Source organism: Tenrec ecaudatus, chromosome 16, assembly GCF_050624435.1.
Source record: "Tenrec ecaudatus isolate mTenEca1 chromosome 16, mTenEca1.hap1, whole genome shotgun sequence".
Taxonomy (NCBI): domain Eukaryota; kingdom Metazoa; phylum Chordata; class Mammalia; order Afrosoricida; family Tenrecidae; genus Tenrec; species Tenrec ecaudatus.
In genome coordinates this window covers 11,917,487-12,125,199 of record NC_134545.1, presented here as the reverse complement: position 1 = coordinate 12,125,199, position 207,713 = coordinate 11,917,487, and the positions used below count along the sequence as shown (strand labels likewise).

Genomic DNA, 207,713 nt, shown 5'->3' with positions numbered 1-207,713 from the left:
GAAGACAGGATTTTGGCTGGGAGAAGTCAAGCCAGTAGACCACATATGGCTTAATTCCCTTGATAGGAGATGGCCACACGAAGCAACTCTTTAGAGCGAGGCAGTAGATTGGTGGTTACCTGCAGTCAGGGGTATGGGGGGGATTGAAGAGTAACTCCAGTTCCTTGTGTGGAGATAACAAGGTTCTACAGTTGAGTGTCAGGAGCCCTGGTAGGGTATTGGTTAAGTACTTGGCTCTTAACCGGATGGTTGGCGATAGGAGCCCACTAGTTACTCTGATGGAGAAAAGACTGTATGATCCACTTCCCATAAAGATGGGTTTATCAGCTGATAACCCTACTCGGTGTAGTTTAACCAAGAAACCCAAACAGAACCCAAACTCATTGCCAATGAGTCAACAGTGACTCCTAATGACCCTATAGCACAGAGCAGCACTGTCCCTTCGAGGTTCCAAGACTCTAAATCTTCATAGAAACAGAAAGCCCATCTTTCTCTAGTGGAGCGCCCCGGGAAGTTTGAATTGCCGGCCACGCAATACGGGCTCCTTCCCCATAAAGATGACAGTTTATGAAACCTTACGGGGCAGGTCTATCGTGTCCCTCTGTGTCCCCCAAGACACCCAGCAAAACTGATCGTAATGGTTTGTCTCTCTAGAGAACCCTGTCCAATACACACCAAATCTATGAATATTACTAAAATCCACTGGCTTGGCTACTTTAAAAGGGTGACGTCTCTGGGGCGTTACATCAGAAGAAGGCAGAAGGGAAGGAGGTCAGGACATGGCCAGTGGGGGGAGAGCAGAAGCAGCCCAGGAAAGGACAAAGACGGAGCGAGCGGGATGACTATGGTAAGTCCGGGCTGGAGGAGCCAGTGGAGACTGAAGGCGAGATGAGAGGGGAGAGGGAGGTTCTCAGGCAGGTGGACACCTCCCGCACAGTTTCCTAACACCGGCTGCCGCAGGATCACTGCAGCATGTCATGCCACCCAAGGGATGGAGAAGGAAGAGCGATGGGTCACTAACAGGAATGGTGGGCTACTTCTCCCGTCTGCCCCTCCAGCGCCACCCTGGCTGTATCCCAAGTGTTGGCCTGACCAAGAGGCTCCTTGGTCTCTGGCTTCCCTCGGCCATCCCTCCTGCCAGAAAGCTTGCTGGTACACCTCCAGTTCTCTCGCCAAGACCCAGCCTTTTCCCTGCAAGCCAGGAGTCCTCAACCTTCCTCATGCCGCGGCCCTTGAATACAGGTCCTCATGTAGGGGTGACCCCCAACCATAACATTATTTTCATTGCTACTTCATCATTGTCATTTTGCTACCGTTATAAATCCTCATGGAAATATCTGCTATGAAGGATGTAGTTTCATGGTTACAAATTGAACATCATGAAAGCAAAGTGATGAATCGCAAAACAATATGTCATTCTATATTGCGAACTATTTATTTTGAATGGCAAATAAATGAAATTGTGTCTTGAAGCACGGTGTAGCATGGGTAACAGTCTTCATGCCGGGTACTCGTAGGTGGGCGTATTTGCATGTGGGCGGACCCGCCTGGAGACGGATAGAGGAGCCGTGTCTCGTGTCCTGAGATCATTAGAAATAGGTGTTTTGGGATGGTCGTAGGTGACAGGGTCGTTCCACCCCCCAGATTGAGCACTGCTGCTTCAAGCAAAGGGCAGTAACTGCTGCCCTCCACAGCCAGCCCTGCCTGTTCCTTAAATCCTGGCCAACGCCCCAAACCAAACTCACTGCCAGTGAGTCAGTGCTGACTCATAGCGACCCCTGTCAGTTTCCGAGACTGCAACTCGACAGGAGTAGAAAGCCCAGTTTTTCTCTCACGGAGCTGCTGGTGGTTTTGAACTGCCGACCACGTGGATTGCAGTCCAGCGTGTAACCACTACACCACCAGGGCTCTTGGCCAATACCAGGGAGCTTCAAAAAGTTCCTGAAAAAATGGAATTAACGGATAATGGAATTGCCCCGTGAACTTTTTTAAGCTTCTGGCTGTGTGAACACAGGGAGGCGGGGGGGGGGGGGTGTCATAAGCACATGAACCACACAAACTGACAGACACAAGGATCTGAACCAGAGATTGCGAGCCATTTGCTTTTAATGTGCTACAGCCAGCCTATCGCCACCTCCCTGGCCTTCCCTGATAGGAGGGCCCAGGCGTAGTGGGGAGATGTGCATTACGATGGCACCTGTGGGTTGATACGTGGAAAGACCCCATGTGTGCAGAGTAGAACTGCACCCTATAGGGTCCTTAGAAGCTGGTCACCAGGAGGCCCGGGCATTTCTGCCTGGGATGGGGTATCCTAGCTCGCCGAGCAGTCCAGCCCTTAGCCAGGGGCTGTCCAAGGACTGGGCCTCGTTACGCAGCGGCCCCATATTTCCACGGCCCGCTGACAGTGATGAGTCCTCTCAGTTGATAGACCTACCTGGTGTGGTTTATGAAACCAGCTCGGGTGACTGTTGGACTTAACCTTAAATTGGTTTCTGATCGTCCTGGTCTATGGACGGAAAGCCTTTGGGAGCTCGAAGCCTTCACCTCGGCTCGTGGGGCAGCCTCGAGCTCAGGTGCTAAAAAGAGGGATGGCAGAGAGAGGAAGCACATTTAGGGTGCACCTAACAGGCTAGGGAATGGGGCTGTGGTGGCCTGGTGGTAGAATTCCCACCTTTTATGTGGGAGATCCAGGTTCGAGTCCCAGCCAGTGCCCTTCGAAGGCAGCCACCGCCCGTCTGTCTTTGGAGGCTTTGGTATTGCCAAGATGCTGAACAGATTCCAGGAGAGCTTCCAGACTAAGACGGGCTAGGAAGCCTAGCAATATACTTCCAAAAGTCAGTCCCTAAAAGCCCGGTAGATCTCAAAGGTCCAATCCACCACTGGTCTTGAGGGGGGTGCGGGACTGGGTTGTATTTTGCATGGTTTTATGTGGGGCCACCATCTCACAAGTCAGGGGCCAGCTAATGACAACAATGTTCTGTTGGGTGTGTGGACTCTGCTATTGTTTCCAGTACGCGAGCCAGCACCACTTCTGCCTGCGGTGTGGCTCCATCTTCAGGGGGAAGGCATGGCACAGCAGAGCCCGAGGCTGCCAGTGAGCAGGCGCACTTGCAGCTTGCGGGGGTGGGGGGGGGGGTTTGTGTTCACCAGTCAGGCAGGACTTGAACCAGGCTTTGAAGACACTCGCATCTATGTACCATATATACTTGTTTATCACTAAGTTTTTCAGCACATTTTTTATGCAGCTTTTGTGGTAAAATTGGGTGCCTCGACTAATATTCGGGTCAGCTTTTACTCGAGTATGTACGGTACTTATTATTTGAAAGAAGGGCCATTTCTGCAGGGAAAGGTCCTGCACAGGGCTTGGAGGCTGTGATGAGTCTGGCTCCCACAGGACAGGGGAGGAAAGGAGGGAAAGCATCCAGAAGTTGTAGGAATTGAGCTTGAATCTCCTAGGTGGACTGGATGCATACAGCGATGGGAAAACACCAGTGGCCTCAGGAGAGGTGAGAGACACAGCAGGTTCACAGCTGTCATTGAAGGCATTCTGCAAAACCAGGCCGAACAGAGTGACCCGCTTTCATTTCTCCTGCCTCCGAAGCACTGAGTCTCCAGGGAGTTTTTCTAAGGGAGCTTCCCAGGGTGGCAACTCCCTGCTCCCACTTGGTGTCTGGCCTAAGGGTCTATCTCAGTGGTTCTCAACCTGGGGGTCGTGACCCCTTTGGGGATCAAATGACCCTTTCATAGGGGTCGCCTGAATCATAACAGTAGCAAAATGACAGTGATGGAGTAGCAACGAAGACAATTTTCATCACCACCCCATGAGGAACTGTATGAAAGGGCCATGGCATTAGGAAGGTTGAGAACCACTAGCAGATAGCTGCCTCCACACAGCAGGACAGAAGTGAGCTCCTTGTGCCACCACGCACACAAGGGAGACCTAAGACAATGATCTGAAAGAGGGCACCCTGAGCTAGCGATCCGTGGGTGCTGATTGCTGGGGATTCTGACTCGAGGGGACCCTGCCTGTACAGAGTAGAACGGCTGCACCGAGTTCTGAAGGCTGTGGCCTTTCCAAAGCAGACTGCCAGGCCTGCCTTCTGAGCCACTTGTAGATGAGTTTGAATGGCTGCCCCTTTAGCTAGCAGCCCAACACGTAACCAGGTCAGCCGATGGGGAGCTGCCGCTGGAGCCCTGGGGTGCAGAAGTGGGCAAAACTATGTCCCAAGGGGTTCCCTCCTACTGGACAGGTAGTAGCAGCCGTTTGGAAGCGACCTGTGTCCACCAATTGGGGGTGGATGAACAGGGGACACGTAGAGTAGAAAGGTCACTAACAAGTTGCTGCCCTCTCTTTCACACTGCCACTGAGTTGATTTTGACCCATAGCAACCCTCTAAGACAGGGTAGAACTGCCCCTGTGGGTTTCCAAGACTGTAACTCTTTTTTTTAAATTTTGGCTTGCATTTCCTGTATATACTTATGTATAAGCTGAGTTTTTCAGCACAGCTTTTTTGTCATGTTGGGTTTGCTTTATTTGGGGGAGGGATATATTTTTTAATCATTTTATTGGGGGCTCGTACAATTCTTACCACAATCCATACATCGATCCATCGTGTCAAGCACATTTGTACATTTGTTGCCCCCAATCCGGCACCGTATCAGAACACGGTAGATCCGGTTTTATTCTCTCCCAGTGAATGATTTATACATGCTGGTTGGGATCCACCAAATGGAGTCCACAGCCCTCCGGTTGCTGTTGAGTTTCTTCTGACTCATGGCCACCACATCAGACGCCACGGGATTTTCAATAGCTGTGACCTTTGGGGAGCACCTCACCTCTGGGGAGCACCCTGCGCTTTCCTGCAGGGCATTTCTGCGTGAGTTTGAACCAGGGACCTTTCCGTCAGCAACCCAGTGTGTCAACTCAGAAAGAAAGAGCGGTGTCTCTCTGGGCTGAGGCAGGGTGACCACGACAACTTCAAAAGAGCACACCAACCACCCTAGAGCAGGCTCCCACTGTCTCCCTTAGCTGGGACATCGGTCTGCATCCAAATGAGATTGTTGCTGGTTGCCGTTCAGTTCGCCCTGACTCATAGCAACCTCAGGGCTGACAGAAACCAAACATCCCCCATCTGCGCCATCCTCACACAGCTTGAGCCTGCTGTTGGAGCCACCTCTCATGGGTGGTTTTCAGCTCCTCTCATGGGTGGTTTTCAGCTCCTCTCATGGGTGGTTTTCAGCTCCTCTCATGGGTGGTTTTCCTCTGCTTCTTCAGGCTCAGGTGTGACGGGTCATCCTTGATGCCAAATCCAAACCAAGACCACAGGTCGCCATCCTCGCAGCTAAGGAGTGTGCCTGCTGGCTGTACGCGTGCACATAAAAAGGAGCGACAGAGACGCAGGCGAATAGTGTAAAGGGGCGGAGTACAGACTCCAGGCCCAACGCCTGAGTTGGGAATCCCGATGCTGACATTGAAAACAGCCGTGTCGGCTCAGGCCAGTCATTCACCGTCTCTGGGCCGCCATGTCTGTCGGTGGGACAAAGAAGGCACTTTGCTTTACAGACTTCTGGGTTCGTTCCTTCTTCTTTTTCTTCTGCAAGGAGCAGGGATTGAGTCGGGCAACTGCAGACTGTTTTAAAACCCAGCAAGCCCACCACCAACTAACTGAGCCACTGTCCTGCCTCCGGGACGTGGTCCCTCAAATGTGGCACCTCCAGAACTTTCTCTGACACGGATGCACAGCGAAAGCTCCACACTTTCAAATAATGTCCCCGGTTCCCCTTCTTGCCCGTAGTGTGGAAGGGAGAGGCGGGCAGAGTGTATATGTGTGTAGGGTGGGGGGTGAGTGCTTGGGGGTCTGCCTGCCTGAGCTGCAGATCGTGCCCCTATGGTATTCCATCAAGCGGAACCCCCACTCCTCTTTCCTTGTATCTGAGAAGCGTTAGGACCCTTCAGTTCCCTCTAGAGGGGTCCCGCTTTGTCTTACTGTTTTCAATGAAAAGATATACAAACGCACATCCAGCTGTTCAGGGGAGATTTGGTGACACTGATCCCTGTTGCTTCCCGGGTTATTGCTCTGTCGCTCATTTAGACGCTCTGCCCCCTCTCGACTTCTCGGGCACACTTGTCTCACTGACCCCACACCGATGTCATTCTTTAGAAGAGCACCATGCTCCAAGCATTCTTTTTCCTCATAGAGCGGAGCTGTAGGTTGATTTAAAAATTACTTCAAGGTTTAAAAATGATCTCAGGGCTGTAGATTCAGTGACCTCCAGTCTCAAAGGTCCAGGAAGTCTGGATTCCCGAAGAATTTGAGGCCAACTTTTAATTAACTAAGATTTTTTAATGGCTCCTGTCATTTGCACAAGAGTTGTTACATACATGAGAGAGGAAGAAATAAAAAAGAATTCCCCCCTGAATTCCACCCCTAAATCTCCCTCCCTCCCAAATCCTAAAACCAACCCTACTGGCATTGAGTGGAACTGGATTTGAACCACCGATCTGTGGTGACATCCCAACGCTTACCTGATAGCACCCCACCAAGGCAGCCAGTGCGGACAGCTGGTTGTGTTTTGTGTGCATTTACATACACACCATGCCTTTATTTGCTTTTCTGCCTACCACAGTGTCCCCGGAGATCGGCACAAACCAGGTGTTCAATGCAGTGCCCCCCTTGACCACCAGAACAAGTGAATAATGCTGACTGCCGCCCAACTCTAACATCTGTGGGGTCGGTTTTCATCATGGGGTCTGGATGGTACCAGTTGTCCCAGTGCCTGAGGACCACAGAGGGAAGCTTTCCATAGAGAATCCTCCAAGAAGGAAGAAGGTTGTGTTGGGTCATGTTATCCCTTACATGTCCACACATACAGCCTGGACTGGCCAGTCAGGAAGCTGGACATTAAGAAGGCGGTGATGTGGAAAACAAGGGTGTGGATATGCAAGGATGAGGGGGTCAGCAGGCACAGGATGAACTCATGCACTTCAAATAGGATACGTTGGCGGGGGGGGGGGTGTCTAAGTACAGATCTAGGGATGTCTGGTGGGATGGTCCCTTAAATCAGGGGTCACAAATGAAAAGGCAGCGATTCTAGTCTCATACCCAGTGGGCCCTGAAGCTAGCTGGGGGGTCTGTGTCCCCTCAAATGAGGCTTCCAACACTGTCTCCAGCCCCTCGCTGCCACGTGGGAATACAGACTCAGGGCCATCTGATCATTCTTTTTTCTTTTTTTTTTTCCAGGGAAAACTGGAAATACATACAGGCTTCAACTAGCAATACATGCAGGTGGCTACATGAAAATGCCTGCTTGTTAAGTGCTCAGGGGAAAAACATGTAGGCCAAATAAAACTCAAATGTAGGCCACATTCGACCTAGACTCTACCCTTGTTCAATCCTGCCTTCAGGACTTCGACCTTCTTAGACTATAGGTCAGCTACGATTTGAACCCAACCAGTATGTAGAGATCAGCTGCTCACTGGAAGGCTGGTGGTTCATGCCCATGGGACGCCTGGCAATCTGCTCCTGTAAAGACTGCAGCCTCGGGCGGTTACACCCTGTCCCATGGGGTCACTCTGGGTCAAAACTGACTCATCAGCACCCAACAACAAGACAGGGTGTGTAGGCAAACTCTGGGCGTCAGTTTCCCCATGTAGATGGGGGCGTTTGGTTGGATGGTCACCAAAGTCCTATGGAGCCCTGACGATGATTCTAGAATAATGACTTCTAGGGTCACAGATCCTTGGAGAACTGGATAAACCTATGGGCTCCCACTAAGGTAGGGAAGTACGAAATCAACTGATTATATGTCCAAGTTCTGGGCATTCACAAACTCCCTGAGGCTTACCACTGTCAATCACTCATTCATTCACTCTTGGGTAATTAGTGAATGTCTGTTCCGGGGCACCGATGGATGAGACAGTTCACACACTGGCAGTCCTTCAACTCACAAGGGCTGCTGGGTGCGAGTCAAGGAAGGAGACAGCTGAGTCTTCTGTAGAGCAATACAGGCAGTCTGGCCACAGGTAGCAAACAGCAAGGCAGGTCACCAAGAGTCAGCCAGATGACAGGGTCTGACAGTCCCTGCTCAAGCGATGTATGCACCAGCAGTGTGGCAAAGCAGGTCTTGGAGGAACCTCAAGCTCTAGTGACACCGTCCACAGGTTGGGTGTCCCACAGGTAGTGTACCTCACAAGTTGAGGGAGAGAACTAGCACACTGGTCAGATCATCAGAGAGCAAGAGACAAAAAGGTGAGGTTCGCCAAGTCATTTATATCTTTGCCCTTCAATTAAACTGCAGCCTTCACATGTGTTTATTGGCCAGGTTGGCACAATAAGCTTACCTCTCACAGTGGAGGGGAGGTCTGATTAGCAACTACTCTACGGAAAAGGTTCTGTGAAGTGCCCAGGCCCCCCAGGCATATCCTGGATATGGGTCCATGCATTGCATTTTACACCAAATGAGGACAATGCACACGGCCCCTGGGCGGGGCCCATGGTTTGCCCTTGACAACTGACCTCGAGGATGGTGGTTCGTAACCAACCCCTGGTGCTGCGGAAGAAAGACCTGGTGCTCTGCCTCTCTAAAGATGACAGCCAAGAAAGCCTTAAGAAGCAGTTCTACTCTGTGACGTGTGAGGTGGTCCTGAGTCAGAATAATTGACTCGATGGCAAAGGGTTTATTGTTATTTTTTAAAGACAGCGTAGGTTGTAGTTGTTAGGTGCCATCAAATCAGTTCTGACCCGACACGCAACGTAATAGCACACTGTCCAGTCCTGCACCGTCCTCACAATTGTCCCTATGTTGGAGCCCATTGCTGTGGCTACTGTGGCCATATCCATCTTGCCAGAGTGACCCCAGGACAGGGTAGAACTGCCCCATGTGGATTTTGGAGACTATTTCTGAGAGTAGAGACCTCTGAAGGTCTCTTTAAAGCCTCTTTCTCCAAGTTCCTCAGCCCTGGTTTTTATTAAGCAATAGAAGCAAAACCCCCCAATCCAAACTCACTGCCACCCAATCAATTCCGATTCACAGGGACCCTGTGAGTCAGAGAACTGCCCTTGAGGGTTTGCAAGACTAACTCTTTATGAGCAAAGGCAACCTCATCTTTCTTTGGAGGAGCGGCTGGTGGTTTCGAACTGCTGACCTTTCCGTTAACAGCCCAACTTGTAACCCACACCACCACCAGGGCTCCTAAGCACTGCATGCAAGATCTCAGAATGTCCAGGTGACATGGTTCCCACCCTTGGGTGATTGGGGACAGCCATGTGAACAGGGAAGCACTCCAAACCATGGTGACACCTTGAAGACCCAAATCTTTCCCCTGAACTTGGAACGGGCACACAAGGAGCCATCCATAACCCCACATACTCCAACACCCTAAAGAAGGTTCCCCAAGAAGACGAGAGATCTCGCTGAGAGCAGTAACAGCCACCTCCCACAGTGAACACAGTGCCAAGTCAACAGCCACGTGAACGAACGATACAGGCCAATGACATGAATGGGAAAAGGGAGCAAATGGGAGTGGGGGTCTAGAAAGCCCTTATGGGTCCTCATTAGAAAATCTTAGATGGCGTTCTCATTAGACAATCTTTATGGGTTGAAATGATGAGCACCCTCAGCTGCTGGTGGAATGGCTGGAGGGTGGAGTTCCCTCAGAGGTGCCTCGGAAAAAAGGCCTGGGATTGACTTCTGTAAAACCAGCCATCGAAAACCGTACAGTGCCCAGTTCTCCCCTGACACACGAGGGATTTTCACGAGGCAGAACTGATTGGACAGCAACTGGGTTTTTGGTCACCGATGACCTTTCCAGCAAAAGAACACTGGCACAGGCTTTGATATCAAAGTCCCAGCTCTGGGAGTTTTTAATAAGAAAACCAGTGAGATGTGCCCAACGTTCTCCCCAAGGAGGTGGCTCGCTGTGTTGGAAGCAATCAAAATATCCCGGAATAGAACATTGGGAAGATAATGATGGAAGACTCCTATAATTAATACTGAGCAACCACTACGAAGAGAAAATGTCGTTTTAGGATCCGGAGGAATGTCCGAGATACAGTGACGAGGGCCCGTTACAAATAACAGACACAGTCGGAGGGGTGCCTTTTGTTAAAGTGCCTAAAAATGCACTCTTAAAAACAAAAAAGAAATAAAGACACATAGCAAAATGTGAACAATGGTTGCTATCAGGGGCTCATGAGGGAGGAGAATGCTATGAAAATGATGATGGTGGGATATGTGCAAATGGGCTGGACACACTGGAGGAATGTATGGATTGTGATCAGAGATGTAAGAGTCCCCAATAAAAGTAGTTAAATAAATAAATAAGTAATTTTAAAAATAAAATTAAATGAATGTGACCAATGGTCCAAACTGACTACCATCGAGTCAATTCTTACTCATCGTGACTCTATAGAAACAGTGGATTTCCAATCTTTACAGGAGCAGAAAGCCTCATCTTTCTCCCGAGGAGCAGCTGGTAGATTTGAACAGCTGATCTTAGAGGTAGAAGCCCAACTCATTGCCCGCTATGGCCATTCCACCCTGCTTGTGCCTCATATTGTCTGACCCTGGAAGCTAAGCAGCCAGGCAGGTTAGTACTTGGAGGGGGGACCAGCAGAGAATATTGGGTATCTTAGACTAGCAATGACTACAAACAGAAAAACATACTTTCTTTTCTTCACCATTTCCAAAGACATGATCATGAACTTGTAATGGTTTTTTTGGTAATTGGAAAAAATTTTAAAGGAACATTATCCAGCATATGTTCCCTTGCCCAACTGTGCAGTCCACAGACAGAGGTCCAATGAGGGTAACCTCTAGGGGGCAGCCTACTTTGGATAGGCTGGTTTAGGGTTAAATTGTGTCTCCCCAAAAGATGTGTTGAAGTCCTAACCCAGTGGTTCTCAACCTTCCTAACGCCGCAACCCTTAAATACAGTTCCTCATGTGGTGGTGACCCCCCCAACCATAAAATTACTTCATTGCTACTTCGTCACTGTCATTTTGCTACTGTGATGAATCGGGCTACCTGGGGTCACGACCCACAGGTTGAGAACCTAACCACTGCAGCACTGGTGAATGTCACCTTATTTGGGAACACAGGGTCTTCCTTTGCAGGTGTTATGAGGGACGTCAGACTGCGGTAAGTGGGTCCTCACTTCAGACAGGGTCAGGGAGACGCACACGAGAGGAAGAACAGTCAAGTGACAGAGGCAGCTGGGAGCACCACGGGCCCACTAGAAGGGACAAGGAAGAATCTCCTTGTAAAACACAAAGAGCTGATCCCCTGAACTTGGCATTCTCGCTGCCAGAACTCTGAGAAAGGACATGTTTGTTCTTTAAAGTCACTCACTCCTGGTGTTGTGTTCTGCTAATGAATGATGCCAACAGTTAATGAACTTGACTACTGACCCTGAAAGGTTGGAAGTTCAGTCCACCCAGAGTCCCCTCAGAAGAAAGGCGTGGCAATCAAGTTCTGAAAAATCAGCCCTTGATAATCCTATGGGGTGGCGCTGTTAGGCTCCCCGATGCCCCTGGGCTTGCCAAAGTGCCATAAGTAGGAACATAAGCCAGGTAAAGGAGCCCTCTCTGGCAAAGGACGCGTCTCACAGATACGGCCCAAGTGGAGGCAGAGTCCCCCACCCCACAGCAGGAGCAGCGTTCACAGCAGGGAGCAGAGGGGAAACCAGGCCAAGGTGAATGGTGAGTGGTCTCAGGCAATAGAAACACAACCAGTCTCTGTAAGGAGTCCTAGCACTCAGTGACACAGGGATCACTAGGCTCTCCCAAACCTTGGCTCCAAGCTGAACTGGTTTGCTTCCACCCAGAGGTTGGGGGAGGGGGTGGGGGGCAGGGGCATAATGCCATTTTTGCATGCCTGCACCCTAGTGCCTAGCTTGGAGTTGGTGCTCAGTTCCTGTTTGCAACTGCGTGACTGGTGAAGGGTTACATGTGGTCCATTCAATTGCCCTTCTTGTAAAGTGTTGGAGCCCTGGTGGCATAGTGGTTACACACTGGGTGGCCGAACCTCAAGGTCAGCGGTTCAAAACCACCAGCGGGAGAAAGACAAGGCCTTCTACTCTCTTAAAGAGTTATTGTCTCAGAAACTCATAGGGGCAATTCGACCCTGCTCTATCGGGTGGCTATGAATTGGCATGGACTCTGGCAGGATTTGTTTTTTTGAAGCATGACTTGTGAAAACCTCTCTGAGCTTAATTTCCTCACCCTCTTCAAAGCCTCCAATGGCTTCCCATTGGCTGGTCTTTGGTCTAAAAGTCCAGCTCCCACCCGGGTCCAATCCAGCCCCTGCCTACCTCTCTCTGGCTTCTCCTCCCCCGAGTTCATCTGACCTTACCTGCAAGCTTTTCTGTTCCTTACACCTCCCATGTCAGGTTTGACTTCGAGGCTGCTGGACCTGCTACTCTCTCACCCACACCTCTTTCCTGTGAGGCCGTCACACAGCAGGTCCCTCTCTTCATCCAAGTCACAACTCCAGAGGTTCCTCCTCAACATGGTCTTCCCTGGTCCCCAAGGTCCCTGGGCACCTTCTATTGCACTGCCGTGGTCACCGTTAGCTGCCATGGAGACAGCGACCCCATGAGCCACGGGAATGGACCAATGCGCCCTCATTGGCTGATTTTTGGAAGCAGATCACCGGGTCTTTCTTCCTAATCCATCTTGGTCCGGAAGCTCAGCTGAAACCGGCTCAGCACCATAGCAACAACACACAAGCTTCCATGGACTTTAAATGCATTGTCTTTGGAGAAGTTCCGCCCTTTCTGAACTGATCTTGGCGTCAGACTGCCTAGCCCACCCATGACCACAACCACATCTCATCTGCTGGACCCCTGGTCTTTCACGTCACCCAGAATATAGGTTCTATTTCCCACCCTCCCACCCCCACTCCCCAGCAAGGAGAGTCTGGTTTGAATTTGGGTGGGCTTATGAGTCCTTTCTAACCAACATGACCCAAACGCTGGGTCAGGAAAGGCCAAGCTGCGTCCTCCTTGTTCCCTGAGATACTGACTCGAGCTCAGGGTCTCCAAGTCTAGACCCCAGCTCCTCTGAGGTGAAAGGAAACTCAGGACACGTGACATGGCCCAGTGTGGGGCCTCCGATGACTGTCTCTCTGCGATCCCACATATACCCATGGAGATGGTTCCAGATGATTCTCAATTCTGGAGCAAAGATAAGTCACCCCTGCCACACCCTGTCCAAATGGCTGCTTTCAGCTACTGAATTCTGGGGTAATTGGTTACAGAGCAATAGAAACCAGAACCAGCTTTAGTTTCTGATCCGTGGTCAGACGCCTTACCCATTGCACCACTGGCCCACACCTCCATTCATCTTTAGTTTCTTGTTGTCTATTTCCTCTCACGAACCTGTAGCTCTTCGAGAGAAGGGGCTTCTATGTTTGGGGCTTTCTACTCCCGTAGAGAGTTAGTCTCGGAAACCCACAGGGGTGGTTCTTAGCTGTCCTATAGAGTCACTATGAGTCAGAATTGACTCAATGGCAGTGAAGGTATCCCAGTGCCCTGCACACAGGGGGCCCTGAATCGTTGAATGAATTAAATAACCTGCATGCAAGAAACACTACTACTTATCCTCGGCTAGTTTTTACTGCTTTACTGACCTATTTAATACGAACCTGCTCTATGACCAGGAAGCCCGGGGGCGCAGCGCATTACGAGTGGGGCTACTTACCGCAAAGCCCACGGTTCCAACCCTCCAGCTGCTCCACAGGAGAAAGACGAGGCTGTCTGCTCCCATGCAGATCCACCGCCTCAGAAACTCACAGGGCTGGTTCTGTTGTGTTCTGCAGGGGCCCCGTGAGTCAGCGCTGACTTCGTAGCAGTGAGTTTGGCTCTGGTTTGAGTTTACAGTGTGACAAGCAGGTCCCAAAGGCTAGTGACGTTCTACCATTCACACAGTGATGGCAAGGAGGAACAAGAAGTCCCCGTCCTACACACCTCTCACTTGCAACACAGGGAAAAGCCAAGGTGCCCCTGCCATGGCCCCCAGCCCCTGCTGGATGGGATTTCATCACCCCGGAGTATGAAGGGCGGCTCGGACAGCCACAGTGCAGTCCCCTGTGCGCTGGTCTCTCACTTCACCAGCAGCTGGCTCTTGACAAAAGCTACATGGCCCGAAGCCTGCAGGATCCTGCGCATCTGGCCTCTGCCTGCGGGTCCCTCGAGACAGCTGTCCTCTTCAGCTCTCTCCTGGCTCCCAGCAGAAGGCCGGGCTTTCAAGTTCAAACTGTAACCAGGCTGGGGTGCTGAGGGCAGGGAGGTGGGGGTCCGCCTGGAGGATGGACTTGTATGTTTAGCCACTCGATCCCCAAAGTACCTGCCAAGAAGCAGTTAGCTGTGTGCCTGGTAGGCCAGGCTGTCATTAATTCATTAAAGGAGCCTCCCACCATCCCATTAGTGTCCATGCAGCTGACCAACATCATCGTCTCTTGGACCTGCGGAGAGCCCTCCTTTCTCCTCTCCCACGCAGTCCCAAGGCAGGAGTCTGCCTACCCAGGCTGCCCGCCTCTCCTAGCCAGATTCCTAGGCTCCCTGCTCTCTTCTCCCTACCCCTTTGGGAGCCACCCTGCTCCCTCCCACGCCTCCCCCAGCAGGCACTCCCCATAAAGCATCTTTTGTTCCCTCTCTCTGGTACCTCTGAGCAGTGACACCCATCCTCCTCCAGGCCTCCTCAGCCCCAGAAGAGCCTTCCCCAGGGGATCTCACCACCCTCTGCCTGCTGCCGGTACATCTTCTCTGCCCCTGCAGATCTCAGATGCACAGACTGCCATGCCACTTCTGACTTGACATAATATGGATTGGATCAATTGTAGAATATGCCTCCAAAACCCAAACACACTGCCACCCAGTTGATTCTGACTCACGGCCACCCTAGAGGACAGGGTAGAACCGCCCTTGTGCGTTCTGCTGGAACAGAAATCCTCACCTTTCTCCTGCAGAGTGGCTGGTGGTCTTCAAGTGCTGACCTTACACGTAACAGCCCATGGTGTGACCCAGTACTGTGGCACCAGGGTCAGGCCTTTCTTCCACAACACTGCCGGGGGAGTTCCAGCAGCCAAGCTTTCGGCAAGTCATCGCGCACAAACCATTTGTGAAACCCTGAGGCCTCTGTATAAAATGTGGTTTTACTCACCCAGCGGCAGTGTGGAAGAAAGGCCTGGCAACCGCTTCAGTAAAAACTGCAGCCAATCTGAAACTGGCTGTGGTGACCGTGGTACAACTCTTCTCGGCGGGACCAGATGGTTGAATTGTATGCTATGTGAATCATATACCACTAAAACCATTTAGAAAGCAAGACCATAGCCAAGAGAAGTGATCTTCTGCCCTTTCCTCAGCAGTCCTGGACAAAGTTGTTGTTCGGTGCCATTGAGGCGATCCTAGTTGCTAGCTCCGCTATAGAATCTATTCGAATTGCCCCTAGGGGTTTCCTAGGCTGAAATCTTGATGGGACCAGATGCCCAGTTCTTTTCTCCTGCAGAGCCCCAAAGTCTGACTTTTCAGGAGTTCAGCGCTTAACCTTCACGCTGCCAGGGCTTCCTACAGGGGTAGCAGCTCCATTGGACATAAAGAGGACAGGCTCAGAGAGGGCCAGCAGGTGGCTAGGCCGGGCCTTCTACCAGCAGTACCATAGGACCCCTAAAGTTGGGCTCTTAGTGATTGTGCTGTCCCCCTCTAGCACTGACTCCAAAGGAGGGCCACTGTGTCTACTTCTGATGCACCAGCCACGGTTCACCAGGCTTTCTGTACCACCCTACAGATTGAGTACCATGCCTGTCCCCATTTTACAAATGGGGAAACTGAGTCTCAGGCTTCCAGTTTTACATGTCTCCTGAGAGACGATTCAAAAACAAGTCTATGGAGGGTATCCAAGCTGCATATAGGTAAACCTACTCTAAAACCTGGAAGAAGAATTCATAAGGGTGGTCCCTGCCCTCTGCGGCTGGCCCTGGCCTTCCTGAAACACTTAGGGTGTTGACCAGCATTGCCCCTTGCGCCAGTGGGGCAGAGGGGAAGGTGGAGGGCACCCTACAGCCACCACAGAACCCAGCATGGGGGGGGGAGTCCTTTCTACATGGATCCTCCTGCACTTCTTCCTAATTTTCTGGAAGCTAGGGAGCAAAGGATGTTCTCAAAATTAGACCAAAAGCTCAGGAAGGCAGTGGGGGGTGGTCCAGGGTAGGAGGGCAAGTGGGGGTGGAGGGCAAGGGAAGGGGTTGTCATGAAGTTTCACTGATGCTCCAAGCACATGAGGAACAACACTGGAGGGCAGCCTTGGGATCAGCTCCGTCCCCCAAGAGCAGAAGAACCCTGAAAGGTGTGGCACTTAGCCTGGGCACCACTTGCAGGGGGCGCCACTGAGCATTTTCTGTTCACCTCTGCAGTTTCCATCTCCAGCTGTGCGAGCGAGCTCAGCACATTAAAGCCAATACTTGGGCCTTTGAGAGCCACCTGGAGTTCCTTCCTCTCCCCAACTGCCCATCTGGGCGCAGCAGGGTTCCTGGGCTCACCGGCTTCTCTGCGCTAAGGGACTGGAGTTGGGAGGCCAGAGAAATTTCTTCCTTGCTCTCTCGCTGGGGTCTGTGTGTGACTATTGATTTAAACGTGGTTCTCTCCAGGGAGCACAGAATTGCAAAAAGCAGCTCCCAGAAGGCCAGCTCCCTTGTTCTCTCTGCATTTTGGGGGGTGGGGGTGGGGGCTTGGTCTCACCGGCTGGTATGACCATCCCCCACTCCTCTGATTCCGAATATGCTCTGTTATGCTCCTTCAGTGGGGAGGACTACCTACCCGGTGGACCCTGCAGGGCATGAGCCCATGGGATGTCTTCTGGCGCAAGTGGCGCGTGCTCCTCAGTAGGGTGGTTTGGACCATGGGACTGGGGAGGTCTGGGGCTGCCCTGCCAAGCATGAAAGAGGGGAAACGGAACATAGCGGCTTGGAGTCCATAACAAACCCCTTTTCATCCACGGAAGCAAAGAAGCTGCGGTTGCCATGGTCATGTCGCGGTCACCAGGTGTTCAATGGATGGAGCATGACTTTATGCGTATGAACCGATAGGAAGGTAAAAGATGCGCGCGTCGGCTGACGGTTACACAGGGGCGTGATTTCAGTGCCTGTCCCTGGCGCTGTTTCCCAGTGCTTCTCGACTTCCCTTCTACGACACTACACGGCCTCTCACCCCGACCACGTCCTCCCCGCTGGACGCCACTTCCAGGCCCTGAGCGTCCCTTCCCAGGGCCCGCGGCACCCCTGCCCTGAACAAACGCCCTTGCTTTCACAGGCACACAGCACCCCCTAGGTGGGACGCCAGCTACCCCGCACCGCGTCCTCTACCCAGCACCGAGTCGTCTCGCGAAAAGGAGCATTTTCCCAAACTCGCCGGGATACCAAGACTTCCCCACTGCCTGGAAGCTAGTTCTCCCGGCAGGTTCTCTCTGCACTCCTGAGCCCTCCTTCCCCGCCTCTGACCTCCTTTCTGCTTCTCCCCCAAATTCCCTGCTGAGGCTCTTCACTCTACTCCCCCTTTCCCTCTCCTCGTCCGCGATCCGTCCAAACGGTGGCCCCAGGTTGCTCCAGACCGGGTCCCTCTTCCGGGTGAGGAAAGTGCGGAGCGGAGCCTGCGAACCTGGCGGGGAGCATCCGGAAGCGCGCACCCCTCGCCGCCAGCGCCGGGTTGCTCCGGCCCACGCGGCATCTGTCGCCCGCGCTCCCGGCTCACACCCCGCGCGCCCCCGCAGCTCCCCGGGCGCTGCCACCCCCCACGCTCCGGCTGCCGCCTCTCCCCGAGGGCACAGACGCTCGGGCCTCGCCTGCGGGCGCTTCGCCAGCTTCCCAAGGTGTCAGTGCACCGCGGGCGCGGCCGCTACCCGAGCGCGAGGCCCCGTGCGCCGTGCACCCTGTTCTAGTGGCTCCAGCGGTCACCCCGTCGATCTGCACCTTCTGGGCCCAGACCCACCTCCCGCCTGGGGCTCTCCACCCTCATTCGCGGGGCGCTCCCCTCTGCTTCAAAACCTGGAAGGGCGCTCCTAACCCACGTTTGTTCCCCACAAGTGCCCGGGGCAATGCCTGGCGCACGGCTGGCGCTCAGTAATTGATGTCCAAAGAAATCGCACACAGTAGGTGCTCAGTGGGGCCGTCCCACTGTCTAAAACACAGTGGACGCCCAAATACACGCCCCTCACTGCAGGCACTTTCTAATGCCTAGCCACCTTCTCGAAGCTTCCCCTCCCAAAGCCGGGGCCCAGCACCCAGAAGGAGTTCAATAAATGCTCTGATTGTAGGCTTCTCTCTCGGGTTCCCTTAGGGGCCCTGACCCCAACCCCCGTACACTGCAGCGCCAACCTCTCCGGGACTGGAGTACAGAACGCGCGTCCCGCCAGAAAGGAGACACCTCGCTGCAGGAGAGGTGTCAAGAAGTTTGCCGGGTGGCGGGAAACTGCCCTGGGGAGGAAGACGGAGGCGACCTGCCACCGCGAGCTCAAAGAGACAGCGCGCGGCGCCGAGGGGCGGGGGGATCTTCGCGCCGAGGAGACCAAGCCACCCGGGAGGCGATAGACAGCTTGGAAATGGCCATGGAATTGCCTTGAACTGCGGGAGATGGTGCCAAATTTGCCACGCCTTCAAAGTACCTTCCAGCCTGCCCACTTTTGCCTCCTCGAGGGGCTGGGGAAAAGGGGCATACGTCCCCCCGACCGCACCCCTGTCCGTGCCACCGCTCCAGAGAGGAGGTGCTCAAAAGTGTGAGACCCTTGGAAGGAGAGAAGGGGACCGTGAGCCCAGCGAGAGACGAGTGCAGTGGAAGGCAGAGAAGAAAGCTAAACTTGCCGCGCGCGTCCCCGCGTCCCCAACCCCCTCTCCCCCCCCACCCCCCCGCCGTCGCCGCGCCCGCCCGAGTACCTGTTGCTCGCTCCGGCTGGGTCTCGGCTCCGGCCCCACCAAGAAGCCCCGCGTTTCTACAAGTTCCGCCTGCCGAGCAGCCAGGCCGCCAGCGCCGCCACCTGCGCGGCCGCGCACAGCCAGGGCCAGTAGGTGCGGAGCGCGCGGGGCGCTGGCGCCCTCCGGCTCCGCGCGCGCCGCCGCCACATGGTGCGCTGGTGCAGCTCGTCGCCGAGCGCCTTGAGCCGGGCGGCCGTGAGCTGCGCGGCGGACGAGCGCAGAGCCAGGCGGCCCGCGCTGCAGGCGCACACGGCCGGGGGCCCGCGGCCGCGGTGCAAGGGGCACGGGCACATGACCGCTGGCCTCGCCGCCGCCCGCCTCGGGCTCGCGCTCGCCTCCGCTGCCTCCGGCCTCCGCGCCCGCCGCCGCCGCCGCGCTCCAGCCGCCGGGGGCCTCCCCTGGACACCAAGTTTCTCCTTGTGTTGTGCGTTTGTTGTGCTGACGGCGCTATTATTAATTAAAGTGTCACATGGTGGAGGGGGGCGGGGAGGGCGCGGGGAGGGGGTTACATCATCCGGCCCCCGGGGGTGGGGGGGGCTGCAGGCAGAAGAAACCGAGAGGTAACTTTTAACCCTCGCCGCTCCGGCAACGAGGGGGCGCGTGGCTGGGGAGAGGAGGAGCGCGGGACGCGAGAAGGCGCCCTGCCGCGGAGGTCCCGGGCTTTGGGGGTCACGCGAGGCCCCGGCGGCGGCGAGGAGAGGCTTTCGGCTTCCCCGTTTCCCTGAATTCAGCTCCGGTTCCGATTGGGCAAAGGAAGGAAGCTTGCTTGCCGTTTGGGATGAAGCGGATATCGAATTCTGCTGCTTTATTAAAAAATATTCCAGAGCTGGTTATTTGGCTTTCAGGAAATGGGTTGATTCAAAATCTTTTCGGGGAGGGTCGGATTCAACCCAAACTTGCCTCATCTCCGAGCTGTGCCTGTAGTGTTGGGGTGTGCGACCCCCAGGCACGAGTCCCCTGCCCACCTCTGGCCCCAGGCCTGAACCCAGCAAAGGGGCATTGGAAATCCTGAAGGTGGGGGGGTCTCTGAGGATGGTTTGGGGAGGCCAGTCCTTAACCCGCCCCCTTCCCCCTCTTCTCCCGCCCTCCCCTTCCACAGGGCAGGGCTTGGACAGAAAGACTCCAGAAGTTCACAGCGACCTTACTTCTTTTGGTTCTTTTACGAATATTATCGATCCCAACAGGGCTACAGTTTCTGGCAGGGCCCCCCCCCCCCCCCTCTACTGTGCACTGGAGACCCTGAGTGGCCAGCAGTTGGGGGGGAAGGGTACTTTAGCTACCACCCCTACCCCCACTCCAGTACTTCTTCCTTGGAGAAATTCCGCAGTTTCCCACTCTTAAAGGTACCATTGATCCATGCCCCCCTCCCCCCACTCCCACCCCACCCCCGCCAGGATTCTATAAGGGAGAATGAAGCCTGCTAACCATCAATGGACTGGAGCATCTCTGTCCCCTTACAGACAGGTTTGTTGAGCCAGAATTGAAGGGCAACATTAAAGTCTCCAAAGATAAATTATTGCAGACTGCCACCCTGCTCCTTGTCTCCAGATTCCCAGAGGGTAGAATCTGCTTGAAGGCCTAGACCTATGAATTGTTGTTTTTAGGATGACTTGGAGGCTCAAAAGATAGAGGGAATCCAGAGGTGTCTCAGATCCACCTGGAGTTCTGGGCCCTTGTTATCTGCTGGTTTCCTGGGAAAAGCCTGTGAACTTAGCATTGCTCTGAGTTGATCATGAGGAGCTGCCTCGCCTTGGCTTCTGCACACAGCACGTGAAAAGATGGAGACACAGATTATCAGCTCTGCTCTGTGGTCTCAGGGGGCCTTCGCCCTCACTGTGGGACTGCCCAGCACTCACTGCCTGCCTGCTGTGTCTGTCACTGGGCCCAGGGCCTAATCCATGTGATCTCCTGCTGATCTCCCAACAATTCTATGGGAAAGATGCTGTTGCCCTCCTACTACATAGATGAGCACACTGAGTCCCACGGAGGAAAGCTCTTGCCCATAGTTAATAAAGTGCATCTAAACCTGCATCTAAACTCTGTTGGCTGCTGACACTCCGCTCCTAAATGTGGTTTTATACTGCCCCCTGGAATCTGGAAGTCATAGTACCTCCCTCCTAGGACTGGTACAGAGATAAAAAGTGGGAAACCCATGCCAAGCACCTGGCAGGCAGTGGGCCTGGATAACCTTCTGTTCTCTTTGCTTCTGGCCCGAGCCGCTTCCCCCATCCTCCTGGGGCTCACCTCCTTAATCCCTTCTAGTCTTTGCAAAGGGGCCCAGGGGCCACTGGCCAAGTGCAGCGTTCCAAGAATGAAGATACAGTGTCTATTTAAATAGCCCTTTGGATTGAAATCGAACAATCCCCTCCCCACCCCACCCCCTTTCTAATCTGCACGCTTTTAACGGCTCACTTCATGGACATTAATTTTAATGGGACGATTATTACCCTGTTTGGAAGCCTGCCCCTCGAAATGCTGGGCTCGCAAGGTGGCGCTGGGTCGGGTCCCAGTTGCTTGCATGTTTTCTGCAGCCTAGAGTGTAGCCTTGGCCATGGGGGACACGCGGACGTGGCTCCATGGATGTGGGAGAGAGAAGTGGGTGATGAGAATCAGGGTGCTGGGGAGGTGGGGCCGCTCTCTCCACGCTGTTCTGCATCTGAGAGTCCCTAATTTGCTCAGACTGGAGTTCTGCCCTCTCCCTCCAGTCACTAACTGGGGAACTTGGCCTTGGGCCTTGGCTTTTGGGGAGTCTGTTTCTTTAAGTGCTAAGTGAGCATGCTAAGGGACCTACCTACAGGTGTTTGGGAGACAAAAAGAAGATGATGCTGGTGAAACTCTTAGGACAGAGCCTGGCATTCACTACCGCTAATATTTTGAAGTCCTAAATGGTGTGGAAAAGGCCGGTGACCTACATCTGCGGATATGTGCTTCCAGCCCTGTGAATTCCTATGGCGTGGTGAGTCAGCAGTTTGAAACGCCGCAGGAGACAGGCGAGGCGTTCTGCTCCCATGAAGATGTGCAGCGTCAGAAACCCACAGACAGCTCCGCTTGGTCCTCTAGGCTTGCTGGGAGTCAGGATCGACTTGGTGGCCATACAAGATGTGTGAATTCTCAGACGTGAAGCAACACCCAGGAGCCCCTGGACAGGGCAAACAGTTAAGGCACTGAAAGCTTGGAAGTCCAAGGACACCCAGAGATGCCTCGGGACAAAGGCCTCCTTCAGAAAAATAAACTCAGCCCACTGCCATTGAGTCAGAACAATGGTGGCGTGATGGTTAAGCATTGGGCCGCCATCCAAAAGGTCAGCAGTTCGAAACCACCAGCCGCTCAGCCGGAAGCAGTTATGGTCTTGGGAATCCACAAGAGGCGGTTCGACCCTGGCCCTATAGGGTTGTTATGAGTCAGACAAATAAGCCATTGAAAACCCTATGGAGTGCAGGTCTACTCTGACATACACGGGCCCGACCTGACTCGGCAAAGGCTCACCCGCCACCTTCTTCTCTTTTCTAAGAGCAATGTCCCAGAAAAAGTCAGTTCTCGAGGAGCGTCACGTGAGCCCTGATGGTGGAGGGGTGAAATGCTTGGCTGCTCACGGACAGGTCAGTGGTTCGCTGGAACCCGCCCCACAGGAGAAAGATGTGGCAGTCAGCTTCAATCAAGATTTACAGTCAAGGGAACCAACCCTCTGTGGGACTTCGACTCTGGAAGCGCCATGAGGAAAGGGTTAATGCTTCCGTGTGTGTGTGTGTGTGTGTGTGTGTGTGTGTGTGTGTGTGTGTGTGTGTGTGTGAATTCTTTATTTCTGTGTTTTAGTTAATAAATACTGCTGCTGCTGCTGTGGTTGGACGCCACCCAGTCAGCTCCAGTGGGCTGAGATTCCCTAGAACAGCAGAACCAGACATTGCCTGTTCCTGGGCCATCCTCTTCATCATTTCCAGCTTGCAGCCCGTTGTTTACAGCACTTAGGTCAATCCATCTTGTTGTGGGTGGTCTTCTTTTCCATGGACCTTCGACATTAGGAGCCTGCTGTCCTTCTCCCGAGACTGATGCTTCCTGATTACGTGAGCCAGAATCTCACCCCCTGCCCTTCTCAGGAGCATTCTGGCTGTACAGATTCGTAATCTTCACTAGTCTTTGCCAACACCCTAAGTCAAAGGCATCGAATCCTGGTCTCCTGCATCCCTTGTCTGGCTTTTGCATGCGTATGAGGTCAGGCCTGTCTGAATCCTCAGGTGGCATCTTGCTCTTTAACCCTTTCACAGGAGCAAGCTGCTGCAGATCTGCCCAGTGCAACATGCTGTTCTCGTGACTGCTGCTTCCGTGACCGTTGATTGTGGATCCAAGTACAAGAATCCTTCACAACTTCAACCTCTGGTTTCTCTGGCGATGTTCATTGACTGACTTACTGGGCCAATTGTGAGGATTTTTGTGTTCTTTATGCCGAGGTAGAAACCTTACTGAAAGTTGTTGTCTTTGACCTTCATCGGTAAGTGCTCCGGGTCCTCTTTGCTTTCAGCCAGCAAGGTTGTGTCGTCTGAATGAACCTTCCTCCAACCCCGACGCTTCGTCCTTCTTCCTGTGGTCCAGTTTCATTCAGCATACAGACTGAGGACGACATATGTTGAAAAGATACGACCCAGGTGCACATCTTTTCCAATGGTTAAGCCATACGGTGTCCCCTTGTTCTGTTAGTCCTGACGCCTCTTGGAAGAAATGCTTGTATACTGCCAACTCTGTACTAGGCACTGTGCCCAGTGCCTAGTCATATTAACTCCATTGATGTTCTAACATCTAGACCTATGAGACAGGTACTTCATGAGTCCTGAGTACGGCTGAGTAAATTGAGACAGAGCATGTGATAACTTATCTGAGCCCAAACTTTTTAGCACAGCGTCACCTGGGAGGACTTGGGTGAAGGAGGGAAGCCATGAAACACAATGACACCATCCTTAGGGAGAAGGCAGAAGCAGATACGTCACTAGAATGTGGCTGCCTTTACCAGGGGGCATGGGCCTGGACACTTTATTGAGAAGAGGTGCCTTCTGGGACTGCTCAACTGTTCCCCCCACTTCCTACCATTGGGAACCTTGAAAGGTGTAGGACTTGTAGGTGATTATTTTGGGAGATAGAAGATAGATAGATAGATAGATAGATAGATAGATAGATGATAGACAGATAGCAGTTCATGGAAATCTGATGGGTGCCTTCATGCAGGGAAATGTCTCCTACTAGCTGTAAAGGAGTACAGTCATGCATGCACAGAGTGAGACATAAGACATACGCTCTGGTATTTGTTGGAAAAAAATGAGTGGCTCCGCAGCATAATTGAGTTCACAAAATTTGTGTTCTGCATCCTAGGGTCTTAAAAGCTTGTGAGCAGCCATCTAAGACACACATGTTGGTCTCTACTTGTCAGGAGAAAAAGAGAAAGAGGGAAAGCAAAGTGTCCAAGAAGAAACTCCTGCACAGGGCTAATAGGCTACAAGAGACCAGAAGACCTAGATGGTGCCCAGCTACCACTACCAACTTCTGACAGGGGGGCCACATAAATGGACCTGGATAGAATGGAGAAAAATATAAAACATAGCTTAAATTTTAAGCTTAGGCTTGCTAGATTAGTTTAGACTAGAGGACTAAAACTATCCTAAGACTATCCCCCTGAAATATTATTTAAGCCTTTAACCAAAACTGAGACCAAAATGTCAACCATGACTCTAAAGCAAAGACCGGAAGATAAGTGGGCTGGGAACCTAGAGCACTGGAAACAGAACCACGTGAACACAATTAAGGACAATGTTGACACCATATGAACGATGTAACTAATGTGTCAGAACAATGTGTAGAAAAGTTGTCAAATGATAACCTAATTTGCTCTGTAAAGGTTCATTGAAAACAATAAGATTAACAAAAGAAAAGCATGAACATATGGTACATATCTGGATTTCTCTTTCTCTTTCCAATAGACACTGCTGTTGGAAGAAGTGTTAGAACATTGAAAAAATATTTCTTGCCCGAAATCATTCTCTTGCACCGAACAGAAATCCCTACCCAAGTGTCTAGGCCCTTAGACTCCAGGGTAAGGAGTTGGAGGGCAGGTGGACAGTTCTTTAATGAAAAACCATCATTTCCTAGGCTAGTGTTTGAGACCAAATGAGCCCCATCCTGTGGCGTTTTGATTTGTGGGGCTTGGCGGAGGGGTAAATAAATGAACAGCTGTTGCATCCTCCAAAACAGCTGTGTCTTCTGAGGCCACCTATTGATACCAGGGCCAGGCTTGGTGACAGGAGTCTGTGTGGTGAAGGACAGAGTGCTTGAATGGAAGTCCGTTATCGTGCAGTGGCCGACACGAGGGAGTCCTGTTGGCGCAGTGGTTAAACACTTAGCTGCTCATCTTGGGAGGTCAGCGGGCGGAAACTACCAGTTGCTCAGCGATGGAGATGTGGCGGGCCCTTTCCATGAAGATCCCAGACTTAGCCACCCTATGAGACAGCTCTACCCTGTGCTAGAGGGTCGCTGTATATTGGAATTAACCACAGAGGGTTCGGTTTAGTGTTTGGTGGTGTGACAGTCCATGCCAGAACCACCTGACGCTGAAACCCCCATGGAAGAAATGGGTTCCTATTTTTCCACCTCGTTGAGCCTCTATTTTCCCCATCTGTGAAACGGGAATGATAATAAGAGGACCCACCTCACTGAGGTGTTATTAGGATTTAAAGAGCTAAGGTGTGCCCAGTGGTTGCCCAAGTGCTCAGCGCTCAGTGAATGCTAGTTGCAGCCCTTGTTGACATCACAGGGTTATTAAGCATCCACCTAGAAACAAAACAGAGGCTCGGGCCCAAGCCCACGGGGGGGGGGGGGGGGAACAAGGAGCTCCGATTGCAGTAGCGTCCAGTATTCAATTACACTCCCCTTATTCCCAGGAAGCTCGACTCCAGGCAATACCCCTGGATATCATCTCTCATATTTCCCCCATTTAACTTCTAGGATGCCTAAAAAGATGGGTAGCCCCTTCCCCAGGGAGCTCCTAATTATTTATGTGATACCTCTCCTTTAAGGACCTTTTTATTGGGAGTGAAGAGCAGATAAGTGTTCACAGCAGGGGAGAAAAATTAACCAGCCCCTAAGTATCGTCTCATCAATACTTTAAGTGTAAAGGGTATACCTCACTCAAATGAAGCATAATGCTGTTATCACCAGAGCCCCAAGAGAGAGAGGGTGTCTAAGCTTCCACCCTTGCTGGGAAAATCCTGACACATTGTCCTTTCCTCAGGCAATGATCACTTCATTGAAGGCAACGGAGCTTGGTTTAGATTAGCAAATCATGGGAGACTTGACGATACTGTGGGGAGTGCCTGCGAGGATGAGTGTGGGAAGGCAGTTTGGCAGACCTGCAGATGCTCGAAATGCACCTGGGCTGGGTCCATTTCCAGCTGTTTGCCCTGGGTCGGTGGGTTCTCAACTGAGGGCACGTTTGCTCCCCTTGGAGACACTTGGCAATGTCTGGAAATCGTGTTGCTTTTCCAAATTGTGTTGTCCTGTCACCACGTGAAGGAGTCTTGGTGGCCCATCAGGCTGTGCACTGGACTGTTTGTTGTGAATGGTCAGCGGTTTGAACCCACCCATTGCTCCATGGGAGAAAGAGGAGACTGCTCCCATGAAGATATTCAAGTCTCAGAAACCAACAAGTGCAATGCTACTCTGCCTTAAGGGGTGGGTATGAATCGGAATCAACTTGATGGCATTGAGGTTCCCGCCCAACCCCCCTCACTGGCAGGTGATGAACACTGGTGGCTCATCGATTAACACACAAGGCTTCCAACCAAGAGGTGGTGAACTGAGCCCACCAGCCACTTTGCGGAAAAGAGGTGTGACAGTCTTGTTTCTGGAAAGATGTACATCCTTGGAAATCCTATCGGGGAGTTTTACTCTGTCCTGCAGGGTCACTAGGTGTCAGGATCAACTCCACGGAAGTTAGAGAGTTAACTCACAAGGAATGTTGTGGTTTGCTTGATAACGAATCCATGGGGTTGACAAACGAAGGCCCCAGGGCCAATTCAGTCGACTGACTGTTTTCGTAACCTTTTGTGGGAAACAGTTATGCTCACTCACTTACATAGTTTTTGTGATTGCTTTTGTGCCGCAACATTGTATCTCGATAAAAGTTATTGTCACTGAAAATGCATGGCCGACATGGCCTGAAATAGTTACTCTTTGGACTTCCACAGCAAAAGTATGCTACACTTCTGGTCTAGAGCGGAGGCAGGCTCACCGTTGGGTTTATGATGGAGATATTAAAATAAGGATAAGGACCCATTTGTCTCCTCTTCACCAGACTCTCTGCTATCCAGTTGATTCCGACTCACATAACCCAAGCCATGGTGTGTTCAACTGCATCAAAAGCATGTGGAAGTTAGACACTGAATAAGGAACATTGAAGAAGAATCCATGCAATTGAACTATGGTGTCGGTAAAGAATAGTGTAAGTACCATGGACTGACTGCCAGAAGAACAAACAAATCCACCTTGGAAGAAATGCAACCAGAATGCCCCTTGTTAGCAAAGATCGTGTGTGTGTGTGTGTGTGTGTGTGTGTGCATTACATAATTGCATGTCAACTTGAAGACAGATGAAAGTACAGGGGTGGAGTTTAACCTGTCAATCAGGTCACAGCCTATTGGTGCCTCCTTATGGGTGGGATCTTCTCATAGGGAAGGTTCTGTTAGCACCTCCCCTCACCCCACCTTCATCTTCCCACTATGGAGTCACTCAGAGAGCTGCCAGAGCCTCCGCCATTGGATCCACATAACTGTACCCACCAACCGGTGATCTTCCTGCATTCTGCCTCTTTGCATGTGGCTGTGTGAGTCTGAAGAGGGACTTAAGGACTAGTATCAGACTTACGGGCTTGATCTGGACTGGGCTGGGATGTTTTCCTGATATACAATTACTTCTTCCCTGGAGTAGAAAGTCCCATCTTTTTCCAAAAGAGCAGTTGGTGGTTTCGAACTACTGACCTTGTAGTTAGCAGCCCATCTTATAACCACGATGCCACCAAGGCTTCTCCAGTGACTTCTTGATATGAAGCTCTTTCTTACACATATATGAGTGTCACTGGATTTGTTTCTCTAGTCAACCCTACCTAACACAGTGCGGTTCCATGTCACGTACTTTGGACACGCGTTCAGGAGGGATGAGTCCTTGGAGAAAGACATCATGATTGGTAAAGGGTCTCCGAGAAAGAGGAGACCCTAAACAGAATGGATGGAATAGATAGATAGATAGATAGATAGATAGATAGATAGATAGATAGATAGATAGATAGACAGATAGAAACAAAAAACTAGAAAAAAACCCAGAATGGATGGACATAGTTGCTGCAACAATGGGTTCAAACATGACAACCATCGTGAGGTTGGCACAGGACGGGGCAGTGTTTTCTTACGTTGTACATGGTGTCACTCTGAGTTGCAGCCAGCTGGACGGCACCAGACAAAGCCATTTAATTGTACCAACAAAAGCATTTTTCACCAGCCCATTTTACATGGAGCCATATACCTAGAGGGCTAGAACTCTGCAGCTGTAATTTCTGAACCTTCCAGTCGGCTTGGTCAGAGCTGTCCTTACTACCCAATTGCGGTGACACTTCAAATTACATGGTTTCATCCGCATGGGCTACCAGCATGAGCTGCTGCTTTAGTTGCTGACTCTGTCACATTTTCCGGTGTTTTAACTACGATATTGAAGTAATTAGCATTTTGAGCCTATATCAATAACTTATTTGAGAGTAACGTAGTAATTAAAGGAAAAGACGAAAAATCAAAACAGGCTACCACTCGGTTCCTAATAATGCTGCAGCTCAGAATGTCCTAATTCAATGTAGAAATCTTTTATTTTTAATCATTTTATTGGGGACTTGTACAACTCTTATCACAATCCGTCCATCCATCCATTGTGTCAAGCACATTGGTACACTTGTTGCCATCATCATCCTCAAAACATTTGCTTTCTCAATGTAGAAATCTTTTGCTTGCAGAACAATATTGATGGTAGTATTCATAGAATCTAAGAAGTAGCCATTTAAGAAATCTATGATTGTATTCATCTTATATTGTTCTATAATTAAACTTGCCTGTATCACTAAGGATTGGTGCAGTCTGGAGGAGGAGGTCCATGAGTTACCCCACTGGGTGGCACCATCCTTATCAGTGCCACTGGCACTAATCTCTTGGTTGTGAAAAATATTTATTCCCATAGACGTTGCTTGATCCCATTGTCCCGATGTGGGTCCCATGCTCCCCTTTAGACTAATAACTTGACCCAAGGAAATGTGATGGAATTCTCGCCACACTTCCACATTCCCAGAATTACCATTTCACATTTTCACTTACATTTGAAGGGTCTATACCTAGTCATGTGGCCACATTTCAGTCCAAGGGGTGTTGTTATTGTTGTTAGATGCCATCGAGTTGGCTCCAACCCACGACGACCCTATGCACAACAGAATGAAACACTGCACGGTCTTGAGCCGTCTTCACAATTATTCTTATGTCTAAACCCATTGACGCAGCCACTGTGTCAATCCATCTTGTCCAGGACTTTGTCTTTCTCGATGCCCTTCTACTGTACCAAACGGTATGTCCTTCTTCAGGACTAGTCTCTCCTGACAGTATGTCCGAAGGTGATGTCTTACCATCTGTGGTAGTTACATAATCTGTTGTCAATTTGAGACTTACAAGTGAAGGGGTGAAGTTTAGCCTATCAATCAGGTAGCAGCTTGATGACCTCATTTGGAGGTGCTGAGGAGATAAATAGTTTGCTGGAGGCGGGACACACGTGGGCTCCCTGCGAGACGTTACAGACTACAAGCCACATGGAGCAACGCTGATGGCAGCCAGAGCCCTGGGAGCAGGAGGAGCCACATGGAGACCCCTGCTAGTGCTGAGATGCTTCTACCACCACTGGATCCACAAGACCTTCCACCCACTGGCCTGTGATCTTCCTGCATTTGGCATCATTGCATGTGTTTCATGAGTCTGAAGAGGACTTTATAGATTGGTATAGGACATATGGGTTATTATTGGACTTTTGGACGTGATCTGGACTGGGCTGGGATGTTTTCTGAATAGTCAACTGCTGTCATGTATATATATATATATATATATATATATATATATATATATATATATATATATATATATCTTATACATATCTGAGTCTCTATGAATTTGTTTCTCTAGTCCACCCAGGCTAACACACCATCCTTGCCTCTAAGGAGCACTCTGACCTTACTTCCTCCAACACAGACCAGCTTGTCCTTTCGGCAGTCCATGGTGCTGTCATACTCTTTTTTCCAGCACCACAGTTCAAATGCATTGAATTTCCTTCGGTCTTCCTGGTTCAGTGTCCAATTTTGACAGGCACATGAAGTGATTGCAAAGACCATGGCTTGGGTCAGGCACACCTCAGTCCTCGAAGCAACATCCTGCTCTTCAATATTCTAAAGAGGTCTTGTCCAGTAGATTTACCTGATGCGATACGCCTTCTGATCTCTTGACTGCTGCTCCCATGAGCATGGATGGTGGGTCCAACCAAGAAAACATCCTTGATAACGTCAACCTTTTCGCCATTGATCATGACGTCCTTTGGTCCATTTGTGAGGGTTTTGGGTCTTCTTTACATTGAGTTGTATGCAATCCATACTGAAGACTGCAATCTTTGATCTTCCTCGGTAAGCGGGAGCAATATGAGAACTTTGTTACTAAAAGAAAGTGGAGGTAATGGTTAAAAGAGCTTGGTTGCTAACCAAAAGACTGGCAGTTTGAACCCACCAGCCACCTGCTGGTGAGAAATACATGACAGTCTGCTTCTGGAGAGGGCCCGGCCTTGGAAGCTCTCCGGGGCAGTTTGGCAGGAGGTTGGGTTTGGTTTGGTCACTGAAATGTGAGTGAAGAGTGGATGTTAGCAGTTAATTAAAAGTCTCTGTCACATACTGATTGCCTAGACCAGGGGCCGGCAAACTTTTAAATGGTAGCGCCAACCATGTCCCTCACTGTGATATACAAATTATTCAATTCAATTATATTAAATCAAAAATGGGTTTTAAAAAAACAAATGAAATCACCCTTATCTGAATAATATCCTTTACAATTTTTTTTCAATTTTATCTCAGAGCCACACGTGCCTACTGAAAGAGCCACATATGGCTTGAGAGCCAAGCCTCAGTTTGCTGACTTCTGTCCTAGACCAAAGGTTGACTAGTCATGCCCCAGAGACCAAAGTTGGCCTTTTTGTCTGTTTTTTTTTTCATTCAGTTACATTTTTGCTGTGCTATTATAGATTTACATGTAGTTGTAAGACATAATAGGGAGAGAACTCTTTTCATACTTTGCCCATGATGTTACCATTGGGGTTTGATAGTATAATCGCATAACCAGATATTGACACACTGCCAGTTTTACCGAGACTTCTCCATTTTTACTTGAGTAGGTGTGTCAAGTTCTAATGTTATCATCTATCGAGACTCACACAGCCACCACATTTTAACATAACACATCCACCAGCCTCTGTCTCAACCACCTATCTGGCCTCCATTATGAAAATTTGTCCTTCAAAAGGATATGTAAGTAGAATCATTCAATGCTTAATTTTTTTGATTGGCTTTTTCTCCACCTTTGGGGCATTGTTCTTTGCAGATTCATCCAAGTTGTTATGTGTATCAATAGTCCATTCCTTTTTGTTGCTGGCTGATATGCTATGGTATAAACATACCATTATAAACATTTACCACAATGTGTTTCCAGTTAGGGGTCATTACAAATAAAACTGCTCTGAATAGGCATATACAGAGCTTTTTGTGTTTGTGAACATAAGTTTTCATTTCTGTAGGACACATGGCCTGGAGTGTAATCGTCGGGCCATATGTGAGTTGCATATTTAGGTTTTAAGGAAACTGCTGTACTATTTTCCAGAATAAAACCATACCCACTGTGAATGGGTGGCGGTGGGCGGCATGGAGTGGAGACCCAGTGCCCATCTGTAGACAATTGGACATCCCTTCACAGAGGGGTCACAGGGAAGAAATGAGCCAGTCAGAGTGCAGTGTAGCACCGCTGAAACACACAACTTTCCTCTAATTCTTTGCTGCTTCCTTCACCCCACTATCATGACCTCAGTTCTACTTTACAAATCGGATTAGACCAGAGCATGCACACTGCTACAGATAAGAGCCCCAAACACAGGAAATACAAGATAGATAAACCCCTCAGTGCCAACAAGGAGAGTACCAGGAGGATTAGGGGAGGGTGGGGGAGAAAGGGGGAATCAATCACAAGGATCAATCTAGAACCCCCTCCCAGGGGGACGAATAACGGAATAGTGGGTGAGGGAAGACGGAGGATGATGTAAGATATGGAAATAATAATCTCTAACTTACCAAGGGTTCATGAGAGAGGGAGGGCAGGGGAGGGAGGGGAATGAAATGAGGAGCTGATATCAGGGGCTCAAGTGGGAAGAGAATGCTTTGGAAATGATGATGGCGGTATATGTACAAATGTGCCTGACACATTGGATGAATGTATGGATGGTGATAAGAGATCTTAGAGCCCCCAATAAAATTGTTTGAAAAAAAACATGGAAGGAATACACAGAGTAACTGTACCCCAAAGAACTGATGGTATTGAAGGAAGAAACCCAGGCTACGCTGAAAGTCTTAGCTAAAAAACAAACTGTTGGCAGTTACATAATCTTCTGTCAACTTGAAGAAGGGGGTGGAGTCTTTCCTGTCAATCAGGTCATAGCCAATGAGGCTTCTCTGTGGGCATGGCCTTCTGAGGATTCTGGGAACTCCTGTCTTCCTCCCTGGAGGCCATGCAAACTCGCTGCTTCACATTGCTCTTGACAAGCCACATGGAGACACATTGCTGGAGCCAGAGGCCTGGAGCAGGAAGAGCCACGTGGAGACCCATGCCAGTACTGAAATGCTTCCACCACCACTGGAACTACAAGACTTTCTACCCACCAGCCTGTGATCGTCCTGCATTTGGCATCATTGCATGGCTGCGTGAGTCTAAAGAGGAATTTGTGGACTCTTATTGGACACATGGGCAAATATTAGACTTATGGACTTGATCTGGACTGGGCTGGGATGTTTCTTAATATACAATTGTTCTTTGATATAAAGTCTTCTCTTACACATATATGAGTGTCAATGAATTTGTTTCTCTAGTCTACTCAGACTGACACACAACCCTTAAGGAACTGATGGAATACCAATTGAAATATTTTAACAAATTGATGCAGGGCTGGAAACACTGACTAGGGTATGTTAAGAAATTTAGAAAATAGCTATGAAGCCAACTGACTGGAAGAAAACCCCATGTCTGCCCATTCCAAAGAAAGGTGACCCAACAGAATGCAGAAATTATCCAATAATATCATTAATATCACATGAACATAGAGTTTTGTTGAGGATAATTTAAAAATAGATGCAGCCGTACATTAACAGGTGGATGCCAGAAATGAAGCCTGAGTCAGAAGAGAACAAGGAGCTAGGGCTGTCACTGCCGAGACAGCTGTATCTTGGCTGAAAGCTGAGAGGCCCAAAGAAGATGCTTACTTGTTCAAAGGCATTTAACAATGTGGGTCCTAATCAACAATGGATAATATTGGGAGGAATGGGAATTCTAGATCACTCAATTGTGCTCATGTGTCACCTGAACACATACCAAGAAGATACTTTATGGTTTAAAATCAGGAAAGGGTGTGTGTCAGGGTTGTCTCTGCTGCCCATGCTCATTCAATCTGCATGCTGAACAAATAATCCAAGAAGCCGCACTACCTGAAGAGGAACACAGCATCAAGATTGAAGGAAGACTCGTCGACAATCTGTGCTATGCAGATGGTTCAGCTTCACTCCCTAAAAGCCACGCAGACATGAAGCACTCGTGGAAGAAGATCAGAGACTACAGCCTTCAGTATGAATCGCAACTCAATGTAAAGTAAACAAGCGCCTCACAACTGGATCAATAGGTAACCTCATTAAATGGAGAAAAGATAGATGTTGTCGATATTTCATTTTACTTGGATCCACCGTCAGTGCTTCTGAGTGCAGCAGTCATGGAACCAAATGGCATAGTGCGTTGGGAAATTTTGCTACACAAGATCAACTTAAGTGTTAAAGAGCAAAGATTTCATGTTGGGGACGAAGGTGCCCCTGATCCAAGCTATGGTATTTTCCAGTTGCTTCGTATTCATGTCAAAGCTGGACAATGATTAAAGTAGATGGAAGAAGAGTCTATGCATCTCAATTTCCATGCTGGCAAAGACTATTGAAAAGTATCCTGGACTGCCAGAAGAACGAACACATCAGTGTTGGAGGAAGTGCAGCCAACACTCTCCTTGGAAGTGAGGATGGTGAGATTTTTCTCACATACTTTGATCAAGAGAGACCAGTCCCTGGACAGCTGTAGACAATTGGACATCCTCTTACAGAAGGAACACAAGGAAGGGATGAGCCAGCCAGGGTGCAGGATAGCATGTACAAAACACACAACATTCCTAGAGTTCTTTAATGCTTCCCCTCCCTGCCCCCACTATCATGACCCCAGTTCTACCTTACAAATCTGGCTAGACCAGAGCATGTACGCTGGTACAGATAAGAGCTCTCGACACATAATGAGAGTAGCAATCCCATCAGGGTAGGAGAAAGTGGGCAGAGAATGGGGAGAAAGGGAGAGCTGCAATGATGGTCATACAACCTGTACCTCCCCCCCCCAAAAAAGTCAAAAGGTCAGGATACAAAACAGCGTGCTTTTGCTTATGCGTGCGCTTCATTTTGTTTCTAAGTATGTATTTTTGAAAAATAACTGTAGACCCAAATATTAACCGAAGAGGTCTCTTAAGAGGGCAGAATTATGGATGGTTGTGACAGGGTTTCCCCCACCCCACCCCCTTTATCTGATGATTCTCATGTTCTACAATGAATGTTGTCTTAGCTTTGGTTCCCCCAGAAAGCAGAGGCTGGGACATGGGCTTGTGGGTTGGTCATCAATGTGGAGAAATTATCGTCGGAACAGGAAGTGGAGTGCCCAAAAAGATAAAACAAGAGAGGGGGCAATGCCAATTCAGAGTATCCTTGAGTGAGGCCTGCTGTGGGCAACACCGCCTGAACCTGGCGGGGACCTTCAGTGGGATGAAGAACATAATGCAAATTGTCTTCCCCTGAGGTAAGACTCAGAAAGGGGGAGGAGGGAACATGAATTCACCAGCATCACCTGTCACCTGTTTGCCCTCCTCTTAAAGAAGGGTTTTGCTTATTAAAACCCAGAGAGAGGGGTGTTGTTGTTATATATTTTAACTTTTTCTTGTGTATTGGGAGGTTTACAGAGCAGATCCGTTTTCCATTCAACAATTCACATACATTTTGTTTCGTCTCATGGCTTGTAAGCCCCACAATATCGGCTCACTTATCCAATTTCCTGCCTGTGTTTCCTGTTCCTAATCCTTCTGAACATTGTCCTTGGGTCAATGCTGCCCTTTTGATCTCAAAGGACTGGCTATGCCCATACAGCTAAGGTAAGCACATCTCACCAGTGTTATTGTATCTCTTACAGACCTACCTTTTGTCTGGCTGACCATTGAGCCCGGGGCCAAGTTTGTTTCCACACCTGAAGGATATCTAAGGCTCATGATGGTGGGAGTTCCTCCAGTCTCTATCAGACCAGCAAGTCTGATTTGTTTGTGAATGAGTTTTATTCCCTATTTCCCTCCCACTCCATCTAGGACCTTCTAATAGGATCCCTTTCAGAGTAGTGGTAGCCGGGCACCATCTATTTCTTTTGATCTCAGGATTGTGGAGACTGATAGTTGTGTGGTCTATTAGTCCATTGGACTTACTTAAAACGGAGGATTCTTTTCTGCTACCCAACTTGTACTTCCAGATTGGGGTAAAGAACCAAGGTAGCTTGGGCGCTGTTGCTCTATCACTGGGATTTCAAATACCAGCAGGTTCGCCTCTGGGAGCCAGGTTTCAACAGAGCTTCCAGACTAAGATGAAGAAGAAAGGGTTGGATAGCTGTTTCCAAAAATTAGCTGATGAAAATCCTATGATCACAACTGAACAGTGTCCCATATCGTGCTGGACGAGGAACCCCCTAGGTTAGGACCTCAAAATACACAGTAGTCACAACCATGGACTCAGACAGACCAATGCCTGGGAAGATGCTGCAGGACTGGGTAGCCTATCATTCTTCTGTACAGAAAGCTGCCCCGAGTCAGAGGTCACTCAACCACAACTCACAACAACGTGTGTGATATTTGCGATACACTGACATCGGTTCTTTGCTTGTCTGAAATTCAACTATAACCAGACATCCTGCAGCTTCATTGGCTAAATCTGGCAAGCCTAAGCCCCCGGCGGCGGCAGCAGCAAGCCTGGACCACTGCTGCTAACCCTTTTCTAGTCTCCCTGCCTCCAGGCTTAACTCCCTGCAATTAGTCACACAACAGCTAGGGACGTCCTTTGAAACCTGGAATCAAATCAGGACACCCCTGTATTTAAAACACTCGGAGGTGCCTCGCTATTCTTTGGATAACAGGTCTTTAAATAGCTTTCTTGAGATGACAGGTTAATGGCTTACATGCACTGAGCTGCCAATCGCAAGGCCAACAGTTTGAAACTTCCAACAACTCTGGGGGAGAAAAAGGAGGCATTCTCAGCCCATAAAGATTTCAAGTCTTGAAAGGCCAAAGAGGCAGTTCTGCTCTGCCCTATAGGGTCACTGTGAGTCAACACTGACTCGATGGGAGTGCGTTTGGAGTTCGGTTTTCAGTCATCTTTACTGGGTGGGTTCAAGTCCCCAGCCTTTCCAGTGGCGACCAAGGCCCCGCCCCTCAGCTCTAGGCAACTGCGGTCCTATCTTCCGTTTATAAAATCTGTTCTAAATATTCCACTAACGCCTAGTGTGTGGTGCCTGTCTGCTTTCACTTAGCCTCAGGTGACCAAGGTTCATCCAGCTTGTGGTGGGGCGCACCGTTCCGTTTTATTGCCAACAAATATTCCACTGCCTGAACATTGGCATTTTATATATTACTCATGCCTGGAGGGCCAGTTGGGTCGTTTCTGATTCAGGGCTGTAATAAATAATGCTGCTATAGACATTCACGTACAGGTTTCAGTATGGATTCATGTTCCTAGTTCCCCCGGGAGATCAGTCAGTCTCCCTAGGAGTGGAATGGCTGGATCACATCTTTGCTCTAGGGAGTCTGGCTACGCCCTCATCCTCATCGCTAAGCAAAAGGTTGGCAGTTTGAACTCCACACCAGAAAAGACCTAGAGACCCGCCCCTGTGGAAGTCCCCAGTAGATAAAGCCTTCAGAAATAGTAATGAGAGTAAGGATTCTCTGAGGATTTGGGATGAGAGGGGGAGAGAGGAGGAGCTGACAGGCATGATGACTGTATAACCCCACTTGGGGGGAACGAATAACGAGTGTGTAGGTGAATGGATACATTGGATGGGGTAAGCTATGGAATACATACATATATATGTATATATGTGTGTATATGTATATATATGTGTATCTATATAATAATACCGGTTCCTGGGGGGGTTGGGTGGGATGGGCTAAAGAGAAGCTGATCTGAAGGAGTTCAAGAAGAAAACATTTTGAAAAAGATGGTGGCAACAATTATACAATTATGCTTGATCGAATGGAAAATGGATTGTTATAACATTTGTCAGAGCCCTGAATAAAATGATTTAATTAGAATAATAAAAAATTGATAGGCCAAAATTTTTTTTTTAATTTACAGGCCCCCCAACATTTTTTTTAAATGTACAGGCCAAGAAGCCATGTGGGGCAGCTGTAGTTAGTCCTCATGGGGTGGCTACGGGTCAGAACTGACCCTGTGGCACACAATAGCACAGTGACTCTCAGGTGCCCTTCTTGAAGAGCAGACTCTACATGGCCTTTGGGTCCTGGTGCCTCTAGCCCTTGCCAGCTTCTTCGCTGGCCACCTCCCCACTCAACCAGTCTGCAGTGTGAGGAAGCCATGCCCCTCTCACATCAGAGGCCTGAGGTCAAACCTCTCTCTTTGAAACACCCTACCTGTGCAGGTCTCAGGGTAGCTGCCCCTTAAACCCTGCAGTCCTCAGCTCAAATGTCACCCCACCCCACCCTACCCCACCCCAAGAAACCCACTAGAAAAGCTGCTGATATTGCCCTGGGGGCACGGGAACAACCCAAGGGGCTCTGCAGAAGCAGATACCTACACTTTATCCTGGATTAGGGGCTAAAGGAGAAAACGTTTTCATTGCCAGGGGGTGCTGGGTAAGTTTTTTTTTCCTGAAAAGAGGGTGGTAAGCCAAATAAGTTTGCATCCCTATGCCCTAGAGCAGCGGTTCTCAACATGTGGGGCGTGACCCCTTTGGGAGTTGAATGAACCTTTCACGGGGTTACCCGATTCATAATAGTAGCAAAATTAGTTATGAAGTAGCAACGAAAATAATGTTATGGATGGAGCGTCACCACCACATGAGGAACTGTATTAAAGGGTCACGGCATTAGGACCAATGCCCTAGGCTATAGACTCCCCAATGGTGGGGACCCTGTCTGTCTTTTCACCCCTATAGTTTCAGACCCTATCACAGAGCCCGGCTCTTAGAATGTGCCAACTGATTGGTTGGTTGAATGGACGAATGAATGGATAAACACATGTATCACTGAGTGAGGGAGCTCACAGAGGTCAGGTGTTTGTACCTACAAAACCAGGCTGAGGTTTGTATCCACAAATCCAGACTCTTTCCCAGGTGCCTCTGGGTGGCCTCGAACTGCCAACCTCTCCATTAGCTGCTGAATATGTTCCGGGGATGCCTCCCACACATGGTCGGTGTTCTATATGTGTTTGTGCTGCTGACGAGGCTGAAAGTAAGAAAGGTATCCACAACTACACACACACATGCAGAGTGAAGGGGAGAGACAAATTCACTCCTTCCTTGTGTTGCTGGGAGGTGCATAAATCAGAACACAAGCACCCGTTCAAGAGATAGACACTTTCGTCTGGCCTGCTCTTTGTAAAAGGACAACGAGCAAGGAGTCGTCTGCTCCACTGTAGTTGAGCAATCCCTCTGAACTATTTGGGAAGATAGTTACAGGTGGCATGCAAACGGAAAGCCAAACAGGGAGTCAAACATCAGTGCTCATAAGTTGGGACTTAGATGGACACTGGATAGGGGCCAAGTGCACGAAGCCACTCAGTGCTTCCTCAAAGCCCTTTGCAGATGGACTTCGCTGGGGCCATGCTGATGATATAGCCAGAAGCGTCTGTCGCACACCTAAGGGCCTGTCAGTGCTGGGAACCTCAGTGTCCCTTTGCACAAGAGGTCTCCAAAGTGAAGGCCCTCTGTAAAGAAGATGTGGGGGGCGACCTTCTCTAAGTCCACAAGGAGGAAGCTCTGATTCCCATGAAGCGGAGGGCAGGCACACCTTCACCTTCCGTCCTGCTTCCCAACTCTGACACCAACTGTCCCTCCCAAGGGACTCTCTGCTGGCTTAGGAAATGTTGCAGTTGCCACGCAAAACTTTCAGACCATACTCATGATTATAAGATTGATGAGGGAAGTTAACTCATCACAATTCAGGATCAGAAATGATCAGTATACCTATAAATGTTCCAACGCAGTGGTGGGATTCAGCTGTTCACACCAGTTCGACAGAACCGACATGTCCATTCTTGTTGAGTTTGGCGACACATGCATTCTTGTTGAGATTGGCCAACCAGGAGTTACAGTGTCACTTGCAATCAGAGTTCTCTGGAAGGTGATGATGCGCGGATAAAATTGGAGAATATTGCTGCTCCACGTCTCATTGTGAAAATGACAAATTTCCATCCCATCTTCTTTTTGTAAAGTTCATCCGTGTAACAGCGTGTTCTAAGCTCCCATAGAAAAAACATTAGACATAAGTATGCTTGTAATATTTATTCATTTCATAAAACTCTTTATACTTTGGATGAAGTGCTACATTTGTATTCCCTTGTGTTTGTTACTCCAGTACACAAATAAATAATGCAAAGAGAAAAAGTGCCAACCAACCAGAGGGTGACATGCTGTCATTCATTTCAGCCTTGTGTTATGTCCCAATTTTCCACGAGGTGCTGTGAGTGGATTATGCAGTTCCTGACAGTGTTCAAAGAGATAAAAATTTTTGTCTGAACAATTGCTGTACAAGCAGCGGACGTGGAAAGGGGTTTTTCAAAGATGAACCTCTTGAGAGACGTCCCCTGCTTCTAATCTCTCCGACACAATGACTATTGTCCAGTTGGCCTACCAAAAGGAATGATACCCTACTCTTACAGTGAGAAGACGGTGAAGGATAAACCACACAGCGATGAGGCTCAGATGAAAGTGAAGACTACTCCAAGTGAGGATGTCCATCAAGAAGTAATATGGAGATATCTTAACAATTGTACTGTTTTTTTAATCGGCGATTATTTAATACGTTTTCATTGATATTTTAAAATCCTTTCTTGTAACACAACCAAGTTTTGTGTGCGTACCTCTTTTTAAAAATTTTATTGATTTCTAAAAATTATTTTATTGGGGGCTCATACAACTCTTATCACAATCCTTACATCCATCCATTGTATGGCAAGCACATTGTGCACTTGTTGCCCTCATCATTCTCAAAACATTTGCTCAATTTTTCCCCTCCCTCCCTCATGAACCCTTGATAATTTATAAATTATTATTTTATCACATCTTACACTGTCCGATGTCTCCCTTCACCCACTTTCCTGTTGTCCATCCCCCAGGGAGGGGATTATATGTAGATCCTTATAATCGGTTCCCCCTTTCTACCCCACCTTCCCTCCACCCTCCATTATCGCCACTCTCACCACTGGTCCTGAAGGGATCATCTGTCCTGGATTCCCTGTGTTTCCGGTTCCTATCTGTACCAGTGTACTTCCTCTGGTCTACTGCCACCTCTTTTTTTGTTGTTGTTCTTCCTAAGTTTTAACTGTATGAAATAATCAACTACCTTTCAGTAGATTGCTTTTTAATACTTAAAAGGGTCACTTGGGGAAAACGGCTGTTAAATTTGAATCCCACACTGCTCCAAGGGCATGGCCCTCTGTCCCAACCCTCAGCCCAAAGAGCCTCAGCTCCAGCTCTGTGGGTCAGCCAACTAAGGTTCCTTGATTCGTTGCCTGGAAGTAACCATCACCCCAGAAGTGAGCCTCCAGCGGGGAGACGCGCGGCTTTCTCGTTCCCTGGGCTGGAGAACCTGCTGCCGCCACGTCTCCCCATCTCCGTTTCCCAGCTGTCTCTCGCATTGAGGAGGTCCAGCAGGCCACCATCGTGGGGCCCAGAGAACACACTCTGCTATGGGTGCTCCTTTTTAAAAATTTTAAGGAATCATTTTTTAAACAAGCGCACAATTTTATTTATTTACGTTTCTATAAGTGTAAATCCTGGAGGGGCACAGCATCACACGGGTTCTGTGTCCAATGTCCTCAGCAGGCAGGCTACGCCAGAATTTGGCCCGAATGATGCCACAGTTTCCATGGGCACCAGGTACCTTTCCCCAGCTCACTCTGGTTTTGTTGGATTTGCTGCCAGGAGTCACTGTGTTGTTCTTGGCTTTGTTCACAGAAGCGCATCTCCTGCCTAAATAAAATGGTTTCATCTCAGGCATAAGCACCTTCAAGTTTAAGAAGAGCCATGTGCGTCCTCTGGTTCTGGAGACCCCGCTTCTAGCCACCAAAGATGCCCTTGGACCGCAGCCTTCCAGACACATTTGCTGTTTTGAAGTCCTGTTCTCAGCAGGCCTCCACAGGCTCCAATATGGCAGGAAAGCTAATAAATCATTTTACTGGGGGCTCTGACAGCTCTTATAACAATCCATATATCCATTGTATCAAGCACATTTGTAGATCTGTTGCCATCATTTTCAAAACCTTTTCTTTCTACTGAGCCCTTGGTATCAGCTCCTCTTTCCCCCCCACCTCCCTCCCACCGTCGTGAACCCTTGATAATTTAGAAATTTTATTTTCATATCTTACACCAGCTGCTGTCTCACTTTGTTATTTTGGGACATCTTTCCTCCTGATTCAATGGTCTTGTCCAGGGCCATGTTGACTGGCTGCCCAGCATTTCATTTATTTAACATGAATAGAGAAGCCACTTTGTCCCCGGTGCTCTTCCAGGTGAAGATAGTGTGTCCTGGGCTCAAGAGGCTCTTCTTAAAATGAATGTCCCCCGAGAACCTCGGCCTGCGACCTCAATTGGAAGCCGAGTCTTACAAAGAGAATTGGCTGCGATGAGGCCACACAGGCTTAGGGTAGCCCTGAAATGCAATATGCACATCTGGTGTCCTTATGAAAAGAGGCAAGAGCACACAGAGACACAGGAGAGACACCAGGAAGGACGCCACGGGATGGCGGTGGCCGAGAGTGGAGTGGTGCTTCAACAGGCCAACAGGGATGGCTGGAAACCACCTGAAATTAGGAAGAGGCTCGGAATGGATTCTTAGAGCTCCTAGAATCGAGGAACCAGCCCTCTCAACACCTTGGCTTTGTGTTTCGAGCCTCTGAGCTGGTGGGAGAATACATGGCTGCTGTTTTGTAAGGCACCCAGCTGATGGCAATTTATCGGTAGCAGCTCCAGGAAACAAGGCGATGCCGGAGCGCAGAAAACAGACAAAGCCTCTGCTCTCACGCTGCTGACATTCTAGTTAGGATCTTGCTTACAATGTAATGGGACATAATTTATTTAACCAATGCCTTGTCGTCAGCTATTTAGATGCCTTTGAGTGTTCAGTACCATAAACAGTGCTTCGGGACACATCCCTGTAATTATGCTTTGAGCTCATCCCCAATCCCGGCCCCCTTTAGGATTAATTCTTGGAAGCGGAATTGCTGGAAGACAGGGGGTGTGAGGAAGTGAGGGTGCCGGCGTTTCAACCTAGATCTGTCTGTCTGACTGGAGGGAGCTCAGCCTGTTACCCACCCAGCAGTTAGTCGTGCCGCACTGAAGAAATCATGCTAACGAGGGCCAGCCGAGCGCGTCCTAGATGGCTTAGGCGTGTAGGCTGTATGATGAAGTAATTACCAGCCCCGGGTTTGGAGTCTAAACGAATGGCCTTCGAATTCCAGGTCTGTACATTATGATGAGGTGAATTTGGGCAAGTTGCTTAAGGTTTTAGAGCTCGGTTTTTTGTTCTTGTTTTTTCTCCTGTGAAGTGGTCGTGCTAGTCAGCTGGAGGAGTAAAACTTCCTGAGTGTTGCGATAGTTAGGTTTTAGGTGAACTTGGCTGGGCCGGGAGTCTTCAGGCCTGGTCATCCCCCAGAAAGGGATCTAACGCTGTGTAATCACTTCCACAGTGGGATCTGCTGTGAGCAGCCCCAGCAGTTGTAAGATTAAGGTGGGAATGCCACGATCTTACTGATTTACGGATTGCAACCCTGCAACAAGCAACGGAAAGGAATTTTCTAGTGGAGGGGGGGTGTGGGAGGAGATGGGTGTGGCCTGCTACCAATATAAGGAGATGTCAGGGAAGTTTGCTTTGGTTGGGAGCCTCAGTCTCATACATAGGTTACGGACCTCGGGGGTTCTTTGGACTTGAGGCAACAGGCTGGCGTGCTGTCCGCTAAACCTGTGGCCTGCTAGCTGACCGGCCACCCTTGAACTCACCGCTACAGCCATGACCCTGTCCTGTACCTGACAATCTTGGGCTCATCACCACTCCCCTCCCACCCCCCGCAACTCCCCAAACCCAGCTATACAACGCAGGGAGAGCCGCCAGCCTAACATCTGACCCACAGACTTGGACCTGCCTGGACTTGGACTTACCCGCTTCTGCAGCTGAGTGAACCGTTTTCTTGACCAAAATAGCGCTCTGTAAGCTTCACCGGTTTTGCTTCTCTGGGAACCCAGCTTAAGACAAGTGGTACCTGGGTACCAGGCTCTGAGCTAAGAGCGGACAGTCTAGTTTTGGGTGGAGGGGGTGAGGGTGGGGGATACAGGGCCATGGAGTCGTCACAGTGGCATTGTTTGCTTTGTAGGGGTTTGAACGACTGAGTTTTCAGAGGTAGATTGTCAGGCCTGTCTCCTGAGGTGCCTGTGGGTGCAGTGGAACCACCGGGTGTTCTGCTAGCGGGCAGGTGCCTGCCTTAACTATTTGCATCATTAGCGGGCGCTGAGGGAAACATTCGGAAAAGGTCACACAGAAAACGGCCACTTGCATGTGTGCTATCCGAAAAAGTATCACATGTTGTGAGAATATAGTGGGCAGAGACCTGCTCTGGGGTTGAGGGTGGGGAAGCTAAGTGAGGTGTGAGCTCAAACAGGAAAAGTGTGGAGGTGTTGATCAGGTCAGGTGGGGAAAGATGTCCTTGCGGTGGGTTTCCAAGCAGCTTGAACACGGAGTGCGATTGTGTGACACTTTCCTACCTACCAGCCTTTGGCCTTGATGCTTCTTCTGGAAATCGCTCTTCTGAGGAGATATTCCAAGCACCCGGTCTCCCCTCATTTTTGCTCTTGGCTCAAATGCCATCTCCTGAGAGGGTTCTTCCAGGATAGTCTTTCTCCAGGGAACCGCCCCCACCTGCCCAATTGCCTGTTTTGAAGGAATGTAGCCGATTTTGTTGCCCGGTGCCCGGGGGCATGTCTGTGCAATCGATCATTTTCCTTGTGCCTGGCAGCCATTCTCACCCGCCCCTTGCTGAGCTGTTCCTCAGCCCTGGCACAAACTCACTGCCCTGTGATTACTGTCTCATCTTTGGAGTTGCTCTGGTCAGTTTGAACAGCTCTAACCCAAGCCACCCCCCCCTGCCATCAAGTGGATTCTGACTCAGAGTAAACCTGTAGCAAAGGATTCCCATGAAGGCAAATCTTGAAGGGAGTAGACAGCTTTGTCTTTCTCCTGCCCTGCGGGTGGTCTCCTCCGAGGTGACCTGCACATCTAACCTGTTTGCTTCTGAGCAAGGTAGTGGCGTGGTAGGTCCACCAACCTAGCAATTAGCACTGCAAAGTTTAACCCCTTGGGCCACCAGGACTCATTGGATATCCCATATTACTCACTCACTGTCACAGAGTCATTGCTACAGGGCAGGGGTTTCTGAGTCGGTAAATCGTTGTGGGAGGAGAAAGCTGTCTCTTTCTCTTGTGGAGCAGCTGGTGGGTTTGAACTGCTGACCTGCATGTTAACAGCCCAATGAGCAATCCACCAAAGCACTGGGGATCCTTGTTACCTCAGACAGCTCTTAAAGGAGCATAACGCTTAAGGCAGACATTCTTTCCCAATGAAACACATTACTGAGGGGATAATTTTGCTTTAAGGTTTAAAGAGGCTCTCAGGGGAATAATTTCAGGGGTTTATCTAACCACCTTTGGCTCCAGAAAGCCCAGAGTCCCAAAAGGAATTTGAAATTATTTTCTGCATATATTAACTGACAGCTCATTGCCATGGAGTCAACTGTAACTTATGGCAACACTATAGGGCAGTGGTTCGCAACCTTCCTAATGCCGTGACCCTTTCATACAGTTCCTCATGTGGTAACCCCCCAACCATAACATTATTTGTTACTTCACTGTCATTTTGTGACTGTGATGAATCAGGTGACCCCTGTGAAAGGGTTGTTCTACCCCCAAAGGGGTCAAGACCACTGGTTGAGAACCGCTGCTCCAGGGCATCATAGAACTGCCCATGTGAGTTTCTGAGACAGTAACTCTTTCTGAGATTAGAAAGTGGAGCACTTGGTGGTTTTGAACCATTGACCTTACAGTTACAACCCCATGCATAATCACTACACTACCATGAGCCCTGGTGAAGTAGTGGTTACAAGTTGGGATACAATCTGCAAAGTCAGCAGTTTGAAACCACCAGTCTCTCTGAGGGAGAAAGATGAGGCTTTCTACTCCCAGAAAGTTAGTCTCAGAAACCCACAAAGGGCAATTAGTTCTACCCTGTCCTATAGGGTCGCCAGGAGTCAGCATGGACTCGATGGTATGAGTTTGGCCTTTGGTCCACATATGTAGTTATCAGTAGGCACTCTAGAGTCTCCTCTGACTCCTATAGAACAGTCTGGCATCCTTGTTGCAGCTGATAAAGGCCTGTGCCTTGGAACAGCGGAGCCAGTTCATTAACCCCAAGTTAGAGAAAGAAAGAAGAATTATATAAGGGGACACTACGGGAGAATCTAGCAGCAACACAGGCTGTCCTGATGGAATCCCATTTAACAATCCATAGTTTATATACTTTTTATGTTAGAGTTCACACCCTGGGGAAGTCAAATTCAGTTTTTTTTTTTTTCACATTAACTCGGGTTTCAGAATAATCACAGAAAATAATAGTTGACCCACGAGCAAGCAGACAGAACAATAAGGTTATTTTAGTCTCAGTATGGCTCCATTAGCAAGGTAACAGGAATTGTTCTTCTGACCATTCATAGGAAAAAAAAAAGAGTTTGGGAGTTACCTGGCCCATAGGGTAGTAGTTAGGTTACTGGGCTGCTAACAGGTAGGCCAGCAGTTTGAAACCACCAGCGTCTCAGTGAACTAAAGATGAGGCTTTCTATTAAGACGAGGAGTTGGGGTAACTATGAATTGAAAAAGCCTTAATTAATGGCAGTGAGTTTTGTTTTTGCTTTTGGTGAGCCCAGGTGACATGCACATCCAACAGGAGCCCAGGTGACATGCACACCCAACCTGTTTGCTTCCGAGCAATGTAGTGAGTTAAAAAAAAAAATTGCAGAGGGAAGAACAAAAAAAATTGCAGAGACTTGAAGTGAGAAACCAGTCGCCCATGGGCGTGAGTTGAGGTAGCTACGAACAGGGAAAATTGTTAGACTTGCTTTTGTGTTGGTTTGTTTTTTTCCATAATTCCGACGACGGTTTCAAGCATTCATATTCAATTGCTTTTAATAGCTCCCGCACTTGGATGGAAACTCTTAGAGGGGAAGGCTGGTTTTCTTTCTTTCTTTGCAGATTTAAGAGCTAATTTCCCAGTACCTGGCGTACCGTAGTCGCTCGATGCGTGTTTGTTGAATAAAGAAGTGGGGCTGGGTGCAATGTCGACATCTGGCAATGGCCTTTCTCACACACCGGAAAACGGAAAAAGCTGGGACCCGAGGTTTCATCCCAGAAAGCTCCGATCCTGGACGCGCCAGCCTGGCGGTCACGTGGGCCCCGGGCAGCGCGGCTGCCCCCCGCCCCCCGGAACCAAGAGTCGTGGCAGCGGTTTCCGGCCACGGCGGACACTTCCAGCGGAAGGACGGCCCCGTGGCACTCGGCGAGGCTGAGGGAGACACGGAGACACGGCAAGGCGCAGACACGGAGAGCAGCGAGCGGAGCCTTGGCGATGGACTGCCACGGCCTGGAGGAGTTCCGTCGGCGCTGGCAGGAGGAGCTGGTGCAGGCCCAGGCGCTGAGGAGGCGGCGGCGGCCGGACGCTGACCGGAGGCAGAGGCGCGCGGAGCTGGCCCAAGGGCGTGGCGAGCCGGCCTCTAACTACCTGGCGCTGGCCCAGGGCCTCCTGGAGGGCGCGGCGAGGCCCCCTGCGGCGCGCGGGCCCCAGGGAGAAGGGCAGGATGCAGCCGGTCGTTCTCGCTCTCCGCCGGCCCGCGAGGAACTCGTGACCAGGGACCAGCTGTTGGACCAGTTCCTCCGTGACCTGGTGAGTGGCTCTGGCCTCTGGTAGAGCCCCGGGCCCCGAGAGAAGCCCCACACTGGGTTTGGAACGTAACTGAATTGGGGACAAAAGAGGAGGACTGCGCATGCGCGCTCGCACACGCACGCGCATGCACTCACACACGCGCATGCACTCACACACGCACGCGCATGCACTCGCATGCGCGCGCACGTACACTTGTGCACACCTAAGATAGATAACGCTGGGAATGGTGGTTCTCAACGAGACCAACTTTGTCCACTAGGTTCAATGGTTTCTTGTGATGTGTTTGCGCGTTGGGCTGCGATCTGTAAGGGCTGTAGTTTGAAACCGGTAGCCCTCCGTGGGAGAGGGATGAGGCCTTTTACTCTTATAAAGTCTCGGAAATCCGCTGGGCCAGGGGTCGACATGAGTGGGCATGCACTCGATGGCAGAGCTTAGCTTAGTTTTTATTTTGAGAGACATTTTTAGGAGCCCCGGTAGCGACGTGGTTACTCGTTGGGTTGCGATCTGCAAGGTCAGCTATTTGAAACCCCCAGCGCGCTCCGTGTGCGAAGGAAGACAGCACTTTCTACGCGCCTACAAAGAAAGTTAGTCTCGGAAACTCACAGGGCAGTTCTACCCTGCCCGTATAGAGTCACTGTGAGTTGTCATCGATCCCATGGTAGTGAGACCTTTTTTTGGTGGTTACAGCGGTTGGTGGTAGGTGCAGGGATGACTCTGTAGCTTCTAATGCATAGGATAGCTCCTCAGGACAATCCCCCCCCCCCAAAAAAAAAATAAATTAGCCTGCTCCCAAATGAGAAAGGAGCCCCGGTTGCGAAATGTCTACACATTGCGTTTCAATGCACAGGTCACCAGTTTGAAACCACCAACGCTCTTTAGCTTTGCGGGAGAAAGACGGGGCTTTTTACTCATGTATTAGAGTTACAGTTTCTGAATCTCACGGGGCAAATCCACCCTGTCCTATACAGTCTCTATGAGTGGGCATCGACTCGTTGTGAGTACCCCAAAATGAGGTGAAGGAACCTTGCACTTGAAGGAGACGCAAATTGTTAACAATGGTTGCCACTGTGGGAGAGACAACGACCCAGAATAAAAGGACTTTTGACTTTTCTCTGTATATTGTTTGTACTAAAGTTTTTCAAACTGATATATATTTTTAAAAATTAAAACAAAATTCCTGGCAACTATTACTAGGATGAAGGGTGTTTTAGTGGAGAATGGATCCCTTGGACAATTTGGAAGGGAAGGTAGAAATGAGCCCTTCCCCATCAAGGTATTGGAAAGTTGGGAGGATCCAGAGGGCACAAAAGATCTGCACCGTACTGCTCCAGGTTAGGAGTTGAACAAGACAGCACCTATTAGTGACCTAGCTCTGGGGTCAGCAAACTGGCTCGTAAGCCATATGCTGTTCCTGCGGTACATACATGTGGCTCTGAAATACAATTGGAAAACTGATGGTTATTCAGATAATGATGATTTCATTTGTTTTTATAAATATATTAATGTCTCTTGAGTCATTTTTAAATTGCTGTGAGGGACAGGATTGGCTCTTCCATCACAAAAGCTTGCCCAGCCTTGGTCAAACTCCATCAGACTCTAAGGAGACCTCCGCCGCTTTCCCACTCCCTGCTGTGGAGTCAATTCTGACTCATAGTGGCCCTATAGGGCAGAAGAGAACTGTGCCTGTGGGGTTCCCAGACTGGAATTCTTTAAAAATTTTTTTAAAATCATTTTATTGGGGGCTCATACAGCTCATACAACAATCCATACATCAATCCATGGTGTCAAGCACATTTTGTACATTTGTTGACATCATTTTCAAAACATTTTCTATTTGAGCCCATGGTATCAGCTCATTTTTTACCCCCTCAGTCCCCTATGCTCCCTCATGAACCTTTGATAATTTATAAACTATTTTTTTATGTCTTACACTGACTGATGTCTCCCTTCACCCACTTTTCTGTCATCCATCCCCCAGGAAGGGAGTTATATTTAGATCATTGTGATCTGTTTCCCTGTGTTTTCCAACTTTTGCCTGTACCTCTGTACATGATCTGGTCTAGCTTTATTTGTAAGGTAGAATTGGGGTCATGATAGTGGGGGAGAGGAAGCATTAAAGAACTGGAGGAAAGTTGCGTGTTTCATCAGTGCTATACTGAATCCTGACTGGCTCGTCTCTTCCTTGTGACCCTTCTGTAAGGGGATGTCGAATTGTCTACAGATGGGCTTTGGGCCTCCACGCTATACTTCCCCTCATTCACATTGATATGATTTTTTGTTCTCGGTCTTTGATGCCTGATACCTGTTCCCATGGACACCTCATGATCACACAGGCTTCTTCCATGTAGACTTTGTTGCTTCTCAGCTAAATGGCTGCTTGTTTGTCTTCAAGCTTTTAAGGCCCCAAACACTGTATCTTTTGATAACTACGCACCATCAGCTTTCTTCACCACAGTTGCTATGCGACTGTAACTGTTTAAAGGAGCACAAAGCCTCATTTGGGGGTAATTCTGTAACTGGCGAGTTGTTTCAAGAAATTGTAGCTTCTCACTTAGTGTAATACCCCCAACCCAAGCCATTGCCATCTAGTCTATTCTAGCTCCTAGCCACCCAATATAGGGTATCTGAGGCTCAATCTTTACTGGAGCAGACAGCATCATCTTCCAAGGAGCAGATGCTGTGTTTGAACCAACGACCCTACAATTAGCAGCCCAACACCTAACTCACAGCACCACCAGGGCTCTTGTGAAAATACAGGTTCTCTGCTCCTCCCAGGCCCTGCCTAATGAATCTTCAGGAGAAGGACCCAGAAATCTGATTGGGATGACCAGGCAAGTTTGAGACATTGTCTTCTGCAGGACAGCTTCCTTGGCTTTGGGGCCCTAACACATCTCGATAGACACTGGCACCAAAGTTAGCAGAACACTAAGGCAAATAGTCTAAGAATGAGAGCGACTTGCCTCCTGGAAGATGGAGCAGACACGTAGGAATCTAGGGTTCATATGGAGCACAAAGGACTGCTCTTGCTCTCCTTTGCCTCCTCCACAATTTTTGTATTGGGTGCTACTTACTGGGTTCTACATAGTGTAAGACTGTTGTCTACTGATGTGTCCAAAATATGTGAAACCAAGTCCCGCCATCCTTGCCACTAAGGAGCATTCTGGCTGTACTTCTTACAACAGATTCATTCATTTGTGGTACTTTCTCAGGATTCTTCACCAGTATTATAATACAAATGCACTGATTCATCTTGAGTCTTCTTATTCAGTGTCCAACTCTCACATGCATATGAGGGGATGAAAAGACCATGACTTGGATCAGGTGCACCTCAGTCTTGAAAGGAGCACCCTTGCTTTTCTAAAGAGGGTCTTGTGCAGCAAATTTCCCTAATGCAACATGTCTTTTGATCTCTTTAACTGCTGCTTCCATGAGCATTGATTGTGGATCCAAGCAAGACAATATCGTTGACAACCTAACCCGTTTCTCCGTTTATCATGTTACCTATAGGTTCAATTGTGAGGATTTAATGTACTTGAGTTATAACCCATACTGAAGGCTACAATCCTTGATCTTCATCAGCAGGTGCTTCAAGTCCCCCTCACTTTCACCAAGCAAGATGTGTCATCTGCATGTGTAAGATCGTTAATAAGCCTTCCTCCAAACCTGATGCTGCAGTTTTCATATAACTCAGCGTCTCTGATTATTTGCTCAGCATACAGATTAGGTAGGGTGAGAGGATGCAACCCTGTCACACATCTTTCCTGATCTTAAACCATGCAGTATTCCCTTGTGTTTGCACCATTGCCTCTTGATCCATATACAATTCCACAACAGCACAGTGAGGTGGTCTGGAATTCCCATTCTTCTCAGGATTATCCGTAGTTTGTTATGAGCCACACAGTCGAATACTTTGGCATAGTCAGAAAAACACAAATACAACATCTTGTAGGCTCTGCTTTCAGTCAAGATCCATCCGACATCAGCAATGCTATATCTTCTTCCATGCCGTCTTCTGACTCCAGCCTGAATCTCTGGCAGCTCCCTGTCAGTGTATTGCTGCAGTCTTTGTTGGATGATCTTCAGCAAAATTTTACTCACATGTGATATCAGTGATATTATTCTATAATTGGAGCATTCCATTGGGTCACCTTTCTTTGGAACGGGTGCAACTATGAATCTCTTCCAGTCAGTTGGCCAAGTAGCTGTCTTCCAAATTTCCTGGCACTGACAAGTGAGTGCTTCCAGTGCTTCACCAGCTTGTTGAAACATTTCAACGGACATTCCATCAATCCCTAGAGCCTTGTTTGAAGCCAATGATTTCATTGCAGCTTGAACTTGCTCATATGCTATCTCGTGAAGTGTCGACTTGTTATTTTTGGTACAGTGATTCTGTGTATTCTTTCCATCTCTGGATGCTTCTTGCATCATTCATTCTTTTACTCATAGAATCTTTCAATATTGAAACTCAAGGCTTAGATTTTTTCTGCATTTCTTTTATCATTGTGCAGGTTAAACAAATCCACCTATGGCCTGCTTCTGGCTTGGGCCATCAGTTTGTGATCTTGGCCTTTGCTATTCCTAAGACGCCTGATTGAACCATGGAGGCCTCCTGCAGGAAATTCATTACCCTTTGAGCCTCCCCAGAAACTCTTACAGAGGCAGATGTGGTTGAAGTCTAAGTCCTGTTCCACTTCACAGCACCTGGTCTCCTACACAGGACTAGTGTGGTTGGTGCTGTTTCTTTTTCTTCAGTATCTTCCATGGAGTGAAAGCGAGTAAGTTGGCAGTTGAGAGTTAATTTGCACTTTTATGGTCATGTGATCAGTTCTACTTTGGTCCTAGGGATGGACAAGGACAGTTGAAATGACTCCCTGGGAGCTTTCGCTTCTGCTTTGAAACAATAACAATAGCACGATGAAAGCATCTCTTTTTAGAAGATAAGTTGAGAATGCCTAAATTGGAATTTACTTTGATACTCTTCTTGGTATATATTTTAATCTAGTGGGAGATATTACCTAACACTGGACAGAATTTTAGAGGCAAGGTATTTTCTCTTTAAGTCCAATATTTTGGTTTTCAAGTCTGATAAAAGCTTTATTATTGCTGGCCAGTATTTATCACTTAGTGATGTCAATATTTAGCCTGTTGGGACCTATTTCTGTGTTGCCAACAAAACAACTGATTCCATGCCTTCATTGTCTTTGTTTTAAAATTAGAAACAAATAAGGAGACTCTATGTGAGCACCCCTGGTCTGGTTATCATGAAAGGAGAAGGCAAACTGACCCAAATGTAAACTCATGGCTTACCTGGAATGATCTCCCTTCCTCTTTCTTTGCCCTATTTTAAGGCACAGCTTGTATTCTGTCTCCTATGTTACCTGTCCCTGATTACTACCCCCCCCCAGCCCTCAGCTTCCTTCTTTTCACTTTCCCCTATGGTATGAATTGAATTGTGTCCTCCCCCAAATATGTGTCAACTTGGCTAAGCTGTGATTCTCAGTGTCTAATTACCTCCTCTTTTGTGATCTAATGCAATTATCCTACGTGTTATAACTCCCGACAGCAATGATAATGAGGTAGGATTAGAGATGGTTATGTTAATGAGACAGATTAACATAGTCTACAGATTATGATTAGATTGGTTCTTGAATCATTCTCTTTGCGATATAAAAGAGATTAAACCAGTGAGCAGAACACAGCGGGACCTGCAGTCACCCAGAGAGAAGAACTGGAAGCAGATCATGTTTTTTGGACACTGCAGACCATATGTAAGGGACCTTCTAGATTTGGGGAAGATTGATGCTAAGATCCAGAGATCTCCAAGGAACACTGGGCCCAAAGAAGTTGAAAAGTGGCGAGGACCTTTCCCCAGTGCCGACAGAGAAAGTTTGAGTTTAGCTCTGGCTCCTTCAATGTAGACTTCTAGTATCTTAAACTGTGAGAGAATGACTTTGTCCGAGGTGTCCACTGGTGATAATTTGGTTAGAGCAGCACAAGATACCTAGAACAGAAGTTGGTTTCAAGAAGGAAGTGTTGCTCTGACAGATGTGAACTAGGGGTTTTGGAATGGCGTAATGAGTATAGGTTGGAAGAGCTTTTTAGGTGCCTCATAGTAAAAGCCTAGATGGCCTTAAGGAGACTGCTGGTGGAATTATGAATGTCAAAGGCCATTGTTGTGAGAACTCAATAGGAAGTGAAAGTGATGCCCCACAGAGTGGCCCAGATAATGAATAGCCTCCGCAGAGAAATAACGGCAGCAGAACCAGGAGATGGGTGCAAGACAGTGCAGGAACCAACCCATGGAGCGAGAGAGCTGAGCACTTTTGGCAGGAGCCTTCTTGACATAGTAGCGTGCCTCTGGGCACTAGTTGGTGGTTACAACTGGGCTAGAGAGCTGGGAGCTTTTAGGCCGAGAGTTACTGGCAGAGGGGGGTGCCCCCAGGGACTTTTAGCTGAGGTAAAGAGTTTTGTAACGCTTGCCCAAGAGGCCTGAGGTCAGAGAGGCCAAGTAACCAAGAAGCAGAAGAGGCAAGCATGGCAAGCAGTATTGCCTCAGTTTCAAAGGGTAAGGCCAAGACCTTTGGGTTCTCAAAAGGTGAAATCACAGCCTACCTGGATCCTAGACTTCAAAGAGTCAGATCTTCTGCTCCGTCCTAGAGTTTGGGACTGCTCTTCACAAGTGCCAAGGTCATGGGCCAGATCCACTCCACAAAGCTAAAGGAGTAAGGCCAACATGCATGCCCAAGGGGCAGAAGAACAGGGATTAAGGGGGGTCGGGTCACTATGCATTTGGACTTGTAGAAGGGGATCACCTGAGATCATGGCAGCTTTGCTGTTCCAGCAGGCCTGGAAGGTAGAGCTGAATGCCATGACTGAGGGGCCTTCACTCCGAATCCAGAGAGCTTGCCAGCACCCACAGCCACTGTTCAAATGGTCTCGGGTATTTTGAAACCTTGAAAGCTCATGTTAATTGTTCTGCAGAGTTTTGGACTTGCTTGATGCCTCCTGTGGTAATTACATAGTTTTGTGTCAACTCGAAGGAGTGCAGGGGTGGAGTTTAGCCTGTTAAACAGATTGCAGCTTGATTGGAGGGCAACTGGGTAAATGGCTCTCTGGAGGCCAGCCGCCCTCTCTGCTTTCACCTTCCTGTTGACGAGCCACTTAGAGCCACGCTGAGACCTTCAAGAGCCCTGGAGATGCTCTCATCGCCACTGGATCCACAAGACTTTGTACCCACTGGCCTGTGATCTTCCTGCATTTTGCATCATTGCATGTGCTGCATGAGTCTGAAGAGGAATTTATGGACTAATATTGGACTTATGGGCTAATATCGGACTTATGGACTTATACTTTGTGCCTTCTACCATTGTACTTTGGAGACAGATAACTTTCATTTTAGATTTCACAGGTTTTACTGATAAAAGAGAAATTTTGCTTCAGGAGATTTTGGACTTGGAGTTGATTTAAGATTTTGGGGATGAGTTGGAGTGAATGTTGTACATGTGATAAAAACATGAATTCTTTTTTTTGCAGTGGCAAATAGTATATAATGGTATAGACTGAATTATGACTCCCCCCCATGTGTCAACTTGTTTATACCATTCTCAGTATTATGTAATAATTCTCCATTTTGTGATATGTTTGAATTATCTTAGTTGTTGGAAATCCTAACCTCTATGATGTTCATAGGTAAGATTAGAGGCAGTTATGTCCATGGGAAGGGTACCTGATGGTAGTACAGTAGTTGAGCATTCAGCTGCTAAGTGAAATCTCACTGGCTTGAACCCACTAGCGTCTCTGGCAGAACGATGTGACAGTCTGTTCCTTAAACATTTACAACCTGGGAAACTCTGGGGCACTTCTATTCTGCCCTATAGGATTGCTGTGAGCTCTGGTATTAATGACAATGGAGGCAAAAAATGTTAATTGGCAGAGCCCAATCTACAGAATTAGGTTGTTTTTTCAAGTCCATCTCTTGTGAGAAAAGATTAAACAAGTGACCTGGAAGTGGATTGTGTCTTTGGCTTTGGGATCCCTATGCTGAGAACCTCCTAGACCCGGGGGAATATTGATGCCAAGACACATGGAGATCACCAAGGAACATCAGGTCTTCAGATGTTGAAAGAAGACAAGGACCTTTCCGTAGACTTGATAGAGAAAACCTTTCCCTTAACCTAGTGCCCTCAATTTAGACGTCTAGCCTTCTCAACTGTAGTTGAGGCTTGGGCAAGCATAGTCATGCTCTGTAATCTCCCTCTCTGGGCAAAGATTTTAAAAAGAGGACAAGGAAAAAGCCTTAACCCTTTATTAGGCTTCAACATTATGAAGGGTGCATATGTACAGCCGTGAGTCAGAATTGACTCAATGGCGTTGAATTTGGTTTTATACAAAGCCAACAGCCAGCAAGCATTTCCTTCAATAGAGAAAAACTGAAACCATTCCCTCTGTGAATGGTAACAAGACATGGTGGCCCTTTATTACTAGTCTTAATTAATGTATTCCTGGAAGTCTTAGCTAGAGCTATTAGACATCAAAAAGAAATCTAAGGCATCCAGATTGGTAAGGAATCTATGCTTTCAAATTACAGTGCTGGTACATCATATGTTGAAAGTACTGTAGACTGCCAAAAGAAAGAAAAAGCACCTGTCTCGGAAGAAGTACAGCCAGAATGCTCTTTAGAGGCAAGGATAGCAAGACTTTTTCTCACGTGTTCTGGACGTGTTATCAGGAGAAACCAGTCCCAGGAGAAGTGGCATCATGCTTGGTAAAACAAAGGGGCTCTGAAAGAGAGGAGGGCCCTCAATGAGATGACTGGACAGCAGCTTCAATAATGGTCTCAAGATAGGAACAACGGTGAGAAGGGCGCAGGACCGGGCAATGGTGTTCAGATGGAACAGAGGCCCGGACCTGCTAAAATAGGATCCTTATGTACATCAAAAGACTTCACCAAAAAAGACACAAATAGCATTGGATTATTAAATTTATGATATGTAAAGTATATGCCAATACAACCATTTTTTAAAAGTGAAGAGAACCCCACAGATTGGGGAATAATTTGGGGGGGGGTGAATTTTTTGGCACTGATATAATGGATAAAGGGCCAATTTAGAAAAATCTGTAGAAAACTGCAACACCTCAATAAGGAAAACAAATAATCCTGTTTTAAAATGGACAGAAGACATGAACGGGCAATTCACTAAGATGACATTCTGGCAGCAGTCAACTGAAATGTGATGACTACAAATTAAAACAAGATACTGCCTTACATCGCATTGATAGCAGGTTAACAAGGGGTGGAGAGCATGTGGAATATTGGAACACCCTTAGAGTAGGGGTAGGAATTAAGAATTGTTTATGGAAAACTGTATGGCTCGTCCTTCAATGAGAAAAGAAATGCCATTCGGCCATTTGGGGCATCTCTCTAATCGGTATATACCCCAAAGGAATGAACAAAAATGCAAACAGACTCAAGCGCATCTATGCTCATCGCAGTGATATCTAGTAATAGCAAAAATCAAGCGTTCAAAAAGGCCAACTTTGAAGGAATGTATAAATAAATTGTGGTATACATGTACAATGGAATAGTATGCATATTTAAAAAACATGTCAAAAACCTCATGAAACACAAATTTGGAAGACATGGTCAGCAAAATTAACTCATATAGACAAAACGATAGCACACCACTATTAGAAAAGAAAAAAAAGCCAAGAAAAATGGTTTTCACACCAAAAGCAGACTTTTGAAGCCTATGGGGAGAACAGGGGAAAGGAGGAGAGGGACAAGGTGGGTAAATGGGAGGAAGAAAAAATTTTCTAAATACCGAAGGAGAATACGTTTGCTAAAGCCATCTACTTGTCATATTTCAGTTATAGCAGCACTAGATACCCACAACTAAAGTTGTCAATGTCATTAATCAATTCCTGTTACTCACAAATTCGCAGGGCTCTGCATAAGATGCATTTTGAAATGGCTTCTCTGTATACTATGACATCATTGTAACTAGGATCCACTGTTCATGGATGGGTTTGTTGTTGTTGCTAGGTGCCACTGAGTCGACTCCGACCCATAGCGACTCTATACACAACAGAAAGAAACACTGGCCAGTTCTGCGCCATCCTGACAACTGATCCTGTGCCTGAGCCAATGATGTAGCCCCTGGGGCCATCCATCTCTCTGAGGGCCTTCCTCTTTCTGATGCCCTTCCACTCTACCAAACATGATGGCCTTCTCCAGGTTCAAAGTATGTAAGTCAAAGTCCTACCATCCTTGCCTCTAAGGAGTACTGTGGCCTTACTTCTTCTAACAGATTGGTTTAGCAATGGTCCTTCTAGCAGTCCATGGTACTTTCAATAGTCTTCTCCAGCACCACATTTCAAATGCATCGATTCTTCTGTGGTCTTCTTTATTCAGTGTCCAGTTTTCACATGCATATCATGATGCAGTGGAGAAGTAGTCCTCAAAGTAGCATTCTTGCTCTTCAATCCCCTAAAGAAGTTTGTGAAGCAGATTTACCTCTGGATTTATCTCTTGACTGCTGCTTCTATGAGCATTGATTGTGGGTCCAAGCAAGAAGAAATCCTGGACAACTTCAACCTTTTCTCTGTATGTCATGATGTTACCCATTGGTCCAGTTGTACAGATGTTGGGCTTCTTTACATTGAGTTGTAATCCATACAGAAGGCTACAATGCTTGTTTACGTCAGCAAGTGCTTCAATTCCTCCTCATTTTCAGCAAGCAAGGTTGTGTCATTGCATATCGGAGTCTGTAGGGTTAAGAAATATTGAGCATCTTTTCACTTGGTGAGGCATGAGGCTTAGGTTAAATGTTGAGACACATTGGCTATTTTGCGGGCTGCTTGGGAGCATAACCACTCTTTCGAGCATCGTCTTCTTGGACAATGATTTCCAAGCTCTGACTAGCTGACTGACTCGTGAACTCTGTCGGACACACCTTGAGGGGCTGTCTGTTTTACCTGTTGCTGAGTCCTTGATTTGTTTCATTGTAAGTGAGGGTGACCTCGCTCTGGGAAAGAGTTCAAGCACTTTTGAGTGGACAGATGGTTTGCAAATAGGACCTTGCCCTTACACATGGTATGTGGTCCTGAATTTACATAATCTTAACACAAAACACCTTTTAAAAAATGTATTGCTCCTCTCTATAACAGGGGTTTTCTTTTTTTTTAAATCGTTTTATCAGGGCCTAATGCAACTCCTATCACAATCCATACATACATCAATGGTGTAAAGCACATTTGTACATTCATTGCCCTCATCATTCTCAAAACATTTGCTCTCCACCTAAGCCCCTGGCATCAGTTCATTTTTCTCCTCCCTCTCTGCTCCCGCCTCCCTCATGAAACCTTGATAATTTTTAAATTATTTTGTCGTATCTTGCCCTGTCCAACGTCTCTTCACCTACTTTTCTGTTATCTGTCCCCGAGGGAGGAGGTCACATGTATATCCTTGTATCTGGTTCCCCCTTTCCAACCCACCCCACCTCTGCCCTCCCAGTATCGCCACTCACACTACTGGTCCTGAAGGCATCATCAGCCCTGGATTCCATGTGTTTCCAGTTCCTATCTGTACCAGTGTAAGGTACAGATTTGTAAGGTAGAATTGGAACTAGAAGCATTTAAGAACCAGAGGAAAGTTGTATGTTTCATTATTGCTACATCGCACCCCACCCTGACTCGTCTCCTCTCCAAGATCCTTCTGTAAGGTGATGTCCACTGGCCTACAAATGGGCTTTGGGTCTCCACTACGCACTCCCCACCTCATTCTCTATGATAAGATTTTTTTCTGATGATGCCTGATACCTGATCCCTTCGACACCTCATGATTGCACAGGCTGGTGTGCTTCTTCCATGTGGGCTTTGTTGCTTCTGAGCTAGGTGGTCGCTTGTTTGCCTTTAAGACCCCAGATGCTATATCTTTGGATAGCCGGGCACCATCAACTTTCTTCACCATATTTGCTTATTCACTGACTTTGTCTTCAGTGGTTGTGTCGGGAAGGTGAGCGTCATAGAAGGCCAATTTAATACAAGAAAGTATTCTTGCATTGAGGGAATACTTGAGTGGAGGCCCAATGTCCATCTGCTACCTTAATACTAAACCTATAAATATATGTGCATAGATCTATTTCCCCATCCTCATATAGAAATATATTTGCCTATGTACGTGCCTTTATTTAGACCTCTATAAATGTCCTTTGCCTCCTAGTTCTTTCTTCTATTTCCTTTAACTTTCCTCTTGTCCCACTATCATGCTTAGTCTTCATTTGGGTTTCAGTAATTCCTCTTGGTTACATTACCCTTGATCACGTCCTACCAGGCCTCCTACACCCTCCTCACCACTGATTTGGATCACTTGTTGTTCCCTTGTCCCTGGGTTTGTTACCACCACTACCTTTCCCCCTACCTCCTCCTCTTCCATGTCCCCCTGGAACTGTTGATCCCATTGTTTTCTCCTCCAAATTGTTCATCCAGCCTATTTTATTTAGACAGACCTGTGGAGATAATAACATGTACAAAAACAAGACAGAGCAAAACCAAGCAATAATATACAACAAACCACAACAAGAAAGAAAAACGTGTAGTTAGTTCAAGGATTGTTTGTAGGCCTTTGGAGTGTTTTCCAGTCCAGTCTGTTGGGCACCACACCCCAAAGTCCACCTTCAGCATTCCCTGGGGACCTCACCACTCCATTCCCTTTCTGTTCTGTTGCACCCCATTAGTGTTTTTCCTCGGTGTGGCGGAATCAGATCGGGTGCAATTCCTACTCTCTTTGGTGTTGTCCCGGCCATGTGCTCTGTGGACTGGCTGCTCTAATCAGGAACATCGTCCTTAAGGCCTGGTGGACCAGGATGTGCTCCACTTTCTACTCCTCCCCCTTCATCTGCTCCCATGTGGTCCGATCAGATATGATCCTCTCCTGGAGCTGCAGATTCAGTGCTGTCCTTTGAATTAAATTATTCTGGGGTGAGGGGCAGGTGTCCACATAGTAGTTGGGATTGGGGCCGGCCCCTCAGATCTCTCCACTGGTTCCAGCATGTTGCATTCGCATCTAGGAGCACTGGGTTGAAGTCTGGTCCCTCTTTCTATAGCAGGGGTTTTCAACCTGTGGGTTGCGACCCCTTTTGGGGTCGAATGACCCTTTCACGGGTCATCTAAGACCATTGGAAAACAGATTTCTGATAGTCTTAGAAACCGAGACACCACTCTTCCATCTGTTTCCAGGTGGACCCACCCACATGCAGATAATGCCCACGTATGAGTACCCCGCATGAAGACTGTTAGCCATGCCACACCACGCTTCAAGACAATTTTTCATTTATTTGCCATTAGAAATAAATATTTCACAATATATAATTGCATATTGTTTTGTGATGAATCACTTTGCTTTCATGATGTTCAATGTGTAGCAATGAAAATACATCCTGCCTATCAGACATTTACATGATGATTCATAACAGTAGCAACATGACAGTGATGAAGTAGCAATGAAAACAATGTTGGGGGGGGCGGTCACCACCACATGAGGAACTGTGTGACAGGGCTGTGGCACGAGGAAGGTTGAGAACCACTGCTCTATAACAGCATCACACATGCTCTGTTAAAAACAAAAAGACTTGCAGATGAGTACGAAGAGGAACGGTCGTCTCGTTGCCCAGAGACTACCCGTGTTCGCATTTTTGGTGGACTTCTAGTATTTGTTCTTTCTGAGTGTGTATAAAGGTATAGATACCCCGGTGGACTAGTAGTTAGTGCTTAGCTGCTAACTGAAAGATTGGGGCGGGGGGCTTGACCTCACCAGCCATTCTGCAAGAGAAAGATGTGGCAGTCGGCTTCTGCTGAGTTCTACAGCCTCACACTGTAGGGCAGTTGCTCTGTGCTGTCTGGTTGCCATGAGTTGCAGTCAACTCAGTGGCATTGAGTTTGGGGATTCTACAGATACACATACCGTTTATACTTGAGTATAAGCTGACCCGAATATCAGCAGAGGCACCTAATTTTACCACAAAACTGCATTAAAATTTGTGGAAAAACTCAGCTTTTATACGTGTGTATATATGGTACATATTTGAAGATAAGTTGGGGATTGTAAATCGGTGCCCATTTATTTTGAGATATTTCCAACTCTTTTCCTCATCAACTTTGTTATCTTCTCAAAGAAGACCTGGGTGAGACTGGAACCCGCCCATTCCTTCTGAGGGAGAGTGTGGGTCTGCCCAGCTTTTGCAGTCTGGAGAGTGACGTTCTTTTTAGACGGCCTTCTCCTTCTGTCATGGAGTTAGTTAGCAGCAATGTTGTTGCAAGTCTTCTGTTTGAACCTGTCTCTGCAACATCACCTAGAAGATCCTTTCTGGATTCTGTGTGCCCTGGGGGTGAACATGGGAACGAGCATTGAGTCACTTTCCTCACTTCTTACTGCTTTGGCTCAGAGTAATTACCTCTTCTTCTATTAAACAAGAGAGGACAGATTAAATTTCCATCCGTAAGGCACAAAACCAATCCATTTGCAGAATTAGTCTTACATTAGCACATAGGAGTACAAATTGGCCTCCCTGGGGATGGATCTGTTTGCAGTTTCTCTCAGCATTTTTGGAGTAAGTCCAGTGGACTTTGGGAAAATCTAGAATTCACTGACTTTGAATTAACAAAGTAACATGACCTCTGTGTGTGTGTGTGTGTGGGGGGGGGTTTCTTGGTAAAAAGGGTGTGGGTTGGCTTTCTTTAATCCCGCCTAGGATCTAGAGTGGTGGTTCTCAGGACCCCCGAGGAAGAAACCCTTGAGCCCCCCTGGAGATTCCTGGGCTGTAGGCCTGCGTGTTTTCGAAGGTCCACAGGTGGCTCTGGCGGGCCGTCCAGGAAGGCAAGCATGGCGTATGGTAGAGAAGCAAGGTCTGCTTAGGTGGTGCTGGTTTTTGTTTTTAATCGTTGGTGTTTTCGAAAGGGTTTCCACAGTGGCTTAGCTTCCCGTTCAACAATTTATACAGATTGCTCAGTGACACAAGCCCCATTCTTCACAATCCTTCTCTTCCGGTGGTACCGTTTTCATTGATGTAGTTTTCCTGCCCCTACATTTTCCTCTTTAAAGTCATTGTGGACCATTTGGCCAGGTTGTATATACTCTGAATTTTATAGTCTTCTGTGGCATAATTTGGCAGCGCTCACATGGCTGGGGCTCATTAATATGAAATAATTCCCTTCAAACATTAGGGTCACATGATATTTTTCTAGTGTGATCCAGCATGTATATGTTAATGTGTCCAGTATCTTGAATGCGCCCACCCCCCCACCCTCGCCTTGCTTTATTTTCCTTCTTGACATATCTTTGTCTCTGAAATGTCGGCGTGCCCACTGCCCACGTTATCTAATACTCTGTCACAGAACTACTGCCGGGGAGGGTTTTAAGTAGACACGTGGTGACCCCATCTCTACCACACGTGACACCCTGTCAGATCCTATGCCTCATTGACAGTGATGTTTGAGCCCAGCGTTGCAATCCATCTTGACAAGAGTCTCCCTTCTTTCACCCACCCTCAGCTCTACCAAGTATGCCCTTCAGGGACTACATGTTCAAAGTAGGTGAGGTGAAGTCTCACCTTCTCACTTCTAAGGAACATTCTGGCCCTACTTCTTCCTGCACAGATTGGGTAGTACGTCTGTGTTCCTGGTTCTTACCCATCCCCATACTTAAAATCTCCAGAGCTGCTTTTTCATTGTCCAGCTCTTGCATGCACATGCGGCGACTGAAAGTCCTGTGGCGTGGGTCAGGAGCATGTTCCTCCTCAAAGTGACATCTTTGCTTTCTGGCACTTAAAGGACTCTGAGGGACTCATCTTCCAGCAGCCTATCAGACAGTGTACCACTGCTGTGGGTAAGGCTTTTAGTGGCCAATCTCTCAGAAGTGGACCATCTCTCGCTAGACTGAAACCTGTGCCTTCGGCATTGCTCTGGTGGTGTTTGAAACGCTGGTGGTATAACTTCTAGCATCAACAGCAGTAAGCCATCCCCTGCAGTGTGACAGCAGGACAGAGGAGTGGTGGCCCTACCTGAATGTTCTCTCATTAGCATACAAAGACCATTCCCCAATGGGATTTTTTATTACAGATTAGGATTTACAATATGTATTTTTTTGGGATACATCCATTTTCATGGCTTTAAATTAGTGTAGGTAGAGAGTTGGATTAATCTGGCCCATGACATTTTGTGTTAACTATGTGTTTAGAGAAGGAGCCCTGGTGGCCTAATGGGTTAGGTGTTGGGCTGCCAACCTCAAGGTCAGCAGTTCAAAGCTACCAGCCGCTCCTTGGGAAAATAGATGAGGATTTTTTCCTCCCATAAAGATTTACAACCTCGTAAACCCAAAGAGATCCTTCTACTCTGTCTTATAGGGTTGCTATGAGTTAGAATCAGCTTGATGGCAGTGGGTAGAGGGTGTACTTACAATAGTCTAGGTTAAAGTGCTAAAGACATTGCGCTGCTGCTATTACGCTTTCCAGCGATCCAGGCTGGAGCCTCTGTCCGGGATATGATTTTATATCCTTACCACATATTACATACCTACCCAGGAGATGTATTTTCGGCCATAGACTCAAGCTTATCATTCCCAATCTTTTGTAGTATTTTGTAACATTTGGTTTCTCACGTGGTATGTTTCTAATACTAATGAAGTTTGTGAATAATTTAATTCACTTTAGGCCTACTACTTTAGTGTTTGCAGTTTGTGTGTGTTTTCCGATACTACGTTCCTTGTGCTTTTTTGCCTTACAGTATGTCTCCCTGGGTATGTGAGCATGGAGTGTACTCACTTACTTAGGGGGTTATTTCTGGAGCTGTATGTGAGAACTCTTGGGAATGTGCTAAACCTGGGAGTGTCATGGGCCACGCCTGGTGTTCTGGAGAAGGTTGGATTCTCCATGGAATAGGATCTGTGATATGGAGATCGGCATGCTGGTGGAGATGGCCTTTCTGAGAGGTCCCAAGTTGAGGCAAAGGGCCAGGCCTTTGTGCCCACACATTACTATTCATTCGATGCAATCTTGAATAAAGCAGCCCTTGGCCAAGTGTAGTGCCTCGGGACTTAGTGATGTGCATCGGCTGGCAGCATTCTGGGCATCTGGGCCAATGAATGTCTTGAGACTGCTGAGTGACCGACCTCAGACCTCACTACAGAAATCATTATAACTAGAAACAATACCAAAGTATTCCAAGTAGGCAGCCTGAAGCTTCAGTATCCGACCTCCTGCTCTTGTGTGGCTCCATAGTTCTTAGCATGTAATCTCCTCTAGAGCATGCATTCCCAAACATTTAGCCTATTGCCCCTTTTTCAGAAAAAAAAATTACTCAGTATTTCCCTGGCAATGAAAAACATTCTTACTGCAGCCCATAATCCAGGATAAAGTATAGGTCCCAGCACATTCCCATTGCCATCTGCTTAGAATATAACTAGGGGAGAAAAACCTTCCCGTGTATGATTCCATTTTATTCCCCCAACTTCCCCATGAAATAGGAATGTTACTGTTTGCTATACCACCGCGGAAGCTGAGGCCCAGGTGCACCATGCTGGGGTCTCACAGCAGGTGGTCTGGCCATCCCAAGATTCTGAGGGTGACTGCTTTAAGCCTCCATGCTGGGCTGCAGCCCGGCAGTGTTGGTACTGGCCCAGGAGGATGGGAGCGGGCCGGGGGGTGGGGATGGCACCATCATCCAGGATGAGGCTGGAGAATGGGCAAACTGTAAGTGCTACCAGGAGAGAGCATGTCTGCACCAGAGGGACCCAAACCAAAGATGATGTATCGCCACAGTGCCAACCCCGCAACTGGCGTTTCAGATGGCAGTGCTGGACAGTGAAACACACAGAGGACTTCCCTCTGATTGGAGCCGGCTTCTCTGAGCTTTTGCCCTGGTTGCATGAGGTTCAGGAATCCCTCTCCCAGCCCCGCCCGTTTTCTCCCCCTCACCAGTACTTGTCAGTAGGCATCCTCACTCAACCCTAGTCACAACCATAGAAACGAGAAGGCACGAGGAAGTTCACTGACCAGCGTTTGCCCATCTAGAGCGCGGAGGAGGCGCAGTTGTTGCTGAGCAGTAAGGCCCATTAGTTGTGGGAGGGGACCTAGCATGACATTAGACCAGTGACTTTTCCTTATATGGGGGGGGGCAGATCCCTTTGCTGTTGGATTAAACTTGCGGATTCTTTTTCTTTCTGTCTTTCAATGGCTGGCGTTTCTCTGCTGGTGTCACATTCTGTTGTATGTGGTTCCCAGAGAGCAGCCGTGATCTTCCTGGTGGTGGTGTTGGGTGCTGTCGAAGCAGTTCGGGGAAACGTCACATCTCCTCTTCCTCTGTCATGATGTTGGCCGTTGGCCCAGTTGCGAGGATTTTTGTTTTCTTGACGTTGAGTTGTTATCCTGACTGAAGGCCGCGCGTCCTTTAGTCTTTGAGCTTCACGTTCTCTTCACTTCCGGGAAGCAAGGTGTGTCATCTGTGGAACAGATTGTGAGTGAGTCCCCCTCAAACCGTGCTGCTGTGTTCGTCTTCATGTAGTCTTTGTAGCTTCTCCAGTGGTTTGGTCACCATATAGACTGTCTCATGAAAGCACATGGCTCTGACACCCACCTTCCTGATTTTAGGCTAAGCAGTAGCCCTTTGTTCAAATACTGCTTCTTGGTCTATGTCCAGGTTCTGGAATTCCCATTCTTCACAGTGTCATTCATAATTTGTTTTGCTCCATGAAGTCGAATGCCTTTACGTAGCTGATAAAACACCAGTAAACATCTTACCGGTTTTCTCGGCTTTCAGCCAAGATCCATCTGACTTTGCAATGGTGTCCTTCATTTCACATCCTCTCCGAATCCAGCTTGAATTTCTGGTAGTTCCCAGTTGACGTTCTGCGATACATGACTTTCGAATTACGTATCTACTCGAGTATAAGTCAACCAAATACCAGCCACGGCACCTAATTTTACCACAAAAACTGCATTAAAATGTGCTGAATAACTAGGCTTATACACAAGGATAGAGGGAATCTTCAAAGTTTCCCTGGCATGTGGCATGAATGATGGTGCTCGCGAATCTCTTCGTCCCGGGTGAGCACCTTTCTTGGGAATGGGCACAAACGTGGATCTCTACAGTCAACCGGCAGGTCATTCTCTTCCAGATTTCCTGGCATCTACAAGTGAGCACATCTGGCGTGGCATCTGTCTGTTGAGACATCTCAGTGAGCATTCCATCAACTTTTGGAAGCTTGTGTTTTGCCACCACTTCTCCATCAGTTTGCCCTACTGCGGTGGCTGCCATGTTGCCATGAAGCTGGAAGTGTGTCACCAGTGTTGGAAAGACCACCAGAGTCCTCCCTGGAAGACTGGTTTCAGTAGAGTGTCTAGCCGAAGGCAGACTGGAAAGGAGGAGCTGGTGGTGGACTTCGTGAAAGGTTGGCCAGCAGTGAGTCTGAGCAGCAATCTAGAGCCACAAGATACGTGCTCAGGTTGGAAGGCCCTCAAGCAATACCTCTTTACTCCTTTTGACCTTGATCCTTAGCCTTGCACTGTTTTTGCAGTTATATTTCACATTTCCTTTTTAGGCTCGCGGCTATCGGTTAGCTCTGGTTCCAGAAACCGCTTCACCCTGGTTTTCTGTAGGGTCTAAATCAGTCCGCACACCTTAAAAATCTGAGGTCCGTTTTGTTTTGGGAAGGCAGCCTTGCACCACAATAATGGCTGTGTTTGAAGAGGGGAGTTAGCAGTTTGCTTGTTACCAAGAATTCACGGATGTCAGCCAAAGCTGACAGAAAATGAATTTTACTCAGCAACTTCAGCTTGGACAAAGAGCACAGCTTTCTCGAGCTTCACAGAAGCACACCCCAAAGTGAGCTCTGGCAGGTGGTTTTGCGATCAGGCGGAGGGGCGCAGTGAGACGCTTGGCTTTTTCTGTCTCACACTCATATTTCTTGGTGCTCCCAGGCTCGCCATGACAGCCTTATCTCTCCAATGAGTCCTGTTACCTCATCTCTAATTGCTTATCCAAAGGCCAGCGAGCTCTAATTTCTCTGCATTAATAAATGACACCGAAGAAGAAAAGCTTTGTTTGCACTGGCTGTGCTCAGGTTCACCAGCACAGCCCCCGAGCGCATGAGGAAACCTGCGCTTGCCCGTGTTCCCCTCCCATCACCAGCCGAGTTTGGTTTATTTACCTTTTACTCAAGTTCACCACCCCGTTCTCCCTTTTCCTGAGGAAAATACGTCAGTGACCTGGGGCAGTGTTGCTCCATCCATGGGTGCTCACCCACCTCCAAGTTGTAGGGAGGAGCAGTTTGCGAAGGAGGGGTGGCGTCTCTGATCTCAAGGTTCACCCTCTTGGCCATCATCTGTTGCTCATCTTCCAAACCAAAAGGTTCGCCACTGACCTTTTCACTGATTCCTGTGGGTCCCAGATTGTGGGGCACACTTGGGAAGCCTCTTGCTCCAAGCCAAGGGTCGGTGGTTCAAAACCACCGGCCATTCCTGGAGAGAAAACTCTGGACTGCCTGCTTCCATAAAGATTATAGCCTTGGGATCCTTGTGAGGCATTTCTACTCTGTCCTATAGGGCCACTATGCATTGGGATCCAGTCTGTAGCAGTAGATTATCCCAGATTGGCATACAGCTCCCTCCCCCCCACCCCAATTTTTCCTTTGTTTAATAGAAGATGATCTTCTTTATTTCATATGTGAGAAGGGCAGATGGATGAGGGTCAGTGAATTGAAAGTGGCGACTAGATTCTGGCTTAGCTGTGTGGCTCTGTTCCATGAATCAGTGAGAACGGGTGGCTTCTGCTGGGGAGCGAGAGGCGTTCGATGAAGACCTCTGGTAATGTAACGGGTTCTTAATACGAGTTTCTGTCATACATCAGACTTGTAAGTGTGTGTCCTTTCTCTTTGTCTCCTCAGAATGAAATGGATGATGTCCCCTTTTTTGATGTCCAACTGCCTTATGAATTGGCAGTCAATATATTTCAATACCTGAGCAGGAGCGATCTCGGCAGATGTGCACAGGTAAGCTGTCATTAACCAGTGTTCTTGGTTTGCCGCAAGTGCCGCAAGTGTGTGATTAAAGAATAAGAAGTGTTCAGGGTGCAGACATTTACATAACAGAGTGGTAGACGGTAAAGCACTAATGGACCGGATGACACCTTCACTTAGAGCTGTGGTTCTCAACCTTCCCAATCCCGAGACCCTTTCATACAGTTCCTCACGTTGTGGTGAGCCCCCAACCATAAAATGATTTTCGTTGGCACTTCATCACTATCATTTTGCTACGGTTATGAATTGGGGTAACCCCTGTGAAAGGGTCATTCGACCCCTACAGGGGTCGCAACCCACAGGTTGAAAACCACTGACTTAGAGGAATGCACTGTGAACTTGAAGGTATAACCTGTCACCTCTTGGTGTTCATCCTCTTGTGATTGACCCCTTGGTTGGAGTTCTAGCTGACCTGTGGCCGTGTGCCCACATCTGACCATTGTCTCCATGGGAGCTCCGTAAAGGCTGCCCATGTGGTGGTAGCTGAGGGTCAGCACCGTGAAGTCATGCTTCAGGCAGTTGGTGCCACTTATCTCAGAACACCCACAATGCCACTCGGTGAGGTGCGAGGCATGTTAGCACTGACACCTCGCACTGCCACCCATCTGGGGCCTGCTTGGGGGCGGGGCGTCTAGGTCTGGCTTTCTGGGACACAGACATCATGGAGGTTCTTGGTCAAAGAGGTCTGGGCGTAGGGCCATGCTAGGGAGAACGAGGTGGCAGCTGCTTCTGCAGAGTCATGGTCTTAGAGACCCACGGGGCAGTTCTAGCCTGTGTACGCAAGGAGAAGCCGGGGTTTCAGCACATTTTTCATGCAGTTTTTATGGTAAAATTAGGTGCCTCATTTGATATTCAGGTTGGCTTCCCGAGTATATACAGTATATTCCCTGGTGGTGCTGTGGTTAAACGCTGAGCCACTAGCCTAAAGGTCAGTGGTTTGACCTGTAGCCTGCTCCTCAGAAGACTGATGTATGGCAATCTACTTGCACAAGGATTGCAGCCGTAGAAACCCAGGAGCTATTACGCTTGCCCCCCTCTGGAGTCACTGGGAGTCAGAATTGACTCAGTGGTAATGAGTTACCATTGAGTTACCATTTTTTTCTTAGTTTAGGGTGGGGCCTATTAAATTAGCTCCTAGGTGATGTTGATATGGTTTATCCATTAAAAAAACAAACAAAAAAACCCAACAACCCCAAAACCCAAAAAACTCCCCTTGTATTTGGGGCCACACAGTTTTACAGTGGGTTTCCCAAGCGTTAGGATTTGCTTATCGTGTGGCATTTGATGACCAATGGTGTTTCCTGGAAGACACCGAAGTGTGTGTTTGCCATGCGTGCTGAGAGTTTGGTTGTCTCGTGCTCACCCTGCCTTGTTGTTTGGGTTTGAGAACGAAGTTTCCCTGCAGGAGAAAAGGCCAAGTGGTCTGAGAGCCCGGGGCCACAGCACCATGCAGAGCAAGAAGTCCACCCTCTGCAGGCAGGTGGAACTCCAGCCAGATGTGGAGCTTCGGGCTTGCTGCCTCTGTGGCTGTTCACTGAGTCATGGCATGCAGGCCCACTGAGGGGGTTTCTGGTGGTGCACTGTTTCTGTATGAAGCATTTTGATTGAAGTAATTTTTCACACAGATTTGAAAAGGTTTCGGTATTCTTGGTTGCCATAATATTACTTAAGCAGGGTTGTTCGCCAATATTTTTCTAACCCAGTGTGTCTTTTGGAATTGATGGAAATGATTTAAATGCAAAGTCACTATAAATAAAATTTTGCTCAAGCGTCAGCCTTACTCAGAGCCTATATCGATTGCATTGAGCCGGAGCACCTGAATTGTCTTTTTTCTTTCCCCTTGGAAATTTGATTTGTTATGTTCTAACTTTACACATTGGCCATGCTCCCAAGAGTTGAAAACAAGGGTGTAGCTAAATGAATCCAGCGCCTGGATTTCAGCCTGATGTTGTTAGCTGCAGTCTTGGAACGGAGTCTGATAGCTAGCTGCTTTACACAGTCAGCAGTGGACGATAAGATCGTCCTTCTTGTTAGGGAGCTGCTGTTTGAAGGAGCCGTTTCTTTTGACAGCCCTTCTTGCTCCCTTGCTTTGTCCAGGGCCATGTGCTTTTCACATCTGCTGTGAGACTTCTCATCCAAGAAGTTTATCAGTGAAAGATAGGATCTGGTGGGAGATGAGATCCCCTTTTGGCACAATGGGGCTGCATTTCAGGGGGATTGGTTATGCTGTGCAGATTATTCTGCAGGTGTGAACTGTGTAATTTGCAACACAGTAGTCCAATTGTCCCCCAGAAGTCTTCCCTCTTTGACTAGTTGGGCTCGTTGCTGTTGTCCGCCCCCCTCCTGTTGGGAGCACTTGGGGAAGAAGAGAAAAATAGAAGTCTTGCCCAATGTGCAGTGGCCAGGCGTCTTAAAGGGCTCTCCCAAGGATGGCAAGTAGTTTGTGGAATTAGTTTTCCGTTTTCAAAGGTAACACCCCAAGCTACAAAGCAATGGAAGTCGGTCATGTTTTTATTTCTTGTGGTGTTTTTATTTTTGAAAGGGGGACAAAATCAGAATTCTGTTGAATGCTTTCTGATTTTATTTTGGAGGTCTCTTGTTCTGTTCCCCTCCCTCTCCCCTGCCATTGCTCTTCTTCCTCTTCCATCTCTCTCTTCCTGTCTTTCATCTCAGTGCCTTGGGAGTTTAGTGAAGGCAGGTCAGTGATGTGGAATCGGCACCATGAATTCTACGCGTGCCCTTGGAGAAAACCTGTTTGCTAGGACTCTTATGCCAAATGAGTGACTACCTTGTAAGGAACCCTGCTTGGGGAGGCCTTTTGAGATTTCCTTGGGCCACAAACTACGTTGGAGAACAAACTTCGCTCTGACTTTGTGTCCTGTTCACACTCCTCATTTTCCACTTTCCAAAGCTTTCTGCGGCTCCACTTGCCCGCACACTCCCAGCACTGACCTCTGGCAGGGTTCTGGAGCTGGGCACACAGGGATTTTGGGCTTCCTGGAGACAGTAGCTCTTGTGCCCTAGTGAAGTTACCAGTAAAACAATTCATAGAACAGCTTTCTCTCTCTCTCTTTTTTTTTTTTTGCTGCATACAATTTTATATTCAGCTTTTATTGGTGCCCACAGGATTTCTGGCATTTTACAGGATAATATTTTTAAATGGGTAACAATTATGAAATCCACAGGTCCTTTGTTTTAACGAGAAAAATAAGTCTGCTGTTGTAGACAACGTGAGTAATTGTGAGGGGTGATGAATTTGAGGTGAATTTATTAGCATTTGTTTAAAAAGAACAGTTTTTGTTTTTGAAATAACTCTAAAATCTCATAGGAAGTTGTAAGCAAAGAATAAAAGCGTAGAGAAGGCTGTTAGTATTCTTCTCCCAGGTTGCTTGGGCACTTGCTGAATGAGGACAGGGCAGTGCCATAGCCGCGAGCTCTGGGGTAGCTCTCTCCTCCGGGAGCTTACAGCAGGACCCCCCCCCCCATTTATACCCACTTGTCAAGGTCGATGTAGTTTGCCCGTGTGACAACCACCCAGACCAGATAGAGGGCATCCTTCCTGAGGATCTTTCTTTCTGCACAGCAACCTTTCCCTTCTCCCCACCCTCCAGCCCCTGGTTCTGCATCTCCAGTTCATCGTCTTCCTTTAGTGTCCTCGCTGTGTGTATTTCCTCCCTCCTGTGCCAGTCTCTGCTGTTTGTAGGGCAGTAGGAGTTGGAACTGACTCAACACCTAATATGAACAACAATTTAATTTTTTTAAATGTGCACAAGACAAAGGCTTACAGGACAGATCACTAGTTGTACCTTCAACAATCCACACACATTTTGTTTCAGCCTGCTTGCCCGTTGTCGTTGACTCAATGCCCCGCTGCTTATCGCTCTTCCTCTCTGGGTTGGTTTCTCCTTCCTTCCTAACCCTTTGAACACTGGTTTTGGGTAAGTGCTGCTCTTGTGATCTGAGATGGTTGCTTATTCTACCGTGGGATGAGTTCCATTCCCGATCTGAAGGGCAGCGACCTCGGGGCCTTAGTTTCAAGGCTTCCACCAAGAAGCGTACAGGGATAGGAGATCTGAGATGGTGGCCATGCGGGGGAGCAAGCCGAGGTAGCAGGGCGATGGGGAGGATGGGGTGCGATATAAATGGCCAGGGGGACTCCAAAGAGAAGGCAAATTTGAGCAAGGACTTTTCAGGGACCTCAGGGAGATGCAAGCTGTACAGGTGTTGGGCTCTCTACTTGAGCGCAGCAAGGGAGAGGCCTGAGGCGGAGCTTGAGGAACAGCCAGAAGGTGACAGGGGCCAGGGCGGGCCATTAGCACAGGAGCCCTTGAGCAGGAGCTGAAGCATGAGCGAGAAAGACAGATGGTCAAACTGAGAAGCACATTGAGTCCACTTAAGGTAGTGGTTCTAATCCTTCCTCATGCTGCCACCCGTTAATCCAGTTGGTTCCTCATGTGGTGGTGACCCCCAACCATACAATTATTTTCACTGCTACTTAATCATTGTAATTATGCTGCTGTTATGAATCGGGCGACCCCTGTGAAATGGTCATTCGGCCCCCAAAGGGGTCCCGACCCACAGGTTGAGAACAGCTGACTTAAAGGATTTGGACTTGATTCTGAAGGCAGTGAAAGGAAAGCCAGTAGAGAGGCTCCAATGGGACCACAGTAAGATCGGACTTCAGTTTTTCAAAGATAATACTACCTGCCCTGTGGAGGATAGGCCACAGGGGGCGAGGAGAGCTGCACAAAGACCAGTTAGAACAGCGGTGCTCAACCTGCAGGTCGCGACCCCTTTGGGGACTGAGCGACCCTTTCACCGGGGTCACCCATTCATCACAGTAGCAAAACGACAGTGATGAAGTAGCAATGAAAATAATTGTATGGTTGGGGGTCACCACCACATGAGGAACTGTTTTAAAAGGGCCTCGGCATGAGGACGGTTGAGAACCACTGAGTTAGAAGGCTACTGAAATAATGCAGGATATGCTAACTTAGACCAGGTGTGTTCTTGTAGAAGTGGGCAGATCAGAGTTGCTGATGGTTTGGATGTAGAGAGAAAATGTGTCAACAAGAATTCCAAGAGGGTTGGCCTGCAACTGAAAAAAGCATGGGTGTACTGACAGAATGAACAAGTTTGGGGGAAAGGTCAGAATTCTGAACTAAGGACAAGTAGACCCCAGGCTGTGAGGTTGGAGATTATGAAAGGAAAGCTGGGACCACGGAAGATAGAAATTTGGGACCCATCAGCAACCTATCATTGGTCTTTAAAGACAGGAACTGGACACGGTCATCGAGGCGTGTAGAGAGAGAGAAGGTCCAGCGGTGAGCCCTTGCACATGACAGTGATTGAAGACCAGGAGATGAGGGGGAACTGGCAAAGGAGACTGAAGAGGAGAGACGTGTGAGGTCAGAAGAACGATTTTCAAGGAGGAAACGTAACCAAAGGTGTTGGCCGCTGTTCATGAAACAATATGGGGAATGACCATTGGATTTAGCAGCGGGGAAAGTCATTGGTGACCTTGACTAGAATGCGTAGTCGCATGGTGGGGGCAGTTGCTGATCGAAACGGTCTTGAGAGTGCATTGGAGGAGAGGGACTTGAGATAATGAGTCCATCTGGACAGCGTTTTTGAGGAGTTTTGCAATAAAAGGTGGATGGATGGTGTGTACTTCCCAAGTAGACTTGATATGTGAGCCTGTGACTGAGGCAGTGGCACCTTCCCCCGCTCTTTGCTGGGCCTCCCTGGGAACCCTATTCCAGGCAGCGCTAATAACGCTAATTTTTGAGCCAAGGCCCTTTTTTTAATGCTGCAACTCACAGTGGTGCCATAAAGCAAAATGCTGGAGACACTTTTATGAGCAAATTCTTGCAGCTGAGGCTCACTCAGTGGGGCTTTTACTGGGCAGGGCCATTCCAATTCTGGTGTATTAAAGAGAGACCATTAGGCGCTTTGGAAAAATCCGAACTAGTGAACTTGCGAGATTTAATCTAACCCCAGAAATCAAAATGTTAGATTTCCTTTTGGTGGAACCCTTTAAAATGGGCTTGTAAAATTTCAACTGGATCTTTTTCTTGATTTTTTTCCCCTCTAGAATTAAAAGACATTTTAAAAATCTGTCATTTGTGTTCTCCTTTAAGAGAAAAATAAAGCACACCCTCCCTTTAGAGTGTACTAAGGAAATCAGTGCATGTCTTTCTTCAGTGCCTAATTGTAGGTGCAATCCTGATCCCTTTTTGGAAATAATTCTCACCTCCAGCATTTATTAATCCCTGAAAGAGATTCCTTGTTTGTAATCCAGGATTTGAACGTCATCCTGAGTATTATTTTCTACCGTGTGAGTGCTTATGACCAGGCTCTCGGGGTGAGGGTGATGCACCCAAACAACAACTCGCTGTTCTCGCCGTTTCATTCCGTCGACCCTGGGGCCCACAGTTCAGCGTGTGTTACTTACAACTACTTGAAGCTGATAGGAAACTCGGCTTTCAGCTTCAAAAAGTTCTTTAAGAGCTGATAGGTTTGAGACTTCCTGAAAGCCCCACTGCAAAGTATCCCCATTTTGACGTGGCTGAAAATTTGTACAGATGGATATTTCTCACGAAAACTCCTCCAGAATGTTCCCCTGTAGTTGAGGACCGACAAGTTTGTAGTCCCTGGATTTGGATTCTCCTAAAATGTTGGCAGGTCAAGGTCTTCCCTTTAAACAGAAGGCAGCCCCGTAACTCCTTTTTTGGACCACCGAGTGGTAAAGCTCACCCCACTTTTGGGCCAGTCTTGGGATCCAACCTGATTATGAGGGCAGGGACCAAAACCTCTCCTCTGAAGTTTGCCCAGTCAGGCACAGCCAGGGAGATGTCTGTACGGGGTGAGTATTCGTCAGTTTGGCAGATTCAAGTAGAAGTTAGTGCCCGTCTTGTGTCTCGAGTTGATGAACCAGGAGCTCCTGTCAGTGTTCTCTGAAGCCTTCTGCATAGCACTAGTTTTGAGGTACATGGCACAAGAAGAGTTTAGGGACCAAAGAAGTGGGGAGATGGAGCTGTTTACAACTTTTAACAGGTTGGCTACATGACAGCCTAATAAAAGCTTTTCGAAGTCCTGCAGTGAAGAATCGTCCTAGTTTTGTTTAAAGCTATGTGACAGTGGGAATTCTTTAAGTGATTTATTAACCTCCTGAGGAGCTGTTGTACTGAACATGCTTTGAGAATTCTATGCCATGAAATCCTGGCTGCGTTTATATCCCTATGTTACTCTGAGTCCTCTGTCCAATAGTTATATTCCATAAGCATAAACCACTCATGGGAAGGCCCAGGTACCCCCCAAATTAGAGAAAATGGCTCTGTTATTTAGCACTCCGTGGTGGAGACCACGGGGGTCTCCTTGCTGAACCCTGCATTCCAGTGTTCTCTTAGGGGCAGTAGCATGCTCGGCCCTGGACCAGTTTTCATGATGGCCTCCTCCATCGCAGCTGATGTTGGTCTGTCCCTATCTTGCTTCACGATTGCCCAGACCTCAGACTCTCTCTGGCACAGACAGATGGACAGACACCACCTGGGTGTCATGGGTAGGCTCAGCTGTGGCTCAAGCATGCCAAAAATCAAACCATGGACAAATGTGTTCTGTCTGCTACAAGCTGGCACTTGGACACTATTGAGTCATGATTCCATTCTTAGCTGTCTGACCACTTGTGATCAGATTGAGGCTCTGTTTCCTGGACACCGTATGGCTAAGATTGGAGAACACAGCTGGATGGCAGTGTGGCTAAGCGGATTTGTAACTGATGCTGTGGCCAGGCCCAAAGTGGGCTGCTTATTGGATCTCGTCAGCTCGGGGAGGGCTCCCGTGGTTTGCCGCAGAACTCGGTCCCCAGCCCCATCTTGGCTAACTTAAAAAAAATTTTTTAATAAGGTGTGAATACCCACAGACTGTATTTTGATGAGATTTACAGATGACTTATAGATGGGAGAAGTAGCTAATTCAGTAGATGACGGGATTGAGATCTGGTTAATCTGAGGTGGTTAAAATGCTGGGTGAGGGGACCTGTGAGGTGGGATTTAAAAGGATGCCAGAGACTAAACGCTGAGTCAATCCCAACTCATAGTGATCCTATAGGACAGAGTAGAACTGCCTCTTAGAATCTCCCAGGCTGCAGTCTCCATGGCAGCAGACACCACAACTTTCTTCCTCAGGGGCTTGGGTTCAAACCACCAATCTTTCATTTAGTAGTCAACTGCTTCACTGCCAAGGCTACCATGAGCCATGGTTAGTCAGACGTGGGTGTGTAAACAGTTAGAAAGTTAAGTTAAAGCCTTGGATTTAAAAGTAATATGGTTTAAGTAAGAAGTCTTTGTTGCATTTTCTTTAAGTGCAGCTAATGTTTACAAGTCCCTGAAGAACGATCAACATCGAATTCAGATTATTCTTGGGGCGGGGGAGATGTAGTCACTGAACAATTCATGGGAGTTTTAAATTTTAGTAGTGTTTTATTTCTTAAGCAGAGTGGTCAGTCCCTGCAATATTCGTTCGAGCCTTTTATTTGCTTTAAATATTTAACAAATTAAACAGACTCCAGAAGTTGTGGTGGAGCATTCGTTCATAAACACGATGCAGCGGCTCAGCAAGGGAAGCCATCAATTCGTATCCGGTAATCTTTGTCTGTGGCACTCGACAGCCCAGGTTTGGGGTACTGTTCAATCCTGAGTGCCACACATGAATAGGGAGAGACTGTTGGTGCATCAGTATTAGGGTGCATTTTTGAGAGGTAACAGGTATGGAAACTATATGAAAAGCAGTCGAGGAAATGGGTCATACTTAACTGATGAAGAAGAAATAACCAAGGGGGTGGGGAATGTGATGTCGGCTATTGAAAGACTAGGTTTTTGGTTTTTTCTTCTAAAGGACAAAGTTAGGGCCATGGTGCAATCCGCTTCCTACACAACAGAAGGAAGGACTTTCTCGTCGGCTGCCTCTGGTGGCTCAGACGACTGGGTTTTCAGCTCTTCATGGACAGCATTCCAGGAGAGGCAAGTCTCCCCCTCTTGGTATGAGCCTTCTTACCAGTGGAAGTGATGCAACTAGTTGATCTCCAACACAACCGTTCTGACTCATGGTGACCTGCTGAGCAGGAGAGTAGCAATGTGCTCCTTAGAGTGTTTAGGGGGGTTGCTTTGAAGACACTTGGGAATGGACTCGAATCCCCAACCTTTGATTCACACCCAAGTTGTTAGCTAATTGTCTCGTTCAGAGGTTCTTGTTGATCTCCATACCCCAGTTAATTCCTCAGTTTCTAAAACTCTGAGATGTGAGCGAGTATGACACGATCAGCCAGGCAGTACTTTGCTTCTACAGAGTGTCTGCCCGCAGAGAAGGTGGCAGAGGTGTGACGGTCACACCTAGCGCGCACATGCGCACGTGTATAGCAGAGGCTTCCTTAAGGGATCCATCCAGAGATCAAGTGTGCCGTCCTGTGTGTCCTTGCCAGGGTTTACGTAGGCTAATTCTAGGATGACTTCGTTATTGGAACGATTGTTTTTCATGTAGTTTGCTTGAGTTGGGAAGTCAGAAATTTTGAAACAGACCAGCTGAGTTCTTGGATCTCAAGTTTTACTGTGACAGATTGGAGCCTCTTTCTGTCGCCATGGGGTAAATAGAAGCCCACTTTGGATTTATAAATGTTTCATATAAAAGCCTACTGGATGGCTTTTTCAATGTAATATTTGGAACAGTATAGTTTCATAATGAGGACTTTGTGGATCCTAGACACCATGAGTTGGAAATGACTCTCCGGCAGCAAGTTTGGGCTATTTGGGGGGTAGAGTGCTGCTAGTAGTGAGCTGGATTTGTGTGCCGTGTGCAGAAATGCTTGCTTTTGTAGGACACATTCCTGCAGGCTGTTTGATGTGCATGGCCATCTTGTTGCTGAGGTGTGACTGCACGTTCTACAGACGAGGACGCTCGGGCTGCAAGGTCAGAGAACCTCGTGTCATGCAGGATGATTTAGGGTCTGGCTCCCCTCCTGTCTCACAGAGGAGGAAGACATGCACAGTCACTCTCTCTCTCATAGCACAGCCAGTTAATGAAAAACCTGTGAGTGAGAATCTTGGTTTCCTTTCCATAAGCGTAACCAGATTTCCATTACATCTCACTGCTTCTGACAGTGCAGCTGATCGTGCTGATATGTTCCCGAAAATGTTATCAAATGTATTCGAGTGTTCTATCACTTCACAGCTCCTTTGGAAAATCATGATCCTTAGTTCGTTTGTAAAGTGTAACTCTGTCTGAACGTAAATAACTCCCTACTTTTTTTTTTTTTTAAGCAAAAGGGAAGAAATTTATTGAAGCCAATACGGGAAACCCTAGTGGGGCCCAGCATACCTTACTGTGTAGGCATGCCCAGCAAAGGGTTATACCATTCACTGTACCCCCATGTCCCAGAGGGACTTCCCTGAGCCGAAACGAAGCCCAAAGCCCCAAGACTGGCTGGGGGTGGAACTCCCTCCTTTTAAAACTTTAAGTTAATGTGGTTATGTATGAGGACTTCATGTAGGCTTTTGTTTCTTCTTATTATTTTGTATGTTAAACCAACATTGCCTTCCTGGGCTAGATCCTACTTCGTGTGGTCTTTTTTTTTTAATGGGTTTATTTACTGAGGATTTAAAATCTATATTCGTAAGAGATCTTGATGTGTATCTTTCTTAGGTTTTCCTCGCCTGGTTTGGAGATCAGGATGATAGCAGAATTATCTGCAATGTGTCGTCTCTTGCACTTTTGAGGAGAGTTTGAAAAGCATTGGTGTGAATTCTCGTTTCAGTATTTGCTACCATTCACTAGTGAAATCACCTGGGCCAGAGATTTCCGTGGGGAGGGATTTTTGAATGACTGATTCATTTCCCTTCTCATGCTAGAGATCTCCGATGTTCTATTTTTTTATTTTTTTGGAGAGTTTTGCTAGTTTGTCTTTCTAGGAATTTGTTCTTTCCACCTAGCTCACCTAATGTGCTTACATGCAGTGATTTGTAGTATAATATGAAAATGACTAACTCAGAGTCAGATTGCCTCCCTTCTTTATGGCTTATTGTTGCTGTTTGTCTATAGATTTGCTGCTCGTGTATAGACTTCTCTGTAAAGTATGTCATTTTTTGCCCTGCCATGCCATGCCATTGGAGTCTCTGCTGATTTAACTTAGTCATCCTTAAATACCTCTCCTTTCCCAAGGAGCTGTCTGGGTGTTGGGCAAACATTCAGGGATTCGGCAGTTTGCCGTAGCCTCCACCCACTGCATGTGCAGTCTTGCTGTCAGAGTTACGCGATCAAGGCCCTCTGAGTCTTCCTGGGCCTTCACACAGCCCCCTTGCTGCAGCACACTCTTCTGACATATTCTCAGGACTACGTCCGATTTCCAAAGCCCCCTGTGGACATTCCATCTTCGTTTTGTTTCTATGGGGGGCAGCCTCGTATTAACCTCAACGAATAATGCCACCACAGACCGTTCCTGGGTGCAGCAGTCGCCCTGACTGCTTTCGACACACTCTGGTTCAGGTCACAGCAAGACAAGCGCTGAGAATGGAGCTTTCCAGTGAGTTACCACACTGGTCAGACAGCGACAGTTCTTGGAGGATGTGACTCTTCCAAACCTGTTTTGGCAGCTGGCTCTCACAGCTCCTGGTTAGGAGGCTTTGGGTTGTCCAGTGAGAGGAGGGGCAGGATTCGAGGAGGTCAAATGCCAGGGCTTAGTTGTAAGGTTGCTTGGAATGTTGCAGCATTGTTGTTAATTTTGCAGTTATGATAAAGGTGATTTTGACTACCTTTTGCTAGTATTCAACATTATTTAGTGGAGGAACACTGTTTGGAAGTCCGTTGTCTGCTTTCTTGGGTATGAACGCTCTTGGTTTGTCTTGGTACATCCCAGTCATTTGATACTTGACTGACGCGCAATGCGACCAAAGAATGTGTTTGGCAGCTCCAGGATGGTGATGTCGAAGTGTATTAAGGGCATACTGACCGAAGCTGGTCCTTGAGTATCAGCAGACCTGACTTAGTTTTACGAACCTCCAGAAGGAGGCAGGAGTTGATATGGCTCTGGTGACAAAGATGATGCCAGGGCCCTGAACCTCCAAGGCTCTCCCAGCAAGGGCTCCCTAAGAGTGAATCCACAAGTAGAAGTGAGCTAGCAGAGAGCAAGAGCATAGCCATGTTTGCCCTTGTCAAGGCCCGCGCCCCTCTGCACAGTACTTCATAAGACAAGGCCAAGGCCTGCTTGTACGAGTCTCCCACGTCTAGGCCTGCTTGTACGAGTCTCCCACGTCTATGCTTGTGTGCGCAGTCTGACTTGGTCTCGTGCTCCCTCTTGCCTGTGTATTTGGTGTCTTGAAGTGGCCCTAAGAGAGTGCTACAGAGCGCACATTGCTGTCAACAGCTGGCCGCTGCTCTCCTTTGTATCTGCAGGGAAGTTGCAGCATTCGAAAGGGGAGCGAACCTTGCTCACTTGCTCCTGCAGAACTCGGCTGCGCTGCAGGTCATGTCGCTCTACTCCGCCTGCCAGCACGGTCCATCTTTGGCAGCCCAGCCAAGTTTGTACATTAGTCTCGGACGAAATCCATCTTCCTCTAAGTTAGCTCTGGAGAACAAAAACAACTAATAGCTAAAATGACCCATTTCCTCCGGATACTGTTGGGGATTTGAAATTCAGTCCAGCCATAACATTAATTTCTCCATATCAGATCTTACAATTCTAGTTAATAGCCTGAGCTTTCTGTTAAATCTATATATTTTCATCCCTTCGTTTGCGATCTGTTTTTACATAGTGTGAGAGTTTGAGTTTTGATGTAACTAGGCATTTCATGGTATGGACAATTATTGTGAATTGTGGTTGTTAGATGCTGTCGAGTGGGTTCTGATTCAGCATGACCCTGTGAACAACGGAAGGGAGCATTGCCCGGCCCTGCGCCACCTTTACCGTCATGTTTGGGCCTGCTGTTTCGGCCATTGTGGCAGCAAGTCTTCCTGTGGATCCTCCACTTTTCCAGGCATGATGTCCTTCCCCAGAGACTGGTTGGTCCCTCCTGATACTATGTCCAGAGTTCATAAGATGGAGTCTTGCTGCGTCCCCTTCTAAAGAGCATTCTGGCTTCATTTCTTCCAAGACAGATTTTATTCATTGTTCTGGAAGTCGGCGATGTATTAACATTTGTCGCCAAGGCCACAATGCAAAGGCATCGGTGCTCTTTCCGTTCGCCTCTTCCGCTGGTCAGCTTTTGCGTGCATATGAGGTGATTGAAAGACCGTTCTTTGGACCAGTGCACTTTGTCTTCCAAATGACCCCTTGGCTTTTTACCACTTTCGAGGTGCAATACACGGTTTGATATCATGACTGCGGCTTCCATTGATGTTGCTTGAGAATCCAAGTAAAATAAAATCCTTGACAACAGCAATCTTTTTTCTTGTTGCCTTTGGTGATATTGGTTACTGGCCCAGTGGTGAGGATTTTTGTTTCCTTCATGTTGAGGTGTAATCCCTACTGAAAGCTGTCGTCTTTGCTCTGCATCAGATTCGTGCCTCAAGTCCTCTTCGTCTCAGTAAGAAAGACCTCTCTTGGCATCTTGCAGGTTGCTCATGAGTCTTCTTCTGGCCATGATGCGTTCTTCTTCATGTAGTCCAGCTTCGTGGATTATTTTCCAAAACCCAACAATCTGCGATTTTGTAAGACAGAAATGTATGTGCCCCTCAGTAAAAAGTAAAGGGATTCAGTTCTAAACATGTGTTAAACATGGATTTTTTGCTGCATGTGTTAGATAATCATTTAATCAAGTAATCTAAGATGCAATATTAGATGGTAGTACAACAGTTTTGAAATCTTATGAAACTGGAAACATTTGCTTGTATTTTTTTCCACCTCGGAGTGTTTTGTTAATGAGACATTTTATACTGCCATAAACCCAGGGCAATAATAAAGGTGTTGATTGATTTTTGGATGACGAGGCCCTTCTCTAATTGCAGAATTTGACATTTGTGTCACTCGTGCTGTTTTAGGTGAGCAAGACGTGGAAGGTGATTTCAGAAGATGAAGTGCTGTGGTACAGGCTGTGCCAGCAGGAAGGGCACCTTCTCCAGAGCAGCATTGCTGATTATTCCTGCTGGAAGCTCGTCTTCCAAGAGTGCCGAGCCAAGGAGCACATGCTCAAGACCAACTGGAAGGTAAGCGGTGGCCAATACCCTTACCTGTAGAAGAGTGGCCAGCAAGGGCATGGCAGCCTAGGCTGGGGATTAAACTCGGTCCCTTGAGTTACAGCTGGGAGGGAATTGCCAGAAGGATCATGGGGGAGTGGGGTGCACATCCCAGGTACCTGGGGTTTGCTGCCCGTTTTGTTCTCAGAGTATGAGCCTCATTTTCAAACACCGGAGTCCTCTTGTTCTCCAGGGGAGGGAGGGTGAGATTGGGTAGCCAGCACCTTGTCCCACGGATAGTGGGGATCTTTGAGGCTCCCTTTTTCACTATACAGCCTCCGTTCTTTCCCTTTTCCCAACCCTCTGGATGAACCAAGACCCCCAGTCACCACCTGAATACAAGAGAGGCGCTGAAAAATGTTAGTTCCAGTAAATGTAGGCGCGTGATTATGAAATGTCTCTAAGTACTGTCGCCTCTTTCCCTCACATAACCCATTGGCTTGCTTCCACTGCATTTATCACTCTGAAATCTCTACAGAAATATTAGATCACAGCTCAGAATCTGCACAGTGAAGTGTTTCCATAGGAAATAGCTGTCAAGAGCAGTGTTACATAAAAGCTGTTTGAGGCAGGACAAGACACCAGAGCGATGGCGGTGTTTCTTTTCCACCTGGAGATTGACTTGTCCAGAAGGGGTAGAAGGATACTCTTTCCTCCCCTGTAGAGGTCAATCCTAATAGACTTTGAGGTTAATAAGCTTTTGCTCATTGATGATGGTGACATATTGCCTGTGTGCATGCCTGTCCCCAGTCATCTCATAACCTCATTAGTGACAGATCTTCTCGGCAACAGTATTTCTCTAATTCGGGGCGTCTTGACCATGGCACCACTGACATTCTAGGCCAGATCCTTCTTTGTTGTTGGTGGTGGTGGGCTGGACAGGTGCTGTCCTATGCATTGCAGGAGGTTGAGCAGCATCACTGGCCTCCACTGTCAGGTACCAACAGCGTCCATCTCTCTCTCTCTCTCTCTCTCTAACTCAAATCATCTTCACACGTGGCCACATGTCCCCTAGGGGGACAAAATTGGCCACTCTCCTCAGGCCAGTTAACCCTAACCACTCCTTCCTCTAAGGACAATTAACGCAAGGCATTAGTTCATCTTTGGGGGACTCACTTGGCCTGATGAGGTCGGTGTGCTGAACACAAGTGAAAGGAAGGGCCGGAGATCTGAACACAGAAGCAGTCCAGACAGCAGGTGACCCAGCCATGGATAGAGGAGTGGGCCGGGGTAGGGGTTTAAGAAAGCTCTGGAGAGTGGGCCTTCACCCGGAGCGTTTCAGTTCAGAACAAAGTGGTAGTTTTCACCGGATTTGTGAGTGTGGCTGCTACACGTAGTCCTTGTCCCCTAGCTCAGATTCAGAGGTGTCAGACCTGGAGGGAAGAAGTAGCAGGTAAGGTTTTTTTCTTCCTCTTTGGGAATGTAAACATGGAGGGAGGGAGAGAGCGGCAGGTACAATTAGATCATTTGGGCGGGGGACGGCAGAAGTGGAGGTGTTTCAGGACCCCCCACATAGCACTCGACACTTAGTAACACTTCACAGGCGGCGTACCGTTTAGTGGAACGTCTGTCTTGGTTTTCCTCTGACAAGCACGGAGCCATATGCTTGGTAGGTGCTCAGAACATGGCAGTTATCCGAGTGAGCTGGAAAACAAAAACAAAAACTGCAAGCTGAATATAAGGGGGACTTCTGTTTGGAGTACCTTAGGCCACTTTCCCCCACCGTTAAGTCAATGCTAACTCAGTGTTGGCTAGACGAGCGCCTAGGGCTCTGCCCACTGATCACAATGCCCTGGTGGCACTCAGCGTCGGCTTGCAGATGCACTGGCCATGTTGTTTGGTGTGTGATCTCCTAGGTCAGGTCTGGGTGACCGTCGAAAGAATCCCAGGATTATTTTGTAAGCTCCACATAGGGGAGGGCCTATCAATGCTTGACTTTCCCTAGACCGGTCACATCCAGCCTCGGCCCAGTCTGCATAAACTCCCCTTCGCCCTGGACCCCAGGATTTCTCTAGGACTAGAGTACTGCCATGGGCAGTACCGGAGCTTGTGGGTAGCGGGCAGGGCAGTCAGGACGGACACCAGCGAGCATGCAGACTTTCAGTTCAGACGCTTGCTCTTGTTCCAGCGCCTCTTCTCTCCTGAGAGCTGATTCCTGACCATGAGCCCTCCTCCCTGGGTCACTGCTAGCAGGGCTGTGCCGCTCGGCTATGTTGGCCTTTATCTCTCAGCCTTAGGCTTGGCCCTCGGGTTAAGTAAGGTCATTATGCAGATAATCTCACCATCTTGGACTGTGCCTGGGACACAGCTGTTTAATAAATGGGGATTTTCCATGGGATGGATGTCACCAGCCTTCCCCTAATGTAAATGATACAATAACCGTAGTGAGAGCAGCCGCCATTTACCGAGCACTTACTATATGCTGAGGAACAGGGCTTGGCACACCCATGCGCTGTGTCTCAGCCTTGTGCCAGTCCTGCCAAGTGAAATTACGGGCTACGCGATCTTCTTGAAAACCTATATTCGTGTTTGCATTTTGTCTTGATCTGCCTGCCTCTTTCCCACCTTCCTTGTGTAAAAAAAGCTTTACATTTGTCAAGAGTCTCCTTATTTTTCCATAAACTTGTTACCACCCAGTTGATTGTGATTCATAGTGACTCTGTAGACTATAACTGCCCTGTAGAGTTTGGAATGTGTACAAAAGCAGACTGCCATGTCTTTCTCCTGTAGAGCGACCAGGGGATTGGAACCATGGACATTTTGGTTGGCAACCTAGCACACACACACATGCACACACACACATACATACATATAAAGGAGATTTAAAAACTTCTTGGAAACATGGAATTAAAAGATAGTGGAAGCATTCTGTGGGCATTTTGAAGTTTGTTTATTTTTTAATCCGTGATAAGCGATTATTGTACAATAATTCAGAACCCACAGAAGGGTACATAATGCAGAATGTCTTTCTCTCTGCCCATCACTTAGTTTCCTCCCTTAGGAGGAGCCAGAAATACCAGGTTTTAGGGTTTCCTGTCAGTGCGATCTCCAAGGGACTATGAAAGTCTACAGTCAAACCATTTCCTCCACCTCCTTTTTCTCCAGTCTGGAATTTCATCTCTCTGTCTGTCGACGTGTGTGTGTGTGTGTGTGTGTGTGTGTGTCTGTCTGTCTGTCTGTCTGTCTGTGTCTATCTATCTTGGAGGAGCTGTTTACAGGTGTCACTCAGTAATTTCTCTTCTCCCACCTGAATGTCTCCTAAACTGTAGACACAGGGAGCACTGACTTAATAGGATTTCCTTCCAACAATTTTGTCATAAGTCTGTTGTGGCATAAATACCCTAGATACTAGTTTTCGTTATGATTGCTTTCTGTTTATCAATAGCTTTATAAATCCAGTCACTTGTCTTTGAGGTTGGAAGCAGCTAGTGAACATCTGAGGCTAACTGTCCGCAGATTATATGTGACACTGTGTTGGTACAAAACAGTACCCAGTGGACTGAGAGGTTTGTTGCCACATGAACACCTGGTAAGTCAGGGGCTAGCTGTCCTCCCACTAGTGGAGGATCCTTACCAGTCAGTGTGCACACCTTTCATTAATTGTCCTGGAATCTCCTTTAGGACGGGGCAGCAGTTCACTCACCCACTGCCTTTCGTGGGTGTGGTTACGGGAAATTGCTCACTTAACCCATGCTTGTTATCTTCGTCCCGTCGAACGCCACCGTGACTTGGAAGGTGGCGCACGCTGTGGAAATCTCGGTGGACTGTAGGTGAGAGCGAAACGGGGTGTCTTGGGCTACCCCAGGAAGAGGATAAATCACCCCTCCCCCCTTGTCCTTCTACAGAAGCGCAAAGGAGCAGTGAGTGAGCTGGAGCACGTTCCGGATGCTGTTCTGTGTGATGTTCATTCTCACGATGGAGTGGTCATTGCTGGGTAAGCAAAATAAATAATTTTTTCCCTAACCACTGTCCAGCGTGATGTCTTCCATTTCTCATGTCCCACCGTCTAGGCACCTGTGACCTTCCCTTCCCTGGAGGGTCGGTGCTTTCCTCGGCCCCAGCCGCCTGTGCATAAGATGGAAAATCTCTGTGAGCCACCTCTTGGGAGTGGAGACCCGAGGGCTCGGAAGATAGTGGTGAGAAGCTAGTGGCTGGGCAGTGCTCTTAGTCATTTGTCTCCATAATGTCTCCCCTAGCTTTTAAATCCCTCTCGGGGTGTGTAATGTTAGGTCTCCAGGAAGGTAACCAGTTAGCATTTATGCAGACATAAAGAAGTCAAGCAAGAATAATCAGGGTTGATGTAAAGTGGACTGCTCTTATTTTCTTCTGAAACCTTGACTCTGAGGAAGGCCTGCGGCCACACACAGTCTTCCTTTCCCACCACATAGTACGTATTGGCTGTTTAAGTTGTCCTGAAAGCAGCTTTTTATGTGTCTCCGTGGGCCAGAAATTTAATTTTAGCTTCTGCATATCCCTTTGGCTTCTGTTCCAAAACCCATTTTCATGAATTCTTCATATTTTGCTACAGTTACATGTTTGTCCGTCTTTAGAGTCTAGTAAGATGAGGCATTTTCCTTTGGGATTAGAAGGTTGTGTTGACAACGACGGTCTCACTTTGTATAATTACTACCTCAAGGTAGAGGCCAGAGCCTAGAAAGAGTCTGCGAGAGTTTGAGAGGGGGCCACCTAAGAAAAGGTTTTACTTCTGTTGTCGTCGGGTGCCGTCCACTCCATCAGACTCACAGTGACCCTGTGTAGGACATAAGGGACACCATCATAGGTGTGTTGGCGCCCGTTGTTGCAGCCACTGTGTCCATCCATCTTGTCTAAGGGCTTCCTTTTTTTCGATGCCCCTCTGCTTTACCAAGCATGCTGTCTTTCGGCAGGGGGCTGGTCTTTCCTGACCACATGGCCATAGTGCTTGGCATGAAGTCTCACTGTCCCCCCCCCATCCCTCCGCCAAGCAGCATTCTGGCTTTACTTCTTCCAAGGCAACCTTACTTGTTGTTCTGGTCGCCCATGGTGCTAATGTCACCCCGAATGACTTTCGGTAAAGGAAGCGACAGAAAGTTTTGTCGTCTGCATGTTGCAGGTGGTAGATAAGTCTGCCACCAGTCCTGAGGCTGCATCCTTCTTCATGTCGTCCAGTCTCAGATTGTTTGCTCAGCACACAGATGGAGTGAGTGTGTTGAAAAGATACACACTACCAGTAGAAAACAAAATCACCCCCAGACTCAGAACAACATGGCAACTGAGTCTTTTTCTTTTTAAAAAAATACTTTTATTGGGGGCTCTTAACATCTCATCACAATCCATGCATTCCTCCAATGTTTCCAGCCCATTTGCACATATGCTGCCATCATCATTTTCAAAGCATTCTCTTCCCACTTGAGCCCCTAATATCCACTCCCCATTTCTTCCCCCCATCTCCCCTCCCTCACGAACCCTTGATAAGTTACGGATTATTTTTTCCATAGCTTACCCCGTCCTCTGTTGCCCCCCACCCTCTTTTCCATTATCCATCGCCCTGGGAAGGGGGCTCTAGGTTGATCCTTATGGGGGCGTTTTCTTTAGAGCAAACATTTGAACAGAGCCTCCACATTGTCAGATCATTGTAATGTTTGGTTGTGTGCACTGCCTGACTCTGAACAAGTGTTTAGGGGCTAGTGCCCTTCTTGGGAGTGCTGAAAGGCTATTCTTTTTAGAAAACATTTTAGGAGAGAAATCTGTCTTTCTGTTTCTCTAGCAGTCAGTGAATGAGTCTTGATGGAGCCATGGTTAAATGCTTGGCTACGAACAGAAAGGTGGTGGTTAAACTCACCCAGAGCCTTGTCAGGAGAAAGACTTGATGGTCTGCTCTATAAAGGTAGCAGCCTTCAGGGAGGGAGGGGAAAAATGAAGAGCTGATACCAAGGGCTCAAGTAGAAAGCAAATGTTTTGGGAATGATGATGGCAACAAATGTGCTTGACACAATGGATGGATGTATGAATTGTTATAAGAGTTGTATGAGCTCCCAATAAAATGATTTTTTAAAAGGTAGCAGTCTAGACAACTTCAAGGGGCCAGGCCCCTACTCTTGTTACTTGTGCATCTGAATGGAGCCAGTAGTACCAAGAAGAACAGTTGTCAGCGTTACCTTTGGCTGATGGACGTCTTTGATAAACTGTGGACCTACCAGTTCGTGACTCCTGCCTTTTCCTGCCATGCACTCTTAGGCATTAACCCAGGGATGACTCCTACGGCACTTGCGTGCGTCTGGTTTCCAGGGGTCTCCACGTAGTGTGTCAGAAGGCACTCGAGGACAGGGTGTTGAGACTGGGCTCAAAGAGCAAGAAAAGGAGTGAGAAACTGAGAATCTCTCAGCCAGATGAGGTGACCGGGAGAGAGAGGCCCCGCATCCCCGTGGCAGACCTCCTTTCCCCGCCTCTCGGATCCTGGGAGGTCGGCTCAGCATTACTGAGGATGCCAGCGTCAGGCAGCGCCATGGCAGAGTTTGTGGATCGATGAGATGAAACTTGATCCGTGGGTCAGAGAGGCTCCGAGTCTCCGCTTTCGCAGCGAACCTTACGTTTATGGTCTAGCATCAGCTACTTCAATCTCGCCTGTGTGTCGAGCATCTTGTGTTTATCATTAAAATTTTATCTGGCGGTTACGATGCTTGTTTTCTGGGTCAGCTCTTGAATCCCTTTTCATTTGAGACAGTGGTGTTTGTGGTTACCTCATTCCCAATCAATGTTGTAGTCACCAGGCTTTCTACAGTTATGTATCTCCAAGGAGTTTCGTAAAGAGACCCCGCACCATTTCTTTCTCTCATAGTTTGCCTTGAGTTTCTTGTATTTGGCCTCTTCTCTCCCCCGTTTTTTCTTCCTTTTGCATACTTCTGTGCAAGGAATTTGTGGTATGGATCTAGAGGGAAGGGGCCTATTAAATGTATTTCAAATAATTGATGGAGAGGAGAGACTATTCAGACATCTGCCTTTCTCCCACCATTTCTCCCCTCCTTGTCAATGTTCCTGGTGTGGGCTTGTTGCACCCAGGCGGTTTTTTGGTCTTTTAATGATAAAGTGTAAGTTGTCAAAAAGTATTGATACTAAGTAAGTTCTAGTTCATGATGTGCATAGGCTTACTGCAGCCAAAGCATGTTGAAACACAGACAGTCCAGGTGATACCCTGGGCTTAGTCTCGTTGGGACCTTCAAAACAGCTCCACTTAAAGCCATCCATGGCTTCCGAGAGGATCTGTCAGGCCAGTTCAGTCCCGGGCAGAGAAGTCGGCTCCTCAGGTTATGACGACTGCTCTCTGAGGAGCCCGAAGATCCTCATCTGGATAGCGTTCCTCAAAAGGCATGCGGTGATCATGGGAGCTGCTGACGGGGAGTTTTTAAGAAGTTCCACACGGGCCAGCGAAGAGGTGCTGAGAAATGTTCCCATGACCAATGTGCCTGCTGCTTTGAGCGCAGCAAGGCCGTCCTACAAGGATGGTGTTGGGAAACCTTACCCCATCCACCCTACAGCCCTTTGAAACTTCTTTTTGCTTCTGAAAACTTCCCCAAACTCAACGGACATTGACAAGAAGTACTCCCTGCGAACCTCAAGCAGCATTTCTCAACCCTTTGGGGGGTGGGGGAGTCAAACAACCCTTTCACGGGGGTCGCCCAACCCATCACAGTAGCAAAATGACAGTGATGAAGTAGCAACGAACATAATGTTATGGTTGAGGTGGGGGGGGGTCCCCACCACATGAGGCCCTGTATGAAAGGGTCGCAGCCTTTAGAAGGTTGAGCGCCACCACCCTCAAGGATGGGAACGCTGCCATTTTGACGGTCTGTAAATGGAAGCACTCAGAGTTCTGCAGATCTTGGAGGGTATGTCAGACAGCACTTCATTTTGAGACTTTTGTCGAATCAAGGTTCCTATGATTTTTGTCGCAGCACTTTGTGACTTGCCCTCTCGGAACATGTGACGATCATTCTCCAGTGAGCAATTCACTGTACAATTAGAGTGTTCACAGTGTCTTCCAACTGTGATCACTGTCTAGTTCCAACACACTTTCTCACCCCACGAGGAAACCCCATAACTAGTACCCAGTAGCAGTCACGCCCAGCTCTCCACTCCGTCCCCCCTGGCCACCACGCTCTTCTTGCTAGTCTGTTTTCTGGCTCTCTGAGCTGCCATCCAGCCTGATTTGTAGTACAGTAAGCTTCACAATTAATTCAATCCTGGTTTTCCCTCATCTTTCCCCGCCCGAACGCGATTAACCTGAAATTACTCCTGCACTGTTAAAACTCAGGCCTCAAAAACCCGTGGTGCGAATAGGAGCGCACTCTTATGTACGTGATGCTTGTGTGGGAAACGCGTGATTATCAATGCCGCTGCTTTCTCCCTCCGAGTCATCAGGGTGCTCATCGTTGGCTTACTGCCTGGTGGATCATTTTCAGTGACCATTTCCTGACATGTGGAGCCCCTTAGACATTCGTTCCCACTTTCCCTGCGTCTCCAGTATTCTCCTCGGCGGGCCTTAGGGTTTCCTGCACTGTTCTTTCATCATCTGTGACCGCATATATCTCGTTTCTAAACTGTAGTCATAAACAGTTCAGCTTATCATTTTACAGTGTACAGTTCACTGATCAAAACAAAGTATTCACAGCGTTGTGCGTTCATCACCATTGTGTAATTCCATAATTTTTATAATGTTTTTTTTCACCCCCAAATGAAACGTGTGCCTGTCCTATGGCGCTCTATCATTCCCCCAGTACGCGCCCCCACCCACCCGCACTGACTCATCCCAACCCTCCGTAGCCACTACGCTCCTGTCTCTCTGAATTGGACTTTGCTGGATCTCGCACATAAATAGGTTATGCAGGGGGTGGTTGTTGGTGACAGGCTTTTCATTTAGTGTTTCTGGGGGTCATTTGCATTGTATTGGACACCATTGTATCATTCCTTTTTTAAAACGTATTTCATTGGGGGCTCTCTCAGCTCCTAAACGCTCCATAGAAGTTGAGCGCAGTGAGTGTCGGAGCCACATGGGGCTGATCAGGAGGATCACAGATGTGCAGCTGCCATCCTGGCCAACATGCCGGGCACGTTGCTCTTCTTGCTTGCCCTTCTCTATCACTGTGCGGCCGTCAACAGTCCCAAGAAGCAGGAATGAGAGTGGTGCTTTCTCAGTCCCAGGGATCCAGGACGTAGTCTGGAGCAAGATGGAGGGTGTGAGGGCCTGCCCTCACTCTTCCCTCCATCCCTTATGCCTGTCACAACATACACAGCAACCATACCTAGGTTTTCCAAACAACTTTTATTTCCTCAGTCTTCCTTAACCCTGTGGAACAAGAGCCTGCCACTGAACAGGGCTGCTGGCGTTTTTACTACCCTCCCCAATATAAAAATATAGGTATATTAAAAAAATCCAAAAATCAGTGGTATCAAGCATGTTTGTACATATGTTGACATTAGCATTTCCAAAACATTTTCTACTTGAGCCCGTGGCCTCAGCTCCCTTTCTTTCCCCTCCCTCCCACCCTCATGTATCCTTGATCAATTATATACTGTTACTGTTATTTCATGTCTTACACTGTCGATTGTTTCCTTTTACCCACATTTCTGTTACGTGTCCCCTTGGCAGGGGGTGGGGCTGCTATATATCCAATCTTGTGATGGGTTCCCCCTTTCTCACACTTCCCCCCCTTGACCCTCCCCCATCCTCATTATATCTACTCCCATTACTGTTCCCGAGGGGTTTATCTTTCCTGAATTCCCTGTGTCAAGAGCTCTTATCTGTACCAATGTGTCTTCTCTGGACTAGTCAGATTTGTAAGGTAGAACTGGGTCTTGGTCGTGGGGGTGGGCTGGGGAGGGGCAGGTATTCAGGAGCTAGTGGATGTCCCATTCCTTTTTATGACTGAGAACTACTCCGCTGTGTGGATGCACCACATAGCGTTCCATATTCATTGGCTGATGTCCTTTGGGTTCTCTTGGACCACATCGTATGTACTGTGACCTCCTCTTTGCTTGATTCGTGTTCTGCCTATTACAATTTGACCTCCTCTTTAAGGCCGGTTTCGAGCCATTATCTCCTCCCTGAGAACCTTCCTGGAGTACTCCCGACTGATCCTTTCCCTCCCCCACCATCCCAGAACCAACCTTCCTCACCGCTCCTGGACAAGTGTCCTCATGGGTTTACCTAAAGAATTTCATTTTGCATTTCAGCACTCTAAAGGGGTTTTGTGCAGCCAATTTTTAAGTGAATACCATTTGATCTCTGAACTGTTGCTCCCATGAGCTTTGATTGTGGATCCAAGCAAAATGGAATTCCCTGACAATCCAGATTTTTCTCCATTTATCATGTTGCCTATTGGTCTAGTGAGGATTTTGTTTTTCATTACATTGAGTTGTAATCTATATTGAAGGCTGCAATCCTTGATCTTCATCAGCAAGTGCTTCAAGCCCTCCTTACTTTGAGCAAACAAGGTTGTATCGTCTGCATATTGTAGGTTGTTCATAAACTTTCCTCCGATCCTGATGCCACACTCTTCTTCATCTAACCCAGCTTCTCACACTGTTTGGTTGCCCACATATATCAGCAGCCCCAGAAACCCTATAAAGAGTTGGGATGAGTTGGGATTCATTCAAGTGGCAGCTTGTGAAGGCACCATCTCATGAAATGCCCTACATAGTGCTTGCATGTTGTTTAAATGGGTGTGAGCATCAACTTTAATATCAGGGCCCACCTGTATTCAACATAGTACTCATTTGGTCAGAAACTGAAGTTCAGAGACAGGGACCTCAACCCACTCTCCCTACGGGCAGAGATGAGGGCCTCATGGACTTGGTGCTTTACCCGATGCCCACCTGGCAGCATCCGGTCTCATCTGTGAAGCTTCCGGAGGCCTCGAGCAAGGAAGTGCTTAGGCCTACACTTAAGAAAGCGATGGCGCCCATGGTCGTCTCCTGCTCCTGTAGGACTCGTGGCTTCTCTTACCAGCTCCTGACAGTCGTGCCTTCCCCACAGGGCTCAAACCGCTTTCAGACGGACTGGGACTTGCACTCTTCACTTCAGTGATGAGAAAGCATTGGTCAGTTTTAGTTATAATGCACCTCCAAGCAGCAAATTCTTGGATCGAGTGTTTCTTGTGCAAGGCTTTTTGTTGCCATCACGGTCTGTTTCTCAAGCGAGTCACTTTGTTAATAACAGGAAGCATACAGGCCACCTGGCCTGGTGCGTTGGTGATGGACATAAGCTTCATGGAAATGTATAATGATAGCATTATCACTTTCCTCTCGCAAGCACACATTTCTCTCTCCTCGCTCTCTCAACACCCGCCCTCCCTCCCTCCCTCTCTGTCTCTCTTTCCAGAAATGATAAGAGTTGATGCATTTGAATCTGAATTATGCTTAAGGATACTCAACGTACCACAGACTGGCAATGGAACAAACAAGCTTTTCTCGAAGTACAGCCAGACTGCTCCTTGGGAAGGGAGGCTTCATCCCACTCACTTTGGACCTGTTATCTGGAGAGAGAGCAGTCCTTGGGAGAGGAGATCACTCTTGGTAGTAGAGGGTCAGTGGAAAGCCGGAGGAGCCTCCAGTTGGATTGGCGCAGTGGCTGCCACACTGGCTCCCACATAACCCCTGGGAGAATGGCTGAGCGTGGCGCGCGCGGTGCTTCACTCTGCTGCCCTTGGGGTGATGAGCTGAATGCAGTTGATGGCACCTAACAGGACTCCTTGCTGAGCCTCACATGGGGTCAGTTTATTCCACCAGCTGATGTGTGGAATAAAGACAAAACTTTCTAGCCCTTCATTGAGTTCCTCTTGGAGATGCACAGGGGCGGTTCTGCCCTATCTTTTAGGCTTGCCAGGATTTGGAATGGACTCGATGGCAAGGAGTTTTGAGTATCCCGTGACACGCTGTGACCCTTGAGATGGTAAAACCTCAAAGTCAGAAGTTTGAAACCACCAGCTGCTCTGTAGGAAAAAGAGGCTTTGTACTCCCTTAAAGAGTTACAATCTCAGAATTCTGATAATGAGGAATTTCTTCATCAGCTTTTTTTGTTTTTTTGACAATGCCCTAAAAATAAGTTAGTCTTGAAAACTCACAGGGCCGCGCAGTCCTACCATGTCCTAGACAGCGGTTCTCAGCCTTCCTCACGCCGCGACCCTTTCATACAGCTCCTCATGTGGTGGGGACCCTAACCATCAAATTTTTTTGGTTGCTACTTCATTGCTGTAATTTTGCTACTGTGATGAATCGGGTGACCCCTCTGAAAGGGCCGTTCAACCCCCATGAGGGGTTGTGATGCTCGATGACAGTGAATTTTTGAGTTTGATCTCATGACACAGGGCTGTGGACACCCCCATTAGACATGTGAAGGCGAAGAGGCTCAGTTAGGCATGACACTGGCTGGGGTTTACTGGGTGCTCGGCGTCTCCAGGGTGCCTGCACAACCCCACTCTGCTGCTTCTTGAACATCCCAGTGCAGTGCTGTGACGGTGCACCTCACTTTTTACTATGCAGGCTTTGCTCGACATTCGGGGTTTCTTCTGGGCCATGACTCCCGTTTGTTCTAAAAACCAAAGTTTTAGTAAGGCCTTTGCAAATGTTTAGAAAGAGAAGAGAAGAGCACACAAAGCATAGCATCCCAGCTTGGTTATGGTCCTGGGTGCCTATGGCTAATTATTTTCTCTTTATATTTATATAATAGTATCATTATAGCCTTGCAGCATTTTTGCCTCCGTGTCCCCACCCTGCCCCCTACCCAGGCCACAGCTGATGAGGGTTTTTCTTCCTCATGTTGTAACATACTTTTTAATGCCATCTTTGATTGGCTGTAGAAACTCTGAGAATAATTCTAATTTTATTATTCTCCTAGTCTTGGACATTCGAATGATTTCTTGTGTTATTCGGATAAGGATATTGTTTGCAAAGAAACTTGTAGAGTTTCCTCCTTTTAGTCATACAAGTTTTCTTTAAGAATTAGAAAATTACAAAATTGTAATGATCGTGTAGAAGCATGTAGAATAAAGTGTTAATGTTCCCCAGTTCACAAGCCTGATTATTTCCTTAGGCTAGAATCCCATAACAGAATGACTGGGTTTTAAGGGAGCGACTTCTTGTGTTTTCCAGGTTGAAAGTTATTTCAAAATGCTGTTCGTAACCCTCCACTTTCCAAAATGAACCTCCTTTATCTCAGCTCCCCACGTGCTATTAGGATCACCCCTGGAGTCCACGTTCCTGCGCACATCTTTCATGTTTACCTGCAGTGTCTCTCCCCAGGCAGGAAACCATGAGGGAGGTCCACGCCCTGGCCCCAGCAGCTGACTTCCCTCCCTGCCTGTCCACTAACTCACGGCCTTCCTCAAGGTCACCAATGAATGAAAGGGCACTTTCTTGGCAGCCTCTTGGCAGCATTTGCCCTGTTGATGACCCCCTTTTAGTGGCCAGGACCTTTATAGTGAGGGACGTGCAGAACCTAACGTCAGACCCCGCACCCAGGAAGCGTTGTGGAAAGTGGTTCTGGAATGAAACTGCCCCCTCCCCCGTGGCCCCACATATGCTGCTGGGCTTCTCTCAGCTCCCCACGCACCTTCATGGGCCCACCTCTTGTCCTTCGGTGGTCTCCTTTGGGCCCTTACCCCCAGACGTTTTCTGGGCCTGTTAGGTAAGTGGAAGCTCCTTCACTGGTGACCCCAACTTGAAACAACCTCGACTTAGTTCTCCCAGCTAAAACATCCCATTTCTCCACCTTGAGAAGTCTGTATACACAAGCCCCCACCATCTCTACAGAATAGGCCACCTGCATTTCCCTCCAGATTCAGCCTCTGCCCTGCCCTGGTGGGTGGGATAGTAAGTGTCCTCTTTTTGTTTTAGAAGAGATGGTATCAAAAGAGGTTGTTGCTCATAGTGATGTTGTTGTTTCATGTGGGTTTTGTTTGTTTTGCTTTCTTGATGTCGGTGGCAGCTCCCAGGATTGGTCTGATAGTGACACATATTAAAAAGATCTGGAGGGAAGAGGCTGAGAAGGAGCCTCCTGTTGGCTTTCTCTGGAAGTTGAGTGTATTGAAAACAAATGGCATCGTGCGTTCAGGAAGGTCCCCTGATACAACCTGAGCTGTAGGTGGAGGTGCCCATCGCCAGCCATCAGTTCACTTGCTGTGCTGCCGCCTAGCGAAGGAGAGCGCTCAGGTAAGACCTGTGGGCTAAAATCTTGCCCTGGGGCGCTGAGGAGACCCGCTTGGCCAGCTCAGCCGATCATTAAGCTATTAGCTTACCAAAAGCTTTGATCAGATGCCCAGGAGTATGGTGGTGGCGTGCAGTAAACTCCCTCCTCACTGTCCCTTAAGCTTCCTACTTCAGTTTGCGTGAGAGAGCACACTCTTCCAGCCACTCCCCAGGACCGCTTCCCTGCCTTGCGTTAAAAACACTACTAGGCAGCCTCTTTGGGCCAAAGTATTTTCCACGACTCCTAGATGTTTTCCTGCTCCTTTCCGCCTCTGTGATCTGACTGTTGAGTGTAGAGGTGTCTGTTGCCTTTACTGGAAGGAGCGATGCTTGTGCGCCTTTGTGTCTCCCGTGACAAAACGCGGTTGGAGGAAGGAAAGCGAGCTCATTCTTCGCTGTGAAATATCAGTGCTCTTTTCTTCCGAACAATCACCCAGTCGTCCCTTTGTGTCTCCTGTGCGCCCATCCATCTTCATTCCCTTGGAGGCAGGCGGCGAGCCCTGGTCCAGATGGAACAGAGTTGCTCACACATCTCTTGTCGGCGTCCCCGTGCAATCAAGTGTGCTGTGCCGTGAGGGTCATTCAGACAACCTGGACTCCAGAGTGGAGAGCAGTCCCAATCTTCTGTGGACATGACGCAAACATCCGAGCTTTTAGATTCTGTACTGACAGTGGGATGTCTGCATCTCTCAGTGGTCCAGCTTTGTCGGGGAAAGTGTAGTTCAGTTCAGTGACTTCTTGAGATCCCTCCGTGCAATGTCAATCATTGCTCAGTGATTGACATTGCAGCTTGGTACTGACCGTGGACGGGGCCGCAGTTGTAACTGTGGTCAGTCAGAAATTGTACAGGTCGGTTCTGGCTCTTAGCACACTTTCTCGTTGGGGACTGGGGTCTTCGTGTGTCACGCCTTGGCAACGGCAGGCGCTCTGTCAGTCGACATCAGTGAGAAGGCTGTGTTAGATAAATGTCACTCGGGTGTGCAGTTGCTATGGATGGGTTTGCTTTTCCCCTTTAAAAAACAAGCAGGCTAGCTTTTTCTCTTGACAGTTTTCCTTTCAACCTTGTTTTGTATGGATTTTGTGCTGCTGCTTATTATGACATTGGACTGGTTCCCAATAGGAATTCGATCATTACCCGTTAGGGACCGGTTTTTAAAAATACTTCTAAATGTATTTATTTTTTTCTGCCGTGAGGTATACATGCTCTTCTGGTAAGTAAGTCTGAGGTAAGCTATTGATAAGGGGACCGAGGAGCACATTACATTTATTACATCCTTAACGAAGGAGCTCAAGAATGTCCTTAATAAATACTGGTGAACTCATGACTGCAATTACCCATCTCCAGCTCTCCCAGGAATAATGGGAACGGGCCACAGCTACGATAACTCTGCACAATCATCATTGACTCTGGCCCTATTGATTGTGATTAACCAAGATGTATGGAAAACAGTTTTAAGTGTTCAGTGCATGTCTCTCGTAAGGTCCATTAAGACTTTCATTATTTTTCAGTTGATGCGTCTTAAGATCCACTTTGATGTTTGCTGTGTGCTGCCCACAGAAAGACGCTGCGCTGTGGGATTGATTCATTTTGTTAATTGCATAATACAACATAGCCATGTTTCATAGAAAACAGTAAATACTCTTGCTTTCATTGATTGACAACAATCTTTGGGACTACTACACAGAATATGGCTCCGGTGAATAGTTCCTAAATGCTCTCCGTTGAAGGGCAGGGGCGTTTCTTGAAATGTGGGCGCTGCATCTACAAGGGCTCGTGCCCGATTGCTCGTGAGCCTTTAGAGCACTGTCGTCTTCCAGGCTGAGGTTGGTGACGTCGGTGAGTCAGTGAGTAGGCACTAAGCACTGATGAATATCACAGACTCAGGTGTTTCCGATGTTTTCATCAGGTTGGTGTGTGTGTTACAGATGTTAGGGTAAGAGGAGAGCAGGGTACCACAGTACCCTCAGGGCAACTGCTAGCACAGATCTGGAGTCGGCCAAGGTTTTAGAGGAGGTGACTTCTCACCTGAGTCTTGAAGGGACAACTAGAAGTTGGCCAGGTAGAACTTGGAGTGGGGCAGAGATGCAAAAGACGTGACACAGGTGCCGCCACTTCATGCTCCCAATGCTTCGGGCGCATTAAGAACCCAGGATAGCAAAAATAAACAACAAAAAACCCTTTTCACTTTCACTTTGGATAGCTTTTACTTTGCTGGTGAGATGGTGGCCTCTAGTTTCCAAGTCCTCCTTGATGCTGGGTTCTAGGTGGCCACTACCACTTGGTTGGATTTGACTCAAATGAAACTATTTGCCATTCTTGGTGTGAAGCCTCCCAATGAGGCTCTTTTCGGCTGCCGTGGGATTCTGGTCAGAGTAGATTCACAACGCAAGGTCAGTCATCAGGTATGGCTGCCGAAGTGTGACCTTGTAGAAGCTGAGCCGTGACCAGGCACTCTGCCTGTCTGTCCACGTCACTGTGAGGCACGGATTATGTCTGCCCGGCCCACAGTGCCATTACCAAGGCATTGAGTTTCATGCGTCTAGCTGGGAGGTGGGTGTGCCGTCAATGGGCTGGGATCGGGCTGTGCTGGAAGGCTGGATCACAGTACTGGCATCTAAGAGGTCCTGTATAGAGCCCATCGGTAGGGATGGCCCTGAAAAGGGGTACTTGTTGGAAGACACCTCGAAGGAGGCAGAGTGGCTGATGGGCTGTGCAGCAGTTTGAGGAGAAACCTAGGGGCCAGTTTTGACCCCAGTGTGCGACAACAAGGTTTCCTGTGACTGAATAAGACATTCACCCCTACTTAGTGCTAGGACCCTGAAAATAACACTACCCCCACCCTTGATATGAATGGCCTTGAAAAAAAATTTTTGGAGCCAATTAAGTTCTGGCACCTGGACACAGAACGGCAGCCCTCCTGGAGAGTCACTTAAGAAAGGTGGTTAAAGGTTGTCTTAAGCTGCTCAACATTTCTTCCTCTTTTTTCTTCTAGGCAGTGGTTCTCCACCTTCCTAATGCCTCGACTCTTTCATACAGTTCCTCATGTTGTGCTGACCCCCCCCCCAACCATGAAATTATTTTCATTGCTACTTCATCACTGTCATTTTGCTGCTGTTAAGAATCGGGCGACTCCTGTGAAAGGGTCGTTCAACCCCCAAAAGGTTTGCACACCCCAGATTGAGAATCTAGTCTCTCAGTGCAAGTAAGTAGTCTGCTTATGAGAAACGGAGTAGTTAGCAAAAGCTCTCCTGTGGTGAATCATTTTAAATTGGCGATTGCTCTGGGCTGCCGGCTTCAGAGAGGCTCGATTCCCATCCTTTCAGCAGAAGATGAGCTGTGGTCTCTGACCTGTTTATGTAAAGGTAAACGCAACCTTGCCAGGCGTGAAAACAGACTAGGAAGACTAGGGCGTCATGGTCCATGCCCTGGGCAGGGGCACATCGCTCCTCACGTGTAGAAGGTATCTTTCTCCTTCCGGTTCGCTTTCGTGTGTTTACAGAAGCTAATATGTTAGTTGCAGTTGTACTTTGCACAGACACCAATTAGAGAGCCATCAACATTGGGATCCAGAGGCTTACTGACAATGCAACTGTCAGAGTGGCGTCTTAATTGGTGGAGTGTAATTGTCATTAGGCAGCGATAAAGACATCTGGAGCTCTGGAGAAAAATCAGCCTTTTTTTTCCTACCTCCCTTCGTTATTTGCCCTGGCTTCTTCTGGCCAAGGTTGTTAAGCGTTTTTAGATCACATTTAGGGTTTGGTCCAGGTCCCTCTGCCCCAACCAGTGTTTCAGCCTCGTGCGAATGTCTGTTTCATTAGCACTGGTTCATTAGTGTGCCTGCCGCCTGACGCCGCTGCCCTGGGGGTTTTCATTCGGGTGAGACTTGCGAGCCTGCTGCTGAGTCATCCCATGGTGCACACAGGAGCCGCGGAGTGGCTGTGCAGTAAGACATCTGCTATTGTCCCCCTCATTGGCTGTGAAGAATGGAGTCACTTAAGTGGGCATTTATGGAAAAACTCAAGGCTTGCTGAGATTGCTTACCCCATGTTTGGAAGAAATATACGAGGGGCCTTCCAAAAGTCCATGAAAAATGCAATCGAAAGGCATGGAATCTTCCCATGAACCTTTTGGAAGCCTCCTCGTCCTTGAAACTGCCTTCAAGTCGATGCTGACTCATAGCGACCCTGTTACAGGATAGGGTGGCACTGCCCCTATGAGCTTGAGACTAACCCCTTCAGCGATGTGTTGGTTTTCAACCACTGTTCCAGCAGTTTGCAGGCCAGTGCGTCACCACTATGCCACCAGGGCTCCTCCATATATTTTGGGTTTCTGTTTTGTTTGTTTTTTTTTTCTGCTCCTTCGTATTTTAAGCAGTTTATATAAACAAACACAAGACATCTCTTGCATGTCAGTGCTTTGTCCATGGTGTTTAGTCGGTCATTTTGATCTTCAGCAGGAGAGGACAGGCAGTGGGCATAAAGGAGATGCTTCTCCAACCAGTGAGGTGGGTGCTGTGGATACCTCCTCCAGGCACTGGTTATTTACTGAGAATCGGCTGTGTGCAGCACTTGGGGGAGGCGGGGGGGTGGCAGTTCGGTGCTGACATAGGGCTCTTCTCCAGGACTTTACAGCCCTGCTGAGAAGAAAAAGACCTGTGAAGTGTAGCAATCAAATAGCGATAAACGGGATTGCTTCCTTTCTTCAGGTAAAGGGCACCTGGTGAGTCAGAGAAGCCTGTGTGGAAGAGGCAGGGCCTGTTCTAGACCTGGTGGAGTGGGCAGGATTGGGCAGCGTTGCCTCAAGCTTGCCAGCACATGGAAAGCCCTGCTGCTCGGCCCTACTCTCTGAGAGTCAGGTTGCATTGGTGTGGGGGTGCTAGGGCATCAACCATTTTAGCAGCCTACTCGCCGATTCTAACCTTCATCCAGCACTGAACCCTGCTGGGCTGGGTTGTGAAGAAGGAAGGTGGCCAATGTTTGCAGCTGGGGAATGGCAGTCTTGTCCGGAGTCTCCCTCTTAGAGTGCTAAGGAAGAGTGGGCCATGAGGGGGGCAAGGGGTGGAGGGCTGGAAGCTAGCTGTGGAGGAGGGTTTCTAGTGCTCGACCCAGGTATGAAGCGTCCTCAGTTAAGTGCTAGGGGGCAAAAATGTACAACCCCCTTTCTAGGTGCCAGGCAATGCTCTAAGTCATCTGGTGCACCATGTCGAGCAAGACCTAGCACCTGACCTCAGGAGCATCTGGCTTCGTAGGGGAGACCGGCAAAGAGTAACTCTCATGTAATTGTCAGGAGGGAAAAGTGCAGGCTGCCAGCTAGGTGGATCATGGAGAGACCTGGTTCCATTTGGACAGTGAGTCCAGAAGAATGGCTCATGTGACCGTGCATTATCAGGGCTTGGTCCGTTGAAGGTGGTGAGACTCAGAAGCAGGGACATACATGTGAGGGACTGACTAGTGGCTTCACACTACGGTGGTATTCTCTAGAAGGAAAACAGTGTGGGTGGTAGGCAAGTGGGGTGTTGAGCCCTACCCCGGTTTCTACACTAGTGCCCTAGGACTGAGACCGCTAGAGACAAAGATAAGGGATTCAGAAACGTTTTCAGCCCTGCTTTTGAATGGAGCATGCGTTTAATCTTACTGTATGGAGTTGCAAGGTGAGTGAGAGCGTGTCTTCTCATTGAGACCCTTTTAGATTTAACAGAAAAGAGATCAACATTTTGTATCTTACAGTGGAATTCTGTGTGGTTTGGCAGTGTTAGCACTTTTCCCAAGTTTCCTTATTGTTGCTTTGCTTCAGAACGCTGGTAAGGGAGCTGGGGGACCAGAGCACCCCGACTTAGGTTCTCTTTTCCATAAGCTGCTACTCCCTAAGGAAGTGCCAAAGGGAACAGTGGGAACATTACTGGGGTGTCTCAAAGGACTGGTGGATTCCGACTCGTAGTCACCCTGTCGAACAGAGTAGAACTCCCACATAAGGTGCCTTGTAGTCTAATGTACAGTTAATTTAAAACTGACCAAGACCAACAGCATGTAAATACACTCCCCCGGTTTGTGCACATCTTACTCTCAGGGTGTCTTGGTTCTCAGATCTCCCAAGTTCCTTCCTCTTCCTTCCTTCTTGTTACCATCTCTGTATTTCGGCAAGACATTACCTCCCACCCTCGTCTTTGCTTTCTGAAGTGGCTAGTTCCTTTTGCGCCAAATTTCCCCGCAAATATTTGACCACGTGCCATTGCGAAATTGAAACGTGATTTTCTTCCAGTCTTTGGGCCGCCGTCCTTGGTGCAGCCCGGATGATACAGGTTGACTCTGGTGGTTGTGGGCTGTGTCCCAGGGAAGAAGGGGGATCTGGACCAGTGCCCGGAGCCAGCTCGTGCCTTGGCTCTGGTGATATCAATATCGGCCCTTGCTTGGGTTTCCTCCGCCAGTCTCCGGGACACTCATGTCATGAGCGTTTTTATGTGCTGGGGGATGAGTGGCCAGAGCTCCATCTCCCGGGTTTTAGAAAGCGTCTGGCTTCTCACGTCCTCCTGGCGCCATGCTGCAGGCAGTGAGTGCGCTGATTCTCCAACCAGAGGAGTTGTGCGGCAGTTCCCTTCAAATGAAGCTGCGCACGTCTTTCTAGAAAGAACTGCTATATTATGTAAATGTAGCCTCCATGAGTTGGCTATTTCGTAGTTTATTAAAATAGCTTGTGTGAGAAATTGGCCTTCTAGAGTCACTTCATAAATGCCTCGTGTCCTGGATTTCAGCGATGAGATAAATCTTGGAGGCCATCTTGTTTGGTCACAGTAGGACGCTGAGGCCTGCGTGGCTAGGCCCTCCAGAGACCCAGGGAGCCACTTGGAATGGTCAGCCTGTCTGTGCGGCATCGCTAGCCCTCCGTCCTGAGGCGGTTCAGCATCGACTGGAACCCTCTGTAGCCGTCAAGGACCTTTGCTTAAAAGACTGCTGTGGCAGGCCGCGCACCGCCTCGGCATCTGCCCCGTCCATTATCCTGGGCCCGGCTTTGATGGAGAGACTCGTTTGTTGGCGCGGCAGTGATCACAGGGGAGAGGGAGTGCTCCTGTCTTCTAAGTGGGCAAAACCGGGGCGCGTCATGCATGCCGGCAAGAGCTTTTCATGCGAAGGCAGCATTGTCTGGCTGCTAGAGGCAAGATTTAATTGTTTCAGCAAATCAATTAGTCTTTAGGGACTTTAATCAGTCAAATCTGATGCATGGATGAGGTATTCGAAAGCTTGTGCCTGTTAGACCATTAGTTCTTAGTATGTGCAGTGTCTGTCTCTGTGGGTGTGGGCATGTGTGTCGCTTTTTCTCCCTCTGGTCTGTGGGTATCTGTGTGCAAATCCAGCTGCTTATATACTTTTTTGTCGGTGATTGTTTTAGTAGCAGGGCGTACGGTTGTACAAGTGCAAAAGGAGGGAAAACAAGCCGATGGTGCCGCGCCGTGCCTTATCACAGCGTTCTCATTTGCTGTTGCCACCAGCGTGCCGTGAGAACACGAAGCCTGCTCATGGCCTCTGCTCCCTGGCCGACTTGCTGTCCTGGTGGAGTTCCTCGCGGATGCCACCGTGCCCACATCTTGCGTCTCTTGTCCCAGCACACCGCTCGTCCCCCGCACAGCCCTGCTCTGCAAGCCCCCTTTGGAACCAAGTGTGCCCTTCTTTTCCAGATACACATCAGGCGACGTGAGGGTGTGGGACACCCGCACCTGGGACTACACCGCCCCCTTCCTGGAATCGGAGTATGAGGAGGAGGAGCCTGGAATGCAGCCATATGTCTCCTTTGTGAAGATAAACAGCGCGCTGGCGGTAGCGGCTTATGAGGATGGTAAGTAACCGCAACCCTCCTCCCAATTAAGAAAAAAAAAAGCATTACAAAAATTAAGCAGCTGTGGCTGACTCTTCCCCACACCCACCAATAATCCTTCCCTATATACACGTGGACACACACACACGCACACATACTCCTGCCTTTATGTGAAGAAGTTGGCCAATAACCCTGAGTGCATTAGTAGGCATTGGAACACAGCACCCATTAAAACCGGTGTTTAATTCCGACTGGAACTGTCGGGCTGGGTGTTAGTGCCAGACATGAGCCTGGCCAAGCCATCTTAAGCAAATAACTTGTTTGGTGTAAAATATTAAATATACTTGGCCTACTTTCCCATTAGCCCCTACCAAGTCCAAAGTGAAAGGGGGAGACATAGAGTCTCTTGACAAATAGGGAAATAGAAAAAAGCCACGCTCCCCCCTCCCCCCAAGCTTTGCACCAGCATACACTACAAGGTCATTTCTAGCAGAGCTGTGATGTACTCTCTCAGGGACTGGAAGAGTTCACTCTGAGTGAGAGCGCTTGTGCATTGAGACAACCAGAGTCATGATGCAACAATGTATGGCCACTAGACATCCTGATGTCCTATCCTTTCGCTCTCACGCCCCTGACCTTGATGCACCCGTGGCTCTCTAGGAGCTCTGCTTACAAACCTAGCCCGAAAATCGGACCACACACCATTTCTGAATGAGCACGTGGCTGCTGTGGCACCTTTGCCATCATCGGAGGCGGTGCAGAGGGACACGGCTAGATATTAAAGCAGCTAGTGGAGGGACGCTATTATATCCATATGTCATTTGAAATGAAAAATCGGATTGGCATCGTCCATCTTTCCGTGTTAGTATAGCATCACAGGCACTATTCTGGTTTGGTAACAGTGGACGGCATTGATGGATTGCATCCGTTTCAGTCTGAGTTGACTACTGAGAGGTTTGTGTTTCTTGAGACCCTGTGCACGCACAGGGGAGCAGCATGAGCAGATTTGCTGGCCTCCAAATTACCGAGTTTCTGCCTTTTTATAAACGGGTAAGCCAAGAGTGCAGCGCCTTTAAGACTAGCATCGTACAGTCTGAGGATCATCTAGGAGCTGCCTTTGCCACACACACCCCTTCTCCTACAGATGGAAAGCGGAGGTCCAGAGAGGCCAAAGGATTGGCTTGCAGTCACGTCACACTAGTAAGGTGGTGAATCCAGGATGGCGATCGTGGCCCCCAGGGCCGCGCTGTGTGTGTATGGCCCGCTCTGCACAGAGACGCGTGTAGCAGTGGGTGCCTGACTGATTTGTGCCCTGACTCTTATCTCAGAAATACATCTTGCGGGTCCTATGACTGATTAGAATTGTCCATGTCACCCTTCACCTTACTATTGGGCCCCAAACTGGGAATCTGTGTTCTTTGCTGAATCCTTGGCAATTAATCTTCTCCCCTCCCCCATTTAAAATGCAGGCGTAGCTTTGCTTTATTGCACTCTGCAGATAAAGTGTTTTTCACAAATTGAAGCTTCAGGGTGACCCTGCACAAGGCCAGTGTGGCGACAACCTCGTGTGTTCCCTTCATGAGTCTGTGTCACGTTTTGTTCTTAACAGTATTTCAAACTCTTTCATAATGCGATTGCCTCACAACGGGCCACAATCTAGTGTCGGCACCACTACCTTTAAATGCACTGGGAAACCAAAACCTTCACGTGGTGACGTTACCGCGTGGTCTGCAATGGAACCTGTGATATTTTTGAAGAGTGCTTGTATTTAACGAGAAAAAAAATTATAGTTAAAATTCAAATAGCAAAAATTTATAAAGTATCCCTCCCTGTTCCCGAACCTTCTAAAATTGTATACTGGGGGGCCAACTCTAGATATCTCTCTGTACCTTGCTTTTTAAAAAATTACTTTTAATCTAGTGCCCTATTGTGGGAATCATAAAAGTAAGCCTCCTGTCGTTAACGGCTGTGTCGCACCATTCTGCACAGTGAGAGTGTAATTTATTAGGCTCTTCTTGATGAATGTTTGGGCTATTTATTATGAAAACCAGTGTCTCAGTATCCTTGTGGGCTTGTGCAAGTGTCTCCCTTGAGAAAATGATGAGTGTTTACTGGGTACAAGCCTATAGATGCCTTCAGTTCTGACCAGGGTTGCCCACTTGCCCTCCAAAAAGATTTCACCAGTTTGTCCTGTCTTCTAAAGTGTAGGAGAAGACTGTTTCCTCTTAATCTCCCAGTAGGTAAGACTATTTTGATGTCATTTTTGTGTCGCTCTGGTGAACCTGAAGTACCACGAACATCGAGCAGGTCCGTGAGTTTGGTTATTGTTGTTGGTCTGTGCCCTTGATCAGGTCTGACTCCTAGTGACCTTCTGCACAACAGAACCACGCGCTCCCTGGCTGCTCCTCCCACCCTCTGTTCTCATGTGAGCCCATTGCTGCGGCCAGCATGCCAGTCCGTTTTGTCGAAGGTCTTCCTCTGTTTTATTGCCCCGCTACTTTACCAAGTAGGCAGTTCTTCTCCAGGGACTGGTCTCTCCTTGGCAACATACCCAATGTACGTGAGGCAGTCTCCCTTTCCTTTCCTCTAAGGAATATGGGGTCAGGCGTAACTTAGTCCTTTAGGAAACAGCCTTGCTTTTTAACACTTTAAAAAGGTCTGTGCAGCATTCCCCGATGCAACGAATCACTTGATCTCTTGACTGCTGCTTCCATAGCGCATTGATTGTGAATCCAAGCAAGATGAAATCCTTGGCAATTTGTCTTTTCATTGTCATCATGATATGACCTACTGGCTCAGTTGTGAGGATTTGGGGTTTCTTTGCATTGAGTTGCAATCCATCCTGAAGACTGCAATCCTTGATCTTCTTCTGCAAGCGCTTCTAGTCATGTTTGCTTTCAGCAAGCGAGATGTGCCATCTGCATACACCTTCCTCCAGTCCTGAGGTCACGGCCTTCTGAGAAGCCAGCCTACAGATTGAATAAGAATGGTCAGAGAACACAACCCCGCACCCCTTTCCTAACTCTGAGCCGTGAAGTGTGCCTTTTGTGTTTCTACAACTGCCTCTTGATCCGTTACAGATTCTGCGTGAGCACAGGGTAGTGTTCTGGGATTCCCATTCTTCCCCAGGCTATCCCTAGTCTGTTATGATCCACGCTGTCCAGTGCCTCGGCCAGTCAATAACACACAAGTAGATGTCTTTCTGGTGATCGCCTAGATCCAGCTGCATCTGCAATGATAGCCTTTGATTCACATCCTCTTCTGATCAGGCCTGGATCTCTGGTAATTCCCTGTCAACTGTTGTTAGATGATCTTCAGCAGAATTTCACTTGCTTGTCATTTTAACGATCTGGCTCAATAATCTAATGCTATTCTATCCTTTGGAATGAGTAGCTTCCGGTCAGTTGGCCAGGTCACCGTCTTCTACAGCTCTTGGCGCAGACCAGTGAGTCCTTCCAGTAATTCATCAGCTTGCTCTGAAACATTTCCGTTGGTATCCCATCAATTCCTGCAGCCTTGTTCCTGGCTCATACTTACAGTTTCTCTTGAACCCCTCTCAGTCAGTACCATTGGTTCATGTGCCACTTGTTGAAATGGTGGGATGGTGACGAGCTGTCCTTGGTGCAGTGATTGTGCAGTTTCCATCTTCTTTTGATGCTTCCTGCATCATTCAATGTTTTATTCATAGAATCTTTCAGTATTGCAACTCGCCTTGAATTTTTTGAGTTTTTATGATATGCTGAGTGTGTTCTTCCTTTTTGGTTTCTAGCTCTAGGTCTTTGCAGTTTAGTATAATATTTTACTCTGTCTTCTTGAACTTCCCTTTGACATTTTCTGCTGGGTTATTAGTTGTTTGCATTTTGTTCTCTGTAAATTGGTTGGTTTCGGTCTTGCCTCATTTGTCTTTTGGAGTGTTGATCTTTCCTGGTTGAAAGAAAGGGCGAATATGTATATATATTTCAAAAATTTTAGTTTGTAGTTTATCCTTCAATGAACTTTGTGATTTATTTTTCTAAATAGTAGTTTCTTGTAAATATGTGATTTTATTTTACAATCAAGAAAATATGAATGGTGAACATTGAGGTTTCTTATTTCCATCCATTTCTGTCTATTCCATTCTCCTTCCACAAGTGAATGTATTTTGCTTGCATGTATTTTTTATTGTCTTGCATACCCTCTCAGTGTTTTTTGCATTGCACATGCAAGCACTCATGAACATGCTATCTCTTCCCTTCTTCCCCACACAAAATAGCATCCAGTTTTATACGGTACTTTTTCGACTTCAGACCCTCAAGGCAGCTCGTTTCAGTCTAGAGGGAACATCTTCCGGCTTCACGCCTGCATAATAAATAGATCACTGAGTGCAAATACTGTCATTTATTTACACAGTCTCTTATTGACACACAGTTGGGTGGCCTCTAACCTCTTGTGGGTACAAATAGTGTTGTAGTGAGAATCTTGCACACTGGGCGTTGTGTGTGTGTGCCACAAGAACGGTGGCTTATGAAAGGGGCCAGGGGTCACAGTAAATAGAATGAGGTGCTCACCTGCAGAATGAGATGGCTCCACGTGCTAGTCTTAGCGACAGAGGATGGCTGTGGCTCCTCTGCCCCTGCCAGCAAAATGCATTTAAAATGGTTGGATAACTGTCTGAGGCACAGACAAGGAGGACTGTTTAATTTGCATTTCCCTCTGTGTGATAGTGATTTTTTTGTATCCGCTCCCTTGTGAAGACATCCTAGTGTGGTTCTTGGTTGCTAATGGGAAGGTCAGCAACTCAGACCCCTCCAGCGGCTCCGCAGGAGAAAAGACCCAGTGGTCTGCGTGTGGGAAGACTGTGATCTAGAGACAGAACCACCAGAAGGAGAACATTCACGCCCGCCCTGTCAACAATGTGAGCAATGCCACTGAATCATTGGTGGAGAACATGTAAAAGTGGGAACTGCTGTGTCATCCTGCATGGAGACGCAGTCAGATACTGTGTGAAAGAAGATGAAGGTGTAGGGCCCCTGTAGCCCTCTGCTGTCCCCTGTAAGGTCTCTGCGAGTGGAAACGGGTGCAGTAGCACCCAGCCACCACCTGCTTCTCGTAGTGTTTCCATCTTTTTAGTGTTAGGGCTTTTATTACGTATTCCTGTATTTACAGCTAGAGCATCCTGGAGTGTTCATCCTCCATGGGATGGGGTATGGATCCAAGTACACCTTAACCCCAAACCTCTTCCTAGAAAGGCTAATTCTGCCTCACTGATTCGAGGTACAGCGAGCTGTTCACTAGAACATTTGTCTTTTGTATTTAGCTCTGTTCTGTTCCAGTAGGTATGTTTTATAGTTTATACCTTCATGTTTGTCCATCTTGCCCTTTTGGATTTCACATGATAATCAGGAGAGTTCCTTCTAGTGCACAACAGTGTTTTCCCAGAGTGGGCAATACCACCCTTTGGGGGCACTGGAACAGTCTAGGAAAACTGCAAAAACAGGTGCTTATACTCTATCCTAGACATGGGATATAGGATAAAAGTTTGGAATTGCCTTGAGACACCGACTCATTTTATTTTTTCTGAAAAGAAGGACAGCAGGCCAATTCAGTTTGGGAACCTACGTATATGCTATGTCATCTATAATACTTCAATTTTTATGTTACATTCTCTATACGATGCAATCTATGTACAGTATTACTATACAATATAATACTATATAGTACTTCCATGTTTACATTATATTTTCTACATAACACTACACAATTTATGTCCAGTACTATTCAATGTTTACATTCAATTCCTCATTCTGCATTCCAAATATCATGTTTCTCTCACATCCCATTGTCTACATTTTCTTTTATTTCTCAAGTTCATTTTCGTTTGCAGGATTATTTTCTCCTCAGAAGCTCCGTGTTTTCTGGTTCTTCCTTACCCTGAGCTTGTCTCACTCGTCAGATCAGGACGGTCACTGGGTCTGGGATAAAAAGTAGCTTCCGTCTCTTCCCCAGACCTCAGGTGCCATTGTCTTGGGTAGCAGATGACACTGTGATGTCTGTACCAGCATATTCATGAAGAGCGGCTCTGGGAAGGCAGACCGAAAGGGCAGCGCTGATACCAGCTGCACCTTTGCCTCCTGCTCCTTTCCAGCAGCTACAGGCCCTTCTTGGGCAGAACGTAGCAGAAGGGAGATTTGCCTTGTGGGGTCTAGAGCACAAGACTATGATAATAAAATGAGTTAATGAACTTGAGCTCTTTGGTTTTGCCAGAGGGAAGCTCTGCAGGTGCCGCCGGAACACCCCCCTGGCTGATCGGGTCTGCACACATACCCGCCATAGCGGGGGTCCGATTCCGAGGGAGGGGGGCGCCGCTCTGGGGGAAAGCAAGACGCATCAGACATTCTTTTTAGCCTCTTTGCCCTGCAGGGACACTGGACACGCACCTGGGGTGTTGAGATTTGGCAAGGTGAGCCACAGTTGTGATTTTTTGAATTCCAACCCACTGGCCTCATATTTCTTCTGCCTTGTTTCCGATTGTCAGCACTGGCCCTCCTCCAGTTTGATTTTACCACTAATTGTGTTGCACGTTACCGTACCGAAATGAATCAAATCAAAATGCTTTTCCTGGAGCATTAGATAAAGCAGGCGAAGGTTCTGAGTAATGAGCAGATGCTGCTAATGCAGGGACAGTGCAGACCTTGCCAGGACTCCATCTGCTCCATGCTTGCTTGCCTGCCTTTGGCCTCGAGCCACGGCATTAGGAATGGCAGTGTGCACGAAGCCTGCTCCCTGGCCACGGAGTTTGTCTTGAAAACTCACTCTTTGGTGAAAAATGAGATTACACACTTCTTGGACGCAAAGAAGTTCTTGTCCCGAAAGTAGAGAGAAGCAGTGAAGACCTCGTGCCTGTTAGCCTGTGGAAACCTGCATGGGACCACGGAGCAAGGCCACACCGCGATACACGTGTGCAGCACTCCTGGCGCAGTTGTCTGAACACACACATGCTCCATTGTCAGGGCAGAGCCTGCCCTGGGCCGAAGTGACTCTGATTTCTCATTTACTGACATATTAACAATGGGCGGGAGTCGGTCTCTCCAAGCTTCATTTTCGTAGTAAACAGCAGGGGCCAGCTTTGGTTAGCTGGTTCTGTAGACTAAGTACTTCTAAAGCTTTCAGCATCCTATTGTGTGTAATAAGCAACGAGTCCTTCAGTTGTTATGCTTGTTTGCTGATGATGGCATGTAACATTTGAATGTACTATGCAAACATATGACCCCCTTTTGATCAACATTGAAGTGTTAGAAGTAGATTATTAACATGCTAAAGCACTGTTTGGGAGATGGCGAGGATGATTGTGGATGTGTTTTGTGAAAATGTCTTTTTTACAAGGCATTTTGTTTCTGTTCATCTTCCTCTTAAACAAAAGTTCTTCCCTGATAATTTTGCCTAGCCTGCTAGATCTAGGAGCCTTCTTATTCAGACAGTCAGCCAAAAAACAAAAACCCCAAACAATCATCTGACCGGGGGTGGGGAGGAAAGACAATACTCGAGTGCTGGTTTGAGAGTTTGAAATTTCCAGAAACATTGAAAAAATAAATTCAAGATACGGTCCCTTTTAAAAAAGGATACATTTAGAAAGCTAAACCATTTTCAGTAGGATTTGTACATATAAGAGCGATTCAGAGGGGTTTATTTGCGTAGTTCTCCAGGCATTGAACTTTTAAGCCAGTAGACCCCCTGACATGACCTTAGGTATTAGATTCTGCTTTGTGGACAAGTCAAGGAGCCTTACTGGCCCAGTGGGCTAAACATTGGACTGCTAGCTGCAAGGTCAGCGGTTAGAAACCACCAGCCACTCCACAGGAGAAAGACGAGGCTTTTTCCTCCCATAAAGACTGTGACAGCCTTGGAAACCTGTCAGGGCAGCTCTGTTCTCTGTGGGGTCGCTGTGAGTTGGAATTGACTCAAAGGCAGTGAGTGAATCATGGACAAGCCATGGAGACTGTATTTATGTGATGGAAGAAGTTGTTAAATAAAAATCCTTTCCAGGGTTGTTTTTTACTCATCAATGAAGAAAGTTGGAGTTGTATCTCCACTTGCAGATAGACACTCTGGCCTGGTTATGAGTGTAATAGAAGAGCCAGGCCATGTTTCTCAAATGGGGCTCCACAGATGTCCTCTTGAGTGAGAGTTGTGCAGTTTTAAGAACATTTTAAAAAATAAAACTTTACACTCATCAGCATGATTAGGTTTCAAAGATCATGGCATTATGTGAAAATTGGCACTATGCAAAAATGGAAACATTTTATTTCAGGTCATTTGCCCAATTTTTAAATTAAAAAAATAATGAAATAATAGCTAAGATTTACTTTTGTTTCACATACTTTGGACATGTTATCAGTAGAGAGATCCCCACCCCACCCCCAAACAAACCCCAACTCACTGCCAATAAGTTGATTTTGACCCGTTAGGACCCTGTAAGACAGAGTAGTAGAAATTTGTAGTAAAGTCTCCTCTTTCTCCTGAGGAGCAGCTGGGTTTTAGAAATGCGACCTTGTGGTTCGCAGCCCCTCTTGTACCCACTCCACACCAGGGCGCCTTTCAGGAGAGACCAGCCTCTGAAAACAGACCTCAGGCTTATTGGAGGGTTCCAGTGAAAGAAAGAAAATGCTGACTACCCCCCCCCCAAAGAAATGACAAGGATATGTATTGCACAAGCTGTCCAGAAAATGTACTTTTAAATGTTTTGTAGGGAAATGTTCTCAGGTTTCTTCATTTTGTTTGTTATGTCAGGTAAATTGTAGAAATTGTATAAGTACTAGAACTCTATAAAATGTTATTAAACTATATAGCCTTGGTGTCATGGTATTGATTACCATAGTGATTCTAAGTGTCCCTTTAATATCATTTTTGAACTTAATTGAAGTATTAGACCATCATCTATTACTCATAAATGTATCCCGCATTTTTTGTCTAAAATGGGATTATCCAGAATTCGAATATCTTAATGATATTTTGTTAAATGATGTTGGATTAGAATACTTTAAAAATTGATCTTTGGCCTCCTAAAATGTATAATACAAAACATTTAAAAGCAAAAAGAAAGAAGATGACCCTCGGTGAGATAGATTGACGCAGGATTCAAACAAAACAGTTGTAGAGATGACACAGGGCCGAGCAGTTTCTCTGCCGGACCCTGGGTCGCTGTGAGTCAGAACTGACTCACAGCACTGACGACAACAGCAATGGTCTCCCGATGGGCTCCTCCCTCAGCTGAGGCCAGTTCCACATCATACCTCTGCAGAAAAGGGGCTGGGGATAGCCAGCCTGCAACCAGGACCTGGTGGAGCCGTCCGGAAGCCTGCTCTGTCCTCCGTGTTGGTAGGTTGCCAAGGCTGGGGACTTCCTGGGAGGACCCTGGAAGCCTGGCTGAGCACCCAACCCACCGAGGGTGGAGGCCTCAGGCCCCTTGTTGCACTCACTTTGGAATGTCATCAAACTCCACACTTTTCCCCCAAAACAGCTTCTCTCGTGCCTCTTTCTCTTCTCCATTCCCACCCTACAACACCTTTGAGCTGCAGGGCCTCGGGCTGCGCAGGAGCTGGGAACCCACTGCAGGCATCTTGGTGCTGCATGGCTGCCCGGAGGGAATGAAGTGTGCAGGGCAACCTCCTGGAAGCTAGGGGACGCTTTCAGGAGACTCTCTGCTGACTTTGCCCCCATGGTGGTTAGTTTCTTTAACCATTGTTGTCAATGCGAAATGTTGGAGAACAAGAAAGTAAGTGAAGAGTAGGCGCATATTTTGATGGTCATCTTTTTTTTTTTTTTAAGTAGAATCTGGATCTTTTGCCTTTGTGTGGGAACCATGTTGCAGGATTTTGGTCCGTGAATTTTCCCTGTGAGTTTACAAGTTGTTGGTGCCCAGTGATAGACCTACGTGCCTGCGCTTAGCTTTTGATGCGTGATTGTCGTGCTGAGGGCCCACAGAGGAATTTGTCTGCAAGCTCCCAGATTCAAGAAACACCAGAGAGAAAGATGCTCATGCTCTTCAGCATAGCTTAGCAGATGATCCGTTTCTGGTGTAGCCAGACATTTTGGAACTTGCTAGTATAAATAGTTTGACACACTATCATTCAGGGAAAAAAATTGGCACATCAAATTTGTGATACAAGATTTGGTGTTAAGAACTTGGTTTCCAGGGGTAGCTTTATCAAGAATCAGTTTTTAATAATACATAATATGCTTCACAAATTCAAAGTGGTGGTTTTGGCTTCTCACGGTTAAGGTGAAAATTATAAGGAATGGTAAGCAGCACCTATTGCAGCTCTGGGGAGATTGTTTAGACTAGAGAAATGAATTGTGTCCTAAGTTGTGAAATGTACCTAATGAAACAGCATGAATTTGCCCTTTGGGAGGAAGATTAATTGGTATATGCTCTTGTTGGTGCTAAGTGCCGCCCAGTCGTGGCTGACTCACAGTGACCCTGGCATGACATAGGGCTGTGGGTAAGGAAACACTGCCCGGTGCTGTGCCATGCTCACGAGTGTCATGCTTGAGCCGCTTGGTGCAGCCACGTGTCTGACTCCATCTTGTCCAGAGTCGTCTTCTTTTTCACTGCCCTTCTGTTTTACCAAAGATAATGTCCTTTTTCAGGGACTAGTTGCTCCTGATGATGCGGCAAAAGTACATACGGTAAAGTCTTAACATCCATGCTCCCTACTAAGGAGCATTCTGGCTGTACGTCTTCCATGACAGATTTGTTTGTTCTCTTGGCAGTTCTTTTGGAAAGATTGAGACTTTCAATCTTCTTGGCCAGCACCATAATTCAACTGTGTCGATTCTTCTTCCTTGTTCCTTATTCAGTGTCCAACTTTCCCATGCATACGAGGCGATTGAAAATACTATGGCTTGGGTCAGGTACACCTCAGTCCTCGGTGTGACATATCCCTGCTCTTCAACACTCTAAGAAGGCCTTGTGCAGCAGATTGGCCCAGTGCCATGCTTGTGTGATCTCTCGATTGCTGCTCCCTTGAGCATTGATTGTGAATCCAAGAAAGAGACAGTCCTTGACAACTTCCATCTTTTCTCCATTGAACATGATCTGACCCACTGGTACGATTGTGATGATTTGGGTCTTCTTTGCAGTGAGTTGTAATCCATACTGAAGGCTGCCATCCTTGATCTTCATCAGCAAACGCTGAGCCCTCCTTGATTTCAGCTAGCGAGGTTTGTCATATGCACATTGGGAAAGGCGCTTTTCTCCAGTCTGATGCTGTGTTCTTCTTCGTGCAGTCTAACTTCTCTGAAGATTTGCTCAACTTACCGATTGAATAAATGTGATAAAAGGATGCGTCCGTAGAGCACGCTGTTCTTGATACTGAACCACGCATTGTACCCTGTTTCTGTTGAAACGACTGCTTCCGCATGAGCACAATGAAGTGTTCTAGAATTCCCATTCTTAGTGCTTTCCATAATTGGTTTTGATCCACAGTCAAATGTATATGTTCAATAAAGCACAAGTGAACATTTTCCTGGTACTCGCCGCTTTGAAGACATTTGAAGATATTTGAGGTCAGGAATGATATCCCTCGTTCCACAGCCTCTTCTGAATCCAGCTTGAATTTCTGTCAGCTCTCTGTCAATGTGTTGCCTGTAACCATTATTGGATGGTTTTTAGCAAAATTTTACTTGCTAAAAACCATCCAATAAATCATTTGAGCATCTAATCTCTTCGAGTAAGTTGGCCAGACAGCTGTCTTTCCGATTTCTTGGCATAGATGAGTTGAGTGCTCCCTGTACTTCACAGCTTGTGGAAGCATTTCCATTGGTAGTCCGTCAGTTCCTGTAGTATTGTTTCTTTGCTAATGCCTTCATTGCATTTTGAACTCTCCCATCAGTACCATCGGCTCTTGATGCTCTATTTCCATCATCTTGTAGTCATGCTTTCTGCATCATTCAGTATTTGTCCTTAGAGCCTTTCATTATAGCAACTTGAGTCTTGAAATTTGTCTTTGGTTCTTTCAGCTTGATGCATGCCGAGCATGGCTTTTTGGTGTTGGTATGATAAGGTCTTTTCACAGTTGCAGAGAGTTTTCCTTCTCTGACAGGTTTCCTCTGTAGAAGGAATGATAGAATTGGAGAATCACTATTTGACAAGCATTATGATAATTGATTCAAGCAAAACCCCAATGAACTCATGGTAAAGTTAGTGGGTGACGGTGAGATTAGATTTTACTTAGTCTCAAAGAATCTCCCCTCACACACATACAGAAGCCAACACACACACACACACACCGCTTAATAATTACAAGGGTAGAAAAATAAACTTGCAGATGTCGTGTTAATTAAGATGATGGAGTAACACCATCAGTAACTGTCTCCGTTCACATCTTGCGTCACACAGTAGGTTCAGGAGAACAGCTTCACTGTGCTGATCATCGAGGAAAAGGTGGAAGCAGGAAGCCTTCAAAGGAATGGATGCAATTGAATTACAATTCTGGGGAAGAATATTTGGGGGACCGTGGACTGCCTGAAAAACAATTCTGTCTTGCAAGAAGTACAGCCTTAGAAGCAAGGATGATGCGGCTTCACTTCACGTACTGTGAACCTATTATTGGGAGAGGCCAGTCCCCGGAAAAGGACCTCATGCGTGGTAGAGGTTCAGCCAAAAAGAAGACCCTTGATAAGATGGAATGACCCAGTGGCTTATCCACACTTGTGAGGACGATGCGGGACCGGCCAGTGCTTCATTATGTTGTGTGTAGGGTGGTTGGGAGGCAGTGCCACCCTTGTGGCACCTGTTGCTGTTAGGTGCCAGCGAGTGAGTTCCGATGCCTAGTGAGCCTTATGCACAACACAGTGAAGCACCACGTGGCCCTGCACCATCCTGCTCACAGGTGGTTCCTGTGCGTGAGCCCACAGTTGCAGCCACTGTGTCAACCCATCGTATTTAGGACTTTCCTTTTTTCTGTTCCCTCTCCACTTTATCAAGGACAATGTCCTTCTCCGGGGACTGGTTTCTCCTGACAGCGTGTCCAAATTATGTAAGACGAAGTCTCACTATCTTTGCCTCCAAGGAGCAGTCTGGCCATATTTCTTCCAACACAGATCTGTTTGTTCACATTCAAATGCATTGATTCTTCTCCAGTCTTCCTGATTCACTGTCCAACTTTCACATGCATAGGAAGCGATGGAAAATACCATGGCTTGAGTCAGGCGCACCTTAGTCCTCAAAGCAACATCCTTGCTTTCCAGTCCTCTACAGAGGTCTTGTGCAGCAGAGTTAGCTCATGGCACCGCCTAACAACAACAATGACTTACTGATGTGCTCGTCCCCGGGACGAGTCTGGCTGTAGAGTCTTACTCTGTGGGCTCAGTGGCACCTAGCCACTGCCACCACAGTCGATCCACGAAACCATAAAACCCAGGAAAACAACACACTTCTGACAAAGTTGCCATGGAAAGTCAGTGGGGGCAACGGTAGTCTTTTCACCCTCTAGAACTAGTGGACAGGTGTCCCCTTTCCCTCCCCCAAGTTAATTCTTCTCTTCATTCCTTATGTAAGTTATCGCAACATGGATTCTAGAGTTAAGCGTAAAACCTAAGTCAGTGGTTCTCAGCCTTCCTAATGCCACGACCCTTTCATAGAGTTCCTCATGTTGTCGTGACCTCCAACCATAACATTATTTTCATTGCTACTTCATCACTGTCATTTTGCTACTGTGATGAATCTGGCAACTTCTGTGAAAGGGTTGTTTGACCCCCAAAGGGGTCCAGACCCACAGGTTGAGAACCGCTGCTGTAGGTGAAACCAAACAGTACTTCTGTGAGCTTGAGCTGGGCAAAAGAAAAGATTGGTAAGTTGGATTTCATCCCAGTTAGAAGCCTCTGCTGGAAGCACACCAGCCTGTGTGACCATGAGGTCTTGACAGGATCAGGCACTAGGCTTCAGAAGATCCAAAGCAAATAATTATATCATGCGAATGAGGGGGGCTGGAGTGGAGACCCAAAGCTCATCTGTAGACAATTGTCATCTCCTCACAGAAAGGTCATAAGGAAGGGACGAACCAGCCAGGGTGCAGCACCAATGAAACACAACATTCCTCTAGTTCTTTAGTGCTTTCTCCTCACCACTATCATGACCCCAATTCTACCTTATAAATCCAGCTAGACCAGAGCATGTGTACTGGCACAGGTAAGAGCTCTCAACACATGGAATCCAGGACAGCTAAACCCTTCAGGAACAACAATGGGAGTAGTGATAACGTGAGGGTGGTAGGGAAGGTGTGGGGGAGAAAGGGGCAAGGACTGCAATGATCGACGTATAAACTGCCCCATCCAGGGTGGCGAACAACAGAAACATGGGTGAAAGGAGACAGTGGACAGTGTAAGATATGAAAATCATAATTTGTAATGTATCAAGTTAATGAGGGTGGGAGGGAGGGGAAAATGAGCTGATACCAAGGGCTCAAGTAGAAAGAAAATGTTTTGACAAGGATGACAGCAGCATATGTACAAATATGCTTGACACAATGCATGTATGGACTGTTGTAAGAGCTGTAAGAGCCCCCAATAAAATGACGTAAAAATAGACAAAAATAAAGTAGTTGTGATGGGGGGGGAGGGGAGAAACATCTCTGCTCATCAAAACACACTGAAGAAAACGAAAAGGCATCCCATAAAGGAGTAGAAAATCTTTGTAAAACATGTACTTGATGCAACAAGTGTATCTAGAATGAAGAACTCTTATAACTCAGACATCAAATACCAGCCGCTCTGAAGAAGACAGAGGAAGCTTTCTGCTCCTGTAAAGAGTTCGTCTCAGAAACCCCTAGGGTCAATTCTCCTCTGCCCTACAGGATTGCTGTGAGTTGGAATAGACCCATTGAGTTTGCATTTTTGGTTTGCTTTTGAGTCCTGGTGGCACTGTTGGGTAAGCGCTAGACTGCTAACCAAGAGGTTATAGGTTCAAACCCACCAGGTGCTCCACAGGAGAAAGATGAGGCTGTTTGCTCCCATAAAGATTTGCAGCCTCCGACTCTGCAGGGTTGCTATGGATTGGAGTAGACGTGAAGACGGTGGGTTGGTGGGTAGCAAATAGCAGCTTTATGAAGAGTGTTCATTCCTTCCATGTGTAGTCGGGACAGCGAGGCTGGTGACGCGCTCTTTCAGCGCTCACACCTCTCGACTCGTTCACTTGCGCTCTCACATCCAGCCCAGCTGCCCTTCTCTGAAGTGTTATCTTTGACCCCAGCAGTGTACGGCCCTGGCAGGTGTGGCCCGTGCCCTGGCAACACAGTGCGGCCCAAGATCTTCCCTCAAGTGCAGTGGACACCAGAAGTATATTGAGGGGGCCCTTAGTGAGTTCAAGGGGGTGCCAGATGAGGTGCCATAAATACGATGTGAATGGGGACTGACCGAGGCAGTCGGACAAGAAGGAGGTGAGCCTCTCTGCTGAGGTGGCACTGCTCCCAATGTCTTTGATCTTGAAGCTGAAGAGGGGGAAGCACAAATTTCAGCTGTGAATGAAGTACTTAGGACAAGATTTTTCTCTATTTGATATGTGCTGTATTTTATTATGCTTTCGTCTGGTGTAGACGAAAAGTGAGAGTTCCATGCTTCTGCATCCCTTACAGAGGGACAGCCCTAGAGAAAGCACTGCTTATTCACCGAACTCTGGTGGCCCATAGGGAGCACTCATGGTGCTGTGGGCTAGACATGGGGCTTCTAACTACGAAGCCATCCGTTCAAACCCATGAATTGTTTCACTGCAGAAAGATGAGGCCATTTGTACCTGTACAGATTTATAGTCTAGGAAACCCGGAGGAGCAGGCCCCCCTTCCTAGACGGTTGCTGTGCGTTGTAATCTACCTCAGTGGGTAGTCAGTTTTCGTTTGGTGGTGCTGTGAGTTAGGCTAATTTGCAAGGTTGGGAGTTCAAATCCATCAGCCCCTCTGCTGGAGAAAGGTGAGGCTTGGTGGCTCCTGTCAAGGTTTACAGTTTGGAAACCCTATCCAAGGTCCCTCTGAGTCAGAATTGACTCCTGACAGTGGTTCTTTTGTTTCCCAGGTATCACATCCTGTACCAGGTACTTAACTAAGTACATCAGCCGATTTCATCCTCACAAGTCAGTGAGGTAAACATTATCACCCTGGTTTAGAAGTTGAGGAAACAGGCTCAGAGAAGCACTTTTCAGAGACCAACCTTAGAGCTCCACTTACTGAAGCTAGATACAAATGAGGCCAGTTTATTTTTTCTGGTTTCCATGGTTTCTACCACATAAAAGGCATTCAATTTCAAACCCACAGCTTCTTATATATTCGCTGATTGATTTTCTCAGAGCAAAACCTTTGCTGACATCAGACTGACCAGCCTTGGTGGCACTGCGGGTTTGGTGGTCAGCTGCGAATGGAAAGGTTGGAAGGCAAGCCCTACCAGCTGCGCTCTTCAGGACAAGGAGGCCGTCTGCTCCTCTGAAGACTCACAAAGCCTAGGGAACTAGGTTGGCTCACTATGAGTTGGAGGCCTCATGGCATAGTGGTTACAAGTTGGGCTTTGATCCGAAAGGTCCACAGTTTGAAACCACCAGCCCCGCCACAGGCGAAAGACAGGCTTTCTACTCCATGAAGTTACAGTCTCAGAAACCGACAGGGGCAGTTCTACACTGTTCTTTAGGGTCCCGACGAGAGTCGGCCCCGACTTGATGGCAGTGAGAAAGATGACTTGGAATCAGCTTGATTGATGGCTGTGGGTATGGGTTGGTTTGGCTTACGGTGTGGTTACCTTTCATTTATGTAGGAGCCATTTGAACCGTTCCAGATGCTTGTTCCTGTGAGGTGATGATTGCAGTTACGAGGGTAAGTCAAAAAGTACTGCTATAAGACCCATTAGGACTTTTTTATTGAAGAAAAACTACCCTTCATCTTGACATTACCTCTGTGTAAGTCTGTGTACCTGGGAAGGCCGTGGAGTATTCGTTGTTCTCTCCCGCACAGCCCTTCCTGCCCTCAGAGAATGAGCAGGTGCGTTGTCATGACGGGGAAATGCCCCGGCTCAACGTTCCTGGCTTTTTCCTCTCCCTGACATGTTTTCAGTTTTCTTAAAACGGGTTCATTATAAGCCCCTGAGCTCTTCCTGTGTCCTTCAGGAAAACTTATCCAGAAGATTACCCCTTTGGAATCTCGGAAAACTTGTCCCCATAAAACATGGTCCCAATAGCCTTCTGAACTGCCCCCTCTGCCTTGAATGTGGCCGGCCTTCAGAATCCCTGCTTTGACTGGACCTTCTAAAGCGGCACTCAAACAAGACTAAGAACAAGGGCCTGCCTAGGAGAATGTGTCTGTAGCCAGCGCCTGATGGCAGAAACATGCGTACACCGGTTTGTTTGCAATAAACCTGTGCATGCATGAACTGGGACCCTAATAGCAATGCTTTTCAACCGACTCTTGGGTTTTTAAGACTATGTGTTGTGTGCCAGGTAATGTTAAACAAGGAATCAATCGGTTCTGTATGCGCTTAAAAGTCCATTTCTGGAAGTCCATTTCAGTGCCACTGTCTCCTGCTAAACCCTGTAACCCCATGGAGGTGATGTGGACAGAGGTTTGCTGGTTGAAGTCACCCGGCGAGGAAACCAGGCCTAAAAGGACAGCGACCAAGGTGGGCTTGTGGTTGGTCCAAGCCTGATCTTTGAGAAACGGGGCACGGGACCTGTGGTTGGTAACCCTAAGTCAAGCTTTTTTTTACTTTCCAGTGCATATAAAGTTGTGGTTATGGTATAGTCTACTAAGTGTACAATGACATTGTGATAAGTTTGCAATAGTCTAAGAATGACCATAATGTGACAACGTGAGCACATGCTGCTGGGGGGAAAATGGTGCCAAATCGCACGGGTGCCACAGACCTTCAGTGTGTAACAGCCCCAGGACCAGCCAAGTGCAATAAAGCGAGGTGCGCACCTGCCTCGTTTTTCACATGATGTGGCAGATTGTAGAGGAGGCTGGCTCGAATGAGTAGCGGCGTGCGCAACGATGACTCTCTTACATGGGGCACCTTCTTGGCATTCCCCTTTAGAGGAGAACTGGTCTAGCTGCTTCATCTCCTTGTCTCTGTCAATCAGTCTTTCCTCTGGCTTTGCAGACACGCAGGTCTAGTTAGTCCCATTGTCTTAGCCTTCCAGTGTCGTGATAGCCTCCTTTTCGATTAGCTGTCTCTTTTCTTTTTTGATTCTTCCTGTTTCTGACATGCCCTTTTCTTTCTGCTTGGAACTCGAGAGCTGCTAAATAGATTCAACTTTGCATCTGTCCTCTCTCGGGTTCATTTCTGCTTTGGTGATCTCATTTCTGGTCCCTGCTTTGCTATCACTCTATTGGTTCACCACAACGTTCAGATTCTCTTACTTGTCAATCTAAGTGGCGGTGCCCATTCATACCCCCCCCCCCCCCGGAGACAACAGATGGAGTTCCACCCTTGGGCTGTGCTCATCTGGGAAGGTGGAGGTGTGACATGCAGGGGGAGATGAAGCATCCAGGTGAAGACGAATGTGCGGTCACCTTTCTTTCCTTTTCCAGACCTGCTGGCGGAGTCCAGACGGGTTTCTCCCGGTTTGCATTCGTTGTCATCTCCCACTGGCCACCTCTTCCCAGAAAGCAGGACTTCATTTGTCCTTCCTCAGGCTTTATCTGCCCCCTTCCACCCCTGCCCCCCCCCTTCAGTGGCGTGCGCATTCACGGAGTGAGAGGCACAGCCTAAGTGCGCTACGGAATGGTCGCCTCGCGTCAGTTTGGTCAGAGTGCTTTCCCCCTGGTCGCAGACTTTCCTTTGACTCCTGCCTGATCTCCGGTGGGCACGTGTTTTTGTACATGGTGCAAGTGGAGGCTGCCAGCTGTCTTTATAAATAACCTGCTTTGATTCAGTGCCTCTGAATGCAGTTAATTGATCTTGTCTATTTGACTCTTATGACACTGAGACTAAGTCTCAGGTGTGTATTGTGCGAACTCAGAGGCTCAGGGCTCCTGGCGAAAGTAAGTTCAACTCAAGGAAGCGCTGAAGACCACAGGTAAGGCCAAGTGCCGTTGCCCAAGTGCGCAGCCTCTGACTTCTACACTGTGAACCTGCTCTGAATTTTATGGTGCCTGCAAAACATCCGAGGGGAGGGAGGACACCAATGGCGCTTTTTTCCAAAACCAGTTCAGCAGTTATTTACCTTTCAAGCAATTAACATAATTACCATTATGCTAAAAAGTCATTTTGGGAAGTTCTGCCCTGAGCCCTTATGACTCCACTGGGACAGTTTTAGTTGGGACTTATCTTTTTGATGGAAGCCTAATTGCAATTTTGGCTTTGTGCACACAAACAGAAGCAGCTAATTGTTTAGGCAAATAGCAGATTAATTTAAATATGCATCTCTAATAAAACAAAAATGGTATCCATTATGGTCCTTGTTCCCATGACGAGGAATATAAATATTCTGTGCAAGTACCATTAGGCGGAGGTCTTAAGGATTGTCGACATTATATCACAGTGGTAGCACTTTCCAGATATCGAGTAATCTTTACAAAAGCGAACATAAATCAGTTTAAACTCATTTAGATCCCATTTCCACTATGCGCAGTTTCATTACCACACTCTGGCTGGCCTCCTGTGGGAGGTGGGAGGGGCAAGCTGCAAACTGGCATGGGTGCCCATCCACAGCTGCTTAGCAGGCTTCATGTCTCCTCAGAACACTGGCCGTCGTTACTCATGTCATCGCTAACGGCTGCTCCCAGGCCAGGGCGAACCCGGACTTCTTCAGGCCTGCTGCTGCTTGTCAAGGGGTGGGGCCTGAGCCCAGTGAACAGGTGGCACTGCCAAACTCGAGGCCTGTCTGTGTCACCGGGCCGGGAGCCTTCATGCACTGTGTCATCAGGCATCCGGCTGCTTCTCACAACTGAAGCCCAACCCCACCTCAGAATTCCGAGTCTTGGGTCAGCCTCCGGAGGCGCTGTCCGAGAGAAAGACGGCTTTTCTTTTTTGTTTTCCTGGGGTTGTGGGGGGTGGCGTCAGAGACCAAGACACTCCGTAGATCCTCCCTTGACAGTTGTCTGTCATTTTGCCTTGACCTACCAGACACAATGAAGGTAGAAGACACCTTTTGGAACGACTGCCTCGTTTGTGGGTGGTACCAGTAGGTAAGCACTCTGCTAGACCAACTCAATGGTTGGCAGTTACATTTTACCTAGAAGTGCCTCAGAAGAAAGGCCTGGACCTGGCATGCACTTGGTTTTTGTCAGTCGACTCATTTTGCCTAGTTCACGGCTCTTCCTCTGATACCCCCCCCCCCACACACACACACATGTCCTTTCGAGGCAGGCATGCTTGCAGTATTTGAGTTGGACTTTTTGGCCACAGCGGATTGGACATGGGGACGCCTGGTTCTGGGGCAGCTAGTGCACTGATTGGGCGGACTCTGTTGTCACAGCTGTTGTTTTCTCCATGTTGTGGGGGGAGAAAGAAGCTGGTTTGTTGGTAGAGGAAGAGTGACCTACATGGAACAGAGCTGCAGCGGGAAGCCACGGCATGGCGTGTGCCGGTAGATACACACTGTGTGGCTCCTGCAGGTCTTCCTTTGCGTTCTGATGGCTTGTAACTGCAAGCTCTGCTTCCTCCCCTCCGGCGCCACGGAAATAGCCTGGTTGCCTTCCAGCCAGCTTCCCTTTTGTACCAACGCCAGTGTGAGTGGGTCTCTGTTTCTTACACCCAAATGTTCCCGTGCTAAAACATACGCCAAGTGTTCAGCAAACCCTTTGTTGGTGTTCAGCCACGCTCAGTGCTCTGAGCTCACTGCTGGAGGGAATAGAGACTGAGCATGACACGTCCATCCAGTGTCAGCAGCCAAATCCATTTCACTCCTGGGTCCACAACATGATAAAGCCCAGCCTTTCAAGTGACTTTGTATCAGATTTGACACAGTTTATCCCTTCCTGGAGTGGTGAATTGATTGGACTGGGATAGGCCCTGACTACAATTTCCTTAATGGCACGCAGGTGAGTTTAAAATGTCTGGATGTGTCAGCTGCTGTTGGTGAAGGTTCTTAAAAGAATATTTCAACAAAACCGAAAGTTCCGCTTATCTATAGTCCCGTGGTATACTTTACATTTATCAGTTTTGTTTTGTGTCTCCCCCCTCCCCCCACCTACTCTAAGTGTTGTGAGACTATAGATCCTACCCTTTCCTTCTTTACACCCTTAAAGGAGACCCATGGACCTGCCATTGGAATGCCAGCTCTGAGCCCTCAGGGACTTGTCTTCTGCAGAGCTCAGTGCAGTGCCTGGATGACACCAGAGGCTCAGTGGGTGCTTGCTGGGTGTACTACTGCACCGATGCCTTTTTGACTTGAGTATTGGCTAGTGTGGGCTATAACACTCAGCTGTGGTGTAATTGGACACTGATAATCCACATTTTGCCTGCTCAAGCTTACAAAGGTGGTAGCCCTGATGGAACTACTTTAATAAATAAGTCGACTGTGTATGAAATGAGGTCTCACTCAGACACAATCCCTGGTGTCCATTTCTGCCCAGGTGTTTTGGGGTGAGACATTACCATATTACATCATTTGCAGAGTGAACTTGCAAAGCTGGAGGCTGTGATGATAATGTTAAAGTCATATTAGAAGAGTACCAGAAGTGATAATTACGTGAGCAAATATAAATGACATCTTTTCTCTATTATATACTTCTCTTTAAAAATCAATTGCCTTATGCAAAATTAGCAATGGAGTTTATATAGCATGTGGGAATAGAGTATGACCAGAATATACCACAAAGGCTGGGAGGGCGGAATGGAGGAGTTTTTCTTATACTGTAGCAAAGTGGCATGGTACCACTTGAAAGTAGACTGATGAGAATTTACCAAAACTCTAAAGCAGCCAACAAAAATAACTAATTAATAAGCCAACAAAGGAATTAGGATGGACTAAACACATATTCAATTCAAATACTCAATCTCAATGAAGGCAGAAAAGGAGGGAGGGAAATGGAACCAAAACAGATGGGCACAAATAACGAAATGAAGGTTCAGCCCAGCCTTACAGCTCCTTATACTGAATGCAAATAGTCTAAACATCCTAGTTAAAGATGGCCAGAAGAAACCCACTTGAAGTGTAAAACTACAAGATTAAGTAAAAGACCGATAACATGAATACAGCTGATACATTGATATCAGACAAAACAGAGCAGATAATATAGGAGCATTTCATAACAACAGAGCATCAATTCAGCAAGAAGACACGACAGTCCTAAATGTTTACGGACCTCAGTGAAATCAGAGGGCTGTACGAGTGATCACACACTGTGCAGTCACTGTGCCACGGATCGAGTGATGACACCAGAGAAAGCCCTGGCCATTGCACGGATAGCCCTGAAATGCTGACTTCAAAAATGACCCTTCCTAGGATAGCTCTGGGAAAGGCACTCCTGTGGTGAAGAATGTTTTATTGCATCTGATTCTGGTGATAAAAATTATGCCAACAAAACCCATACTTGATTAATAATGAAGAATGTGTTTATAGATAAACTCCATGTGTGCTCTGAGTGAGCTGTGGTTCCATCTCTTCCCCACTTGGCAGAGCACCCAGGTGAGGTGGATGGAGCAAGCCAGTTCCTCACCGAGCTGGTCATCGCTTCCCACACTCACAGAGGCAGCCGTTCTTGCTGCATGGTGATTTTCCCTTGTGAGTTGAGTGGAGGTTCACAGAGCAAAGTCAGTTTTCCATTCAACAATTCTTTCGCACTATGCTGCATGTCACTGGTTGCAATCCCCACAATGTCGCATCGCGTATCTCACTTCCTCCCCATGGTTCCTGTTCCCATCTCTCCTCTCTGCCTAAGCCTTCTGAACCTTGTCCGTGCGTCAGGGCTGCCCTTTGGTTCTCTTGTGATGATGGCTCTAAGGAGTGCACACCTCTCTAGCGTTGCTGCTCCCTTAGTGCCTGGTTGCAAAGTGAGCCGGGGGGCAGGGGGCGAGTCCATTTCCACACCTGAAAGGTGACTTGAGGGCCATCGTCTCCATGGTCTACCAGTCACTTTTTGACCACGATGCCTGATCTTCTTTATGATTGCACCGTGCATTCTCTTGCTGCGTTCAAACTCAGCTTCATCACTTACTACATGACTTTGGATCCGTTGCTTCCCCACTCCAGGCTTATGTTAAATGAGCATGGAGGCCAAGATTCAAAGACAGTGTGAACGCGGGAAAGCTCTAAGCTAGCAGTTCTCAACCTGTGGGTCGTGACCTCTTTGGGGGTCAAACGACCCTTTCACAGGAGGCGCCTGATTCCTAACAATAGCAAAATGACAGTGATGAAGTAGCAACGGAAATCTTATGGTTGGTGGGGGGGGTCACCACCACATGAGGAACTGTATGAAAGGGCCACGGCATTAGGAAGGTTGAGAACCACTGCTCTAGGCAAATGGTGATTTCAAAAAAATGTTTTTATTTCTCCTTTGCTGTTTATTGTGTTTTCCTTGGGCCATGCAGGACTATGATGAAGAGGACCGTGTTAAGACATCTTGGACCAGGAGCCTCCTGTCTTCTACTTACTGTGTAGACCCCTTGGCATCTTCTGTAGCAGCTGCTGCTTCTGAGTCAGAATGAAAAGAATTTGCTGAGATACTTGCCTTGGGGATGTGCTAGGTGTCCTTTGGAGATCTGCTTATCCCCTGAGCTTATTCGCATTCTAGGGAGAGTACTTAGCTCTGAAAGAAGGTTCAACATGGGGGAATCTCTGCTTTTGTTTAGAATTAGATACTTAGCTTACTGACAGCTGGAAAGTCTTGCAAAGCCACCCAAATACTTCCTTTCTTCTAATTCCTTAGAAGTTACTTGGTGCTGGATGATACTTGCTAGTAAGATCCCAACGTCAAAGCACAGGAAAGATGGGAAGATGGATTCCAAGAAGAAAAGTGAACAGTTTTACCTGTTCTGCGTGTATGGCCGGATCAGTGCCAGGCCGGCTTCAAGCAGCAAGTGACCTTGAATCTCCCCCACCCGTGCGGAATTGACTAGAGCAGGCTGACACAACTAGCAGCAAGTGGTCTTGAATCTCCCACACACACCTGCAGAGCTGACTATGTAACCTGTCAGCAGCTTTGCACGTTTTTTTCTTTCTTTACTTTTTTTGCCCTTGAATATATACTACCTGATTTCTTCTTTCTTTTACTCATGGCCCATTTGGCTCTGTGCCCGCTTTGTTCTCAGCCCGCCACTCTGCACCCAGCACGAACACACCCGGAACCAGGAAGACACCTTACATTCCAGAAACCAGGGCATACCTGTATCTCCCAATCCCTGACTACTTTACCTCATATGGACTCAAAACAGCCTAGTCACATGTTCTCTGGCCATATAAGCACCACCCCTGTAGCCTGGGGAGCGACTCCCCTGGCCCAGACACTGTGGACCATGGGACTTTGCCCAGGCTGGGTTTTTCTCCCCATAAAACCTGTTTGCTCTAATTTGGTCTCTGGCGCCTCTCGACTTCCTTACACTGGGTAATTGCTGTTTGAGGTACCATCAAGTTGGTACCGGCCCACAGTGACCCTATGTACAGCAAGAGACACTGCCTGCTCCTGCACCATCTCCACAATTGCTCCTGAGCCAAAGCCCATGGGACAGTGTCTCCTTGAGGGCCTCAGTGACAAATGATCCCAGGGACATTGAATAGTTGGGGAAAAGATTCCATTATCTTGCAATTATATTTTTTCCAATAACTTTTTGAAGCCCCCTGGTATGTATGTGTGTATGTACATATATAAATATATTCTCATTTTTATAGGTCTTGCATATGTAGTTCTTTTTTTCAATATATCTTTTTTTTTTGGGGGGGGGGAATTCCAGAATAAACAAAGGAAAAATACAGTTTCTTTCCTACCCTGCCACTCCTCCTCACTTCACCTCTTTCTTTAGAAGACTAGTCTAGGATACCAGTATCTCATGGATTCTTCCAGGATATTTTGTGTATGTCTGAATATTTAAGAATACAAGAGTATATAATGTACTATACCACTGTTCAGTACCGTTTTAATCCAACATTGTGTTCTGTTGATCATTTCTTCCAGGTTACTTTATGTATAGGGCTGACTTTTCTTTTTAAAAATTGCTCATTTTGTTCCATATTCTATACTGTGGAAGTACCAATAGCCAAGTCCACCTGGGTGGGCATTTAGTGAACTTCCAGTCCTTTCAGATGCTTGATAAGACTTCAGCGAGCATCTTTATATGTACTTCTGTGTGTACATATGTCAAGAGATGGTTGGATTAAAAGATGTTTACATTTTAGTTTGATAAATATTAGATTTCCTCTAAAGTACGTGAATTAGTGTGTGCTTCCACCAACAAAGTAAGAGCTTATTATTTCCACTTCGGACACCAATTACGGTAATAATTTCTTTGAGAAGAATTAATTCCGGACCAGTGCTAATGAGGTGGAGATGAAAGATATCCCAAATGTCAACCTTGTCCAAGATGTTATACCACTCCCTTTCCCCAAATTGTAAGGACCACTCTCCCCTTAGAAAAGCGTCTCTCAGGTCCTTGTGGTCTGCAGTTAAGGGCCACATCTCAGAACTCACAGCTTTCAGGAAGAGGCTCATGTGTTGTACAGGCAGTTAAACCCCAAATTCCAAATCTAGCCATCCACCTGGAAAGGGCTCCTCACCCACAAGGCTGGGGAAGGTGGTGACACCAGGACAGGTGTTAGACCAAAAACTCAATTCCTGAGAATCAGGGCCACAGGCAAGCCAAATGTGGGGTCCAGAGCCAAAAGCCAAAATTGTCAGAAAGCCTTTTGAAAATGATGCTGGCAACCTATGTTCAAATGTGCTTGACACCATGGATGGATAAGAGCACCCGATAACATGATTTTTTTTTAAGTCAGAAAGTCAAAGGCAGGTCTTTTTTGCTTCTTCCAATGCTTCTGTGAGAATCAGAGGTCACAAAAAGGAGACTTTCATGGAGGGGTGGGTTTTGTGTTTCAGCAGACAATACACCCGAGGAAAGAAGGCAGATGACTTGGGTCCCACCCTGGAGGAAGGTGGAGACTCAGAGCACATCCCCTGAATCTGGTTCATTAGCATAACAGAACTCCCTCCAAAAGGAGCTGATAGCCAGAGGCAAGACTCTACTATGTCACAAAAGGGACTATGGCTACAGTAGGACCTTATTAATTAATTGACTCTATCTCACTTACCAAAAAACTTTTTTTAAATAATAAGGAAGGAGAGCCTAGTTCTCCATATCCTCAGTAACAGAATGTTTTGTGAACCGTTCTATCATTGTCAATCTGATGGAAAATGATACCATATTGCAGTTTTTGTTTGTATATCTCTAATGTTGAATGAATTTTTACCATTTTTTAAAAAACATTGCAAAGTCAGTTGTATTTCTTTGTGGTGAAGAGTATGCCATGGACATATACGTAATATAGAGTACAAGTATGCATGTTTGTTTTCACTGGCTTGTCATTTCCCTCGTGCTTATTTGCATGGTGGTGGTGATTGCATGAACGGCACGCAGCAAGTGAACTTACGGTCATCACTGTCACCCGCCCTTCTCCACAGGAATCCTTAATATTTGGGACCTAAGGACTGGAAAGTTTCCTATTCATCGTTTTGAGCACGACGCGAGAATACAGGCACTGGCCCTCAGCCGGGAAGACGCGACTGTTGCCACCGCTTCTGCCTTCGATGTCACAATGCTGTATCCGAATGACGAAGGCTACTGGCACATTGCTGCAGAATTTGAAGTTCAGAAATTGGTGAGCTCCTACTCGCGTCACTTTCCATCGCCTTCTGAGAATCGCTGTTTGCTGTAAACACACAGGAAGGACGTTGGTAGTTCCTATTCACGCCCTTAAATCCATACCCTTTACAACCAAGTAAACTCCCAGGGCTGCCCAGTGGATTCCACCTCACAGCGACCCCATGGGGCAGGGTCGAGCTGCCACACAGGACTCCCAAGGCTGTCAGCCTGGGGGAAGCAGACTCGCTCCTCTGCCTCCCACAGAGCCAATGGTGCTTTCGGACCACGGGCCTTTCTGTTAGCAGTTGAGCGCTAAACCACTGTGCCGCCAAGCACCCTCAGATCCATCGCACCACAGCCCTGGGATACAGGCAGTGTTGTGTTCCCGGTTAACCAGCACAGACATGGGCTTAAAGCAGTGAACGAATTTGCCCAGCTCAAGTTCAGATATGTCAGCCCGGTCTAGCGGGGAGGGAAGGCTTCTATCCTACACTTCCTGCCTCCCAAGATTTTCTCACCTGGAGCGAAGAGTAACTCTTGAGTAAAAATGATTGAAGTGAGTGCTGATTGGGTAGCTGTGTTCCAGAATCTCTGGTGGGAAGCCGAGCCAGCCTCAGGACTCCTTTAACCCAGAGCACCTTCCGCTCCTGAGTGTAGAGGCAGGGCCTGCTCATCTGCACACAGACCTGGTATCCACGTTTGTGGGGAGGAAGATGTTTGCTAGTAGGAAGGAAAGCAGTCTGTGAGGCTCACATCCGTGTGTGCTGAACGAGATTTTAGTGGAAATAGACTTGATTGGGGGACTACTAGGAGAGAGAGCCGGAGTGAACACCGACATAACGAACTGCCGGCCCATCTTGGAACTTGTCTTATTCGCCCCCTTTTCTCCTGGTGGAAATCTGTAAGACTGCAGCAACTTAGAGTCCGGGCACCTGCTTCCCCACCACCCGCAACTCGCCCCTCTGTGGCTGGCGCTCTGCTGCTGGGGTGTGGTGCTCCTCAGCACGGCCTGCTGTCATCTCCTCTCAGGGTTCTATTAGAGAAACGTGAACGCACAGCGCTTTCTGTGTGTTCTCGACACCGCCACACACCTCTAGTGCTTATTGTTGGTGTCAGGTGAAAGGACACAGTGGACCGGCACCGACTCTGTGAAGTCGGACAGTCACTTAAGATGTGAATCTCTCTAGAGAGTGCCGAGCCTGCTTTGGCAATAGGTCGCATCCTGGCACAGCCGAGCATGGTTTTGAAGTCAGTTGCAGCTCCCAGCAAATGGACCACCGCTTTCAAGCTGAGCCTCTTGGTCTGTCAGTTGTCCCACATGGAGATGAAGTCAAATGGCTGGGCTGAGGATGTCGGTGGCAGGAACATAAGGAGGGGCTTAGAGAATCGGAGACAGGGAAAGCAAGCAATAACTGCAGGTGCCTGTTAGCAGCGAGCATTTTCATGTAGGATTTCCCACCTTGGGTGAGGGGTTGCCACAGAACGAGCTGGGTGTCCCTGCAGAGGGCCCCCTCGGCCCAGCCCCTAAAGCTGGACCCTTTTTGTCTCCCCCAGACACACTCCCTGAATAGCGGTGGCAGTACTCCCGGCCTTGTCACACTAACCAGGAGCATCCGTCCTTTGTGCTGGGTCCGCAGTGCGGGACGTGGGCTGCCTGCTGCTCACACTGCTGGGCTGAGGATTAGCAGAGGTGCCCAGATGTTTCCTTGCTCTGAGCGACTCTGGACAGCCTTCACGATCCAGGCTTTTGAACTCGTTTGGCAACTTGGCAGCGGAAAGCTGTCCTTTCACACTGTGGATTTTCATAATTACAGAGTGTGGCTCACCTTGAGCCCTGGACTCTCCTAATTTACTCCGGGAGGATGGGCACAACCCTGGGAGGTGGGTCCTTGAAGGGCACTGCGCAGCCCCGGCAAATGAGAGCAAATGGGGGCCGTGGCCAGCTGCGCGGTCTGGTAGGATCAACATGCCGTGGCTGTGGCTATGCCCGAGTGGCCTCTCTGGAGTCTACCTCTGACGGCATTGAGGGAGCTGAGAACACTGATCTTTTCAACTCCAGGAAACCAGGTTTGAGACCTATACAGATGTTAAGATGAAGTTTTTGTGCATGTTGTGACCACAAATTTTCTTTTTAAATTTCTTTGTTAACAAAACAAAACACACACCCTCCCTCCCTGCCTCATAATTTCTTGAATAGTGACACTCTCATAGTTGAGAGGTTACAGTGAGGAGTTCCCGCTCCACCACCTCTCAGGAGCTGTTTCCCTCTCTGAAAGCAGCCGTCATAGCAGATTCGTGTGTGTACCAGCCAAGTTCAGTACAGCAGGCACTTCTGCCCTCACCTTTATAGAGACCCCAGCATGCCGAATCCTGGCCCTCACCCTGCCTCTGTGTCCCCACCGTCCACCCCCAGTTTATCTGGGAGTTTGTTTCATTTGCTTCTGGTTATAAAGGGGAAAAAAAGGAGCCGACACCAAGGGCTCAAGCAGAAAGAAAATATTTTGGAAATAATGATGGCAACATACATACAAATGTGCTTGATACAATTGATGTATGGATTGTTATAAGAGCTGTGAGAGCCCCCAATAAGATGATTTATTAAGATTTTTTAAAAGGTTTTCACCATATGTTCTGCTGTAACTGTGCCGTGTTCCATTGTTTAGTTATATCAGGCGGTCCTCATTGAGTCCCTTGGAGGTGGACATTTAGACTTCCTATTGAAAAAAGATATCCACACATATATACGTATGACAGTGCTGCAGTGGTTGGCCTGATGTGCCCTTGTTTTGACTTTCTAAGTCAATTTCTAGAGTTGGACCTTCTGGACCAAGTGTGCATTTGACAGGTTTCCCTCCATAGAAGTGGGACCAATTTCGTTTCCAGCAACAAGAAGTCATCTTACCTAGTCTAGCAGGTGAAGGTGGTCTCTGAGTGGATTTTCACTAGGAATTTGTCTTACTTGGAGTGGATTGTCTGTCTCTTCTGATGGGCATCTTTTCGTTTATGCCACACCTGTTGGTGTCTCATGTGCTGTGTCCTGTCCCCTTGTACATCTTGTGATCTTGGATTCTTGGTCTCCTCATAGATGTGTGGAAGCAATTGTATGTGTTTGGCCAAATCAAGATCAATTTTGGGTGAGCCTCTAAGAACTGAACAACTCTCCTCCTTTGACAGGTTGACTACCTTGAAATAGTTCCAGATACCGAGAGGTACCCTGTGGCAATCGCCACCGCTGGAGATCTGGTCTACCTGCTGAAAGCTGACGACTCTGCCAGAACCTTGCATTACGTCTATGGCCAGCCCGTCACGTGTCTTGATGTCTCGGCCAACCAGGTTGCTTTCGGCGTGAAGAGTTTGGGATGGGTGTACGAAGGAAACAAGGTATTGAAAAGAGCAAGCTGTACACCTTGAAAGGATTTTGTTGTTGTTTTTTAAAGGCTTAAAAAGATGAAGCTTTCTGATATTTTCTGGATGTGCTAAGGGTGATATATCAGAATGGGCAAAAAACAACAAAACTCCAGCATTTTGAAAGGATTATAAAATGATAGATGTTTTCATTCTTCTTCCTTCCTCTCGTCCCCCACTGCCCAGAGAAACTGCTGGTATCCATTGTATATCCTTCTCTCATGGCCACCGAGGCAGTTTTGACTCACAGTGAGTGCAGAGTGCACCTTAGAGGTGCCCTTGGTGGGTTTCTGAGAATGTAACTTCACGGGAACGGAGCGCCTCCTTTTTCAACCATGGTGCAAGCGTATGGTTTCAAACTGCTGACCTGGGGGTTAGCAGCCCAATGTGTAACCATTCTGCCACCAGGGCTCACTTAGAGTCTAGAAAAACTAAATGCATATGGGATCATAGTTGATAGACTATTTTATATCTAACACTTTCACTTAATGGTAGACTTTGGGGGCATTCCATATCGGCATGGATCAAATTCCCACTACAGGGCTCCAGGTATGCTTGTCACCCATGGTGTTTATTAATTTTCAGTTGGTCCCCTTGCTGTGGGCTTAGAGGTTTCTTGCACTGTTTAGGCTATTGTAGACAATGCCGCAGAGAATACGGCAACTTGCAAAAGTCCGCTAGCATAATAAATCAGTACAATTATATTGCTTCAACAGAGGGGACATACATTTAAGATGTTGATGGACACTGCCCAGATGTTCCTGGAAAAGTTGCATTAAAATGTATATTCTTCCCGACAGCGCATACCTAAAAGGGCCTGCTGACACTGTGAGCAGGGAGGCACAATTTACATTGAAGTCTCCTCTCCCGGGGAGCCAGGCCCCTTCTGCACACAGCAGTGTAGCATACCAGCGAGGACCCGGACTCTGGCCGCACTGCACACGCGCTCCAACACCAGCCCTACCGCCTGCTAGCCATGAGACTTTAACCTCATTAGTAAAATAAGGCCCCTGACAGTACCTGCGTTCCAGAATTGAAGGATCAGACAGAAGAACCACATGAAGGACTTTAAGCATGGCGCCCGACACAGGAGCGGTCACTGCCTTTGCTCACTCCTGCCATTTCCACTCTGGGCCTTGCTTGGATTCTGCCTACTTCTCCGTGTAAAGCCTCCTGTAGGTAGGTGCCACTGGGCATCTGGCGAGGTCTTCAAGAACTGAAGCTTCCTGGATCCCAGTGATACACTAGTCCTCCGTGAAGCATATCAAGGCTCGAGAAATGCAGGTAGCTGCTTATAATTTCACTGTGAGAAAGGCCCTCCCGTGTGCTCCAGTCAGGCTGTGTGCTTGGATCGGATCCAGCGTGTGTGAGCTGGAAAACCTCTGATGAGAGGACGCCTGTGTTTTGTCTTCTGAGGAAGGTAGGGGGGAGGGGACAAGAATCCATTTCTTCAGGCAGTTTCCGTTCTCAGACTTTGAAAGAACTTTCTTAGATCCCCGGTGAGCTCATTTGATGAGAGAAGAAAGGCTGCGTTCTAATTTTTCATCCATTATGTTTTCAAATTTTGATGGTCTCATTTATTTCCAGAGTTCTCCAGGCAGTGAGGTGATGGTTATATCGAACACTCGCCTGGCTTAACTCTGTCATATGCCTGGCAGGTCCCATCGCTCTGGATCTGAAGGGATTTGTTGCTGCAGTGATACAATCTTAGCAGATAGATGAGGGGCTTTGAATAGTCCTTGGAAAACTGGAATTAAGAGTGAATGGAACCTTTCCACGAACTTTTTGAAGCTCTCTTGTTTTTAAGAAAGTAGTTAAAATGCCAGTTCTGTCTAGTATTAGGGTGGGAGGATTTTTTACACATCGATATGTAGCTTGGAGCTTCTCTGGATGTCTCTCAGAATTTCCAGCCCAATTAAAATTAATTATAGGAACCAGCTGATTAATACATGAGTTTCATGAAAATTTATTCTTAAAAATGGAGATACCTTCAAATGACTGTTGGCAGTTTTCATTGGTGTTTTAAGATGAGGAATAGAAGTGAATTTGCGACAAGAAGTGTCTCCACAGCCCACAGAAGCTGTGACAGTAGCCAGCAGTCACCTGGATGTCTCTGAAGGTGGGCACCGACCCTCCACACACTCGGGCGGGAGGTGGCTCCTTGTCGGTGATAACCGGCAATAGCTTTCCATTGAGATGCCCCTCCAGCATGGGTGCCCGCCCGCCCAGCGTGAGGACAGGTCAGCCGCCTTCTGTGGCCCTCCTTGGTTTTGGCTTCCCATCTGATGCTATTCCGTGGGTGGCTTTGAACTTCCTCAGAAAATCCTACTTTTTTTTATCTTTAAAGAAGTGCCACTGCTGGGTATCATTTTTGTGAATTACCATATATACTCGAGTATAAGCCGACCTGAATATCAGCCCAGGCACCTCATTTTACCACAAACACTGCAAAAGGGGGAACCGGTTACAAGAATCTACGTATAGCCTTCTCCCTGGGGGATGGTCAGCAGAGAAGAGGGCAAGGGGAGACGTCAGACAGTGTAACATATGACAAAGTAATAATACATTAATTATGAAGGGTTCATCAGGTAGGGGGAGTGGGATAGGAGGGGGGAAATGAGCAGCCGATATTAAGGGCTCAAGTAGAAGGTAAATGTTTTGAGACTGATGATGGCAACAAATGTGCATATGTGCTTGACACAATGGATATATGTATGGATTGTAATAAGAATTGTACGAGCCCCCAATAACATGATTTTTTTAATGTGCTGAACAACTCGGCTTATACACGAGTCTATACGGTAAACCCTAGCCTGGGTGGCTTGGGAGATTGTGCCTGCTGTGTTATAACGAGTTGTTGTAATTCCCAAACAGCCTCTCCTGCAGGCCACGGCGTCACTGTGCTGGTGAATGCCAGGTGTTGGCTGTGCTTGTGCTTCGCCTGGCAGAGCATGCCCAGCACATTTCATTAGGTTGGTGTGAGACCATTAGCAGTGGAGTTTGCCTGGAGCAATATCCGCACTGGGGCTTGTGCCTCTGCCTCTGGCTCCTATCTCTAGGATTCAGATGAAGCCTTGATGAGAACAGTGTTTGGTTTCTCTTCTTTTGTACCTGATACAGAACTGGGGTTTGTCAGTAGTCCATTATTGATCAACTGTGATAAAAGCAGACAGTGAAGTCCAAAATGTTGGCATCTAATTCTAGTAAGAACCATAGCAATGTTACGGAGTTGTGAGTTTTGTTCAGTTAGAGATCGTCTCGGCACCACACCCTGTTTGTGCTAGCATTTGGCACCATGGCAGGGTGAGCCTTGAATAATGACAATTCAAACGCATCCATCCCTTTGCCTCTCTGGCCGGCCGGCCGGCCCTCCAAGTATCCATCACCAATGGCTCTGAAGCCCCAGTTGTGTTTCTGGCATTGGCGTCTGCTAACAGCATTAGCACAGGGTTCTACCAGTTGGGTACTTGTTAGATGACCTCGCTTTGTTTTATAATCCTGGTTTCCAAAGAGAATGAAACGAAGTCATTTAAGGGAAGCCGATCTACTTAATCTTATAAAAAGGCTGTGCCCACAGCTGGGGGTGTCTCCCATCTCCAGCTCAGGTGGGAAGGATCCAGAAGGAGCTGTACTCCTGGAGCATGTTAGCCTGTGAGGCACAGGGGTGCCCAGATTCAGATTTCAGAGGCCATGCTTTGGTTTGCTAGCACTTTCTTTGATCAACGTGATTTGTAAGGAAACCAAACTCTGCGACTGAGTCAATTTTGACTCCTGTGGTGGTGAGGTGCTGGCTAGTCTTCCCAGACTCAGAGGCCCCAGCTCCACACCATCCTCACAGTTGTCATGTTCGAGTTACGGCTGCAGCCACCATGTCAATCCAGCTCATCAAGAGCTGTGGTCATTTTTGCTGATGCACTACTTTATCAGACATGATGTGCTTCTCCAGGGCTGTATCTCTCCTGATAACACGTCCAACGTACGTGGGACAAAGTCTTAAACCATCTTCGTTTCTAAGGAACGTTCTGGCTGTACTTCCTCCAATACCAATTTGTTTGTTCTTCTGTGGCATTTTCGATATATATATGTTTTACCAACATCGTAGTTGAATATGTCAGTTCTTCTGTGGTGTTCTTTATTCATTGCTCAGCTTTCCCACGCATATAAGACAATTAAAAATTACCATGGCTGGTGTCGGGCGTACCTTTGCCCTCAGAGTGATGCCTTTATTCTCTAACAGCTTGGAGAGCTCTTGGACAGCAGATTTGCCCAGCACCAGTTCTCAACTGCTACCTCCCGAGTGTTCACTGCAGATCCCACTAGACGACTTCTGCCTGCTCGCGCACTCTCTCTCGCTCTCTCTCTCTCTCATGGTGCGACCTATTGGTCCCATTGAGAGGATTTAGGTTTTCTTTACATTGAGTTGTCATCTATACTGAAAGGCTGCAGTCTCATTTGTCCTCAAGAACTCCTGGTTTCCAGGGACCAGGGCTGTGTGATTGATCTGCGTCTGATCAATTGTTAGTGGCGATCTTGGTGTCTCTTTCTTGTTCCCAAACCCCAGCTTTTCAGATTATTTGTGCAGCATTAAAACTGAATTAGCATGGCACAAGAAAACACCACTGACACCCACCAGGCTGGATTCTACCCCACAGCATGTTGCCTTCTTCTGTAGGAATCGCTGCCTCTCTGTCCACATAGAGATTCCACGTGAACACAGTGGAATGTTCTGGAATTCCCATTCTTCAAAATGTTATCCCTGGTGGGTCATGATCCACATAGTGGAAGGCCTACATATGGTTTCTAGGATGATAACATTTTTACCAGAGCAGACGGTTTCTCCTTTCACTTTCAGACTGGCGGGAAGTGGGTTTGAACTGCCAACCTGGCGGTGAGCAGCCCAATGCTTATGCCTCCTTGCCATCAGGACTCAATAGTTATGGGAAAAACCCATCGCCATTGAGTTGATTATAGCATCCTCTGTAGGGTTTCCAAGGCTATAAATCTTTACAGGAACAGGCGGCTTCATCTAATGACCTACAAAGAGCTTCTTGGTTTTGAGAGTTTGTTTTGTTCTTGTTTTATTTCAAGTGCCCGATACCCACCTGGCTGGATATTCGTAATTCGGTTAGTCCCTTCTTGGTGGACATTACATCACTCGCCTTCTCACACTGTTGCCCTAGGGGAGCGTTGGTCGACTTCCTGGTCCGGCTGGCAGTGGTTAGCCCACGCCCCAGGCCTCTTCTCTCTCCCACGGTTTACAGAGAGGTTACAACAAAACAGGGCACGTGAGCTCTGCAGAGATCTGGGTGGTCCTGCTGCTCCTGTGAGTGACTCCGCAGGGCCCTGCTTTGCTGCAGATAGATGTGACCAGGTCACCAGGCCCCAGGAAGGAGGTGGCCACGCGGATCTCACTGCGGGGGGGGGGGGGGGAGCTGCAGCGTGCATGGACTGGCACCCCCTTTGGCTTATTGGATACTCATTTGTGAGAGAAGATGTTTTTCTAATCCAGCAACAGGCCTGTTCAGAGGAGGAGGGTTGGGCCCCTGCCCTCCACTCAGTGCCCTTGTTTCTGTCTTGAAGTCACGAGGTGGCTTAAGCTGTTTTTCTGTCCCCTGCGGATTTCCTTGTGCTGACCCATCCACAGAGGATGCTGGGTAGCTGAGCTGGGTTGAGGTCCCACTGCTCTGCAGTTTCCCTCTAATGAGAGCTCCTAGGGGGCATGCTCACTTAGTACTGGCAGGAAAGAGGTCTGTACTTTTCATCCATCCCTCCGACTTGCCAGGCCAAGGGTAGTGATGAGCGGGGCTGCTCAGGGTCTTTTAAGTGAAAATAGATCCTTAAGTGTTGAGGTCCAGAATTCAGTGGCCTCAGTGACCATCAAGGGAGCCATTGCGCAGAGGCGTGTAATTTGAAAAGAAGCAAGTGTCGGCGCAGTGCACCTGGCTGACTCCTCACCAGGCTGCAGCGCAGAAACAAGCGGAGGAGACTGGATGTGGCCCTCGGGGCCCAAACGCCCCTCTGCCACTCATGTCTCTGTCTCTGCTGGGCCCTGAGCCTGTCAAGAAGGTGGCCATAGAGGAAAACGTATTTATGGGCCTGTGTCGTCTTTATCAATTCTCTTCTTGCTGTAATGTGGTTTTGTTCTCGGAGGTGGGGGCGGGAGTGGAAGGTAGAATGGCCTTGTTTAAAAGCATAATGTTGACGATGAGCCTGCTGCCTCCTTTATAGGGAAGGGTGGGATCCACTTAGGACTCGCAGCATCCCTCCGTGTGTGTGGACATATTTCCTAGTTCATTTCTGAAGCACTTGGCATTTGATGGCAGATTGTATTAAGCAGCGCATCGGCGTGCATCCTAATCAGGGAGAAGGGAGTGAAGTAATCCAGAAGGCTGGCATGTGTTTGACAAGGACGCTTGCTTGGCGGGCGCTGCTGCCTCAGCTTACATCACGCTGGAAAATAATTGCTAACGTCTCTTCTGGTAATCATTCCCCATCCACGGACGTGAAGAGACTCAGGATTGGCTGCTCACGCTCGTCATGGGGAGAAATGCCCGTCTGGGGGAGCCTTTGGAATCCAAATCGCAGGGCGCCTGGACTCGGGCCACAGTTCCCCATACCTACCCTGGAATTGTCTTTTAAAAAAACAACAAAAAACACCTGAATTTTTTATAGTACAAAAGGAAAAAAACCCAACTCACTGCCATCGAGTCAGTTTTGACTCATAGCAACCCTGTAGCACAGAGCAGACCTGCCCAGGGGGTGGGGGGGCGTTCTGAGACTGTCTCTCTCTTCACAGGAGTAGAAAGCCTCCCCTTGTTCCTGCAGGGCAGTTAATGGTTTTGAACTGCTGACCTTGTGGTTCCCAGTCCAGTGCATAGCCCACTATGCCACCAGCACTTCCATTTTACAGTCCAGAACTGAGTGATTCGAAAATGGAAAGTTGACCGAGTCCATGGCTAATTTTCACTTTCCCTTTAACACTCAAGCCTGTTTCCATGTTCGCCTTCTCTTGAGATGAGGTTTAGGCAAAGAGCTGGTGGAGGCCAGCCCCTCGGTTATTGCACCCTGTCGACACCAGAAGGACACATTTATGTTCCTGAGATTGCTGTCACTGTCAGCAATACGTACGCTGCGCTCCCTTTCTGGTGAGCACTGGAAACAGATGAATCAAACTAAACGGGCCATCTGCCTCAGGGTCTGTACTCTAGTGGCCCTTCTCAGCGACTTAGCAGTAGACAAGCAGTGTTCTCCCCATTGACAGGGACACAAGGTCATGGGAGACGTTTCCAGTGACTTTGGTGAATTCCGGAGAGGATGTGGTATGATAATGATACTGATACATGGATGAAGATTGAACACACACTCCAGTATGTCTCATGTGCTTTAGTGTGAGCATGGGATCAGTAATTAACATAGGCGTGAACCTGTTGTTAATAACAGTCATAAGTGGCATTCTCATGCACTCTGGGTAAACCCCGGGGCCCTTCCAGAGCCCTGGAGGGTAGCTTCTCCGGGAAGCCGATGGAGAAACTGTCACACTTGGTTACGGCGGTGCTGGGTGGACCCATCAACAGTCGTTCTTCAGACGCCTCTTTCTATAGAAGTTGTCAGTGCTTTAGGGTCTCTCTGGTGGTCCTTGGAGGGGGTGGTGATGTCATAAAATCAGCAGGGATGGTGCTACCTCAAATAGGGTAATGTGCTTTGCACAGTCAGTCTCTATTAGACTCCCCCACTGGGAGAGAGGGTGGGTGGTCCAGGGGCAGTGGGCTGGATGGGAGCTGCTGGGGTGAGGGGCCAGGGGAGCAGCCAGGGGCTCCCGCCCTGAGCTGTCGGACAGCTGCACTAAAGCCACCTGCAGCGCTGACAGCGTGGGGGATAGACGAGCGCCATCTCCTAAAACAGTGGTGTGAAAGGTGGCGTTGAGACCAGCAAGACCAGTCCCCGTTTGGTGCAGACCTCCTGCAGTTGGTAATGGAGATGCCAAGTCACTTTGGGGTGAAGGCTGGTGCCACAACTACTTCCATTTCTTTTGTCTTTACAAAACTTAGAAAACTTGCATCGATTTTTAAAAATAACTACTGTATATACTCGAGTATAAGCCAACCTGAATATCAGCCGAGGCACCTAATTTCACCAGAAAGATGGCATTAAAAATATGCTTTAAAAAATGGTGTATACTTGAGTATCTACACGGCATATTTGTAGTGTTTTCAAATTAAAAGTCACCAGTAGTCAGGAGACCCCAGAGCAAACTCACACGGCCATTATGTTGAAGCTGATGATCGTTCCTGCCTGTTAGACTTTCAAATGAAGCTCAGATTTTATTGGGGCTGAATGTTTATTCTGACAGCTTCCCTATTCCTTAGAGAGAGGGTGAGCTTGGGGTGGCTGTGGCTGAGACTGGTGCTGCTCCGGCAGCCTCCACTTGAGTGAGGGTTCGAAGTTGGTTGCAATGAGGGAAGATCGAGGAGGGGGGGAGCGGAGAGGCCTATTGGAAATGTCTGCCTTGGCTCCGGAAGTGAAACCGCTGCATGAGAGCAAGACCTTTCTTTAGATGCAGTGTGTTCAGGGGAGGGTAGTCGATAGAGTTAGGATGTCAGAATAGTTGTACTTCAAACATTTTCCTCTTCCCCAATGCACATGGCAGATTAAACCAGATTTACAAGATGCTACAAATGAGAGAAATTTTGCTCTTTGTGTTTCATTATATGCATACGACTTACTCATTTCCTCAATACTTCAATCTCTAGTAAGACACCATGTTAGAGTGGGTTTATCCTAATTAACATCAGCTACTGAGGTGCAGACGAGTCCTAACCAAGTCCGTGTCTCTTTCCCTCCCTGTGTGGTTCTGTTACAGGGTCAGCCTGGTCTTATAGGTGGGCAAAGGCAAAGCAAACTCCAGCGCAGCCCACATTTGAGCGGTCACAGTCCCAGGGAGTAGGCTCCGGAGGAGGACGTGTGAGGCCCAGGGTGTCTCCAGTGAGGCCCCAGCCTGGTGGGCAGTATTCCACACTGAAGCCGCTCCCCTCGCCTGCTTGAGGACAGGCCATTTGTAATGGGAGGTGGAGCCACCCTGGAGGACTCAAATGCAATGGGATGCTCCCGGATCTACAGACCTCTCCAAGTTCAGACCAGGCTCCCCTGGGTGCCCTCTGTAGAGTCTGATGCTTCCTTGCACGCTAACTTTCACAAGATGCTGACTGTGCCGTGAAACATTTCCTCCTCGAGTTTGGCCTTATGGGCCAGGAAGGCCCCCCAGGACCCCTTCCTCTACCTGCCCCGCCCTGTCCCACGCCTTCTGGTCATATCTGTGCTCTTGCACCGCCTGTTGGCACCTGTCTTTCAGGTCCATTTCTGGTTGGGGCAGCCCGGTGGCTGCAGGTCTCGCACTGTGGGTAAGGTCTTCAGCTGGCCGTCAAGACTCTGACTGGGTGGGGGTGGGAGTGTCATGCACCCACCTCAGTTCTGAGCTCTCCAGTCCCAGGCCTTCTAAACAAATTCCTTGTTCCAGCCTGGCTGGGGTGGGGCTGACTCCTCCTGTCGGTCTGTCTGTCCATCCAGTAATTCCATTCATTACACGAGGCCTTCCCAGCAGTCTGTGTCTTACCAAGTCCCCTGCTCAAAGAGCAGGCTTTGGGTCCCGCATGCTGATATCGCTCCTCCCAGCACCATGGCACTGGTGTGACAGTTCTTGTTTCTGCCGCTGCTTAGCAGCCATCAGGAGGCAAGAAGGGAGGGGGTAGAGCTGAGAAGTAAAGCTTCTGGGCCTGTCCGTAGAGATGCAGGCTCAAAGAGTGGTGTGGGGCCTGGGAGGGTGCATGTCTTGGGTTCTTGAGCCCACTCTCTGAGAACTAGGGAGTAGACGTGTAAGGAGCCTGGGCTTTGAGCACCCCCACCTTGCTCCAAAACTCGGTAACTGTGTGAGTGCTTTGACCTGTTCCCAAGGTCTTGGTTTCCTTGCATGTAAAGTAAGTAAAACCAAGCTAGCCACCCTATTGAATTGTGGCGGGCCAATGGAACATCTCATCTTGGCACTGTTTTGCACATGAGGCACATGAGACCACAGCCACGGAGTAGATGCTTGCTTGTGCTTACGCCATGGGTTCTAGGGTAGAGCTGCCCCATCGTGGTTTCTAGGCTACAGTTTTAAGAAAGCAGGTTCCCAGGTGCCACTGGGTGGGTTTACCTGGCCGTCTTTAGGTTACTAGTCTAGCACAGACGGTTCGTGCCACCCAGGGAGAGTCCACGGTTGCTCATCATTTTTTAAAAATCATTTTATTGGGGGCTCTGACAGCTCTTATCACAATCCATACGTCCATTGCATCAAGCACATTGGTACATTCGTTGCCGTCCGATTTTCAATACCCTTTCTTTCTACTTGAGCGTTTGGCATCAGCTCTTCTTCCTCTTTTTGGGGCACTGGGGAAAAGGCTTGGTGATACAGTAGCAGACAGTATTAGCCCAGGGCTACAACTAGCTGGGTCCTGCCTGCTGCTTCCCCGGTGGATTCTGTTCACTCTGCATGTTGGGGCTGGGACAGCTGTGTGGGCAGCCGTGTTCTAGCCAGTGTGGCTCTGCAGGGAGGGCTGTGTACTATGGTGGGGTGAATGTGACTCTTCTGAGACAGCTGTGTACTTTATTGTGTGCTTACCGCAGGCTTTGCCTGTACAGTGATGTATCCACAGTTGGGTTACCCGTGGTATAGCTGGGGACCGGACCGTGTGAATAGACGTGCTGCGCTCTAGAGACTTGAGGGTGCTGAGCAGTGCAGGACTGTTTGCCCAAAGCAGGGGGCCTGGCCCTTCTTTGCAGTGCCCAGTCTTCTCCTGCAGCTCTTTCCCACAGACTTGGTGTTGGCAACATTCTGCCTGTCTGCTGCTTTCTACGCCTTTGTCAAGTCCAACTTGAGGCCAAAGTCTAAGCGGCAGGCTTGTCAAAAGAAAGTTCAGAATCAAGCTAGGGTAGTTCTCTAAACTTGACTCACACAGCGAGTGAGCTAAGGCTGATAGAGAGTGTCACGTATGAGCAGCTTTTCATCTAAAAAAAACAACCTACATAAGTTGCCCAGAGTTTGAAACAATTTGCGTATCGTTTGGAGCCTGAGTTTTCCTCCTTGTGAGATAGGCTTAATGATAGCCTTCTTCCTCAGGCTCCCTGGGGAACTCAAATGGTTTAGCTTTGGGCTTCCAATCGACAGACTAGTGGTTCTGTCCCAACCCAGAGGCGCCTGGGAATAAAGGCTTGGCGATCTGCTTCCAGAAAGGGGTCTGCTGCTTGGAAGACTGGGACCGTTCTACTCTGACAGAGCTGGGGTTGCTTGCTTTAGCTACATGTTAGTAGAATTGACTCCATGACAACTGATAAACAGTGGTCATAGTGTTCTTTGGCATGGGGCATTGGCAAGTCACATGTCACCAATATTTGTGAAGTGCTTATCGAGGGCTTGTGTTCTTTAGTATGATGAAGCGGCTCAGAGCTTCCTCTTGGTGTGTCTGTGACCAGTGACCAGCAACCAGCTCTGTGTGGCTGTCTCTTGTCCTTGTTGAAGCAGCAGATCCCCGAGGCAGTCGAGAGCTGTGGTCTGCTTACTCCGTACCCCGCTGCCTCTGCCATTGCTTGGTTGTTGGGGGTGGTTTTGCTTGGGTGTGGGCCCTGTGCACTCCTGATCTCTGGGTCCTTTCAGGCTTGGGTCACAATAGGTGTTGGTTTGGCTTTGCGCTGGCCCTTTGTAAACATCTGCCGACATCACAAAGCCCCACGGTTGGCAGGGCCTGCAGTGATTGGCAACGCCTTCCCGGGAAGAGTCCAGTGCTGGAACAGTGGGGGTTGCAGGTGCACTGGCACGTGGTGGCGGGCAGCGGGCACGGCACAGTCCTTGCCCACCCAGTGCCTGGCGATGCTCAACAGCACCGTCCCTGAAATATGTTGGCCTCGTGGACGTGTCACTCCAATTAAAACTTAAACATGAAAGCAGCCCAGGTTTCTCCCTTTGTGCTAAATCTGAGTGTGGGTTGTGCCAGAAGCATGTCATGGAAACGGTTAGGGGGTGCCAGCCTGCAGGGCCCTCTGATTGTGCCCGGGGTCCCTTCTCCATGCTCCGCGTCTTCCTGCTCACTCCTGCTAAGTGCACCTGAGTGGCAAGTTTCTGTTTGCCAACAGCAAGTCACCTCTGGGAGGGTGGTGAAAGTCATTCTCCACATGTTCACAGATACGGCCGCCTGACCTAGCCGTGTGCTATGACTTATCTCTGGCAGGGACTTACAAAATAGTCTCTCTGGCTGATTGTCAAAAATTACATCATATCGGAGTAAACTGCTTTTAAATCAGACATCCATTATTCATGTATATTAACTGCTTTTTTTATTTTTTTTTATTGGCTGTTTTGTGTATGATTTACTCTTTTCTCACTGGCTCTCCCTCCCTCTCCAATTGTCTGTCTTTCTCATCATTTTGTTTTGTTTTGTTTTTCAAAATCTTAGCTCATCTGTGAATTTATAGAGGCTGCCCGCCTAGCTTTGGGAAGACGGATCTGCAGAGGCTGCATTTTCTGTAGTTGGACGGCAGTTTTTGTAGGTCATCTGTATGGCAGGTCACAAGAGCAGCTCGGGCTGTTTACACGAGCAAATGCCACCCCGAAGATTTAGACGCCGTCTCCTCGCATGCCTCTTACTAAAAACGCAAACCAGAAAAGCTGAGCATTACCATCTTGCACTTCAGGGTCTGTGCTGAATCAAACTGTACCTGGCGGTGGCAAAAATCACAAAGCACTTGCTGCTGTAGAAAGCAAATCGAATGTCTGTATGCATGAACTGTACCATTACTGTAAGACCCATGTACTACCATTCCCCAGTAGGCAGTGCGGTCCACCCGCAGGCAGAGGTGGGTAGCAGTGATTCATTAAATGCACTGAGCCCCTCCTCTGTGCCAAACATTGTGTAGGCATCCAGGGACGCACCCTTCACTCCAGGGGTCTCGTTGCTCCACGGCGGCCTGATGCTGGCTTTTGTTGTCGTTGTGGTTGGCACTTGTGTACTTTTACGTACGCTCACCACTGCTTTGCTCGGCCTTCCAGAAGAGAGCACCTTTCTGGAATGATTCTCCTTGTCCCCCAGGCCCGTTGTTCACACGCTCCTTTTGTTGGGGTCCTGTTGGCCAAAGTGCTCTCGGGGGGCTTTTCTGAAAACACCTTCATTTCATCCTCAGTCTTTGAAAGGCAGCTTCGCTTCCAGGCTGACAGTTATTTACCCTCCGGCTTTTGAAGAATTTTCCCTTTTTTTAAAAAAAATGAACTTTTTTATTCTACAATAGTTTAAGATTCGCGGGCCTTTGAAGATATTAATGATTTGGACTTCCATTGATGTTACCGAGAAGTTGGCGGTCAGTCTGTCTTCCTTAGAGCTCAGTTTCTCCTTCTGCCCCTTGTTGGTCTTCTCTGTGATCTCCTGGTGTTTGATTAAAAAGCTCCGATGTCACCACGGGCTAAGCGTTAGGCCAATAACCACACGGGCCGGGATTTAAACCCACCAGCCGATCTGCAGGAGAGCCAGGAGGTAGTTTGCTCGCCCAAAGGCGGCGGTCTTGGAAATCCCAAGGAACAGCCGGAATCAGCTCGAGTGTAGGTTTGGTTTTGTCTGAATTCCTGAGCGCTCGCTATGTTATGTCTAGGTGTGGGTTGATTTTTCAATATCCTGTGTGAGATTTCTTAGGCTTCTTTCGATTGTAGAACGATCTCACCCATTTTCTCCTGGAAAGTGCCCTTTTCCTCATTCTCGCTATTCCTTCTGTTTGGGTTTTCTGCGTTAGAACAACATCCAAGGATGGTTCGGAAACCTTGCGGGAAAATGGGATTGTGGACAGTGGAATTTTCCCACAAGCGTCGTAAAGCCCCATGCTGCCCGCCTTCATTTCTGGTGCAGGCCGAATACCATCTTCAGAGCTACGTTCTGGTTGACACACGCTGCCTTTGGGTCTGTCTAATTCTTTACGTAGCTCGTCACTTGCCTTGTTTTCTGGGCATGTTGGGGGCTTCAAACAATTCATGGGAAATGCTGCTCTCTTTTAGTTTCTTGTCCTCAAACTTTCTGACACTCCTTGTATTTGATGTTGACACTCCCACACTTTGGCTCCTCTTGCCCCGCACGCCGCGCGTGTTTCTGGGAACCTTGTCAGCATGCCTATGTGGCCCGCTCCGTCCGATCGTATCCATGAGTTTGGGTCCTTTCCCTGAAGTTTGGAATCGCTCCTTTTTAAATTACACACTCACAATTGTAGAACTCCCAAGACACCTGAGAAGATTCTGTCAGGTACCTGGAGGGTCGGTGAAAGCATCGTAAATGAAGGGTGGTGTCAATTCAAACACTGCGCTGTGAGGGTGGGACTGGGACGGCAGGTTCTAGGGCAAGCATCTCTGACCTGAAGTCCAACTGGGGGCAGACGCAACACAGTTCCCAGTAGGTTCCCTCTTTGCCAATGTTTTGTGGTTTGTTTGTTTTTTCATTTTTTTTGCTGACTTTTAGTTGAATCTATGAATCACTTCATGGACCCCAACTTCAATCAGAGATCTCAGTTCTGAGGCTCCCCTCTGTGTTTGGCCCCAAGCTGCCCCATTGCCCTAGGCTCCTGACCCTGGCACATGCCCCCGGGCAGCCCCGGGCTTGCATGTGTTCTGCACCTTTCAAGTGTTGGTGCTCTCTTCATTTCTGGTTCCTGTGTGTTTGCTGGCTGCTCTGAGCTAACCATGTGAGCTGAACAATATGTGCTACAAGGATGCTGCTGGCTGCTGGGATGAATCGGCCCGGCATGCTCCGCGTTTGTAACGGGAGGGCTTTCAGACAGTCTAGTCTGCCATGTTGTCAGGCGTGGAGCCTGAGGACTCGGTACAGTTGGGTGTTAGAGCATCCAGACTGCACATTCCCGAGGGAGACAGAGCTGTGAGACCATCTTCTATTTTGAATACAGTGACGTATTCCCTTTGTGCAAGTCGGCAGCAAGATTAGACATCTAGGATTATGGGGAATGTGTTCAACCGAAAAAAAAAATGATGGACCGTGTGTTATCAGACTCTGTACCAGCTCTGAGAGTGTGCCTGGCATGGCACCTCAGTCACCTTACACGGCCACCTATCAATGCAAGCACCTAGCCAGATGCCGGGACGGTAGAACTAGCACCGTGCCTGGCACTTGCCCTTATTCATGCTGATTGCATGATCAGATGTCCGCCCCAAGGAACGTGTAGTTGCGTGCATCAAGGACAGTATTTTCCAACCCCTGGCATGGTATGTATCAACAATACCCCTTGCAGGAGCTCACCTGGCCTGCTCCAGTCAGTCTCTCGAGCTGAGAGCCCTACCCTCAGGCTGGGGAGGCAGGGCTCTAGAAGAAGGGCGGCGCCCGATGCTGTGCAGTGCAGGAGCACTGGGTGCAGCACATCGGTAGTAAACCTGCGATGACAAGGAGCAGAGAACACAAAGTGACCTTGACTGGGCGGGAGCAGGAGTTACCATGAGGGGTGCTGGCGTCGTCTCTCCACGTTGGCCTCTGAGGACTTCTCCTTTCTCAGAAGAGCATACTGTAAGGGGGGCGGGAGGGGCGCCTTCAAAAAGTTGATAGAAATAGAACGAAAAGATCCTGTGAGCTTCCCACAAAATTTGTGAAGCCCCCTCCTGTGTGCTGGCGATGGAAGGAATCATTACGAGGAATCTCAAAAGAAACGTGGTAGACTTTGCCATGTCCAGGAATCTCCAACTCTTTCCCATGCCTGTTGTCGGTTCCTCTGTGTCCGTCTGGGCAAGCTGCGCCTGTCTTTTTGTCACTCCCCCTTTTAAAAATGGCAGCAGCAAATCATCAGTGATCCACGTGCCTTGCTAGTTCTTTTAACGCTGACCAGCAAATGCTCTTCCTTCTTCTGGGTGTCTACCCATTGCAGAACCGGAAGACAAGTCTGGTGGTCTTTGCTGTTGTTGTTGGCTTTTTTCTTTCTTTCAATTTTCCAGGTCAGCTTGCCCTCTAAACTTTTACTCACACCACAGTAAATAGTTTTCCTTTCAAGAATTTCTACATGTTTTCTTTAATGACATTAGCTGCAGTTCCACTCAATGTAACTGCCCTCCTACCACCTCCTCCCCCATGCCCTGTTCCCTTCACCCTTCCTGCCTCCCGGCTCTGTTTGGGGACGAGCCCTGCTCCTGTGGCCCATGTGGCTCACTGCACACACAGGTGGTGGTGTTAACTTTACGGGCCTGCCTGCTGTTTCTGGGTATCTGGGGTCCTTGTCTCTATCAGACCAGTAAGTCTGGTTTGTGTATTGATTTAGAACTTTGCTCAGTTTTTCCCCACTCTCTCAGAATCTTCTCTGGTGATCCCAAGCAGGGTGGCCAGTCGTGGTGTGGCCGTCAGTTCCCCTGGTCTCGGGCTAGTGGAGGCTGAGGCTCATGCTGTCTGCTAACCCACAAAGCCTGTTAAAATGCTCTAGTTTTGCAAGGGCACTTTCTGATCACCCTCATTACCCTTTGGAGGAGGAGAGCTCAGGTGGTGGTAGTTGACGTCACGCCCATTACATGAGTACCAGGCGGTACAACGAAGCAAGAAAGGCGTATGTGGAGTTTGTGCCCTCCGCCTGTCGAGTGTCTGGCCCCTTCGTGTGGGCCTGCAAGGCTCGGGCCTCTCTTCCCGTGCTTGCTGTATACCACGGGCAGATGCTGACTTGGGTGGGTATGTCCAGCCCTGGTTTAGGAACAGTTTAAAGTGCTCAGTCTCGTTCGGAACCAGTGGAGGAGGAAAGTGGGCCTGCCTTGAGTTCACCCCGTTAGAGGACAGCAGCCGTCGGTCAGGGTTTGGTCGAGTGAAGCCCAGGTTTTCTTGGGCACACTAAATGGCCTGGGCACACTAAATGGCCCGGTCACCCGAAAGTCACAAGCCTGCCTGCCCGCACCAGGGATGTTGCTGATGCTTCCCTGCTGTCGGACCTGTGGCTCCCACCTCCTCCTTGACCCTGTGCAGCTGCCTCAATGCTCACAACACCCGCTGCCAGAACATAGCTGTAAGCTGGGGTGGCGGGTCTCCGTCCGCAGAGAGCGCATCTCGGGATGGAGGAGCAGGACAGCTGGTGGCCGTGCACCAGCTGGTGAAGAGGAGGGTGGTTCCTGCTGGCAGCAGGCTGAGGCTGCCCAACGGACGTCATGGTTGTCCCTGTCCATACCTGGGCTGTGGACTTAGATGACTAATCAATATTTGTTGACTGGATTACAGCAGTGTTTATTTACTATAAAAAAAGAAACCACCAGATATATATCCACGTGGAATTCTGTATTCACAGAGAAATTGTGTGCAATCATTACAAAGAACAAGATCTGAAAGGGGGAAAGGGGAGGCGCTAGGAACAAGCTCAATCGATAGGTCCTGACAAGGGACCAACTGAAGACATGTGGTTTTGTGGGAGAAAATATTTCAGAATGTTAATCCCATGCAGAGATCAGAAAACATGTGTATATGCACACACAGAAATGTGTGCTGGAAAGTTGTACAAGGGCCTCCCTCCCTTCCCGCCCTTAACGTGGCTATCTATGGGAGCAGGCTGCCACTCTCTATTATATTGGACTATGGTACACGCATGTATCATATTTGAAATTAAAAGAAGAGACTTTAGAAATCAAAGCTTTCAGCAAAGTCTGAATAAGTGTACAAAGTTGAAAGTTAAACATCAAAGACTTGGATTTTTTAAAATAAGGTCTCTAAGTCGGGGCAGGGGGTAGTGGGGTGTGGATCATGGAACTTTCTCCCGAAGATCTTTTGAAAGAGACGCTCGTTTGGTCCGTCATGCCCAGGGGAAGAGAAGCCCCAGCGCCATGTGACTCTGCACCGTGTGACTACACCGCACTCCGGGCAGTCACCTTTGCACGGTCCTGCCAGCCGAGAATTCTCTGCAGAGAATTCTTCAAGAAACATCTGACCCTGCTAAAAATTTTGCTCTGTAATCACTACTGAGCCTCCTTTGTAACATACACTTAGTACTTAGAGACAAACACCCCAACAACAGCTATTGATCTGGCGGTCACATTAGTGCCGAGCATTTTCTCCAGGACTTTGGCCACGGGCAGTTTTTCCCTTCTCTCCAGCCTCGCCGTGCACCTCTGAGAGCCAGTCAAGTGGCCATGGACTGAGACTCGCCCAACTAGAGCAATAAAGAGAAAAATTAGTCTAATGCATGGTCTTAACAAGAGGGAGAGCGTGCACATGAATAATTAATCTTACTAGTCTGTGGCAATCAGATAAAATGAAGTCCCATTTGCTCAACCTTATTAAAAGAGAGAGAGTGCGGGAGGGAGGGTGGGAGCGATGGTAAAGGTCGTTAAGGGACTTGTAACATGGAAAGAACCGCCTCTGAGATGGGTAATGTATTTTCTACTCTCTGTGGTCTTTAACTAAACGTCATGGTAAAGGTACTCTGTGGATAGTTCTGATTCATTGAATTATTAAACATTCTAGAAAATACTTGACTCCCGACTACGAACTCAGATGTCTTTATGATGAATTTGTAGAAAGCTAGTTTTTGGCAGGGGATCGGGTCTCAATAGATCACGCAGAAGCGAGCCTTCAAAAAAGAACTTGTCAAAAATCTGAATCAGTATCAGATTTCACTTCTTGTACCTACTGTGGGCATTTTACTGATTACCGAGGCCTCTTTTCCTGCTACAGACACTGAGGTGTCTTATAAACAAGAAAGCACGGTGCCCACCAACCCTCTCTGCCGATAGGGAAGGAAGGGGACAGAGCCGTCTGCTCGTCACAGGTGGCTCGTCCTAGCTTCCTGTCTCTCCAGGAGAACGAGTTTTATGAGAGTATGTTATTAACTGTAGATAGGAGGGTTGATGGTTTCCTTGTTCTCCGTTGGAAGAAGAATCTTATTTTGGAAGTTTTAGAATTGTTGAAAATTCCAGGGCAGAACCGTTGGTTTTCAGCTGTATTAGAGCTGGTCCTCCGGAGTCTCGGTGGGTTAAGGCATTTGAAAGCCTGAAAGGCAGTCCTCTTTCCCTTCAGAAGCTTCTGGCTTCTGAGAATGGCTAACTAACATTGGAGAGCTGTTTTTGCTGTCAACCGTGTCCAGAGGCTCACCATGGGCAGACGCTGGGGTGGTTCTCAAGGTGGAGACGGACTGAAGGTCCCACCCCGCCCTCACCCCCGACAGCTGACTTGTGGAGAAGGCCTGCCATCTTCTCCAGACAGCCCGGATGCTATGAAAATGCTTTAGTTTGGTGACATAGGCTCACTTCCTGATTATTTTCAAAAATCTTTGGGGTGATGAGATAGTCAATTACTTAGTCAGGCCCTTACTTCCGGCTATAATCCCAAGCATTTAGTGTTTATTGAACTATGAAGATTTGTAATCAAAAGCAAAACAGAACCTTAAATTGCCTCCACATGGATGGGGCTTGTGTGTGTGTTAAATTCTTGCTGGAACGCCCTACAGACGGGCTCCAGTGCAGTGAAGCTCTGCCCAGAGAGAGAAGTCCCCTTTCTTACTCTCCTTCATCTGTACGTGGGGGACAGCACTTTCTAAAATTAGCAAGTGGACAAAGCGACAGGAAGGGCTTAAGTTTTGGTGTGCGGTGTGGTCTACTGGCTAACTCGGCAGGCTTCCTCTTCCTGTGGTGTGACGGAGAGGAGACAGAAGGAGGACCGCAGGTGGCTCCCCTGCAAGTTCCCTGGTCGCTTTCCCATCCGATCCCAGTCAGAAGCTGTCAGCAGCCTTTATTCCAGACCGCTTTTGCTATGCAAACAACGGAAACATCAGCCAGCCGCAGCCAGGGTACCCAATGCCCCACTGTACATGTTTCTTTTTGGTCTTCTTTGAGGGTGTTGGCACCATGGCCTGAGGAACTCTTTGGTTGGGTTCTTACGGGATAGCCACACCCAGGTTAGCCACCCCTCACCTGGAAAGGCCCGGGGAGTTGAGGAGCAGAACACCTTTGCAAAGAGCCGAGTGGTAGGTGGCATTCCCATCTTGGACACTGCTGAGCTGAAAGCATCAGATTCAGGAATGGTATCGGTAATGACATAGCCCCTATGTTCCTTCCTCCCCCAGATCCTGGTGTGCAGCCTGGAAGCAGAACGCTGCATCTCGAAGCTGGGGAATGCACTTGGTGACTTCACATGTGTCAACCTCCGAGACAGTCCTCCCAGCCTCATGGTCAGCGGCAACATGGACAGGAGGTAGGCCTGAGCCGCTCAGCACCCAGCGTCTGTGGGGGCTTTGCTGCTGCACCCCAGAGCTCGAGCCACCTCGAGTCCGTCAACACTGCCTCTGTGAACTTGAAGAACAAAGTCTGGCATTAGGTGACGCTCGCATATCACTGGGCCTCTGCCTCCTTTCTGAAGCACCCTGGGAAGGTTGCCTTTTAAGCCATTTGGTGGACGCAGTTGGTGGAAGGTCCAGTGAGACCACTTGGAATATTTTTTGTCCCCCTGCTGCAAAATTTGTTTGGCATTTAAAAGCTCACTTTCTAATATTACAAACAATAACCTAAGGGATGAATCCTGTTCAACAGAATCGGGTTGCCTGCCAAATGATGTCAGGAGTGTATTTCAGCACACTGTGGTGTCCCTCTGGTGATGGGGAAAAGAGACTGCCTGTGAGCAGGCTCCAGTTTCTGTGCAGCTGATTAGCAGTCTTCTCTGCAACGCATTGGCTTAGGGAGTCGGCTTTTCCCGGTACAGGGTCCAGTGCCAGCCACGGACGCTCCAGGAACCATCCGCACGAAAGGATTAAAGTGTTTGAAAGGACCCTCAGAGTCCAGATTCTGGGTTCCCTCCCTCCCTTCCTGGCCCTTTCTTTTCCTTTCTTTCTTTGTTTTTTGGCTGGTTTTCGGCCATGTCTGATCCAATACCCCAAAGAGAAGTAGCATGGCTGGAGGCCAGGCTCTGTGGCACCCCTCCCCTGTGCCTGGCCCTGCACTGCAGGTGGTGGTCTGCTCCGTGGTGGGCATCAGATTGTGAGGCGGGCACTCCTCTGTGCCAAATCCCAGGCCTCTGTCCCGCCAGTGTGGCAGCTTGCAAAAATAATTATTTTGTCAAATAATATTTTCAACTCCCGACCTCCACCTCTCGAGCTACTCTGCCCACTTTGAACAAAAAGATAACGGGAGTAAACTCCACGGCGAATTTCTGACCACTGCCTTTTTTCCCTCCAGCCCTCCTGCGGAAGCAGCTATCTAGACGCCTGAGAGTGGAGCTCCTTGGGGGGCATGTTTTTCTCTTAAGAAACTAACAACCCTAACAACAAACCCACCACAGCAGCAAACCACTAGGCTTGATAAGCGTCCCACATACTGCACCGCCAAGGAAAGACACCAGTCTGTACAGCTAATGTGGTGCCCGCATGGTTGTTTCCCAGATTGAGCTACACAGAGCGTCTCAGCCTGTCCGGCCCAATCCTCCCCAGGGAGCTAGCGGCTGCTCTTTCTCCAGGAGGGTGCTGCAGAGGGCTCTTGGGGACATCCACAGGGACAGGCTGAGGAATGTGGAGTCTGCTTCAAAGCCCGCTTGCAGCAGGAGCACAGCGAGGCTCACAGGAGGTCTCTGCTTTCTCCATCACTCATCCCACTTAGCCCTAGAAGCACAGTGTCCAAGCAGACCATGCGACCCACGACCAGCCACACATTGATCGCAGCCCCAGCGAGGAGACTGCCTGCTGTGTGGTCGGAGCAGGGCTGCCTAGTTCTGTTGCCATTGCCAGAGAGGATCTAAATGCCTGCTATCAAAGGGCTTTCTGATCATTTAAAAATAATATTTCGTTGTGTTCTGGAGGCATGTTTGCATAGTAAATCTGGTTCCTATACTGGTGGGTGAGTTACCGCTTTCCAGTGTGTAAAGGCGTATTCGTTGCATTCTGGTGGTTCCTTTCGTGTCCTGTCAGCGCTGATGGGCAGTAAGGGTTGACCCTTTGGTTTCCTGTACTCGTGGCTACTGCCCTTCATTTCGTGTGCTGCTCAAAAGGTGACCTTGGAGGAGAGTTTGGGTTCAGGGTATCAAGGGTCTCTCTGAGGGTCTCTGGGGCTGACCTGGGCCGGTGTGTCTGGACTTTTCTAAGGATGTGAGCTCCTGTCCATATCTGCTGGCCTCCCTGTTGGGGTCCATTGGTTGGGGTTGGGAGCTGTGGCAGGAACTTTCTATTCTTTCTGCTCTCAGGGTAGATAAGGCCATAGCTTGGGGAGGCTGTTCCCTCTGGAGTCAGGTTCTTCCCTGAGACTGGCTTTTCTTCTCGGGTTCTTTGAAGTCCAAATATGTCCATGGAAAGCCTTTTTTTTTTTTTTTCCAGGAAACATGTTTCTCTAAAAAAAAAAAAAATCCCGTTTCTATGGATGAGAAGAATAGATGAGTGATACAGAGTTGGGAGGTGGCCGGGCTGTGGCATGAATCAGGGCCTGCCCTGCGGCTGCTCACTAGCTTTCAGACCATTGGGGCCAGACTCACATGAGGCCGCACTTGATTAATCAAATATCAGTGTCCGTAACTTGCATTGAAAACACAGGTGTTCATCTATTTGAGCTTTTTGTTTTAGAAAAAGGAAGAAATGAGACATTGAGACATTTCAATGTGGTGGAGGGAAAGCTTTTTTCCTCTCCAAAAGCTTAATAGCAATATGTAGGCTTGCTTTAAGATGCATGCCCGGGCTTGTGTGTTTCATTTCAAAAATGGGAAAAGGGACTAGAATATTGTGAAAACTCTGAGAAAGAACCATGTCCTTGACTAGCTTTCAGTGGCTGATGGGGGGGGGGGGAGAAAAAGTCACAAAACCTGGGAGATAGCTTTAAAAAAAAAAAAGCTTAATTCCCACTATAGTCTCGCTTAGTACTTTATAAATAACTTGAGAATGAAATGGACTCTAAAGATCATAAAACTGTCTCAGATTGAGGCTGAAATAAGGTTTTCATTAAAGCAGGGAACTCAGCTGGATTTGTAGTTTGCAAACATGGGTGGAATTTTGCAAGCAGTTTCTCATTTGTTAGGGAGGAGAAATTGTGAGATTATGGTTTTTCTTCTCCTGAGAGGAAGAGATTGCAGAGTGGCAGGGAGGAGAGGGGTGAGGTTTTTGCACGAGACTTGTGTCAGGATGGAGACCAGGCAAAGAACTGGGTCAGTGTTACAGGGGGGGTGGACATTAGGCCTTAGACCTGGGTGTTTGAGTCTGTTTTATGTAACCACGGCAGGGCCTGGTGTAATTACCATGCACTTAATAATGTATGCATTTTATTCTAAGATGCACTTTTTTTTCTTTAAACAGTTTCACTTTATAGCTTTGGAATCTCTTAATCATGGCGCCTCAGAATTAATTGGGAGTGTTGGGAAGTGTAGGCCTCTCTGGTTCCATCATATTTGAGATTTTTTTCAGCCATTATGTCTTCAAATATTTTTCTGCTTGAATCCTTTCTCCTCTGGGACTCCACCCCACAGTCATTTATACTCCCGTCATGATCTTGCCCAGATTTTTCTTTCTGTTCTTCAGATTGGATACATGATTATCGACTTTCCTCTCTCACCTCCATTCTGCTCTTGGACCCATCTAGTGATTTTTTTTATTTTAGATGTTATATTTTGGATTCTATGTTTATTATTCAATGTTTTATAGTCTCTGTTGCTCTGATGAGAACAACGCCGTCACTCGCTCCATTCCATTGTACCTTTATTTATGCCTTAGAGGAAAGTGACAGGAGCTGCTTCTGGTGGCTGATAAGCCTTAGACATGAGTTACCTCAGGGTTAACATAGGAAGGAGTACCTCTCCCCCCCAAAAAACCACAATGTTTCCCCAGAACTATGTGTTTATTTATTTATTTTAACAAAACAACCTATCCCCTTCAAAGTACCCTCCATGACACTGAATACATTTGTCAAATCTGTGGTTCCATTCCTGTAAACATTTTTCAAACTCATCTGTTTGGATGGCTGACAACACCTCCCTCGTTTTTTTCTTCACCTCTTCTGTGTCCTCAAATCACTGTCCTTTCATGTCCCTCTGCATTTGCGGAAACGAAAAAGAAGTTGCACAGAGTAAGGTCAGGTGAATCAGATCCGTGGGGCAAGAGAGGCATGCTGTTTTCAGCCAAAAACTGGTGCTGTGTGAGCAGGTGCATTGTCGCAGTGGCAAAACAAGTCCCCCATCTGCCACAAATCAGGCCTTTTTTTATCACACATTGTTATGCATTCTTTTCAGAACCTCTAAATAGAAAGCTTGATTAACAGTCTGACCTGGTGGAGGAACAACTCACATCAAAAAAGCAAATGAGCATAGTTTGGGGGGGGAGGTACCCTCGTATGTAAATTCTTTTCCGTTGAGCATCAGTTCTGTTTTCCTGTGTTTTGTGTGGTCTTATCGCTTGTACGTTGTGAATGTATATTGTGTACACTTCGGATCCTGTGATACAAGGGTAAGTCAACATTGGTACTAGGATTCCAGTCTATGCCGCATTGTGTTTAAACATGTCTCTGTAGTCAGCGGAGGGCTGTAGACAATTTCTCTCAGATTAATTATACAGTTGCTTGTCTTCCTAAGGTGGCTTTTAAAAAAGGTCCCATCACAATAGGGACTTCTGGCTCAGTTACAATCAAGACAGAGACGTCATCAGAGGGGGTACAGGATCAACCCAGGGGCTTCCTGTGAGTTCAAAGAAAACTGAAAACGACAAAAGACCAGAGAAGTTGTTCAAAGAGCATTTTCCCATCACGGCAAAGCACCTGCTCCTTCAGCCAAGCAGCAAGGGCTGCCCTTGGAGAATTTCATTGGGGAACCACACCTCATTCATCCTGCACCCCCTTCAGACTTTCTATGTTCCCAGAACTCTAAGAACACTTCAAAGGCATCTGATGTGGGACCTCCTGAGAGGCGCTGACTAAGGACAGACTCCTTGGGGCGGGCCTGGAGAGATGGGACAGCCACCTCCAGAAGTGTCTGCCACAGATGGAGATGTTAAACCAGAGCTTCTGCCTTAGTGAAGGTTTCTGTGGCTTTGACACAAACAGTACTCTTGACTTAGTCCTGTATCATCCTCAGGAGATTGACATCTTTTGTCTTACTTGAAACAAGCAGTCCACCCTAGTTAGGTTCAGGCTGCAGGGTCCGCCTGGCCTTCCTAGGCCAGTAATTGAAGCGTCAGCACCTCTTCTAAAGCCTCTGTATGCTGCTCTCAGTCAGCCCCGTGCTTGCGGCCCAGGTGCTAGACAAGGCATGGCAGTGGTTTCCAGTGGGCTCTGTTTGCGTGGCGTTTGCTGGCCTGCTTTGGACCTGCCCCACACAGCTCAGGGTGAGTCTGGGATGTGTGTGTGCTCATGTCAGCGTTACAGGAGCCCCCTCCCTGGGAACTCCTACACTTTCCCTCTGCAGGGACCCCTTTGCCTGTCCCTCTGGCCAAAGAGGGCGTTTCTTTTTTTTTTTTTTAACATTTTATTAGGGGCTCATACAACTCTTATCACAATCCATGCATATACATACATCAATTGTATAAAGCACATCTGTACATTCTTTGCCCTAATCATTTTCTTGCTTTTTTTTCTTTTTTTACATTTTATTAGGAGCTCATACAACTCTTATCACAATCCACACATAAACATACATCAATTGTATAAAGCACATCCCTACATTCTTTGCCCTAATCACTCTCAAAGCACTTGCTCTCCACTTAAGCCCTCTGCATCAGGTCTTTTTTCTTTTTTCCCTCTCTCCCCGCTCCCCCCTCCCTCATGAGCCCTTGATAATCCACAGATTGTTATTTTGTCATATCTTGCCCTATCCGGAGTCTCCCTTCCCCCCCTTCTCTGCCGTCCATCTCCCAGGGAGGAGGTCACATGTGGATCCTTTTTAATCAGTTCCCCCTTTCCAACCCACTCACCCTCCACTCTCCCAGCCTCGCCCCTCACACCCCTGGTCCTGAAGGTATCGTCCTCCCTGGGTTCCCTGTGCCTCCAGCTCCCATATGCAGCAGTGTACAACCTCTGCCCTATCCAGTCCTGCAAGGTAGAATTCGGATCATGGTAGTTGGGGGGAGGAAACATCCAGGATCTGGGGGAAAGCTGTGTTCTTCATAGGTACTATATCGCACCCTGACTGACCCGTCTCGTCTCCTCTCCTAAACCCCTCTGTGAGGGGATCTCCAGTGGTCGACACTTGGGCCTCGGGTCTCCACTCTGCACTTCCCCCTTCATTCACTATGGTATATATATACATATATATATGTATATACTTTTTTTTTTTTTTGCATGATGCCTTATACCTGGTCCCTTTGGCACCTCGTGATCGCACCGCCTGGTGTGCTTCTTCCATGTGGGCTTTATTGCTTCTGAGCTAGATGGCTGCTTGTTCACCTTCAAGCCTTTAAGACCCCAGACACTATCTCTTTTGATAGCCGGGCACCATCAGCTTTCTTCGCCACATTTGCTTATGTACCCGTTTGTCTTCGGCGATCGTATCATGGAGGTGTGCAGCCAATGATATGATTTTTTGTTCTTTGATGAAGAGGGCGTTTCTTGCTCCCAAGTTTTACCTGCCGCATTGATGCCTCTGTGCAGCTCTGTGACTGCTCTTGGCAGAGAACCCCAGGAGAAAGAAGGGGGTGGGGCACACCTGCTGGACTGTAACCTCAGCACCGCCGCCTAGCTGTCTGCACTGAAGCCTCGCTCTCAGGGCAGAGCCTGGAGAGAAAGACCCCCAAGCCCAGCCCACTGCCATCACACAGTCTGTAGGACAGAGCTGAGCAGCCCGAAAAGGGTCGCCCAGAGAGCAGCTCTTGCATTTGAACTATTCACCTTTTGGTTAGCCTAAAGGCTGCCCAAGGCTCCCTGAGCGAGAGGAAGATGCAGATTCCTCCTCTGTGTGTGTGGCTCTCCTTAATCCTTCGTTCACTTTTGCAGGGCGGGGGGTGGGGTTTTGTCCAGAGGTTTGGGATGTAATCACAGGAGACATGTGCAGTCATGGCTGCTTCCATCTCGGCTGGAATCAGAACCCCCATCCCCCTTTCTTTTAAATGATTTCAAGACACCCTGCCCTTGGCAAGCGGGGCTGGCTGACCGAGGGGCTTCTCCCTTCTGTCATTCTCGGCGTTCTGGTCTGTGACCTCATTCCTCTCCCGTGAAATCAGGGGCCTCTCCTGGAGAAGCTTGCCTCCGCCCCACGGAGGAGAAGCGCTAGGGGTAAGGCTGTGCTGCAGGCTGTTACTGGGTTGCCAAGGCAACATGGGTGAATCAACAAACCCACAGTCTTCCCTGCCCAGGTTCTTACATTTTTTAATTTTCTAGCAGCTTTATTGAGAGAAAATTCACATACCATACAGTTTGTGATTTAAATTGTAAAACTCAGTGGTTTTTAATGAGTTCACAGGATTGTGTAACTACCACCACAGTCCATTGAAGAGCATTCGCATCTCTCCACCAAGAGAAACCCTATCCCCATTAGCAGCCCCTCTGCTCCCCTCCCCTCCCCTCCCCTCCCACCTCTCTGAACACTGCAAGCTGCTTCCAGGTGATGAATGAGATCGCTTCCTAACTGTGCCTTCAGGAATCTGTGTGGGTCTTCTTTAACCTCACTTAAGTGCAAGAAAAGGCTCCAGGCTTTTTCCGTGATTTAAAAGGTGGACCTACTACAGCAAGTAATGAATAATTTGTTGAGTGTGCAGGTTGATTCGCTCATTTCAAAACGAAGGCATGTTTGCAGAACCTGAACACTAAGATGGCAGCCAACCACCTGTTGGAGTGTACACACATCAGCCTCCTGGGGGGGCTTCCGAGTCTACCATTCCGGGTTTTAACACAGGTTCGTTCCCATTCTGGTTCCTGTGATAAATCACCCAAAATGTCAGAATCCTGGCCTATTGCTGCTTTGCTTTGAGGAGCATCACAGAATCAGGTTGAAACCCTGCATAAAGGCTGTGGTCCACAGGTCCCACCAGAATAATCCAGGGACTGCCTGCACCCTGCCCGTGGGCTCCTTCACTTAATGGTGTCAAGGCTCGCCGTGGTCGCACTGATCAGCCTTTCTTTATGGCTCGTAATAGTCCGTAGAGTGAAGGCCACAGTGTGCTTATCCATCCGTCTGCTGAAGAACAGCTGGCGGTTTGTTTTTGGCTGTTGTGAATGCTGCTGCTGTTCACGTTTGGGGGAAGCTGTCTGTGGCTGGGCCTTCATTTCTCTTGGGTGCTATATACCTCGGCATGGAAGTGCTTGTCCTGTAGTAATTCCGTGTTTACCCTTTGGAGGATCTACCCGACTGTTTTCCAAAGCAGTATTTTCATTTCACATCCACGGTGGCAAAGGGTCTCGATGTCTCTCCGTCCTCATGAACTCTTGCCGTTGTCGGGTGTCGACCGCCCCCGTGGGTGCGAGCTGGTTCTCACTGCTTTTCACTCACATCGGCCCGATGGCCGGTGCCGAACGTCCCTCCATGTGTCCACTGACCACTTGCCGGTTTCCTTCCACAGCCTTTGTCCATTTTTACTTATGGGGTTCTGTTTTTATTTGTGCTGGATACAATCTCTAACCAATAGATGATTTGCTAATATTGTCTCATTTTCTGTGGACTTTTTGCTTTCTTGATGGTGTCGTTTGGAGGACAACCATTTTACATTTTGATGAAATGCAATTCTTTCATTTGTTGTCATGGCTAAGAAATTGTTTATTCGCCTAAGGTTACAAAGGTCTATTTTCCCCAGGAGAGTTTCAGCTCTTACATTGACCTCAGTGACTGATGAGTTTGGTGTCCATATGGTGTGAGGCCAGGGTCCCACTTCATTCTATTACACCATTTGCTGAAAAGACCCGTGGACTCTCTCCATCAAATAGTCTTGGCCCTCTTGTTGAAAATCATTTGATCATCAATTTAAGGGTTGATTTTTGGATACTGTCTCCTAAACTCTGTTCATCCAAATAGCTGTCCTTCTACCAATACCTCACTGTCTTGATTATCCAGAGTTTATCACATGCTCCCGCCCCTTTCTACTAAGAAAGACACAGTACGGGTCCAAGTGTCAGGCATGGCACATGGTAACACTGTATGAAAAAGTGAAACACTGATACCGGAATCTTGAGGTGCTCCATGTGTGCGAACACAGGGCATTCAGCAGTTCCCGTTGGGGGTCATGTTCCTTTGCATTCCCAGCATCATGTCTTCTGCATTTCCATAGGCTGTGTCTCCATACTGGACCACCGCACATTTGGTTTCATAGCAGTCTCTGAAACCATCCAGTGCCATCCCTGCTGAGCATCTAGAGAGATTCAGTGACTGGTTTTGTAGGCTCGAGGACTCCTTGGATTAAACTTGGCAGATCGACTTGAAAATACATGTGTTTCTGGTCTCTCTGTTTCAAACAAATCATTTACAGAAGACCTCATCAGTGTTATGTAGATAAAGTTATTGATTTGGGCATATAGGCTATCTTTCAAATCTTTAATAACTCAGGTTCATCAAAACCAAAAGGATCATGTATTGATTTCTTTTTAACAAAATAGTCGTTTTCTTGATTAATTGGGTCATGAAAAAAATAACAGGCCTACGTTTTAATACCTTACTGCTTGTTCACATTTGTTTTCTGGATAGAAATATAGCCGTAGGCCCTTAATGAAGCTCACACAGCAAAGCTCCCCCCTCGGCAGGCTCTGGCGTTAACCCTGTCTAGGCGTGAGCTTTGCCATCAAATAACAGTTTGCCTGATTATCAGATGGGACTATTTCATCCAAGCCAGTGGGAAGTGCACCCTGAGTTGTGACCCCTAATTAAAACGTCTCGGGGTGCACTTCTAGCTCTGACAAATCGGAGGGTGTGCGGTGCTCACCATCGTGCTGCCGGGGCGTAAATGTCCCTGCTCCATCTGCGAGTGGCCTCAGCCATGCTCCCCAGCTCTTCCCACTGGCTCAGCCAGAGCCGGCCCCTCCCTCTCAGCTCCAGCGCTTCCCTGCCCATCAGATGGCTGCGCCTCTGCTGGAGTCTTTGGAAGGTTCGGATGTCTTTTGTTTTAATTGGCAGGCTAGAGCTGACTCCTATGGCGTGATTTTCATTAGAGAGGCTGGAGTGAGGGGAGTGTTGGGACTGTCTTCCAACCTCGACCATGAATATTAAACATAATACAATTACAGCTTTTGGACCAAGTATTTTTCTTTTCAGCAGGCAAAGTTGATGAAACCCGTGCTCGATGGGGATTTGCAACATTCTCCTTTGGCTTCTCTGTCCCTGGAATCCGGTGGCTTGGCATGACGTGGGCCCCTTTGCTGGGCTACCTGTTTCCGAGCGCGGAGGTTGATGGGCTCTGCCAGGGTCCGCGCGCTGTCCGGTATGTGCGCAGAGCCCGGGCCTTGATGGCGCTGGAAGGGCTGGTGGGGACCTGGCGCTCGGTGGTGTTTGCGACGCCTGCCTGTCAACTAGGAACAGAGCAGGGCCTCTCTGAGGACATGTCAGAGGATGCTTCTCTTCTCCTGTGGGGAGAAGTTCAAATCTGCTCTGGCCCGTCTTCATTTTCCCTCCCGCAATGCAACGCGCGCTGCTGCTGCATCGGTCGGCCTGTTGGTTTGTTTTGTTTGGGGCTGCCATGCTGGTGTCTAAATACAATAGGAAAACAGATGGCAAACTTTGAACTTCTGGACCACATTTGTGTTTGCCTTTGTCTCCTTAACAGCCAAACTGTAAATTATGGAGTATGAATATTCAACAGAGGGGCTCTTCATGCAAATCACCATGGCACAGCAGACCCTGTTAACCCAAGAGGCCCTGGGAAAGTCTGTGGGCTGCACATGTGTTTGTCCCCCGTACTTCTCAAGTGTCAGTCTTTAGTAAGCGGGGCGTCACAGCCCGTAGGCGGAGTTCCCCCGCTTTTCCTCTCCTCCTCGCCCAAGCATCCCAACTTCCTACCACTGCTGGCAAGTCTGTTCCCATGGAGGAAAGCCTGTGCTCGCCTTACTTCCTTGGCCCTGTCGCTCTGGGTGGGATGGGTTGGCATTCCACAGCAAGAGCGCCCCACTCTGACAGCCCTGCCTGCCCAAGACCACGGCCTGACCAGGAAGCAGCAGAGGGTCTCACCTCTGTCCTCTGAGATCACATCTGGTCAAGCCGGTTTCCTGACATTGTCGAAGTGGGCGTAGCTGCGAGTTGCCATGAAGTGGATGGTGACGCTCGGTGTGTAGCATCACGTCGAACCGCCCCTGAAGGGGCTCAGTGCTGCCACCTTTTGGAACCACACCCCCCGCCTGTCTGGGTGTGTTCACACTGCCAAAGTCCGTGAGTGTGCATTGTCGTAAACAGGAGGAACCCACGTGTGCGTGTGTGTGCTCTACAGGTAGGGATCCTGGCACCCACCCGCCCTTTGGAGAGTTCAGTGAATGCTAGTGGGCAGCAAAAAGTCACCCCTTTGTCCCTTCTCTCCTCCAGAGTAACTGCTCTCAGCAAGCTGAGTGGCCCTTCCAAACTTGTCTCTCTGGATGTTAATTTAGATAGGAGAGGGGCGGCATGAGTGTTCAAAACAGAATTCTGGTCAATAAAGGGAGGCCCCAGGCTTCCGTGTGCCCCTCAGCTGGGACTGCTTCAGGTGGTGGTCTCTACAAGTCACCTGACCACACTCACTGGACCATTGTCCCCCCCACCGTGATACCTGTTTAGTGCTGTGCCCAGTGGGGTCTACCTATACCCACAAATCTGCCTCATCTGCTGACTGACTGCATGGCCACACATGTTGACCTAGCGCTAAGGATATCCACATCAAGTCAAATTCATGGCAAATGCCCCCAGTTTCTTCTGTGTCATTGTTCCTAGTGGTGTGGTGGGTTACCTATTGAGCTGCTAACCACGAGGTCATAAGCTTGAACTCACCGAGCCACTCCATGGGAGAAACACGAGGCTGTCCACTTCTGTAAAGACTTGAGTCTCAGAAACCCAGACGGGCCGTCGTACTGTCTTCCAGGGTCACGATGAGTTGAATAGAGCGGTGGGCGGTGGTAGCGAGTCGCCAGCAGGGGGGCACCATCTAGTCCTTCGGGTCTCAAGATGATGCTTGTGCAGACCATTGTTCTCACTCTCACTGCTGCCCGTGCGTCTGCTTCCTTCCCTCTGGGTGGGGAGACAGCAGTGAGGCCTTAGCTGGCCACTCACGTGCTTCTGAGGCTCCAGTTGCTAGTTCCCAAAAATAGGATTTAGAACATTGTGGATTGTTAACCCTGGTTTTCCCTGAGACGGAGGCCCTAAGCTCCCACTAGGGATCCTGTCAAACCCTGTGTATCGTTTTGGGTGTCGTCTCATTCTTCCCACACCTGTTCAGCCTGCATGTCCATGGATCTGGTCATAGATCACATTTACTGCAGGGGTGTGTGTGTGGGGGGGGTGTCCATGGATCTGGTCATAGATCACATTTACTGCAGGGGTGGGGGTGGGGGGGGTGTCCATGGATCTGGTCATAGATCACATTTACTGCAGGGGTGGGGGTGGGGTGGGGTGTGTGTGTGTGTCGTCATCCCGTCCCCCCCCCCCGTGTGTGTGTGTCCCCGTGTATCTGGTCATAGATCACATTTACTGTGGGGGTGGGGTGTGTGTGTGTGTGTACACACACACATCAGAGTATTCACCTGTGTTGCTTCCCAAGCCCTCCCAGTGGCTTCCCTTTGTTTGTTTTTCTGACCTCACTCTTATTAGACAGCCTTCTCTTCTCCCCAAGTTACTGTCTAGCCTCTAATTAACAGATTGATTCTTCCTTCCCCTCCCACCTGGTAATCATCAAAGATTGTTTCGTTCTGGTTGGAAAGCCTTTTCTTTACCTCTGTAATTGTTGGGTAGTATAATCCAGGGGGGGGTGCGCTTCAAAATGTTTGTGTGGAAAAATATATACTTAAAAAAGGGGAAGGTGTGTGTGGCGGGGAGGGAGAACCGGTCACAGTGATCTACATATAACCCCTTCCCAGGGGCGTGGACAACAGAAAAGTGGGTGAAGGGAGACAGCAGTGTAAGATATGAAAAAAAATTATAAATTATCAAGGGTTCATGAGGGAGGGAGGGAGGGATGGAGGATGGGTAAAGGGAAAATGAGAAGCCGATATCAAGGGCTCAAGTAGAAAGAGAATGTTTTGAAAATGATGGCAACATATGAACAACAGGTATGCTTGACACAATGGATGGATTGTGATTAACAGCCCCTGATGAAATGATTTTTCAAAATAAAAAGAAATCAAAGCAGATACTGCACTAGGCAACTTTGAAAGATGTCTCTGGGGACTGCGATGTACCTGGCGCACAGGGGAGCTGGACCGTGAGGGCGACCAAGAGGACTGCACAAGGACAGTGCCCTGGACCATCACTGAGCACGCACACCTGCCTGCACGGACGTACAGCCAGAATTACAGCCAGCATGCCCTTGGCTGCCTCTCACATACGCGGACGTACTCGCAGGAGAAACCGATCCCGGGAAAGGGACTTCATGCTTGGTCATCAAAAAAGGGGAAGGCCTTTGATCAAGAGGAAAAACATTAAACCAAGAATTTTTAAAACAATTCTTAAAAGATTTGCAAGAGCCCCCACCCCAATAAAATGATTAAAAATGAAGAAAAAATGAAAATCTCCCCCAAACTTTTCAAAGCTTCCTATGACCTTCAAAATACTCTCCCTGACACAGAATCCATTTATCAAATCTGCGATGCCATTCTTGGAAACAGTTTTCAAACTCATCTGTTTGGATGGCTGATAGCACCCCCCTCATTTTTTCCTTCACCTCCTCTACTTAGTCAAATTGCTGTCCTTTCATATTCGAGAAAATGAGAAGTTGCACGGAGCGAGGTCATGTGTGTGGGCAAGAGAGGCATGCTGAGGTTTTTTGCCAAAACTCGTGCACTGAGATGGCTGCGTGAGCAGGTGCATTGTCATGCTGGCAAGACCAGTCCCCCGTCTGCCACAGATCAGGCCTGTTTGTCCCACACTGTTATGTGATCTTTTCAGAACCTCTAATAGAAAGCTTGATTGACAGTCTGACCTGGTGGAACCAACTCCAAATGCACTGAGTCAACATTCTCGTCCGTTTGGGAAGTTGACGGATGTCCAGAATGAGGTTTGCCATCAATCGACATTTCACCTTTTTTGAAATGAGAAAACCACTCGTACACGTGAGTTTTTGCCACGTAGTGCAGTCCTTGTAAGCTATGTTCAACATCCCATCAGTTTCTGCGGCATTTTTCCCCAAGCAGGAAACAAAATTTCACAGCCACACAAATCTCTTAAATCGGCCATCACCAAAACGAAACAAAACAAAAAAAAGGTTTGAGCCAAACTGCTTTTACAAAATATTCACTGACTAGAGAGAACCTTCCCAGGTGACGCCACTGGGTGCAGTAATTAAGTTGGTCGATGCTCGCAGGAAAATGGGTACTGCAAAAGCTGCGCCCAGTAGGGCTTTCTTGATTGGGTGGGGAGGCGGGACACACAGGGATAATACCCTCTCGTATAGCAAGTAGAGTGCTGGGCTATAAGGCATTTCTCTATCTCGCTTTCAAGGACCACCCTGCTGTCCGCAGTGGTTGAGCCATTTCACAATATCCCCCGCCCTCACTTGCACGCTTCTTTTTGTTGTTCAGCTTGGGGCTATGACTGGACGCCCGCCTGGTGTAAAGTGATTTGTGTCTTGTTATGATAGCGAATCCAGTATTTGTTGCCTGCCTGGATGCCTTCCTGTCTTCTGAGGCTTTCTGGAGGGATTAGTCCTCTGTCTTTTCACTCAGGGTGCACACAAGTGTCTGTTCAGGCGTTCCCGGTCATCCAGCTTGCCTTCTGCTGCTGACCTATGTTTGATGGTGTATGCCTTGTGGCATCTGCCTTGTATGGGGACCCCGAGTTCCTATTTTTTCTTGGTAGTTTGGTGCTTGCCCCAAGAACACACCCATGCAGACAACTGCAGCTGCCCACGCTGGTTTTCGGCTTGGGTCCTGGACGAGTGTGCCTGCGGTGTGGGCACAGCAGTGTTCGTGAGAGGCTGTGGCTGTAACCAAGTAACCGCAGTGAGAGCAGCTGAAGTGTGCCCGTACACAGAGGTAGCCTCACTGAAGCCCCAGCAGTGGGATAAAAACCCTAATTATTTACAGAGGCTCTGACTCATCGGGGCCCTATCTTGGGATTCCCAGGTTGTCAGTCTTCCCAGGGACAGAGAGCCCCATCTTACTCAGTCCTGCATTTCTCTCAGTCCTGCATTTATCTGATGGTGCCCCCAGGACCCCTGGGAAGAAGGTGAAGTAGTCTAGTTTTGATTTTATATTGCCAAATCATAGCAGGACTAGAACGTACCTCTTTCTCCCTGTCTCCCCACCACAGGCTGGATTACATGTTATCTTTGACACTTAGAGCTAGTAACGGGCAAGCTATCACGTTGTGGCTTTATTTCAGTATTTTTTCTGCAAATTGTTTTCTTAATTTGAAGGGGTTTGTTACTGAATTATTCTTTCTGGTAATCATTTTTCTCAGTCTTCGTTTGCCTTGACTTGGCCCTGTGGGTTTTTATAATGTATAGAAAGGCCTTGTTAGGGTCCAAGTAGAAATGAGTCCCTTTGCCATGAATTGCTGTTCCGAGTAGGCGAGGTCTCTAATTACATCCTAGGAGCGGCTTGTAGCTGTGGTTTGGGATTATAAATTAATATTGATTCTGAATGATTACTGCATTCTCTTGGATTGTCCTCTCCAGTGACACATTGGTCTGCTGCTCTCCATTTGCATGCTCCTCTCAGGTTTCCTTCTAATGTATCTGCCGCCCCTCCCCCACCACCCGGGCGACGACGACAACAGTGGTGCCAGCGGCTCACTGCTGGGCAAGGGGCAGCACTGTGGCTGAGGAGGAGTATTGTCCTCCTTCAGACTGCTGCGCGCATCCATCGAGGAGACTGGAGGGCCTTTCCACTCTTGAGAGGGCAAACAGTGGTGGGTGTCCTCGGTGGGTCTGTGAGCTGCTCTTTTCTCCTAAGCTTGGCCTTGGTGCCAGATCTCTGGCTTCCCTCCAAGGTCCTCTTCCTGGCAGGGTTTGGTGATGGAGAAAGGGCTAGCTTCCTGTCTGGAGTGGGCCACCTTCTGTGTTCCAGTGCATGTGCTGCTCCCGGCTGCTTATTATGAAGTCATTCATTTCACCTAGGCTTTCAAACGTGGAGATTCAGAGTAGAACGTCAGAGCAGACGCTAATGACAAGCAATGGAGTGGGGGCTGGCCGCTGTGCTCTGGCTTCACCAAGCCAGAACTCATCTTGCCCTGAAGGCCGCCTTCTCTGATCCCTGGGTAGATAGTACCATGCCTTGCTTTGTGATCCACTTGAACCTTTCTGTTAAAAGGCGAGTTTGTCCTGTGTGCATATATGAGGGGCTTCAAATGTTCTTGGAAAAAAATCCACTAATTCCATTTTCCTAGGAGCTTTTTGAAGTCTCCTGGTGATGCCATAGACAGGTTTAGATTGTGCTCTGACACTGAGAAATCCTTTGGGCCTATGCACAGGAGTGTGTGTGTGTGTGTACACATGCATGTGCACTGAGGTTATGAAAGAAACTAGGACATGAAATAATGATCCAGTTCAATATAGTATCAGTTTGTCCAGCTACCCAGTCCCGTGCTTTTTGACTTGCCATACAGAGGCTGAGTTAACTCGTATGACCCAGGTGCTGTCCCAGCGCCGGGCAAGGCATCTCGTCCCTGTGCAGCAGACATAGCGAGCCTCAGGGCAGCTGCGTGCATGGCCTGGCTCTGGTCTTAATCCACGTTTTCAGAGTCACCTTGCTCATTCCACTGCGAATCACCCCCCTTGGTGGTTCCCCAGTCAGGAGATGTCTTACTTACCCCCACACAGCTGTGAGGCACCTGTCGGTGTAGCTGTAACCCAGTCCCGTCTTCTCTGCTCCGGTAGGGTGAGGATCCACGACCTCCGCACGGATAAAATCGCCCTGTCGCTCTCTGCCCATCAGCTGGGCGTCGCCTCAGTCCAGATGGACGAGTGGAAGATCGTCAGTGGAGGCGAGGAGGGGCTCGTCACCGTGTGGGACTACCGCATGAACCAGAAGCTGTGGGAGGTGCATTCCCGGTAGGTCTTCCTGTGGCCCGTGGTACTGCCAGCCATAGCAAGGGCAGGCGCGCCCACCATCTCAGGTGAGCAATCTGAGGCTCAGGTAGGGCCAGCTGCAGTTCCTCTCTCTCACAGCCCCAGGTTAGCATAATGACTGCCCACAGACTAAGCCTGGAACGAGTTTCTCTCAGCTGCAGCTCTGGTTACTGACACAGTCCTGTATTCATAAAGGCCGGCCCAGGCCCGCCCTTCTCAGGCCTGACAGGCATACCCGCCTGGTAAAGTCATCCTCGGTTAAGACAGAAAAAGGAAGATGGCAGCCAACCCCAACTCACCACAGATTCAATCACAGCCACCTTAGCTTGCTGGTAAACAACTGAAATGACAGACTACATCCAACCACTCCCCGGTGGGACTGGTATGGGGCGGCACACCGCCAAGTTGGCCCTTCAACCCCTCCAGCTGCTCCAGGGGGGCAAGAAAATACCATCTGCAGCCACAGTCGCCTCACTAGCAGTGGGGACTGTCTGAGCACCTCACTGGGACTGTGGCACTAAAGGATTAATAAGAACCCAATATTCTTGCCTGAGTCTGGACCGGCTCACTCATAACCCCAAGTGTATGCTCAAGTACCTAGAGCAGGGGTCTTCAAACCGCGGCCCGCCGGGTGCTTTTGCCCCGTTTTATTTTTTTACTTCAAAATAAGATATGTGCAGTGTGCATAGGAATTTGTTCATAGCTTTTTAAAAAAAACTATAGTGTGGGTCTGAGGGACCGTAAACTAGACCCGCTTAAAAAGTTTGAGGACCCCTGACCTAGAGGGTTAAAAGTTTGCCCCGCTCTGACCACGTATAGCACAGGTAAAGTTAAGGGAAGCATTGCAGGGTGGTCCTCACCCAACAGACAGACACCAAAGAGCGAAAATCTAGCTGCACAATGTGCTGAGTGGCCACCAGGTGGTGCCAAAGGGCAGCAAAAACTCCCCTCCGGCAGAAAGCAGCGCTGTGCTTTCGAGCTGGTCATAAGACCTTTACAATTAATTCCCACAGAAACAAATTTTGTGTGTTCCTAGACAAAAAGAAGCCCTTCCCCAACCACACAGCCATCCTGGGTTCAGTCACCATTCCTAACTGGTGCCTGGATGCTGTGTGTGGCTCCTGCCAGGCAGGTGCTAAACTCCAGCATGGCTTTTCTGTTTTTGTAGAAGGGAAACACTTTTCACAGTTCCTCTAGTTGGTGGAAGGGGCACGGATGCAGCCTTTTGTCAGAGCAGGGGCTACCCGCACTGGGTTTCACCCTTCTTGTGGGAGGTCCCCGAGAGGGCAAACGGCCTCGTTCATGCCATGCTCAGCTGTGCGGTGCCACCAGTGCCTGCCTAGCTGTCCCCTCCTCCTGGGGGCGTCCGGTCATTTCCTCACACCTCCCCTTCTCTGGTATGAGCCCCCACCACCTATCGCATTGGGCCCCAGAACTCTTCCGTCAGGTGGGTGACCCCGAGCTGGCCTTGTGTTCACTGCACTGTTCAGGAGACCCGGCCACTGTCGCCGCTCCCGTGCTGTTGCCAGTCCTGTCCTGTGGCTTGTGGCTGTGAACAGAGGTGGCACAGGGCATCCACTAAACTTGACGGGATGGGTTTTGCAGCCCTGAGCAGGACGGGGTCATTGTGGCCCAGTCTTTAGGACTTGGGAGTCATGTTGGCGGAGTGGATTACACAGTCACACAGTTCTAAGCCACCAGCCTCTCCATGGGAGAAAGACAGACTTTCTACCCCCGGGGAGTGAAGAGTTGAAATATCAGAGACCCCTGGGGGCAGTGCTGCCCTGTCCTCCAGGGCCACTGGGAGTCCAACCGCACTCAATGGCAGTGGGCTTGGTTTGCCTTTAGGACTCGGGGGAGGATTTACCAGTCACCACTCTATTCCACCCCCTGTAGAGGGGACACTGACTCTGGGAGAAGGCAGACAGTGGTCAAGGCCACCCAGCAGAAGTGGGAGCGACCAGCTTCGCAGGAAGGGGGCATGGAAAGTTCTCTTTCCATACCAGTTTCCACAAATTCTTTAAGGGGTCCTTGTTTGTCCGAACATGCCAGGAGACATTGCTTCAGAAAGGAGTATCTGGGGGATGCTCTCCCCAAGGGAGCCCCCACAGCTCAGGAAGGGAAGGAGGGCGGGGGCAGGTCATGTCAGCAGGTCCCCCTCTGTTCCAGGCACCCAGTCCGCCACCTCGCCTTCAACAGCCACAGCCTCATCACTGCCAACGTGCCCTATGAGCGCGTGGTGCGCAACGCCGACCTGGACAGCAGCACCACACACAGGAGGTTGGTGCCCTGAGGAGGTGGGTGGGGGCACACAGGGTCCTCTCCTCCCCCCAACGGTGCCACGGTCCTCACTGCCTCTCTGCGGTCTCCAGGCACCGGGGGCTGATCCACGCCTATGAGTTCGCAGTGGACCAGCTGGCCTTCCAGAGCACTCTGCCCGTCTTTCGCTCGCCCTTTGCCACCATGGGTGGCTACGACTACGACCTGACACCTACCTTGCCCTACGACACGGCAGGAGCAAGGAGAAAGTGAGAAGCCCTTTCACAAAGACACCTGTGAGCACAGAGGCGCTCCTCACCCCAGCTCTGCCCACAGGTGATGCACCCGCATAGCTCCTGCCTCCCTGACCAGCTTCCCCTCCCCCACTGCCTTCCCTGCCTCGCTCTCCCCTCAGTGCTTTGTCTCTGCTGCAGCGGCCCTGGTTTATAATTACATATTGACACAAGTGTGCCCTTCATGGTTCTTACTCGTGTGCCCATATGTTGTGATAGCACTTAAGTACTGGGGGGCAAGGGGGTGCTACAGGAAGGAGGATCCTGAGGAAGCAGAGCAGGGAGGACTCTTCAGTTAGAGAAGAGCCACAGGCCCCTGCGTCCCCTAGGGTTGAGGTGGGCTCCAGGCTCCAGCAGCTACTCTCACAAGCTTAGAGCAGCCGTCCCAGAGAGGGAGCCGGAGCGAGGCTGCTGCAGGCTGGATGCCACGACTGGTCTGAAGGCCACGAAGGCAGGCTCAGTCTACGCCAGGGACACCCCTCCCTCTGGCACTAGACAGCATACTTTGCAAGTCACAGGTTTAAGGAGGGAAACGGACTACCAGCTCCTCCAGATGGGAAGGGTGGTGAGCAAAGGCAGTTGGCACCCTAGCGTAGCCAGTTTTTGTGGAAAGTCCACGTGAACTGAGCTGTCCCTCCAAGCTTGGAGCAGAGGCTCAGCCTGCAGTCGTGATCTAGCCCCGCTGCAGCAGTAAAGCCTTCCTGAGTACCCTGTAGGAGAGACAGGTCCTCTGCAGGAAAAGGCACAAGAAGGGGCCATCAGAAACAAGTAGGGGCTGAGCGAGGCAGGGCCAGCCTGCCATGAGTGGGAGGCCCAGCCAGACGCAGGCTGCTCTGGGGAAGCGTCCCGGCAGTTAGCTCTGTTTCCTCTGCACCAAACGAACTTCTGACAGGAAGCCAGCCTTCAGTGAGCCTCAGCCCCATCACCCTGCACCACTGTCAGGCCAGTTAAAAACGTGAAGGAGGAACAGCAAACATTTGACCACAGTGAGCGGTCAGTCTTGAACAATTGCTGTCCTCTGCTGGCAGCTGGTCCCCTGTAAAGGTTCTCCCTGCCCGGGGAGCTTCCCTCGCCCCAGCTGCAGTTCACTAGACCCACACTGGGAGCGTCATGCAGCCTGGCCTGGCTGGGGAGCGACCCACGTTTGTCCCCCACCAGCCGCCTTGATGTTTTTACAAAGCCACTGCCTACTTGGCTTCTGCTCTCCAGCATCTCAAACACTTCCTCCACCCACGACAGCACAGGCTCAGACCGGTCCTGGGGGAGCCCAGGGTTGACATTGCCCCAAGATCGCTCCTCGCGCTTGCTTCCTGCTCCGTGATGTCCCCGTGTTTGTTCTGTGATTAAACCTCTACAGTCTACATATTGTTCCCGTTCCTCCAACATGCACGCGGGCACCGTGTGCCAGGCTGCGCTCCTGTGCACGATACCACTGTGCCAGCTCACGCCACCCACCTGGCATGGCTCCCTGCACCTCCGCTATAGGGGATCCTAGGTCAGAGTCCAAGAAGCCATGGGATGACCTGGGGGCGGTGTGCACAGGTCCTTGTGTGGGCCCTCACAGGGAGCTGCTCCCCAGGCTGTCCACGCTGCCACTAGGACAGGTCTGCCCCCAATCTGGGGCTGCTGTGGTCACCAGGCAGTTAACAGTCCTGATCAAAAGTTTCCATCACAGGTAACCTCAGGCTTACCTGGCTTACTGCTAGGCTTTCAGCTAAGGAGAGCCTAATCCCCTGCGGTTGGAGGGGCTGTGGTCCTTTCTGAAAGGGATTGCAGACACTCTTGAGGGACTGTCTGCTGGCACCCATGTGTGCCCAAGGAGGCCTGTGCTCCGGGGGGATCTTCACCGGCTGGTCTGGAAGCAGCTCACCGGGGCTTTCTTCTAAGGTGTCTCTGGATGTCTGTCACCCAGGGTGTCCTGGAAACAGGAGGCCCCACCTTGTAAGTCAACCCCCAAATGAGAACTCCCATTCCGTTGCAGAAAACCTGCTGGCTCTCTCCAGCTGAAGTTGCAGCCTTCCCTCGCCCAGCAAGGCCCTGATTGCGGGCTTGCACCGGGCTGCCTCCTCCTGACTCCAGGCGGGCCGGTAGGCAGCAGCTGCGGCCGAGCCCCATGAGTGCAAGGGCGGCTTGCATGGCCAGGCCAGATGGTTACCTGGCTGTGGTGACAGGGCCTGCGGCGATTTGGACGGGGCCTGCCCCTCATGCCGGATGGCAGGCTGCTCCCTGCTGGGCTGCGCTGGGTGGCAGGTGGTCACTGTGTTCGGCCTCTGGTGTCCTGGGGGCTTCCAGCAGCATGCAGGGGGGAGGGTGCTGAACTGCCCCCAGAGCCACACCCACCGTACTGTCCCTACACATGAGACCAATGCCACACCCCAAGCCAGGCCCTTGCTGCCAGGGTAACAGTGGGCCAGAGCTGCAGCAGCCCACCCTCCCCAAATGCTAGAGCCCCAGCATTCTGGAAGCGCCTAGAGGCAAAGGGGTCGCCCTGGTGAGTCTCAGCAGGGGCACTGGCTCCTCAAGGTCACTGTGTGGGCAGACAGCCTGCAAGGCAGGTGTTTGCAGAGCCCATTGCCAAGGCAACTTGTGTTTTTAACTCCCATCAGCCTAGTAATGTCACACAGAACCATCCCAGCACCCACCGAGGCGCTCCGCTTCTGCCTCCTAACTGCAGGCAGGTGGGAACAGGTTCAGCTACTGGGCAACAAGGATTAGGTCTACTGGCGGCCTGTCTCTGGTTAGAAAAGCATAAAAATAGCTTTCTAGGCCCTTGGGCTAGAAAATCCCGGAACTGTTTTTGTTAAAGCCAGGTCGTAGTTCACTCCCTACTCTCCGCACACATGGCCCCTCCTGGAGGCCCCTGGGTCTCACTGTGCTCCTGATCCATAGTTCACATTCACAGGCCCCCAGCTGCGCACAGCCCACTTCCACCTCACGGTGCTTCTGTAAACCCACAAACAAATGTGTCTCCATGGGCTTTCAAGGCTGGTCACTTGCCCTGCTAATCTGGCAGGACAGGATGAGACGCCTTCCACCGGCTTCCTGGCACAGGGACCAGAGAGGCCATGGAGGAGGGGGAGAACCTCGAGGCCACTCCACCCTCACCCAGGCCCTCCAAGCTCCCACTTATCAGCTTCCTTCAAATATTTGCCTCCACATTTATTTCTGCCCTGTCCCTTGAGTCCCCAGCGCACTTTGATAGAAGGCAGGCTCCTGACAAGGCACTTGTTTGACTTGCCCCTTGCTGGTTTGGCAAACACACCCTTCACCAGCTGCTCCTCCCTCACTCCCACAAACCTAGCCCATGGCAGGAGCTGTGTTCAAGACCCCAGCCCCACCGTGTGGCCTCTCCGCTGTGACCTGCAGCCCACCTGCTGTCCCAGGTTTGTGCCGACCACTGACCACCCGTGGCCATTCCAGCAGAGGTGTGTGTCCTCCCCAGCCTGTTGGCCGGCGCCCTTGAGGACCCCACATTCTCATTGACAGACAAGCCAAGATCCAAGCCATGAGAGCCACTAGGCTGGCTCTCCTCGGTGCCGGGCGAGTGGCCCCATCTCCCAGCTGGAGCTCAGGGCCTGGAGGTACCTTACTTATTTATGAAAACACTCTAATGAACTGCCTTTGTTGAAGACAAGCCTGATGCAGAGGGGACAGAACCCCAGAAAACACAGACCGAGGTGGTCCTGTGTTTCAGGGAGGCTGGGCGTGGGATGCGGGCACCTCCCAGTAATGATGCAAGGCATCCAGGACCCCACACCAGGCCCTCCGAGCTCCCTCTCCAGCCAGGTGGGGAAGAGCCTGGCAGCACAGTGGGCTAAGCATTGGGGTGCTGACAGGTCAGCAATTCAGACTCACCAGCAGCAGGTCCTCGTGTGAGAGAGGCGGCTTTCTGCCCCTCTGAAGAGTCTCAGCGTCAGACACCCGCAGGGCGGCTCTGCTCTGCCCGGGAGGTCTCTATGAGACAGCCAGCTACACTCCTGCTTTGGGGCTTTTGTTTGGTCTCTAGGTGGTTAGAGCAGTGGAGAGCAGGGCGGGTGCACACTGCCTACCTTCAGGACTCAGCACGGCACTGGGCACTCGATCCAGTGAGACAGAGCAAAATGGCCCATGGCTGTGAGTCTTTTCTTCCTGGAGGAGAGCCTCCTTCATCGAGGGTGGCCCCGGAGGTCAATGTGCACATGCCAACCACCACAACAGGAGCCACCACAGCCCACCTTGTCCACCCCCTCCCGCCCATAGAACGGCAGGCCAGTGGATGGAGACCCGCCCCTGAGCAGAAGCCTGGAACTCGAGTGAGGAGCCCCTCCCACTGTGCACAGCCTCCCTCATGCCTCCATTCACCCCGTGGGCAGGCGGGTATCGAGCCACACGCCCACCCAGGCAGACCCCCAGAGTGAGCACACGAGCAGCCAGGCCCCCAGCCCCAAGGGCTGCTCCAGAGGCTTGGCCCCGACCAGCGGGCCCAATGCACCGCTCTTCCTTTATAGTACTGCCTGGATGGCGGGGGCAGGGGGACCCCCAGCTCGGAAGGGAAACAGCAAAAAAATTTCCAAACAAAACCACCTCCCTGTGAATGAGTCAATTCTGACTCACAGCTACCCTTAGGACAGGAGTGGAAGCCATCCTCTTTCCCCGCTGCAGAGCCTCTGGTGGTTTTGAACTGCTGGCCCTGCGGAAAACAGACAGGCCAAAGTCAGCCCAGCCCAGACAGACAGACAAGGGGAGGAATGCACCACCCACCCGCCACCGCTGGCTCTCTGCTCAGACCAGGGACAGACTTGGACATTCGGTAACAAACCCACGCTTTATTCGAAGTAAAAACCATGGCGCGCCACCTGCCGCACCAGACAGGGACGTGCAGGCAGGAGGCGGACGGGGAGCCGGCCGGGGTGGGCCGCAGCAGCGCGGCGGCGGCAGCAGCAGCGGACAGTCCGCCAGCCACCCTGGCTCAAGGCCCCCGCAGCAAAGGGCAGCGCTGGGTGGTGGAGCCAGAGGGATCAGTGGCAGAAGGCGATGGTCTCCATGTTCAGGAACCGAACATGCATTTTGGTCTCGATGTCGATCCCCTGCCAGATCTGGAACAGGACAGGGCTGTCACCAGAGGTCTCCCGCCTGCTACCACCCAAGCCCGGCCCAGCCCAGGGCCCGACCCTCCCAGCCAGTGGGCACCAGGATGTTTCTCCAGCCCTCGCCAGGGAAGGAAAGGCTGCTTCTGCCTGGGGTCTAGCGCTGGCATGTGAGTTCTGGGGGACGGTCACAGCGAGTCACTAATCCGCCGGTGAAGCTCCGGGAAGTCCCTGTGAACCACCTGGCCCCTCCCTGCCATGCTGTGCCCCTCCGGCTCCTTGAGAGCAGGAGGGGGGTGAGTGGCAAGCTAGGCCTCTGCTCAGGCAGGAGCGTCAGACACAAACCATCACTCTCAGCCTCTCCAGGGGCAGTCGTGAGGGGTGGGAGGGGGTCTCTGGGCCCACCATGTGTCGGGCTCCACAGGTGCTTGCTTGCCAATCTGCACACAAAGCCTCGCTTCAGGGTTCAGGGATAGAGACCTGCTCAGAAAGGCCAGGTGAGCAGCAGGGCCACCATGGGTGCTGGCGTGAGGAGGGGCAGGACCACGCTGAGGGCACTAGCGCAAGGCCGGCCTTCCAGGCAAGGCAGCTAGCTCTTGAGAAATGGCAGCCCCTGTCCCATCTTCTGGCTTAAGGAAGAAGAAATCCCTTTGTTCGCTGCTTCCCTAGTGGCCTGAGAATAAATACGTCCCTCTTAGACACAGGCCATGGCCACCAGTGTGACCATGAGGTGTTGTCTAGGCTGCTTCCTCTTCTGGGCCAGCCTGGGGCGGGGCATCGCATGGATGAAGCAGTAGCAGCCTCTCCTTCCAGTCCAGGGGCTGTGCCTCCTCCCCCCGCTGCCTGGTGAACCCCAGCCAGCTGCCACAGGCCCTCCTCTCCTGAGAGCAACTTCCAGCTTGACCAAGTCCTGCTGGGGGCCTGGGGACCCTTGTACAGGGTGGCCAGGGCCCGAGGAGGGTAGACCAGTCCTTCCATGTCGTAACAGCAGCCACCCAGACAGTGCCCGCAGTGTGCTTATGTTGTATAGACCTCGGTCAGCACTGGGACATTACAGTCCCACGACACCCCCCACCCCCAGAGAAGGCTGCTAGTGAAAGGAGACAACCTCCAACACAGAGCACACCCACGGGGCCTCCGACAGTCACCCAGGGCTGCTCCTGGGAGAGGAACCAGGGTGCCAAGCGCAAGGCCGCTGTGGCTGGTCTGTGCCATGTCAGCTGCTCCGACCACGGTCACTGCCACCTTCCCAGGGAAGACCACTCCACCTGCTCCGACCTGGGGGCCGTGCCAGGCTCTGACCGTGGCCAAAGAGCCACTCACCGCCCTGACCAGGGCTCCATCCCGCCCGCCCCTGTCCTCCCTGCCCTGCCCACACGCACCTTCAGGAAGTCCTCGAAAGTGATCCCTTCGTACACCTGGTCCGGCTCCTGGGGACCAACACAGGGCAAATGTGAGCAGCCTGGTCCGTACCCCTCCACACAGACGCCGGCCGCCACGCTTAGAGGGCGTTCCTTCTGGGCCATTTGTGCCAGCACCCGGTGGGTGAGGCTCGGGCTCTGACACCTTTGCCCACTAGCTCTCTGGCTGGGCACTCCTTCCTCCCCTCACCAGACTCAGCCAGGGGAGATGGGGGTGACCACATTGCCAGCCTCCCACACCTGTGCCAGGCAGCTTGTCCACCAGAGGCCCCTCGTGCCAGCATCAGAGCTGGGCATGTGGACTGAGCAGGACCAGGAAGCAGCTCTCCATGGGCTTTGACCCTGGCTGCAGGGTCAGAACTCTGCCGGCCTTTCTCCCAAGGTGCTGAGTACACCCCTCATTCCAGCTGGCCCTTAGCCATCTGCAGCCCCCTGGGTGGGGACGTCGTGCTCCCAGAGCGGAATACAAGTCCCGCCTCTCCTCGCATGCTCTCGGCCTCAGTCTCCCCTCTGGCAGCAAGGGGACTGCCAGGAAGCGAGGGCCCTCGTGCCGTGCGGCTGGTCTGTGACGGGCCCTGGCCAGCCCTCCTGTAGCGAGCCTGCAGCCCCTGCCAGTGTCAGCCTCGGGATGCAGGGCTGGGGACCCCGGGGCAGCCCCTCAAATGGCCCAGGCAGGTGGTTCTGAGCCAGGGCTGATCCCGCTCTCCCGTCCCACCCCACACCTCCCCACCCAGAGAATTCACTGTCTGGAGACGTTCTGGTTGTCACAGCTTAGGGTTTGCAGCAGCACAGAGCATGGACGCTGTCCAACACCCCACCTACCAGAAGGCCCCCCACAACCGGGCACTGTCTGGCTCCCAAGGTCACAGCTGCTCTACTTGACCATGTTCTCCTCACCACCATCCTCCCAGCTGGCCACTTCCACCATGCTAGGGCAACCCTGACCAGCTCCTGTCCACCTCCCTCGAGGTTCCCACTGACCACTGTCCCCACCTGGGGCTGCCACAGCCTCCTGCCCCCCTCGGAGTAAGGCATGTGGGACCCCACCCCTCTGCACCGTGGACTCAACAGTACTTCCCAGAAAACTTGGTGGCGGGGGTCATATGATGAGGATCACACCAGGTAATAATAGCCCCTACCCTGCCTGCCTGCCCCACCACCCAGCCACAGCGAAGACCCACCATCTGGCCCACACAGACACTGGCCGCCTCCATCATGGCTCCGTCGGCGATGGAGCGCGCCGACTCCTTCTCAATGTGGGGGTTTCCTGAGAGCAGCTCCTCGACCACCTGGGGGGGGGGAGGACAGACCAACCTTGCACCTGGGCGTCCACCGAGGGTGGAGTACAGGCAGGCTGGGGGTGGGCCAGAAGCATACTTTACATTTCGATATTCTTCCAGCGTGATCCGGCCATCGCTGTCCGAGTCGTACATGTGGAACAGAACTGGGGGGAGGGGAGAGAAAGAGCTTGGCCTGGGACGCACACACCCCGCCAGAAACTGTGCCTATCCTCGAGCTCCTCGCCCCCACTTCCTTCCACAGAGGCTTTCGCCTGGCACTGCCCGCCCCCCTAGGCTCTATTAAACATAGATCCCATTGAGTCCTCAAAGCCATATGGGCCAAAGGGCCACAATGACCCCTTCCCCAGCCAGGAGACCTTAGACCAGGGACCTAACGTCACCTTCTGAAAACCAGAGCAACAGCAGGGTGGGAGCTGCCACATTCAGAGTGCCGAATCTGGTGGCATTACGACCCAGAGGTTACCTGGCCCAGCAAGGTGTTGCCTTTACACCAGGCAAGTCCATGCTGCTTTGAAACTCACAAAGGGCAGCTGATCATCGTGACCTGGTCTCCTGCCCACATGCTGGGCCCCTGGTTGGTCTCACAGCAGGTCACACACACACGCCCAGGTATGGTCTCACACACGCACTCTGAGTGACACACGGGGGTTCCTCATGGGCTTCTTGGTGTCCCAAGACCCAGCTCCCCAGTTCTCTGCACAGGCATTTACAGAGCATTAAGCAGCCCCCCCAGGGGCCCGGCGTCCCCTCGTGGACCCCCATGCACCCCAGACCGGGGCAGCCTGGATGGACGGAGGCCTGATGGCACTGCTGCAGCGCACAGAGTTAAGTAGTTGAGACAGGACCCTGTCTGCTGACCAAGCCGGCATGATGGCATAGCCCCAGGGAGGTTGGCCTGGCCTCGAGGTGGAGGGGCAGGCTTCCAGGACTCATTCCTGAGCTAAATACAGCCAGGCACCCCACCCCTTACATTTTCCCCTACGGCTGAGCCTCTAGTGGGGCTGGGAGGTATTGTGGGAAAGGCCAGGCATGGGGTGCGAGGGACCAGGGCCACTGCTTGGGGCAGGGATCACCGTGCAAGAGCTGGGGCAGTGAGAGCCAGGGCAGGCGTCGCAGAACTAGGACCCCGGGCCCCACTCAGGCTGAGGGGCAGAGAGCCCGGCTGCAGCTCCCTAAGGGCAGGGCAGGGGATACGCCCTGAGAACGCCTGCTGTGTACCTGGCTCTGAGGGTGAGGAACACACCCGCCTTCGTACCAGGGCTCTGACGGACAACCACCACGTGAACAGCCAGATTTGAACAGAGGTCTGTTCTTGTCACATTGCTCCTCCCAAACCAGAAAGCCAAGTTCACTGCCCTCAGGTCAATTCCATCTCACAGTGGCCCTCTAAGACGGGGGAACTGCGGGGGTTGGAGGCTGTCAACCTTGACGGGAGCAGAAAGCCTCTTCTTTCTCCTGAGCCGTGGCTGGAGGGTTCGAACTGCTGACCTTGCCCCGTTAGCAGCCTAACTTGGAACCAGGAATCACTCAAAAAGGCCAGAAGAGGATGGTGAGAGGCTTCTTAAGAGCGGGGGGAAGCCACCTGGCACTGAAAATGGGGCCCCACTTGGGACTTGGAGGTCCCTAGCATGACACTGTTCTCTGACCCAGCCCCCTGCAGTAGGGTGCTCAGGGGCACCCACATCTCAGCTTCTCTTTCCGGCACTGCTCCACCTGCTCCTCGTCCATGGAGATGTCGATGGGTCGGAAGTAGGACATGATGGTCAAGAAGTCCTCGAAGCTGATCTCCTCGGCCAGGCCATTGGGGGCCTTGCGCAGGTTCCTGCGGGAGAAATGGGGGGCGCTGTGGGCAGGGCGGCCCTGGTTCTCCCATGGAACCGCCCACAACAGCTGCTGTGACCTTGGAGCCCTGGACACCAAAGTCCAGCCTCTGCCCCCCCCCCCCCCCAGCACACGTGGGGTGGAGGGGCGACACAGCCTTATGATGAGAGACAGATGGGGGAGGGGGTCAGGGGACACGGGCATTGAGCAATGCAGGCACTCACTCAGGGAACATGAGCAGACGGGCCAAGGACCCCACCTGGCCCACATCTACTATACCGCCCCAAGGCTAAGAAGGGTTTTCAGATGGTTGAGTCTGGAGGGTTAAATCGTCAAAAGAACTGTAAACTAAAAAACAACAACAACCAAAAAAAACATCATTGAGTCAATTCTGACCCAGAACAACCCTACGGGACAGGGTAGAACTGCCCCTGTGTGTTTCTGAGCCTCTTTACGGAGTAGACAGCCACCTCTTTCTCCAGCACAGCGGCTGGTGGTTTCAAACTGCTGACCTCAGAGCTGCCAGCCCAATGTGTAGCCCACTACACCACCAGGGCTCCTTCCTGGGAACTCTTTAACACCTGACCCTCCACATCTGTAAATAAAGTTTCATGAACAATCATCTGCCAGAACAAGTTTACTGCAAATGCTTGACCTCCAGCCTGAAAAACCTGTGCTGACCCAGCTCTCCATCCTGGGTGACCTCTCAGCATCATGAGCACCTGCAGGGCACCCCAATGCCTCCTGGGGACTTCCAGGGCTCCCAAGGGTGAGCATGGGCAGAATGCTCACCTCCTAGCAGGGCCTGGGTTCGATTCCCATGTTGCCACAATGCTGAGCTGGTCTCAGCAGAACTGCCAGACTCAAGATGGACTAGGAAGAAAGGACTGGAGGTTGACGTCTGAAAATGAGCCCACAGGGCCCTGCGCACTGGGTCTCTGCGCCAGGGGCCAGCCCCCCGCAGTAGAGGGCAGCCAACTTGGCCATGAAGGATGAGAACATGTGTCCCAGAAGGGCTCAGGGAGATGACCCCAGTCAGCCTGGGCCAGCAAGGTGGCAGACTCCCAGTGGGGCTAAGGAGACAGGGCTGACCAGGAGCCATAGCGTGTCCCCATGCAGAAGGAATGACATGGAGATGTCCACATCCCAACACACATACACACACGTCCCCACAGACACACAACACACACACACACCAACACACATCCCTAGACGTACAACACATCCCCCAGACACACACCAACACACATCTCTACACACACAACACATCCCCCAGACACACATCAACCCACACACACCTCAACACACCCCCCACACACACACCACCACAGACACAACCAACACATCCACACACACATCCCCCCCCACACACACACAAGCTTCTGCAGCACCCACCATTTAATCCTCCCTGCCTCATTGGTCCCAGACAAGGGCCCAGGCTGGTGATGGCTGAAGTGCGTAGGGTTTACGGGCCCTCTCTGACGTCGGAGTTCTAGGGCATCTCAAACCTGCTGCACCAGCCAGACCTGTGTGAAAGGTTCCCGAGGACCCAGGTGCACCTGGCCTGGGCAACGGTGTTCTCAGTCACTGTGCATGCATGTGGGTGCCGGGCGGGGAAGTGGGCGAACCAGGGAGCTGATGCGTTTGAACGAAGGGGCTGGTGGAGAACACTGAGCCACGACCGGCCTGCACCGACCACTCCGTCCTGGAAGAAGCACGGGCAGGATGCGGAGGACGAGGAGGGTGAGACTCGGTCCCTCCAACTCTGGAGATGCTCTCGGGAGTGGCCGGCCCCCGGAGAAGGGCATCCTGACCCTCTCTGGAAAAATACATCCTGCTTGGTAAACTAGAGGGTCAGCCAAAGACGACGGCCTTCCACAAGGTGGACACACCATGGCCACCACAATGGGCTCACGCCCACCATCCATCAGATGGTGGCCAGGACCAGGCCGCGTGGCACTCTGTGACACAGGGTTGCTATGGGTTGAAGCACCTGACCACCCCATCTGAGGTCACCCCTGGACCTCAATGTAAAGAGGGATATTGCTCTTCTCGCGGAGTGCCCCCATGTGCCACCCAGCAGGAGCCCACTGCTCCTCGGGGGTCCAGGGGTCACCCAGAGAGAGGTGCATATCCCCTCTGGAGTAGGGAAGGTGGGTCTATGAACTAGAGACCAGAACTTTCCAGGGATCCCAAAGTCCAGTCTCCCTTTCAATCTTCCTCAGAAAGCTCCCTGCCATCCCTCCCAGCCGGGGCAACACTTGATCACCGGGACCAAGGGCTTAGGAGAGGACGGTGAGGCCCAGCCCACCTCTGCCCCTGACTGGGGCGTCCGACTACTGCAGCCCTGTGACCTGCCGGGGTTTCCCAGAAGACACCTGCTGCTTGTCATTCCCCTCTTTCCCTCCCCCACCCCCCGCCACTAGCCCAGGCCTGGGGCCCACGCATCCCCTATCTGGCCTCTGCCCCCACCACCAACTCTCCCTGAGCCCTGCGCTGCCACTGCAGCCAGGACCACGGCAACCAGGAGCCCACATGTCGGAGCAGAACTGCTCCCACAGCGTTTTCTACGGCTGGAATTTTCACAAGGTGTCTGCCAGGCCTTTCTATCCAGGCACCTCTGGGTAGACTGGAGCCTTCAACCTTCCCGGTCAGCAGGCAGGGCCTCAGCTCTCTCCTTGGTCCCCTCAAGAGCCTGCCAGGACCTAGGTTTTCACCAAGTCCCTCCTGCCTAGAGGAGCAGCCCCCTGCCTCCACCCTGAGCATCCTGATGGTCATGCCCTGGTGCCACAGGACCTTTGCATGTGCAGCTCCACTCACCAGGGCATCCCTCGTGCCCCCCTCCCCCGGCCTGTTTAATTAATGCTCATCCACTCTGGGGTGCCGCCCCTCCCCAGCCCTGAGGAAGGCCTCTGCATCTCTCAGGGATGGGCAACAGCTCAGGGCCCCAAGCTGTGAGCAGCAGCCACCGTCCCAGGATGAGTCCCCAGGTCCTGTGGTGCTGGCAGAACCAGAGGTGAACGGTGCATGCTTGCACAATGCAAAACCGCTACCAGGAAGCCACTCATCTCAGCCCCACACCTCGCCCCTTGCCTTCCTTCCTCTTTCTCCACCCCCCCCCCCATCTCTCAAGAGATCTCTGCAGGCCAAGAGGCTGAACATCCCCTGGTGAGTCCAGCTGACTGGGGCCTCGGGCACCCTGCCCCTGCCCTTCCTGCCACCTAGCGGGCTGTGTGAAGTTCAGCATCGCTGGACACTCGGGGACCTGCACTCTCTGCTGAGTTCCAACTAGCGGAGGCCAGCTGAGAGGCTGCGAGCATGTACTGTGCCTTAGTTTCCCCACCTGTAAACAAGGGGGATGATGTCACTTCAACATGTCCTCAAGCCACCTGATGACAGGTGCTACTGTCTCCATGGTCAGGTGAGCACACAGGTTTGGCAGGCAGCCTCCTAGATGACCCCAAGTAATACCTGGCCCCCGGGCCCGTCTAGCCCTTCCTCCAGGAGTGGGCCCGAGCAGAAAGGGGGCAAATATGCAAACCCCTCACCAAACAGGATACACACGCGGCTGGAATGCACATGAGAAGACGGTCCACATCATTGGTCACTTAAAAACCCCAAAACATTCCATGACAAAAACCCCTTCCTTGGCCTTTTAAAAACATGGGTGGTGGCCACGATTGTGGTCTCATGTGAGGGCTTCCCCTGTCGCAACGCTGACCCAGATGCCCCGAGAATTTACAGCCAGATGCCGGTTCTGCAGGAGCTGCGGAGCAGTAAAGGGGTGCCGTTTTCAGCTGCTAAGTTCTGGGGTGACCTTGCTACACAGCCACAGCTAATGACACAGAGGCTCTGAGAGATCGAGCGGGCTGCCCATAGCCACTGGGCTTTCTGCTCCTGGGCTCCTGCCTTCTGCCTCACTCCCACTCCACCCCCCACCCCAACTAAAGAGACACGCAGAAGACACGTCCCACGTGTGAAGTGCAAACCCGACTGGCCACCACGTGGACTCCAACTCGTGGTGACGCTGTGGATGGTCAGCGGGCCTGGGGCTCATCCCATGAGAAGTGACAAACTCGAAATGACGGCCCCAAAAGGATGACGTCACCGGTTGGACTTGGCGAGAGGCACCCACCTGTTGTCAAAGAAGGCACGGACGATCTTGGCTCGGATGGGGTTCAGCTCTAGGTCAGGGACGCTGTTGAAGTTCTCCTTGCTGGAAGGGGCAGGAGCGGGGCGAGGGGAGAAGGCAGATGTCAGTGGGTTGTGGCACCACGTCTCAAGCTGCGTGGCCCCAGCAGGACCCACGAGGGCAGCTCCAGGTTGGAGAAAGGTCTGGAACACGCTGTCATGCTGTGCCCACCTCTCACGCTCAGCCTGGGGTTGAGGAAGCTCATAGGTGTCTCTGAAAAGCCTCCAATATACTAGATAGCCATTACTCCTATGAGAAAGCAGACACCCCCATGCCTGGGGCAGAGGCCACCTGTGCCCACCACGTGCCACCTGCTCTGGCCGGAGGGCCGACACGCAGCTGTGGACAATACTCGTGAAGGACTGAATGACCCAGCAAGCCCACCCCGAGTGTGTCCGGGAGGAACATGGGCACAGGTCCACACAGACCTGGACTCGAATACGCACAGAAGCGCTCTTCAAACCACGGAAACCACCCAGAGGCCCATCCATGGGCGAATCGATCCACAGAATGGGGTCTGCCCACACAATGGGGCCTTCTTTGCCCCTCGAAGGAAATGAAAGCTATGTGAGACTGCCTTTGGAAATTTCATGAGAGAGAAAACCTGTATGGCTCCGTATGTGAGAACTGTCTAACACTGGGCAAATCTAGAGAGACAGATGGATTAGCAGTTGCCCAAGGCCGGGGGTTCTGCACTGGACTACTAAGCTCAAGGCCAGCAGTTCGAGAGCACCAGTGCACTGCAGGAGAAAGCGGTGTTTACCTTCTGTGGAGCATTAGTCTTGGAAACCCACAGAGGCAAAACTGACGCAGTGGCAAGGAGTTTTGTTTTGATTTTTAAAGCTCAAGGAAGGAGCCCTAGTAGCACAATGGCTAAAGCGCTGAGCTATTTGCCTGAAGGTCGGTGGTTCAAACCCTCGAGTCTCTTTGGGAGAAAAGACCTGGCAGAAAGGCCTGTGGGGCTAGTCTACTCTGTCCTGTAGGGTCGCTAAGAGCCGGCATTGACTCAGCTAAAATGGGAGTGGATGATGACAGAGATGGGGCTTTCTTTCAGGCAAGGTGATAAAGGCTTTCAGATGATGGTGAGTCACACCCAATTCTGTAAAGATACTAAAAGCCACTGAAATGTGAATTATGGAAACGTGAATTATGTCACCACAAAGCTGTTTCAGAGGAGAGAGCTGGTGCTTGGGGGGAGGATGGCTGCATTTCAAACACGAGCCCTGCCTCCCATCCGGTCGGTCCCATGTGTTGCTGGCTCCCCGGGGCTGTGGGCTTGGCAGGTACAGAGCCCAGGTGAGACCCTGACCTGTCTGCCCTTCTCCCCTGCCCTTTCCACACAAGGCCGGCCTTTGTCCTCAGGAGCAGCTTCCTGCTTGCCTCTCGCCTCGCTCTGGTGACTGTAAGGGCAGTGGCCTTGGAAGGGGCCCAAACCACAGGCTGGCAATGCAGAGCAAAGAAGAGGCCCCAGGGGAGGGGGCCATCTGAGGGCTTGGCGGGGAGGGGCAACCAGCAGTCCTGGCTAAATGCTATGCAGTTTGTCTTGTGGGGGAGGCGGGGGTGGGGGAAATGTTTTGAAATTGATGTGCACTTTAAGTGACTGTCGTGTACGGTGCTTACATTTCAATAGAACCAGTATTTTTAACCACCGTTTGGGGTCGTGTGTGTGTGTGTGTGTGTGTGTGGTGCGTGTGTGTGTGTGGTGCTGTGCTGCTGGAAGCTGTGTCACTGGTATTTCAAGTACCGGCAGGGACAGAAGAGAGAAGGCACAGATCAGGGCCACGGCGAGAGCCTCGCTCTCTCCAACATGGCAGCGAAGCTCATCTCAGAGGACTCTCCCGCAACACCCAGGGGACTCCCACCCTCCACACACCCCGCAGCACCCAGCACGCATGCAAGGAGAACTGCACAGGGGCTTGGACAACCAGTCCAAGGTCACTCAGAGAGGGCTTATGGGAGAGTCAGGATTTGAACCCCGACCTAACCAAGGCGGGCTCTTCCCTCCAACCCCAGGCTCCCTGCTCTCCTTGCCTGCTCAGAGGCCTGGCTGCTCAACCCTAGTTCCCTGATGGAGGACAGGCCACACCGAGGGGCAGGAGCAAGAAGGTGGGAAGAGAGGGAGGGAGGAAGCAGTCCTCCTCCATTAAGTGGTCCATTGGCCTGGGAGACCCTACTGGCTGATGTCCTGGCTTCTGCCAACCCTCCCTCAGTGCCCTTGTCTGTGAAGTGGGCATGGCAATGAATGGCGCTGCAGCTTCTGGGCCAGAGTTGGGTTCTAGCCCAGCCCTGCTACCTCTGGGCCTCAGTTTCCACCCCTGGGAATGGGATCCATATGGGGCCCCTAGTAGGGGCGACAGGAGGCAGATAGGCGACATGCTCAGCACGATGGTCGCTGATGACTAGCCAAGAAGAACTGTACTCCTTGGGTTTCCAGTGGCTGACTCGGTGGTGGGAGATCGCCGGGCCTCTACAAGGGCTCTCTTTCCACGCCTGTGGACTGTAGGCTGGTGCACTACACAGGCTGCACTGTGGGGTCCCTGGGGGAGAGCCGACGGGATGTTCTCAGTGGCTCCCAGAGAGCTCTGGTGGTGTGAAGCCCAGAGGCCCCTCGGAAGAAAGACCCGGTAATCAACAGCTGACTCTCTGGTCACTGAAAACGCCACGGAACACAGTCCTACTCGGACACACAACACAGACACACATACAGACACGGGCTTGCAATGCATCCAAATCGACCCCACTGCAGCTGGAGCCTGTCAGGGCTGACAAGATGAACCCAGGAGAGGAGTTCGAATCCTGCCTGCCCCGCAGCAAGTTCCCATTTCCAATCTCACAATAACAGTTACGGCAGCACTGATATCAGTAACAGTATTAACCAAACTACCACTGGGGAGTGTCACACAACCGCCCCCATTTCAAAGAGGAGGAGACTCCGGCAGAGGGGAAGGTGCTTGCCCTGACTAGCAAGGGAGTCAGCGGATCAGGGGGGCGAGGGGAGGCCTAGGCCTTGCTTCGTGTTCCTCGCCGACCCCCCTCCCCAAGGACAGCAGCGCCGACCTGGCACAGACTCACCAGCCTCTAGTACCGGGTTTCATCTCCCTCTGCCCAGGGGAACCAGCCACACCTGACACCCAGGCTGAGGCCGTGGGAACGAGGAGCTGACCTCTCCACCAGGCGGGCAGAGCTGAGGGGCAGGGAGGGGTGGCTGCCCACAGTGACACACCCTCATGCCAGCCCAGGGGATTTGCTCTGGGGTGTGACATTCTCTTCCGTCCAGAGTCGGCGTGCCAACTCTGTGCCCAGATGGTGGCTTTATAAGCACTGTAGCTTTTAATCGCCCCACATCCCCATGGGCAGTGACGCCAAGGTGCCCGCTTTACAGGCCAAGCAGGGAGGGGGAGGTCAGGGGGTCAGGGAGGGAGGGGACCAAGCCACAGACACACTTGGGAAAGGGCCTCCTGCCCAGCTTCTGCTTGCAAACCTCAATTAAGAGAAAGATCTTTGCTGGCCATCTGTCCCACCCAGCCCCAGGGGGGGGCCCACTGGGGACCTAACAGAGGGAGGGTAAGCGTCCCCTTCCCAAGAGGAGAAAAAAACATGATGGTCAGGCTCTTTCGCAGGCCTCATGGGCTGGGTCAGGGCGAGCTAGTGATGTCTGTTCTCACTGTGGGCACTGCCCAGTCTCTGTGGCTCGGCAGCCCCAGGCTTGCAGAGGGATGGGTCCCACTGAAGAGTCTCGATGGTTCCTGGATGCACGCAGACCTGCAAGCCCCTACCCTCCACCAGTGAAGTCACAGAGGCCACTCGGAGTGTCCACTGCAAAACCCACTACTCCCCTCTCATGTGCCCTCCACCCCCCACCGATGAAAAGAGACACAGAAGAAAGGCCTGGCGAGCTACCTTCCAAACAGCAGCCAGGGAACAGCCTCTGATCACTGCTGGCCTGAAGGGCCCATAGCTTGGCACGCTGTTCTGCTGTGAGTGGGGACATCGGCTGGCAGTGAACAGCAGCATGTTTCTGATGACGGTTTGTGTAAACTCTGAGGGCATGGGATGCTGTGGTGGGCATCGCAGGTGAGTAACCACACCTGCCTCTCCCTGTTGGCCAGAGAGCACCAGCAATGGGGGTGGCAGCCAGAGCAGGAGGAGGCCAGGCCATCTGGACTGGGGGTGTGGACAAGCCCAGTGTTATGGGTCTGGCTTCATTCCCAGGTCCTTCTGGAAGTGGCTTCTAGGGCCCGGTTCACACACAAGCTTCTGTCTGGGGGCACTGGGCCCAGGGCTGTGCACCCCCAAGCTGAGAACTCCACAACCTCAGCCCCCGTCCAGACCTGGCAGAATTTGCATAGAATCCCTGAAGATTCCACACACACGCATGACACGTTCGGGTTGAAGGCCTGCCAGTCTCTGTGCCATCTCAGACTCCTTGGAGTCCCCAAAACACACCAGATGCCCTCCTCCCCGACCCCAGCAGAGTGCCCACCCAGGGAAAGAGACGATCGACAGCTACCTGGGTCTGCCCAGACTCACAGCAACAAAACACTGCCCAGCCCAGAGATTGGTGGCAGAGTGAGCTCTTGTGATTTTTCACTGGCTGGGTTTGGGGGACTAGATCTCAAGGTCTCAATTCATCTTAGTCCCTCACAGAGGGGGTGCACTGGCCAGGAATTGAACCTGAGTCTCCCAAGTGGAAGGCATATGGTCCACGACTGAGTCCACCACTGCCTCTGCCCCTCTCTGGAGGCTGCGCTCAGTCTTCAACTTGCTGGGGGAAGACCGGGTGATCTCCTTTAGGACACGTGCTTGTTAGCAAACCTGAGGCACTGCCAAGCACCTTCCTGCCTTGGGGACTCCTCCAAACACTTCAGGGACTCCCTGCAGCCAACCTCCCAGGGCACACCTGCAAGGAGAGCGCGCCCTGCCGCTTCACGCCGGCTGTTTCTGAGCACATTCACCAGCAACTGCGGGTTCCCCTTTCTAAATCATCTCCCATTGTCTGGCCTGACAGCGAGGCCTCCCTCCCTGGTTGTGAAGTCGGCTGACAGTGGGACAGCCGGCTAAGGCAGGGCAGGCAGGGCCCCAGCTCTCCTCCACTGCAAGTCTTTGCCAACAACATAGACACGCGGCCAGTCGGGGCTGTTTGACAGGCGAAAAGCAAAGTGACAAGGTGGGGTGACACACTGGCGAACGACAGTGTCTGGGTTCTGTCTGCAGCCAACCAGCTCTGCTTGCAAAACCCAGCAAGCCAGGCGACTGTAACCTCTCTAGATTCAGTCTCCTAATCTGTAGAATGGGCCCCCGATGGGCCTTGACCTCCTCGAGACCAGGCAGGTGAGTACCTCCTGCAGTGCCCTGGCACATGGTGGCCCTCAGTGAGGGGCTGGGGCTGCCGTTAGCCGTGGGACACGGCAAAGCAATGGGAGCCATCAAGGGAGCAAACCGGAGCTGCAGTTCCTTCTGGCTGGTGCTGCACTGTTTGCCAAGCAGAGCGCTGCCCTCCCGCCGAGAACGCCACGTCCTCTACCCTTAATGTGTGTGCCCGGGGCTCTGCTGGTCAGCAGTTACTCACGCTCCATGGCTGGATGAATCTAAAAGCGTGTGTGTCCGTGCATGTGTGCATGTGTGTGCCGTGTGTGATGTGGCTGCATCTATCAGGAATGCTGAAGCGCTCACTAATGTTCCGTGTGCCCGAACTGGCACGCTGACCCAGCGCTGGCGCGCCCCAGGAAGTGAGGAGTTGAGGGGTAAGACCCTCGCCTGCTAAGTGGCCCCATGGAAGACAACGTGCAGGAAACCCTCCCCGCGCTTTCTTAGCTGCCGCAGTGGCTGCTGCCCAGTCAGGCCCTGACCCGAGGCACACCCACCCATGGTGAGGCAAAATACTGCCCACAGGGCTATCCTTGTGATCCACAAGGGTCTCACCGGCTGGCTTTCAGAAATCGATCACCAGGCCTTTCTTCCTAGTCGGTCTCATCTGGAAGCGCTGCAGAAACCCATTCGCAGCATCGGAGCAACACAAAGCCTCCACCAACTGTCCAAGGTGGCTGCGAGCGAAGCCTGCTTGCCGGGAGCGGAGCCAACACTGCCCTCGTCTGTAGTGAGGATCTTCGCATGGTTTCCCCACCGTCACCAAGTTGATTCCAACTGGTAGCTTTCCCACATTGCTGGTTTCCGAGGAGATGGTCAATCTTGACGGGTGCAGACAGAGGCCTCTTTCTCCAGCAGAGTGGCGGGTGGGTTTGAATTGCCAACCTTGCGTTCATCAGTCCAACACGTACCTGACAGTGCCACCTGGGCTCCTTTTGCAATGAATGGGCTAGGTGAACTCTGTCCACGCCAGCCCTGAAACAGGGCCCACAGAAGTTGGTGCTTGGTGGCCAGGAGGGGCCCACGCTTTGAAGCATACACAAGGGACCCCTCTGGAAGGGGGGGAATGCAACATTCTGAATAAAACACAACACAAGGCCAGCACTGGGCCTCATCATGGGCACAGGCAAATGCAGGTGTGGAGGGCACCCCTCCATTTTTTCCCGGAGGAAGCCAACCAGGGGGAACATGGGCAAGGAACACAGCAGAAGCTTGCTGGGGTGAGATGGTATCGCCACTGTTTGGTTTGGCCCCTTTCCAATGGCTCAGGATTGCTACTACGACTGTGTGTGTTGGTTGAACATCTGAATCCCCTTCAGTAAAGGATCTGTCCACGCTCTCGGCCCGTGCTGCAAACGGAATGGCTCTGAGGTGCTGGCATTTCCTATACAATTTCTAGGTTAGTCCTGTGCCGGCTAGGTGACTGTAATGATTTTTTCCCAATGTAGGTTCTAAGCCTTTTGATGCCCATAAGTATTTTCAGGAGGTCTTGGGTGGCTAGTTTACATACTGCTGTTTGTTCAAATGTGAAAGTCCTTTCAGGCCATAAACGGGGGGCCCCTAGGTCGTCCCTATTTTTTCTCAGCCGGAACCTTTTAAGGTTTACATCAAGGTCTTCAAACCATCTGGCGCTGGCTTCTGTATGTGGTGAGAGGTATGGATCTGGTTCCACTGTTCTGCCAAGGGGTCGCCGTGTTGTCGGCACCACGTGCTAAAGGGAAGCGGTCTCTCTTCCCTGTACTTAGTGGATTTCACCGCCCTGTTGAAGATCGGCTCTCCATGGGTGGGTGGATTTACTTCTGGATTCTCAGTTCTGCCCGCTGCCTCGATGGTTGGTGTGGTCCCAACAGCAGCTCTGCTGACTACGTGGTTGCAGCACAGGTTTTGGAAGTGGGAACCGCGGGGCATCCATCCTACTCTGCTCATCCGAGGTCTCTTTTTTCCCACGGGAAGTTGACAATTGGTTTTCCACTTCCTTAAAGACGGAATGCCATGCTCTATGGGTTGAGATGGCATTCTGTTTGTAGATTTATTTTGGGTAGGCTTCACATGTTCACAGCATTACATCTTCCACACCACGTCCTCCCATGTCTGTAGATGTCTCTTAATTCCTTGGAGCAGTGTTTAGTAATTTGCTCAGTATTCATGGTTAGTTACCCGCCCCACTCCCAAAGGGTTTATTTTTTTAATGGCTATTTAGATGGTATTGCTTTTCCCAGTGTCCTGCTCAGGCATAAAGGAGTCTGAGTCTGGAAGGTGGGTTCTGCACCCTGCCACTTTACCGAAACTTTCATTCCATGCTAGTCATGCTCTTGCTGAGTCTGAGTTTGTTTTTTTTTTACCTTTATAACTGCATCATCTGTAAATAAAGGAGAGTTTTGATCGCTTCCTTGCCAACTCAGTGCCTCGTATCTGCCCTTCTGATCTTAGTTCCCTGCTGAGTCAGCTGTCTTGAAGCTTCTAACTACTGATGAAACAGATCCTTCTCAGACTCAGAGTTCTGAGCACAGGCCAGAGTCTCTGGATGTCCCTAGGGCTCCGAGAGGCTGGTGACCCAGCCCGAGGCGACAGAGGAAGCCCCTGGCAGAACAGGGACGGTGTTGGACACCAGGCAAGATTGTCAGGAAAGTCCAGGAGGATGCAAGAAGCTGCTGACTCACTTTCAGCCAGGCCCGGAGCTGAAGATTAGGACGAGGTAGGCCCTTCCGGCAGGGCTGTTTGCACAAGAGGCTGTGGTCAGTCAGCTCCTTCCGGCAGGTCTGGCGAGCTGTCACTGCTGGCAGCTGATGCCAACCTAACCCGGCGACTTTGAGGCAGCGCTGGGAGCTGGGGGTACTGTGGTGGCAATTACACTGCCCCCACACCAGTCCATGTGGGACATTTAAAATGGAGGGTCCTCAGACTGCAGAGGGGGGACCCTGAGGTCCTCTGAGGACATGGAACAGCAATGCACAACAAGACACTGGAGCCACAGCACCGAGTTCAAATCTAGACTTGAGGGCAAATTTCCCTGATGTGGAAGGCAAGAACCTTTTCGGGGAAAGAGCTGGATGGCATGTGTGCCCTCTTTGACCGGGCACTGCCCTGGCCATGATGGTCTCACACAATTCACTGTTTATTAGAAACTTGAGGCGCCTGCAGTGGTTCACAGGGCACCGGTGATGCGGTGGGAGGGGGGGGCACTGGGCGGCTAACTGAAAGGTCAGTGGTTCGAACCCACCAGCCACTCTTTGGGAGAAAGATGAGGTCGTCTGCTGCTATAGCGATCTACAGCCTCAGAGACTCTCAGGAGCAGTCTTACTCTGCCCTGTAGGATGCTGGATGGGAATCCACTGACTGTCAGAGGACATGGGTTGGAATGGAAGCAGCAATGTCTCCCGGGTCTGCCAGTGTGCGGCTTCTGACCTGAGACTTCTCCTCCCAAGGTTGGACGAGGGTCCACACAAATCCAACGGCAGCTTGTACTGAGTCAGGGCTGCAGAAAGCTCAAATCTGATCTTGAGGACGAAGGAGACTCCCACCCTCACCCCACTGAAGGTGAGCTCCACTCAAAGGTGTCCATTAGCATTGGTTACTTAGTATCCGCTGCATAGTCCACGTGCTTGGGAGCGAGGCTCCACTCCTCTAAAGGGGACACAAATTAGCATTTCCGGCCTGTAGGCAGTGTGATTGGCTCTTACTGAGGCATGTGACCCCATCAGAGCCAATGGGAAGTCAGGTTGCTTTGCTAACTGCACTGGCGCAGCAGGGGGATGAGCTGGGGGGTTCTTTCTGATTGTCTGCTAGACTGTAACACCAGTGTACATCAAATGTAACGGGAGCCAGAGGCACCAAGAACCTTGAGACCCCTCAGACTCTGAACTCTCCACGCGGAAGCTTCGCGAATGCAGCACACTAGGTTAACAAGATGCTTTTGTTGAGCCCGGCAAGGGAACACGGATGTTTACGTGCCAGTTTCTCCAAGACTTGGGTGAAACCTTATTCTGCTTGGGAAGAAAGCGTTCCTGTGCTCTGCAAAAGGTTGTTTGCAAGGACTATCCACCTCAGGGCCTTTCCACCTTGAGCAGCAAGCACAGGGGTTCGGATGTTCGCGTTGGGTGCCCTGCCGGCGACAGCGCCTTTGGAAGCTTCCTTCCCACACCTGGATGGTCGCCGGCTGACCAGGGCTTCTCGCTCATCTAGTTCTAAACGAGACAGAAGCATCCTCAACTGCGCATGCGCTACCATGAAGAGGCTGTTTGAAAGAATTTCCCGCCCTGAGAGAGATGGACGTAGCTCTTTTCCTCCTCCCTGAGAAGCTCTTGTTCAGAAGGGGCCAGGCCAATGAAAACCACTACCGGTTAGATGCAAGGTGCCTGGGTGGGCCATGTGGTTGGTGCTCATCCACCACTAACCTATGCAAGTCAGTGGTTCAAATCCACCCGGCAGCACCATGCATATCGAAGGTCCCGGAGAGGCTTCATCGAGATGATGGTAGCCGAGAAAACCCACGGATCCCCGTTCTTCTGGGGGCTGGAAACGACTGAGTGGCCACTGCTTTGGTTTCTCTATGACTGGTCTGGTGGCTCTGTGGTTTCATCATGTGGCTACATCCACGTAGAAACCCACGCGGGACAAGGCAGAGCAGAGCTGCTGTAGCACGGCCCCGATCAGGAAGTGGCTAGCAAACAGATACATAAATGGTACAGCCACTGGAGTGTAAGTCAGTGGTTAAAGTCAATGAGCCGTCAGGCATGAAGAGACTTCAGTGCCCAGCACTGAAGAAGTTCGTCTGAAAAGGCTACCTGCGGTGTGAGCACAACTCTCTGCCGTTCTGGGAGAGGCAAAACTCTGGAGACACGAACCAGAGACCAGCGGTTGCCAGGGACCGAGAGTGGCAGAGGGAGAGCCACAAGAGGTGGACTACAGGGCATTTTCCAGGCAGCAAAACTATTTTGCATGACGCTGTTCTGGTGGGCACCTGGCCTTACATGTTCGTTATACAATTTCATGCCCACTTGATAAACAGAATACAGGGGTGGAGTCTAACCTGTCAATCAGGTCACAGCCTCTCTTCCTCCCTGGAGGCAGGACACACTCTCTCTGCTTCACCCTCCTGTTGACAAGCCACAGGGAGCCACGCTGATGGCAGCCAGAGCCCTGGAGATGCTTCCAGCACCACTGGACCCACAGGACTTTGCACCCACCGGCCTGTGATCTTCCTGCATTCAGCATCTTTGCATGTGTTGCATGAGTCTGAAGAGGAATTCATGGACTAATATTGGACTTGTGGACTTGATCTGAGCTGGGATGTTTTAGTGATGTATAATTACTTCTTGATTAGACATATATGAGTGTCCATAGGTTTGTTTCTCTAGTCTACCGGGCTAACACACCTTATGAAGCATCAAAACCCAACATTCCATGTGTGCATTGTCCAATCATCAACATCCATTGAACTAGTTGGCACAAAACAGCTCCCGTGTGACTTGAACTTGAGTTGATAGTACACACTAACATTGGCTTTTCCATGATACATAGGGAAAACTCTCTACATTCTAGTCTAAAATTGCTTAAAATTGCTCTAGAAAACAAACAAAGGTCTGTTCAAAAAAGCCAAAATTACCACCCAGAATTAAAAGTTTGCTTCAGGAAAAGTGGTGATAGTGGTGGGTGGGGCATGAGTCCTTTCAGAGCCCCCACACTCCCAAATCCAGACTGCCATCAAGTAGACTGAGACTACAGGTCAGAATAGAAGTTCCATAGGGATTCCATGGTCACTAGGAGTTAGAACTGACTCAGTGAACCTGAGTCTTTGATGTCTGAATCTACACAGAAGACAATGTTCCCATCTCCCCCCACCCCCCTTCTACCCATACAGATCAGCTGATGGGTTTGAACTTCCAACCTGTGGGTTGAGATCTTACCGGATGGTAGGCTGGTCTCCACTCAGCTGCTTAAACCTCCGATGGAGCTGCTCAATCTGGTCTGAGGAGACTGAGGAGAACAAACATTGGTGAGTGTCACCAGGGAGCTCTGAGGGAGACTTACCTCTCTCCCTCCCCTCTCTCGTTCCCCTCCCTCCCCCTCTCCTTCATCCCCCTTTCCTGACCCTTCATTCTCATTCCCTGCTCCCTCCCCCTTGTCCCCACTTCCTCCTCCTTCCTCCCTCTCCCTGCTCCTACACCCCCTTCCTCCCTCCTTACTTCAACTCCCTCCCTCTTCCCTCCTGACTCATTCTCATCCCCTCTGCCCCGCCCCCTACTTCTCCCCTACCCTGGCCCCCCACCGCCTCAATGCTTCCAGGTGAGGAGTAACAACAACTTCTGAGACCAGGGCAAAGGTGAAGCCAGGTGCCTCCCCAAGCTGCTGCCCTGCCCTGACCACTGCTGGGGAGCTAGCCTGTGCCTGCCCCAAGACATTCCTCTCCCACACCCCGAAAGCTGGAGCCCTTTCCAGCTGAGGAAAAGGCTCTGCACAGTCAGGCAGCAGGAGAGGAACTCAAATGTGTAAGGGCAGGGGCAGGGGCAGGGGCAGGGAGCAGGGCGGCCAGGCTGGTGCTGGGTCGGCATGGGAGCCCGGTGGGGAGGGATGCACGATCTCCTGGAAAAGAAACGGACTCTGATCTCATGTTTTGGACGATGCCGTTGGATGCACCCATGCATGTACACTCGCCGCGCGCGCGCGCGCACACACACACACACACACACACACACACACACACAGGGTAGGTTTAGAAAATACTCAGGGACAGGAGGTTTGGCTTGTAATTATTTTGACGGCTGAACTGTGCTTCTCCCACAAAACCTGGGCTCAAGATTGGACCCTGCGGGCTCCGAGTTTTCTACCGGTTACACTCACGCAGGGCTGCATGTGTTAGAGCGCACAAGCTGAACCCGTGTGCACACCTTCTCACCCACCCTCCAAGCAGCCCTGGGAGTCCACCCACGAACACCTGCCAGAAAAACTGGGCCATCCCATGGAGTTCCCGCTCTCACGAGTGAGTCCCGGTGTCCCGTTAGCTCCATTCGGGAGCCCCAGTGGTGTAGTGACACGCCACACTGCTGACCACAAGGTCAGCGGTTCGAAACTAACAGCCACTCCGTGGAAGAATGAGGAGGCTCTCGACTCCATCTAGAGTTAACAGCCTCAGACAACACAAGGGGGCAGTTCTCCTCTCTGGTTGTGCATTTGGAGTTATCGGCTGTTACAACTTTGAAAGCTCTGACCTGGAGAGTGTGGTCACTGGTAAGGAAACAGCTCCAGAGAACACACCTGACGTGCAGTGGGTTCCATGCTGGCTGCTCACCTCAAGGCCAGCCATGGGAGCCCACCAGCTGCGCCAAGGGGGTCACACAGGCCATCTGCTCCCCAGACTGTCTACGGCCTCAGAAACCTCCAGGGGCAATTCTACTTGCCCCCGGGGGGTCACTGTGAGTCCTGCAGGGTCCTACATCAGCATGGACCGGGTGCCAGTCGGGTATATTTGGGTAGGTGGTAGAGCTGGAACTTAACTAATGCCCGCTCCCTCCAACTTTAAAGCCTGCCCATTGTGCCGCCATGCCAGTGTGTCCCAGATAGCTTGATGCTCAAGGTCCTGAGCTCGGATTCTTAGGGATCCATCCCGTTCAGACAAGACTTTACAGAACCGCACCTGGGCTCACAAACACCTCTTCTGCCGCAGCCCTTGGGCATCACCCAGCCCGCAAACGGCCCATCTCTTCTTCTTCCCCTCACTGCCATCCAGTCAATGCCGACTCGGAGAGAGACACGTTTCTGGGAACCCAGTGGTCACTGCACGTTCGGATAACTTTTTCAATGCTTGCTTCATGCAACGATGTCTCTGAGGATGTCCAGCTCAGAATTCTCACCTTGCCTGAAACTAAAAGCCATCGCAGTCCAGTCGATCTGACCATCAGGACCCTGCAGGGCAGAGTGGAGCTACCTTGTAGGGTTTCCGGTGTCATCTTTACGGGAACAGATGGGCACATCTTTCTCTCAAGGGGCAGCTGGTGGGTGTTCTCACCGCCACCCATACCATGAGCAGCGATGCGCTTAACCGCTGCAGCACCAGGACTCCTTCCTGGCCTTCCCAGCAGCTGGAGAAATCATCGATCTGACTGCCAACCTGTCCAGGGTCTCATGGCCCCTCTACACACTTCCTCACTGCACCAGGGACCAGGCACGGCAGAAAGATGCACAGAAAGTGACACTTGGAAGGTCGGGTGGCCGCTGTGGCAAGTACAACCTCCCCGGTAGAAAACACAGCCGCCTATGTCTCATGCCTGTCCTCAGCCACCATGCCCTGTCACGGTCACACTGTGGGGGCTGGCACGTGGCTGCGAGGCTGGAAGCTAGGCTACCCATGCTTGTTTTGTTTTGACCCATGTTTCAAACATCAGCAGGGTCACTCGAGACAGACAAGGCTCTGGGGAGTGGACGAAGGGAGACCAGTAAGAAAGGCCAGGCAGTCGGCTTCCAAATGCCAGCCATTGAACATCTTATAGGTCACAACAGCACAGTGCTGGGCTCACCAGCATTGGACACGTCATCAGAGGGATCCGGTGCTGGAGGAGGACAGTGTGTCTGATGAAGAGGAGGCCTGGTGAGGGTCTGGGAGACCCTTGGTGACACGTATGAGCACGACATCCCCAATAATGGGCCCTTCGATGATGGTGGTTATGGGATCGCACTGCTTCAGTCGGCTGCACATACGGCTGCCGTCAAAGCTGACTGACCAGCACCCACCCACCTAACACCCTGCCGCCTTCCCCCAGCAAAGCACTAACGTACTAGATGGACCAGAAATTCTTAGGTGTGTACCCAAGAGAGCGGACTTCTGATCACAAGGATGCAGGTGGCGGTGTTAGTTGTGGGGGCCCTAACCTGTAAAGTACCCAAATGCCCGTCAATGGAAGCACAGATAGATGAATTGTAGCGCGGTCTCACCATCGGAACAGTAGACAGCGTTGAAAATTATCAACCGTCTATGTGAGTACGTGGGTGAATTCTCACGAAAACGATGAGGGAAAGACACTAGATATGAACTAGCACGCACCATCTGATTCCATTGACACGAAGCTTTAAAAACACAGAAGTCATCCTTGGTGTTAGAAGCCAGGATACGGGAACCTGTTGAATGGGACATGAGGGAACCTGCTGGGTACTGGGAATGTTCTGGAAAGTTCTCTGACCTGGACACTGATGAGCAACACACTTTTCTGGATGTATCTGATAGATTGATAAGAAGCTGACTTTAAAAACCTTCATAGAGGTCTTCCTCAAACTGTGAGAGCCCGCTTTGTGGCTGAAGCATATTGCGCCTACTTAACCTCTGAGGAAAGAAAAACCAGTATTTCTGCTTGGCAGTGATTTACCTGGGAGAAATATCCAATCGGTACAAAAATATGAATAGGTAAGTGCGTTCTAACACCTAAAACCGTGTGGTAGTTGGGGTTTTTGTGCCAACACGGCACCAGTAAGAAGGTAGGGGTGGAGCTTTCCCTGTCCATCAGGTCACAGCGGGATGACCTCATTTGGAGGTGCCACGGAGACTCTCTGGAGGTGGGCCAGTCTCTCTTGCTGCCTTCCTGTTGATGAGCCACGTTGAGACCTGCCAGAGTGTTGGAGATGCGTCCACCACCACTGGATCCACAAGACTGTGCACCACCGGCTGGTCCCTGCATTTGGATTCACTGCTTGTGGCTCTGTGGGTCGGAAGAGGGACATGTGGACTAGTATCGGACCTACAGACTTGAGTTGGACTGGGCCGGGATGTTTCCCTGATAAACAATTTCTTCTTGATATGAAGTTCCTTTTCGCCCATCTAGGAGTGTCTCTGGATTTGTCTCTCTAGTCGACCTGACCTTACACAGATAGAACCCAAGCTAAGTGCCCAGAGAGATTAATCAAATTCTTTGTGGCCCAGCTGTCTAATAAAAGGTAGTATGCTACCCTTTAAAACCTACAGTCCTGTATCTGACATGAGAATACGTGTACCACGTAATTTTGTATAAAAACCATTTGTGAAAAAAAGATAATGTACTCCAGGTTAGGCGGGGATAAATATAAACATATACAAAGTAATTCTTTAAATACCTGGGATGGTTTTCCCCAAAGTAACAGTAATGATGATCCATCAAGATCATAATGAAGAGTTTTGTTTCTTTGGCTTAGATTTGTCTCCATTTTGCTATTTTCTCTAATATATAACATGCTTTTAATGGTGGAATATTTCTCAAATACTGGAGTTGATAGCCCAGGCATACATGTTCAAACTTAATCCCCTCCGTGATCTGATAAACGCAGATCCAAGATTTGAACTCAGTCTGCCTGGCAGAAAATGTGTGAAGTTTTGTGTTGTTGTTTGTTTTTTACGGACACTGCCTCCCTCAGATGAGCTACGTGTCAAACCGCACATTAATCTGATGTCATGATTATTAAGCGTGCAGCTACATCTGCACACTTGAACAAACACCATCAAAGCTACATTACCTTGAAAGCAACTTGTGAGAGAGAAGAAGGCAGTCACCAGGACCACGCACTGCGGAGCGCGGCTCTGTGGATAAAGACACACCCAGAGGCCACAAACTGTGTGAGTCTGGGTGGACTAGAGAAAGAAATTCATAGACACTCATGTGTATTAAAAGGGCTTTATATTCAAGAGCAATTATATATTGAGAAAACATCCCAGCCCAGTCAGATCGTCTGTCAGTCTGATATCAGCCCATATGTCCGATACCAGTCTATAAATTCCTCTTCAGACTCATGCAACACAATCAATGAAGCCAAATGCAGGAAGGTCACAGGCCAGTGGGTGGAAAGCCTTATGGATCCAGTGGCGGTGGAAGCATCTCAATGCTGGCAGGTGTCTCCACGTGGCTCCTCCAGCTCCAGGGTTCTAGCATAGTTCCCTGTGTCATGTCAGCAGGAAGACAACACAGATAGTGTGTGTCCCACCTCCAGTGAGCTCTTTATCTCTGTGGTGCCTCCCAATGAGGTCATCAAGCTGCAACCTGATTGACAGGCTAGACTCCACCCCTTTGCAAGTTGACACCGGATTATGTAACCGCCACACAAACTGCCAGGCAGAGAACAGCTCTCTGGTTGCCTAGGACTTGGGGTGAGGGTAGAAGTGAGATCATGGGAAGAGATTGAGAGTGGCTACAAGGTTTCTTTGGGGAGGTGGGGCGGGAACAAAAGTGTTCTAAAGTCAGATTGTGCCGTAGATGGCTGTACCCCCTGTGAATACACTGGGGGGGGGGGTTGACATTGACTTGTACCTTTTAAATGAGTGAACTATATATGTGAAGTCTAGGCAATACAGGCAATGCTGAAAGATGGGACATGCCCACTCATGAAACAATAGCTGGCATTTATTGAGTATCCACTGCGTGTGAGCACAGTGCCTCAGTCTAGTAAGCCTGCGTTGACTTAACCCTCTCAGCACTTTTCTCTAGAGTGGGCCCCCACCTTAATCCCCCCCCTTCTAGAAATAGAAACATCAAGACCGCCCACAGTCACACAGACAGAAAGAGGTTTATAAACCATGCGGGCACCTAGTATATCTCACAGCAAATTAAAGTGAAAATGCACACACACATCCATACGCTCACATATATAAATGTGCTTGCACATAGGCACACACATTCCCAGGTTCATGTACACATAGGCACGCACGCTCGGCCACATGTATCTGCATCCTCAGACACTCCCCATGCTGATGCACACACATGTGCACGCTCACACACGTGCCCGAGCTCATGCTCACACCCCTCTCCCCCTGTCTGTCTGAAAGCAGAAGCAAGGCCACACCCCCTCCCCTTGCTTCCTCACCCCTTTAGGCACTAACTACCCAGGACCCATACTCCACACTCTGCCCAGGAGACCTCTGGCCCAATACATCAGGATCAAGAATGGTTTTCAAAATCTTTCAAAGACACCCCATGTCCTGCTGAAGCCCGCAACTGAGCAGCACTGCGCTTGGGCCCCCAGCGGGTCTTCCAGCACCGCCCAGCAGAGGACAGGGAGACAAGCCCGCCCCTTGCTTCTCACCAGGTTTCCCTCACCTTGAACTCTTTCTCCGCCTCCGTGAGGTCACAGTTGCCATGGAGATGATGGGCAAAGGAAGGCTTGGGTTTCTGGTACCCTCGACCTCATTTCTTTCTGGTTTTGGATTTCAATGCGAGGGCGGCACACACCTTCCCGTGATGCTGGGGGGGCGGGGGGGGGTAACCTCTGGGAGGATGGCCTACCAGCTTGTATCAAGGCTTCACAGGAAGGAATACACAGCGCAGTCTTAGGGCTCTGGGCCTCGGCTTAAAACCAAACTCACTGCCACCAAGTCAATTCTGATCATCACAACCTTATAAAGATGGAGCAGAACTGCCCGCCCCCCGGGGGGCGTGGTTCCAAAGCAGCTGTCCATCAGTCCTTCTGGAGCAGACAACCTCCTCTTTCTCCCTTGAAGCAGTTGGTGGGTTCACACTGACCTTGCTGCTGGCAGCCCGATGGGTAAGGTGCTACCCCACCAGGGTGGTAGTTACCTTTGTTCAGTAAGTCAGTCCTCGCCAACACCGAGTGGATGCTCCTTAGGGAAGCATGGGCTAGTAGGTTCCCACAAGCCTCTGGTCAACCCGTCCAAGATAACCTTGTTTCACATGCATTTCTGCAGCGAAACCCCGTATTTAATAGGCAGGGGCCTTGGTGGGTCACTTCATGGGCAGTCACCACCTACTATGGTAGAAGCTGACACGTTTCTGTGAGGCTGAATGGTTTCAGCAGAGCTTCCAGACTAGGATGGACTAGAAAGAAGGGGCTGGAGATCTATCAGCCAATGAAATCCCCACCAACGATCGCCATCGGTCCGGTCCACAACTGGTCATGAGGTTGGTGCAGACAGGACAGGGCGGTGTCTCAGTCTGCTGTCACCCTAAGTCAGTGGCTCCTTGACAAGAGTTGCCACACTGAATAAGCCCTGTGGATTCGTGAACACTGAATTCCCAATGAGGAGGGCTGGGAGTCATGGCTGAGGGACCCTCGCCGACACACACACTCTCCCCTCAGCCACAAGGACGGCCAAGACCCACTCCTCCCACCAAGGTGGCCGCTCACCATACGGGGAGGATCCTGAGCCCGTGGAAGGTGCTCGGGTCCAAGTGACCGGTGAAGACGCACCAGGAATCGAAGGCTTGGCACGAAGACTAGACTATGAAACGCCTCAATGCCGGTAATGAGGACATGCTGACCACGAACGATTTTACATGTAAGAGGCCGGACTGGACTGAATGATTAAAATTATGTTCATCCCTGCCATCAACGCAGCTTACTAGAAAATTTAGGACTGGGGGTGGGGAGGGAGAGGAAAAAATGAGGAGCTGATATCAAAGGCTCAAGTGGAAAGAAAATGTTTTGAGAATGATCATGGTAATAAATGTACAAATGTGCTTGACATGATGGATGGATGGATGGATGGATGGATGGATGGATGGTGATGAGTTGTACGAGCCCCCAATAAAATGATTTTTAAAAGAAATCTTAGGATTACACAGAGGGTCTGCATCCTATTATACATATGGCTGGGGTGGACCTTTTGCAATCAGTCATTCGAGCGCTGGGAATAAATCCCAAACTAGTATGGCACGTGTACAAAGATGACTTGGTCCCTGGGTGGCATAAAGGTTTGTCTTGACCACAGACCTTAAGGCTGGTGGTTCGAATCCATCCAGCAGACCACAGAACAAAGACCAGGTGATCTGCTCACGAAAAGATCGAAGCCAAGAGCGCAGGGGAGGCATTCCCCCAAGGTGCCGCCACTGCTGCTAAGTGGCAAAGATAAGCAGACAAGACTAACCACTG

The 207,713-nt window shown here is 49.6% G+C and overlaps 3 protein-coding genes across 3 annotated transcripts; 1 reads left to right on the top strand and 2 right to left on the bottom strand.

Moving 5' to 3' along the window:
* Nucleotides 1–18,977: 18,977 nt before the first annotated feature.
* Nucleotides 18,978–19,253, bottom strand: HRK (harakiri, BCL2 interacting protein). Its single transcript, XM_075533844.1, has one exon. It carries the CDS (start codon nucleotides 19,251–19,253, stop codon nucleotides 18,978–18,980), a length of 276 nt encoding a protein of 91 aa, XP_075389959.1.
* A 27,951-nt stretch (nucleotides 19,254–47,204) lies between these two features.
* On the top strand, nucleotides 47,205–176,070 carry FBXW8 (F-box and WD repeat domain containing 8). Its single transcript, XM_075533848.1, has 11 exons — nucleotides 47,205–47,631; nucleotides 68,564–68,668; nucleotides 82,721–82,885; nucleotides 86,761–86,849; nucleotides 104,806–104,963; nucleotides 131,507–131,703; nucleotides 134,862–135,068; nucleotides 155,175–155,302; nucleotides 171,966–172,139; nucleotides 174,327–174,437; nucleotides 174,530–176,070. The coding sequence occupies exons 1-11, from the start codon at nucleotides 47,317–47,319 to the stop codon at nucleotides 174,687–174,689; spliced, it is 1,809 nt and encodes a 602-aa protein (XP_075389963.1). The 5' UTR covers nucleotides 47,205–47,316; the 3' UTR covers nucleotides 174,690–176,070.
* Nucleotides 176,071–179,644: 3,574 nt separating this feature from the next.
* On the bottom strand, nucleotides 179,645–201,749 carry TESC (tescalcin). Its single transcript, XM_075534647.1, has 8 exons — nucleotides 201,728–201,749; nucleotides 199,784–199,853; nucleotides 188,454–188,534; nucleotides 184,180–184,319; nucleotides 182,579–182,640; nucleotides 182,378–182,485; nucleotides 181,158–181,205; nucleotides 179,645–179,784 (listed from the first exon to the last, which is right to left on the bottom strand). The coding sequence occupies exons 1-8, from the start codon at nucleotides 201,747–201,749 to the stop codon at nucleotides 179,707–179,709; spliced, it is 609 nt and encodes a 202-aa protein (XP_075390762.1). The 3' UTR covers nucleotides 179,645–179,706.
* Nucleotides 201,750–207,713: the final 5,964 nt, after the last annotated feature.

Excerpts from the sequence above, each read along its gene's own strand:
- HRK (XM_075533844.1), bottom strand. The coding sequence starts at position 19,253 with ATGTGCCCGTGCCCCTTGCACCGCGGCCGCGGGCCCCCGGCCGTGTGC.
- FBXW8 (XM_075533848.1), top strand. The coding sequence starts at position 47,317 with ATGGACTGCCACGGCCTGGAGGAGTTCCGTCGGCGCTGGCAGGAGGAG. Across the intron at positions 68,669-82,720 it reads ATCTCGGCAGATGTGCACAG|GTGAGCAAGACGTGGAAGGT; the intron begins GTAAGCTGTCAT and ends GTGCTGTTTTAG. Across the intron at positions 131,704-134,861 it reads AATTTGAAGTTCAGAAATTG|GTTGACTACCTTGAAATAGT; the intron begins GTGAGCTCCTAC and ends CTCCTTTGACAG.
- TESC (XM_075534647.1), bottom strand. The coding sequence starts at position 201,749 with ATGGCTTTTAGTTTCAGGCAAG. Across the intron at positions 181,206-182,377 it reads GTGTCTGTGTGGGCCAGATG|GAGCCGGACCAGGTGTACGA; the intron begins GTGGGTCTTCGC and ends GTTGGTCCCCAG. Across the intron at positions 179,785-181,157 it reads CTTTCGAGGACTTCCTGAAG|ATCTGGCAGGGGATCGACAT; the intron begins GTGCGTGTGGGC and ends GTCCTGTTCCAG.